The 281,405-nt window shown below is 35.5% G+C and overlaps 21 protein-coding genes, 3 long non-coding RNA genes, 1 other non-coding gene and 3 pseudogenes across 36 annotated transcripts; 11 read left to right on the forward strand and 17 right to left on the reverse strand.

Annotated features, from left to right (window-relative positions):
• Window positions 1-986: 986 nt before the first annotated feature.
• LOC110686684 (salicylate carboxymethyltransferase-like) lies at window positions 987-4,769 on the forward strand. Its single transcript, XM_021863292.1, has 4 exons — window positions 987-1,467; window positions 2,192-2,602; window positions 3,460-3,714; window positions 3,819-4,769. The coding sequence occupies exons 1-4, from the start codon at window positions 1,387-1,389 to the stop codon at window positions 4,179-4,181; spliced, it is 1,110 nt and encodes a 369-aa protein (XP_021718984.1). The 5' UTR covers window positions 987-1,386; the 3' UTR covers window positions 4,182-4,769.
• Window positions 4,770-8,727: 3,958 nt separating this feature from the next.
• Window positions 8,728-8,799, forward strand: TRNAN-GUU. The gene has a single exon. It is a non-coding gene; the product is annotated as a tRNA-Asn (tRNA).
• Window positions 8,800-14,234: 5,435 nt separating this feature from the next.
• On the forward strand, window positions 14,235-15,437 carry LOC110686761 (F-box/kelch-repeat protein At3g23880-like). The gene has a single exon (XM_021863366.1). The coding sequence runs from the start codon at window positions 14,235-14,237 to the stop codon at window positions 15,435-15,437; it is 1,203 nt and encodes a 400-aa protein (XP_021719058.1).
• A 1,856-nt stretch (window positions 15,438-17,293) lies between these two features.
• Window positions 17,294-21,956, forward strand: LOC110686685. Its single transcript, XR_002504273.1, has 3 exons — window positions 17,294-18,043; window positions 19,325-19,516; window positions 19,650-21,956. It is a non-coding gene; the product is annotated as an uncharacterized LOC110686685 (long non-coding RNA).
• Window positions 21,957-35,116: 13,160 nt separating this feature from the next.
• LOC110686686 lies at window positions 35,117-40,928 on the forward strand. Of its 5 annotated transcripts, none has more exons than XR_002504276.1 (6): window positions 35,123-35,340; window positions 35,748-35,917; window positions 36,630-36,721; window positions 39,100-39,268; window positions 39,466-39,720; window positions 40,558-40,928. It is a non-coding gene; the product is annotated as an uncharacterized LOC110686686 (long non-coding RNA). The 5 variants fall into 5 exon arrangements; XR_002504277.1 differs by having other exon boundaries at window positions 39,113-39,268; XR_002504278.1 differs by having other exon boundaries at window positions 35,117-35,340; window positions 35,748-36,721; window positions 39,383-39,720.
• Window positions 40,929-51,118: 10,190 nt separating this feature from the next.
• LOC110686688 (splicing factor SF3a60 homolog) lies at window positions 51,119-53,086 on the forward strand. The gene has a single exon (XM_021863293.1). It carries the CDS (start codon window positions 51,905-51,907, stop codon window positions 53,084-53,086), a length of 1,182 nt encoding a protein of 393 aa, XP_021718985.1. The 5' UTR covers window positions 51,119-51,904.
• Window positions 53,087-66,400: 13,314 nt separating this feature from the next.
• Window positions 66,401-67,561, reverse strand: LOC110686762 (F-box/kelch-repeat protein At3g23880-like). The gene is made up of 2 exons (XM_021863367.1): window positions 66,697-67,561; window positions 66,401-66,540 (listed from the first exon to the last, which is right to left on the reverse strand). Exons 1-2 carry the CDS (start codon window positions 67,559-67,561, stop codon window positions 66,401-66,403), a joined length of 1,005 nt encoding a protein of 334 aa, XP_021719059.1.
• A 191-nt stretch (window positions 67,562-67,752) lies between these two features.
• LOC110686615 lies at window positions 67,753-69,367 on the forward strand (annotated as a pseudogene).
• Window positions 69,368-80,010: 10,643 nt separating this feature from the next.
• LOC110686763 lies at window positions 80,011-86,576 on the reverse strand. The gene is made up of 3 exons (XM_021863368.1): window positions 86,550-86,576; window positions 80,812-80,887; window positions 80,011-80,693 (listed from the first exon to the last, which is right to left on the reverse strand). The coding sequence occupies exons 1-3, from the start codon at window positions 86,574-86,576 to the stop codon at window positions 80,011-80,013; spliced, it is 786 nt and encodes a 261-aa protein (XP_021719060.1).
• A 19-nt stretch (window positions 86,577-86,595) lies between these two features.
• Window positions 86,596-87,732, reverse strand: LOC110686764 (F-box protein CPR30-like). Its single transcript, XM_021863369.1, has one exon. It carries the CDS (start codon window positions 87,730-87,732, stop codon window positions 86,596-86,598), a length of 1,137 nt encoding a protein of 378 aa, XP_021719061.1.
• Window positions 87,733-88,845: 1,113 nt separating this feature from the next.
• On the reverse strand, window positions 88,846-89,886 carry LOC110686766. Its single transcript, XM_021863370.1, has one exon. It carries the CDS (start codon window positions 89,884-89,886, stop codon window positions 88,846-88,848), a length of 1,041 nt encoding a protein of 346 aa, XP_021719062.1.
• A 2,125-nt stretch (window positions 89,887-92,011) lies between these two features.
• Window positions 92,012-93,148, reverse strand: LOC110686767 (F-box/kelch-repeat protein At3g23880-like). The gene has a single exon (XM_021863371.1). It carries the CDS (start codon window positions 93,146-93,148, stop codon window positions 92,012-92,014), a length of 1,137 nt encoding a protein of 378 aa, XP_021719063.1.
• Window positions 93,149-105,029: 11,881 nt separating this feature from the next.
• On the reverse strand, window positions 105,030-106,193 carry LOC110686768 (F-box only protein 8-like). Its single transcript, XM_021863372.1, has one exon. It carries the CDS (start codon window positions 106,191-106,193, stop codon window positions 105,030-105,032), a length of 1,164 nt encoding a protein of 387 aa, XP_021719064.1.
• An 11,985-nt stretch (window positions 106,194-118,178) lies between these two features.
• Window positions 118,179-119,515, reverse strand: LOC110686769 (F-box/kelch-repeat protein At3g23880-like). Its single transcript, XM_021863374.1, has 3 exons — window positions 119,128-119,515; window positions 118,422-119,059; window positions 118,179-118,196 (listed from the first exon to the last, which is right to left on the reverse strand). The coding sequence occupies exons 1-3, from the start codon at window positions 119,513-119,515 to the stop codon at window positions 118,179-118,181; spliced, it is 1,044 nt and encodes a 347-aa protein (XP_021719066.1).
• Window positions 119,516-120,368: 853 nt separating this feature from the next.
• On the reverse strand, window positions 120,369-121,850 carry LOC110686770 (annotated as a pseudogene).
• A 709-nt stretch (window positions 121,851-122,559) lies between these two features.
• LOC110686689 (protease Do-like 9) lies at window positions 122,560-132,818 on the reverse strand. The gene is made up of 9 exons (XM_021863294.1): window positions 132,077-132,818; window positions 127,037-127,236; window positions 126,770-126,950; window positions 126,428-126,619; window positions 124,927-125,159; window positions 123,634-123,735; window positions 123,494-123,544; window positions 123,285-123,389; window positions 122,560-123,081 (listed from the first exon to the last, which is right to left on the reverse strand). The coding sequence occupies exons 1-9, from the start codon at window positions 132,615-132,617 to the stop codon at window positions 122,983-122,985; spliced, it is 1,704 nt and encodes a 567-aa protein (XP_021718986.1). The 5' UTR covers window positions 132,618-132,818; the 3' UTR covers window positions 122,560-122,982.
• A 2,635-nt stretch (window positions 132,819-135,453) lies between these two features.
• Window positions 135,454-143,062, reverse strand: LOC110686690 (protease Do-like 9). The gene is made up of 10 exons (XM_021863295.1): window positions 142,571-143,062; window positions 141,722-141,999; window positions 141,277-141,476; window positions 141,010-141,190; window positions 140,673-140,864; window positions 139,134-139,366; window positions 138,268-138,351; window positions 136,265-136,315; window positions 135,975-136,079; window positions 135,454-135,839 (listed from the first exon to the last, which is right to left on the reverse strand). The coding sequence occupies exons 1-10, from the start codon at window positions 142,573-142,575 to the stop codon at window positions 135,741-135,743; spliced, it is 1,428 nt and encodes a 475-aa protein (XP_021718987.1). The 5' UTR covers window positions 142,576-143,062; the 3' UTR covers window positions 135,454-135,740.
• A 5,193-nt stretch (window positions 143,063-148,255) lies between these two features.
• On the reverse strand, window positions 148,256-152,949 carry LOC110686616 (annotated as a pseudogene).
• A 1,870-nt stretch (window positions 152,950-154,819) lies between these two features.
• On the reverse strand, window positions 154,820-161,981 carry LOC110686771 (protease Do-like 9). Its single transcript, XM_021863375.1, has 10 exons — window positions 160,512-161,981; window positions 159,671-160,137; window positions 159,045-159,216; window positions 158,756-158,961; window positions 158,421-158,612; window positions 156,800-156,949; window positions 156,656-156,717; window positions 155,619-155,669; window positions 155,310-155,414; window positions 154,820-155,176 (listed from the first exon to the last, which is right to left on the reverse strand). Exons 2-10 carry the CDS (start codon window positions 160,008-160,010, stop codon window positions 155,078-155,080), a joined length of 1,377 nt encoding a protein of 458 aa, XP_021719067.1. The 5' UTR covers window positions 160,011-160,137; window positions 160,512-161,981; the 3' UTR covers window positions 154,820-155,077.
• A 1,824-nt stretch (window positions 161,982-163,805) lies between these two features.
• On the forward strand, window positions 163,806-169,000 carry LOC110686691 (rac-like GTP-binding protein 3). Its single transcript, XM_021863296.1, has 8 exons — window positions 163,806-164,639; window positions 165,029-165,116; window positions 165,306-165,415; window positions 165,551-165,614; window positions 166,792-166,856; window positions 166,947-167,012; window positions 167,925-168,022; window positions 168,540-169,000. The coding sequence occupies exons 1-8, from the start codon at window positions 164,535-164,537 to the stop codon at window positions 168,577-168,579; spliced, it is 636 nt and encodes a 211-aa protein (XP_021718988.1). The 5' UTR covers window positions 163,806-164,534; the 3' UTR covers window positions 168,580-169,000.
• Window positions 169,001-172,456: 3,456 nt separating this feature from the next.
• LOC110686692 lies at window positions 172,457-181,249 on the reverse strand. Of its 3 annotated transcripts, XR_002504280.1 has the most exons (5): window positions 180,663-181,249; window positions 178,828-178,949; window positions 178,029-178,400; window positions 173,242-177,923; window positions 172,457-172,876 (listed from the first exon to the last, which is right to left on the reverse strand). XR_002504280.1 is itself a non-coding variant. In XM_021863297.1 (3 exons), the coding sequence occupies exons 1-3, from the start codon at window positions 180,810-180,812 to the stop codon at window positions 173,313-173,315; spliced, it is 5,133 nt and encodes a 1,710-aa protein (XP_021718989.1). In that variant the 5' UTR covers window positions 180,813-181,249; the 3' UTR covers window positions 173,079-173,312. The 3 variants fall into 3 exon arrangements, 1 of the variants encoding a protein (XP_021718989.1); XR_002504279.1 differs by lacking the exon at window positions 178,828-178,949 and having other exon boundaries at window positions 180,663-181,248; XM_021863297.1 differs by lacking the exons at window positions 172,457-172,876; window positions 178,828-178,949 and having other exon boundaries at window positions 173,079-177,923.
• A 5,988-nt stretch (window positions 181,250-187,237) lies between these two features.
• On the forward strand, window positions 187,238-193,482 carry LOC110686694 (cytochrome c1-2, heme protein, mitochondrial-like). Its single transcript, XM_021863298.1, has 8 exons — window positions 187,238-187,410; window positions 187,629-187,705; window positions 189,662-189,879; window positions 189,957-190,236; window positions 190,331-190,402; window positions 192,602-192,718; window positions 192,825-192,890; window positions 192,969-193,482. Exons 2-8 carry the CDS (start codon window positions 187,646-187,648, stop codon window positions 193,083-193,085), a joined length of 930 nt encoding a protein of 309 aa, XP_021718990.1. The 5' UTR covers window positions 187,238-187,410; window positions 187,629-187,645; the 3' UTR covers window positions 193,086-193,482.
• A 9,983-nt stretch (window positions 193,483-203,465) lies between these two features.
• On the forward strand, window positions 203,466-210,058 carry LOC110686696 (nucleobase-ascorbate transporter 6). 2 transcript variants are annotated; one of them, XM_021863300.1, is made up of 15 exons: window positions 203,466-203,742; window positions 204,200-204,333; window positions 205,192-205,289; window positions 205,411-205,587; window positions 205,712-205,812; window positions 206,929-207,004; window positions 207,131-207,190; window positions 207,325-207,509; window positions 207,780-207,876; window positions 208,089-208,175; window positions 208,302-208,360; window positions 208,473-208,564; window positions 208,651-208,728; window positions 208,830-208,990; window positions 209,104-210,058. In XM_021863300.1, the coding sequence occupies exons 2-15, from the start codon at window positions 204,228-204,230 to the stop codon at window positions 209,320-209,322; spliced, it is 1,596 nt and encodes a 531-aa protein (XP_021718992.1). In that variant the 5' UTR covers window positions 203,466-203,742; window positions 204,200-204,227; the 3' UTR covers window positions 209,323-210,058. The 2 variants fall into 2 exon arrangements, with proteins under 2 accessions (XP_021718992.1, XP_021718994.1); XM_021863302.1 differs by lacking the exon at window positions 203,466-203,742 and adding an exon at window positions 203,821-204,036 and having other exon boundaries at window positions 209,104-209,322.
• A 235-nt stretch (window positions 210,059-210,293) lies between these two features.
• On the reverse strand, window positions 210,294-214,854 carry LOC110686695 (aluminum-activated malate transporter 9-like). The gene is made up of 6 exons (XM_021863299.1): window positions 214,235-214,854; window positions 213,056-213,193; window positions 212,694-212,963; window positions 212,396-212,532; window positions 212,162-212,308; window positions 210,294-211,431 (listed from the first exon to the last, which is right to left on the reverse strand). The coding sequence occupies exons 1-6, from the start codon at window positions 214,617-214,619 to the stop codon at window positions 210,835-210,837; spliced, it is 1,674 nt and encodes a 557-aa protein (XP_021718991.1). The 5' UTR covers window positions 214,620-214,854; the 3' UTR covers window positions 210,294-210,834.
• A 35,211-nt stretch (window positions 214,855-250,065) lies between these two features.
• LOC110686697 (probable serine/threonine-protein kinase samkA) lies at window positions 250,066-251,744 on the forward strand. The gene is made up of 3 exons (XM_021863303.1): window positions 250,066-250,660; window positions 250,804-250,934; window positions 251,307-251,744. Exons 1-3 carry the CDS (start codon window positions 250,249-250,251, stop codon window positions 251,418-251,420), a joined length of 657 nt encoding a protein of 218 aa, XP_021718995.1. The 5' UTR covers window positions 250,066-250,248; the 3' UTR covers window positions 251,421-251,744.
• Window positions 251,745-253,170: 1,426 nt separating this feature from the next.
• LOC110686698 (pentatricopeptide repeat-containing protein At3g62890-like) lies at window positions 253,171-255,836 on the reverse strand. Its single transcript, XM_021863304.1, has one exon. The coding sequence runs from the start codon at window positions 255,668-255,670 to the stop codon at window positions 253,733-253,735; it is 1,938 nt and encodes a 645-aa protein (XP_021718996.1). The 5' UTR covers window positions 255,671-255,836; the 3' UTR covers window positions 253,171-253,732.
• A 7,376-nt stretch (window positions 255,837-263,212) lies between these two features.
• On the reverse strand, window positions 263,213-264,357 carry LOC110686772. The gene is made up of 3 exons (XM_021863376.1): window positions 263,761-264,357; window positions 263,358-263,673; window positions 263,213-263,259 (listed from the first exon to the last, which is right to left on the reverse strand). The coding sequence occupies exons 1-3, from the start codon at window positions 264,355-264,357 to the stop codon at window positions 263,213-263,215; spliced, it is 960 nt and encodes a 319-aa protein (XP_021719068.1).
• Window positions 264,358-265,968: 1,611 nt separating this feature from the next.
• Window positions 265,969-269,108, reverse strand: LOC110686699. 5 transcript variants are annotated; one of them, XR_002504284.1, is made up of 4 exons: window positions 268,667-269,105; window positions 268,505-268,573; window positions 267,119-268,136; window positions 265,969-266,307 (listed from the first exon to the last, which is right to left on the reverse strand). It is a non-coding gene; the product is annotated as an uncharacterized LOC110686699 (long non-coding RNA). The 5 variants fall into 5 exon arrangements; XR_002504285.1 differs by having other exon boundaries at window positions 267,119-267,299; window positions 267,473-268,573; XR_002504282.1 differs by having other exon boundaries at window positions 267,119-267,299; window positions 267,419-268,573.
• Between the last annotated feature and the right edge of the window lie 12,297 nt (window positions 269,109-281,405).

The raw sequence follows: 281,405 nt of genomic DNA on the forward strand, positions 1-281,405 counted from the left end.
TATGAAGTGGACAGACAGATGTGGCCCAGGCAGTTTATTGATTAGTATATGAAGATGTGTTCCATAAACTTCTAACATATCAAAAGATACCTTGCTATCCTTACAGGATGACAAGCACAAACAAAATATATATAGTTACGTTAGTAAAATGGCAACCATGTATATAGATAAACGGGAACACAAATAAATTATTTATGAACCATACCAAATAATATATCAAATCATTATCAATTGGGTCACATATTATCCATCAACACAATAAAATTATTGTGATCTATATGCGCGTAAATAACGTTATATTGAACATAGTGATCCTAATTTTAACCTTTATTTAAACTCGCGTGACCTTTAATATTATTGTGAATTGAAGCTGAAGCACATATATGTCAATCGATGCTATGTTAAATAGAGTGATCTTTATTATTCATATTGATTAGTATAAAACACATTCATTTTTAAAAAAAAAAAATTAACCTCTTATGATCTTTATACTAACACAAGGACTTCTATTTTAAAGCATAATAACCTTTATTTTAACATATCAACCTTTTTTTTTTTTAATTATATAGTGACCATAGTGTCCTTATAATAGTGGTTCACAATAAATTAATGTGAACCATGTCTATTTAAGAATTTATATTAGAGACCAAGTTGTGTTGATGTCTTAATAGTAGAGTAGACATGGTACTAAATGTAAATAATCCCTTTAATTTAATTTACATAATAATTTATTGCAGTATGATTGTACGAACTTCTACTTGTATTATAGATTTATAGTCCATTAAACCATGCTATAATCCATCAGTTCATGAATCTATTATTGCAGTACGATTGTATGAACTTCTACTTGTATTATAGACCATTAGTCCAATAAGTCCATGCTATAATCCATCAATTCATGTTATTATTTGACCAAGTTGTCTAGATGTCTTTATAATGTTTTGCTTTATAATTTATTATGTAATAATTACAGAACAATTGTACCGTATTACTACGTATACAACGTGTTCCATAAACTACGTTATAGCACATCAAAAGAAAAAAGATACCTTGCTATTTTTCCAAGATGAAAACAAATGTAACTTTAGGTAAATGAGAACACTCTATCAAAAAAAAAAAAAAAAAAGGGTAAATGAGAACACAAATAGATTATTTAATTAGACTTCGGCGTTTAGTCTTACTTTATTATGGTGCTTATGTGGAGCTGAGTGGTACGATGCACTCAATGCAAGTATTAAATATATAATTTTTTTTTCTATAAATAGGGAATTACAAGCCTAGCTTATTGCATCAAAGGTTGTTTTACTTAATTGTAAAGAAATTTTAGATAAAAAAAACCAAGCAAGCTAAGGGAGGAGTGAGCGATAGTGTGACCAAATTTTGGTGATGGCATTTGAGGTAAAGCAAGTTCTTCGTATGAAGGAGGGGACTGATGAAACCAGTTACGTAAAAACGTCCTACATTCAGGTAGATTCTATGGACGATCTCAATATAAATGACCTGCTATAGGCTTTATAACTCTTGGTTTTCTTTTGTTTTTGTTTCACCTTTTTTTTCCTTATAGCTACTCACTTTTTACAAATTTTCATTTATTTTATACATGATTTTATCATATGGAAGAAATATGTTCTCCGTATATGTCTTCATATATTAGGTACAAAGACGACTTTCATTGTTAATTTATCGGATGTAATAATAATTATATGAATGATGGAGGAGTAAGAAATTAAATTTATACTTGATAATTAATTAAGAGAGGTGGCACATGGTTTCATGACAATTCAAATTACTACGTAGCACATAAACTTAGTGATTTGAATTGAATGTCAACTACATGCATGCACAATTAGATCAAGTTTTAATCAAGAATATATCATCCGATCCATTAATACTGTTGATTAGTATTAGTTTTGGAATGTGATAGCCTTTATGAGTACTCGTTAGAAAAATCGATTTAAAGTTTTGTGCTCAATCAGACGATTGGATGATAAAAAATGCAAATTCATGATTTCTTCTACACCATATAAACACGAATAATGCTAGATTAATATAGACATATAGTAGCACACATTTAAATTGTGGTATTATTTTTTCTTTTCTAACTTCTACAAGCAAATAAAGATTTAGTAATCAACCAACTACGTACACACTAACTAGCTACTAATATAGAAGTCCAATTTTCATGCAACAGAAACAGGTGCTATTATTGACAAAATCCATAAAAGAAAAAGCCATAAAGGAGTTCTATTCCAAGGAACAACCAACAACCTTATGCATAGCTGACTTGGGCTGTTCCTCCGCTGAGCTCAACACCTTGGGAGTGGTCTCGGAGCTCATAGAAACAATAGAAGATGCTCGTCGAGAGCTCGGGAAAGGGAGCCAAGAGTATCAAGTCTACTTGAATGATCTTCCAGGAAATGATTTCAACTCAATCTTTAGATCATTAGCAAGCTTTGAGGATAGCCTGAAAATGCAAATTGGGCGTAATATTTTTGGGCATTGTTTTGTGAATGGTGTTCCTGGCTCTTTCTATGGAAGGCTATTCCCTACCAATCACTTGCATTTTGTTCATTCTTCTTATAGCCTCATGTGGCTTTCTCAGGTGATTTTGCAATCTTTAAATATATCTTCAAAATGATTTTAATTTTTGTGTTGGTCTTTATTTGTACACGTAAAAGGTGATGGTATAATTGTCATTTCACCTTTAGATATACTTGAATAAGCTCATGAAAAAGCTTCTATAAGCTGCTTATTGCCAATGAGCTTATTTGGTGGAATCAACTCTTTGAATAAGCTTACTAGGCCACTAAACAATCCAATTAGCTTATTGTAGTGTGGTCAATCCACTTTGAATCAACTAATTTAATTTGGCCTAATAAATTATCTACCAAACACCCTTTAATCATAAAAAATGAAATACTGGTCACAGTACATCTATAACCCATAAAGGTTTGTCTAATGTGTGCCCATAGACAACATATATATATTAAATTACAAAATTTAAAGAAAAAAATCCTATGAAAAAAGGATGAAAATAAGAGAATGGTGAACCCTAAAGGGAAAATATTAAAATCATTTAGTTAATGTAATTAACTATGAAATTGTCTCATTATACGGAGTATTTGTTAATTAATATAATTATATGGATTATTATTCTATCTTGTCATATGCTCATGGACACATATTAGAAAATCCATTTATGTATTATGAATCATTTGAATATATTGACATCTCCCTCTTAAGGAATCTTTCTTAAAGATATCTCTACTTGAAAGGGCGTCATCATTTAAGGTATGTGGAGATGTACGTGTCAATCAAACTATTGCAACTATAAAGAACCTGATAAATTATATAATTGACGTGTCCACGAAAGTAAATGACTCGATGCTTTGAATGGTCAAAATCATTTAGCAAGTACTTGAATTGATGAGCATAATGGCTTTTGAATGGGTGCAACAGGTACCAGCAGGAATAGAAGACAACAAGGAAAATATCTACATAGCAAGTACAAGCCCTCCAAATGTGACAGAAGCTTATTATGACCAATTTGAAAAGGACTTTTCGATGTTCCTAAGGTGTCGGTCCGAAGAAGTAGTACCCGGAGGAATTATGGTCCTTACAATGTTAGGAAGGACGACAATTGAAAAATATAGTAAGGAATCTAGTTACGAATGGGAGCTTCTCGCTACTGTCCTCAATGATATGGTTCTAGAGGTAATATCAATTTTATATTTTTCATAGGTTGACAAATAAGGCCTTGATCGATTGAGTGACTAATTGTACTTCGTATATTTTAACTATGAATTGAATTTACGTAGGGTTTCATAGAGGAAGAAAAGCTACATACATTTAATATACCTCAATACACTCCATCAGCAGAAGAAATAGGTTTTATAATAGAGCGAGAAAGATCTTTTATACTCAATCAAGTTGATGTTTCCGAAATCAGTTGGGAAGCAAACGAACATTACTATAAGAATGATTTACCTACGACGGCGTTTACTCACTATGACTTTGTTAAATGCATGAGGTCCGTGGTGGAGCCCTTACTGGTAAATCATTTTGGAGAAGCCATAATTGAAGAGTTGTTCAAGAGATATATGGAAATTGTCCAAGCCGCGATGGCCACAGAGAAGAACGTGTTCATCAATGTTACGGTGTCCTTGACACGAAAGGGTTGATCAATCCATGGAGAAAAAACTATCAATTTAAAACTACGGTTCCTTCGTTTTGGTCCACGTTTTCGTTAAAAATCTTGTTGCTGTTCTTAAAGGCTCGCTCCATATTTTTAATCTTCATTGTTTTCGTGGTTCATCTATTGGTGCACATGTTGGGGTTGCAAAATGCTACTGCATACATACTATTGTTTGAACTATGGTACGAGTCTGATCGATAAATAAATGATGTCAAATATATAATATGTATGAAAAATAAATCTAACTATGAAAACATTCTCCCCTTCAAGGAAATAGGCTTGGAGCAGATAGCTAGGCCTCTTGTATTATGTTAAATCTAATTACTACCTCCGCTTTATATTATATGCAATAATTTTTTATATCTCACAAAAGATACCTAATTGTTGCACATAATGTGAAATTGGAGGTAGTAACTCAATTTATGTCGCATTATGTATAATATATGTGTTGTGTACTACATTTGTCTTTTTTTTTTTTTGAGGAAATACTACATTTATCTCTTCGATAACCTCTACGCTATTGTACCTATTTCCTAGCGTAATAGTTGCAATACACTTTATTTTCAGAATTCATATTTTATCATTACATTAAACTTTTATTGGATAAAAAATATTTAAAAATAAATTATAAAATAGATTACTGATAAAATTTGTACATGGAAAACATTAAAGCTTAAAATTTGTACATGGAAAACATTAAAGCTAAAGTGCTGCAATCTAATATATACAGATATACTATAAAATGGACAACTAATTAATTGAATTATTACAGACTTACAGTAAAGCATGCAACATTCCTAGGCCAAACTCCAAAAGTTATTAATTAAGGGAGCTTATCCGTGTAGCTGACCACATCGTGTGACCAGCTAATACAAGAGTAACCACTAACCGAGTAACCCCTCAAGTAATCCCTGACTAAGTATCCCCTCGAGTAATTCTGGCCTGAGAACCCCTCAAGTAACTCCTCACCGAGTAACCCATCGAGTAACCCATAACCAAGTAATCCCTCGAGTAACCCCTGACCGAACCACTCAAGTAACACTCGAGTAACCCCTGACCGAACCATTCAAGTAACACTCGAGTAACCCCTGATCGAGCCACTCAAGTAACCTTTGACTGAACCCCTTAAGTAACCTCGGCCACACGATGTGGCCGGCCACCTATAAAAATTTGTGATTAATAAATCCTATAACACGTAGATATCGAAAAGAATATGTTGATAAATTTAATTGTTTGTATTTTGCACTAATTGTCTCTTGATTATCTTTTATCATATGTATGATTCATATAAAATACAGATTAGAAAATATATATATATATATATATATATATATATATATATATATATATATATATATATGTATATATGTATGTATATATGTATATGTATATATGTATGTATATATGTATATGTATATATGTATATATGTATGTATATATATAAGTTCTGCTGAAAACAGAGCTTATGGTGAAAACTAAAAACAAGAAATCTTAGCCATTGAATGTTCACTAGATGATCTGATGCTGTGAAACAACCCAGAGGTCATTATATACAAAAATAAGGTAATTATATCAAGTTATATTAATTATATATAATGACATTTACACCGAGATCACTATATATAGAAATAAGGTAATTATATCAATTTTTACAATATTTACTTAGAGATCACTATATACAAAAATAGGGTAATTATATTAATTTTTACCACATTTACATAAAGGTCACTATAAACAAAAATAAGGTAACTATATCAATTTCGACCACATTTACATAAATGTTATTATACACAAAAATAAGGTAACTATATCAATTTTGATAACCCCGTTTGGAGGAGGAATCCAACGCCTTGGCCGGCTGGTACGGGCTCTATACAACAATTTTATCTTAAAAAATCTATCCAAAAATCGCTTACTCATCATATGTGTCACAATAATACTTATTTGTTTTCTATGTGGCGTGACGCTTGGCAAATAACTGGAATGCCAAGTGTCGATATCTCGTGATCTGACTATTTATATATATATATTATTATTATTATTAAATTTAGCACAATAACAACTAAGCTGAAGGATGAACCTATAATCCTATATGATCATGAACCATGGAGTACTCTATATGAGTAAGGCTTATCTGACTATTGAGAGAAAAAGTACTGACCGTAATTACAAATTTTTGTGGATAATCACGAGTGATAATCACTTTTTCAAGTGGCCGGCCCTATTATTTGGAGAATAAGGCTATATTTTTTTTTTTTTTATTAATAACTTCAACGATGCCCAAAAAAAAGTGAAGAAAATAGGGGATTTGCATAACCGAATTCCTAGCCGTCGCCGGCGAGTGCAATCCTTTCATTTCTATTTAGTTTTCTTTTATAGTGGTCTCTTAGCTTGGTGAAGAAAACAGGGGATTTGCATAACCGTTTACTCTTCATCCTCTTCGGCGGTTCATTAATTGTGGTATCTCGTCAAGTGTTCTGCTCAGCGAAACAAGGACCAAAGGCTACTTTTAACACCGCCGTCGAAAGGAATTCGGTTAATCCGACGATAAAGGTAAAGTTAAGGTTAGAATTTCCTCGCTTTTCCAAGGTTCGGTTCAGTGGGGTGGTTCTTGCGTTGGCCGTGACAATTGTTCTTGGTGTTAGGTCGGTTTCTGCCGGTGAGGTTTAATTTGGTTCTCGTTGCTTTTTCTGGTTGACCCACGAATTTCTTTCTGTTAGTGTGCTTGTATTCTTTGCCTTGGTTAGTACTTAGTAGTTGTTAGTTTGTTGTTATTGTTTTGCCTTAGTTTAATTATGTTATCCTTGTGTAATTTGTTGTTTTGGTTGTTGGTTCTTAATAATTCTCTTTCTCTGCTTGGTCATGAGTTAGAGTTTCATAGGGTAGTTTTAGTTATGGAGGTTCACGAAGTGTTGTTGTTGCCCTTGGAGCCTTGTTGGTTGGTTATAGGGGTTGTAAAGTTAAACAATCCCTTGCTAGCTAGTTGGGTTGGTGGTCCTTTTGGTTGCCTTTTCGGGATGTGACTATGTTACCCTAGTAGTTAAATATTTTTGGGTGAAGGGGAGTTTCCGATTTGGTTCTGTGATTCCCTTCTTCCGGAGTTTGGGTGGTTTTTCTTGTTCTATTTTCCAGGGGGTGGAGTTACCTATGCAATTGGAAGATTTCCCTTGCATTTGGAGATTGCAAGGGAAGAGTGGTGTTGAGGAAAGAGGTTTGTTTGCTATCCTTGGTTGCTTGGTTGTGGGATGATATGGGCATTCATACAATTGCTATCATCCTTTTGTTGTTGGTATTGGTGATGACAAAGTCAGTCATCGTTGTAAATCAAAATCTTGTAGGAGGCTCCCCATCATCAATGTTTGGGGTAAGCAAAGTCCTCCATTTTCTTGCACTCTTTGTTGGTAGAGTTGCAGGACGAGAACCTGCGTTGGAATGCACGGTTCATGGTAGAGTCATTCAAGCATATGCCTCTATTGGGTTTGTTCCTGGACTCCTAGGATGCGGCTATGATTTTCGATCCCTAGGAGTGAAATGTTGTCAAAGGTCCTTTCTTCAGCAATAGGGTGCATTCATTTTCCGGTGTCAATGCCAGTTTAGGGTTTCTTCAATGGTGTTATTCTGCATGTCCAGTCCATCTCGAATGTTTCAGTTACTTGATCATCTCTCGGTCCACATGTTGGATGTGGTAAGTTTTTCTTGGTTGATCAGGCTCCGTAGTATTTGGTGTTCCACAATACTTTTGTGGTACTTTCGTCCTCTTCGTATTTCCTCCATTGGTCAGTGGCAGTTGTATGTGGGTTTGTTTAGGTGTGTTATTCGTGTTACACAAGGTTATATCCTTTGTTGTTCGTGTTAGGTTGTTTTTGGTTTCTTTCAGCGCTCTTAGATTGTAATATAGCTTTTATTTATGAAGTTGTCTTTGTAAAAAAAAAAAACTTCAACGATGGGCCACATCCTCAATCGTCTCTACTTACATAAAAAGGCCGGTTTTAAAGTTTGGAGATAAAAAGAAAGTTGTGGAGAAAATGGATCTTGAACATAAGTTTTGGTAAAATATGATGTTGAAGAACAAATGAAAAAAACGGAAATCAAAGCGAAATATTGCAATAGTTATTTGAAAAATAACTACCACAATTTTTAAAAATGGGCATAACAAAATTTCTTTAATAATCTCCTAATTAACATTAGTACTAGTTTAGGTCCTGTATCATGCACGGTAATTTTCTGTGTTATTATCAATTTAGAACTGTTTTAGTCAATGAAAAAAATTGTCAAAAATTAGTGTGAATTAAACTACCGAAACATTTACTAAAATGAAACATAGTCATGAAAAAATCGATTAGCTAAATATGTACTGTAAAGTTAAGCATTTGAGCATAGCGAACGAGTCCACTTCCCCTCTCGGAATGAAAATAGGACCAACAAGGAACCTCCTCCTAGGAGGGGATCGATGATCGGCCACTTGTGGGACCGACTCCCGACCAGGAAGTAACGGCAGCTACTCGACCTTTGTCTGATCAATCTCCGCTTAATCCTCAGTAGCTCAGTGGTAGAGCGGTCGGCTGTTAACTGACTGGTCGTAGGTTCAAATCCTACTTGGGGAGAATTTTGAGCAAGTTTCACATCTAAAAAAATACCCGCTCCGATAAATTACGAAAAAATGAGAAGAAAAAGCAACAGGTGAGCTAGCGCGAAAGCCGTTTTAGTTAGTCACTAAAGTCGTTTTCTTGCTTGGTTGGTCTGGTCGAACAGATTACGACCAAAAAGTCAAAGTAGTGACTATAGCGCATCGAGGCATTTTGCCCGCATCTTCGCTATGTATACCCACAAGATAGGTCAGTGAAGTGTGAGCGGGCGCGGAGAAGAAAAGGCCAAACACTTCGGCCTAACGGGACAAGCAACGACGAAATGAAAAGAAAAAGTGCCCCGGGCGACCCCTTTTAGAAAGAAGGGCCGAAGGGTTTAGGCCTGTAGCTTTCCCTGTCCCCCCTTCGTCGGGTGGTGCTTGCCTACAGGTCTGTAGGAACGCTAGGCTGGGCCACCTCGAATGGCGTGAGCCGCATGCGGGGAGACTCGTCTTTTTTTTGCTAGAAAATATAATTTCCCACATTAGCTACATTAAGAAGGAACGTAACCTCCCAACCCCACGGGGGAGAAGTTTACAAAGGATCTATTTAGTAGACTTCATTTCAAAAATGCAGGATACATCAATGAAAAGTAAGTTCGATAATTTTAGTAAATTGGCTCATGATTCGACTTTGATCGTTATGGACTCGTACCAAGATCGAGCCCTAGACAAGCGGACCTAATTTTAACAGCCTGTACCGCGAGATTGCTGATTAACTAAGGGTTGAAGGGGCTGGACAAGGACTGCTGAGCATGGATAGAACGAGAGTCGAACTCGCGACTCAATCATTCTTTTTGTTTGGAAGATCAAATGTTATTTTTCTTGTGTTATGTACTAATCTTGAGAATAAATTTTCTTTGTACACATATTAAAGTCACTCTATTATTTAAACCAAAATTGTGCAACCTAAAATGATATCATTACATATCATTCCGACAACATATTATTTCTTATTCAACTTTTCTCTTGATATGAACTCTAATTAGATATCTATATATTTTAAATTATATTTGGTAATATTTTATATAATAATTAATAGAATTATTAATCAATAAATTATATATTTATTGATTGATTTTCTTATGCAAATATCGGTTATCAAGGTACTTTACTTAACAAAAATAAGTAATAAAAATCTTATGTTGATAATCTACTACGTATATGATATTTTTCCTAAAGAAATTATTCTATTTTATTCTTTCTATATTTAAAGATCTAGATAATAATTATTTTCTTACAATTAAAGTTATTTACATTCTAATAAACTTTTTTACCTCATTAAACTTTACATAAAAGAATATTTTCTTCAAGGAAATAAAAGAAAATAAAATAAAAAAATATTTAAGGACACACCAGACGATGACACGTGTCATTGCTAGTGTGTCTTTTAGTATATAGTTATTATTCTTATTATTGGATTTTAATTATTCTCTAACTAGGTTAGAACCCGTGCGATGCACGATTTAAATAAAATCTATATTTATAATTTGTACATTTTTTAAAAAATAGAGAAATATAAATAAGAATTATGCACATTGTACAAAAATATTTGTACTTTAAAATTTTTTGATTTTAATTATGATATAATACTTATTAACGTCGCCTAATACATATTTCAATGCAGGAGTCTATTTATTAGTGTGCTACTTAAAATTATTTCATTTTTTAAGGATAAACTAGTGAATAGCTCGGGCGTTGCCTTGGGTTAATACTTTATAGTTGTTCAACTGCTAATTTTTTTAACAGCATCTAATAGTTTGTATGTAGTATGTGTTTTTAATACTCTGTAGTATAATATTATTTATTGTGCAAGGTTAAAGCATAATTGACAATTAGCCTAGGTGGTTATTAATCAATATCCTTTCTTCTAAGAGGTCAAGTGTTCGAACCTTAAGAAGTTGAGTAAGTGACGAGGCGAAATGAGAGGGTAAGTTTGAGTAACAACTCACTGAAATCAGGTGGCAAAGAAGTTCAGTTATGCTGCAGGAGATAGATGAATTATGCTTTTTAACGAATACGAATTTACAGTGAATGAGATAATAAGTTATATACATGGCAATTTGACTATTATTGTTTTTTAATTGCAATTGAATCTGTTTACGAAAAAGTTGTATACCATGGCAATTTGACTTTCTTGTTTTTTAATTGCAATTGAATCTGTATATGAATAATTGGTTTGTTGATAAACAGTAATTATTCCCAATTTAAAAAATGGTAATGGTGGGTGATTATAGTAAATTCAGTTGGAATTAACAAATAAATTACCTTTCTTCTTAATGGACTCGTTACAGGAAATATGTTCTACATTTTAGTGGTGTTCTTCTGCTAGTCGTCTATGGCACTTGAAATATGGAGGATCAGTCGTACACAACATTATAATAATATTTCTTGTAGCAAAGCGTGGCCCACATAAGTCCTGATTAACTTTTTCTTATTAATCAGACTGATCAACCGGGGCTAGCCCTGTGGACAGTGTTGACGTCAACAATATTTTGTTTTAATAATAGTTATAGATACTTTCATGTTTAGTAAACCTGAAACCTAGAATCATCAACCATATCTTTCAAAAAAAATAATAATAAAAAAAAAATCTAACATAGTTAAATAAGTATATAATTTACTTTTTTGTCAAAAAAATAATATGTAATTTACTTAAGTGCCCCCTTTTAATTGAGTAAATGCAAACCCAAGTACCCTCACTGATCATTCATTGGGGACGTTTGAACTATTCTCCATTGAATTCCGAGGGACGTTCAACTGATCGAAAATCAAAACCATTAATCCAAATCTGCCAAAGATGCTAAATATCAACACTTGGAAGGTAATTCATCTTTTCTTTACCCTAATTTTCAATTTCTTTTTTTCCAAAATTTTATGGATTAAAATTGTTATGCTTCCTTTCCCTGTTTTATAATTGATTAATGTTGGTAATATCTAATGTGCAAAATCTGCTCTTTTGAATGTAAATCAAAATGAAGTAGGATGTTATCTTAAATTCAACAGGGGCTTATATGATATGTTATATGTTCTTCAATTTTACTTAATTATGAATTGAGTATTTGTGTGTCCTTAATTGTAGGTTCTATCTAACCTATAATAGCTTACAGAACTTTAAATAATAGGTGTATGCAGCTCCGGAAACTTTGTAATCATCTGTTGCTTACCTACCCATATTTTAATGGCTTTTTAAAAAGATTTTCTTGTGAAGTCATGTGGGAAATTATGGATCTTTGACTTTAGAATTCTCATTAAATTTCACATAACCTAATATTTTAGGGGGGAAATCGTGTTTACAGTTCTTTAGAAGGGAAATTTATTTAACTATGGTTAGTGATTTTAGGTTATTTTGGTCATGTTTACTTAAACATAGCTATATTAGAGACTAATTGAAATACTAATGCTATTTAGGAGATTATTGAAAAAATTTGGCTACCATTGAGAATCTGCATTTGTATATGTCTACCATTGAGAATTTTCCTAAAATTTAAAATCAGAAACTTTAACTTATTTTTTTTTCGGGCCAGGTCTATAGTAATATATGAAGTGAAAAGGGGCTTTGGGTGATAAATTTTACTTCATCAAAATACTCCCACTAGTAGAAAAAACGCTATTTGTAACTAACAAAAACAGGCTATTTGTAACCAACATTGGCCGTTACAAGTATTGGGGTTACAAATAGTCCTTTCATTTGTAACGGGCATTGTCCGTTACAAATAGGTACCTATTTGTAACTAACATTTCAATTGTCAGTTACAAATAATTATGTATTTGTAACGGACATTTAATATGTTCGTTACAAATACGTACCCATTTGTGACTGACATTTATTTGTAACGGACATATCAATTGTTGGTTACAAATGCTCATTTTCGATATTAAAAAAAAAGATAAAAAATAAATAGGTGAATGTTCTGTGGAATATTAATCCTTTTAATTTATAGATACAAACTAAATTTTATTCTATCACATTATATCATTTTATTGCAGCAGATTATGGTAAAAAAAAATAAAAATAAAAAAAAAACCCTAGAAAGTGTCGGTATAGCTCCCATCACAGTTGGTCACGTTGGGCTCGGTATAACCTTCACAAACGCTGTTAAGCTTCTTTACTTTCCTTGTGCAAACAAATCACACCCCAAAAAAAAAAAAAAAAAAAAAATAAATTAAAATGCTGGATGAGATCATAGGGAAAGGATAGATTTGTTCAAAAGGGTAATTTATACAATATATTTAAGTTAGGAATTGAGGTCTAAATAATCTCAAGTTACGAATTTATTCAAAAAAAATAAAATAAAAAATCTCAAGTTAATTATCAACCATAAGCATTTATTAAGATTCAATTATATTAAGGACTTGTGTTTTTGTAGATTACAAACTAAAAAAAAACTCAAAATTAACCAAACTCACATAAATCAATGGATACCACAACAACACATAGTACACATACGTTATATCTAAGTAGGAATTGAGGTCTAGATAATCTCAAGTTACTAATTTTCAACCATGAATATTCAGCAAGATTCATTTATATTAAGGGCTTGAATTTTTATAGATTAAAGACCACAAAAAACTCACTTAACCAAACTTAGAAAAATGAATGGGCACAACAACAACACATAGCAGTATAGCACACATACTCATGCCAAAATTATTAAATTCAAGGCAATTTGAAGCGTAGTACCTATGAACCACCTGTTTCAGGCCATTCGTAGCCGAAGAACCAGTGAAACCCTCACAAGGAACAGGACACCCTGTATCAACAACATACAATAAATTAGATAAAATGCAATTACAACCTACACTATCGAAATGATGCTTTTAATATTCAAAATAATTTCCCTAATTAAATCACAATCTCAATTTGAAGGGATGAATCATATACTCTAATAGAATTTTTATTTTTAACTAAATATCTATAGCATTTTTATTCTTATCCAAATATCTCAAATTTTTTAAACAAATTTATCCTAAATTGACTTGCATAATTGTTACCTACGTGATATTGGGGTTGCAATTTTAAAAAATAATAAAGTATATCTTTTTATTTTTTTTATTTTTAAACAATAATAAGAGTATATCTTTTCTCAAAAAATAATAAGAGTATATCTAATAAAATATTAATTTGATAGTAAGAATATTATATAAATATGAGATGAAAAAAGATGAAACAAATACACGTAAGGATTACTCTAGCATTATAGCAGAGTATTTATGTAAAGTATCCTAAATTCCTAACCCTACTGGTCTATGTATTCTATATATACGCTTGTTAGGCGGCATGTGTGAATATTTAAGTGCCTTTAATTTAGGAGTCTTTCCAGTTATGTATATTAAAGTTTATTATACTTCATAAATACAAAACAATTACAAATCTACAAAAGCTTAGCAATTTATTTTTGTAGGAAGTTTAACATGGAGAGCAAGAAGATGAGGATGTCGGACGAACAATTAATTGCCAAAGATATTGACATACCAATAGAATTACTAAGGGACGAGATATTGGCAAGGCTACCGGTGAAAACCCAACTACAAATAAGGTGTGTTTGTAAGCTGTGGTGCTCTGTAATCGATTCCCAAGATTTTAGGCTAAATCCGAATATTCGTAAAACCCCTCATCTAATCTACATTCATTCGGAAAACAATGGTTTGACCAGCGATCAATGTATAGTAACTCTTCGAAACGTCGATACATTTGAGATAATTAATCATCTTTGTAAAATGTATGGGTCATATGAATTTTATGGAACATGTAATGGGTTAATGTTAATGTCTCAGAAGTTGTTTGGGGACAAGAGTATTTTAAGAGTATGGAACCCTTCTATTCAAAAGTCCTTGTTACTCCCCTCGTGTCCTTTGAACTCCGAGCCACAGCATCGATTGACATATATGCTGGGATATCCTTCTTCTGATGGAGACAATAATTTTAAGGTGGCTGCCTTTAAATGTCATCCAGGGAGTTCTCTTCTTGGTGGAAGTTATGTTTCAATTGCAATTTATTCATCTCGAGGTCATAGGTGGAGTTCTGTAATAAAGAGGAATGATGTCCTCTTCCCACCATCTCTAACCGATCGTGTATTCTATCAAGGGGCTTGGTACTGGATTACGAAGACTAATCTTGTCTCCTTTGATTTTAATTTGGAGGATTTTATCTTCCAAGAGTTGCCTGTGGAGGTCATGCAAGGAGAAGTCACTAGGTTTATTTTCCTTCTTTGTGAGAAATTAGCTATTTTGAGCGTGTCTTCTAAATGTTTTTGTGTATGGGTTATGGACAAGGATAGAAGAAAGATGCCGTCGTGGAGGCCATGGCTTTCAAGAGATACCACTCATGAGGCATTAGATAAAATTTGCGATTTGCAATATATACATTCAAGGATTTTCTATAATGAACGGGACAGTGATACATTTATCTTTCAGGACACCAAGAAAGTGTTTTCTTACAAATTTTCTACCCAGCAAAAACAAATTTTGAGATCACCCTATGAAAGTGAGGTAATCTTAGATGCTTATGCAGAGAGCTTGGTGTTGCACAAGGGAACCGACGGTCAGATTTTGACATCATATCCTTCCCACGACAAAACAGTTGTGGCCTGGCCAACTTTGGAAGATCATTGGTAAGGTTTATGCATGCACTTTACAAAATTGTCCATTTTCATTAGAATTTATGACATGAATAGGACTAACAAGTGTAATATCTTATTGCAGGGAGCAGATATCTGACTGTAGGGAGCTGCAACGCTTAGTATATCACGTGGAATCAAGCTAGCTAACTTCGAAGGATGGAAGACGTACAACACTCCATAAAAACGCTCCGGTTATTTACAAAAACGGAGCGTATTAAGATCAATTTCGTGCTTAAATGAAAATACATACAAACATGACTCTGATTAAAAAAAGAAACCTGGAGCGTCGTTAACTTTAATATACTCCGGGCTTTATAAAAACTGGAGCCATAATAATACTCCAGTTTTTTTTAACCGAAGCACTTAATTTTATAAGTCGCCCAAAATTATACTCCCTCCGTCCCTTAATGTTAGTCCCTTTTGGTCAAATTTTAGTCCTAAAATGTTTACCCCATTTACTTTTTTCAACAGCCATTAATAATAATTTTTTACCGAAATTCCTTCGATTTTCAACAATATTTTTGCAAATTTAGATTCACCATGTAAATTTAAAATTTCATATAGTAGTACTTTTATTATTTTCTCTCTACTTTTTTGCATACCCAAATTTATCTTTCCAATGTATTTTTACTACTACTTTTTAAAGTTTCTTAATTTTCGTGAAATTTCACCAAAAGGGACTATCGTTAATGGACGGAGGGAGTACAATTTAAGGCTCCTTTGAAATTTCATTCTCCTCCTCTTCTCCCTCTAACACGCACCCAATTCACCTTCTTCCTCAATTCATCATCCTTCTCGCCGCCAGAAAAGAAGTTCGTTCTGCTTGGTCGCCAGTGGTAAAGAGAACCACTTCAGTGCTCTTCCTTCCTTCTATCCCCTTGCTCTTTGAAACGAGCTGCATTCAAGCCCCTTCCGCTCCCTCATGCGTGCTTTTCTTAAACTCATGTCCAAATCGCAATGCTAGGAGTCAATGTGGATTCTATTGGAAGTTCTTGATATAAAATAAGAGTGTTGGAATAAAACAAGAGAGAGAGAGAGAGAGACTCACAAATGAAAAGGAAAAAGTCCCACGTTGGTTGGGGGAAAAAGTTTTGCCTTGTTTATATATTGTAGTATGTTAGTACTACTTAGTTGAGTGACTTGGAGGTGGGTGTAATACCACACACGCGCGCGCACCGAGTCGGGCCAGGTTCGGCTCGGGCCTCGGGACTTGGGGTCTTGGGGAATGCGATGCGTGGGCGTGGGTCCCATTTATCTTTTTGGAGAAATTTTATTTGACAGAATATTTCGTAATTTATTCCGGCTTTGGCTTTTTCTAACTGTTGGGAATCAGTGATTAATTCCTTAATTAATCTAGCCGTTTTTTACTGTTGGGATTTTCTGATTGTTAGGAATTTATTCAGCCATTAATTCCTTGATTATAGCTGACTGTTACACTCTTGATTTTTGCTCGTGACTAACCGAGTTAATCTGGACGGTTTTTTGACTAGATTCTTCCCTTATTTTTTGCTAGTTGTTTCCTCCTTGCTGCCTATTTATACTCGGTTCTTCTTCAGCCAAAACATACAACAATTCGTACCTCTCTCTCTTCTCTAAAAATACTAAATACTGCTCTTTATTTTTCTGGGCAAGTATTCTAAATTCCAGTCGGGTTTGTGAGTGCACATAAATTCCGGCGCCGTGCTTATCTTGGAGGGCGACCGCTTCTTGTTACTACACCGGGAGGAGCGCGGAATCATCTTTTAGGTCAGTGGTTTGCCACGACACGGCTATTGTCAGTTTTGGTTCACGCATCAAGAGATAAGTAATTTCTGTTTTATTGTTTACAGTATAACAATCTAAAAGATGATTATGGCTTCCAAATTTCTGATTCCTGATTTGTCTAAGTTCACTAGTAGAAAAACTTAAATGGGCACCGCAAAATGCGCACCGGTTTTTAAAAATTGGTGCAAAAAAAAAACAGGCAGGATTGAGGGAAAGAGTTTTCGCACCGGTTCTAACCAAACCAGTGCAAAAAATGAGTTAATCGCACCGGTTCGAATGCTTTTGTAAAAAAAAAAATCGGGGCTTTATTTCTTTCTTTCTATTTCTGTCTTCTTTCTTTCTCTTTCCTCCATCTCTTTCCCTTTCCTTTTCTCTATCCTTCGTTCTCTACCACCGACCACCTCCTTTCGTTATTCCGTCGCCGTGCTCTGGTGTTTTCCGTCGTCGTGCTTTGGCCCGGTCTGTTCCGGTGGGTTGTTCGTTTTGACGAAATTCCGGTGCATTTCAGGTAAATTCTCTCCCTCATCTGTAAATTAAAGCTAGCTCATTCTCCATTCGAATTCTTCATTCTAATTCTCCATTCGGATTCTTCATTCGGGTCTGCTTCTCCTTTTGCGGTTCTGGGTTTTATGTGTTTTGATTTGTGTTTAGATCTACTATGGTTTCCCCAAATTCCAATTTCACAATTTCAAGGTTCAAAAATTAGAAAGAACAAACCATAAAATTCCCCTCAAAATCAGAAACCTTGTTTGCTGAAAATTCAAAACCCTTCGAACGATCCTTAATTGCAAGATTCAGCCAACGCTTGCAAGATCAGTTATTCAACAACATTTCAAGGTTAGATCTATTAATTATTCGTTTTTTTCGTATTTATGTGTTTATTATAAGAAGCAATGGTGATTTTAACTTAATTTTCCAATACGTATGTGGTAGTAATTGAATTTTGTTCGATTCTAGTTGCGACACTTGTATAGAATTGTTCTCTAATTTTGATTTATTTTTGCAATATTCTGCTTCAATTTTTGTATGGATCAACTAATTTTTGTTCTTTTATTTTCAATATTTCGTATGTTAGCTTACCTGATTTCGTTTTATTAATTCGATTTTATGAAAAAAGTAATTACTTTGATTATATTTTTTGTGTATAATCTGTTCAATCTTCTGATAATAATTTGCATGTCCTGCTATTTAGTTTTCTTAAGTAAAATTATTATCAATAAAACAAGGGGGTAGTTGCAGGAGGGAGGGGGAAGGTGTAGCGGGGGGCCGGGGCAGGTGGAGCAGGGAGGGGGCAGTTGCAGGTTGGTTTTGTATCTTGTTAGAAGCTTGACCAAAATAACTCCGCAGCTATAAACATTACTCTATTTAGCATATTGGCTCTTATAGAAATATCTAGGATCAAAATAGCCAAACGTTCCTTGGACACAATTCAATGGATTGACCAGTGACCACTGCTCTCACCACCTGAACTCACTCACTATGTTCTAAACAAGCCTAGAACAGAATAACACCAACAAATAGCAAGGAAAGGTGGAAGCTTTGATTTCAAAGGCTGCTTCCACCGATCCATTACACACGAGTTGTTACATGAGTCTGTTCCACAAAAACTACTTTAGAAAACCCAAAATCCCACATTTTTGGTCCAAACTTATCATCCAATAGAATGTTGTCAGATTTAATGTCTCTGTGGTCAATTGGTGTTGAAAACTCTGAATGCAGATAAGAAATTGCAGAAGCAGTTTCAAAAGCAATTCTTAAGCTTTTATATCCTATCTTCTCCTTAACCCTGATTATGAAACCCTCTCTTTCTGCCCTTGTTCTCTGAATCAAATATTTACATCATCTCAACATAGGTTCAGTTGCTTACCTTTGCCTGAGTAAGAAAAGGTCAGCTAGGGTCAAAGTTATTGGCACAGTAAGTAATTAATTAAAACAGTTGATCATTCTAATCTAACTCTTTAGGTGAAGTTTTCTACTTCCTGTATCTTTGTTAATTATGTCTTAAGTTGTACCTGTGCGCACCCGAATTGCAGAATCATCCTACAACAAATATCCATATATTTCTTGTTGAGAAAAAAAATTAGTCTTTGATGTATTTTTCCTCATATATGTAAGCAGAAAATAATGAAGAAATTGGAGACACAAGGGATATTGATAACATCACATAAGGATATTATCATGAGAAATTGAAGGAATTATTGATCAAGATCTTGAACTTGAAGTTGCATGTTCGCATAGTGAACCACTGAACGGTGAGGAACTCATGAATGTAGTGGAGGAAGAGGAACTTAACATGTCAGCACTCAGCAGGTATGACTTAATTATCCCTTAATTCATATAAAAATGACAATTTGGTTTATTTGTCTTGGTTTATTTTGTGTTTATGATGTCAGATGATAATCTCAATATGCTAATTTTAATTTGTTGTATTTTTGCTTGTTAGATGCGACTGTTGTTGAAAAGCCGGCTGAGGTTAAGAAGAAGCCAGCCGAGAGGTTTGATTTTGTGTTTGAACCAAACCAAAAAAGAGAGCAGAAGCAGCAGCTAAGACCTGGGGCACAGACAGAGCAGACAAAGCAGCCAACAGCATAAGCAGAACAACAACCAAAAAACGAACAACAGCACCAACAGAAGCTTGCAATAGCAGGAACCAACAGCGGCCTGTACACCATAGAAACACCCTAACCAGCATCCAGTAGCAGACACCCAACAGCTATGCTTATCAAAGTGCAGCTTATCGTTTCTTTGTTAATGGTACTAACAACTCTTATGTAGGTGGCCATATCATTGAGGCAGGAGATGCAGAATTCTTTGGGAACATTTTTCCTTGGAAAATGGCTTCCCCTAATGATAGTGAATTACCTGCTAGTAGTTCTATTAATTTACCTATTGCTAATGCTCCTATTACTAACGATGATTCTGTTTTGGAGCCAAGGAGAAGCAAAAGGGCACAAAAGGACAACAATTTTGGTCTTGATTTTATTACTTCCTTTTTATCGGAATCTTCCTTAATTGATGATGATCTTGTGCATATCTTTGTTTTGGAAGATGATCCAAAAACCTATGATGAGGCAATATCAATTCTCAATAATAACACTTGGGAATTGGTTGAATTTCCTAGAGGTTGTAAGCCCATTACTTGTTAATGGATCTTTAGGAAAAAATTGAAAGTCGATGGATCCATAGACAAGTATAAGGAAAGGATAGTGGTAAGGGGTTTTACTCAAAAGTTTGGCATTGATTATTTTGATACTTACTCCCCTGTCACTAAAATTGCAACCTTAGGAATTTAATTGCTCTTGCTTGCATTTTTTATCTTGTTGTTCACCAAATGGATGTCAAAACTGCATTTTTGAATGGTGACTTTGATGAGGAGATTTACATGGTCCAACCTGAAGGATTCGTTGTTCTGGGCGAAGAGAACAAGGTTTGCAAGTTAGTAAAGTCATTATATGGGTTTAAGCAAGCTCCAAAGCAATGGCATGACAAATTCGATAAGACTATGAATGGTAATGGTTTTCATGTTAATGAAGGTGATTCTTGTGTTTATTTTAAGCATGATGGTCTTGGTTGTGTGATTATTTGTCTTTATGTGGATGACATGTTAATTTTTGGGACTGACTTGGATCAAGTAAATGAGACAAAACAGTTTTTGAGTTCGAATTTTGAAATGAAACACATGGGTGAGGCAGATGTGATTTTGGGAGTAAAAATCAAAAGGACCCCAAATGGCATATGTCTTAATCAATTACACTATGTTGAAAAACTTCAATAAAAGTTTGACTCATTTAATGTCAATCTAGTTAAGACTCCTTATGACCCGAGTTTCCACCTAAAGAAAAATAATGGTGATCCAGTTGATCAGTCTGAATATGCTAGAATTATTGGTAGTGTTATGTTTCTTATGAACTACACTAGACCTGACATTGCTTATTCTGTTAGTAGGTTGAGCAAGTACACTCATAACCCTAAGTGTGATTGGATTGCTCTAAGGAGGTTGCTTAGGTACCTTAAGGGAACCATGGATTGGGGTTTGCACTACTCCAAATTTCCTGGAGTTTTGGAGGGTTTTTGTGATGCCAACTGGGTATCCAACAATGATGAAGTTAACTCCACCAGTGGCTATGTCCTCACCCGGGGGTGGAGCCGTATCCTGGAAATCTTGTAAGCAATCTTGTACTACTATGTCTACTATGGAATCTGAGTTTATTGCTCTTGAATTGGCAGGTCATGAGGCAGAATGGTTGAGGAACATGCTTGTTGATATTCCACTGTGGGGAAAGCCAGCTCCTTCATTTGCACTTCATTGTGATTCGCAAGCTGCGATTGCTATTGCACACAACCATGCCTATAATGGGAAGAAGAGACACATTCGTCTGAGGCATAAGGCCGTCAGAAATTTGTTGTCTGAAGGAGTGATATCATTGGACTATGTTAAGTCCGAAAAGAACATTGCGGATCCGTTGACTAAAGGCCTATGTAGAAAAACTAGTTTTGAAAACATCGGAAGAGATGAGGCTAAACACTAGGCGAAAAATACAAATGGGCACCGGTTCAAAACCCCCATTTCGCACCGATTTTGAACCGGTCCTTATTTGGGGGATGCCAAAAACCAAAAGATTTCGCACCGGTGCGAAAACTTAGATTTTGCACCGGTTCTTGTTGTGAGCCTGTGCGAAAAATGTCCCAAAAAATAAAAATAAAAACCTTTTAGCACCGGTTCTTGATGTGAACCGGTGCGAAAAATGGCCCAAAAAATTAATAAAAAAACTTTTAGCACCGGTTCTGGTTCATCAAAACCGGTGCCAAAAATACCCCAAAAAAATAAAAAATAATTTTTAATTTGTTGCATTTTTTTTTACTTAAATTGATATAGAAACACTAACATATATATAAAGTTACATATTTTCATTAAAAAAGGCTACAATATTACAATTTTCGTCCAAAAAAAATATATAAAATAAAATACAAGGTCACACACAAATCTGTTTCTAAACTTGGTTCCGATTGGCGATGATCTTTTGTTAGAGGAGTAAGCTTGGCATGATCAGGCCGGAAAGACTCTTTAATCAATAAAAGATGACCTGCAAGAGGGAAAATAATCCAAAGAGGCAAGTATAGGCAATAAGACAACTCCTGGACTGCAGATAACCAATAGGCAACAGGTATGACTACCACTTAAAAGCTGAACAAGCAAAACAGAAATGAATTAGAAAGCAGAAATTATATCAACGTAATCAGGATACATAAATAAAAAAGTAAAAAGTAAAAAAAAAAACGCAAAACACTGATTATCAAGAAACACCCTACTCAAAGACTATTGATCATTGAATGGAGCAAACTTCTAAGATGCATTTCTTGGAGCATGCATCTCTCAATTAGAAGATATCCTAAATCCTCCTATGCCTCTATTACTGAATAAGCTACAATATTTTTCCATGTTTTTTTATCACACTATAATATCTAATATTTGCAACATGGTGCAGGCTATGAGTAAATGATAAATTATTAGAGTATGAAACTTAAAGGAAAGAGAGGCAATCAACAGAGGCTTAATTACTTGATGCATGATGTGAGACTCCCCGCATATTGAGAGCTCTACAAAACCCATCTCAAGTGACCTCTTTAACTTGCCACAACAACACTGAATTTGACAGGATTAAGTCGTATCACCTAATAAAAAATAATTCCTAAGTCCTCTAACTAAAGTAGATAGGGAAGTAGGGTCGAATCCACAGGGAAACAATGTTCTTTTACTCCTAATTAATTAATGTAAACTAAATTATCAAGTAACCAATTTGTATTTATATGAATTGAACTAATAATAAAAATAAGCAAATAGATCAAAGGAATAAGCAATAATAAAAAGCTCTAGGGTATAGGTTCACCAATAAATAATACTCCAGGGTAAAACATACGATCAATTATCAATGCATAAATTAACCAGATTATAAAGGGCTGTCGCTACGTATTATAATCACATAATTAATCTACTGGTATTAAATCTCATCTCTCGAATATCGACCTAACCATTAATAGATTAACATGCCTATTGAAACCAAGCCTAAACATCAATTCTCATCTCTCGAATCTCGAATCAATATTGCATAACTCATACAATTAAACCTGGCCAAATCTAATTGCATAGTATTAAATCAATCAATAGGAAATTAATCAATCATCAATAAACAACAATAATAAATTACCCCTTCGTATTATTCATGGATCCCCATAACCCTAGAAATAAACCTACTCACACATAATTAAATCTACACTAATCAAAGCAATAATGCAAGACATAATCAAAGCAATAAAATTACTGAAAGTAAAGAGGGGAGAAAGTGTTACCAAAATTAAAGGAATAACGAGTTGCATAAATTAAGTGTCAAAAGGGAGTAAAGTAGAGAGAGAAAGAGAGTTAAAAGTAGAGAGAGAGAAAGTTGAGAGAGAGAAAGGAAAAGGTAAAGAAAAGTGGTCCGTCACCAAGACGAGTCTAAACTTTGGCCACCCAAAAGTATTTATACTAAACTAAAAATCCTAAACAAAGAAAAAGGTAAAATAATTAAAAACGCCTAATAAAAACGCGCGCCCGGTCGGGCGAAGCACCGCCCGGTCGGGCGCGCCTTCTTTCTTCAGTATTGCTTGCTCGCGCCCGGTGGGGCGCGCATCCGGGCGAAGCATGCCCGGGCCTTCTCCTCTCGCCCGGCCGGGCGCGCCTCAGGGCGAGGGCACTACCCGGTCGGGCGGATGCTTGGGCTTACTCTTCTTCGTCCTTTGGGCCTTGTTACCTTAGCCCAATTCGTCATCCTTCTTGGATCGAATTGCCCAAGCTCCAAATCTCCTCATTGAGCCCTTAATCACCGGATTGATTTCTTCAATTACGGTCCTGGGCTTCGGAATACGATCATAGAAATGCGTCTCGTCTCCAATGCTCGCGGTGGCTCCACTAAGTGCCGGAAAATGTTCCAAATCTGCAGTTTCCTGTAGAATAATACCACAGCTACGAAAACACTAGAAAACACATATTAGTAATAAAATTGGCTCTAAAGAGCCAAAAATACTCCTAACTATGATCACGGGACGGGGATAAAATACTATGTAAAATGAATACATCAAACTCCCCCAAGACAAACCTTTGCTTGTCCCAAAGCAAAGAGATCATCAATGGATAAACAAATCATACTTCACCCCATTAATCAATCAAAATCGAACATAACCGATTCAGGGCAAATCCAACAAATATGCATCAAAATTAACCAATCAAATTCATCTAACTACTCATCCTTCCTAACAATTGTCAAATAGAGCAAACCACAAGAGCATATAGAAATCAAGACTAGTGCTCACACACTCAACTCTCATTTATGTGGCGGATATAAAATGTATTCGATCGCTCTCCATCCAACCCCTTTAATGTGAACAATGCCCTCCCAAACTCACAACACTCGTGTGTTTAAAAGACATGCACTCAACCTACTAGTCGACTCGAAATACATCAAATCATTCTTTGCATTGATAAACAACTAATTCCACATTCACACAACTCTATGCACAAAGGTCGGAAGGTCTTCAAAACTTGTAATGTAAGGCTTAGGTAAAGGGTAGGAAATATTTGGGAAAATGTGAGAGTAAAGCTACGCTTAAGGGAGCTAAAATCCTAACAAATAAAACCAAGGTCAAAAATAAATAATGACCAAATCATCTCCAACACAACTCAACTCTACCAAAAATTCACCAAACATCCAACACTTATTTCTTTCAATCATACTTACAAATTCACTCATATATATATACAACATAAAACTCAAGTGATAACAAACCTTGAACTCTTTTTTTTTTTTTGATCTTTTTCTAGAAACCTTCGATAGAACATTTGAACATCAAACAATTTTTCTTTGCTCTTTTTTTCTTCTTTTATCTCACATCGGAACTTTTTCACTTTAGAACAACAATTTTTCTAAGTTTTCCAATCCACAAAAACAAGAACAAATAAAAACTTCTCAAGCCCACCCAAAACTATGCAAATTATGTGCACACTACAACTCCTCACCTCACTCACTATTAGCTCCCCCAAGCCAAGCTTGGGACTAGTAACCAATGGGGCTTAAATAGGCTTGTTATGTGGCTAATAAACAATAAAAGGGCACAAGCAACAACATGGGTAGCAAGAAGGGAACAAATGTATCTAATAATTCTGAAGGCCACCTAAAAGAACAATATGCCTTCGTCCTCCTCAATGTGCATAATAATGAGTCATACAAACATTACTCAAAGTTATAAACCAATACTCAACTTCATTGACATACCAGGAACTAACACACATTCCTAACCAAATCAACTAGTCAAGCACTATATTCACAAGCAGTTGGACAAAATTGACTCATGTTAAGACATCAAAGCAATCAAACATCAAATCATGGCTAACCTATCCACAATACTCATCATCATATACCAAAAATCAAAACCGTTTTCATGTATGGGGCACAAGGAAGCATGATTTATAATTCATTGGAACGTATTTTTGGATGTATTTTTTTTCAAAGCAATAAATTTAACCTAGAAAGCAATAAAACTAAACTAAACACACCAAAGAGAATAAAGAGAAAGGGGAAGAAAGAGAACTTGTATATACAAGAAAATCCCCCCAAGCCAAACCAGACAATGTCCTCATTGGCTCAAAGGGACGAAAGTAACCCAAGCGACTACCCCTCATCATCAAAATAGTATCCACCACCATCCCAAGCATCGGAATGCATCACCTTGGTACAACTCTGGACAAGAAAGAAACAAAATGTTAGTAAGAAAAGAGGTAAAAACAAGTCAGCTTCACTATTTTGATCATTACTTTTTTTATACAAATGATAATGCAGTGATTCCAATTGCATTGGAAAGTAGACTTGAAGAGCTTTCCAACGATAGGTCACACGCGAAATTCCGTAAAGAACGCAAAAGTTATGGCGTTTCGAAGTTGGCCGGTTTTGCTGTCGCGCTCTCGTGCCCGGTCGGGCGCGCCTTCGGGCGAGTTGGACACTTTTTTCGACCTTTGGAAGAATTTTGGTCGAAAATCCTCTTTTCTCTCGCACCCGGTCGGGCGGGATCTCGCTCGGTCGGGCGAGTATGCTCGTATACGGACTTCCTCTCGCGCCCGGTCGGGCGAGGGGTCGCCCGGTCGGGCGCCCTACAGCACTTTGAGTCCGATTTTTCTCAATTTGTTCCTTTTTCTCCACTTGTTCCTCGTCAAACCCAAGCCCTACACAATTTAGAGCCCTTTCTATAGCATCTACTTCATCCTTCCATGTAGTGGTTTTTCCTGTGGAAGATGCAACACAAGATACCGCCTCCAAGGGATCTCTAACGAGAGCTTGGGGCTTATTAGAAAAATTATATACATCAACCACATCAATACTATAGCACTTTTTCTCCAACATGGGGCTTTTGGGGGCATTATATAAATTAAAAATAATATTTTCATCCCCTACACATAACGTAAGTTTGCCACTTTTCACATCTATTATTGCCCCTGCCGTATGAAGGAATGGTCTGCCCAAAATAATCGGAATTTGCAAATCTTCCTCCATATCAAGAACAACAAAATCAACAGGTATATAAAATTTACCTACTCTAACAGGTACATCCTCTAAAACACCTAAAGGATATTTAAGGGAACGATCAGCCATTTGCAGAGTAATATTGGTAGCTTTTAATTTACCCATATTTAATTTAGAGCTCACAGATAATGGCATAACACTTACACTAGCACCCAAATCACATAAGGCTTTATCAATCATCAAATTTCCAATGTGACAAGGAATAGAAAAACAACCCGGATCTTTTAGCTTAGGTGGAGATTTATTCTGTAGTATAGCACTACATTCCTCAGTAAAAGCAACTGTCTCTACCTCACTAATAGATCTTTTTCTAGTTAAGATCTCTTTCATAAATTTAGAATATGCAGGAACTTGAGTAATTAATTCTGTAAAAGGAACCGTTACCTGCAAATTCTTGACGACTTCCAGAAACTTACCAAACTGCTTATCCAACTTACTCTTAAGATGTCTATTTGGGAATGGTAGTTTGATAACTGGTTTCTGTACATCCCCACTCTTGTCTTGAGTTTTATACTTCTTTGGAGTTACACCCTGCAATGTATCATCAGAAATGTTAGTTTTACTCTGGAGCCCTGCACGGCTATTAACAACAATATTTGGTGTAACAGAATCATGATTAGCAATTTTTGTAATTAAAGGTTCATCATCTTTGGGCATAGAAGACCCATCGTAATTTGAACCACTTCTCAGCGTAATTGCATTCACGTGATCTGTAGGTTGCACCGGCTGCGATGGTAGGGCTCCCTGCTGGCGAGTCTGTAGAGCAGAGGAAAGTTGCGCAATTTGATTGTCTACGATTTTATTATGTGCTAAAAGTGCATCAATTTGCGCATCCCTACTCTGCATGTGTTTTTGCATACTTGCTAACATAGTTCTAATTTCGGACAAGGCAAGGTTAGTGGGTGGAGGTGGATTTTGTGGTTGGCCCCTTTGGTTAGGAGGTTGATAATATTGTTGCTGTGTTTGTTGTGGTGCTTGTTGCTGTGGTTGTTGTGGAGGCGGAGGGTTTAGCACATTGGTACTCCGGTAAGAAAGATTTGGACGGTCTCGGAAGCCAGGATTATAAGTGTTGGAGTATGGATTATTTTGCCTATAGGTTTGGAAGGCATTAACTTGCTCCATGGAACTCCTACAATCTTGTTCCCAATGACCTGCAATTCCACAATTTTCACAAAAAGCATCATTAGAATTAGTCACAGCAGAAACATTAGCTACGGGAGCAGGAATAATAGTACTAAGATTATCAAGTTTCTGACAAATAGAGGTTAATTGAGCCTGAACAAAGGATACTGAATCAACACTATGCTTCCCCTTGTTGGCAAAACCTCTAGGATTCCCATACTGGGAGTTGTGTATTGCCATCTCTTCAATAACCGTTCCTGCTATATCTTCATTCAGATTCATAAATCTCCCATTAGCTGCCGAATCAAGGATTGATCTAGAAGAATTTCCAAGCCCGTTGTAGAAGGCTTGAATAAGCTGCCATTGTTGCATCCCATGGTGTGGGAACTCTCTCTGCAGATCCTTGAATCTTTCCCAAGCCTCATATAAACTTTCATCAACCTCTTGGGAAAAATTTGTGATTGAACTCCGTAGTAGAGCTGTTCTCTCTGCAGGGTAATATTTGTTATAAAAATTCAAAGCAAGAGTATCCCAGTTAGTAATACCAAGAGCAAATTTATTCAATCCATTATACCACAATTTTGCTTTACCACACAAAGAAAAGGGAAAAAGAATCTCCCTGATTTGGTCCTGCGTGACCCCATTTTGCCTAATAGTATTGCAATACTGGCAGAAATCTAAAATATGAAGATTTGGATCTTCACCCTTAGCTCCGCTGAATTGCTTCCTTTCAATCATAGTGATAAACTGGGGCTTGATTTCAAATTGTACTCCTTCGAGGGCAGGTGGAGGAGTCAGATGTGGGAAATCTGTCAGGGTCAGCTGAGAATAGTCACTGAGCTTGCGGGGTGGTGGATGCGTCATCTCTGCTTCTAGTTCTGAATGAAACTCTGTATCACTAGAATCGGATGGTGGTTCCAAAGGTATAATACCCTCAGATGTAGCTCGTACCTGTCTAAAAAGATTCTTTTGTCTATGGAAAGAACGTTCAATTTCAGGGTCAAACGGAATGTAACCTGATCTAGAACTCCTGGGCATAAACACAGAACTAAACAAACAGATATGAGAAACTGTCCCAAAGAACTTGCATTCTTTGAGACGAAAGAAAATAATTTAGACTACAAAAAAAATCAGAAATAAAAAATAAAATCGTTTCCCCGGCAACGACGCCAAATTTTGACAGGATTAAGTCGTATCACCTAATAAAAAATAATTCCTAAGTCCTCTAACTAAAGTAGATAGGGAAGTAGGGTCGAATCCACAGGGAAACAATGTTCTTTTACTCCTAATTAATTAATGTAAACTAAATTATCAAGTAACCAATTTGAATTTATATGAATTGAACTAATAATAAAAATAAGCAAATAGATCAAAGGAATAAGCAATAATAAAAAGCTCTAGGATATAGGTTCACCAATAAATAATACTCCAGGGTAAAACATACGATCAATTATCAATGCATAAATTAACCAGATTATAAAGGGCTGTCGCTACGTATTATAATCACATAATTAATCTACTGGTATTAAATCTCATCTCTCGAATCTCGACCTAACCATTAATAGATTAACATGCCTATTGAAACCAAGCCTAAACATCAATTCTCATCTCTCGAATCTCGAATCAATATTGCATAACTCATACAATTAAACCTGGCCAAATCTAATTGCATAGTATTAAATCAATCAATAGGAAATTAATCAATCATCAATAAACAACAATAATAAATTACCCCTTCGTATTATTCATGGATCCCCATAACCCTAGAAATAAACCTACTCACACATAATTAAATCTACACTAATCAAAGCAATAATGCAAGACATAATCAAAGCAATAAAATTACTGAAAGTAAAGAGGGGAGAAAGTGTTACCAAAATTAAAGGAATAACGAGTTGCATAAATTAAAAGTGTCAAAAGGGAGTAAAGTAGAGAGAGAAAGAGAGTTAAAAGTAGAGAGAGAGAAAGTTGAGAGAGAGAAAGGAAAAGGTAAAGAAAAGTGGTCCGTCACCAAGACGAGTCTAAACTTTGGCCACCCAAAAGTATTTATACTAAACTAAAAATCCTAAACAAAGAAAAAGGTAAAATAATTAAAAACGCCTAATAAAAACGCGCGCCCGGTCGGGCGAAGCACCGCCCGGTCGGGCGCGCCTTCTTTCTTCAGTATTGCTTGCTCGCGCCCGGTCGGGCGCGCATCCGGGCGAAGCATGCCCGGGCCTTCTCCTCTCGCCCGGCCGGGCGCGCCTCAGGGCGAGGGCACTACCCGGTCGGGCGGATGCTTGGGCTTACTCTTCTTCGTCCTTTGGGCCTTGTTACCTTAGCCCAATTCGTCATCCTTCTTGGATCGAATTGCCCAAGCTCCAAATCTCCTCATTAAGCCCTTAATCACCGGATTGATTTCTTCAATTACGGTCCTGGGCTTCGGAATACGATCATAGAAATGCGTCTCGTCTCCAATGCTCGCGGTGGCTCCACTAAGTGCCGGAAAATGTTCCAAATCTGCAGTTTCCTGTAGAATAATACCACAGCTACGAAAACACTAGAAAACACATATTAGTAATAAAATTGGCTCTAAAGAGCCAAAAATAATCCTAACTATGATCACGGGACGGGGATAAAATACTATATAAAATGAATACATCAGAATTATAGGAGACTTATCACTGAGCGTCCGAGCCTGAAATCAGCTTTTCACATCTTCTGTCTTGCATAGTCAGCACAAGCATGATTATACTACTCAATTAATGCAACTTAAAACTAAATTAAGATTGTGAGATAGAACAAGATAGACAAATAGCCAAATTCATGATTCTTCTTATTATCAGCAACATCAATCTTGGTTTTTTTATCAGCAACCTTTTTCCACATCAAAACCAAAAATCCCACCTTACTCACTCATTCACACTTGGCGGGGCAGAGCACAAGTAGTAGGAGCTCTAGCAGATCAGATAGTGAAGCAACAAAGGCGGCACAGTCAGTAGCAGGAGGGAAGCAGCATGACAGCATATTCAAGTCATTCAATAAATCCAAAACACAGCACAGAAAATCAAATCCAAAACTAATATAAGAACTAAAGCAGAGGAAACAAAGAGCAACTCAAAAAATTCACCCTAAATAGACAGGACCTTATTAACATACCAAGAACAAAGAGCAATCAATCCACAAAGTTTTACTAAGGTATGGCACACTTAGTAGCTGTTTCACACTAGTACACACTCATATATACTACCCATCAACTAGACAACAACCAAGTTATTAATCTTTCAATTCAGCCACAACAACAAATTTTAGCGCATTCAAAGCAGAAACAAATTAAATCAATAACACTTGAGCAGGCAAAGCAGATCAATCGAAACCAATAACAAACTAAACAAGAAGACTAATTGAACTAAACAAACTAAACCAACAACAAACACAACCTCACAACCATTCAAACAATCAACACAAAGAATTCACAAAATGAATTACAATCTAAGGCCACAGAGTAATATCCCATAATTTCGCAAACTTTCTTAAATTAGATTCAATATATCTAGTTCTAATTTCACCTCCAACACAAACTTAAGACCATATAATATCACAAAAATAAAACACGAATATTCAGTAGGAATTCATTAGAGATTAAGCTAGAGAGAGAGAGAGAAAATACCCTAAGCAACGGTACACTCTTCACTGGTAGCACTCGCCAGGTTAGCTTGGCATTCAATGACTATTCAAACACAACAACAAAAACCGCAAATTTCATCAAAATAAAGCAAATAATTCATGAATCCATCGGGGGTTTTATTTTCATCCAAAAACTCCTCAAACTGTGTTACCTCAACGGACAAACCGGAGCAAACCACAGTGAGAAGTTGTACGATGAAAGTGAGTCCCTTCATCATATGGATTATCCTAGTGTAACTATTTACGGCCAAGGGACTCAACACATTGGTTTGTTATATAGGGTTCAGTTAAAAAGGGACATAGTCAAGGAGTATATTTCAAGCAACATTAATCAAAGGACATAATCAAGGAACATATTCCAAGCAACATTAAACAATGGACATAATTAAGGGACATATTCCAAATAATATTAATCAAGGGACATTAAAAATGGATATAATCCAAGAAACTCAAGCCACACACCAACATCAATAGCAACAACAACATATTACAATCATACATCCCCTGGCCTCTTCCCAAGATGACTTCACCACCTCTTTGTTCCCTTCATCGAGGAGCCAACAAGTTTCAAACCCAGCGTCCGAGGCAGCAACAACAACAACACTTTAGGCAGCAACAACAACAGCACATTCGGCAGCAACAAAGCAAAGAGCAAGCAAGCAGCAACAATACATTGTACAGAGCAATCAAGGGACATTAAAAAGGGACATAATCCAAGAAACTCATGCCACACACCAACATCAATAACAACAACAACATATCACAATCATACATCCCCTAGCCAGCAACAGATCACAGTTGCTGGCAACCATTTATCAACAAGCAACACACAATCCTCCATCAATAAACACTTGATAAATTTGAGCTCAGATAATACTTTGTACAGTATATATAATTAGGGTCAGATTATCATGAAAATGCAGAAAAATTATCAAGAGACATCCTTTACCTCATCATCATCAAACTCATCACCATACCTAACCTTCGCATCGCCACACTACCTGGGTTAAATCCCATACCCAGGTTCGCTCCATTGCACATCAGTAATTTGAAAGCTCAGAAACACAGATCTACACAATTTCAAGAAATACTGACAATTAAATGTTGTCAAAATTCAGTAATTTGCGGTGCGTCAGGGAACAAAGTTCGCCAAACAAGCCCTATGAACAACCCAACCAAATGTTTCTCAAGCTTGTTTTTAGGAGAAAGCAGAGGTGAACACGCGGCTTTTGACCTGAATACACAAGAAGAAGATAAAGAAAATGAATTGAATCCAATAACAAGTCAAAAACAAATTACATTAAATCAAAACTTATTGGATTTGAGATCCCTAATCAATTATTTTAATTCAAACACATAAACCCTAGAATCTGACCACTATTGATAATCACAATTCACAATTAAGGATAGAAAAGAGAACATAAAATAGGGAAATCAAGAGACGACGAGTTGAACGACGGTGGCGGACCACAGGAAGATGAAAGGTTTAACAAAAACCCTAATTAATAAACTAACCAACCATAGATTTAGATCCAAAATCTTCTTAACATAACAAAATCGCAAACCCTAGACGATGAACAACAACAACAATAACGAGGAACCACAAATCTCATTGAATTTCGAATATCAACACAACAAATCAACTTGATTCACAAACATTAAAACCCCAAAATCAGAATCAATTCCGAATCAAGATTCAACTCCGCGCAACCCAACGTAAAATCAATTCATGAAAAACAACACATCAAAAGATCTTGAATGAACAGAGAATACAAAGCAGCAGATTAAAGAGGAAGAGATAGTAAAAATGGTGGGATTCGAGCCCTCAAAATCGCAGTCTTCATAGAAGATGAAGAAGAATGAAGGAGGAGAAAGAAGCTAAGGTAGGGCGAAAAAAAAACAAGTACGAAACAGAAAGAAAGAAGAGGGGAAATAGAAAGAAGGAAAAGGAGAGAGAAGGAGAGAGAAGGAGTTTGAGCTGAAGCTCCATTGTTGTAGATGAGAGAGACTGAGAGAGATAGATGATCGAGAAAGGAGGAGATGTCGAGGAAAGAGAAAGAAAGAAGATATATGTAAAAAAGACCGTTTTTTTTTTCCAATAGCATTCGCACCGGTTAGAACCGAACCGGTGCGATTAACTCACTTTTCCGCACCAGTTTGGTTCGAAGTGGTGCGATTAACTCATTTTTTGCACCTGTTTGGTTCAAACCAGTGCGAAAACTCTTTCCCTCAATCCCGCCTGTTTTTTTCGCACCGGTTTTTAAAAACCGGTGCGTATTGTGCGATGCCCATTTAAGTTTTTCTACTAGTGTAAAGCCCGTTGTATGGGTTGTGAAATAGTGAAATCTTACTCACCATGAGTTCAAAGGGGAACATTATATAATAATTCGGAAGCACAATTTTTATTCTTGTCCATCCCTAGATGTTTGTTTTGTGCTTAGCTACAAATGAGAAAGAGGTTGAGCATATGGCTCTTAATGAACCCATATCCATATTTTTGGAAGTGTGTTGTAGCTCACACTTGATGGGATTCACCTACTTAGGTGTGGAAGTGTGGCCGCTTCCTATGAGTATTTCGCGGGCTTATACTCTAGAGCACCTATAAGCATCCAGGCTTGGACGTATGACCAGTATAATGCGTCACCTTTATTCGCGGAATTTCAAAATATTATACATGTTCAATTGTGTGGCTCAAAGTGACGGGTCCCTAACTCCCTATTGAGTTCAAGACGAAGGTCACTTGGTAGGTGAGGGATCATAGCTTGATGTCCACTATGTGTTAATTCAAGTCGCGAGACATTGACACTTATGCAATTGTTTTGTTTTGCCCAGAATCATTTTTCTTCCTTTTTTTTTCATATCTTTAAACCTGTGGGGGATTGTTGGAAGTTCTTGATATAAAACAAGAGTGTTGGAAGAAAACAAGAGAGAGAGACTCACAAATGAAAGGGAAAAAGTCCCACATTGGTTGGGGGGAAAGGTTTTGCCTTGTTTATATATTGTAGTATGTTAGTACTAGTTAGTTGAGTGACTTGGAGGTGGGTGTTATACCACACACACGTGCGCGCGCTGAGCCGGGTCGGGCTCGGGCCTCGGGACTTGGGGTCTCGGGGAATGCGCGGGCGTGGGTCCTTTTTATCTTTTTGGAGAAATTTTATTTGACAGAATATTCCTTAATTTATTCCGGCTTTAACTGTTTTTGACTGTTGGGAATCAGTGATTAATTCCTTGATTAATCTAGCCATTTTTAACTGTTGGGATTTTCTGATTGTTAGGAATTTATTCAGCCATTAATTCCTTGATTATAGCTGACTGTTACACTTTTGATTTTTGCTCTTGACTGACCGAATTAATTTGGACGATTTTTTGACTAGGTTCTTCCCTTATTTTCATACAACAATTCATACCGCTCTCTTCTCTAAAAATACTAAATACTGTTCTTTATTTTTCTGGGCAAGTATTCTGAATTCCTGTGAGTGCACATAAACTCCGGCGCCGTGCTTATCCTGGAGGGCGACCGCTTTTTGTCTGCTGCACCGGGAGGTAGCGGGGAATCGTCTTTTAGGTCAGTGGTTCGTCACGACACGGCTACTGTCAGTTCTGGTTCACGCGTCAAGAAATAAGTAATTTTTGTTTTATTGCTTACAATATAATAGCCTAATAGGTGCTTGTTGAAAAATGAGAACAGTGGGAATTGGTTGTTAATTGGGAAATTTGGGTGGATTTGTTCTTTTTCAGGTATATCTTTCTCTCTTTTACTCTTAATCTCTTTCAATTCAAGCTAAAATTTTTGAATGAAATTCTAGGGTACGAAACATCTGTATTTTAGTTTAATCTCTTTAAATTTAAGTTGCAATATAACATCGTATTGGAATAATATCTTGTGTGAAATTCTAGGGTATAAATTTTTTGTATTTCAATTTAATTCTATTAGTTTTTGGTTAATTTTTGGAGGAAGAAGAAGTCACAAGTCTCTTGGATTTGTTATGTGAAATGATTGTATGCTTCTTGTTCATAGATTGATTAACAAGGTTTTGCTTGCTGTAAAATCTGGTTATGATGCTTTGTATTGAAGAGTTTGGTTTTTGTTAATTGAATTACTGAAAGAAGTATCACTGAACTTTGTTACTTGGATTGGATTTCAGTTGAAAGGCTCTTGTTGTTGGACCCGATTGTCCCGACAAGATGGGAAATCATGTTCCTGTTGCTGTCAAAGAAGGATATACTACTCCTTGAATATGGAGGAAATACACTGAAGCTTGGTGAAAAAGGCTCAGTTTATTGTCCTCCATTCACCTTTTTTTTTTTGTTTGAGGTGGTTGTTTTTGTTTTTCTAATTTTCTGTATTCTTCCTTTGTATTCCATCTATGGTATTGGTCTCACCACCTGGAGTCCCCTTGCTTCTGGTGTTCACACTAGTAAATACAACAAGGGTACCATTCCTCCTTATAGTCGTTATTGTACCTTAACTCAAGCTTCTTTTTTTTATTTTATTTTATTTTATTTTTTTTCAAAATGACTCAAAGCAGATCAAAATATGGAGTTGCTAAACCCGTATTTGTAACAAATTGTTCTTCTAGTGTCTCTTTGTTCTATATTTCCAGAGGTTGTTTAACTGACTACATATATATCCATTCTTCTGATTTCTTCCAGCCTTACTTGCAATTGATCAATCCAGAGAATTTGTGTATGCTTATTATACTCTCTGAATAATTTCCTATATTATAAGCCAGGGGAGTATCTTCTGCATTTCTGTAGCCTATGTTGTAAGAACTGTTGGGGTGTTCCCTCCTACTTGGAGGATGAAGCCCATTTTAGTGGGCTAATAATTTCTTTTTTTTAAGTGAACTTTCCTGTATGGACTGTAAAACATGAGGGGTATTGGTAAGTTAGTAAAATTAAGTAGGTACTCAGGTGGTCATGTGCAAAGATTATCCAGTGACTAAGAAAATCTGTTACTGAATTGTATTCTTCTATATTTAGCTCCTCTTTGTCTCAATTGAGTGATTACTTTATCCATGTTTCAGGTCTCAAGTGGGACAGTAATCCCCATACTATTCTTATTTTGACCAAGCCAAATTCGGATGCTGTTAAACATCTATGCTCTTGAACTAGTCAGGTAACAATGCAAACTTTTAATCTAATGTATCAATGCTACTCTAACTTTTAATCTAACTTTTAAACTTTTAATGAGCCAATATATCAATGCTACTCTAAAGATATTCTTTTTGGATCCAATGCATGTAACTTACTTGAAGCCTTCAATCAAATTGTTTGTTCCATCAGTCTAAAATTGTTTGTTTGTTCCATCAAATTTTAAAGATCGTCGTACTATTTGAAATCGTGATATGATTCTAATAGTTTGAATCTTGCATCTGGATCACTAAATTGGCAGAATATAATTTGTCGCATACTCGTATCCGGTTTCTTTATTCTTGAAGGGTAGAATTACCAGAATATTGAATGTTCTGCTTGGATTTGGATCTTACTTCTCACATTCCCTATATTCTTGTAGGGTAGAGTTAGCAAGACTATAATTATACTAACCTGCTTGAGGTCCTTAAGTTTTTTGTTCTAATCTGAAAATATAGAGAATAACACTGTAAAAGAATCCATGATATTGACTTGTTAGTTTATAATAATGCTTTGTTGCTAGAGAAACTTCTTATGGTATGCATGCATGTCTTCATTGTGTAGGGGTTTTGTAGCAAGTCATTTGCAGATCACCAAGACATATTGAAGTTACTTGAATATCTAGAAACATAAAAATATTGGGGAAAAAAGTGGAAGGAGTGAATCTACACAAATTTATAAATGATGTTTTTGTTTGTACTTAACTATAGTAAATTTGAATGTAATTAGGAAGTTTCTTGGTGCACTCTTTAGAGTTACAACCCTAGTATGGGAAAACAAAATTACTAGCATAACTCACAAACATGTAGTGTGAAAATCTGATACTTGTATCATTGTATGTATGTAAATTGAGAAAGTTGTTGTTGCACAATTTTAAGCTAGTGCTATACATTAATACACAACTATAATTTGAATAATGCAAATGATACATCCACACCTAGCTTATTTTTACTCATTTAATTATTGTGAAACAATTTTGTTAAGAATTACAGATAATTTGTAATTTGGATTCAGCCGTGTAATCATGCAATGAGATGGTTTGACTTCTTAGTTTTAGGATGGGTGTTATTGCTATCGAGCTTAGTGGAATTAGTCAAATGAGTTGTGGGACTTATGGTAGGCTAGTTTAAAGTTCAGAGTTTTATGTACAGGGAAAAATTCCATTGGAATAACAGGCACAAGGAAGAATGGTAGTAGGAAGGGGAGATAAAGAAAGATATAGAAGACATAGGTTGCTATTTGAGCCTTTGATAGCCTAAGAATGGTAGTAGGTTTGAGCTGAAGCTGAAACCTCCTATGCTCATTGTTGTTGACTTGTTCTAATCATGAACCTTTCGTATTACCAAGATCCAAAGCTAGAGTTGTATTTTAACGGTACTGGCATCTTTGAAATGCATAGACATAAACATAATTATGTATATGGAGGATTTCAGTTTATGTACTACCTCCGTTTCTATCATGTGCAACAAAAGGGTATTATTTGTGAGACATTAAATATATCTTTGTTGCACTTAATAAGAAACGGAGGTAGTATGTTTTATCTGAGAAAGGCTGGTACCAGATAAAGTGGGGTGTGGAGATTAGTTCTTAGCCAATACGTCAACTATAACCACTACACATGGTGCTTACAAATTTTCAATAAATATTCTAGTTTTAATTTCGATATCTGCGGTTTTGAATGAAGTTAGAATCTCTAAAGATTGCTTCAAGTATATTGGTCTGATGTGGCGTTGATGATTCTGTACTCTATTGGACATTTTGTGAGATAAGGCTTTTTGCTTGTTTATGGGTAAGATCTCAGGATAAAACACAAGTCTTACTAATGTCACCTTTACAGGCTTACGTGCTTTCTTTGAACCACAACTCAAATAGCTACATTACCGAACATGTTAACATTTTACCAAGTGACACCAAGAACCATAGAGAACTAGGTAAAACAACCGGAAACACAATTTAGGCTTTCATCTGGTGCAATTTTGAATAGTGAGCTAATATGCTACAACCAGTGCTAGATTTACCTTTTGAAGGTTTGCCTCCTGAGTGGTTATTTATTCATTTTCCGTGATGTATGAATTCCAGCTGCTTCTGTAGCCGTTCTCAAAAATTATTACCCTTAATATGGGTTTACGCCAGTGCTAAAACTATTGCATGTGTTGTTTGATCTGAGGCTGCAAGCAGCCTGCAACTATGATAATGTACTAAGATTTTGTATGCAAATTGATAGTTTATGCTCAATCCTTTTGTGTTGCTATCATTTTATGATCCTGGTGGGTTAGTTACAAATTATGTATCCTTTGATTTAAGTGCTGAACATGGCACTATGGCTGTAAATTTTTATGTTCCAGATTCTGACATGATATATAGATAAACAATGCAGAAGTTTGTAGATGTGTGACTGAGGAACATGCAAGGGACCTGCCCTGTAATGAATGGAATAAAAGAAGATATCAAATCTGTGTGAGTTCTGGATGTTGGTACTTCTATCCATAGGTTGGTCTTATGTAGACTTACTGCTCGACTGCAAACATTGCAGGTATTTTTGGTTGCAACACTGTCATTGAGTTTTAAATCAACTCAGATTTTTTTTATCAAATCAATTTCATTTGTGTAAGAGCTTGTGAACAAGTCCTTGATAAATTTGACACAGCATGAAATTCCATGATGAGCTTCATACTATTTGAGGCAGTAGCTTTCTGGTTCTGGGCTATTGATCTTTTTTGGGCATAACAGGAGAACTGCAGCCAACATTTCAATGAAGAGGAGAAAAATCTGTTACCACTGATGGAGGCAGCTGATTTGACCATTGACAAAGGAAAATTTTTGAACTGAGTTTTAATGTGATGCTAGGGACTCATTCTCACCTATTCCTCTTTTTTATCGACGGGTTACTTCCTCATGAAGCGATGGATTACTTGGATTTGTGATGAGCTGCACTGACATGGAAACAACAGCCTCCATGGTGCTTTGCTACATGCACTTGGCCGAGTATGTTGACCTTTTCTAACATTTCAAACAATGTCATTAAGTCATTAACTACTCATTTCATTAGAAAATCTCTTTAGAATGGATGAACTCCTTACTCCAAATGCTTCCAAATGATTTAGGTATTTTCATTTTGAACTTTGTTTTGATAATCATGTGTCCATCATAGCAATCTCATAGAAACTAAGGAGTTCATCGGCATGTACCTTCTTAGCTACTAAAAATTAGGGCCTTGATAATGGAAATCAAAACTACCTATTCATGAACAAGCCTGTATGCAGAGTTACTTGCAGCGTTGGTAATTGAAGCAAAATAAACAAGACATGAATTGTAGCACAGTGGTTCTCTTTCCATATCAACTGACCTATTTCTGTTATTGAGCCTCACTATCCCCCTCCCACCCCACTGACCTATTTCTGTTAATGAGCCTGACTATCCCCTTCCCACCCCACCCACCCTCAAAATTAACCCTTTAGTTTATTGCTTTGTTAAGGACTTGGTGTATGAAAGCATGATAAATATTGTATCCAGTAAGTTATGCTAGGAAGCCTAGATGATTTTGATTGTTGGTTTCCCATCTGTCAAAAAAAAAATAAAAAAAAGTGATGCTTCTGTTTATTAGTCTGGCGTCGAATGTACCCTTCTGTTGGTTTCACCTATAATGTCCATTAATGAACTTGATTGTAGATTAAATTTGTGGGACTTCATAGGCATTGGTGATCTTTCAGGTTTAGCCTGGTGCAGAGAATCTCTCTCTCCTATGGTGGGGTGATACACTCTTCTGATTGGTTATTTTTGTACGTGACTGGCATCCTAATGTCTGTTTATGCTTATTTGCAGTGCATATTCTATCTTCAACAAGAACTTTAGGGAACTTCCAGGAACTCTTAATGCAGACTGCTTCGATAAGAGACCTCAGAACAGGTTAGCTTTAAGCGATGGTACAAATTCAGCAGCAGTGACTAAAGTCTTTGCAAACTCTTGAAGACACTTCATGACATTAATGCAATTGCTTAAACTATGATCCAATGATTGTTCAAAGTTCAGTTTTGATAATTTGTACGACTGCTATGGTGGTGGTGTTAGCTTTTAGTTTATGCACAACTACTGCCTTAATTTGCTATTATGCTTGTTGTATACTACGTATATAATAATTTGTTTTATTAACAAAAATTGTAATGAAAATTGATAATTATATATATTTATATCAGCTTCTGCATTAAATTTGCTTAAAAATTTGCAAAACTGGTACTTTAGTTATTTTTTTGGGCATTATTTGCTCCGGTTTGGGCTAAAACCGGAGCAAGAGTCCAGTTTTGAACCAGAGCAATCTACTCACTGTTGCCTCTTAGGAATCTGTTATTTTGTATTTCTCTTTTTACGTCTCTTCTAAGCCCGACCAATCGACTATAAATTTTAGGCAAAATTACACTCATTGACACCAACTTAAGGGTATGTTGCAAATATTGACACAAACTTGTGTCACTTGTTAAATTGACACTAACTTGCCTAAAAAAGAATAAAATTGACATTAAAGACATTAAACATTCAATAACACTCTACACATGACAATATGACATCTATATAGACTTATCTTTCCAATAGTTACGTAAAATTAGTTGTTCAGTGTTATTTATGTCAAATTTGTAATTTTTGTAGCAAGTTGGTGTCAATTTAGCAAGTGATATAAGCTGTTATGAATAATTGCAAAACTTCACAAAGTTAGTATCAATTATTGTAATTTTGCCTATATTTTCTTTTTTGGATAGGTTGTATAGAACATATTTTGAATGGATGGAGAAAGGCCTCTTAGAGCAGTGGCTTAGAGGTCACCTTGCATTTTTGAAATGTGAGGTTTGATTCTCATCAGACACAAATCCCATCCCCCCTACCCCCTCCGAGCATTGCCAGCCAGACTTTTTGTAATAGGAGCTTTCGGTTGGGGTCTTGTTGACCTTACCGTGTAAAAAAATTAAATGGATGAATTAATTTTTTTAGTAACTTGATTGGATGGATTAAATTATGTATACTTGTATGGTTTTAGTAGTACCTTGGTTTTATTTTTTCGTCTCTTTTATCATAGGTACAAGTATTGTACATACAGGACTACACGAAACACAAACTTTTTTCTTAGGATAAATTTTATTATTAGGTAATATTTTTGTTTTAATAATATCCCAAAAGAGGAAATACAGGAATATAGTAGGAATACAAAATAGTGCAAGAGGCCTTTTTTTTACAGGATAAATTTTATTATTAGGTACTATTTTTGTTTTAATAACCAAAAAGAGGAAATACAGGAATATCGTAGAATACAAAATAGTGCAAGAGGCCTCTTTTTTTTTTTTTTTTTTTTTTTTTTTTTTTTTTTTTGAGCTCTAAGGCCATTTTGTAGTAGTGACTAGTGATTAGGGGTGAGCCAACTCCCGTTATATACTCCCGGGATTACCTTAAGGAAGGTGCTCCCGGGGGTATTTTCGTAATCTCTCAATCATCTTCCTCCTCCCCTCACCACCCTTTGACTTTGGCTCCACCTTCCTCCTCCCCTCACCACTCTTTATCCTTCAATTATGGATATTCAAGCCCAAATCAAATACTCTTACCTTCTCCCTATCTCCGACTCATCTCCTCCGTTTACCTCGTAAAATCTGCACACACACAGTTCCACCTCTCAAAAATCCTCAATATTCACATTCCAACATTTCCTCCATTAAAATGCTAATTATGCAAACAATTCTTCACATTTAAATCCACCTTCAACCCAAATCACAATTTCAAGATGAGTAGAACTTCTTCAACTCACCCCTCAATTTAAGTGTTCTCAGCAACTTATACATTAATTTATTTAATTTTTCAGAAATCAAATTAGCCCCAGATCGTAAATTTTCATTTTAATTTCTTAAATATTTGTTTAATTGAATTTTAATAAATGGGATTGCAGCAAATTAAATTTAATGATAATGATGTTGAATCAAATTACAAAGAAAAGGAAGACAATGATGGTTCTTGAAGTTTCGTAGAGCTAATCGCAATACCATTGATGACGACGACGATGATTCAAATAATATTTTGCTCATATAATCAACAAATGAGCAAAAAAATTGCTTATTTGTTAATTAAACGGCTTAAAAATAGTTGTTTAAAGCAAATTTGCAATTCTAACTCAAATTTGCTAATGAATATGAAACCATAAAAGAAAAAAATCAAAGCCAAACTACCTAGATGATGCCTCCATTGTTATCACCTTGACAAAAGTTAGCTTTGTTTAGGATAAAAAAAAAAACCATAAAAATGAAATATATAATGGTGAAAGAAAGAGACAGGAAGAAATTGAGCAAAATATAATGAGCAAAAAACATAAAATAAAATTCACCTACATTCCACCATTGTTGAATACATTAAAAAAGAGAGAGAAAATTTACATATATTCCAACATTGTGAATATTGTAAACAAATCTGAAGCAAGACATAAAAAATGTAGGTGAAAAATTCTGGAAATTGAAGACATGCAGGAAGAGAGTGAAAAAAGAATAGAAAAATTAGGAAATTTTGCAAAATAACACCCAAAAAGACACGATTTTGATAATAACACCGCAATAATTTATTTTTTTTTATTATAACACCATAAAAAAAACCAAAAATTTAATTTCACCACCACTTAACGGATTCTTGGATGGAATCCGTTAGTGGGACCCCTTGAAGACACGTGTCAATTGTCTACTGGTTCAAATGAATAAATTAATAAAAAAGAATTTTTTTTTATAAAAAAGACAAAAAAAACCTAAACCTAACCCTAACCTAGCCCAACCACCACATCCTAACACCCACCGCCTGCGACCCTGATCCACATCCCATCCCCACCACCTGCATCTCCAGCTTATCTCCAGCACCTGAGCCGACCCTGAAACACCCCATCCCTAGTCACCACCGCAAAATCGACGCTAAAACCCATGGAAGCCGAAAACAACGATCGAAAACCACCGAAATCGATCTGGGAAACCGACCAAGAAAACGGACCATGGGAATCCTTCACCCTCAAACGACCGAAATCAACCATGGAAACCCAGAACGGTCGATTTCCATGGCCGATTTGGCCGTTTCAAGGGTGGAGGAAAGAGGGGTTTGCGTCGTGGTCAGGTTGGTTTTGCGGTGGTTTGATGGGCTTGGCGTGGTTTTAGGGGAGGGGGAAGGGGAGAATCAGTGGAGTCGGCGGTTATAGGGTGGAAGTTGCACTGGTTCGTCGGTTTAGTGGAGGCAGGAGGTTCCGGCGGCGGCTGGGGCAGGTGGTGTCGGTGGTGTGGCTGGCTGGGTTAGGGGTAAGTTTTTATTTTATTTTTTTTATTAATTTATTCATTTAAACCAATAGAAACTTGACACGTGTTTTTTAAGCCCCACTAACGGATTCCATCCAAAAATCCGTTATGTGGTGGTAAAATCAAATTTTTGGTTTTTATTGTGGTGTTATAATCAAAATCGTCGCTTTTTTGTGGTGTTATTTTGCAAAATTTCCGAAAAATTATGTAAGAATGAAACCTCTAGATATCACTTGCAAAGCAAACTAATTGTAATATGACAGTTATAACCCTGGGTGTACCGTACCGTACACCCAGGTATATAACATTATTTCTAGGGGTGAGTATAATAGAGTACCCATTTAAAATTCTTGGAACTGGAATCAGAACCTGTTGAGCAGAACTGGAATCTATTTAACAGGTTCCTCAAACTGCGAACCGGAATCAGAACCTGTTGAGCAGGTTATTGGAAATTAGGGATCGGAACCGAAACTTACAGGTTTCGGTTCCGATTCAAGGTACCCTGTCTTATAACTTGATAATTTTTAGCAGATTTTTTAGAAAAAAAAAACTAGATGGGTAACTCGCAAATAAAACAAACTAAAAGTAATTGTTAAGCAAATTTAATAATATATTTGTAATTATAATTTTGATATTTATTAGTTTAAAAAAATAGGTTAGAATTATTGTATAATTTGAATTTAAGTGATATTTTTATTAGGTTACAGGGTATCCTACGCTACAGGTTCCGATTCCAAAAAACTGAGAACCTAAACCAGAACTTGTTGCAACAGGTTTTCCAATTTACTACCTGGAATCGAAACCTCTTGTACAAGTTCTGGTTCCGGAATCTAGGTTCCTAACAAATTCCGATTCTAGTTCAGGGTACTCTGATTAGTTGCTCACCCCAAATAGTGAAATATTGCCAAATATTATTGAATTATTATTATTTAAATATATTTTCATTATATTAACCTTTTATAATTTTTAATAATATATAACTACAAATGTTAAGGGTCAAAGTTGTACGTTAACAAGTATGCCGAACTGTCGATTAAAGTGCGATAATTAAGAAGAGGAGAGGGTATGTAATAATTGATTTTCCTAAATAAAAATTCCGATTCTCTGATAATACTTGATAAAGAAAAGATATTAGTCATTTTTTTTTTATTTTTTTTATTTTTTTTTTATTTTAAGGAAAGATATTAGTCACTTAAAAATGAACAAGTCTTTTGGGCACCTCGTCCCATTTTTTTTTTTGGTAAACGGCACCTCGTCCCATTTAATACATTATATAATCCTATAATTCCTATTCCAATCTACATTTCAGTCAACCTTTTTCAATCGATTACTGATTTCCAAAATTCCAGCTTCTTTAAAATTGCAAACCCTTTTTCCCTCCTTTTATCTCACCATTAAAACTCTTCCAAAGCTTTAATCTTTCGAGTGGATATAAGAAGGAAACTCCCTCAAATGGATATAACAAAGAAACTCCCTGAAGAGTTGTTGCAAGAAATCCTTGCAAGATTTCCATTAAAATCAATTTTAGAGTTCAGGTCAGTTTCTAAATCTTGGCGTAATCTCATTGATCACCCACGTTTTTTTTCTCTTCAATTAAACGTTTCTGAAGTTAATAGGAGCAAAAAGCTTTTGATTTCCTTGGAATATAGTAAGAATTACTTTGCGTATTTGCGTCATTCTTCCACCCTTCGAATTTCTGATGAATTATTAAAGGATTGTAATCTTAGGATTTATGGGTATGTCAATGGATTAATACTTGCTTTTTTGGCCCTGGAAAAAACAGTTTAGATTATACAATCCTTCAATAAGGAAGTGTTTGTTGATTCCTCAGTGTTCTTTACATCAAAATTCTGTAGTGTCTCTCGGTTTTGATGCATCAGTTAAAGATTTCAAAATTCTGGTGTTCGATGTTGAGGCTGGTTTGATGCATATTTATGCTGTTGGTGTGGGTTCTTGGTATACCAATGACATTGATGAATATGTGGGAAGAGGTTGGCTGTTTGGGCCAAATGGAGTGTATTATAGTGGAACACTATATTTCTTGATTGATACTGTAAGAGAGAACACTGCAAAGAAGGTTGTGAAAAGCTGTGATATGAAATTTACCAAGATGGCTCTCTTCGACTGCGCCCGTGAACATTTCACTCTCGGAGAGTTGCCACAATTGGATTTGGATGAGAGTGGGGTTGATCAAAGAGTGCTATTTATTTTGGACAACTCAGTGGCTTTAATTGATGTGGCTAAAAATGGAAATAGTATCTGGGTTTTGAAGAATTCAGGAAATGTTAACTCTATTTGGACTAAAACTTATCATACAGTGAGCGCAATCATTCCTGCCATGCGTTCTCTACGTTGCTATAGTCTGTTGCGGTGTTGTGTATTGGACATCAAAGTATTGAAAAGGTTACTAAATCTTGCAAGGGATGATTCTCTAATGTTCATAGACTTTTTTGTTGAAAGCTTGGCCCTATCTGATGTGAATGGAGCATTGGAGCTACACCTGATTGATAAGCAGTAAGCAGTAATCAGTAAGCAGTAAGCAGTAAGCAGCCAAGTAGAGTTAAGTATGTAGAGAATTTAGCTTTAAGTTTTGTTGTTTTCATTTGAGTATCTTTGTTTTAGACTTGTAAAAGAACAATCAAATTTACCAGCCAGGAGAATTTAGAGTGTAAAACCAAAGGAAAAAGCTAGTAATACTACTGTATATTGAGAATCTCTCATAGCCCTTGCCTCAGTGTGTGATGTTGCTTGTTCTTTATCTATACTGAAATTGGTTCTGTCATAGAAACACGAATTTTGCATGTCCTGTATCTCTAATATTGTTTAAAATCTGAGCACCAATTTATATGATACGGTATGGAGAATCTGTGATGATATATAGGATGTCCTTTGAGTGTTTACTCATCTTGTAGAGCTATCTTCATAAATTATTTTGGATTCTGGTGTATACTGTTCTGTGTCTTTGAAAACACGTCTTTAGTCTGATTTAAACCACTATAAGTAGTACATGTTACATCTTTAAGTTTGTATTCTTTGCAAGAATATTTAAGATTAAGGACTTAATGACTGATCCAGCAGTCATAGAGGACTTCAGTTGATGATTTGGTGGTGTGGTCAGCATTTCTATCTATGCTTTCCTGGGTAACAAAGAATTTTTATAATGTTTCCACCTCTGTTACGTATGCCTGTCTTGTAACCATGTAATATTGCTAACTTATCTATGACAACTTAAAGAATCTCTAAGCTTCTAACTGTCTTTCCCTGAAAAGATCATTCTTAAATACTAACTTGGTACCTGTGATATGAATTTAACTTGGCTACTGTATATATTTTTCAACTTTTCTTGTACAGTTTGTCATTTACCTTTCTATCCTACACAAGAAACTCTGCCTCGAATTTCGCTTCTCTGCCTTGATTTTGCACGTCCTCTAAATCAGTATTCAACACTTCCATTTTCTATTCTATTGGCCTTTACTACTTGATCCTCTGAAATTTTTGTTTTCCACCCTCGCTCTATGCCCTTAGGTAATTGTAAAGGGGATTTCTTGTTATTTTTTGAGGCACAAATATGCTATGTACTTAATATTTCTTTGTTTGGTTTTATTTGGTAAAAAAGTTCAGTATAGTTATAATTGGCTATCCAATTTTCTTTGTGACGGTTGTTCTTTAGAGAGATGCGCACTCGGCTTCTAGTAGCGCTGTCTGATGTTGCAAGCCGCGGAAGCTAAATGCTCTGTTTTGTTTTCTTTCATTTCTGCCACTCATCTATGCTGTAATACAGTGGTGCATGCCTTAGCTCGCATGTGAGGTTTTGAGATTAAAAAGAATCATATGTCATGGATGTATGGCCTATATCATTTTGGTCCCAATTGCAACATGTTAATTATTAAGTGCGAAGTATATGTCGATGGTGTTTTTGTATTAATGTTCAGTAAGTGCAGTAAATAATATTTTGGGATCTCGAAAACCTGAGTTTATAAACACGATCTAATATCTAAAGCTTATTAAACGAAATTACTTACATATCGTCCAGGACTACTTTTAGGATTTGTGCAACTAATAATTTCAATCTTACTTAGAAATAAAGGCAAAATCTTTTTGTTCCGAAAGCTTCTTACAGGTGCTGACAAATTATGGCTGAATTCAATCATTAGGCAGCTACAACTAGCACATAGAGTTCAATGTTTTGTATATGGATAACTCATAGTAAGCATAAATAGGCTACTCGATCACTCCAAGATACACCAACCAGAAAGAACTAAAAATTAGATGATGTGAGTTGATTGAACATAGCTGAGATCATGTTCAGTACAAATTGAAGATATGTGGGTGGGCCTGGTGGAATAGAGTTTTAGCATGGTGATCCAAAAACCTGATTTAAGGATGTCTCAACAGCAGATTAAGGGCCGTAGCTATCATACTGTACTCATTCCTCTTGAAGGAGCCGCTACAACAGAGAATCTGCTTGAACTTGTTTGTGAAAAGCTGTTGCATATACAGAAATAAGTAGACTACTTGATATGATATAAGGAATTAGCTAAATTAATTAAAATGATTTTGCATCAAGTTTTGCATAAATACACTAGGTACCGCTGGGGCAAAAGGCTTCTGTTAGATTTTAGATACTCTGTATCATATTTGATCAAAAACACAAAAGGCTGGTCATTCAGAATTACGACATTGACAACTTCACTAGTGTCACAGGACTTCGTCAAGAAGTGACTACAAATAAAAGGGCAAGGAGTTAATATATTCAGAGCAAATGTTTAGAACCTGAGCGTGAGGCAAACTGAAAGAACAGGCTACAGCTGATACTTACTCTGACATATATGGGACTGGACAAATAAAGAACGAATCACTGCATGCCTATTAAGGTAGTACAATCTTCGGCCAAAATAAGATAAGGTAGTACACACTCCGGCCAATATACTCACCTAATGCTGTATATCAAATTTAGGCATCTTAAAATGCCAGAAATGAGGTTGCACATTGATTCAGGAAATGACTTGATGGCACTGCATCTTTCAATGGATAGGGACTGAAGGGAAGATAAGCAGCTTATCCATTCAGACAGGGCAGTGAAATTCTTACAGTTATCGAAGGTAAGGCTTCGAAGGGAGGTCAAGTACTGCATTCTCTTTGGTAGAATTTTCATATTTTTGAGGTGGTCAAAATTCAGAGAACGGAGATTCTGATGAAGGTATCTCCAAGGCATGCCATCATCATTGTCCTCGTCTTCAGAGAAGCTCAATTGATCTTAGGAGTAAAAGTGTAATGACTCCAAGGCAGTGACATACTCCAACCCTCCTCCTCCAAGTCTCCTCAAATTTGAGCAAAAAGAAAGTCTAAGGCTTCATAGGGAAGATTTCACTTCTTAAAACTAGTTGAAATTAGTTTAAAGGTTAGAAAATTATAGAAACTAGGAACACATTTATTTGCATATTTTTTTATATTGCAAAAATTGAAAGCTCGATGTAAAACCAATTATGTGTAATTAAATCTTGATCTTGCAATTTTTCTTGAATAAATCTTTTGCATTGAATTTCATCTTTGTTACATGATTTCATTTTTTTACTCCTTTTTTTTTTCTTTTTTTTTAAGGTTTTTAATCCTTGCTTCTAATAGAGTTTAAAAATATTTAACACTAAGAAAAAAAAAAAAAGTAATAAATATAAAAATATTATGATACATGTTTTCTTTGATATGAAAAACGATTAATTATCTTCGTTTACCAACTTTACCAATCTATCATGGTGTAATATACTGGTGCGTGTCTAAGCTCACATGTGAGATCTTGAATGTATACCTAAAACTCATATGTAAGACTGTCATATTTTGGCTGATGTATGTATGGCCTGTATCAGTTCATTCCAAGTACATGCAACTATGCAAGACTGCTAATTAGTAAGTGCAAAATATATGTCATTAATGTACTTGTGTTGATGTAATTTTTAAAAGTACACTACAAATTATATTGGTCCAATATGTTTTATATGTATCAGGTTCTGTTATTCAGGGACAATTCCCCTTAGCTTTTGTTCAACCTATATGTTTTTAATGGCTTTTATGATTTATAATTAAGAGGATAAAGACATATGAGCTCTTGTTAGATTCGCATCCAATAAGTCATTACCAAATACAAAATATTCTGCATAAGATTATGCCATTGTGGGTTAGAACCCTAAGCTAAATCAGATTGAGATTTCTCTCAACGGATTACATGATTTCCATTTTTTTATTTTTTAATTCTTTCTCTTAGATTATTTACTTAGATTAGTTTCCGTGTAACTTTTTCTTTGAAATTATACTTTGTATATAATTACCATTTAACTTTACATACATTTTTTTTACATAATAAATTCATCTGCTTGAAACTTAGTACTAGAATTTATTATTGGTTGGTTAGGGCTCTTGCGGGTCAGGTGAATAGAGTTACTTTTATTGGGCCTAAGTAAATCACAGGTTTAGTGAGGGGGTTGGGGTATGGTTTGATCTCTTTTTAGAGATATCAATATCTATATACTAAAAGACACACCAGTAATGACACGTGTCGATTTCTGATGTGTTCTTAGTATTTTTTTTTAATAATTAATTACTAAATTTTATTTAAGGAAGTTATTTAAAAAAAAAAAGTTTGTTTTTTTTGTCAACTATATAAATGAGCAATAATATTTACCATTTTTATGTTGATACTCAATTAATTACGGAATAATAAGGAAATATATAATCGTTTTTCAAGAAGATGTATTTTTGGTGGAATATATTTTAAGAATATGATCTTGATCAAATATTCCATGTTACTTCAATTTTGTTAAAGATATTAAACAATTTTTATATTTTATGCTATAAATAAATTAATTTGTCAAAAGTAATTAAAGTAACGTACCGTACATGGCACGGGACCTAACCTAGTTTGAAATAATTGCTATCCGCTTAATCATACAAACGTGAAGTTGCATCCCCTATGTTTATTATATTGTGCATTTTATACTTTTTTTTTCCATAGCAAACTGTCCTTGAGTTAAACGTACTACCATATGAAGCTATAAAGTCTATCTCATTGCCATTGGTGTCAATGAAATACACATATTTTTTAAAAAAAACATAAAAACTTATTCTGTCTCCTGTGTTAATGGGTTTATTTTGTTCTAGAATACTAGGAGTACTTTGCACCAGGTAGAGACAAAAAGTTGCTAACTGGTTACAATAGGTAAAAAATGTAGCCCCCCTATAAACAAACTGAAAAACCTTTATAACACTGCCCGTAAAACCCTTACAACAATGACCTCCTGTAACACTAAACGAGTACGTCTTATAGGTTTAGCCAGCCATATATAAGATTTTATGCAAGAGATTTAGGAGTTTAATCCTAAAATATATTGATCTATATATCTAGCAAAAGAGAAAAGAATTTTTTTTTTTTTTTTTTATGGTAAAAAATTCAATGAAAAAAAAAATTGAGTATATATAAATGTTTGATTTAAAAAATAAAAAAATAAAAAATTGCTTTAATTATATAAATCTTCTTAATCTAACTTTTTATACTCTGTACAAGTTTTATCAATTTCCAAAAAAAAAATAAAATAAAAAAATAATCAAGAGCATAAAGAGTCACATTATAAGCTTATGAAATTATCTTGGGTAATGGCTTCAAAAAAAAAAAAAAAGTAATTTTGGATATCTATGATCAAATCACATCATGAGCCGTAAACTTGTTAAAATTTAATCCCTCTTAAATTACTAAAATAACCCCTAACCCAACAAAACGTTTCTATATAATCATCCGCGCTCTATGCTTGTGTCATAACTAACATTCAATCAAATCAAAGAAACCCGAAATTAATTTCTCTCCTTTCTTCCAATTTTCTCAATTAATGGCCTTCTTCAATCGAATCAATCAAATAAATACTCAATCAAAAAACAGGATGAAGAAACATTGCGAGAAGATGACACCAAATATTTCCTTCAGCGGCGAAGAGGGATTCGGGAGGTATTTAGATTTGAATGAAATTTATAACATGTGTATGAATTCTAAATTTGGTTTGTACTTTACTTCCTATGCTGATTATATTGATAAATTTCCTGCGATTGATTTGATTCCTGCAAAATACAAGACTACTATACGGTACAAGGAGTACATCGAGGGTGTTCTTAAGTACTTGATTTCGTTCTTGGAACGAGCAAAGCCTTTGATGTTCTTGGACAGGATCAAGAATCTTGAGTCTGAATTCGAGGAGAGCTGGACGGCTGATAGAGGGAAAAAACGGCCTAGGACGACGAGTATCGATGATGTGATCGAGTGGCTCGATGAATATAGCACTGTCGAGAGTCTAATTGAGTTAGGACCGATGAAACTTAACGAGGCGTTAAACGCCTTGGGGCTTAAGTCAGGGGGTACTATGCACCAAAGGGCGGAGAGGCTTCTCCTTGTAAAGAATACCCCTCTCGAAAGGCAGAAGGAAAAAGGCGATGATGAACTTGATTGTGATAAGGAAATCGCGCTCATTGAAGCGAAAGTGAAGAAGTTGTGTCTCATTCTGAAAGAGACTCTTGAGCAGACTAGGGAACGCGTTAAGAACAGGCAGGGGATGACTTATGATGAACTCCTTCGTGATCGTGAAGCTGATAATGAGATAGTTGCACTCGACATAGCAAGCGATGGAGAAGAGGACGACAAAAGAAACAATAATCCGCTCAAGTTGCCACTAGGTTCGGATGGGAAGCCTATACCGTACTGGCTCTACAAGCTACACGGTCTTCACCAAGAATTCAAGTGTGAAATATGTGGGGACTACACCTACAAGGGGCGAAGGGCCTTTGAAAAGCACTTCCATGAAGCGCGTCACCAACATGGTATGCATTGCTTGGGTATCCCTAACACCAAGACCTTTCATGAGATCACGCAAATCGAGGATGCGAAGGAGTTATGGTGGCAGATTCAACTAAGGCAGCAGTCTTTTCTATGGCAGCCTGATGTTGAGGAATATGAAGATGCCGAGGGTAACGTTTACAACAAGAAGACCTACGATGATCTGGTTAGGCAGGGTATAATATAGTTTAATACAATAAAATCACATTCCTTAGTACTATTACTATTCTAATGGTAGATTAAATTACTTTGAATCCGAATTTATCTTATGTTCGCATGTATTGTTAATTGAATTCTAAGTAGCTAGCAGGAGAAAGCTCTAAATTCCATGGTTAGCCACCTAGTGAATTTGAATCCAATTTCGGCTTAAGCTTGTTTATTAATCAAAATTTAAGTTGTATAAAATAGCTTACTTTACTTCATTGTTGTCTCATAAAGTTGTCTTATATGCTGTTCTTAATTTCAAGCATGACTTGAATCTGTTGAATATTTCAAGTCTCAGCTTTATCTCTTTACTTAGACTACACTTTCTTGAAGTTGGTTGTTACAAACTACAATTTATCTTGCAATATTTAACAAGCATAGAGAAGCAGAACAATGATAATCGAAACATTTTTTTTACCGATGCACTTCAATCTCACAACAGGTTTACAAGCAGCCTTAATCTCTTGCAACTCACATTACATTAATTCACTGCATCAGATTTATTTATTGCCATTGTTGAAAAATCAAAAGCTCAAAATTCGTTTACAAAATTGTAGTAATTAATATGCAATCCGTCTATAACAATATGGAACGTATTTTTGTTGGAGGCGTTTTATGGGCTAGTTTTATGGGTTAATAATATATAGAACGGTTTATGGGTTAATAAAATATATACTGCACTCCCACCTTTTTGGGGGGCAAAAAGGTGAGGAGAAAAAGCTTGTTGGTTGGCATGGGAAAAACTATATGGTCCGAAGAAAAATGGTGGGCTCGGGTCAGAAATGTGAGGCTCTTTATTTAAAGCTTTACTAGCTAAACAGGCTTGGCGTATTCTGACAAATGAAAATTCATTGATGACAAGGGTGCTAAAGAGCAAATATTTTTATTCGATGCCTTTCTTGAAAGCTAAGGCTTTCCCTAATATGAGTTTCACTTGACGTTCTATCCTTAGTGCTGTTGATGTGATCAAATGGGGGGTGGGGGGGGGGGGGGGGGGGGCGGCATTGGTGATGGTTCGTCCATTAATATTTGGTCTGACCCATGGTTACCAAGTCTGCCGGGTTCGTCCATTATACTAATATGAAATTGCGTGGAGGCTAGTGAGACAAAGCATAGCAGTGAGAAGCAAACTGAAGCATAGGGGTCTGATTATGGGTGGCATTTGTCCAATGCGTGGGGATTATGAGGAGTCTGCGTTACATTGTATTGCGAGGTGCCCTGAAGCAAGACAGGTATGGTACATCTCCCCTCTACGCCTTGATTCTGCTCTTTATGAGGGCTCTTCCATCATCTAAAGAAGGGACTCTCTCCTCCTACTGACTATGGCCATGTGTTTAAGGATATTTTTTCTCTTCTTAATTTGTGTGAGCATGTTACTTTTTCTTTTGTAAAAAGGGAGGGTAATAGGGTTGCACATGATTTGATGATCTGAGGGTAGGGGTGTTCAGATCCGGGTACCCGAAAATCCTAAATTAAAATAATTTTGATGAGCTGAGTGAGAAACTAGATTTATATTTTAACCTAAATTAAAATCAAATCTGAAATTGAAAAAACTTGACCAATTGAAAGCTCGCATCAACATGCTCGGCGGTGGACGCTCGTTGCTTGGTGATGGAAGCTAAGCTCTTGGTTCGACAGTGGCTCGTGGCTCGACGGTGGGCGTGAATAGCTTGCGAGGTGGTGGACTTGTGGGCGTGAGAAGCAGGACGATGGTAAGTGGGCTCAAGAGTAACAGGGGGGGAAGAGGAGAGAGAACGAGAGTAACAGATAGGGTGGGTAACTGGGTATAGTACGTTTAATTGGTTTTTTGGGCATAATTTGCTCCGGTTTTGGGCTAAAACCGGAGCAAGAGTCCAGTTTTGAACCGAAGCAAGAGTCCAATTTTGAACCGGAGCAATTTACTCAATGCTGCCTCTTAGGAATCTGTAATTTTGTATCTCTTTTTACGTCTCTGCTAAGCCCGACCAATCGTACTATACATTTTAGGCAAAATTACACTCATTGACACCAATTTAAGGGTATGTTGTAAATATTGACACGAACTTGTGTCACTTGTTAATTGACACTAACTTGCCTAAAAAAGAATAAAATTGACATTAAAGACATTAAACATTCAATAATACTCTACACATGACAATATGACATCTATATAGTCTTATCTTTCCACACTACAAGAAATAGGCCTATTTCCGGCGGACATCTTCCGGCGGACACGAATTTCCACTACTAGAAAACACCTTATTTACGACGAAAAATATCCATCTGTACGCCTTCTAAATCCGTCGGAACACGTTGTCGGAAACCCCTTTGTAGGAAATTTGGCTTATACCGAGGGATTTTCCGTCGGAAAAGGCCCTACCGACGGAATTTCCGACGGATTTTAAATTGTCGGAGCCAATGTTTGACCTGAATGGGTAGTCCGTCGCAAGCTTTCAACGGAAAATTCCGTCGGAGTTGGAGAGGTTTCCGACGGAATTTTCCGTCGAAAGAGGTACATTTCGACGGAAAATTCCGTCGAAAAAGGTATATTCCGACGGAATATTCGGAAAGGTCAATAAAAAAAAAAAAAACAGGCCGCCCCCACCCCCCTACCCCCCTACCCACCAGCCCACCCCCTGCCACCACCCTTAAATCGACACCACTAGCTCATCCCTTGCCCCCCCTACCCACCAGCCCACCCCCTGCCCCCCTACCCATCAGCCCACCCCTGCCCCCCTACCCACCCAGACCCACCACATTCCCACCCCAATACGAAACCAGACACAACCACAACACCCCACCGACACCACCCCACCACAACAACCCACCCACACCACAACAACCGCCTACCACCCTTAAACCACAACAACAGCCCACCACATTCCCACCCCAATACCAAACCAAACCCCATCCCAACAGCCACCGACACCAACACACAACAGCCCACCCACACCACAACAACAGCCCACCACCATAACCCTACCCCATAACCACCGACACCACCACAACAACCCACCCCACCAAACCAAACCGGAAATAACCCGTGACCAGCACAAAAAAAAAAAACAGAAGCAATTATTCAAAATCAACACAAAATTTGAAATTTAACAAAAACAAATTATATCATACAATTATCTCAAATATTTTAACTTAAATATACAATTATTTCAATAAAAAAAATTTATACATTGAAAATTTGAACAAAATAAAACTAGATCTAATTCTAACCAAAATTAAATGTAGATCTAGAATAATATGTTTATGATGCGACCGAATGCGACGCAGCGGCACTGGAGGTGACGCGACGGTTGTACGGTGTTGTTGATGTTGTTCTTGGGCGGCCTTGGTTTTGTCAGTGGTTTTTGCAGTGGTGGTTTAATTGATGATGTTGGTGGTTATGGCGAAGGAGGAGAGAGAAACGAAGGGGAAGGAGGAAAGAGGAACGAAGGGGAAGGAGGAGAGAGAAACAAAGGGGAAGGAGGAGAGAGAAACAAAGGGGAAGGGAGGAGGAAAAGCAGAGAAGGGGAAGGAGGAGAGAGAAACGAAGGGGAAGGGAGGAGGAAATCAGAGAAGGAGAAGAGAGAGAAAGAGGAGAGGAGAAGAGAAAGAAAAATTCCAGGTTTTTTTTTTATATATTATAAAGTTCCGACGGATTTTAGGTTTTCCGAGGGAATATTCCGTTGGAAAATTCCGACGAATTAAAATTCCGTAAGAAAACAAAGTTTCCGACGGAATATTCCATCGGAAGGCTTTTATTCCGAGGGAATTAATTTCCGTCGCAATATTTTCGACGGAGTTTCCGTCGTAATGAACCTTTTCCAACGGAATGTTCCGACATACCCTATTTCTGTCGGAAAGTTCGGATTTTCCGAAGGAATTTGGGTCCGTCGGAACGATTTCCTCGGAAAACGGCCTATTTCTATTAGTGTTCCGTCAGAAATCCCATATATTCTGTCGGAAATTTCTGACAGATTTCCTACGGAATAAAAATTCGTCGGATTTTATGGGCTTTCAGACGGATATTCCGTCTGAATATTAATTTTCCAACGGAATATTCCATCGAAACATTAAATTTCCGACAGAAATAAAAGCCGACGGAATATTCCGTCGGAAAATTAATTTTCCGACAAAATAATATAATTAAATAATAGTAAAAAAACAAACCCTTAAATCTCTGGAGTCTTCCTATACTCCCCTTCAATTTCTCTCTCCTCCTCCTTCTCTTCCTCTCTCCTTCTCTTCCTCTACGCCCCTTCTCTTCTTTTTCTCTCCTCCTTCTCTTCCTCTACGCCCCTCCACCTCTCTCGTTGTTCTTCTTTTTCTGTCATTTTCTCCGACACCACCAACGCCGACCTCAACAATAACAAACACCACCGTTTTCACGGTCATTTCGCCATCAACAACAACAAACACCACCATTTCCGCCATCAACATCAACAACACAAGGTTTTCAAGTAAAAAACGATTACCATAATAATCCCTAATTAAAACGGGAAAAAACGGTTACCATAATAATGGGCAGAAACGGTTACCATAAAATCAGTCAAAAACGGTAGTGAGTTTTGAAAGAGTCAAAACGTTTAGAATAAATCAAGGCTTTAATTACTTAACTAGACATTGTTCAAAAAATTTAAAATCTGTTTTGATCACCCGACCCGACCCAACCCGGCTCGGTTCGATTCGGCGCGCGTGTGTGTTGGGTGACTCGCCAACACACAAGGCTCACCAAAAATTTTAGGAAACCTTTATATTTCATATATATCATACTGCTTTTAAAACCCCTAAATAGGAAAGAACAATTAATAGGGTGACTACTGCTTTTAAAACCTCTAAATAAATCTAGAATACGAAGACACACAAACCCTCTTGCACGACTAGATGAGCACGGGTGACAGTTATTTTTTTTCTACGACACGGCTATGCTAAGGTAAATTTAGTAATCTACATTTCTAGCTTATTATAAGTTATTAAGTTAATAGGCTATGCATGGAAAACTCTTAAACACAACTTTCTTCTCCAAGTGGTCGCACATTGGACAACTTTGTCCCTAAATCACCAAAACTTGACCAAAGACCTCCAACTCTCCAAGCAACCAAACCCTTGCTAAAGCATTAAAGGGAAATTATTCAAGACCATCCAAGAATCCTTTAACAAAAGCTTCAGAATCATCCATGAAACTGAATCTTTATGACAATTTTTCTACATCAACCAAGTCTAATGCTCCCACATCAGTTCTCTTTCTTTGGGGTTAATGACCTCAAAACAACAGCTAATTATCGAGCACATAAATATCCTACATGCAACCTAACTAGTTAAAGCTCCGCCAGTCTCTTACTACCATATACTTGAACATATACTAGATCAACTCATTGTCTTGTCAGGGAAAACCCAAGTACCTAACACAAGCATTAATCTACCTTGGTTTGAACTTCAGATTCTACTACTATAGTAGTCTCTGTTAATGCCAAAGTTTGCAAGTTAATATCATACTTGATAGTACCCTTCAGTTACTCTCTGACAACCAATTCCCTATACCTTGAATACGTGCTGACTTCAACCTATCAATACCTGCTTCAAGCCTTCAATGGAGTACTAAATTGTGAAAAAGGAAAGAATAATTGAAAATGACATATTTATCCTTATTTTATTAGTTAAAAAGACAATTTTAACCCCATGAGATACATTTCATGTTTATCAAGAAGAGAAACATGGAATTACCCCTACTATAGTGGTCTCTGTTAATGCCAAAGTTTGATAAAAGCATCATTTGAGACCTTGAGTCTATTTGACCCAAATTTTGGTTTATTGCCCATAACAAAGTGCACTCCAGGGTCACTTAGCTAAATTTATTTGATCGGTCAAAAATATAAAAAGTTTGGGATGTTAAGTACTCTCTCCGATGCCAATTAAATTCCAACAATTGATTTTGTTAGTAATCAACCTAAACCAACACTTTTGTTTAATTTGTACTAATTATTAATATTTGGGTTTGAGCAATGCTTTTACTCGAATTTGTACCCGATCTATAAGGAACTTGAACTTAACCCGACACCCAATTAACCCAACCCCAATTCTACCAAAAACCGATTTGACCCGTCATATTGCCTAAAATGTCCACATCTAACTATCAGAACCGTTCAGACGTCTTGCTTCACATTGTCTAATATGTTCGCATCAAACTTTCATTATGCCTAAACATTTGATACCCGACCAATTCACCAATTACATCCTACACTTAAAATTCCAAGTGCATGACATACACGCATATTTTTCTAGAAATATTAAATCAAATTCAGTAGATAAAAAATTGAAAAGACAGAGTAAGTAATCAATATTCAAGAAAAAAATAGGGAACATGACAAAAAAAAAATGTTACAAACAACTCAATTGTCAATTGATTGGAAGCGATTCATCTACTTAAAATTGTTTATTTTGTGCTATCTTTACAAAATATAATTGCTACTAAGGGTCCGTTTGGTAGAGTGTAAAACATTTTCAATGTAAAATGATTTTCCATGAAAATCATTTTACAATGAAAAACTCATTTTCAAAAAAGTTTTCCGTTGTTTGGTTGAATGGAAAATGATTTTCCATTTTAAACATTTTCCATTGTTTGGTTGAACTGAAAATTATTTACTAATGGAAAATTTCAATTCTAATTGTATTCTCTTGTCATATTGTATTCTCTTGTCATTTCTTTTAGGGTCCGTTTGGTAGGGTGTAAAAATTTTTCAATACAAAATGGTTTTCCATGAAAATCATTTTACAATGGAAAACTCATTTTCAAAAAAGTTTTCCGTTGTTTGGTTAAATGAAAAATGATTTTCCATTTTAAGCATTTTCCATTGTTTGGTTGAATTGAAAATTCAATTGTGAGGGAAAACATTTTCCCTCTACTTGTGATGGAAAATGTTTTCCTTCTAAATTGAGGGGAAAATGTTTTCAATAAGGTGGAAAATGATTTTCCACCCCAAGTTTTATATTTTAATGTTTACACCAAACCAAACAATGTAAAATAGAAAAACACTTTTCAGTGAACATGTTTTACGCCCTACCAAACGGAGCCTAAATAACAGCAACAATTACTACTGCTAGTGTACTACCAAAACAAGGAAAAATTTTTGTCTAAAAATCAATCGAAAGCGAAGAATATAAGAACTAATAGGCTCCTAAAAAAGAAGAAAACAGCATTATTAACGAACCATGAAATGTAGCTTAGAGTTGAACCTTTCAAAGACCGTAACCCCTCGTTTGCTTGATCATATAATGGTCCGTTCTCCAAGCTAGACTAAGCTTTCCACATACCTATCAAGAAACTTTATCCTCAGCCAATTAACATCAGAGAGCGCCTTCAATTCATCCTCGTGATTTTCGAGGTCGTCGTCCGAAATCGATCCCTTAGGTATGTTACGAAACCACATCTCAACCTTATGACGCGACAAACCCCGGGCAACATTATTTGCAACATCCAATTTATATTGTTTAGTCCAAACAAAATCCGAACCGGAACCCGACTTTACTCCCTTCCATACACTACCATGTTGTCCATCAGGATTACCATAGCAGTCCAAAATTGCCAATGCATTATCCAAAACTGCCGAGCATCTCTTGAATAAAGGAATCGGTTCGACGAATGGCTAACGTTCCTCGGTTGAAGTTGAAGATGAAGTGAGGTGAAATCTTGATGGGTAATAATGGAGTTCCATTCTTTGCAAACGCATAGTGATTTTATCATGTGTTTTACAGGGAGTTTTGTAAAAATATTCGTGAATAATTCACTTGGTAATTTATCGAACGGATTATTTATCGTCTTCGTCTTCTTTTTCTTCATCCTATTTTTTGATTGAGTATTCGTCATTACGGTAAGTGTTATAAAGGTTTCTCACTTTGTTGATAGGGGTCACCACTACATTCTTTACCTATTGCAACCCTCATATCCGTTGCATTAAGCGTCAAATTCTGTGGCATTAGGCATAATGCAACGACCATGTACCGTGGCATATGCTGGCGTTGCAGTAGGTCTAATGCAATGACATATGACACCTAATGCCACGACATCAATGATCCGTTGCGTTAGATCAATACCTGATGCAACGACAACATATTTAGCATGACATTAGCTATAATACCTAATGCCACGATTTCCTATACCTAATGCCACTGTGCATATACCCTAATGTCACGGTTCCCTATACCTAATGCTATACAGTGCATATACCTAATAATAATAATACAATTATAATTAGAAGTTAAAAAAAAAATTAGAATTTATATTTATATAACTTTAAAATTTTTACATTCTTGTCCTTCAAGGAAAATTACAAAATCGAATAACACTATTTAACCAAGAAAAAAATTGAAAGACTATCATAGCTAATCAATGTTTCCTATAAACAACATTTTCAATCAGTTTAGATTGCCATATACCGCGAAAACCAATTAAGGTTTTAAAGCCGGAAAAATTTTCCATCATCTTGAATCCATCAACAAGACACATTAATTAGAGATAACAACAATAATATACAGGGGCAGCAGTGGTAATATCCAACCGCAACAATATACAGGAGCGAGCAGGATGAGCAGCAGCGCGCAAGCAGCACCCACAGTATGAAGCAGCAACAGTTGAAATCGCCCATGCTTTGTGCTGAGGTGTATTAGGAGTACTCCAATTCACCTCAATAATTTATCTAACACTAAACCAAAACATATGTTATCGTTCTTTTTTGCATAAATTAATAGGAACCGAAACCCAAATTAGCAAAAAAAATTCCATAAGCATAAGCATAAACCAAAGGCATAATATTTCTCATTCATTCATTGATCCAAGTAAATGCAATGAATAAGGAGATAATGACTTACCAGGGTGAAGCCCAATCTTCTTGGAAAAACTCACAAACTAAAATTTAACTCAATTTAAGTTGAAATTTTTTATTGGTTTAGTGCGTGCTAGGAGAGGAAAAACTCCACGTACACCAAGCAATTGTCTAACGTGAACAATGAAAATAAACACTTGTTAGGAGTTAGGAGTAGGACGTAAACTCAAAAACAATAACCCATTTAAAAAGGCTAGAAAAGATACTATGGTGTACTGGTAGGCGGTCGCACACCTAACAAAAATAACCTAAGTAATCCTCCTAACTATGTAGTAGGGTAAGTCAGGGTCGATCCCACATTGACTATGGTTCACCTAAAATTATCTAGACTCAAGTTATTACTAAGCAAGAATCAACAATGGTGGAATAATCTGAAACTAAAGTATGGAAAACTAGAAATAATCAAACGAATATGATAAATCAAATAACTAAAACATCCAAGATCAAGTATCACCACAATTACAATCGATGCAATTATATTTCTACCCCTAACATACAATTCCAATTGAACGGGGAAAAGTAAACCCTAATAAATACCAAAGACCTCTCTCGAGTATCAATGGCTTCCCTAACATACAATCAAGCCTATTCTCATAGTATCATGCATATTAGAGACATTAAACACATTACTCTCACTTCCCAATTATCAAACCCAACTACTCTCGTGTTGAATATCAAACCCTAAATTGATCTACTCAATTCCGTTTAAACCCAACTCTCGCTGTGATAGAAACAATGGAATAATCACAATACTAAGATTACGTCTAACCTAGTATTGGCATAATCACAATCAATTTAGCATAGCAATTGCAAAAATCATTAGAGAATTTAAAGATTTAATTCATGCATCAATCATAATTGGGCTACCCTAGATCTTGGAATAGGAAATCTATTCACTCATAATGAAAGAAACAATAACAAAAATAATTGAAGAAAACATAATTAAGAAACAAGAGATTAAAAGAAAATACCGAATCTTGAATTGAATTGAAGGCGGAAAGTGTAAATCTTGAATCTTGAATTACAAAAGTAAAGGAAATAAAATAGAGAGAACTAGTTCTTAACGTAAAAATAAAAGGCTAGAATAAAACTTAATTCATAATAAAACACTACTTAATGTATATATAGGCCTAGGAAGATAAAAAGATAAACATCTTTTCTTGGCGCACAAGGACTCCAGGAGGCACGGACGTGCCTCTCCATAGGCACGGACATGCCTCTATGCATGCATAAACTACTGTGGCTACTGACTTCCAGGCACGGACGTGCCTGGTGCTGGGCACGGACGTGCCTGCTCTGCTGCGCGTATCACTCATCTTAAATTAGTCATAACTTCATATCCGGAGCTTCGTTTGAGTCGTGTAATATATCGTTGGAAAGGTCTTCAAGTCTACTTTCCAATGAAATTTGAATCACTCCATTATCATTTGTATATCAAAAGTTATGATCATAATAGTGAATAGGTCTCATATTTGTCAAGTATTTCATCAACGTTTTGCTTCATTTTCACTCAAGTTCGTCTCGAACACATGTTTTGATATTCTTAAGCAATATGTTTTCATACTCCATGATTATTATACTCAAGATTAGCCAACCATACTCCATTTGCATATAAATCACCTGAAATTCATCAAAACACACAAACGAAGAGTAGTAGAGCACAACTTAAACAAATATGCACCAAAGATCTCTAATTTTGTAATCAAATGAGCTTAGATACCCACCTAAAACATGTGCAAAATAAGACCTATCATGTACATGATCTAAGAGAAAGAAATACTACTTGCATTCAACCGGTGACAATCCGTTTCATAGTATTTGACTTCACATGAGCAGTGATTGACAATTGCAAAGACAGGAATAGATGATCTATAATTATCCCTTGACTAGTTAGTATGTATAAATAGAGGATTAGGGAGAAAGCAAGGAAAAGCATGACTACTAGTTCTTAAAATTTCATAAATACATGTCTGGCTTGCCAATAACTTTCAATAAAGTTATGGATAATTATGAAAAAAATTCACAGACCTAGCTGTTTTGTAATACAAAATGTTATACTGACCTTGTTCTAGAGTTCTAGTACTAGGTTACTCGATTAGTGTTATAAGGGCTACTTTGTTCTTTAATTTCCAAGTGTCCACATGTTGTGATCAGACGCACGCAAAACACGTTCAAAGTTGTATATTATTTCATTTGTGTTGATTAAAAAGAGCTCTTGTGTCTAATGGTTCTTAGAAAATTTATGTTTAGATTAATTATTATTATTTTTAATTCAATTTTATGTCCGATGTTAATTTTTTCTGATCAGATTTGACGGCTTGATTTGACTAAACTTTGACTTAATAGGTAGGCTAACCCGTAAGGGAAAAGTATATCAAATAAAATTTGGGTTATAATACCTACTAGTAGTGTTGTACTGCGTAGTAATTAGACATGGCTGACTATGGTATAACAATCTTGGCTCATCACTTTGGAGTGTATGTATGTGTTATTATACCTACTAGTAGCTTCCGATAGAAGCTTAAGCATATGAGTTGACTCAATTGAGTCACTAACTCAATAAGGAGGCTAAGGGTTTCAATGTGCCAAAGGATGGATATGGAGAGAAGGAAAAGTTGATTGGATCAGGATTGGTAACTCTCTTTGATATTTCGCCTTGGCAAAAACAGAATATGGATGATGGATAACGAGGATGATGTTTAACATCTAGTTTTATCAAAAACACTAAAAACTACCACCACTTTTGGCCGACCCCCTTATATGACGTCATGGTGGGTCCCACTAATTAATTTTCCTTCGAATTTCACCTTTCTTCTTCCCTAATCATCTTAATTAACCAATTATACCCTCGATTTTGCATTGTCGTTTGGCTTGAAGAATAAATTAGTGAATAAAACCCCTAAATAACGCCTAATTAATTTTCAAATTAATATTAAAATTAGACAAAAAGGAAAAAGAAGGAAGAACAGAGGTGAGAATTGAGGAAAAGAGAGGAACAATTGGTAGTGGGACCCACCGTGACAAAAGTGGTGGTAGTTTTTAGTGTTTTTGATAAAATTAAGTGGTAAAATACAATTAAAAAAAAAAAAAAAAAAACTTGAGGTGGTATTGTACAAAATGACAATGATGTCTTTCACAGCATCAGGCAGTTGCATAACACTAAATTCTTCAGCATCAAAGTCATACATGTAGAGTTTCCGATTTTTGTGTAAATGACTTTCAATCCAATATACAGTTTCTCCTCAACAGACCCTTCATATATTAATCCCGATAAACCCCAACCAGACTTACTCAACCGATTCGGTTTTTCTCTCCAAAGGCTATCATTAACTGAATATACAGCAAATGAGACCTCATCAGATCCACTAATAGTCTCAAAGGCAAGCACCTTATAATCATACTAGAAGAACCCAAAATAGAAGGACCTTATAAATTTGATTACTAAAAATATAGAAGGACCCAAAATAGGACATGAGGGAAGAAACAAAGTGCACTCAAGGGTCACTAACTCATTTAGCTACTACGAGTACATTTATTTGATCGACCAAAATTTTTAAAATATTTAGATGTAATTACTAGTTTTTGAGTTCAAGCGTTGTTTCAAATTGTTTTTTAATCTTTATATAACTCGACACCTATTGAACCGACCTGTAATCAACTTGAACTTAACTCGAATTTGTAATCGATCTATAAACAACTTGAACTCATCGCGAATTCAAAGTTGACTTGATGTGAACTCAATCCGACACCCAATTAACCCAACTTGAATTCTACCAAAAACCGATTTTTGACCCGGACCTTTTATTAGGGGAATAAGGCTACTCCCTCCGGCCACTTGTGCATTTGATACAATTAGACAATCGAAAAAAAAATTAACAAGTTGTGTGAAATTCTGAATGAGACTCTTGAGTGGTCTTTGTTGGTCGGAAAAATAGATTTTCATGTAAGGAACGTGACTTTTTTTGGTCGGAAAAAAAAAGGTCAATTGTTGGAATTCGGTCAAAGGACCCTCGCCACTACCTAAATGCAATAAAAGGATCTTTTGTGCCACCTTTTTATAAAAAGACCTTTACAACAAAAAGACCTACTTAAAAGGACTTTTTTTACAAATTTTCCTAGTTTATAAACTATAAGCTGAAGAACGTTGATAAATAGCAACCACTACAACATACAATAAAATAATATATCTTGATGACAATAACCCATAAAAAACCGTATTGAAAAGATATATGATTTGCAATTACTATCAAGGAAATTATCATATAAACTAGGAGCAACAATAGTAAAAAAAAAACTCAATAAAGACATATTGTCATACAATGCAAGGAAATTTAACCTATAATGAATGTATCTTGGTTAAACTACACTAACCAAAAAAATAAGCTAGATACGACAATGTGAATCTATGTTCGGACTTGTGAAATTAAAATCATTTCCTGATGCCCTCATTTTGGACCGATTAAATATTTATCATCTCTTAGTTCATCAGTTTCTCTTTGTGGAAGGGGTGTCAAAGTCTGCCCTTTAGATACTTTGCTCATCACCAAGCTCTCCACATACGTACCCAAATATTGACAAACACAACCTTGAAAAGAACTAATTAAGTCTTGTCTTTGATGATTCGCGAAATTATAAGAGCTCATGCTCTGACGGAGGAGACCCATCAAAAGTACAGTTTTGTTGTGAACATAATGAATTTAAGAGCAATAATCCTCATATCCATCTCCGGAAATCCAAAGACTCCATGACTCCTTTGCACCATCCTTTTTCAGTATCCATATGCGAGTCCTTTGCAAAGATAAGCTGCAAACTGCAATTGAGTCACCGAGGAGGATAGCATAACTCCTAATCCAAATTCCATTTTTCTGGGTATCCGGAATTTCCAAAGACCTAAGTTCCTCAGTATCGAAGTCGAATCGATAGAGAGCTTCAGATGAATAATAAACTCCAACCCAATATACAGCCCCTTGACAGAAAACACTTCGTCTTTCCATCCTATAAAAACATGATATTTCAACAAAAATCCCAGATTTAGTTTTTATCTTCCAACTATGATTGTTGAGCGAATATACAGCAATGGGTACTTCTACTACATCACTTATTGATTTAAATCCTAGTTCAAAAGCAACCACTTTATAATCATTACAAGAAGGAGCATATCCAAGAGCATATCTTGCGGAGACCAAAGGGCAAAGCGGAAGAAGCAAAGACTTCCTAATAGACGGGTTCCACAGTCTCAAGGGAGTTCGAGAGCACGGGTAGGACGACTGCGGCCTCACCAACATCAACCCATTACAACAACCATAGAGAGAGTAAAATATAGATGTTTCATATAATTGAGCACTTTTAATTAAGGGGCCTATACCACTAGTGCAATATATTGCGTAAGTACTTGATCGTCCGCCACAATAAGCCTCCTGCACTAATATACGATTTTTATTAGTATTGTAAACTTTAAGATGCATATTGATGAAATCTGACGAATCGATCATAGATCTCCAAGCTTTACAAACGCATCTGAATCTAAGAAGGGTTTTCGCCGGCAACATCGCCAATATTTCTATTATTAGATCCCATGGCAAGTACTTGGGCTCTGATAAATCCATCAATCACCCTCACTCACAATGAAAATTTGGCAAAATTTTTGTAGCAGTAAAGATCTATAACCTACGCAACCTTACTGTCTCGTTTAAAAAAGAAGTAAAATTGACTTTTTATTAAGCTTCCACACAATTTATGGTTACCTAAAACTCTTCTTCCCTACCAAAAATAACTAGATATATTTTTAATAAAATAACTAAAACAATTTACAAGGCTGGCCAAAAAATTTTAGGAAACATGTTACATCGAGTTGGGGGATGAAGAGTAAAATATTAGTGTGCAATTTGTAAAATACCAAAAATACCCTCCCACTTTGGATTTTTAAGAAAAGGTTGTTAAGCTTTTTTTTTAAAAAAAATAAAATAAAATTTCTTGTAAATAAAATATAGAGTAACTTTTTATTGGAACATCCCACCTTTGGGTCATCCGCTAAAAATAATCCCACCTTGGCGATTTTTATAAATAATCCCACATTTACCCCCTAATCTTTTTAATGGTCCCATTTTACCTGGAACCGGTTGAGTAGATAAATTTTTTCTAAGTTTAATTTATACGTGTCATTACTTGATTGGTAAAAAAAAAAAATAAAAAAACCACCACCGCCACACCAATTTAGCCACCACCATCCACTACAAGAACCAGGTCAAATTTCGACGGACACATAATTCCGTTAGAAAAATCAAAATTTCTGACAAATTTATTTTCCATAGGATATTTCCGACGAATTCAGAAATTACGTCGGAAATTTCTGGCGAAAAATAATTCTGTCGGAAAATATGTACTTTACTTCCTATGCTGATTATATTGATAAATTTCCCGCGATTGATTTGATTCCTGCAAAATACAAGACTACTATACGGTACAAGGAGTACATCGAGGGTGTTCTTAAGTACTTGATTTCGTTCTTGGAACGAGCAAAGCCTTTGATGTTCTTGGACAGGATTTTCAAGAATCTTGAGTCTGAATTCGAGGAGAGCTGGACTACTAATAGAGGGGAAAACGGCCTAGGACAACGAGTATCGATGATGTGAACGAGTGGCTCGATGAATATAGCACTGTCGAGAGTCTAATAGAGTTAGGAACGATAAAACTTAACGAGGCGTTAAACGCCTTGGGGCTTAAGTCAGGGGGTACTATGCACCAAAGGGCGGAGAGGCTTCTCCTTGTGAAGAATACCACTCTCGAAAGGCTGGATCGAAAGCACTTAAAGAAGGAAAAAAGGCGATGATGAACTTGATTGTGATAAAGAAATCGCGATCATTGAAGCGAAAGTGAAGAAGTTGTGTGTAATTCTGAAAGAGACTCTTGAGCAGACTAGGGAACGCATTAAGAACAGACAGGGGATGACTTATGATGAACTCCTTCGTGATCGTGGAGCTGATAATGAGATAGTTGCACTCGACATAACAAGCGATGGAGAAGAGGACGACAATAGAAACAATAATCCGCTCAAGTTGCCACTAGGTTCGGATGGGAAGCCTATACCGTACTGGCTCTACAAGCTACACGGTCTTCACCAAGAATTCAAGTGCGAAATATGTGGAAACTACACCTACAAGGTGCGAAGGACCTTTGAAAAGCACTTCAATGAAGTGCGTCACCAACATGGTATGCATTGCTAGGGTATCCCTAACACCAAGAGCTTTCATGAGATCACTCGAATCGATGATGCGAAGGAGTTGTGGTGGCAGATTCAACTAAGGCAGTAGTCTTTCCTATGGCAGCCTGATGTTGAGGAATATAAAATGCCGAGGGTAACGTTTACAACAAGAAGACCTACGAATGATCAGATTAGGCAGGGTATTATATAGCTAATGTGATTTTGTTAATTAAATTCTAAGTAGTACGAGAAAGCTCTGAAATCCATAGTTATCCAATTTCGGCTTAAGCTTGTGTTTATTAATTAAAATTTAAGCTCATAATTAATTTATAAAATTGTAGTAATATGCAATTCAAGTAACTTGTGGTATTATATTACCCCTTTAATGCTAGAAATTGGCATGAAATTAGCCACTTACTGTCCCTTCTTAATTCAATCGATAAGATGACCTGCTACGGGTGTGACTCGAAATAAGGATATCAATAACTAGACGGTCTAAATACAACCATCTTGCACTATATTATTGTAATAAGAATGGTTTTGAGAACACATTTAAACAAATATTTTAACTTCTTATTTCTCAATCAAATAACACAGGTGACCCCAAGAGAAAAACACATAGGATGATAGAAATAAGGACACTCAAACTTCACTTAAAAATGACACTAAGCCATTAAATTAAGGGGCCTATACCACTAGTACGATATATTGCAGAAGTTCTTGATCGTCCACCACAATAAGCCTCCTGCACTAATATACGATTTTTAATAGTATTGTAAACTTTAAGATGCATATTGATGAAATCTGACAAACCGATCATAGATCTCCAAGCTTTACAAACGCATCTGAATCTAAGAAGGATTTTCGCCGGCAGCATTGCCAATATCGCTATTATCAGATCCCATGGCAAGTAATTGTGCTCTGATAAATCCATCAATAATCACCTCACTCACAATGAAAATTTGGCAAAATTTTTGTAGCAATAAAGCTCTAAAACCTTTGCAATCTTATAGCCTCGTTCAAAAAAGATATAAATAAATACTCAATATTTGCAAATAAGCAATTGTACTCAATCTTTTATTAAAAAAAAAAAAAAAATGACTTTTTTTTTTTTTTTTTTATCAAACTTCCACACAATTTACAAGGCTTGCCAAAAAATATATAATCGACTTTTTATTAGGCTTCCAATAAAATATGGTTACCTAAAACTCTTCTTTCTTACCAAAAAAATAAATGGATATAACTTTAATAAAATAGATACGGAGTATATAAATAAACAAAACAATTTACAAGGCTCGCCAAAAATTTTAGGAAACCTTTATATTTCATATATATCATACTGCTTTTAAAACCCCTAAATAGGAAAGAACAATTAATAGGGTGACTACTGCTTTTAAAACCTCTAAATAAATCTAGAATACGAAGACACACAAACCCTCTTGCACGACTAGATGAGCACGGGTGACAGTTTTTTTTTTTCTACGACACGGCTATGCTAAGGTAAATTTAGTAATCTACATTTCTAGCTTATTATAAGTTATTAAGTTAATAGGCTATGCATGGAAAACTCTTAAACACAACTTTCTTCTCCAAGTGGTCGCACATTGGACAACTTTGTCCCTAAATCACCAAAACTTGACCAAAGACCTCCAACTCTCCAAGCAACCAAACCCTTGCTAAAGCATTAAAGGGGAAATTATTCAAGACCATCCAAGAATCCTTTAACAAAAGCTTCAGAATCATCCATGAAACTGAATCTTTATGACAATTTTTCTACATCAACCAAGTCTAATGCTCCCACATCAGTTCCCTTGCTTTGGGGTTAATGACCTCAAAACAACAGCTAATTATCGAGCACATAAATATCCTACATGCAACCTAACTAGTTAAAGCTCCGCCAGTCTCTTACTACCATATACTTGAACATATACTAGATCAACTCGTTGTCTTGTCAGGGAAAACCCAAGTACCTAACACAAGCATTAATCTACCTTGGTTTGAACTTCAGATTCTACTACTATAGTAGTCTCTGTTAATGCCAAAGTTTGCAAGTTAATATCATAATTGATAGTACCCTTCAGTTACTCTCTGACAACCAATTCCCTATACCTTGAATACGTGCTGAATGCAGCAGATTTCTATCTGCAAACCAAACGACCATGCTTCAAGGCTGCTCCTTTAATTAACTACAAAAGTATAAAATGCGCAATAAATTAAACATAGGGGTAGCAAATGACTCCTTGGACGACAAAACAATGTAATCCAAAGTCCAAAGGAGTTATAATTTTGTTGGACTATTAATGTAAATGATCTAAGAGAAAGAATTAAGAAAAATAAAAATAATGGAAATCATGCAATCCATTGAGAGAAATCCCAATCCGATTTAGCTTAGGTTTCTAACCCACAGAATATTTGGTAATCTTATGCAGAATATTTTGTATTTGGTAATGAATTATTGGATGCAAATCTAACAAGAACTCATATGTCATTATCCTCTTAATAATAAATCATAAAAGCCATTAAAAACATATAAGTTGAACAAAAGCTAAGGGGAATTGTCCCTGAATAACAGAACCTGATAGTCTGATACATATAAAACATATTGGACCAATATAATTTGAAGTGTACTTATAAATTACATTAACACAAGTACATTAACGACATATATTTTGCACTTACTAATTAACAGTGTAGCATAGTTGCATGTACTTGGACTGAACTGATACAGGCCATACACATGAGTCTTATGACAGCCAAAATATTACACATGAGTTTTATGCATACTTCAAGATCTCACATGTGAGCTTAGACACACACCAGTATATTACACCATGGTAGAGGGGCAGCAGCAACAGAAAAAATCAAACTGAGCATTTCGCAACTTCAGGCAGCGGGCGCTACTAGTATGCATCTCTGTAAAGAGCAAATAATCCAGTCAGTATCAAATTTTATAGTATCCCTCCCCACTATAAGGCTATGACAATTTGTTCAAAAAAAAAAAAAAGGTCTGACAATTAAATTGGATAAAATGCAGATATTAAATGACAAATGTAACAAAGAAAATCTGATAGCAAACCATAAGGTCCATAACTATTACAAAGCTTCATCCTTATAGCAATAACATTAGCACTTAAACAAACAACTATACAAGGCTAATAATCATGAAGATTTGCAATATTTTTTTATATAGGTAAGAAAAAAAAAACATTCGGAACCCCTTCTCACAAGGAAAATACAGATTTGCAATCATCTCTAGTATAGAGTAGCATTCATTATACCTAAAAATTTTACTAGAGAAAAACAACAAATCAAGTCGAACAAAGAAGAATGTATACATATATATAGTGTGTTTGTGCCTTACAAATCACATTCCCCTTAACTGTATCTCATAAATAAATAGGGAAGAAATCACAAATTCCAAAGAAATTTTCAGTCAGTGCATAAGTCGTAGAAATGTAAAACCCAACAGATTAGAAAATGAAAAAGTGTTGAATCCCGATTTTGATGTGCAAAAACAAGACAGGGAACATAACTTGAGTCAGAATTTATTGCATGGGACAGAAATGTAACGTAATCCGAAGGAAAAACAACATTAAGTATCCTTGAGCGATGCATGTCATGAATGGCTAAACATTAAAGCAAGTGTAATTACAGCATGTTAAGCTAGCAAAATTTCATAAAATGAGAAATGCAAGAGGTACCTAGTTAAGTGCATCCGCATTTCTTATAAGTTTAACCATAGGTCTAATATTCATTTAATTTTCTGGGAATTATGTCAAAGTCTACCCTTCAGATACTTTATGCAACACCAATCTATCCACACAAGTAAGAAATGATATCCACTAAAGATTTCTGTTTCCCCAAATGACTCCACTCTATTGTAAGCTTTAGCGAAGAAAAAAAAAACAAAGTGTATGGTAGAAACTAGCAATCACCTAGAATCTCTACATAGACATAGCCCCATTGATCCTCTCCATCCTCTCTAAGAAGACACGATGAAAACTACTAATGAATCACAGAGGAAGAAGACCAGTGAATGAAAAAGACAATGAGGAAGTAGCAAGGACTTTCCCATGCAGGGGTTCTACACTCTTGTCTCATCCTCTCAGAGTCTCAGGTGGGCTTCTATATAGGCATCAGTCCAAAAGAGTGCCAACAAAAAAAGTATGAAAATATGAATTATAGATTATTCAGAATATGAGCAGCTTTCATATCACAGCTTAAACATTCAATGGCCAGCAGATCTGCGTTGCAAGTGTTTTTGTTAAGTTTATAATGCACAGAAATGTAACTAAGAAATCAATTACAGTCAAGAGAACTTCATGTTTTACACACAAACACTAGAATCTTTCACTAGCAACCCTACCAGATGTTAGGATTAGTGTGGAGATAGATAAATACATGGAGACATAAGGAGATTGCATAGAAGCTGCCTTATTGTTAAGGTTCGACCAAACTTGTGAAAAGTTCGGTCGAACCCGGTTTTAAGTCAGTAGGTGCACCAGTTTTCATTTCTAGAGGAGGAGTGACAAAACCCAAGGAGGTTCGACCGAACTCTGGGTAGGTTCGGCCGAACCTCCCTGCTCTCTATTTCGTCGCTTCGTTTTCGGCTTGTGCGATTTGCTTTAATCTTAGCCGTTGGATTATATTTTCTACCTAGACTATATATACCTTTTCTAAGCCTCTTTGTTGAGTATTCACAAACATTTAAACACATAGAGAGGTTTTGAGAGGGTTTGTGAGGAGCATTTGAATTCTATACAATTCATGCTTGTAATTCTTGAGTTCATTCATCATCAATATTACTCCATAGTGCAAGGGTGGGTTTTTTCTCCCGGTTCTCGGGTTTTCCCACGGTAACATTGTCTTCCTTTTACTTGCTTTAATTCCTTCAAAGTTGTTCTTGATTGTTATGCTTGTTTGTTCATTGCTATTGTGGGTTGATTGCAAGTTAGTTGAACACTTTAATCCTTACAATTGGTAGCAGAGCCAAGGTTGAATCTTTGGTGTTTTGATGATTTACGGTTTGTGTTAAACTTGAAATTGTGATTGAGTTTCAAAGTTTGGAACTTTAGGTGTTCAAAGTTTGAGTCTTGGGTGTCAAGTTGCATTCTTTGTTGTTGAAAACCTATTGTGAACTTTGTGTGTTTGATTTGCAATGGAAGAAGGCAAGTTGAGAATTGAGAAGTTTGATGGGAAGGATTTTGGGTTTTGGAAGATGCAAATAGAGGACTATTTGTATCAAAAGAACCTATATTTGCCCCTTACTAGTAAACCATCGGGTATGAAGGAAGAGGAGTGGAAAGTATTGGATAGACAAGCCCTTGGAGTGATTAAATTGACATTGGCTAAGAGTGTTGCTTACAATGTCAAAGATGTGACAACGACGGTTGGTGTGATCAAAGCATTGTCCAATATGTATGAGAAGCCATCGGCTATGAACAAGGTGTTCTTGATGCGTCGTTTGTTTGAAATTGAGATGAATGATAGTGGTTCCGCCCCCGAACATATAAATGAATTCAATTCAATAATCTCTCAACTAGCTTCGGTTGAGATTAAGTTTGATGATGAAGTGAGGGCCTTGATCTTGTTGTCATCGTTGCCTAGAAGTTGGGATACCGTTGTAGCCGCCATTAGCAACTCTTCCGGAAAGTCGAAGTTGAAGTGTGATGATGTGAGGGACTTAATCTTGAGTGAGAGCTTGAGAAGGAAGAACTCGGGTGGTGCTTATTCTAGTGAAGGTAGGGGACGTGGAAGACAACAAAGAGGTGCTCAAAGAGGAAGATCGAAGTCTAGAGGGAGGAGTAAGTCGAAAGGGAAGGTGAACATTGTGTGTTGGGGTTGTGGTGTGAAAGGGCATACTAAGAGGGAATGTCCTAATCCCAAGAAGAAGGGTGGTTCAAACCACAAGAACCACGATGATGCTAGTTCATCGGTTAGCTTGGCATCAAGCGATGAAATCGGTGATGCATTGATCTTGAGTGTTGATAGTCCCATTGAGTCTTGGATCCTTGATTCGGGAGCTTCATTTCATTCTTCTCCATGTAAGGAGATTTTCCAAAACTTCAAGAGTGGCAAGTTTGGAAAGGTGTACCTTGCGGATGATGAACCTTTGGATATTGTGGGGAAGGGAGATGTTATGATCAAGACTTCAAGTGGGAGCTCATGGAAGCTTGAAGATGTTAGGTACATACCTAAGCTAAGGAAAAATTTGATTTCGCTGGGTCAACTAGACTCAAGCGGTTTTAGAACCATGTTTGGTGAAGGTACTTGGAAGGTGTCAAAGGGAGCTATGGTGGTGGCTCGGGGCACGAAGACCGGCACATTGTACACTACCTTAGGGTGTAAAAGCATGATTGCTACAACCGCAAATGATGAGACTAAGCTTTGGCATACTCGGCTTGGTCACATGAGTGAGAAAGGGATGAAATTGCTAGCTTCAAAGGGTAAGTTGTCGGGGTTGAAATCAATCGACATGAAATTTTGTGAGACATGTGTTTTTGGGAAACAAAAGAAGGTGTCTTTCACAAAAACCAAACGGTCCTTGAAGAAGGAGAAGCTAGAACTTGTGCACACGGATGTTTGGGGCCCATACCCCATCAAGTCCCTTGGTGGTTCTCACTATTTTGTCACTTTCATTGATGATTCAACCCGGAAAGTATGGGTATATTTCATGAAGCACAAGTCGGAAGTGAATGAGAAGTTCAAGACTTGGAAGACGGAGGTTGAAAATGTTTCGGGCAAGAAGATTAAGGCAATCAAGTCCGACAATGGAGGAGAGTATGAGTTGGAAGCTTACAAAAACATTTGTAAGGAGCATGGCATTGTTTTGGAGAGGACCATTCCCGGTAAACCTCGCCAAAACAGGGTAGCGGAGCGGATGAATAGGACTTTACTGGAGAGGGCAAGGTGTATGAGGTTGTTTGCGGGCCTCCCAAAGTGTTTTTTGGGCGGATGCCGTTAGTACCGCGGCTTACTTGATAAACCGTGGACCTTCGGTACCTTTGGAATTCAAGATACCGGAGGAGGAGTGGAGTGGTAAGGAGGTGTCCTACACTCACTTGAAGACCTTTGGTTGTGTGGCCTATTTGCAATCCGAAAAGAGAGACAAGCTAGACCCAAAAGCCATCAAATGTTACTTTATCGGGTATGGATGTGAGAAATATGGTTATAGATTGTGGGATCCTAAGAATCGAAAGATTGTTAGGCATTGTGACATCACTTTTGATGAGAGCTCTTTGTACAAAGACAACTTTGGTGGGAAATCCGTTGAGAAAGAATCAATTGAAGATGAGCGGAAATTTGTTGAGCTAGATGGTAAGGTTAGAAGTGATAAGGAAGTTGAACAGGTAGAAGTTGAGGTGCAAATTCAACAAGCATCTCCTCAACATGGTGCTCATGTTCCGGTGGATTCGGATTCAAGTGATTCGGATGATGATGATCACTTGGAAACGGATGAGCGAGTAGTTATGGGTGAGCCCGTTGTGGTTCATGGAGAGCCATCTACACCACCAACGGTGAGGAGATCATCAAGAACAATCAAGCCACCACACTGATATTCTCCATCCTTGCATTATTTGTTGTTGACGGATTCTGGTGAGCCGGAATGTTATAAAGAGGCAATGGGCATGGGTGACTCGTTGAAGTGGGAGCAAGCAATGGAAGATGAGATGCCTTCATTGGAGAAAAACAACACTTGGGTGCTGGTTGAGTTGCCTAAGGGCAAGAGAGCACTTTTGTGCAAGTGGATCTTTCGAAAGAAAGAAGAACCGGATGGTACAATTCGGTACAAGGCAAGACTTGTGGTGAAAGGTTTTTCACAAAAGGAGGGCATTGATTATCATGAGATCTTTGCTCCGGTTGTGAAGCTAACCACTATAAGGATCTTGTTGGCTATAGTGGTTTCGGAGGACTTATTTCTTGAGCAAATGGATGTAAAAACCGCGTTTTTACACGGTGATTTGGAGGAGGAAATCTACATGAAGCAAACGGAAGGGTTTCAAGTTCCGGGTCAAGAGAACTTGGTGTGCAAGCTTAAACGGAGTCTATATGGATTGAAACAAGCTCCTAGACAATGGTACAAGAAGTTTGACAATTTCATGCAAGGCAATGGTTTCGTGAGAGCGGAAGGTGACAATTGTTGCTACTTTCAAAGGTATGACAATGGCTATATCTACTTGCTTTTGTATGTTGATGATATGTTGATTGCGGGAACTAGTATGGAAATTGTCAATGACTTGAAAAAGAAGTTGTCAAGAAGATTTAAGATGAAAGACTTGGGTGAGGCCAAGCAAATACTTGGCATGAGAATTTCTAGGGATAGCTCAACGGGTGTGTTGAAGTTATCTCAAGAGGAGTATGTCAAGAAGGTGCTTAAAAGATTTAACATGATTGATGCAAAGCCTCGAAGCTCACCTCTTTCAAGTGAGCTCAAGTTGACTAAGGAGGATTGCCCAAAGACAAGGGAAGAGAAGGACAAAATGACCATTGTTCCTTATGCTTCGGTCGTTGGTAGCATGATGTATGCTATGATTTGCACGAGGCCCGACATTGCTCACGCAGTGGGAGTTGTGTGTAGGTTCATGTCAAATCCGGGTGAGAGACATTGGGAAGCCGTGAAGTGGCTATTGAGGTATTTGTTGGGTACTTCAAGTATGGCTCTTTGCTTTAGGAGAAATGGAGTTGTTTTGGAAGGTTTTGTTGATGCCGATTTTGGAGGATGTTATGATTCAAGCAAAAGCACTTCGGGGTATGTGTATACTATTGGTGGTACGGCCATTAGTTGGATGAGCAAGCTCCAAAAGTGTGTCTCTATGTCTACGACGGAAGCCGAGTATGTGGCTATGTCGGAAGCGGGAAAGGAGATGGAATGGTTGAAGGGTTTCCTTGAAGAAATGGGCATGAAACAAGATGTTTGTGCGTTGTATAGTGATAGCCAAAGTGCGGTTCAATTGGCTAAGAATCCTATGTTTCATTATCGCACTAAACACATCAAGAGGCGTTATCACTATACTAGGAGTTTGGTGAAGGATGGCACGATGTGTTTGAGGAAGATTGCCGGTTCAAAGAATCCGGCAAATATGCTCACTAAAGTTGTTTCTAGTGACAAATTGAGGTTGTGTAGGACCTCAATTGGACTCCATCATTAATTTGAAGGAGTGTTGTGCTATGGTGAAATTGTTTTGATGAATGTATTAAGTGTTCTTGAGGAAGGAGTGTGTATGTGGTAGTCTATGGTGCATGTTTGATCCTATCTCCAAGTGGGAGATTGTTAGGATTAGTGTGGAGATAGATAAATACATGGAGACATAAGGAGATTGCATAGAAGCTGCCTTATTGTTAAGGTTCGACCAAACTTGTGAAAAGTTCGGTCGAACCCGGTTTTAAGTCAGTAGGTGCACCAGTTTTCATTTCTAGAGGAGGAGTGACAAAACCCAAGGAGGTTCGACCGAACCACCCTAGGTTCGACCGAACTCTGGGTAGGTTCGGCCGAACCTACCCTGCTCTCTATTTCGTCGCTTCGTTTTCGGCTTGTGCGATTTGCTTTAATCTTAGCCGTTGGATTGTATTTTCTACCTAGACTATATATACCTTTTCTAAGCCTCTTTGTTGAGTATTCACAAACATTTAAACACATAGAGAGGTTTTGAGAGGGTTTGTGAGGAGCATTTGAATTCTATACAATTCATGCTTGTAATTCTTGAGTTCATTCATCATCAATATTACTCCATAGTGCAAGGGTGGGTTTTTTCTCCCGGTTCTCGGGTTTTCCCATGGTAACATTATCTTCCTTTTACTTGCTTTAATTCCTTCAAAGTTGTTCTTGATTGTTATGCTTGTTTGTTCATTGCTATTGTGGGTTGATTGCAAGTTAGTTGAACACTTTAATCCTTACACCAGACCTCCCTCCAAAACTTCATGGATTTACATGTCTCCCAAAAGTATTCATCAAATGCTTCCTCTTCCAGTTCCTTGTTGTGACTATTAGACTATTTTGGAAATATTTGGGATCTGCTTATTGTGGTGAAGTGCTGCTATTTTTCACATTTCTCATTTTGTTATGGAGATAATCATATTTAGAACTTAAAAGCCTTCAACAGAGAGTCAAAGCTTAAGATTTAATCCGCCAATAATTAAGATCTTATATAGAACCTGTTAATCTAAGATACACTTGGGGTTTTCATTCACTTATAATACTCCAAAGCACTATTTGCTAGATGGGTGATCATGACTCCACAGTGAAGACTGATGCTTCACTTATAGGTGAAGATCCAACACTCCCTCAAGAATGTACTAAAGCAAACTTCTTACTTGTATCATACTTAACATCTCACAAGCATTATTATTGACTCAGACTTTGGAATTGATTTTCAAGCAGAAAATCTCAACATTATAAGGTAGTTTCTTACAAAAATAATCCTATTCCAAATCGGATAGACCACATTATTGAGGGGAGTAATTATTCGTTTGTTCAACTTAGGTGATGGATTAGAAATTGTTTCGTGTTTAATGGTAAAGGAAATGCAACTTCATTCACTGATGGTTAATAGCATGCTATTTATTAACCTTTTTTCTTTATTTAGTTTACACATTAACTACACCATCATCAAGTAAATGAGATAAAAGGTTATATGATCCTATAGGACAAATTCAAGAAATATCTATATAGAACAACTCAACAACAAAAGCAAGTCTTCCTAAACAATGCATTTTAAAGCATGACAAAAGACAATTAATATATCATAATGTGTATTTCACATATTTTAGAAGATGTAAGTGGGAAAAATAACATGATTAAGAGCAAGTATTACCTGTGACCTTTCAGAATCTGCCATTATCAACCCTTCATCAATTTCATAGGAATGATGTGATAGTCTCATCAAAACCTTTGTGCAAAACCAAGCTTTCTACATAAGTCTGGAAAGAAATCCGGCTACTCATGATATGTTTTTTTTCCAGAGTTCGCGTTTGGTTGCTTGCAATGTCATAAGACATCGTAGCGAGAGTGTTGTTCAACAAAAACGTATTGCTATTTTGACCATAGACAACATTTGAACATTCAAACAACTTGGAAGCATCTAAGTTCGGCTCTCCTGAAAACCATAGCCTCCATGGATTCTCTCCGCCATCCTTTTTCAAAACCCATATGCAGATACTTTCAGAGGACATCGATAAAACTGCCAAGGACTCGCCATGGGCAAAAATAAGCCTAGCAGTGCTTTCTTTCACAGAATCAGACAGTTGCATAACACTAAATTCTTCGACATCAAAGTCATACAAGTAGAGTTTCCTATTAGCTCCGGGTTTTCTGTGCAAATCATTATCAACCCAATATACAACCCCTCCACAACAAACTAACCCTCCACAACGCCTAAACCTCGATATAGCCCAACCCGACTCACTCACCGGATTGGGTTTAACTCTCCAAAGGTGATCAGTGAGTGAGTATACAGCAATATAGGCCTTATCATCTTTAAAATTACGAATATTAGTCTTAATGGCAAGCACCTTATGATCATTACTAGAAGGGGAAAATCCTAAAGCATATTTTTACACAACTACGACGAATTCTACTCCAACGAACTGCAATAGGACAACGGGGAAGAGACAATGATTTTCTTATAGAAGGGTTCCACAATCGAACCGCATTCAGACCGTATTTCAACAAAATCAACCCATTACAGTTTCCAGAAATTGAATATGGTTCAGGCAATTCAGCAAGAACTGCAACCTTATTCAATGTGTCACTACTACGAATTGTGAAAAAACATCCAACCCCCCACAAATCTTTCAATTGCTATCAGATGATCAGTACTTTTTTGGGAATAATTGTAATTGTAACAATTAAGATGCAAAGGAATGAAATTGGAGGAATCAATGAAAGAACACCAAGTTCTACAAACAGACCTGAATTTTAAAAGGGTTTTTGAAGGTAGCCATGCCAAGATCTCCAACAATAATTCCGGCGGCAAGTAGATGTCCTCCGGCAATCTGTCGACCCGTGAGAGTTCCCTCTCCATACGACTCATTTCGGCCATTGAACTCATAATTAAGCAAAAGAGATGATGATCTGAGTTGCAGAGTTGGTACTCTTTGGTATAAAAGGGGGAAATTTTTTCTATGAAGTATACGTTTTCTTTTGGGGGGGGCAGTTTCATTTGACTATTTGAGTCTATAAGTTACTAATTGACCCAAAGTTTGGTTTATTTCCCAAAGCAAACGGCCATTAGCTACTCCCTTCTATTCCTATTTTTTTGCCCCATTGTCAAAATATGGGATAAATTTTACCAACTTTGACCATAAATTTCCGTGTTCATAAAAAAAAAAAAGTCATGTGGGATCTTGTTTGTTTCATTTCGTTGTAAAATTAATTAATATCAATTTTTTATATAAAAATGGAGATGTAAACATTTTAAAACGTGTTTTGAAGACTACGTAAAGTCAAATAGGGCAAAAAATAAAGGGATAATGGGAGTACAATACATTGGTATTAAATTTAGCACCCTTACAACATATTAATATAAAAATTATAACCGGTGACGTATTGGTATTAAAATTAGCAAAATGTGACAAATTAGTATAAAAGTTTTTATTAGGGGGCAGTTAGTATAAAAATTAGTAAACGACGATAATTAACCTTTATTCATATCGAAGTAAGCATGTATCATATTATTTTTATATTTATTACTCACTTTTTATTTTATTTTTTCTTAGTGTTAAATATTGTTTAATATTGTTAGAATTGTATTAAAAGCAAGGAATAAAAAAAGGAGTAAAAAATGAAATCATATAAAATAGAGTAAAATTCAAGATCATGCAAAAGAGTTATTCAAAAAAAATTGAAAGATCAAGATTTAATTACACATTATTTGCTTTACATCGAGCTTTCAATTTTTGCAATATAAAAAAACATACAAACAAATGTGTTCCTAATTTTTATAATTTTCTCACTTTTAAACCAATTTCAACTAGTAGTAAGATGTGAAATGAGGGAGCCCTAGTTCCTCATTATGAGGAACACTTTTGTTCCTCATAATGGCATTTTGGAAAATAATGTGATGTTTTTCACTTGTGGGGATCGCCTATGTGTAATGAGTAGAACTCTCAGATCTTGACACATACCCATGAGGAACAAAACCTGTTCCTCACAATGAGTAACAGGGAATTCCCCATGTGAAATCTTCCCTTCAGAAACTTGTGGTCGATTGCTGTCCAGTCCTAGGAGAAAATTGTAAACCACCCAACGGGAAGGACTGGCTCAACATTCAACACATTCCGCACATAAATTTCAACTGAGTAGGTGTGCTCTAATCCCTTCATTCTGTTTTTCATTACTTAATCCTAAGTTCTTCTCTGCTTTAAAAAAGTGTTTAAATATTTTTTTCACTCTCAATTTCTAATTTACATCTCTCTTTCTACATGATCTTTGATTTAGCATGGGGGTTCAGTTTCGCAGTCTTCCCCATATTAAACTTTGTGAAGATACAGTGCACTAACTTGCCTTTTCAATTATTTTAGAACAACATAATGCAAAATTGTTTACAGAGAATTTCGTTTGATACAATAATATATGATCCAACCTTTAGGAGTCATAATTGCTCAGTAGTTGTGATGGTCATCTGCTGTCTTGGTTATTTTCAGCTGGCATAGACATTTTCATTTTGCATAAATCTAGATCGTGTGTGCCCCCCCACCTTCAAGTATATCAACTTACTTTGCTATTTAATTCATGTAGTATTAGGCACTGTTTTATTTCCATTGATTCATCTACATCTATATGTTTGTGCAACGAGATTTTATCTGGTGTAATTGCGTGTTTGCACCCTAATATAGACTGGACTAGGGAAACCTGGATAATGCTTGTATGCACACCTGATTGATTTTGAGATTTCAACTCCAGAGTTGTTACTAGATTGGACTATAAGAATAAATATATAGTGAAAACTTGGTGAACTTCCTACCATTTCTTACATTTTTAGATGCCTAAATTTGAGCATTAGGCGTGTATATTGGTCGGAGAGTGTACTACCTTATCTTATGTCGCCTTCTTTACCTGAAAATAGCCACCTGTTTATCCTCTCAGGTACTTGTTGATGAGTATCAGACTATCAGGCATGCAGCGATTCGTTCTTTATTTGCCAAGTCCCATATACGTCAGAGTATCAGCTGCATTCTGTTCCTTCAGTTTGCCTCATGCTCAGGTTCTAAACTTTTGCTCTCAATATATTATCTCCCTTTCATTTGTAGTGACTTCTTGACGAAGTCCTGTGACACTAGTGAAGTTGTCGATGTCATAATTCTGAGTGACCAGCCTTTTGTTTTTTTGATCAAATGTGATGTAGAATATCAAATTCCTTTTATGCAAAGCTGGATGCAAAATCCTTTCAGGTAAGATTGGGAAGTATTTAAAACTTTCATTTTACTTAATGTAGCTAATTCCTTATATCATATCAAGTAGTCTACTTATTACTGTATATGCAACAGCTTTTTCACAAAGAAGTTCAAGCAGATTCTCTGTTGTAGCCTTCTTCAAGAGGAATGAGTACAGTATGATAGCTACGGCCCTTAATCTGCTGTTAAGACATCTTAATATCAAGTTTTCGGATCACCAGGCTAAACTCTATCAACTCACATCATCTAATTTTAGTTCAATTTGTACTGAACAAGTACATATGTTTCTCAGCTCTCATGCTGCAGCCTGCAGCTATGTTCAATCAACTCATATCATCTAATTATTAGTTCTTTCTGGTTAGTGTATCTTGGAGTGATCGAGTAGCCCATTTATTCTTACTATTAGTTATTCATGTACAAAACATCGAACTCTATGTGCTAGTTGTAGCTGCCTAATGATCGAATTCAGCCATAATTTGTCAGCACCTGTAAGAAGCTTTCAGAACAAAAAGATTTTGCCTTTATTTCTAAGTAAGATTACAATTATTAGTTGCACAAATCCTAAAAGTAGTCCTAGACGATATGTAAGTAATTTCGTTTAATAAGCTTTAGTTGTTAGATCTTGTTTATAAACTCCGGTTTTCGAGATCCCAAAATATTATTTACTGAACTTACTGAACATAAATACAAAAACATCATCGACATATACTTCATACTTAATAATTAACATGTTGCAATTGGGACCAAAATGATATAGGCCATACATCCATGACATATGATTCTTTTTAATCTCAAATCCTTACATGCGAGCTAAGGCATGCGCCACTGTATTACACCATTGTTGAGTGGCAGTAGCGAAATAAAACAAAACAGAGCATTTAGCTTCCACGGCTTGCAACTTCAGACAGTGCTACTAGTAGCCGAGTATGCATCTCTCTAAAGAACAACTGTCACAAAAAAATTGAATAGCAAATCATAACTATACTGAAAATTTTAACCAAATAAAACCAAACAAACAAGTATATAGCCTATTTGTGCCTAAAAAAATCACAAGAAATCCCCCTTACTTTTACCTAAGGGCATAGAGAGTTAGAGAGTGGAAAACACAAATTCCAGAGGATCAAGTAGTAAAGGCTAACAGAAATAGAAAATCGAAGTGTTGAATACTGATTTAAAGGCAAAATCAAGGCAGAGAAGCAAAACTTGAGGTAGAAAAAGGTATATGTCAAACTGTACAAGGAAATAAGTTGAAATTATATAGCTAAGTTAAATTCATATCACAGGTACCAACTACCAAGTCAGTATTTAAGCATGATCTATTCAGGGAAAGACAGTTAGAAGCTTAGAGATTCTTTAAGTTGTCACTAGATACTTTAGCAATATTATATGATTACAAGACAGGCATACATAAACTGGTGCTCAGATTTTGAACGATATTAGAGATACAGGACATACAAATTTCGTGTTTCTATGACAGAACCAATTTCAGTATAGACACAAAGAACAAGCAACATCACACACTGAGGCAAGGGCTATGATGGGTCATATACCTGAAAGAGAGAGATTCCCAATATACAGTACTACTAGCTTTCTTTTCCTTTTGTTTTACACTCTAAATTCTCCTGGCTGGTAAATTTGATTGTTCTTTTACAAGTCTAAAACAAAGATACTCGAATGAAAACAACATTAAGTGTCCCTAGCAAAGTGTATATGCATCCCTTCTATCAGGGGTAGTCTTCCATAATCCATATCAGCCATTGTCTATTATTTTATTTTTATTCTAAGAAGAATGTCAAAGTATACCCTTCAGATACTATACGCAACACAGATTTATCAACGTACGTAAGTGTGAAATGATACCCAAATGACTCCAGTCTATTGTAATTTTTAACAAAAACAAATTATTTTACAGAACCAAAAACATTTGGGGAGGGTATCTGGAAGCAAGTTGTTAGCACCTAGGATCAAATAAACCATAGCCCTAATGATTCTCTCAATTTTCCAATTGAATATGTTTTGATAAAGGACTTTATCATAGAGAGAAAGAAATACAGTTTCATTTGTTCAACTTTGGCGATAGATTAGATTTTTCAAATGAACCTGCAGTATTTGCAGTTTTAGGGACAAATATTACCCAAATTTTACTAGAGGATGTCATTGAGAGAGTTTTATTACGGATATACTTTTACTCTAATCATTTTATAGATTGAAAATTTAAATAGAAATTAGCCTCATGAAAGTTTGTTACTATAGTTAATAAGCCAAAAGTAACAGCAACACTACCCTCCCCAAGATCACCACTTCATCATATTCATGACTGCAACAGATACTAGTATAGTATCATGTACATGAGATTCAAAGCTAAATGCCAACAACCCTTGTATACTTAGTGTATAATAACAACAATCATTATATGATTGTCTTATAAACAAGATAGATCACTACGTTATTTCATATTTCAACAAATATTAAGACTTGCCATACTAATCACATGAAAATAATCTCTTTAAACTTTAAAAGTGTTCTGTTTAATAGTCAGTCTTCATCAGTTCCATTTGAAGCTTAGGTAGATTTAATTACCACTTATGCAAAAATTTGTTTTAGGCACCTAATATTTTATTAAAGAACTATGTATTTCAATGATATTCCAATGGATATTTTGTAAAAAAACTACCTTATAAATTGGAGATTTTGTAAAAAAAAAACTACATTCATTTATGGCTGATAGTATGCCAGAGGAAATATCCACTTTACTAACCTTTTTTCTTTATTTGGTTTACACATTAACTACACCATCATCAGGTATATGTGATTAAAGGTTATAAGATCCTTTATAAGGACAAGTTCAAAAAATCTCTATATAGAACAACAAAAGCAAGTCTTCCTAAACAATTCATTTTAAAGCATAACAAAACACAATTAATATATCACAATGTGTACTTTACAAATTTTAGAAGATTTAAGTGCAAAAAATAAATCACATGATTAAGAGCAAGTATTACCTGCTGTGACCTTCTAGAATCAGCCATTATTAACCCTTCATCAATTTCATAGGAAAGATGTGATAGTCTCATCAAAATCTTTGTGCAAAACCAAGCTTTCTAGATAAGTCTGGAAAAAAATCCGGCTACTCATCATAGTTCTTGTTTGGTTGCTTGCAATGTTATAAGACATCGTAATGTGATTGTGAGTGTTGAACAACAAAAACGTATTGCTCTTTTGACCATATACAATACTTGAACAATCAAACACTTTGGGAGCATCTAAATTCGGATCTCCCTTAAACCATAGCCTCCATGGATTCTCTCCGCCATCTTTTTCCAAAACCCATATGCAGCTACTTTCAGATGACATCAATAAAACTCCCAAGGACTCGCCATGGGCAAAAATAAACCTATTAGTGCTTTCTTTCACAGCATCAGGCAGTTGCATAACACTAAATTCTTCGACATCAAAGTCATACAAGTATAGTTTCCCATTAGCTTGACGATTTCTATCAATCCAATATACAACCCCTCCACAACAAACTAACCCTCCTTCACGCCGAAACCCCGATATAGCCCAACCCGACTTACTCACCGGATTCTGTTTTTTTCTCCAAAGGTGATCAGTGAGTGAGTATACAGCAATCCAGGCATCATCATTAAACCTACGAATAATAGTCTTAATGGCAAGCACCTTATGATCATTACTAGAAGGGGAAAATCCTAAAGCATAAGCTACACAACAACGACGACTTCTACCCCAAGGACTCGCAAAAGGACAATGGGGAAGAAACAATGATTTTCTTATAGAAGGGTTCCACAATCGAACCGAATTTCTGCCATTTATCAACAAAATCAACCCATTACGGTTTCCAGAAATTGAATGTGGTTCAGGAAATTCAACAAGGTCTGCAATCTTGTTAAATGTGTCACAACAACGAATTGTGAAATTACATCCATCGCCTACAGATCTTTCAATTGCTATCAGATGATGAGTAACTTTTTGGGAATTGTAATTGTAACGTTTAAGATGCAAAGGAATGAAATTGGACGAATCAATGAAAGAACACCAGGTTTTACAAACAGACCTGAATTTCAAAAGGGTTTTTGAAGGTAGCCATGCCAAGATCTCCAACAATAATTCCTCCGGCAAGTTGTCGTCCCGTGAGAATTCCCTCTCCATACTACTTAATTCGGCCATTGAACTCATAATTAAGCCAAAGAGATAATGATTTGCAGAGTTGGTACTCTTGGAGTACTAGGTATTATTTCTTGGGGTGGGTTAATAACTTTAAAGCATCCTTTCATTAATTTATGGAGTCATTTGACCCAAAGCTTGGTTTATTGGAGTGCAAAACCGTTAGAGTGGCCCCCATAAATGGCTTAATTGGACGGAAACCGTTTACAGGTAATGCTAGATAAAAGCATCATTTTAATTTATTTATTGCCCAAATTTTATTGCCCATAACAAATTGCACTCCAGGGTCACTTAAAATTTATTTGATCGATCAAAAATGTAAAAAGTTTTGGATGTTAAGTACTCTCTTCGATATCAATTAAATTCCAACAATTGATTTTGTTAGTAACCAACCTAAACCAACACTTTTGTTTAATTTGTACTAATTATTAATATTTGGGTTTGAGCAATGCTTCAACTCGAATTTGTACCCGATCTATAAGGAACTTGAACTCAACCCAACACCCAATTAACCCAACCCCAATTCTACCAAAAACCAATTTGACCCGTCATATTGCCTAAAATGTCCACATCTAACTATCAGAACTATTCAGACGCCTTGCTTCACATTGTCTAATATGTCAACATCAAACTTTCATTATGCCTAAACATTTGATACCCGACCAATTCACCAATTACATCCTACACTAAAAATTCCAAGTACATGACATACACGCATATTTTTCTAGAAATATTAAATCAAATTCAGTAGATAAAAAATTGAAAAGACAGAGTATGTAATCAATATTCAAGAAAAAAATAGGGAACATGACCAAAAAAAAAAAAAAAGTTACAAACAACTCAACCGTCAATTGATTGGAAGCGACCCATCTACTTAAAATTGTTTATTTTGTGCTATCTTTACAAAATATAATTGCTACTAAATAACAGCAACAATTACTACTACAGTGTACTACCAAAACAAGGAAAAATATTGTCTAAAAATCAATCGAAAGCGAAGAATATAAGAACTAATAGGCTCCTAATAAAGAAGAAAACAGCATTATTAACGAACCATGAAATGTAGCTTAGAGTTGAACCTTTCAAAGACCAATTTGTAACCCCTTACTTGCTTGATCACTCAATATTATTTCCTTCAAGCAAGAGTACTAAGCTTTCCACATACCTATCAAGAAACTTAATCCTCACCCAAATAACATCAGAGAGCGCCTTCAATTCATCCTCATGATTTTCGAGGTCGTCGTCCGAAATCGATCCCTTAGGTATGTTACGAAACCACATCTCAACCTTATGACGCGACAAACCCCGGGCAACATTATTTGTAACATCCAATTTATATTGTTTAGTCCAAACAAAATCCGAACCGGAACTCGACTTTACTCCCTTCCATACACTACCATGTTGTCCATCAGGATTACCATAGCAGTCCAAAATTGCCAATGCATTATCCAAAACTGCCGAGCATCTCATGAGATACCGCTCCTCGGCCTTGACTTCGATGTCAGGGCATTTCATGCTAGTAAAAGCCTCTTTATCAAGATCGAAACACAGAAAATGCGTCAATTTTGTTGTATTGCTACTTTTCGCACTTCCAAGCCAATAAATCTCGTTGTCAAAATTCATAGGCATTGTGAATACGGTAAAATGCAACATAGGCCTTGGACCTTTCCTCTGTTTGGGGTTTAACCAAGAACGATTCCGTAGATTGAAAACCTTTGTTCTTTCCGAGAATCTCACCGAACTTACAGACACTTCCTTGTAAGTACTACTCACGGAATCAAACCCGAACCCGAGCTTGACCTTATAATCCCACCCTCCTGGTATAAAACATGGGATTTTTAAGCACTTTCGGATAGACGGATTCCACAGTATAATATCCGAGTCGTCGGTTTTGTGTTTTACAACATTAGTGTGCATTAGTAACACCCCATTGACATAACTCACAACACGGGTAACCATAGTATCTTGGAAGATTTCTGGTGTAATGAGCTGATCATCTTGAGTAAAGGAATCGGTTTGACGAATGGCTAACGTTCCTTGCTCTACTTGACGGCATAAGAAGTGGTTTCGAGGTTGAAGTTGAAGATGAAGTGAGGTGAAATCTTGATGGGTAATAATGGAATTCCATTCTTTGCAAACGCATAGTGATTTTATCATGTGTTTTACAGGGAGTTTTGTAAAAATATTCGTGAATAATTCACTTGGTAATTTATCGAACTAATTATTTATCGTCTCCGTCTTCTTTTTCTTCATCCTGTTTTTTGATTGAGTATTCGTCATTGATGGATTTATTTGATTGATTCGATTGAAGGCTATTAATTGAGAAAATTGGAAGAAAGGAGAGAAATTAATTTCGGGTTTCTTTGATTTGATTGAATGTTAGTTATGACACAAGCATAGAGCGCGGATGATTATATTGAAACGTTTTGTTGGATTAGGGCTTATTTTAGGCTCATGATGTGATTTGATCATAGATATCCAAAATTACTTTTTTTTTTTTTTTGAAGCCATTACCCAAGATAATTTCATAAGCTTATAATGTGACTCTTTATGCTCTTGATTATTTTTTTTTATTTTTTTGGAAATTGATAAAACTAGTACAGAGTATAAAAATTTAGATTTAAGTAGACTTATAATTAACTGAATATACAGCAAATGAGACCTCATCAGATCCACTAATAGTCTCAAAGGCAAGCACCTTATAATCATTACTAGAACATAAATTTAATTACTAAGACAAGAGGGAAGAAACAATGCACTTCTAATAGAAGGGTTCCACAATAATATTATCCCATCCCAATCATGTTCCAACAAAATCAACCCATTACAGCTTCCATTGCAAACTTCTTAAGTGTGTCAGTAAGACGAATAATGAATATAATTCCACCGAGATAAAAGCTTTCAATTGCTATCAGATGATGATCTAATTTATGGGAATTGTTGTTGTAAAGCTTAAGATGCAAAGAAATGAAATTGGAAGAATCAATTAAAGAACACCAGGTTTTACAAACAGACCTGATTTTTGAAAGGGTTTTTCAAGGTAGCCTTGCCAAGATCTCCATCAACAATTCCGTCGGCAAATTACTGTTCTTCGACAATTCCTCATCCCGTGAGAATTTCTTCTTGTTACTACTCATTTTCGCCATTGATCTCAATAAATCAATCGAAAGAGATGATGAGTTCCTACAGTTGGTACTCTCTTCGTATAAAAGAGAGACAAGGTTAAAACTTTTTTGGGGGGATTGAAACTTACAAGTGTCGTTTGAGTCTAATTGACCCAAGTTTGGTTTATTGCCCGTAAGGCCAGAAGTCCATAACAAAGTGCACTCAAGGGTCACTTACTAACTCAGCTACTACGAGTACATTTATTTGATCGACCAAAATTTTTAAAATATTTAGATGTAATTACTAGTTTTTGGGTTCGAGCGATGTTTCAAATTGTTTTTTAATCTGAATATAACTCGACACCTATTGAACATTTGAACCGACCTGTAACCAACTTGAACTTAACTCGAATTTGTACTCGATCTATAAACAACTTGAACTCAACGCGAATTCTAATTTGACTTGATGTGAACTCAACCCGACACCCAATTAACCCAACTCGAATTCTACCAAAAACCGATTTTTGACCGGCCCTATTATTAGGGGAATAAGGCTACTCCCTCCGGCCACTTTGTGCATTTGATACAATTAGACAGTCGAAAAAAAATTAACAAGTTGTGTGAAATTCTGAATAAGGCTTTTGAGTGGTCCTTGTTGGTCGGAAAAATAGATTTTCATGCAAGGCACGTGACTTTTTTTGGTCGGAAAAAGGTCAAAGGACCCTCGCCACCACCTAAGTGCAATAAAAGGACCTTTTGCGGCACCTTTTTTTATAAAAAAAACTTTTACAACAAAAAGACCTACTTAAAAGGAACTTTTTTACAAATTTTCCTAGTTTATAAACTATAAGCTGAAGAACGTTGATAAATAGCAACCACTACAACATACAATAAAATAATATATCTTGGATGACAATAACCCATAAAAAACCGTATTGAAAAGATATATGATTTGCAATTACAATCAAGGAAATTATCATATAAACTAGGAGCAACAATAGTTTAAAAACTCAATAAAAACATATTGTCATACAATGCAAGGAAATTTAACCTATAATGAATGTATCTTGGTTAAACTACACTAACCTCAAAGATAAGCTAGATACCACAATGTGAATCTATGTTCGGACTTGTTAAATTAAAATCATTTCCTGATGCCCTCATTTTGGACCGATTAATTATTTATCATCTCTTAGTTCATCAGTTTCTCTTTGTGGAAGGGGTGTCAAAGTCTGCCCTTTAGATACTTTGCTCATCACCAAGCTCTCCACATACGTACTTAAATATTGACAAAAACCTTGAAAAGAACTACTTAAGTCTTGTCTTTGATGATTCGCGAAATTATAAGAGCTCATGCTCTGGAAACCCATCAAAAGTACAGTTTTGTTGCGAACATAATGAGTTTGATAGCAATAATCCTCATATCCATCTCCGGATATCCAAAGACTCCATGACTCCTCTGCACCATCCTTTTTCAGTATCCATATGCGAGTCCTTTGCAAAGATAAGCTGCAAACTGCAATTGAGTCACCGAGGAGGATAGCATAACTCCTAATCCAAATTCCATTTTTCTGGGTATCCGGAATTTCCAAAAACCTAAGTTCCTCAGTATCGAAGTCAAATCGATAGAGAGCTTCAGATGAATAATAAACTCCAACCCAATATACAGCCCCTTGACAGAAAACACTTCGTCTTTCCATCCTATAAAAACATAATCGGTGAGCAAAAATCCCAGATTTAGTTTTCATCTTCCAACTATGATCGTTGAGCGAATATACAGCAATGGGTACTTCTACTACATCACTTATTGATTTAAGTCCTTGTTCAAAAGCAACCACTTTATAATCATTACAAGAAGGAGCATATCCAAGAGCATATCTTGCGGAGACCAAAGGGCAAAGGGGAAGAAGCAAAGACTTCCTAATAGACGGGTTCCACAGTCTGAAGGGAGTTCGACAGGGGCACGGGTAGGACGACCGCGGCCTCACCAACATCAACCCATTACAACAACTATAGAGAGTGTAAGATATAGATGTTTCATATAATTGAGCACTTTTAGTTAAAGGGCGTATGCCACTAGTACAATATATTGCATAAGTTCTTGATCGTCCGCCACCATAAGCCTCCTGCACTAATATACGATTTTTATTAGTATTGTAAACTTTAAGATGCATATTGATGAAATCTGACGAATCGATCATAGATCTCCAAGCTTTACAAACACATCTGAATCTAAGAAGGGTTTTCGCCGGCAACATCGCCAATATTTCTATTATTAGATCCCATGGCAAGCACTTGGGCTCTGATAAATCCATCAATCACCCTCACTCACAATGAAAATTTGACAAAATTTTTGTAACAGTAAAGATCTATAACCTAGGCAATCTTACTTTCTCGCTTAAAAAAGAAGTAAAATTGACTTTTTATTAAGCTTCCACACAATTTAGGGTTACCTAAAACTCTTCTTCCCTGCCAAAAATAACTGGATATATTTTTAATAAATAATAATTAAATAAATAAACAAAACAATTTACAAGGCTGGCCAAAAAATTTTAGGAAACATGTTACATCGAGTTGGGAGATGAAGAGTAAAATATTAGTGTGCAATTTGTAAAATACCAAAAATACCCTCCCACTTTGGATTTTTAAGAAAAGGTTGTTAAGCTTTTTTTTTAAAATAAATTAAATAAAGTTTCTCAGTAAATAAAATATAGAGTAACGTTTTTTTGGAAAATTGTCCGAAATAATCCAACTTTTGGGTCATCCGTTAAAAATGATCCCACCTTTGAGTTCCTTATAAATAATCCCACCTTTACCCCCCGATCTTTTTTAATGGTCCCATTTTACCTGGAACAGGTTGAGTAGGTAAATTTTTTTTTAAAGTTTAATTTACACGTGTCATTACTTGATTGGTAAAAAAAAATTAGAAAACCAACCACCGCCACACCAATTCAGCCACCACCATCCACTACAAGAATCAGGTCGAATTTCGACGGACACGTAATTCTGTCAGACAAATCGGAATTTCCGATGGATTTATTTTCCAGCGGATATTCCGACAAATTCAAATATTCCGTCAGAAATCCGTCGAAAATTTCCGACGAAAAATTATTCCGGCGGAAAATATGTACTTTCCGACGGATTTTTCCGTCGGAACACTAAATTTCCGATGGAAAATATGTACTTTCCGACGGAAAAATTCCGTCGGAATCACCCTGAATTCCGTCAGAAACCCGTTCGACGGAATTTCCGTCGAAACGGGTTGTCGGAAACCCTTTTGTAGGAAAAACGACATTTTTCGTCGGAATTGTTTCATCGAAAGAGGAATTCCGGCACCGGAAAAGTCCGTCGGAAATTTTCGACGGAAAATCCTGTAAAAAAAAATTGCCCTACCCGTTACCACCACCACCCCCCACCACTAAACCACCACCTCCACCCCTGGCCACTAGCCTCCACATCAACAAATAAAATTACAAAAACTCCTCAAATATTCCCCAGAACTAACCACGCACCACCCACCACCCTAACCGACCCACCACAACCCACCTAAACCTAAAACTGACCCAGATCCACCCACCTACACCTAAAACGACCCAGACCCACCCACTACAACCCACCTAAACCTAACACCGACCCAGACCCACCCACCACAACCCTCCTAAAACCAAGACGGACCACCACAAATACCTAAAACCTAACTAAAACCGACCAAACCCCCTACCAAAACCCACCTAAAACTGACCCAAATCCACCCACCAAAACCCACCTACACCTAAAACGACCTAGACCCACCCACTACAACCCATCTAAACCTAACACCGACCCAGACCCACCCACCACAACCCTCCTAAAACCAAGACGAACCACCACAAACACCGCACCTTAACCCAGACCCACCTAACCACAACCCTCCTAAAACCAAGACGGTCCACCACAAACACCGAATACCCAGATCCACCAACCACCACCACCGCACCCTAACCCAGACCCACCTAACCCAGACCCACCAAACTCAAGCCAAACCCAGACCCACCTACCCAAACCCTGACCGAACCCACACCCAATCCGACCCACCTAAAACCATCATCATGAACGGCCAAACAACCACCACTGCCCAAAAATTTAATAAAAAATTCAAAAACATAAATTAAAAACAGTAAAACGTACCTTAAAAAACCGAATTAGCTTCAAATTTCACCTTGAACTTGGTTTACTAAGGCCAAATCCAATCATGAAAATTCTAAATCTAGCATTTTTATGGTCGAATTTGACCTTAAAAACCATTAATGTGTTATTAACCATCACTATTATCGGCTTTTACCCATCATGGAAAAAATCAGAGTAGAGAAAAAGAAGAGAAGGGCGTGAGAGAGAAGAATGTGAGAAAAATCAGAGAAGAGAAGGGGCGTGAAAAGAGAAGAGGAAAGAGGAGAGGAGACAGAAAGAGAAGAGGAAAGAGGAGAGGAGAGAGAAAGAGAAGAGAGGCGGAGAGAGAGAAGATGAGAGGAAAGAGAAATGAGAAATGAAAGGGGGAGGGGGTAGTTCCGTTTTTATTAGGGTTTAGGTTTTTTTATTTATTTTTTTAAAAAAAAACCATAATTCCGTCAAAAAGGGTTTAAATTTTCGTCAGAAATCTCCTACGGATTTAAAATCCGTCGGAAACTAAATATATTCCGATGGATTTAAATTCCATCGGAAATGTCCGACGGACTTTCGACGGAAAATCTAAATTCGTCGGAAATTTCCGACGGAATTTAAATCCATCGGAAATTACGTTTTTTTTTTACGGATTTTCGTGTCCGTCGAAAATTGACCTTTTTCTAGTAGTGGGTGTCGGTGGTGGTTTGTTAAGTTGGGGTTAATTTTTGGTGGTGTCAGTGGTGGTGTGTATGTGAAGGTGGGATAGGGGCTGGTGTGGTTGGAGTCGGTGGTTGTATGGTTGGGGATTGTGTGCAGTGGGTCTGGTTGGGTGGGCTGGTGGTTCTGGGGTGGGGGCTGGTGGTTTGGGCGGTTGTAGGGAATATTTCAAACATCAACTTTGAGCCCCACTGTGATCATGCATCTTAGCATGGTGGCGTCCAAAGGGAAAAAAGCTGGAGATAAAAAGTCGCCAATAAGTTTTAGGAACTTGTAAATCGTTCGCGGGTGTGAAGGTTACACCCCCCTTTCACGATCACGGAGATCGCTAACTCCATAGTGGTCCGCAACCATGACTGGATATTCGGGGATAATGGTACGAATCCAACCTAGAAGAGATTGAACTCGCCCTAAATCGGCCTCTACTTAATTCTTATGATATTCATGGGCGCTTTCCAATCAACATACATCCAACAAGTTAATCTTAAACCTGTTTAATCTATGTTGGTTGATTATTAATGCACAAACAAATCTATTATTGGCAATCACTTGAATTAAAATTAAATCATGTTAACCTAAAATAAAATTACAAATTATCTTATTAGGCGTGATTTCAAGTACAAATTCTCTTTAAACCTGCAAGAAAATGGCGTGATCAAGCAATACCAATAATATAAAAATAATCACAATCGAGCAACATATAATAATAATTAATTGACACAACAAATCATCATCATAATAATATCCTCATAATATCAATAAATCATGATCTCATCAAAACATGATTAATAGCAAGCTCCTAGGCATGATACTAAACAGATTAATAACAAACCCTAGCATGTCACTAAATAAAAATCAAAGCTTTAGCCTAAACATGATACTAAAAATCATAAAAGCATTCTAACATACTAGGAATTAAAATAATATTAGAAATATTAAAATAATACCCTAACATGATACTAGAAATCATAAAAGCATTCTAACATGATACTAGAAAGCATGGAAGCATCCTAACATGATACTAGGAATTAAAATAATATTCTAAGCATGATTTCTATATAAAAGGAATAATTAAGATAGAAGATCTACTCACTTTGATGTCTCATATCTTTTTCAATCAAAACAATAAACACGTTAGTAAATTCAAGAAAGAAATAAATCAAACAAATAAATAACATAATAATTGAAATATAGATTAGGGACCAAACCCTCAGAACTATCAACCTTTCACGTCAAGGTCGAAGGCAACTACGAGAAGGGCTTGGAGTATTCAAGTCTTGCAAAGGACGTATGGTGTGTGATGTGTTTAGGCTAAGGCTAAGAAAGATAGAGAGAGGAAAGTTTATAGCTTAGAGAGGGATTAAGATGATGATTGTTGGTGATTCAAAACTGAGGAAAACGTCCCCTATTTATAGGGAAAAACGAGGGAAAAGATCAGAAAAAAGAGTCAGAATTCGACTTGGAGTAAAACTGATCGTATCGCGAAACGCCAGATATATCGCGGCGCGATACTTATATCGCTGCGTGATATTAGTATCGCGACGCGATAAAAGCATCGTCCAGCGATATTTTTGAAGATAGAATCCGTACAAAATCCGACCTCCAATCAAATTGGGTTTGGTTTTTGGGGAGACATGATCAGGTGTCTACAGCGGTGGTGGTGCAGTTTTTTTTTTCTTTTTTGAATGGATTTTTCGGGGGAATTTTCGTCGGAATTTTCCGGCGGAAAATTATCCGTCGAAAATTTTTGACGGACTTTTTCAGGCCGGAAAATGTCTTCCGACAGAAAATTTCCGTCGAAAAAGGTCGTTTTTCCTACAAAACCTCTTCCGATAATCGCATCCGACGGAATTTCTAAAACAAAATAAACCCAATAACACAGGGGATAGAATAAGTGGAAAACTGAAACAGAATATCTACCACAAGTTTTTTTTTTTTTTTTAAATATGTGTATTTCATTGACACCAATGGCAATGAGATAGACTTTATAGCTTCATTTGGTAGTAAATTAAACTCAAGGACAGTTTGCTGTGGGAAAAAAAAAAGTATAAAATGCACAATATAATAAACATAGGGGTAGCAAATGACTCTTCCGCTTGGACACCATAATAATGTAATCCAAAGTCTGGAGTTTTTGTTTTGTTTGGATCCAGAGTTTGGATTCTACCTTGGAGATGGATCCATTCCAAATCCGAGCCATGAATTCGTCTTTATAAACAATCAAATTTTATTTCTAATTATAAAAATATATCCATTATTTAATTTAAATACTTTTAGTGTTACTCATGTTGTTAATTTTTATCATTTCCGATAATACTTAAGATATATTTAAAATATTTTTAATTGTGGAATTTTTCATTAAAAACGTAATTTAAAATAAATATGTTTAAGGCATAAAATTTTCACGTGGATCTAAATATACTTATTAAAAAGGAGATTTGTATGGATTAAATAGAATCCAATTTAGATTCGACTTGTTGACATCCCTATTCCATACGAGTAAAATTTGAATTTGGGCTTTTTTGAACGAATTGAAACATGTCGATCAAGTCAATTTTGATTTGGATCAAAGTTGAAAGAGTTTTTATTGGATAAGGTTAACAAATATTACGAGTAAAATATTAGCCCAAATTCAATACAAAGTATTATTAGAAAAATATTTCATATATGATTTCGTATTTTACTTGTCTGTTCGCTCTCACATTATCGGCCCACTATTAGCCTGTGATTACTTTCAACCGGCAACAGCCCTAACCCGACCAATAATAAATTCTAGCACTGAGTTTCAAGCAGCTGAGTTTAATAGGTAAAAAACATGTATGTAAAGTTTAATGGTAATTATATATGGGAGTATACTTTCAAAAAAGTTACATGGGATCTAATCTACAAGTAGTAAATGATGTGAGAGAACAGATTAATTAAAAAAAGAAAAAGAAAGAATGGAAATCATGCAATCCGTTGAGATAAATTTCAATACAATTTAGGTTTCTTACCCATAATCTAATGCAGAATATTTTGTAGTATTTGGTAATGACTTATTGAACCTCATATGGCTTTATTCTCTTAATTATAAATCATAAAAGCCATAAAAAGCATGTAGCTTGAACAAACACTAAGAGGAATTGTCCCTGAATAGCAGAACCTGATACATATAAAACATATTGGACCAATATAATTTACGGTGTATTTGAATTACAATAGCACAAGTACATCAATAACATATATTTCATACTTACTAATTAACATTCTTGCATGTACTTCATACTCACTAATTAACAGTCTTGCATGTACTTGGACTGAACTACATGACAGGCCATACATACATCACCCAATATACGACTCTTTACATACGAGTTTCAGGCACACATTCACTCTCACATTTGAGCTTAAGCACGCACCAGTATATTACACCATGGTGAGCGGCAGTACTCGCAGTAGCAACAGAAAATTAAACTGAGCATTTAGCAACTTCAGACAGTGGGCGCTACTAGTAGTCCAGTATGCATCTCTGTAAACAGCAAATAATTAAGTCAGTATCAAATTTTATAATATCCTACAGCGTATCTCTAAGAACCAATTCCTTCTCGCTCTCCCTCCCCACTATAAGTCTAGAAGAGTATGACAACTGAAAATGGATAAAATACATAATTTTAATGACAAATGTAACAAAGAAATCTGATAGCAAACCATAACTATTGCAAAGTTTCATCCTTATACCAAAAATAACATAAGCACTTGAACGAACAATTATATAAGGCTAATAATCATGCAGTAATGCAGACTCACAATATTTTTCTACATGGTAAGAAAAAGAAAACATTAAGGGAAATGCAGATTTGCAATTATATACAGTATAAGAGTAGCAGTTATTATACCTAAAATGTAAACGATAGAAAGCCAGCATAGCAAATCGAACAAAGAAGAATATATGGAGTAGTAAATTTGTGCCTTACAAATCACATTCCCCTTAATTTTATCTCCTAATTTTATAGAGGGAAGAAATCACAAATTCCAAAGAAATTTTCATTCAGAGGATAATAAGTAATAAAAAGTGTTTAACCCAACAGATTAGAAAATGACAAAGTGTTGAATCCCGATTTAGAGGATATGCAAAAACAAGATAGGGAATAAAACTTGAGTCAGAATTTCTTGTATGGGAAAGAAATGTAATGTAATCCGAAGGAAGAACAACATTAAGTATCCTTAAGTAATGTAGTATATAAGTCATGAATAGCTAAACATAAAAGCAATTGTAATTACAGCATGTAGGTTGAGCTAGCAAAAATTTTTAAAATTGAGAAAGGCAAGAGGTGCCTAGTCAAGTTCATATTTATTTCATAAAGTTTAACCAGGGGTCTATAATTCCTTTAATTTCCTGGGAAATTATGTCAAAGTCTACCCTTCAGATACTTTATGCAACACCGATCTAGCCACACAAATGCGAAATAATATCTACAAAAGAATTCTGTTTCCCCAAATAACTCCACTCTATTGTAAGCTTTATGAAAAAAAAAAAAAAAAAAAAAAAAGTGTATGGAAGAAACTAGCAATCACCTAGAACCTCTAGATAGACCATAGCCCAGTTGATCCTCTCCATCCTCCTTTTTATCAACCTGTATGAAGCTTCCTTAAGAAGACACGGTGAAAACTACTAATGACTCACAGAGGAAGAAGTTTTAGACCTAACTCTAATATTTTTTGCAGCAACTGGCACTTTCACAAAGCTCAATTCTTTGACATCGAAGTCAATGGAGAAAAGATACGTCTCTTGGTTCAAATTACATTAGGATAGCAATACAGCATTGTGAGAATATGTACCCACCTCCAATTTATAGATGCTAATCAACAACATTTATCCTATCAGAATTCGATGCTCCACAGATCACTTTTGAGTAGATAAATTATATTTACACAACTGAAACCCCAAAGGAAACAATTGTATAATTATCTGAATACCAGTGAATGAAAAAGACAATGAGGAAGTAGCTTAGCAAGGACTTTCCCATGCAGAGGGTTCTACACTCTTGTCTCATCCTCTCATAGTCTCGGGTGGGCTTCTATATAGGCATCAGTCCAAAACAGTGCCAACAAAAAAAAGTATGAAAATATGAATTATAGATTATTCAGAATATGAGCAGCTTTCCTGTGCAAATAATGCACAGCTTAAACGAACATTCAATGGCAAGCAGATGTGTGTTGCAATTGTCTACGTAAAGTTTACATCGCACATAAATGTAATCTAAGGAATCAATTACAGTCTAAAAAACTTCATGTTTTACACACACACTTGAATTTTTCACTGGCAACCCTGACAGACCTCCCTCCAAAACTTCATGGATTTACATGTCTCCCAAAAAGTATTCATCAAATGCTTTGTCTTCCAGTTCCTTGTTGTGACTACTAGACTATTTTGGATATATTTGGGATCTGCTTATTGTGGTAAAGTGTTGCTATTTTCACGTTTCTAATTTTGGCATGGAGATAATCATGTTTAGAACTTGAAAGGCTTCAACAGAGAGTCAAAGCTTAAGACTAAATCCGTAAATAATTAAGATCACATATAGAACCTGTTTATCTAAGATATACCAGGGGTTTTCATTCACTCATAATACTCCAAAGCACTATTTGCTAGGTGGGTGATCAAGACTCCGCAGTGAAGACTGATGCTTCACTTATAGGTGAAGATCCAACACTGCCTCAAGAATGTGCTAAAGCAAACTTCTTACTTGTATCATACTTAACATCTCACTAGCATTCTGATTGACTCAGACTTTGGTATTGATTTTCAAGCAAAACCTCCCACATTCAATTCTACTTATTTGGATCTCAAGCAAATTCTCCCACGTTCAAAAAGCAAAACCTCTCATGTTCAATTCTACTTATTTGGATCATATTTACATTGAGAATGCTAACACCAAGTCACCAACCTTATTTTCAAGCCATGGATAGACACAAGTGATGACAAAACTAATTACCATATTACCCTATGTCACATAGTAACCCCTGCCAACAGAGAAAAAAAAAAAGTAATTTTAGGTCACGTGGGTAGCTCAACGCCCAAAAAGAAGGTAAAGGGAAATCGGGCAAAAGGTAGCAACTTACAATATTTTGGGTTTAATAAGATGGTTAACTACAACATGTTTTTATTAGGTAATTTTCACAAATCTCAACTTTATAAGGTAGTTTCTTACAAAAATAATCCTATTCCAAATAATTTCTTTATTTAATTGATTTCGATTTTTCATTGACAAAATTACCTTAACTACTTACTTGGAGAGGATGAGTAGATTTTGGAAGGGCATATAGGATAGACCACATTATTGAGGGGAGTAATTATTCATTTGTTCAACTTTGGAGATGGATTAGAAATTGTTTCGTGTTTAAAGGTAAAGAGAATGCAACTTCATTCACTGATGGTTAATAGTATGCCAGAAGAAATATCCACTTTATTAACCTTTTTTTTTTTATTTGGTTTACACATTAACTACACCATCATCAGGTAAATGTGATAAAAGGTTATATGATCCTATTTAAGGACAAGTTCAAGAAATGTCTATATAGAACAACAAAAGCAAGTCTTCCTAAACAATGCATTTTAAAGCGTAACAAAACACAATTAATATATCATAATGTGTGTTTTACAGATTTTAGATGATGTAAGTGGATGAAAAAAAAATAAATCACATGATAAAGAGCAAGTATTACCTGTGACCTTCCAGAATCAGCCATTATCAACCCTTCATCAATTTCATAGGAAAGATGTGATAGTCTCATCAAAACCTTTGTGTAAAACCAAGCTTTCTACATAAGTCTGGAAAGAAATCCGGCTACTCATCATAGTACTTGTTTGGTTGCTTGCAATGTTATAAGACATTGTAATGTGATTGTGAGTGTTGAACAACAAAGACGTAGTGCTCTTATAGACAATACTTAAACAATCTAACACCTTGGAAGCTTCTAGATTTGGTTCTTCCTTAAACCATAGCCTCCATGGATTCTCTCCGCCATCCTTTTCCAAAACCCATATGCAGCTACTTTCAGAGGACATCAATAAAACTCCCAAGGACTCGCCATGGGCAAAAATAAACCTAGTAGTGCTTTCTTTCACAGCATGAGGCAGTTGCATAACACATAACACCAAATTCTTCGACATCAAAGTCATACAAGTAGAGTTTCCTATTATCTTTGCGATTTCTATGAACCCAATATACGACCCCTCCACAACAAACTAACCTTCCTGCGAGTCTTAACCCCGATAAACCCCAATTTGACTTACTCACCGGATTCGGTTATCTTCTCCAAAGGTGATCCGTGAGTGAGTATACATCAATCCAGGCATTATCATTAAATCTATTAGACGTGAAGGTAACCACCTTATGATCACTAGTAGAAGGGGGAAATCCTAAAGCATAAGCTACATAGCTAAAACAACTTCTACAAGGCCTCGCAACAGGAGAAAAAATATCCAATGATTAAAGGGTTCCACAATCGAGCCTCATCCCTACCATTTTCCAACAAAGAAATTGAATATGATTCAGCAATCTTGTTAAATGTATCACTACAATGAAATGTGAAAATACATCCATCGCTATCAGATTATGAGTAACTTTTTGGGAATTGAAGTGTAACGATTAAGATGCAAAGATATGAAATTGGAGGAATCAATGACAGAATACCAGGTTTTCCAAACAGACCTGAATTTTAAGAGGGTTTTTGAAGGTAGCCTTGCCAAGATCTCAATCAACAAATCCGTCGGTAAATAGCGGTCCTCCGGCAATTTGTCGTCCCCTGAGAATTCCCTCTCCATACTACTCATTTTCTCCATTGAAATCAATCAATTTTTTTCATTTGCAGTGTTGGTACTCCGTACTTGGTATAGAACGAGGCTAATATCAATACCGGTTACTTAACATTTTTTTTTTTTTTTTTAACCAAAGTAAACAAAGTTTTTTTCAACAAAAAACAAGCATCATTTGAGTCTATTTGACCCAAAGTTCGGTTTATTGACCATAAAAAAGTGCACTCAAGGCCGTCAAGGGTCACTTAGCTAACTTTATTTGATCGGCCAAAATTTTTTAAGAAAATTCGTTATCAAATTGTTAAGCACTCTCCCCGTTCCCAAATTTCAATAATTGTTTTTCTTCGTAACCAATCTAAACCAACACTTCTGTTTGTACTAATTACTCCCTTCGTCCTTTTATTATATGTTTGTATTCCTTTTTTGGGTTATCAAAATTAAGTGTCTATTTCTATTTATAGATTGTACTTTATTCTCTTTTTGATGATTTGTCATCCGTTTTTTTTTTATATATATTTTGACATCAATTCCCAATACTTTCTCCCTCCTAATTCTCAACCACTTTTTTCTTTCTCTCTATATCTCTTTCTAACCCCCACATGCATATTTGTACTCCCAATTATTAATTAAAAAAAATTTAACTTTCTCAATTCTCGTGCAAAATGGAAAATAGGCATATAATAAAAGGACGGAGGGAGTATTAATTTTTGGGTTTAAGTGATGCTTCAAATTGACATAATTTGACCACAACCCGATACCTATTTAACCCGATTTAGCTTGTAACCAATTTGAACTTAACCTGAATTTATACCGATTTGTAACCAACTTGAACTCAACTTAAATCCGAATTTGACTTGTTCTGAACTTAGCCCAACACCCAATTAAATTGACAGGAATTCTACCAAAAACCAATTTGACCCGTCATTTTGCCTAAGCATTTGACAGCAAAGGGAATGTTCAGATACTTCAGAACTGTTCGGAACTTCGGACGCCTTGCTTCACATTGTCTAAAATGTCCACATCTAACTTTCATTATGCCTAAAAATTTGATGCACGACCAATTCACCAATTACACATTTACACCCTACACTTAAATTCTAAGTACATGACATATACGCATATTTTTCTAAGAATTATTAATTAAATCAGATTCAGTAGATAAAAAATTGAAAAGACAGAGTATGTAATCAATATTCATGAAAAGAAAACAGGGAACATGAAAAAAAAAAAAAAAAAAAAAAAAAAAAAAAGTTACGAACAACTCAACCATACATTGATTGGAAGCGACCCATCTACTTAGAAATTGTTTATCTTGTGCTATCTTACAAAATATAATTGCTACTAAACAACAGCAACAATTACTACTACTAGTGTACTAGCAAAACAAGGAAAAAAATTGTCTAAAAATCAATCGAAAGCGAAGAATATAAGAGCTAATAAGCTCCTAAAAAAGAAGAAAAAACAGCATTATTAACGAACCATGAAATGTAGCTTAGAGTTGAACCTTTCAAAGACCAATTTGTAACCCCTTACTTGCTTGATCACTCAATATTATTTCCTTCAAGCAAGAGTACTAAGCTTTCCACATACCTATCAAGAAACTTAATCCTCACCCAAATAACATCAGAGAGCGCCTTCAATTCATCCTCATGATTTTCGAGGTCGTCGTCCGAAATCGATCCCTTAGGTATGTTACGAAACCACATCTCAACCTTATGACGCGACAAACCCCGGGCAACATTATTTGTAACATCCAATTTATATTGTTTAGTCCAAACCAAATCCGAACCGGAACTCGACTTTACTCCCTTCCATACACTACCATGTTGTCCATCAGGATTACCATAGCAGTCCAAAATTGCCAATGCATTATCCAAAACTGCCGAGCATCTCATGAGATACCGCTCCTCAGCCTTGACCTCGATGTCAGGACATTTCATGCTAGTAAAAGCCTCTTTATCAAGATCGAAACACAGAAAATGCGTCAATTTTGTTGTATTGCTACTTTTCACACTTCCAAGCCAATAAATCTCGTTGTCAAAATTCATAGGCATTGCGAATACATTAAAATACACAGCAGGATTTGCAGGTTTCCTCTGTTTCGGGTTTAACCACAAACGATTCCGTAAGCTGTAAACCTTGGTTCTTGATAAGAATCTCACCGAACATACGGATACTACCTTGTAAGCCCTACTCACGGAATCGAACCCGAACCCAAACTTGACCCTATAATCCCACCCTCCCGGTATAAAACATGGGATTCCTAACATCTTTCGGATAGACGGATTCCACAGTATAATTTCCGAGTTGTCGGTTTCGTGTTTTGGAATAGTCGTGTACATTAGTAACACCCCATTAACATAACTGGCAACACGGGTAACCACAGTATCTTGGAAGATTTCTGGTGTAATGAGCTGATCAACTTGAGTAAAGGAATCGGTTCGACGAATGGCTAACGCTCCTTGCTCTCTTTGACGGCATAAGAAGTGGTTTCTCGGTTGAGGTTGAAGTTGAAGATGAAGTGAGGTGAAATCTTGATGGGTAATAATGGAGTTCCATTCTTTGCAAATTGACCTTGCTTTTAACATGCTTTTTACAGGGAGTTTTGTAAAAATATTTGTGATTAATTCACTTGGTAATTTATCGAACGGATTAATCTTCGTCGTCTTCTCATTCATCCTGCTTTTCGATTGAGTATTCTTCATTGACGAATTAGATTGATTGATTCAATTGAAGAAAGCGCTTAATCGAGGGAATTATTGGCAGGAAGGAGAAAAATTAATTTCGGGTTTCTTTAATTTGATTGAATGTTAGTTATGACACAAAAATACGGATGATTATATAGAAACGTTTTGTTGGGTTAGGGGTTATTTTAGTAATTTAAGAGGGACTAAATTTTAACATTTTCTTATTGTAAGAAAATTTTAACAAGTGTACGGCTGATGCTGTGATTTGATCATAGATATCCAAAATTACCCAAGATAATTTGACATGCTTCTTTTTTTATTTTTTTTATTTTTTAACAAGCTTATAATGTGAGTATGTGACTCTTAATGCTCTTGATTTTTTTTCATTTTTTTTATTTTGGGTACTTGATAAAATAATTAAGTACGGAGTATAAAAAGTTAGATTCAAGTAGAGTTATATAATTGGTGCACGATTTTTTGTTATGTTTTTAAAAATTAAACATTTATATATATTTATATGATAAAAATTAAATATTTATATATATTTATATAAATAATATGTTTTTCCTTACATATTATTCACACAGTACGGTCAAAGGGGAGGTAGTGAATAGTGTAAAAGTCAAAGCAGGTTAAGTGAAAAAGAACAGAGGAAGCATAATCTAATATGATCTTTTTTTTTCTGATTAGATTTGACGGCTTGATTTGACTAAACTTTGATTTTATAGGTAGGCTAACCCGGTAGGGAAAAATATATCAAATGAAATGTGGGTTATTATACCTACTAGTAATGTAGTATGTACTCCGTAGTAATTAGACGTGGCTGACTATGGTGTAACAATCTTGGCTCGTCACTTTGGAGTGTATGTGTTATTATAACTAGTAGTAGCTTCCGATAGAAGCTTAAGTATATGAGTTGATTCAATTGAGTCACTTAATCAATAGGGAGGTTAAGGGTTTCAATGTACCAAAGGATGGATAAGGAGAGAAGAAAAGCCGGTTAGATCAGGATCGGTACTCTCTTTGATATTTCGCCTTGGCAAAAACAGCATATGGGTGATGGTTAACGACGAGGATGCCCACGAGTCGTGGAGTAAATGGTTTTCAACATATTCATCTCATGGTTCGTAGGAGCTTTTCCAACATCATGGCTGTAACATTATTCATATGTGCTATGATGATAGAGAGAAATACAATGTCCTATGATCTCAAAAATCGTCTTTTTGATGATTTAAGGACTTCTGAATGTCTAATGGTGCTTATATAAGCTATATCAACTTGATTTTAAATTTTATAAAGAATATTGAACTTAGGTTGTTTAATAATACTTAATACTCCAATCTGATGTTGATGTTGTCCTTAACACTTAGACCATCTCTATTGATGAGACTCAACTTTGAGTATTGAAATACAAAATGAGTTGTTTTTTTAACTCCAATGGTAATACCCAACCCACTTCTCAATTTAGCAACTCATGTGAAGTTTAATTTTCAAATGGTGAGACTCTCTAAAGTATACTAATGTCACTTTCAATTTATGGCCCACCAAATCTATATTGTAAGGTTTTTTTTTTTTAAAATAAATTACAAAACATATTATAATATTGATAAAGGGCCTACACTTTTTGTCAAATGAGACTCAAAGTTGAGTATCCATATAAACTTAGCAACTTTCTTTTGGAGTTGCTAGGTTTAAATATCAACTTATTGGTATCCTTTGCAAAAAATACTCTCTCTTTCCTAAAAAAAACTCCCTAAGTCTCATCATTGGAGATAATCTTATCTAGCTAATTGCTATTAACACTTTGCCTGCTGCAGTTTGAAAATTTGGAATTTAGTGGAAACCTAATACGGTCACATTATACCACCTATAAACGCCACCAATCCACCAATAAACGCCACTTAAGAAGCTAATAATCAAGAGCCTTGTCAAAGAGAAACAGAGGAAACAAGAGGTTTTATAGAGTTGAGAAGCAATGGTGATGTTCTCTCGAGATGTGATCTCGCTCAAGATACCCCCAGAGAAAACAATTTTTGTAGGACAACTGATGGAGGTCCCCTATTTGATCACAGCCGACCCCCTGACTCATGTAATGGAGGTCCAGATGGAGACTTGGATAGAACCGATGCCAGAACCACCAGAATTAGTGGTGAACCTGATGATCCCAGTAGAGATTAATCGAATTATTCGGTTAATTGAACAAGCGTTCTTAAGTACAAAAAACTCTTCCATTAATATGATGAATGGTAACTTAGCTAATTTGGCTTTGAACAAAATACCTATCTCTTGCATGATTTGGAACGTGCAGGGGGCAGGAAGTAGGGAATTTATAGCTGCGTTAAAAGAAATAATTAGGATTCATAAACCGAATGTTATTGCTCTAGTAGAAACCCATATGGGTGGTACTCAAGCAGTTAAAATTGCGAGCATAATTGGTTATGATGGCCATTCTAGAGTGGATGCACAGGGATTCAGTGGGGGGATATGGATTTACTGGAAGAAGGATCTTGTAACTGTTGAACCAATTTACAAACACAATCAATTTATTACCATGGAGATACAAAGAGTAGATGGCATGCCTTGGTACTTTACGGCTGTTTATGCGAGCCCTGATCCTACAAAAAGACAAGGTCTTTGGAGAGAGTTGAAAGAATTTGCAATTTCAAATGATAAACCTTGGATGTTAGGAGGTGATTTTAATGAAACTAGATACCAATGGGAGAAGTTCAAGTTGTGCAGATACTTCTCGAAGGACTGCTCGTTTCAACGAATGGATAGAGGACTTGGGTTTAATGGAGATAGAGTTTAGTGGTGCTTCTCATACCTGGGCCAGAGGTACGAATGTGAACACATGGAGGAGTGCCAGATTAGACAAAGCTATGTGCAATGGAGAGTGGAGTTTAAGATTCCCGAATGCCTCAGTGAAAATATTACCTGCTATTCAATCGGATCACTGTCCGATTCTCATTGCCCCAAATGGATTTGCACCAATTTCGGAAATCAACAAGCCTTTTCGCTTTCAAGCTGCTTGGATGACCCATGAGAATTTCCGGGATTTTGTGGATTCAAAATGGGACAAAGAAGCACCATTGATACCCCATCTGAACCGTCTGGCTGAAGAGCTTCAAGAATGGAATAAGAACACATTCCATAATATCTTCAAGAAGAAACGTAACCTGCTGGCCAGAATTGCAGGGGTTCAAAGAGCTCTTGCACTTCAAAAAGCAAGAGACTTAATAAAGCTTGAATCGAAATTAAGGGTGGAGCTAGATGGAGTTCTAGCACAGGAAGAATTACTTTGGTACCAAAAGTCAAGGGTGGACTGGATCCGTGATGGGGATAGAAATACCACTTTTTTCCATCTAAGTACTATTGCTAGGAGATGGCGTAATAAAATTTCAGCAATAAAGAAAGATGTGGATGGGGATTGGATTACAGATAAGCCAGTACCAAAACACCATAGTTGAATATTTTGAGAAATTATTTAATAGTGAGGAGAAGCAACCCCATGATGACCTGCCTCGTGACATATTCCCTGAGTTTACAGCTCAGGCATGGAATAACCTGACCAGACCCTTCCTCAAGTGCGAGATTGACAAAGTTGTTCAAGAAATGGGCTCTCTCAAGGCCCCGGGTCCAGATGGCTTCCAAGCCTTATTTTATCAGAAGCATTGGGATCTGGTAGCAAGCAATGTATATATTGTAGCGTTTGATGTTCTAAATGGTAAGGGATTACCGCATACTCTGAATGACACTTTTTTAGTCCTAATCCCAAAAGTTGATAAGCCGGAGTTAGCCTCCCAATTTCGCCCTATTAGCTTATGCAATGTGATTTATAAAATAATCACGAAAACTATTGTGAATAGAATTAAACCCATGATGCCTCACCTTACTTCTTGTACGCAAACAAGCTTTGTTCCGGGAAGACAAATAACCGATAACATTGTTATTGTTCAAGAAGTAATTCACACTATGAGAAACAAAAAAGGAAACACAGGATACATGGCTATCAAAATTGACTTTGAGAAGGCGTATGATCGTCTACGATGGGATTTTAAACGGGATACTTTAATGGAGATTCGTTTCCCTATTTTGCTAGTTGATGTGATAATGGAGTGTATTACAACCTCCTCTATGCGTGTACTGTGGAATGGTGAACCAACTCAAGCTTTTTCCCCTAAGCGAGGCATACGGCAAGGAGATCCTCTATCACCGTACATCTTTGTATTATGTATGGAACGCCTGAATCAATTGATTGAAGAATCGGTCATACTTAATAGGTGGAAACCTATAAGAGCCAGTAGGGATGGTCCAAAGCTTACAAACTTGGCTTTTGCAGACGATATAATTTTGTTTGCTAAAGCAACTTATGAACAAGCTAACTGGGTGAAGCATTGTCTGGAAAAGTTTTGTGCAGCTTCAGGGCAATTAATCAGTTACCCAAAGTCTAGAATTTATTTTTTTGGGAATACAAATGATACTCAAAGGCAGGAAGTTACTAACTTCTTGGGGATTGAAGAAACTGCTGACTTAGGAATGTATTTGGGCATGCCTACTATAACAAGCAGGGTAACTCGTGATACCTTTGGTTATTTATGTGAAAAGATAGATCGCAGATTATCGGGGTGGAAAACAAAATATTTATCACTTGCAGGGAGAATCACTCTAGCAAAATCAACAATTACCACCATGGCTTCCTATGCTATGCAAACTGCCAGATTGCCAAGAATGATATGTGATGATATTGATAAGAGAGCAAGAAGATTCATCTGGGGAGGAGATGAGGAAAAACGTAAAATTCATTTAATTTCATGGGAAAATCTGCAAAAACCGAAGGAGTTGGGAGGGCTTAACATTCGTTCAGCCAGGCAAGCCAATATGGCTTTTCTAACTAAGCTTGGATGGAGAATTCTTACGGAGCCAAATGCTTTATGGCCTAGAGTTCTTAGGAGTAAGTACTGCAAAGGGAGATGTGATGTGGATATGTTTGAACCAAAGACAAATATGTCTAATGTATGGAAGGGAATTACTGAGAGTGCAAAGACTATCTCGCAGGGGGCTAGGACTGCAGTAAGTAATGGTTCCAAAACATTATTCTGGGATCATAGATGGGCTGGCTCGAATACTCTTAGGGAGATGGCTATTGCAAACATTCCCTTAGACATTGAAGGTGCAACTGTAGCTGAAATGTGGGATGAAGAATTAGGATGGAAATGGGCTGCCTTTGTGGATTTATTACCGCAAAATATAGTAAGAGAAATTGAAGCTCACTCCCTCATTATTAACCCAGAGAGAGGTGATCTTGTATACTGGAATAAAGGAGGCAAAGGCAAATTCTCTATCAAATCAGCCTTGCAAATAATTAGGAAGGATAATGAGGAGCTGGATGATGGTTCATGGAATCTAGTATGGAAGTTAAGGGTCCAGCAAAGAGTTAGAGTTTTCTTATGGCTAGTACTCCATAATAGAGTGCTATGCAACACCAATAGGTACAAGCGTTCACTAACAGATGATCCTTGCTGTAAGCTGTGCCCAAATGTCGAAGAAGATACAATCCATATCCTTAGAGATTGTAAAGCAGCGAGAGAAGTGTGGCGTCAAGTAGGAGGCCCTGCAAACGCTCCTGATTTCCGAAATGGCTCCCTCAAACAGTGGGTGATTCGTAACATCAAGGTTCAAAGGCGAAATGATCTATCTCCTGAGATCTGGCCAACATACTTTGCTATAGTTATATGGTGGATATGGAGGTGGAGGAATGTTGTTGCTTTTGGTAGGACGAATGAAATTCCAATTGATGTAAGAACGTTTTTGTTGGAACGATTTGAGGAGGTTTGGAGAATTGTGGGAGATGGTGAGCCTGGGAATGCAGGGAACGTTTTAACTAGAAGAGAAAATTTCATTAAATGGATAGCACCTCCTGCTGGATGGATGTCTTTGAACTCGGATGGGGCTGCTAAAGGGTCCCCTGGTCCTGCAGGGGGAGGGGGGATCATACGTGATAATGCTGGCAGGATGAAGTATGCTTACTCCTTAAAGCTTGGTCACTGCATGGCCTTCAAAGCTGAAGTACTTGCTGTGGAGTACGGGTTGGAGCTAGCTCTTAGAATGGGGATCAAGAATCTACAGGTCCAGGTTGATAATCAAGCTTTAGCTCACATTCTTAATAGCTCGGATGATTATAATGGAGAGTGTATTCATGACATTCTTCATTGCAAAAGCCTAATAGCGAAGCTGTATTGGGAAGTCAATGTCATACATATTTATCGTGAAGCAAATCAAGCTGCAGATTGGCTCGCTAATCAAGGAATTCTACAGAACAAGTTTGAGTTGATTCAAGTCCCGACTTTAGCCCTTGGTCGTATTTTGCATAATGATGTAGTTGGTGTGGCAGTGCCACGTCTAGTTCCTCGTTAGTTTTTTCCTTTATTTTTGTTTTTTCCCGGGACTTAGCCCCTCGTGTGCACCAAAAAAAAAAAAAAAAAAAAAAAAAAAAAAAAAAACATTATACCACATCCGCCATGATTTCTCTCCACCATTATTATTCACCAAAACCCATATCCAAGAACGTTCAGACATACTGAAAACTGCCATTCGAGAACGAAATTAAATATACTGTGACTTTTTTTTGCAGCATCAGGCAAGTCCACAAAGTCCAATTCCTCGGAATCAAAATCAAACAATACAAGATGAGTCAATGAATGACTTCGAAACATGGTAAGAGAAGTATACTGATGACATCCTACCCAGTATATAAATAACAAAAACGCCCTGTTGCATCATATAAACTTAAAAACCCTGCAGTGTGGACATCTGACCTATCAAGATTATCATTAAGGGAATAAACTGCAATCGAAAACTTGGGGCATTTATCAAACCCAAAAGCAAGCACTTTATAATCCTTACTAGACAACAACGACTTACGAATAAAGGGATTATACAAACCAATATCACCATGAAACTTGATCAAGATCAACCCGTAGCAACACCCTAATACATCGCATTTTTTGGGATATTCGAAAACAACATTGATTTTACTGAATGTGTCAAAGCTGTAAATGCTAAAGTTACACCGTTGCGCTAAGATTTATTGCGATTGTTGTTGGAAATTTGAAGATGCAAACGAATGAAATCAGAGGAATCAATGAAAGAACACCATGTTTTACAAACACACCTGAATCTCATTAGGGGCTAAGATCTCCCTCCACAATTCCGTCGGTAAATCAACCAATCTGGCGATGGAAGTTGTCGCCGGCAGCCTGGCTAAGATCTCCCTCCAAAAATCCGTCGGTAAATCAAGCAATCTGGCGTTGGAAGTTGTCTTGTCGCTTCTGCTTGAGTTTGATTTTTCCATTGTTGACTCGAATTTGGTTAATTGTTATAGCGATTGAGGAATGGAGGAGTACATATTGGTCGGTCATCGGTCGGTCGGTCACAGTTAACAGTATATGTAATTTAGGATTGTAGTGAGTTGCAATAAAATTGACAAGTTGATTCATTCTTTGCATGCATTTTGCGACAATTGGTTTGGAGATCGACTCCAATAGCCCACATTATTTCCCTTTTTTTTCTTTTTTTTTTTTTTTTTTTTTTTTTTTGTGACCAAATTATTTTTTATTATTTTGTTATAACATTTATTATTTAAAATGCTAATCAGTCAGTGGCCTTTCATTCCTCCTCTTTTTTTTTTTTTTCCTTTTTTTTGGGTGGATAAAAGCTATAAATATCTATATCATACGAAGTATTTCTTATTACCTTTCCTTCTTTTTATTTTTTTTATTCTTTGTTGTAATCTAAAGCTAAGTTTGTTTATGTATCAGGTTTAGAGAACTGGCCCAGTCTATATTAAAGTCCTAGATCCGTCTTTGGTCACAGTGATACATGTCAATAGTGACAAGTAAAAAAAAAATGGGACACTTAAATAAAAACGGAGGGAGTATACATTAACATAAATGCATTGTCGACATATAATCCGTACTTACTACATAATAGTGTTACACACTTGCACTGGGGACTTAAAATAAGAATCTAATTAATCTCAAATTCTCACAAGTGAGCTAAGGCATGCACCACTATCACACCATAATTGAGTGGCAGTAGCAAAACAAATTAAAATGGAGCATTTAGCTTCCCCGGCTTGCAACTTCTGACAGCTCTACCAGTAGCCGAGTATGTATCTCTCTAACGATCAGCTGTCACAAAGAAAATCAGAGCAAATCATATAACTATACCGAAAATTTTAAACAAACGAAACCAATAAATGAAGCATATAGCCTATTTGTGCCTAAAAATCTCAAGAATTGCTTAGTTTTACCAAACTATACGAGAGCTTAAGTTGAAAAATCAAAAATCACAAGAGAAGCAAAACTTGAGGCAGAGTTTGCTTGTAAAGGATAGAAAGGTATATATAATTAAACTATAAAAGAGTTTTAAAAAGATGTAGCAAATTTGAATTCATATCACAGGTTTAAAGTCACTAATATAAGTTGTGTAATATAATGCATGTAACATATTGTGTAATTTACGGATTTTATATTAGAATATGCAAGTGTGAAAAATCCCATGATCGATTAAGAGCAAGTCATTGATATTACCTTTGTGGATCTGGATTCATAGGAAAGATGTGAAAGTGTTCTCTCCAAAACCTTTGTGCAACGCCAAGCTTTTTACATAAATCGCGAAAGAATTATAAATCTCTAAAGAATTTCGACCCCTACTTTGAGTTCTTATACGGTAGCTTGCAATCTGATAAACCATCAAAATATGAGAGGTCAGGAACAAAAATGTGTTACTCTATTGAACATAGACAATCTTTAAAATCTCACGTTTAAACAAGTAGGAAACGTCTACATTCGGATCTCCCAAAAACCATAGCCTCCATGGATCCTCTCCACCATCCTTTTCCAAAACCCATATGCACCTTTTTTTAGAGGACATACTGAAAACTGCTAAGGACTCACCATGTACTAAAATGAACATAACAATGCTTTCTTTCACAGCATCAGGCAGTTCCCTACTAACTTTTAGTTTTCTGTTGAAATCACTATTAATCCAATATATAACCCCTTCACAACAAACAAATTTTCCTTCAAATAATCCTATAAACCCCCTTAAATGCCTATTATTGGACTTACTCGTCGTCCAATTAGGTACAACTCTCCAAAGGTGATCAGCGAGTGAATATACAGCAATTGGGTCATCACAACTTTTGAGTATATTAAACGCAAGCACCTTCTAATCATTAATAGAAGGGCAAAATACTAGAAAAAAAGTTACGTTCATATTTTCGACTTCGAAATAAGGACAATAGGGAAGAAGTAATGACTTTTGGAAATGATAACGCAATCGGAAGATTCGCAAAGCTATTACGATCCACACTCGTGAGGGAATAAACGACGCCTCGAAGGAGTACTCACGCTCGACCGGGCGACTCTTGCCCAACCGAGCGAAGTTGGCTACAGGAAAGGAGGGCTCTCGGTCCCGGGAGGGCAATGATTTGCCCGGCTGGGCGGCAAGACCTAAGTTTGACGAGCCCGAGCAAGCGGCTCTTGCCCGGTTGCTTGCCTGAGGTGAGAATTCGAGATCGCTCGACCGGGCGCGTTTGGGAGAGTTTCTCTCACGCCCGGTCAGGCGGCCGGTAGCCCGACCGGGCCCGCCTGTTTCTTGGGTCAACTTCGTTTATTTGTTTCCCTTTTTTGGTGTGGAGGTCGTTGTGTAAAACTTGGGGGGCGTGCGTCATTGGAGAATCTGTACCGGTGGTGGCGTATTTCGCTTTTGAGGCAGTGGGTTCCAAACCACGGCAAAACAAAAGGAGGTCGCATCTAAGAATGACCTCCTAATACGTGGGTTCCAGAATCTAACCTCCTTACAATTTCTCAACAGAATCAACCCATTATAGCTCCCAGAAATTATGTACAAATCACGCAATTGAACACGATTTGCAATATTAATAAATGTGTCGCCACGAAAAACTATAACGTCATTAAATGTACATCCCTTGTTTGCAATATTTTTATTTGTTATCAGATGATAAATTTTTGCAGTATTTAGAATTTCATTAGGGTTTTCGACGGTAGCCTTACCAAGATCTCCATCAACAATTCCTCTGACAAATAGCTGTCCTCCTGCCCGAGAATTTCTTCTCTAGGTTACTCATTTTGGAGACTAAAATTAAACACTATGATTGATGCAGATTTCCAAGCAATATCAAATTGTAACTAAGATGTGAAGTTATCAATTCCTCACCAAGGTTTAATAACAATTAAATCTCTGCAAAACAATGAAAATCTCTACAAGTCAAACTCAATATGCCAACCGATTTTATTTGGTGACAGACAAAGGTATTTATAATACAACTTCCATAGCCTTGCTAACCAAGTTTCTAAGCAAATCAATATATATAATCAATCTAAACCTATCCTAATAATAAACTAAAAATAAGATAGGAAAATATATATATTCACTAAATAATATCTTACCATAAATAATAATCCTACTGACTACATATAAAAAATCTTCTAATAATATCAATATGGAAAATATAGTATTTCCGATGATTATATTTTATATTTCTAACACAAGTACACTCTTGAAAATTTTATGGTGGTCGTTTGAAATATAACTATCATATAATATGAAGTTCAAAATTGATATATTTTTCTCCAAGTAATTAAATATTACTTTATTTTTGTATTAAATTTGTATAATCAACATTTTTTTATTTATCAAATTTTAAGTTTCATTTATGTAATTTTAATTATAATTTTAAAGTTTCTCAAAAATATTTAATTTATGTTCAATTAAAATTTTCAAAAATTATATATGCATTGTAGATATTTGAAGGCTAATTGCGTCCATATCATATGTGAAAATTTGAACCGATCACATTGTTTAACATTAAAATAATATGATGATAGTCATATTTCAAACTAGTGTATTAACAAGTATGTCAAGTTTGACCGTGTCAATTATTCTAGGACATAGAGTATATTAAGAGCAAACATCGGTCAAAGTGATACATATAATGGTGACAAAGTAAAAAATAGGGCACTTGAATAAAAACGGAAGGAGTAAACATTAATACAAATGCATTGTCGACATATATTTCGTACTAACTACTTAACAGTGTTGGCGTGTTGCACTTGGGACCAAAATGATTCAGGCCATACATCCACTAAAATATGAATCTAATTAATCTCTAAGCTAAGGCATGCACCACTATATTACACCATAATTGAGTGGCAGTAGCAAAACACAACTATAACGGAGCACTTAGCTTCCCCTGCTTACTACTTCAAACAGCGCTACTAGTAGCCGAGTATGCATCTCTCTAAAAGATCAGCTGTCACAAACAAGAATGAAATCGGAGCAAATCATAAATGTACCAAAAATTTAAAATAAACGAAACCATAAAGAGAACCATATAGTCTATTTGTGCCTCAAAAATCACAAGAAAACCCTGTTTTACTTTTACCAAACTACATCTGAGTTTAAGTTGAAAAATCAAAAATCAACAGAGAAGCAAAACTTGAGAGTTGAGGCAGAGTTGCTTGTAAAGGAAAGAAAGGTATATATCAAACTATAAAAGAGTAAAAAAATTATATAGCAATTTTAGGGACACATACTGTCCAAATTTCAATGAAGGATGCCATAGAGAGAGTTTAATTACATTTAATTTTACTCTAATCTTTTTTATATATATTGAAAATTAGGATATTAATTAGCCTTATGAGCATTTAGTTAACAGTTTTAATTTTCTACTGCAGCTAATAAGCCTGTTGTAACAGCAACACTACCCTCCCCTAGACCACCACTTCATCATATTCAAGTCACTTTGGCTGCGGCTCAGTCATAGTCTCCTTGATGGTTTCCAAAGAATACAGATCATACATAAACAAATAAAGACTCGAAGTTTAATTGATCATCACGTACGTACTATGCCCCATCATCTAAGCCAATAGGACAATTAAATTTGTTTCGTGTTTTAAAGGTAAAGGGAATGCAACTTCACTGATGGTTCTTTGCCTGAACAATGCATTTCAAAGCATGACATTATCAAATAACAACGCAATTAATGTGACATACTGTGTAATTTACAGATTTTAGAAAATGTAAGTGGGAAAATCCCATAACTAAGAGCAAGTCATTGATTTTACCTTTGCGGATCTTCCATAATCAGCCATTATTCACCCTTCATCAAATTCATAGGAAAGATGTGAAAGTGTTCACTCCAAAACCTTTGTGTAGTACCAAGCTTTCTACATAAGTCGCTAAAGAACTATGACAACCCATAGATTTTTTCCCCAGAGTTCGTGCATGGTTGCTTGCAATGCTATAAGACATTATAGCGTGAGAGGTCTTAAACAAAAATGTATTGCTGTGTTGAACATAGACCGTCTTTACAGGTGAACGTTCAAACAACTTGGAAACGCGTGAATTCGGATCTCCTGAAAACCATAGCCTCCATGGATCCTCTCCACCATCCTTTTCCAAAACCCATATGCAGCTTCTTTCAGAGGACATACTGAAAACTGCTAAGGACTCACCATGTTTAAAAATGAACCTAACAATGCTGTCTTTCACAGCATCAGGCAGTTGCATAACACTAAATTCTTCGACATCAAAATTAAACAAGTAGAGTTTCTGACTAACACCGGCTTTGTAGTAGAAATTACTTTCAATCCAATATACAACCCCTCTACAACTAACAAACTGATCATCTTCACAATATTCAAACCCCGACGATAAACCCCAATCGGAATTATTAGCCTGATTCGGTTTAACTCTCCAAAGGCGATCAACGAGTGAATATACAGCAATTGGGACCTCATGAAATCTGAATTTATCAATGGCAAGCACCTTATAATCATTACTAGAAGGGGAAAATCCTAGAGCATAAGTAATGTAAGTAAAAATAGGATCTGTAATAATAGGACAAGAGGGAAGAATCAATGACCTCCTAATACAAGGTTCCACAAAACCTCATTGCTACTGCTACGATTTCTCAACAAAATCAACCCATTACAGCTTCCAGAAATCGAGTATGAATCAGGCAATCTCACATTGTTCGCAATTTTAATATTCATCAATGTGTCAATATGACGAACTGTAAATATACATCCCTTGTGTACAACGTTTCCATTTGCTATGAAATAATGAGTTTTTGAAGTGTTGTTGTAAAGTTTGATGAAATCCGAGGAATCGATTAAAGAACACCAGGTTTTACATACAGACCTGAATTTCAAGAGGGTTTTCGACGGTAGCCTTGCCAAGATCTCCGTCAACAATTCCTCCGGCAAATAGCTGTCCTCCGGCAATGATAATTTCTTCTCTCTGCTACTCATCATGGACACTAATAAAAACACTATAATGATAACGAGTTGGTACTTTGGGTTTAGAATTTCTTCTCCCTGCTACTCAATTAGAATTAAACGTTTTTCTTTTATAAAGTAGTACGAAAACAAATTTATCAAATTATGAGATTAAATATATGTGAATGTTAATCTCGATGCAAGCTGCTACTAAGATAACATAAGATAGGAAATAATCTTTGTAAAAGATATACTAATCATAATCCAAAAGATACGATATATTTACTATATAATATCTTAACATAAATAAAATATAAAATCTCTCAATATCAATATGGAAGTACATTACACATATAATTTTACGATGATTAATAAAACAAAATTAAAACAAACAAAAAAAACAAAAAAAAAATTACGATGATTATATCTTAATATCTCTAACACAACTACACAAGTACTCCACTAGAGTCAATTAAGGGTCACTGAGCTAATCAATTTTTGACCAAAAATAAATGCAAAAACTTTTGGGTGTACAATACTTGTATTTCTTTTATTTTGAAATTATTATTTTAATTAAATTCGTTTGTTTAATCTACAACCTTCGTTGCATAGGATTTCATAAATGACATAGATACACTTTGACTTTAATAGTTGTATTTTTCCTAATGTATTATTTCCTCTATTCTTTATTGTTTATCTCATTTGACTTTTCAATGTCACCAAAACTTATACAAATTTAATAGAGAATAAGACGAATACAATGCAGCCTCCTACTGTAAATTTGTAATCCTAAATTATGCATGGCCTCCATGTCGTACTGTTCGTAGTACTTTATTTAGTGCCTCTAGTGGGGATAATTGAACGTCCAACCTCAAGGTTAGAAGGCTCAATCCTTACCACTAGGTGGCCTCCATGTAGTATATATTGCGCCGGTTGGTAGCGTAGTATCCATCAAGATGATGCCCTTATCTTTCAACTCGCTCCTAATCCGGTCACTTTTGGTGTATTCTTTCTTTGCCTTCAATGCTTCTCTTTCTTCAATCAAACTCGATACTTCATCTTCCGTCATCTCAGGTCTAATCAAAGCCTTCTCCTTGAACTCCTGTAAGACCTCGTCATAAGGCCGAGCAGAAAGCAGTCCTAAGACCTCTAAAACCTTCCTCATTGTCTCCTCCCATTCGAAAAGTGATTCCTCCTTTATTAGCTCCTTCAATTCCTTGTTCATCGAACTCAATGCCTTATCAAGACTTCCTTTCAGTATTTTCGCGGTTTTCAAGTCATCATTCATATACCTATCGAAATCATCCTTTAGTACTAGCCGCATCAGAGAGTTTCGAGCTCCCCTGGTTCGATAACAGAGCACTTCTACTTGTAACGTTTGATAAACCTTGAAGATCGCGCTAGATGCAAGATTAATCTCACACTCGGAATAATTCATTGGTGAACCGTAGTTGTTGCTTAACAAGAAGTATCTCAAAGCCAAGGGATGATATCTTTTGGTAACCTCTCGAATAGTAAAGAAATTCCTGGTTGACTTAGACATCTTGTCTTTGTTAATAGTCACAAACTCATTATGCATCCAGCAACCGACATTAGCCTTGCCACACGCGGCAAGGCTAATCGCGAGCTCATTCTCGTGAGGAAATATCAAGTCCATCCCACCACCATGAATATCAAAAGAGGTAGTCAAGTAATGAGCACTCATCACGCTACATTCTATGTTCCATCCAGGCCTTCCTCGACCCCAAGGACTCATCAGGTTTCACAGCCTTCCACAATGCAAATCAGCAGGATTTCGCTTTCTACCATCCACAGCAACACATTCGCCTGCTCGATTATCCTCAACTTTCCTTCTAGCCACCAAGTTCCCATAGTTAAGCTCCTTGCCTGCTCAAAACGTATCAAAATAAACATCTCCATCATCAACACAATAGGCATAACCATTCTCGATAAGCTTGATTATCATATCTATAACCTGATCAACATGCTCGGAAACACGAGGTTGATGAGTCAGCCTCAAGCATTGAAGATCATCCATATTCCTCAAAAACTCTTCAGCATAATAATTGCTTAAACTCAAAGGATGACTTAGAGGATCATCCGGGTTTTTCGCCTTGTGCTCGTTTGATTTGTGAATAATCTTGTCATCAATATCAGTGAAATTCCTCACATATGTAACTTGATAACCTACATCCATCAAGTATCGATAAAGAACGTCGAAAGTAACAAACACACGAACATGGCCGATATGGGAGTAATCGTAAGGAGTAACACCGCAAACGTTCATGCCAACCTTGTTGGGGATTTTGGGTATGAATTCCTTCTTTCGTAGTCGTAACGTTGGCGGTGTCGAGATATCATCCGCCATTGTTGAGTTAGTGTTTTTAGTTGGGATGTTTTTAGAGAGATCAGTGCAATGGAGGAAAGACAGAGTTTAATGGTTGTATTTGTACTAGTTTGGTGACATTAAAAGGAAATAAAAAATTCCATTCAAAAAAAAAAGGAAATAAAAATTTGCCAAAATAAAAGAGAGATCAAATTATGTAAGAAAGGATAATTTTGGCTCTAACAAATATTGAGAAAGAAGATTTAGAGGATATGGAGAATATTTTGAAAAGTTTCCAAAAAATAACTTAATAACTTAATTACTTTAACTTGCGTTACCAAATCGTCTTCAAATATTTTTTTTAAAAAAAGATGATTTTTTGTTTATGTAAATAATGTGCAAGTTTTTGGAGGTATGAAGGCAAGTAAATCAATTGTTTGTAATATTATCGGAATAAATACCCAAAATAAACAGAATAAAAAATTCCCTAGCATAATAAAATAAAATATTAATTCCTTAGTATAAAATAATGGTTTTTCAAACCATAACATAATTTCTTATTTACTTATTTAGCACCCCGGAGGAACTTAGGTTCTATAAAAAAATATTGGAAACCATTTTCTTTAGCAAATCGCGATGGAAATTTATAGTAATTAATTACAGTTACAATAATCTCCAAAGCATAGTATAATTAATAGTGAGGACGATTGTAATTACCCAGTATACTTCTAGAGCAAAACACAGGAGCACATAATATTGTATAAACCTGAATTCAAAAACGTGGCGGCTTATAATGTTACAGTCTAACAATTACAAAGCATATTGACTAGTCGAGACATGCTTAAACATAAAAATTGGCCTGCGCATCTGTAACTAATAACTGTGACTATCTATCTCTTTTTTTTTCAAGGTCCAACTTATATCAGTCCCTCCAAAAAATTAAATAAAAAAATCTCCATATAAAGAATACAATTCCGAAGAAAATGAGGACCTCATAATATTCAAAATGGCGGGAATTCAGGCAGGAGTGCAACAAGAACTGCCTCGTGATGAGTTCATACTTTTTGAGTTTTTTCCATTGAGAATACATGCACTCAACCTGTGCTGCAGCTTTCCCTTCGATGCCTGTTATCACGAGCTTCATCTGGTAACTAAAAGAGTCTATTTCTTCGGCTTAGGTTTTAAGATCATCAGATATTGCAGAAGGTATACAATGTGTTGTAAGAATATCTACAGTAGCAGCTTTTGCAGTTTCTGTTCGAAGAACAACTATCTGCACACACAGAAAAAGATGGCAAATGAGCCACTTTGAACGTTGTTGTCATGAAGAGGTGGAATGTAAACAGCTGCATGTGCTACATAAATAATAAGCCCGAGAGTACCCAGATTGGTGCTCTCGTACCAGTGCGGCAGTGCGTGCACCCTTTTAGGTACACCCACCTAGAAGACAGATTAAAGAGAAGCAGAGAAAGAGACCTGATCATAATCCAAATCGAACTTCATAAATTCTTCCTTGCAGGACTCTGCCATACTTGCCAAGCTCTTCAAGTTTCTCACAGGATTACCATTAAAGGCAAGGACCTGACAGCAAACAGAAATAGCAACAGCAACAAAAATAAATCACATGAACAGCTATAGACCACTCTAGAAACAAAAAGCTCCAACAGAACAGCTAAAATATATACCTGAGTGTTTACGATTTCTTCATATCCAATATTAATGTCAGCCACAAGAACCTAATAACAAAGAAAAAAATAAGCAAGGTCTATACACATGCTTCAACTTTGATCTCAAAGTCATTTATACATGAGAGGACTGAAAATACCTGAGATACAACAACAAGCTCTTCGTCTTTTGATTGTGGCATTGAATGCAAAAGCTTGTCCAGAAGCTTGACTGGGGCCTCATACTCGTACTCTTTTCCATACTGTCATAATATCAAAGAAAAATTAAATACAGAAAACAGCTCAGTTTAAAGCAATTCAATAATATATATAGGGAGGGGTGGACTAAAAAATGCAGCAAATTTATCGTAGTCTAGTGTCATTGCAACACCCCAGGCTTCACATATATCAAACATCATATGTAAGGAGTTCCGCAAATCGAATGAGATGGACCAACAAAATCCAGAACATTAAAATATGAATAGCAGTCATAGGACAAAAGTACTGAAATGGGCAAGGATAAAATAAGCATAAATATTAGCAAAGATGTTACTTCATATATAAGTAGCTCAAGGAGCACAATAAAATGAGCCCCAATAAAGCAACAGATGAGAGATTACAAACTTTACAAGCAGTCATATAGAACATTTTCATTGAACAATCAAATCAAGCAATGACAAATTCAGGCCCTTCAAATTTAATCATATGGCTGAGATTTTTTCACATGTAAAATGAGAAGCAACCTCTAAACTTGAACCTGCCTCGTATGTTTATGAGAAATAAACCTCTAAAATTACAGAGAGATCTTGAAAAGCAATGGGGTAGAGGGATAAAACTTTGAATTAAATTTCATCGCTATAAAAGCTTTAGAAATCAGTAAACACCATTTACCATTCTTTTACTACCTCCGTTACATATTTTTTGCAACTTTGGGGTATTATTTGTGAAATATAAAATATTCCAAAGTTGCAAAAAATATGAAATGGAGGTAGTAGATAAGATTTAATAATGGAGGAAAGAAAAGATAAAATGCCCAGAACCAGATATCCATCTCAAGTCCAAAAAGAAGTGAGAGCCCAATCATTGCTTGCTTTGCTTTCCAACCAAATCACTCATGGAAGATTCAAAAAGTATTGCCACGAAATCTCAAAAGTAACGCACAACCCCATCCCACCCCCACTCCCCCCCCCCCACCCACCCACCCACACACACAAATTATGGGGAAAGAGAGAAATATGAGGTGCCTGACAGATCCTACTAAAGCAGTGAACCTTTATATTTGGGTGAAATTCTTAGATCTTATCGCAATTGAGGAAAGCTTATTCTTCAAATGAATACCCATGCCAAAATCAACACATTTCAAAGAAAGCAAATATTACTTCTGTAACCAGAAAGATACATAGGCATTATATTGATGGGGAGCAGGGGAGGTAGAAAGAAGTTCAAAGCCAAACCTCAGAACGGAGATATGGAACCGAGACAGCCGTAAATACAAATCCTGCAACTATATAATACGAGGGAGGTTTACCCTTGCTATGTGCTGGAATGAGCCTTCTGTGAGTACCAAGTTTAATGTTGAATGTGTGCACTGCCGAATCACGCAGTACCTTGATTTCAGCCTTATCTCCAGTATATTTCTGGGATATAAGATAACTGAAACCCATACGCTCTCCATGCCTGAAAGGAACTGTCAAATAATACAAGTTAGTTTAATGTTGATTTTTTCAGGCACTTGTATATTGCTAAAGAATAAATTTAAACCAGCAGCATGGGCCACATTAGACATTATCAGCAAAAGTAAAATTTGGTTCAATCAATCTATAATTTCATTTGATATGTAGCAGCACAGAGCAAAAAAGGCAGTATAGTGCACTAGAAATGCATAATTCAATGCTGACCAATATCCTACTTTGCATCCTCTGACCACAAAACAATGTAGAGTAATCAAAGCCTATCAAGGGACCCTCCTCAAATCAGCAATGATAACACAAGTAGCAATTAAACCAAATCCAATTCCCAGTTGAGCCAGCTACGGACTAGAATCAATTTAAGACCAAAAATCTTCTTAAAGACTAAGAGAGTAAGAGCACATTAAATTTTAATCAGACAGTAACAGATCAGCAACTCAAATGCTAAAAGGGGGTGGGGGGAAGAAGAATAAAATGTTACACACAAGACCAAGAACTTCAAGAAAAAGGGAAAGACAATGGATTCCTTACTTCCCCTGCCTTTAAAAATCTCTTTAATTACTCAACATAAAAGAGGCCATACATTGCAACCAAAGTAAAATCAAACCCGAACAAAACAAAAGGAGAACCACAACGACATTCATACTTTACATATTCCTGTCGAAGATCGACCCGACATTAACAGTGACTGTCAATTTTTATACCTGATCTCATTGAGTCATCGCTCATATAAACAAAATAGCAGGGTTATTGAAACTTCAGCAGTTCAACTAATTCCAGAGAAAGAAAAATATTATTGAGAGTTACTTGATTCCAATCTAACAAAAATCAGAAACCTTCAAAAGAATAGCATTGCCAAGATTCATTAAACCTGCAAATTAAAGAAATCAAGGTAGAATAAAGTACAGTTGCAGCATCCACAATATACAAACTCTTGTTTTACCTACATAGTTAGGTTGGAAAATTGACTGCCAGAGATATGGACATTCAGACTTTTCATATATATCACAGAAGAATGATTTAACTTTCGGAGAAAGCCAAGTTCAACACCTCAATAACTAAATGCTCATTAATTGTGAACAAGTCCAAGTAGATAGATGAGCATCTAAACCAAACAAGATATTACAGCGTGAGAAATTCTAAGATAGCCATTAGCTAGAGTACTTTACTTTACCAAAGCTAGCTAAGGAACTCTTCCATTATAGCACAGACATATAAATATATGGATTATATAATGTTCCCAAGGGGAAGGAGTTAGAGTCATTACCTGTCCCATCATTTGCAATATCAACCCCATCAAAGCTGAGTATAACATCCGATGGCTTCAATACCTTGGACTCAGGAGCAGTAGGGTCAACACGACGAACACGTACACCTTTCTGATCAGATTTCATTCCCATTGCAAGGCGTAAGTCTGGATTCTCCATCTTCTGCCACTCGACACCAAGAATCGGGAACCCTAAACGGGGAATAGCGATCATGAGTGATAGATATATCAGAAAGTGAGAAGAATAAGATTCCAGCAATTAGAAGTTGCATCTGCAAGTCTGCGACAAGAAAGACACAACACATACTCCATCAAAAAAAAGGCCACAATTGCCCAACCTACCTGTATAAGCTCCATTCTTCTCATAGTCCTGAATAAAGTGTGTGATGACAGGCGTAGGTATAACATAACCAATATTCTCTGCATCGTCATGTTTCAGGGACTGAAATGCAATGCCCACACAACTGCCTTTGTCATTAAAGGCTGGACCACCAGAATTTCCAGAGTTTATGGCAGCATCAATCTACAACATCAATGCTGAAAAAAATTAATTATACGAGAGCAAAGGGGCAAAAAATAAAAATAAAAGCAAGAATTCTGTATACATACCTGCAACCCCAACAATTCAGTGGACCCATGAACATAAGACAAGATCTCAATGCGAGAGACAACTCCACTGGTGACAGAGATTGTATCCCCTCCTATTGGATATCCTACAACAGTCACAGCATCTTGAAGAGCAGGTAACTTTCCAAACTCCACAGGTGAAACCCCTTCCCAGAACTCATCATCACTGACTGTAAGCAAAGCTGCAAAACCAATATGTGTGTTAATTGTCCATAAAAAAACTCTCAAACCAAACTAAGTATACACAATCGCATAATTAAAAACCACATCAGAGCTCTGATAGATGCAAAGGGTAAAGCCAAATAAACCACCAACAAACATCAATAATTCCATATTGCAATGCATTAATGGATACAAAGAATAGTTGATAAGATTGTTGGAACAAAGAATAAGGTTTCCAAGGTAAATTTCTATCCATTTGCCCAGCTAAAAAGGTTTTTTTTTTTTTTTTTTTTGTTTTTTTTGGGGGGGTTGAGGCTAACAGCCTTACAGTGAGAGTCATAAGAGCTTTCATGGGGCTAAATAAGCGAGGCCTTGAAAGGGAAGACCTTATAAAATAAGCTATCAGAAATGGAATGGCTTCAGACATTCTCCATTAAGAAAGAAGCTCAGTTATAGGAAGCTTATGAATTTTGATGATTGATACAACAAAGACTCTTAACTTGAAAGCTCAACTCCTATCTCTTCACTAATGGCCTCCCTTACAGAAGCAATATTAGATAAGGTGGTGTCGTGAGAGGTGCTTGCAACAAACCCACACCACCACCCATCATTCACACTTACAGCAGTAGGAGACAGCAGCAGCAAGTGAGACAAGAAAACGGCAACAACCCACAACAGTTGCAGGAGCACACTAAAGCTGCAGTGGTTTGGTTTGGCTCTATTAGCTTACTTTGGAGCAGCATTGAGAAGAAGACAAAAAGTAGTAATTTTAACAATTAAGGCTTTTGCCACATCATGTATGTAGGGAAGTAATATAAATAGAGAGAGAGCAGGAGTGAGGAGATTATTCAGAAAGTTGTATTTGGAACCCTTGAAGAGTTGTGGCCTAAAGCCATTAGTTTGTAACCTTGAAAGCCTTTGGCTAACTATCCTTAATCAAGCAATCGATCACTTGTCTTCTTCCATTCTTGTCTATTTTTCCTGTTAAATCCTTCTTTGAGGCACAAAGTCTGTTCTGTTGCAGTACTCAACTACTCAGGTGCAACAGGATTTGTTCTTCTCTAAACATCTTAATGATTCAGAAGAGGAAACACTATAACCAGCCAATTTGATGTCTATGCTTGTTATTGAACCTACCAATAATTATTCTATGGTATGATGGCATAGTGGAGGACTTTTTCAGTGAGAAAATTTGCAGTATACTTGTAGGAGCTTCTCACGATGTCTTACCTTCCTAGACCATTTTCAAGGGCAGAGGTTCCTATTAAAGCACGTATAAATGCCTGGCAGCTACGAAGTGATGTTCCAGCAAGGATGAAAATAAATACAGGAATTTCAGTCTAGCAGGAAGTACTATATATTACTATGCTGAAAAGATCTAGTTCACCTCCTACTTCTGTTCTTGGGTGCTTTCCTTGTGACTCTTGAGTTTCTCTCTTTAAGAAACTACTAGTTGAGGTTCAAGTTCAACCCAGTATAATGAAAGATATACTTGTGACTTGTAGGATCAAGTACAAGGACATGTGGATTGCAAAAATGAGGAAACTAATTCCTTTGAAAATTAGGTGAGGTAGATGGGAGAGGAATTGACGTGATTTTAAAGGGGTAAACCTTGTTAAGGAAAGCATTCAAGACGTACAACAAAAAAGGTCCAACTACACCAGTTCTTGAAGGAATATAATATTATACAAGGGCTTAATCTGTTTGTTTTCTTAAAAACATAACCTCATTGCTGGAAGGCAAAATAACACTACGTTACAGAAAACTATTTCCTACAGATAGACATGAACAACAATTGAACCTGTTTCGGAAAATCGATGCGTCTTAAATCCCATTAAGGCACTTACAACCACTGCTTTACTACATCCATTCTCACAACAGGGTGAGATCATTTCATTAATAGATGCAATTTTAGAAGTTAAGAGTTCACTAGACAAGGCTACCCAATATGAGGACAAATTTTAATCACTATTCCTGATGCTACCATTACCTAATACTCCCTCCGTCCCAGAATAACTGAGACGTTGGACTTTTCTTCACTATTCATATATTAACTTTGACTATAATTTTTTACTAATATAATTAAAAACATATTTTATCACAAAATATGTAGTTAGATAGGTATTAATATAAAGTTCTTTTTTTATAATTTTCATTAATATTTAATTATATAAAAATAAGGTCAAAGTTTGACTGCGTCAGTTATTTTGGGACAAAGGAAGTAACCAAATGGATCATTAAAGTAATATGAAGAATGGGTAAAATCCAATGGTAGCAACTAGCAAGGTAGAAAATGACTGGAAATCCTAATAGAGAAGAAATAAGAAAGATAATTATAACTAAAAATCTATTCCAGGTCATATAGTTTGCGCAGAAGCTCAATTTTAGTTCCAAACTCCAAGAGGCAAAGTTTTAATTATGTTAGCCTTTCATATCTCTATCCACCGGACAGTCCATGCATCAATTACAGGTTCATTACTGAACTGGCAACTAAGCACCAACACGGCAACAATATCCTAGAGTATGAGCATCCAAAAGTATAGCTGTATAGTTTGCTGCTCTACCACAAAACTCCAAAAGGCAAAATTAAATTTAGGTCAACATTTTCTGGAAATACATCAAAAATGGTTCCTCTAGTTAATGAATGCATCCATCACTCACACAATCATTATATTCACCTGAATATACAAGAACAAGTGCATTTGAAGTTTTTCTGCATGTAGCTTGAGCAACGAACAGGTGACCTATTTACTTAAAGAATATTGGCCTCCTAATAATTTCTAATGCAGTAACTTGCAACATTGGGTCAATAACAATATTAACAGCCACTCATAATTGATCCAAATATTAACTACGAAGCTCTAAATGTAAGATTACTATGGCTAGCAGTCAAGATTAGGTCAGAAAACATTCTCAAGAACATCATTGAATTGAGAGGACATCAGAGCAAAACAAGGTCAAGTCAAGGTCGGTGTATCCATATAAATGTAAACCCTATACCTAAGTAAACTAAATCCATGCATGGTGCCTAACTCAAATCAACATATTCATACTACTATTAAAGGAAGTGATTTTTGGAGGCACATAATAGTAAAAGGAAGTTGCACATTGGAAGCTATAGATCCAAATTAAATCCTTGTTACCAGATGCAAAAGCATCAGCCACATGTAAAAATATAGAGGATTAATAGAGATGATGGAACAGGCTTCACGAAGAAAAACAAACTGCCTCATGTACCCCCTCCCTCCAGGCCTCCCCCAAAAAAAAAGAAACAGAAACTACATAAAATGATTAAAATGATATTTAAGCTACTCTCCCTATCCACTCTGTTTGGGCATTTTACTATGGACGAAAGAAAGAGCTACGGAAAAAAAGATATAAACTTCTGCAGTTACCATATATAATCTCATATGACTATTGACTAATGCTTTATCTGTAATAAATGAGATTCATAGTTTAGGAATATTTGGATATTGGAATATACAAATCAATTCCAGTTTTGATCGTATATAGACATCCAAAATGGAAAATAAAGGCTAAAAAAGAGCATTTGGTATTACTATGATCGCTGAATAACCCTGACAGAAATTTAAACAAGACAAGCCCAATACATTCTTGCTAATCATTTTTATTTAAGCTAGCCAAATTCCAAATATAGCTCAATCAAGAAAGCACTTTAAACATGTATATTTGGCTCCCCAAAGAAAGACAACACTAAATCTTTAGATGATCTAAAAAAGCACTTCTCGGTGATTTACGGGCTCAATGGTTAGATATACCATGCCAAATATGAATGTAAATGAGAAAATGTAGCTACCTTTTTTAGTACTATTCTGGGTTCTCAATATGCATAGCCCAAATACAAATGTGCTTCTACATAATCTACAAGCTTCTAGTAAACAAGCTTAACTAATAGTCATCTGTGCACATAGCACATAAAAAAGGGAGCACCAACTTACAATTTTTCAACTTGCTTATTAAAAAGCCTTCAACAATAAAAGCACAAAACTTTATCAAATACAAGACACAGATATTTTGCAAGCTAGTTCGCTTTTAACCTCAAAAGTTATCATCGCCCTCGGCAATCAATTAAAAAAGCAATCTTTGCTAAGTTCCAAATAAATGCAGTATTGAACATTAATTGTAAAGAGACCATTAACAGTAAACCATTTTATGGAATTAAACAAAGAAACTCCCAAACACATTAACAACACCAAAGCTTATGACCAAGGGTATCAAATATTCAATCCATACACTCTTTACCCAAAAACATTATATAACAATCAGCACCACTAATCATTATCAAACCAGTGATTCCGTACTCCGTACAATGTAGTACACCATTCTTTACAACCAAATGAGGCTTTTTCTAAATTTAGCTTCTGTAACCTACATTCCTGTATCATAAGCTATGTTTCAAGAACTCCTCCTGTCATCCACAAGTATCCAATACAAACGCTCAATCAATTGTGCAACTTGGTCAATTTTGGGAAAAAAAAAATTGCATGATTACCCCAAAAAAGTAATTAGCTACTCATGCAAGAGTGCAGACTGGCAATTGTTTGAAATCAGCAACACAATCATAAAATCCAATGGAGCTCATCCTTCAAATTCCCAATAATATCAACAAGCTAACATCCCAAAACACAAAATTCACAAAATTCATAATTACACACACCTATTCTTACACCATCTCCGAATCTTAATTTTTTCAGGAGCCAACTATTAATAATACAACATTGAGAAAACCTAATAAACCCCACTAAAGTTTTGAGTTTTTAGCATCAAACCATTGCAATAACAACATAGCAATTCAACAAATTCATTAAACAAACAACATAAAAGTTCAAAATTCAATACCTATATCACACTCAGTACCAATAGCAAGAACAGTAGCTAAATACTTAGTATCAGACCCACGTTTCTTGAGCTTAACCTGAGTATAATGCTCCACAGAATGAGCATTCGTCAAAACCCTTCTTCCACCAATTACAAACCCACTACTCGACGAACTATACTGCCGTTTCCTCTGCCATGGGAGCGAGAAATTCGGCTCAGTATGAACGCAAAACACCTTAACAACCGCATCCATTGCCGGCGTAACACGGGCCGATACCGCATTAGCAACTAACTCCCACGCCGCCGCGCCATTAATGGCGGCACCGTCGGAGCGCCGAGGTTGCTGCTGCTCATCGGAACTTTCGGGGGATTTCAGGGAACGACCGCCGAGGCGGTGGCGGCGGCGAGATGAAGTGGGTTGTTCGGAGTGGTCGGCGGAGAAAACGACGTCCGATTGGTCGAAAGAGGCGGCGGAAGTTGTGGTTGCCGGAGGAGAAGTTTCTAGGGTTTCGGAGGATTGGTGTTTACGACTGCGCTTTCTCTTTCGATTGTTGTCGCCCATAACTAAGGTGGAAAAATGGAGGTTTTTTGAAGGTTTGTTAATGGCGGAGAAAAGAGGGAGGAAGGTGGTTTTATAATTTGTAACAGGAGTTTGTTTTTACGACAGGGTTAGCCGGTGAATAGATAGAAGGAAGAGTGGTGATTATTTAATTTTCCATTTTCACTTCTCGTTTCCAAGTTCTCCAAAGGTGTTCCATAAGTATTTATTTATACTTAACCTAGAAAATTCCGAGCCATGCACGGTTTTTGAAATTAAACGTGCTCGTAATTAAAATACGAGTGCCAAAGAATCTACCAGTATAAGTAACAATAATAATAAATAAATTGTTTCGAAAAAAAAAAATTATACTATAATAAATAAAAATTTTAGGCAAATTAATATTTTGGCAAAAGAAAAAAATCTTTTAGATAGGTTCTAGACTTCTAGGTATATAAACTTCTTACTAATTTCTACAGAAAATGTAGGGTTTTCTATAACAGCTAAAAATATATAATTATATGTGTTTCAAAAATGCTTTCAAAATATATACGAAGTATATATGTATAAATATATTACTAGGGTAGCACATGCGCACACCCTAGCTAGTGATATTGGGGGAGTTCTTTCGGTTTGACCTTATATCAAAAATTTAGTTGTTGGCATCATTAATGAGGAAAGATACATAAGCAAATATTTTTAGGGACATAAATGTCCACACACTATTCTTAGAAGTTCATAAAAGAGAGGCATTTAACTATAATAAGGGCTAATAAGTAATTAAACATTTTAAAGGGTATAACTGTCCAAACACTATTCCTAAGAATTATCTCATTAAGACCATTCTCAGCAGTGAGGAGAAAAAAAACCTCTCAATCTCTCTCTACCCACTTTCTCACTCTTCCCATACAATTTCTCTCATTAAATGTTTTTTTCACCACAGCAATGAGGAGAAAAAAAACCTCTCATCACTTTTTTTTTTTTTTTCTGATTCAATGAAATGCTTAAAAGAAACCACCCAACCAATGCATGGTAGTGGGCCCTCAACCAATGCATGGGACGCGTGTCATCGAATGGAGGAAGCTGCATGCATTTTGGCTGAGCTTAATCAGGACATGCGTACAGTAGTGGGCCCTCCTCCTCCCACTATTCATCTTCAAAAACAACAAAAGCAGTGGGGGCCACATGTTACTGTTCATCACCAAAAGCCCTCAACTCTTGAGGGTTTTTATTTTCACTCATCGGTGAGTGTTTTTTCACTCACTGATGTAGTGTTCGGATTTTTTTTTTACACCCTTATTTTTACTCGTGAGGGCTTTTCTCCTCACTGCTGGGAGTGCTCTAAGGTAAGGATTACTTGTGAAATATAAAAACAACACATTTGATTAATGTATCTAGCTACTAAATATGTGTCATAACTGTCATTAACAAAATAAGATAATATCTAAAATCTCGATAATAGATTAATAGTGGACGTTAAAATAATTAAAAGGAAAGTAACTTGTCATATCTAAAGGATCTGGTGTACAAAATACATAAATCCAAGGTTTTCTTTAATTAAGCATATATAGACAAATAAACAAAAAGTAGGTTTTGATACAACAAATAATAAATACGCGTTAAAGATCTAATTCTATATTCCTTCAATATAGATCTAATACCTTTTTCACATTAATTACACAAAATTTAATTTAATTGGAATATGGAGTAACAATTTTCAGTAAAAGTATGGAGTAGTATGTTTTGACCATTAAAGTTGAATGAGTTCTATTAAGTACATAAATTCGGATTATCGGATGGACTAATTGATAAACGAAACCAAAAGAGACTAGTAATAAATGCCAAAAGTTAAAACTTAGCAAAACTAGCTATCATTGAAGTTTGAAGTTTTAACATTAGCAAAACAAATTAAACAACATACCTATATCACATTCAATTCCAATGGCTAGGACACTGGCCAAGTACTTGGTATCAGACCCACGTTTCTTAAGCTTAACTTGAGTGTAGTAGTCAACTGAATGAGCATTCGTTAAAACTCTCCTCCCTCCTTCAATGATAAACCCACTGCTTGTGGATTACACTGTCTCTGCCTTTGCCAAGGAAGCGAAAAATTCAGCTTTGTATGCATACAAAACACCTTCACCACTGCGTCCATCACCAACCGGTTATCACCACTGCAATTCTTCTCCAACGTCATAGGAAGATTGTGTTAGGATTGCTGTTTTGTTTGTACAAGTTGTTACTACAACATATATCCTTGAGGGTCTTATATACTGATTAAGTTGTAGTTGCTGCATTGTGCTATGGTCTCGTGGGAAGAGAGTTGACCAAAAGCAAGAAATAGTACAACGACGAGTACAGTTTGTGTCTTAATGTTTAAGAAATAGTACAATCCTTTATGCTTACTATGTCAACGTTTTCACATCAATTGGCAGTGTAGAAACACTTGGTCAGTATAGGAAAGTAAGCATAGATTAGGCCACCTTGTCCTTGTGCACCAAGGCTCCTCAATGAAATTTCGTAGCAACTTTGTGAGATTTCGAGTTTTTAACCCTTTAGTTGGTTTGTTTAAGTAAAATAGATATACTATGGTTTTCCTTCATATCATTTGAAATACTACACTATCATCATCAACCAATCACCAATTCACCATAGCTTTATACTGTACTCTATAATCGCATACCTGGGTACATCAAAATAGATGATCGAGTGTTTCTACATTCGCCAATTAGGCAATCAAAATTTATCAGTCAAGCTTTGCCAATATCAAATGACCTCGAAATTGTATGAACAAAGGATAATTGTTTCTCTCAACAATTTGAGTAAGCAAAAAAATGATGCAGATAATAGAAAAAGGAAATAAAGGATGACAAATCCAAGCATTTTCACTCTCAAAAAAGGTGAATCAATCAGCTTTCGTACAATACATATGTAAAATACAAACTTGACTACTACCCTGTATTTAAATTGGTTGCACATAAAATAGTAGTTACAATGGAGCACACATTACTGACCTACAAAAAAGCACACAATTGTAAATTTGTGATGACTCGTGATGTAGGCGTGTAAACTGAATCCTTGCAGACAGGTAAAAAAGTATACAACTGCAAAACAACTATGTATGGTATGCGAGCTTCAGACTTCAGCTTATGTTTTAAGATCATCAGACATTGCAGAAGGAATGCTGTGCGTCGCCAGAATATCTGCAGTAGCAGCTTTAGCAGCCTCAGTCCGAAGAATAACTACCTGCCATAAGAAACAAAACAATCAATTGCAAACTGCGGTCAGTTATGATGCATCCAATTCCCAAATGTGTCCATGCTTATATTTATAATCACATATGTAATGCTAGAGAAAGCTTATAAAAGAGAAAAAACAGACCACGTTGAAAATTAGATCGAACTTTAAATATTCATCGTTGCAGGACTCCACCATATTTACCAAGCTTTTCAAGTTCTTCACAGGGTTACCATTGACAGCATGAACCTAACAGGAAAGCAGAAAAAAATATGTTGCATTGATGAGCCAACTTTCAGAGAGGAATGAAATCAGCACAAGCTCACAGCTGAAGAATGTGGCAGAGTGAGGAACATCACAGGAACATATAACATAGACCACCCCAGAAACAAAAGATACTTCTAAGTAAGTTTAAATGAGAAGCTAATACATACCTGGACATTAGCAAGACCTTCATATCCGATGTTAATGTCAGCCACAAGAACCTACATAAACGGTGACTAAAAGATAAGGTATATATATGCAATCTGCAACTCGACACATTTTGTCATGAGGGAAATGTTGCAACTTAAGCATATCCAATAATGAGAAAAGACAGCATAATTAGGACCATCAATGTGAAATGACAAGTGAGAAGTTGCATATCAGTGCTTCCTCAGATGTGCATTTCTTTAGCTTGTCTCGCTTGCAAATCCTTTGATTTCAACTTAAAAGCCATACATAGTATCTTCCATGTAATAAACTTAATAATAATCAATCAATCAATCAAATCAAAACCTTAATCCCATAAATGGGGTCGGCTACATGAACCAAAAATGATTATTCCGTTTAGTCGTCCACAAAAATCTTCCTCCTCCATCCCTTACGATCCAATACCTCATCCTCATGCAACTCCATATACTTCATATCCTTCCTAACTCCTTCCAACCAAGTCATTTTCGGTCTCCCTCTTCCTCGTTTAACCCCTCCATAATCCCACCCTTCCACTCTTCGTACCGGTGCACCCTCGGGTCTCCGTCTTACATGCCCAAGCCAACGCAAACTATTTTCCCTCGGTTTGTCTACAATGCCTGCCACACCTACTTTCTTGCGAATAACCTCATTTCTGATTTTATCTCTTAAAGTGATCCCACACATCCACCTTAACATGCGCATTTCTGTAACCTCCATCTTTTTAATGTGCTCCTTCTTAGAAGCCCAACATTCTGTACCATAGAGCAATACTGGTCTAATGGCAGTCCTGTAGAATTTTCCCTTCAACTGTAAGGGAATGCTTCGGTCACATAACACTCCCGTGGCCGCTCTCCATTTAAGCCACCCTGACTTAATCTTGTATTCCTGTGAGCCACGTCTTGATCAATGTCCCCATTTTGTAAGATAATAATATAAACTTTCAAGCCAATATGAGCCGAGCTAAAAAAATCTGGGAATTTAAATGGCACCGATAGCTGGTAAACATGTGAAGCAGATAATCAGGAGTGTGATTCTCGGGTAGTCATCTAAGAGTTTAAGCAGGGGTCTCGATGAAAGCCCAGGCAAGTCTTGTGGTGCCTGCCTCAGCCAACACAAATGTAATAGACTAGTCTAGAGGGAGAACAATGTATTGCAACATAATTAGTAGCTCAGGGAATAAGTTGAGTAGAGCAGTAATTAAAGTAGAGGGGCGAAAAAGGAAGTTGGATATCTATATATAGAGGAGATCAGTGAGAGTGAAAATAATCAGAATTTTGTTATGAGAAATTTACATTGCATCAGATTGTTGTTGAGAGTGTCCAGCAACTCAAAGCCCAATTTCATGATTTAAAGGCAATTACAGTCAATCATCCAATTTCCCCAAATTCTCTTCTTCCATAATTCTCTAATTCTATTATTTATTTATTTTTTTATAATTATAGTTGATATACTGTACCACGACCTATTTCCCAAAATTAGTTGCTACAATTTCCTTCTAGTGGTGACCCAAATAAGTTGCATATCACATCTGGTAAAAGCTATTCTCTACTATCTCTCTAAAGTTGGAACCCACACTTAAAATTTTCAATACTTTGTTATTTACACAAAAAAGTATGCCAAACCAAATGTTGCAACATATTAGGACGAAGCTAAGAGTAGAAAATAGAAATGCTGAATAATAAACTAAAAAAAAGATAGTTAAGTATAGAGTTGATGCAAAAAATCATCAACAAAATTGTATACAATCCCTGAACATGCTAAGCAAATACAGAACAAAAGCTAAATTAAGAACAATTTTTTTGCATAGTTTCATCCTCATTGATCTCCTTTCTAAATACCTTCAAGTGCTTCTATACATACAAGTCATAAGCCAAGGATTTCAAGTCAATTAATTCTAATATAACCAAAACACAAATATGTTCATGCAGTCATGTTAAATTGTTTATTCTTAATCAGGGTGGTGTCCAGGAGGAAGATACTAAACCTGAGATATAACAACAAGATCTTCATCTTCTGATTGTGCCATCGAAAATTGAAGTTTGTGCATAAGATCGACATTTACATCATTCTGAAATTAAAACAAAAAGAAACAAACAAACAAACTGTGATCAATTCATACAACCATAAAATTTAATATCAGAGTACAGATAAAAGATTTCCATCAAATGTAATCTCTACATCTACAGACAGTGGGGAGGTAGAGGGGAAGAGTGACATGGAATAACTTAACTTGGCCAATCAACATAGCAATGTATGTTTGTGAAATATCAGTTATCTAGTTAAACAATTAAAGTTTGGGTTAATTTCCAGCAAGAACTGTATCAACAATTTAGCAGACATAATGTCCAGCTCAATCAGCAGTAGTAACATATCAGAAAACCACAAGCTTCCAAAAGGCCCATAAATATTATTCACATCCTAATTAGTACTGCCTTACTGCAGCAGCTGCCAGTCATGAGCAAATTACAAAAATATAAAACTTAGACAAAGGCACCTATTGCCAATATAGATCAGCAAGTTTGAGAAGGGATTAAAGGTTCAAGTCATACAGTTCAGATTTTGACTAACAACTTAATTTAGGTCCAAAAAAAAAAAAAAAAAATCAGAATCATAAGAGTGATATGACAATAAATATCAATCCAAATTCTATGGCAACAACTAGTGTTCCATAATAATTATTTTTAAGCAACTATCAAATGTGTCCACCATCAATTAGTCACATGATTATCATGAGACAGTGAACAAGTATGCATATTAATTTGTTACACACACACACACACACACACACACACACACACACACACACACAGAGAGAGAGAGAGAGAGAGAGAGAGAGAGAGAGAGAGAGACCTCTGATTGGAGATATGGGACCGATACGACAGTGAAAACAAATCCAGCGAGTATGTAATATGATGGAGGTCCATCCTTAATACACACTGGAATGAGCTTCTTGGGAATACCAAGTCTGATAGTAAATTCATGCAGCACTGAATCACGCAGTACCTTAATATTGGCATTATCTCCAGGATACTTCTGTGATAGAAGGTAACTAAAACCTATACGCTCTCCATGCCTGAAAGGAACTACAAAAGGATAGCCATAGGGTTTATTGTGGATGCAATTTTGCATATGCAATTCATTATTAAAAGTGAAATATTTCATGTAATGTCGAAATTCGATAGTAAAAACAAAAATAATAGTTGGTTCAACCAATCCAATCATTGTTTTAAATGCATAATTTGGACTTCGTTCTTTTAGCAATATACTTTTTGAAGGTTAAGATAACTATATCAAAATGACAGCAGCAGATTACAGAGCAGGCATCGTGGTCAAAACAAAGACCAAAAACATCCAGCCAAGGAAATGTTTGTTTCTGACTTTGAAATTGCAGAAACAAAATCAAACATTTGCAGTTTACAAAGATCAAACTTCAAAGATATAAGATAAAAAATACATAAGACCAAATATGTATGGGCTGTGCAAACTACAAATTCCATGAAGAAAAAAATACATAATGTTTGGTTATGTCAACTCCATGGAAAGTTTAGTTGCCCCTGTTGGCCCTATCAAACAATTTGTTCCCATGTATATAGGAAGTTGATTGTTTCAGGGGAGTTACATGAGAGAAACTAGAAGGCCTCAAATCATCAAACTCAAAAAACACTTGTAGACCAGACATGTCATCATCAGACAGGAGTTGATCAGGGAAAAAAAAGATTTTATACTACACACTTTCCAAGAACAAGAGTTTCCTAGCATAAGGGAACAATGGCAGTTGAAGTAAACAATCTAAGAAAGATACTTTACACCTTAATACCAGCCTTAAAATGATGAATGCATTGTATTTTGACGCTTTATAATTTGTATGGTTAAATTCTCCTTTGATCTAAACAAATGAATAAGCAGGCATGTCAGACTTAAATTATTAGAGGAAGACTAGATTTATTAAAATAAAAATAGCAAGGAATTGAAGGAAACGAAAGAGTGTTATCAATATAGTGCAACAATCGTCAAAACCATATACTAAAAAAAATCTAGAGGCATGAGTATAAGCATGCGACTGATGGATCCAGGGAGGTGCAAAAATGCAAAGGGCTGGATAGATGCTGTAAGAGCGAATGAGCATCAACATTACATTGACTCTTCGTATCAAATAAGTGGTTTTGTTAGATTATATTACAAGTATGTGGGCACTTAAGCAACTACAAAATATGTTTGGTTAAATAAAAGGTAAAGCCTAACATTAACAGATACTTGAAGCAAGTAAATTGAACACAGTGAGCAAAAGCATCTATTAAGAACATGTATGCAACAGTTCAAAGAATATAATGTTGACATGAATCCAGAAAGGGTGAAGGGGAGAGCATAACATTTTTAAAAATTAATTACCTGTTCCATCATTTCCAATATCAACCCCATCAAAACTAAGGATAACATCTAATGGCTTCAAAATCTCGGAATCAGGAGCAGTAGCTTCAACTCGGTTAACAAGTACACCCTTTTGATCAGATCTCATGCCCATTGCTATGCGTAAGTCGGGATTCTCCATCGGTTGCCAATGAAACCCAAGAATTGGGAACCCTGAGAAGAATTCATATCTTGCATTAGATAAGACATAAAAGACATGAGAATAAACCAAAATGAAGTTACTTCAACAGCTATCAGGTGATTTTGAAAGATGAGCACAACAAAATCAAAATGACCAAATTTGTCAGCTGAACCATACCTGTATATGCTCTATTCCTCTCATAATCCTGAATAAAGTGATCAATTACAGGTGTAGGAATAACATAACCAATATTTTCAGCATCTCCTTGTTTCATTGACTGAAATGCAATGCCTACACAATTCCCTTTGTCGCTGAAGGCTGGACCACCAGAATTTCCAGCGTTTATGGCAGCATCTACCTGCAACAGCATCAATGAAAAATTAATCAGTGAAATGAGATCAGGACCAAAGTCAAAAATGAAAACAAGAATCCCGTATGAATAACCTGCAAGCCCAGTAGCTCAGACTCCCCATGAGCATAAGAGAGGATCTCCCTGCGTGAGACAACTCCACTGGTCACAGATATAGTATCCCCTCCTATTGGGTAGCCCACAACAGCAACAGCATCTTGAAGAGCTGGCAATTTGCCAAACTCCACTGGTGAAACACCTTCCCAGAATTCATCATCTTCGACTGTAAGCAAAGCTGCAAAACCACAAGCAACCCAAACCCATTATACACAGTTGAAATTTGAAAAAGCACCTGAAGAATTTTAAACTCAGTCAGCTACAACAGTCAACACTACTCAATAACAGCAAGAAATCTAAGCCATTCGTAAAGCATTCTCTCAAAGAATTTGCAGGTTAGAGCTACCAATGCATCAAAAACAAATATCAAACCAAATTTATCATCAAAGCAGTTCCAAAAAGTTGAAAACACAACTATCATACCGATATCACACTCAGTCCCAACAGCAAGTACAGTGGCCAAGTACTTGATATCAGAACCGCGCTTCTTGAGCTTAACTTGAGTGTAGTGTGCCACAGAATGTGCATTTGTCAAAACCCTCCTCCCTGCAATGACAAATCCACTACTGGAGGTGCTACACTGCCTCCTCCTCTGCCACGGAAGGGAATAATTCGGTACTGAACGAACACAAAATACCTTCACCACGGCATCCATCAATGGCACAACTGGCACCGGTTTTTGACCAGCATTGCCATTCATACTGTTTTTAAAAAAGTTCGACATTACACAATACGAAAACTACACGGAATAATCACTTTTGGTTCATGCAGCCGATCCACTTATGGGATTAAGGTTTTGATTGATTGATTACACAATACGAAAACTAAAACCACAAGGGTCGGATACAATTCCGGAAAAGGAATGGTTAATTGATAAGGCGTCTACTTTTTCGAGAAGCTTGCTTTGTTTTCTGATGGTAATCACCCATTTCTGGGTAGTTATATAGTAGAATTGGGTGGCAATTGAGCCGCGAATTAATCAATATAATAACAAATTAACAAAGCATATCATCACAAAAAGCGGGGTTTAAAAGTGTTTAATTTCAACGTCGACTCTAATCTTTTCTTTCACCGAATTAAAAATTACTGTATTAGATTATTTAAAGACTAAATTTTTAAATACCCACCATATCAATTTGACAAAACGGGTATTTCATACAAAATAAAACCAAAAGTGGAAATAAAAATTGCAATTTTGAAGTCAAATAGCGGCATAATTACATAACAGACAATAATTAAAGCAGATTTATGTTAAAATTTAAGAAGAATTACCACATTTTTGAGGTAAGAGATAAGAAGCTTCATCTTTGCTGGGGTTGAGCAAAAATAACGTCACCTTCCAATTCAAGCCGACTTCATTGCGTCATTCAATATTATACAAAAGGAAGTGGATGAAGTGAAAGGAAGGAAGAAGAACAGAAAGGAAGAGAAGGGAAACGAAGGTAGAGGTGACCGTTTACCGGGCCAAAAGTAGTTTAAAAAAAATTAAAAAAAAAAAAAATGTCCACGTGATCGGGTTGGGTCGGGTCAAGACTAAGGCCAAATATGTTTGTTCAACTAGAGGTGAGGTTTGACCCAAATATAGGGTGGGTTAGGGCAATCTAAAAATCACCTTTTTAGTTAAAAACCCGAGTTCGATCCAAAAAGCTTGCTTTGACCTAATAAGTCCGCTACTTTTTTACAAATTTGAATATGACAATTGATGTGTAAGGCTCGGTCTGAATTTTTTATCACCTCTATCCAAAACCTGAAAAAATAAGACTAAACTTTTAGGAATGGGCCAAAAAAATATAACTGAATATTTGAAAGTGTCACCATTAGACTTTGGTCCTATCTTAAGTGAAGACAACTTGAGAGTTGAGAGTAACCTCACGAAGGTTGGTTGTTGATTAGCTTTATTAGTTTTTCTGTGGTTGAGTTTGAATTCTGTTATAGATGAAATGCTTTGATACTTGATCTTACAACCTTTTGTGTTGGAAAGTAGGAATCTTACCATAAATTCAAGATAGAACACATACAAAGAACTAGAAGAAATGTATGTCAATCGTAAACTGCATTTAGTTGTGATAGATGTCTCTCACATATTACTGCTATCATCTATATTATGTGATTTTGGAGTAAGCTTAGAAGAGGAGCGAAAAAGAAACCTTATTAAACTTTAGATTGAACTTCAAAAATTCATTGTTGCAAGACTCTACCATATTTGCCAAAAATTTTAAGTCCTTCACAGGGTTACCATTGACGTACACAAAGAGCTTAATAGGATCACAACAAATTCCAAAATAAAAAAACAGTTGTTTACTTCACCCACCTTTTAGAGAAGAATGAAACCAGCACAGTCACACAGACGCACATATGAAGAAATGTGGTACAATGAGGAACTTTACATGAACAATTGCATAAACCACCCTAGAAACCTAAGGCCTTGAAACCAACCCGAAGTGACCTGATTCGAAACCTGACCTCGTCCAAAGTAGAGTTGACCCATTTCGATCTAATACTTGAAGTAACCCGACTCGATTTACCTTATTCAAAAGTTATTTGATACCCAAAGCAACTCAACCCTATTTAAACCTGATGTGACTCGAATCGATATTGCTCGATAACCCATATAATGACCCTAACCAATATTACCTAAAACCTGAATCAGTTTCAACTCAAACTAATTGACCCAAACAAATCTAAATAGAACGCAACTCGTATTAATTCTCTTAAACTCCCTTCATTCCCATTTAATTGACACATTAAAATGGGCACGGAGTTTAAGAAATAGTTGAGTGTGGGTAGTTTGATTGAATTGTTTATTGTAAAGTGAATTTAGTGGAATGTTATTTTATTCATAAAAATAAGGAAAAATTCATGGGAATAATCCCACCTTTGGGCCATTCATTTTTAATAATCCCACCTTTGAGTTATTTTTTAATAATCCGACCTTTACCCCCCATTCTTTTTTAATGGTCCCGGGTGACCAGTAACCGGTTGAAGAGGTAATTTTTTTTTAAAAGCTTAATTTACACGTGTCGTTACTTAATTGGTCAAAAATTAGAAAAAAAAAAATCAGGAAACTTCCTTTCTCCTACCATCTTTCTCCTACCTCCCTCCTACCATCTTCCTCCTACTTTCTGATCTCTCCTCCTTCCTACCATCTTCCTCCATTACCACCACCCAAAGCTCACCCCCTTCTTTCTTCCTCCTCCCTCAACCACGCCCCTTCCCCCCAAAAGACCTGTCGCCCCCCTTTCCCACAACCACCTTGCTGCCCCTCCCCTTCCCCGTAGCTACCTTGCCCCTCAACCCCCATCCCGGAACCCTTGTTCACCTTTGAGGGTGGGGAGTTCAGTTCGGCCGTTTCCCTGGTGGTGGTTGTGATGGAGTGATCATGGAGGAAGAGAGAGGAAAGAGAGAAGCAGGAGGGGAAGGGTGGCTGTTTTTTTTTTTTTACCAATCACAGGCCGCTACGTGTCATGTAACCTGTTATAACAAGTTACATAAACGGTTGGGACCATTAAAAAAGAATGGGGGCTAAAGGTCGGATTACTAAAAAAACATCTCAAAGGTGGGATTATTAAAAACGAATGGCCCAAAGATGGGATTATTCCCATGAATTTTTCCTAAAAATAACACATGGGTCATTGTCTTGTGAAGTTAGTGAAATGTTTGAGTGGGAGTGGAGGTTATTTTAATATAAACCTTAAAATTGGTGGGTCATTGTGTAAGGTTGAAAACAATTAAATATTAGTTGGTTTTTGCCATTTTTAGTAATGTATCAATTATTTAATAAATTACAAAAAAAGAAAGTGTGTCAATTATTTAGGAACGAAGGGAGTACATTTTATATTCTGTAATATGTAAGTGTAATCTAATATATATAAATAAAGTAGGCATTTTTGGAGAGCATTCGAAGCGCCATGTAAGCAAAGGTATTATTTTAACCAATAAAAAAAATCAGATTTCTATTTTATTTTAGATTTAAAAAATTCACTCGCCACCTAGATAAAAGTGACGAATTAGATTTGATATGTCTCCAATTTTAATGCCACGTAGATTAAAATCCACGAATTAAATTATTTTCATGAAAAAAATAAAGTAAAAATCCAATGATATAGATAAACTACCTGTTCTCCAAAAAGATATTATTAATTAAACCACTATATAAACTACATGTTCTCCAAAAAGATATTATTAATTAAACCACTATACAATCTTAAAAGTATTGAGGTTACTGGCCACGAATATAATTATTTTCATGAAAAAAAAAGTAAAAATCTAATGATATAGATAAACTACATGTTCTCCAAAAAGATATTAGTAATTAAACCACTATACTATCTAAAAACTATCTTGATGAGGATACTAGCATATTATTGAAATATCTTTGATTAAAATGTTATATGATAAATAAACACCCACTACATATAAATTATATGACACAAAACACAAATAATATCTTACACACTATTCGTAACCCAAAAAAGTAAATTAAAAATACTTATAATCATATGACAAAACATATCTACCATTATAAGATAAAATTTGATGGTGTTTACGATAAGAAATAAAAATTGTTCGTTAATTAATTAAATTAAAATTTGTCATACCTATCATTATAAATTGACGCATCATACGACACCAACAAAATTTCATATCAATACAAAACCAAGTCAAATAAATGTTGTGTTAGTAATTTTGTGTCAGTTTCTAATTTAATCAGAGAATTAAATTCGAGCAAAAATAATTGAAAATTCAAGGTACGAGTTTCTCGCATGTTTGATGTACTAAACTTTTGCAAACAAGATAGCTTAATAAATTTGGATATGGTCCTATTGGACCAGGAGGTATTTCTTATAAAATATTTACCTCTATTAAATTTTTTTTGAAACCTCTTTAGTTTTTATTGTAATTAATTAACTTAATTTCTTATTTTAAAATACAGAGTATTACATTCATGCCTCAATTAAATCCACTTTGTTCAACCCTTTTGTTCGAAATTGATTGAAGGAAAAATTTACACCATTAGATACTTTTATCGCGTTGTCCGTGACAATAAAATAATGATTCAATCTTTTCAAACTACTGTTGTCCGAGCAATTGGGGATGATGAAAAAATTCCAATGCATAGATTTGATTTTATACAATTACATTCTTTAGGTCAATGTCACAACAAAAAATCACTTCCTGGTAAATGTATTGGTTTATTTTATCTATTGTATAGAAGATAAATGGTATGCATGTTTTTTTTTTATTATTTTTAAATAATTCTTCTTACATATATTTATTTTATATGTATCTAATATTTTTTTGTTTTTAGGTTTTTTGTTTTTAGGGGGAAACGAGTTCAAATTAAGCTTTGGAATAAAGTTTTTGTTGAGTTTACGAAACGGAAAACCCAACTAATTGATTTCATCAAACCTTTTCCTATTATAGTTACGTCAACGATGGTGAAAGAGTTTAATGGTAATTTAAGTTTATTATTGTTTATTATTTTACTTACTTATTATTTTTATTTATCTAGCTATTTATTTATTATTATTACTTAATATACATGTACTTTTAATCTAACCTCTTCGTCATCAACCAAAATCTATAAAAATGTAGAAGTTCAGGTCTTAAAAGACATTTGGAAGTATGATTTCTATCTTTCAAAATTCTTTTTTTGGTACATAGCGTATGCTTTTTATCGGTAAATTGATGTTACTGCTACATATAGAAGACACTACTAACACTATTGTTTGAAGATATAATCAAATCTGTTTGTTGCTTTTGGGGGTCCATTATGCAAGCTTCCAAGTCCATCGACTCTTATAATTTATATTTTTTAATAATTTTTTGTTTTTTTAGTGAAAAATCGGAAAATAGTACTATTGGGAAACTTGAAATACAAGGTACTTCGATGGACTCAGAAGAAATTATCTCTAAGAAGATTGATATCTCAACTCTTATGAATCACATCCAAAAAACTGTTGAAAAGTATTATATTAAAAATACTATTTTTATAATTTTGAAGTATTATTTAATAATTAGATTTATATCGTACAAAATTTATTTGTATTTAATGAATTCTATATAAATTATAGTAAAAAAAATATTAAACTTTTGTAATTTTGTCTGAAATTTATTAAATAATATAAATCAAATAATTAAAAATCTTAGATGAAAAAACTGTGCATCGCACGGGTTTCAGTCTAGTAGTTATATATTTTGAGTATTCTTTTTCATTGATCACCCTAAGCTCAGAATGACCCAATCTAATAATTTTAAATCTAAAATACTAACTAGACCTGCAATGGCCCAATTTGAACTTGTCCCAAAGTTTAGATTACAAACTCAACTTGACCTGAAATGAGCCAATTCAAACTTGACTCGAAGTCTCGACTTGAAACTAGACCCTACCTGAAATGACTTTAATCAAACTTGACCGAAAGTCTCAACCCGAAACTTGATCTAACCTGATTACTTGTTAACCTAAACATACCCTAAACTCAAATTAACCCGACTCAAACACGACTCAAAGGCACAATGGACCCTAAATAACCCACCAAAACGAACTACACAGTTGCCAAGTCTAAGTAATTAATGTAGATGCCCATTTACTACTAAGTTGGAGTTCTTCGGAGGGAATTTTTCCTCCACAACTCTATTTAATCCTTTTGTTTATTTATTTATTTATTTTACAAAATCATTAACTGACCTAGAAACTTCATTATTACTTAAACAAAATATATTACAATCACCACTAATTTCAAAAAATGAGCATGACTCGGAAATTATCTAGTAGCTTTCTACTCTGTAATTGTGTACCTATATTTACATACAAAAAAGGTATGTCAAAAGGGATGATCAAGTACTTCTGTATTCACCAATCAAACTATCACCATGTATCGGTCATTCGGTTATGTTTTGCTGTCAAATGAAGTTGAAATCATATGAACGGATGATAATTGTTTCACTAAACAGCATGTAAAAGAAAAGGGAAACAATTAGGGATGACAAATCCAAGCATTTTCACTCTCAAAAAAGGTAAATTAATTAACTAAATTACAATATATACATAAAAAATACATATTTGATTACTACCCCTATTATAATTTGGCTGCACATCAAACAGTAGTAAAAATGGAGCACACATTTTTTATGAGTGATACTCATGATGGAGGCGTGTAAGCTGAACTCTTGCAGACTGCTGTGTACTAAGTATTTGATAGGGCGTAAATTTGTTCACGATAAACAGGTAAAAGAGTATACAACTGTAAAACACCTATGTATGAAAAGCGAGCTTCAGACTTCAGTTTATGTTTTAAGATCATCAGACATTGCAGAAGGAATGCCATGTGTCGCCAGAATATCTGCAGTAGCAGCTTTAGCAGTCTCTGTCCGAAGAACAACTACCTGCCATAAGAAATACAATGATCAATTGCAAACTGCTTTCAGGTGTGAGGCCTCCCTCCCAAATGGGTTCATGCTTATATCTATAATCACACAAGTAATTCCAGAGAGAGCTTAAAAGAGCGAAAAAGAGACCTTATGAACTCCAGATCGAACTTCAAGAATTCATCGCTGCAGGACTCCACCATACTTAACAAGCTCTTTAAGTTCTTCACAGGGTTACCATTGACAGCAAGAACCTAACAAGAAGGCAGCAAAATTAAAAAGTTGCATACATCACCCACCTTTCAGAGAGGAATGAAGCCAGCACAGGCTCACAAGCTCACAGCTGAAGAAATGAGGTAGAGCGAGGAACTTCACTTGACCAATTACATAGACCCCGCAGAAAAATAAGGTACTTCTAAGTAAGCTATAATGGAATTCTAATACATACCTGGACATTAGCAAGATCTTCATATCCGATGTTGATGTCAGCCACAAGAACCTATATAAAAGGAGAATAAAAGATAAGGTATACATATGCAATCCACAACTCGACACAGTTTGTCAAGAATGAAAACTTAAGCAAGTGATGAGAAGTTGAAAATGACTGCAAATCATTGCTTCCTCAAATGTGCATTTTTCTAGGTTGTCTCACTTGCAAATCCTTTGATTTCAACTTAAACGCCATACATACTCGCATAGTATCTTCCATTTTAATAAACTTAAAATAAACCATCTATATAAAGATGATGGAGTTAAGGAGGACGATACTAAACCTGAGATATAACAAGAAGCTCTTCATCTTTTGAATGTGCCATTGAATAGTGAAGTTTGTACAGAAGCTCGACAGGAACAGCAGCCGGAGTAGAATACTGTTATTAGTTCATACAGCAAAAATATTTAATATTCGAGTACAGACAAAAGATTTACATCAAATGCAGTCTCTAAAGACTATGAGGAAGTAGAGGGGGAAGAAGTAAACTATTGAAACTAAGAAAACAGAATTAGACCTCTGATTGGAGATATGGGACCGAGACGACAGTAAAAACAAATCCGGCGAGTATGTAATATGATGGAGGTCCATCTTCAATAGATACTGGAATGAGCTTCTTGTGAGTACCAAGTTTGATGTTAAATTCGTGCATCACTGAATCACGAAGTATTTTAACTATGGCATTATCTCCAGTATACTTCTGGGATACAAGGTAACTAAAACCTATACGCTCTCCATGCCTGAAAGGAACTACAAAAGGATAGACATAGGATAAATTGTGGATACAATGTTGCATAAGCCATTCACTATAATAATTGTAAACTTTCAAGTAAAGTCAAGATTTGATGTTATAAACATAATAATAATCAGTTCAACCTATCCAAGCAATGTTTTTAACGCATGATTTGGACTTTGTTCTTTAAGTAAACTAGTTATCGCAGGTCAAGATAAAGTTTTTAAAATGTTAGCAGCAGATTACAGAAGCAGGAATCGTAGTCATAATAAGGACAAAAAACATTCAGCTTACGAAATGTTTGTTTCTGACTTTGACATTGAAGTAACAAACTTAAACTTTGTGCTTTATAAAGATCCACACCAATCAAACGTCAAAGGTGATATAAGATATGTAAGACCTAAATTATATGGGACCAACTAGCTGTGCAAACTTCAACATCCATAATGTTTGGTTATGCCATCTTCATCGAATGTTTAGTTGCCTCTGTTGGCCCTGTCAATTAGTTTGTTTCCATAATTATAGGAACTCAATTACATAAGAGGAGCTACATGTGAAAAACTAATAGGCCACCAAACATTAAAAACTCTAAATACACTTAGAGCAGACATTTCATCATCAAACCAGAGTTGATCACAAAATATGGTTAAAAAACACAAACTTTTTTAATGACAAGAATAAGATTATCCTAGCACAAGGGAAACAAAGCGCAGTACCAAATAAGTCACTGAATTCTGTTTATTTACACTATTTTCCCAGATTACTCGAGAGAGGGGAACAACTGCATATGAAGTAAACAATCTAAGAAAGATACATTACACCTTAACAATGACATCCATATGTAGTATCTCCTAAAAACAGGTCAAAAAACGATGAATAGATTGCCATCTATTGCTTTACAACATGTACGGTTAGAAGTCTTCTTTGATCTTAAAAACTGAATAACCAGGCATGTGGCATGTCAAACTTTAATTATTTTAAGAGGAAGAATAGAATTTAATAAAAAGTGCAGTAGGTGAGATATTGAAGGATACGAAAGAGAGTCATCATATAAAATAAGGTACAAAGTGCAACAATCATCAAAACTATAAGGACATCTTGAGGTGTGAGCTGAGCATAGAATTATTGAGCCAGCATGCAACTTGGATGGATCCAGGGAAGTACAAAATGCAAAGGACTAAATAAATCCTGTAAAAGTGAATGAGCATCAATATTACATTGACTCTTCATAGCACCTAAGTGGTTGTGTTAAATTATATTACAAGTATATGGAAACTAAGGTAACTTCAAGTAGGATAACACGTGAGTTTCAACAAATGGTAAAGCCCAACATCTTGACATATATTTAAGCAAGTAAATTAAACAAGGTGAGCAACTGAGCATATTTTAGGAATATGTATGCAACAACACACAACACTAAAATTGACATGAACCTACAAAGGATCAACAGGAGAGAAAGACAGTTATAAAACTTAGTTACCTGTTCCATCATTTCCAATATCAACCCCATCAAAGCTCAGGATAACATCTGATGACTCCAAAACCCCGGATTCAGGAGCATTAGCTTCAACTCGTGTAACAAGTATACCCTTTTGATCAGGTTTCATGCCCATTGATATGCGTAAGTCAGGATTCTCCATCTTTTGCCACTCAAACCCAAGAATTGGAAACCCTGAGAAGAATATAGATAAGACATAATCAGACATGAGAATAAACCAAAATGAAGTTACTTCAACAATTGTCGGGTGTGTTTGGAAAATCAGAGCAACAAAATTGAAAGGCCAAACTTGTCAGCTGAACCATACCTGTATATGTTTTATTCCTCTCATAATCTTGAATAAAGTGATCAATGACAGGTGTAGGAATAACATAACCAATATTCTCGGCGTCTTCCTGTTTCATTGACTGAAATGCAATGCCTACACAATTGCCTTTGTCACAGAAGGCTGGACCACCAGAATTTCCAGAGTTTATGGCAGCATCCACCTGAAACAGCATCATTGCAAAAGAGATAAGTAAAATGAGATCAAGGACAAAGTTAACCCCCATGAAAACAAGAATTCTGTATGAATAACCTGCAAGCCTAGTAGCTCAGATCCCCCATGAGCGTAAGAGAGGATCTCCCTGCGTGAGACAACTCCTCTGGTCACAGATATAGTATCTCCTCCTATAGGGTAGCCCATAACAGTCACGGCGTCTTGAAGAGCAGGCAATTCACCAAACTCCACTGGTGAAACACCTTCCCAGAATTCATCATCTTTGACCGTAAGCAAAGCTGCAACACCACATGCAAACCAAACCCATTATACACAATCGATATTTAAAAAAAAAAAATCTGAAGGAATTGAACTTATTGCAGTCAGCTACAACAGTTAACACTACTCAATAGCAGCAAGAAATTTAAGCCATTCGCAAATCAATCTCACTAAAAATTTAGAGCTGGAAATGGATACAAAAGAATCCACCTAAATTATTATAGTTTATCTTAGCACTAGTCATGAGTACTCCTTTAGCCCACAAAGATTCAGATTAACACTCTTAACAAAGCCATTAAAAAACGTGAAAAAAAAAATATGTAAAAAAAAAAAAACCAATAAAGATCTTCAAGGCAGTTTTAGATATCCAATTGATTGAAAGATAAACTATGATACCAATATCACACTCAGTCCCAACAGCAAGTACGGTGGCGAAGTACTTAGTATCAGAACCCCGCTTCTTGAGCTTAACTTGAGTGTAGTGTGCCATTGAATGAGCATTTGTCAAAACCCTCCTCCCTGCAATGACAAATCCACTACTTAAGGAACTACACTGCCTCTTCCTCTGTCACGGAAGAGAATAATTTGGCTTTGAACTAACACAAAAGACCTTCACCACAGCGTCCATCAATGGCACAACACGCGATGAAACTACCTTTGGATTGTGACCACCATTGCAATTCATCTCCATAGAGAATGGGGTCTTGTCCAAACTGTTGTCGTATAGGCCCGGCATTAGACAACACGAAAATCAACGTTACGAATACAGTTCGTATAGAAGTCTAAGGCGTCTAGGATTTCTAAGAGGTTGCTTTGGTTTGTGATGGTAGCCACCCAATTCTGAGTAATAATATACTAAAAATTTTGCTGAGTGGGTGGGTGAAATTGGATGAATATAATAAGTCTTAGTCTTTTCATATTCATAAAAATGTATGAACAATTGAACACCACATAAAATTCCAAAAAATATGAACAAATTCACACTTTCATGACACTTCCAGAACACGACTATTTCCTGTTCTTCACCTTGACTTGAATTTTAATGGAGTATTAAATGACTTGTTAAGAAGAACCCAGACCCCAAATTATAATTAAAACCACATAATCAAACAAATTAGGGTTTTAAAAAAGAAATAATACCGAAAGTGGAAAAAAAATCAAGCATTTTGGAATGAAATTGCAGTATGACAACATACAAATGACAGTTGCAGCAGAATTATATCAAAAATTAGGAAGAAATACTGTACCAAGTTTCTGGACATGAGATAAGAGTAGGAAAGCATCATCTTTGTTGATGTTGAACAACAATGGCGTCACCTCCAATTTAAGCAGACTTCATGATAGCCAGCTAAAAGGGAACAGGAACTTCCCCTGAAAAATTTCCCGGGACATTTAAAAATTAACCCCAATTGACCCAATGTGGAGGGGTGGATAGGGTTGGACGATAAATTTCAAGAACCAAAACCGTTTCCGAACCCAAATCCGAATCCGAAAACAAAAAATTTCACGAATTGATTCAGGTAACCAAACCGAAATAATAAGGTTAGACCGCTATAATTATCCTATTCGTATATTTAAAAGAATTATGGAATAGAAACGACTGTGCAATTAATTGACTTGATCGAATGTGAGTATGTGACTATATGAGTATTACATATTTCCTTTTCGTATATTTAAAAGAACCACGGAATAGAAGCTACCGTGCAACTAATTGGCCGGATCGAATGTGAGTATGTGACTATATAAGTATTACATATTTACATGTACAGAGTACAGACTTTATTTTAAGCTAAGAAATATTGTTTATCCTTCCCAAATTGCAATTTTTCCCTTTCAGTATTTTCCAATATCTAAATATCTCATTTAACATCTTTCATTTTACCCAATAATCATACTACTCACTTTTCTTATGCTACATCATTTGTTTGATGCTAAGCAAGCAAGCACGGACTAATAGTGCAACTCAAAAGTAAAATTACCCAAAATAAATTCCTAACAGGGGTAACCAAACCTAACTTTGCACAACCTTAATTGTGGATGCAGCATGTGTCCCCGGGGTGCTTAGGTTCTAGATTTTTTTTTAGATCAATATTTGTAATTTTCGAATATCCTAAATTTTTCGATTGTCAATTAGTAAAATTTAATAAGAGTAAAGCGTATAACACTCTATTAAAAAACCTTTTGATTTCCCAAATTGAATCAAATACCCGACTTGGCTATCTCTATTCACCCCACCTTATTAACACTTTTTCAGGTATATAAATAAGACTAATTTAACATTAAAAAATTCTAATTGGCTTTGTTCTTATTTATTTGTTGCATTTGAGTTTTGCACGATTTTGTGCATTTTAATCCGTAACGACATATAACTTGAAAGTTAATACACATAGAGATGAACCTAAAAAGATCAAAGACCCCATGTGAATATTCACAACTGCCACCCCCCCCCCCCCTAAAAAAAAATAAATAAATAAAATTGAAATGCACTGATACTTGATCTTACAACCTTTTAATTGGAAAGAAGAAAATTATACCAATATTAGGGATAGAACGCATACAAACTACGAAGAAGGAAATAAGACATGTACGAGTATTTGTATATATTGTAAACTCGGAGTAAATTTTTTATATCATAAGAACAATACAAAAAGACTAATGCATGTACTGTGAGTCTGTAATTGAAAATGTCAAATCCAATAATTCTGGTAAATTACAACTTCTATACAAAACATTTATAAAATACCAATTCAATTACTAAATGTTAATTTGGCTGCACATAAATTAGTAGTAACAATGGACCTAGCATTTGCGGTGAACTGATGTTTCATATGCTGAGTGAAAGGCATATAAGAGGGTGTAAAACTGTAAACTAGTTCGTGAACAGGTTATATAAGACAAACAGGTAAACACCTAGATGAGGTTCAAACTTCAGTCTAGGTTTTAAGATCATCAGACATTGCAGAAGGTACGCAGTGTGTCGCCAGAATATCTACAGTAGCAGCTTTAGCAGTCTCTGTCCGAAGAATGACTACCTGCCATAAGAAACACAATGATCAATTGTAAACTGCATTCAGTTGTAAAGCCTCTCATCATGTGTTCATGCAAATATCTATATTTAACTTGTGTGATTCTGGAGAGAGCTTCAAAGAGGAGCGAAAAAGAGACCTTATTGAACTCCAGATCGAACTTCAAAAATTCATCATTGCAGGAGTCCACCATACTCGCCAAGCTTTTTAAGTTCTTCACAGGTTTACCGTTGACAGCAAGAACCTGACAGGAAAGCAGCAAAATGAATAAGGTTGCATACATCACCCACCTTTCAGAACAGAATGAGACCAGCACAGGCTCACAGGTGAAGAAAGTAGTGGGTAAAGGAGGAACTTCAAAATGAACAATTACTGAATTATGTACTCACCACCCCAGAAACACGAGATACTTTTTAGTACCATGTTACAATGGAAAATTAATACATACCTGAACATTAGCAAGATCTTCATATCCGATGTTAATGTCAGCCACAAGAACCTATAAATAAGGGGGGAAATTAGGAAAAAAATATGCAATCCGCAACTAGAGGCAGTTTGTATGAGCCAAATGTTGCAATTTATGTACTTCGTAAGTTCATATATCCAATAATTAAAAAAAATAAAAAAGAGAAAATCAACAGGCCCATTGATGTGAAATGACAATATGGAAATTACTGTGAATCACTGCTTCCTCAATTCTGCATCTCTCTAACTTCTCACTTGCAAATTCTATGATTTCAACTTACAAGCAAATGGACCATATACAGTATGTTGCATGTGATACATTAACTAATAATATATAAAGAAATTCAATTGAGTAGAAAACAATTCATTACATGTTTGGAAATTGACATGCCTCTCCTCTATAAGCTAAATTATAAAACCAATGCTACTTAGAAGCTGATATGGGTCAAACAAAATAATCTAGGACTTTAGATGGCATCAATTGTTGGACAGCATATGCAGGGGCTGCTTGTGAGCATATCTCAACAACCCTGCCGGCCTCAGTCAGCACATTTGAAATAAACTAGCCTAGGGAAAAGAGCATTATTGTTATTGTAACATATTAGTAGCTTGGGGATTAAGTTGAGAAACGAGAAATAATTAGAGTAGATAGGGAAGAAAGGAAGCAGTTAAGGAGATTAGTGACAGTGAAAGGAATTAGAAAGTTGTTTAGTTAATTTTCTTTGCTTAGCTTGTTGTTGGGAGTGTCCAGCATTGCGAATTGTTTGCCCAATGCCCCAATCTGATGCTTAATTGCATCTCAAAGAAAATCAATCATCCAATTTCCTCAAATTCTCATCGTCCTCAATACTCTATTTCTAGTTGGTATACTGTCATACTCCTTCGGTCCCAAATTAGTTGCTGTATTTTCCTTATTGGGGTGTCCCAATTTAATTACAATAAACCATCTTTGACCAAGTTTTTTTTTTACTTTTTCTCTAAAATTGGACCCTACATTTTTCTCTCTACTTTTTTATTAACCAGCATAAATGTGCCAAAACCAAAAGTTCCACCAATTTTGGGATGAAGGAAGAATATGAAATCTGAAAAATGATAGTACACAGATTTGCAACAGCAATGATATCCATTCCCTAGGCTAGTCTGTTACCTAATATCGTGTAAATCAAGCTGGAATGAGCTTCTTGTGAGTATCAAGTCTGATGCTGAATTCATGCATCACCGAATCACGAAGTACCTTAATTTTAGCATTATCTCCAGTATACTTCTGGGAAAAAAGGTAACTAAAACCTATACACTCACCACACCTGAAAGGAACTACAGTGAGATAAACAGAATTAATTCTGGATGCAATGTTGCACAAACCACTCACTTTTATAGAGGAAGATTTTAAACTAAGATGTTAACAACATAAAAGTTGACTCAAACTATTTTGTCAATGTTTTCAATGCAAGATTTAGAATTTTTTTTTATAAGCAAAATATTTTTCGCAGATTACACCAAGTTAATATTAACAATATCAAAATGTCAGCAGCAGATTAAACCAGGCATTGTAGTCATAGTAAGGGCCAAAAACATTCAGGGAAGGATAAATTTGTTTCTGACTTTAAAATTGTGCACACAATATTGCAAATTTGCACCTTAAAATGATCCACACTGATCAAACATCACAGATATAAGATATAATATACTTAAGACCTAGTTATTATAAGGGGCAACTAGCTGTGCAAACTTCAACTTTCATGAGAAACAAAAAATACATTATGTTTGGTTATGTCACTATGCGTTATCCCCAACATGCTACATTTAGTTGCCACTGTAACTTATTGTGTTCCAATGTATATAGAAAGTCTCTTACTTAAGGGTGTTACATGAGTGAAACTTAAAGACCACCAAACAGTAAAAACACTTTGAACAGTATGTCATCATCTGACAGGAACTGATCAGGAAAAAAAAAAGAAGGTGCACCACAAATATTTCCAAGATAAAAAATATCCTAGCACAAGGGAAACGAGGCACGGTACTATACAAGGTCACTGGATTCTGTTTGTTTTACTTTCTGTTTTCCCAGATTACTCGAGGGGGAGGAACAATTGCAGCTGAATTTAAAACTCTAAGAAAGATACTTAACACATTAGTAATGGTCTCCACATATTGTATCTCCTTTGAAACTGGCCTAAACAACAGCAGCTAATGCATTGCATTTTGTTGCATAACGATTTGTATAGTTGAAATCTCCTTTGATCTAAACCAAAGAATAAGCAGGCATGTCCAATGTAAATACTTTATTACTTTTAGAGGTAAGATATTCTAATAAACGCTGAATTGAACCTCAAAAGGAAGTAAATGAAGAAACCAATATGATATCATATAAAATAGGTGCAACAGTCATCAAGCAATATCACATTGAGGTGTGAGTATATTAGTATGGAACCAGCATGCAACATAGATAAATCCAGGTTAGCACAGAAAAGCAAGGACTGGATAGATGCTGTAAGAATGAATAAGCATCAACAATACATTGACACTTCAACTCTTCGTATCACCTAATTACCTAAGTGGCTATGTTAGATTATGGAACTCAGGCAACTTCAAAAAAGGCTACAATAGGTATGTTTCAGAAAATGGGCAAAAGCAATATCTAGACAAATACTTGAAGCAAGCACATTGAACAAGGTGACCAACCAAGCATATACAGAACATGTATGCAACAGTACAAAGAGCCTAATGTTGACATGAACCTAGAAAGGGTCAAGGGCAGAGCATAATGACATTGAATATTAATTACCTGTTCCATCATTTCCAATATTGACCCCATCAAAACTAAGGATAACATCTGATGACTTCAAAACCTCAGATTCAGGAGCAGTAGCTTCGACTCGTGTAACAAGTATACCCTTTTGATCAGATTTCATCCCCATTGCTATACGTAAGTCAGGATTCTCCATCTTTTGCCACTCAAACCCAAGAATTGGGAACCCTGAAAAGAAAACATATATATCTTGCATTAGATAAGACATATAGTTACTTCAACATTTGTCAGGTATGTTTGAAAAGATCAGCGCAAGAAAATAAAATAAAATGAATATAAAAAATAGGCCATATTTGTCAGTTGAACCCTACCAGTATATGCTCCATTCCTTTCATAATCTTGAATAAAGTGATTGATGACAGGTGTAGGGATAACATAACCAATATTTACAGCATCTTCCTGTGTCATTGACTGAAATGCAATTCCTACACAATTGCCTTTGTCATTGAAGGCTGGACCACCAGAATTTCCAGAGTTAATGGCAGCATCCACCTGCACCAATATCATTGAAATAGAACTTTAATAAAATGAGATGGAGGCCAAAAAACATGAAAAAAAGATCCTGTATACATAAACTGCAAGCCTAGTAGCTCAGACCACCCATGAACGTAAGAAAGGATCTCCCTGCGTGAGACAACTCCACTGGTCACAGATATAGTATCCCCTCCTATTGGGTAACCCACAGTCACAGCATCTTGAAGAGCAGGTAATTCACCAAACTCCACTGGTAAAACACCTTCCCAAAATTCATTATCTTTGACCGTAAGCAAAGCTGCAAAACCACATGCATATGATATTTCATATAGAAATTTCTGAAACTCAAACCCATTATAAAAAATCGAATTTTTACAGCATATGAAGGATTTGAACTCATTGCAGGCAACAACAGTCATACTACTCAATAGCTACAACAAGTCACTATTCACAAAGCAATCTTTCTAACAGTTTGCAGGTCAGAGCTACCGATGCATACATCCGAGCTGTCAAAGCCATATCCGTAAGGATACATCTAAACTATTATAGTCAACTAGTCATTGCTCCTTTGACCATTGCATACAAAACAATTACCAAACAAAGATTCGGAACAATGCTCCTAACAAAGCTATCAATTAACTTAAAAAAAAGCCAATGAAGCTCATAACTTCAAAGTATTGTCAAAGCAGATCCAAACAATCCAAATTGAATGGAAACCAAACATCATTCGATCAAGGATGAAAATATCATACCAATATCACAATCAATCCCAACAGCTAGTACAGTAGCCAAGTACTTGGTATCAGAACCCCGCTTCTTAAGCTTAACTTGAGTGTAGTGTGCCACTGAATGAGCATTTGTCAAAACCCTCCTCCCTGCAATGACAAATCCACTACTTGAGGAGCTGCACTGCCTCTTCCTCTGCCACGGGAGTGAGTAATTCGGCATTGAATGAACACAAAACACCTTCACCACTGCGTCCATCAATGGCACAACACGCTCTGAAGCTGCCGCCAGTTTGTGGCCACCATTCCCATTCATCTCCATCGATGACGGGGTCATGTCCAGATTGTCTTCAGATAGGCTCGGCATCAGACAATACAGAAATCAATGTCACCAGGGTTGATCACAGTTCCAATAAAGGATCGAAAGGCGTCTAGGATTTCCAAACGATTGCTTTGGTTCTAATGATTGCAACCCATTGCTGAGTAGTTATTTACTGAAATTTGTTAAAGTGGGTCAGTGAAATCGGGACCAACATTATAAGTCTTAGTCTTAGCATATATTAATAAAAAGTATGAACATATCATATAATTCCAAATTTTATGAACAATTTCATATCAATTACTCGGTTTCAACCAACAACCCCACTTCCCTTTTACTTCATCTTGACTTCAATCTAGTAAAGTATTAATTTTTAAACGATTTGAGAAAGAACCTCTCAATTTCCCACAATCAGACAAATTAGGGTTTCACACACGAAACAACGCAGAAAGTGGAGAATTTTAATCACATTTTGTAATTAAATTGCAGTATAGCTACATAGGAAACAACAATTAAAGCAGAAATATGTTAAAATTTAGGAAAAATCACCATGTTTTTGGACATGGGATAAGAGCTAAGAAGCTTCATTATTGCTGAGGTTGAACAACAATGGCGACACCTCCAATTCAAGCAGACTCCATGAATAATTGAATAGCCAGCAGCCCAGCAAAGAGGGAAAGTCATGGAAAAAACTACCTAAGCCATTGTGTCAAGGTGTTTATGTTTAGTAGCCCACTAGCTTAGTTAGTTAGGTTAGTTGGTTAGATTATTGCATTATTCGTGGTATTTCAAGGGGTCGTTTGGTTCATTAGGCTGGAATGGATTGATATGGAATTCTCATATTTAAGTGGTATGGATTATATATCCCATACCAATCTAAAGTTGTCTGGTTTAACTATAGAATGGATTCTCATACTTGAGTGGTAGTATGGATTATGAATGGAAGTGAGTATGAGATTCCAATGGAATGAGGTGGAGTTAGAATCCCCCAGGTATGAAATTACACACTTAAATAGCCCAACCAAACTAATAAAATCATGCATTCCAAGAAGTTCAACCAAACAGCCCCTTAGTCCCACCACCAGGGGTAAAAATGCGGATGAATGTAAGAAAATACGGATAAAAAGTTCTACTGATAAATAATATAGGAATAAGATAGTAAATGAATTTTTCAAAAAATAAATAAAGTAAAAGACAAGTTGAATTTCAAGAACAGAGAGAGTTACTTGTACAATAATAGTAAACTGGTTAAATATGACTTTAAAAAGAAACAATACGATTAAAAATATTTGCTGCAAAAAAATTCTCAAATTACAATACACAAAGAACCCTTATGCCCTACATCACCAATTCAGCACCACCACCCATATCAAATGCAAGGCCTGCAACCACCACTACATCATATCATAGTCGGCACAACTATGCGACCACCAACTAGCACTTCTCACACTTCTTACTTTCATTCCCTATCCTCCATATTACCCACAAAATGCCGCCCACCCAATTAAAATACATTTCCATGATTCATAGCCACCATTACCTTTACCCTCTTGCTAGCCGCCGCCATTAGCGATTCTAAAGGATTACTTGTGTAGAATTTAAAGGTAAAATTCGTTAGTAATTTCAAAGAGGCACTTATATAATGCGTTACACAAGAAAGGAGCAGGTATATACTATTTCAAAATTATAAGTTTATAACATTAATTCACCTTACTCGGCTAACCAAAAGCTTAGAATGCCCCATCGAAATTTTTCAAAAATTGAAGGCTCGAATGTTTCTATTTAGTGTAACATGCGCTTGTGAATAACAACTTCATAACTTTTGTTATGTTGCAAATGACTTCAAATTTAGTTTTCAAATAGCACCTTGTTATTAGCATCTAAATTTTTCGCATAAAATTCTTTTTGACACTAGGATCTCCTTCCTATCACAAGAGAGGAAGATGAGGAATAAAACCCATGTCACACAAGGGGGAGATGGAGGGACTAACCATCCCTCCACTCCCAACTCCTCAAAAAAGAAAACAAAAATCATATATAGAAAATATAGCTAGTTATATACAATTTGTATTATTTTTTTATGGGAATATTTTCGAGACAACATAAACTTTGTAGGTATATGATGAATTAAATAGAATTGTTTGAACACTAGATTTACCTCAAATTTGGCAACTATATTTAGTAAATTATGGTCACAACAATTGCTTTGGATTAAAATAAAGAATATTTCATGATGACTTTGGCTAAAAAATTTGCTTTTCATATTTTCCTTTGTTTTTCTAACATGAACTCGACCCCCCCTAGAACTTAGGCAATTGCTTAATCCTTACTTATTCTACCAGCCCCATTTATAAAATTACAAATGATTGAAGTTATGTTCCTTTAATTATTAGGACACAACTTTGAGCCAAGGTTGCCAATTACAAAAGTGTCAAAGTGATGAGCATGCCTTTCGATTAGTGTCCCTTTTGTACCTAATATCAACACATCATTAATCACCCTTTCCTAGTTATATTGCTTAAGGACACCCCTACGTGTGTGTCCTTGTTCTTTCCATTATTGTGTTAAACACATGCGTTTTTTCTTTTGTTATTGTGGTATGTTGGAGCTTCATATTAGGGTACGTTACCATCAATGTGTACAAAGTGTTGGCCCCTTATTTGTCAAACTAGTTGTTTATTATTAGAGTAGACGTGTAATTAGTTAGCACAATCAAAGTAATTATGTACATTTAAAAAGTCGATAGATAAAAAAGCATACTTCTAGTAACTTTAATTTAACAAACTCAAAGCAAAAACTAAATTTGGAGGCTTTTTCCTCCAATAGTTGAAATTTATATTTTAAAACTACTTTACGGCTTTATTCCATTAAGAATGAAATCAACGATGTATTAGATAAATAGATAGGTTGTTAAAAAAAAAAATTAAAAAAATACTACTTCATCAATTGATTGTATCGAACATCTACATTAAAACTTTGCAAAGTATTTCAACAATTAATATGTGATCGATTACCGACAAGCATCAATGTCTATCATAACAATTAAGAGTTTCTACGAGCCTAAAATTGATTTTGCCTAATTAGCCATAAGTACAAGTAAACATAATAAATAGAATTAATCGATGAAGTAATCAACTACTACCAATTCAATATACTGTATACAATTCTAAGTTCCTTTTAATGTTAAGCATTAGAACTTTAGAAACCTTGGCAATAAAGCTCCCCACCTAACTATATAAATAAATGTCCACTTTACAACTAAGTTGTACACTCATATTTTGTCTAAAAAGTATTAGGATATATATATATATATATATATATTTTTCCTAAGAATTAAAATATAAATTTAAAGCTTCCATTTATGAAAATTTTAGCAATCTTATAGCAACCCTAGCTACTATGTTGGATATACTAATATGTTAAGAGTTTTTGAGTATAAATTTGTCACATGTCATTATCTTTTAATTATTGGTCTATTCTCCATATTAGAAAATACGTCTCACAAAACACTATTTTTTTTTTAAAAAATGAGACAGTGTATTGATAAAATTGAACTTAAAATCTTCTGAATTGGAATATATAATTCTTACTTAACACATGCGAATTAGAAAAAATTGTATGTAAAATATCTTTATTAAGCCAGGACATTGTCCGTGCATTAAAACTATTGTACAATGTCTAAATAGAGTACAAAAGTGTCCAATTAACAAATCATCTCAATAAGTCATTAATACTAAATGATTCTTGACAAAATTTTCTAGTCTAAATCCTATGTATTAATGTATAGTATTGAATAATGTAATCACAAATTCACAATTTTATACTAATATCACCTACCATACTCAGTTCAATTTAAAGCCGCCATCATATACAAGGCGCCATATATACACCGTATAAAGACATGAAATAAAATCTCGCCTACAAAGCTACATCTCTTAGCTTGGGAAAGAAAACAAAGTTTACAATTTGGGGCATCACGGATCAACCGTCCTCCTTCCTTGGCGGTTGCAAACACAAACACCGTTAGTCACAGCAGCCCATCCCATATCAATAAATACACTCCTCTTTATTTCTTTCTCTCTCAACAAAATAATAAGCTGAAATAAGTATATAAAAAAGGCAGCTTTCTAGTTCACACTTCAATATATACAGCCAAACAACTAAAGTTTTAATTTTTTAGATGCAAATTAAAGAAAGAAATCATCTTTATTTTAATTTAGAAATGTTGGGTTTGTGTTTTTTGGTTTTCTGGGTGAGCAGGTGAGCCAATCTTTATTATCAACACTCCCAAAAAAAATAAAAAATAAATCCCCAAAAAATGCTTGTTAAACAGCTAGCAAAACACAACAATTAAAATGAGTGTGAGTGTTTTTGTTGTGATGAATTGAGTGAGATTCTTGTGACTTTGCCTCTCATTCATTCAATTATATACCCAATATATAGTTTTACAATACCCATTTCATAAAATATCAAAATCTTTGCTCAAAAATTAGTAATTTTTTTGTTGAATTGTAAGATTGTGTATCTATTTTCTGCAAAATATTTCTGAGTGTTCAAATTTGAGTGCTGAAAATGGCTGCAAGTGCTTCAAGATTCATAAAATGTGTGACAGTTGGAGATGGAGCTGTTGGAAAAACTTGTATGTTAATTTGTTACACTAGTAACAAATTTCCTACTGTAAGTTGTCAATTTTCTTATCTGGGTTCTTCAATTTATGAGTTTTTTTTTGGATTTTTTTTTGACTGCTTTTTATTGATTTCATATTAATTCAATATGCCTTTTTCTGGGTATAGCAGCTTTTTAAGTTTGCCTTTACCTTGGTTTCTTAACCTAAAAGTTACCTGAGTGTACCTAACTTTCCGAATGAGCAAATAAGCCGAAAATTAGCCTTAGGTGTATCGTGTACATACCTATGTGGCTATGCCGGGTGTATAGTGGACTACGTTTCAGTCTTTCTTTTAAGAGGTCTCACATATTGGCTTCATTGTTTAATTGGCTTCATTGTTTAATTGTCAGTGAATATATTGTTTAATTAGGGATTTATGAGTTTATTTTTGTGTAACCAGGATTACATCCCAACAGTATTTGACAATTTCAGTGCTAATGTGGTTGTGGAAAGTACCACTGTGAACTTAGGCCTCTGGGATACTGCTGGTGAGTCCGTTTAGTCCATTTATCGGTGATCACTATCTTTCGTGTTAAAATACTGGTTGCAATTGCTACAAATATCTTCAGATTACTTTAACTAGAAATGTAATCTGTAATCATATCATGATCAACTTGGTTATACATACCATTTTAAGAACCCCGAGTTTAATGTTTCGTTGTTGAATTGTTTTATAGGACAAGAGGATTACAACAGATTAAGACCTTTGAGCTACAGAGGGGCTGATGTCTTTGTCTTGGCTTTCTCATTGGTCAGCCGTGCGAGCTACGAGAATGTGCAAAAGAAGGTACATTCTCACCAAGTTACTGTAGATTGAAGGCATTATAGATTTATAGTTATGTTAGTACAGTGGATATTTAGTTATTGTGCTGTATTTATTTTCATTGGTTATGTAGATATTAACACACAATTTCTTGATCAGTGGGTCCCGGAACTTCAGCATTATGCTCCTGGAGTACCGTTGGTGTTGGTTGGCACCAAATTGGGTAAGACAACTACTTTTATATATATAATAGTTAATTTCTGATCCATTCTGTTGTATGGTGCCATAAACCTTTGCTTTATAGCTTGATAGAATCGACAGAGTAATGAACCTTCATTTGACTCATCGTTATATTTGTGGTTCGTAGATTGGAACTTTGGTTGTTGTTAGAATACTCTGTAGGGTATCTGCTGGTGTAGCTGTGAGCTAGTGATAGTGGTAGATATCCTTAATACATGCAGTGTTCTTAAATTCTAATGCTCATATCTGAAAAGTCTCTTTACATGTTGAAATATGTTACCACGGTTCATTACTTGGTGTACTTTTAAGTTAATCTATGTTTTTGGAACTAAAATTTTTTCACTAGTAATTGCTGGCTCTTTTATGCGTATGTTTGTGTGAGCTCGCACATAGTTAGTGTAATTGTTCTTCTTTGCAAAGGGTTTACTCTTTGCCTCTGCAAGTACAACATTTGTTGTTGTTTCTACTTCCTCCGTTCCTTTTTAGTTGCAACATTTTCCTATTTTGGAAATTGTTGATTACTTGCAACACTTTTCATTTTTAACATTTCTTTCGCGCTATCTCTCCTATCCACATGGGTCCCTCTTATTTTTTCTCTCTATCTCTCTCCTCTTTCAAAAATTGCCTAGGAGACCGTAAAAATAAAAGTGTTGCAACTAAAAAAAACAGAGGAATTTTTTTTTTTTTTTTTTTTTTTTTTTTTTTGCCTGCTGATCAGCTTTGCTTTCCCCTCCCTTGGGTGTCAGAGCTCTTATTTTTACCTGCTGATCGACTTTGCTTTTTCCCTCTTTTGGGCGTCAGAACTCTTTGATCACACCCAGATTTTCTAGTGTAACCGTGGTATAGCTTACTTGGTGCAACCATTTAGATATTAATCAATAAGATTAATTAGTTTTATGTAGAGTCAATTCCAAAAGTCCCCTATATGTTCAGGGTTGTGAGCGGGTTGCACTTCTTTCTTAGTGTAACTGCTGTATTGGAAGACTTTTGGACCACATACAAGAGGAAGTGATTTAAGCATGAATAGAGTTGTGTCCTGTCAGTCCACTCCATCTTCCTTGCACAAAAATATTCCAATAAATGTCAGTTGTGTTTAATCTTCTTCTTTTTATTTTCTGGTCTATCTTTCTGACTGAACAATTTCCCAATTGTGCTCCCAGATCTTCGTGGGGACAAGCATTTCTTGGCTGATCATCCTGGAGTACTTCCAGTTAGCACAACAGAGGTGCAATCTCTTGTCATCTATCAGTATTCAACTCTTACATTGAATTTTTTGAATTGTATGAATAAAGATTTGCATATCCTGTTCATCTAGGGTGAGGAACTCCGTAAGCAGATTGGTGCTTTATACTACATCGAGTGCAGCTCCAAGACTCAACAGGTAACAAAGAATACTTTCACTTGTTCTTTGAGTGATTGTTTTCTAGTTTTTAGTAATTACAACACTGCATGAGTACGTGCATGTGCATTTCTTTCTGTTATTCTTCTATTGAAGACAATATGAGCTGTATGTATTTGCATATAGAGAGTTTAGAATAGTGACGTGTCATTAGTTCATTACTCTTAAGTAATCTCGAAACTATATATGTGAAAAAAAAAATCTTGTCAATAGTTGGGAGTTTTGATCGCCATGGACGAAAATTCCATCAATACGTGTACTATATGGCAAGTTGGCAACCACAATGACAAATAATTGACAATAGTGGTAAAAACCGTAGGAAATATCTTTTGGACAAATTATCAATTGGTAATTCATACAAAGTATTTCCCAATCAAAAGTATTCCCACCTACCCTAAAGACGCAACTCACAGACTTGTTACATTATGACTACTACACATCTTAACCATCACTCAACATCTTTTTTCTCTCATAGAACAAAGTCTCTCTGCTTGTATATGCTCTGCTGTATCTTAATCAATTAGCATAATAGACCACATTTTATGTGGAAAGCCCTAATGAACTACTAACTTGTAGAGAACCCAGGTAAAAGATTTCATGACTCAAAAATTTCATGCTTCTGAAGCTATTGCTCTTGATCAGCTTAACTTCCGGTTACTAATGGACAAAATTGATGCTGTATGGATAAGCTATTTGAACTGACTTTGTTTTTCCTTTAGATTGAGCACTCTCGTCATGCATTAGACATGATGTATGGCTTATGCTTTGTGGTCGCCTGGTCAGATCTTCTGTAGTCTGACATTCCCGTTGAGCAAGGCCTCTTCATCAGTGTGACTTTCTGCTTGTGTTGATTTTTAACCTTATCGAATTCTTTTTTCATTGTACATTTTACAGAATGTGAAAGCGGTTTTTGATTCTGCAATCAAAGTAGTCATCAAGCCGCCTCAGAAACAAAAGGAGAAGAAAAAGAAGCCAAGGCGAGGGTTTGCAATGTGAGTGCCCCTCTCTCTTGTATTATGTTGTTACAACTTTATAGTTCATATATGTACTATGATTGAGTCACGGATTAACTGAATCGTAATTCCCGCAATCCAGAGTAGTTAGAATGTGCATGTGCATAATATCCTAAACAAAAATTTGCGCATGCATAATCAATCCTGTGTTTACCAAAAGCAGTCTCATCTGCATTATTATATACACTAGGCTGTGCCTCTTCAATAGTTGTCACTTAAAGGCGTCCTTGCTTGGTAAGTTTGGCTGCATTATGTGTTAACTTTTTTTGGTGAGGGAACTGCGGCTTTTTTGTATTCTTGTCAATCTACTCTGATTCAAATAGCATAAAAAATTAAAAACCCAAGACTTTGATTTAGTAGTGATAGGCAAATAGGCAATAGAGCAATAGAGTTTTTAATCACTATAGTCTATATACAAGTATATAGCTTTATGTAGCTTAGGATATATGGGATTATGGGATTGAAAAACATTTAACAAATTAATCCATGTCTGCAGGAATATCTGTGGTCGAAGGAGCTTCATGTGTTTCAAATGAATTTGTTGCTTGACAAGTATGGCTTTCTCACCAGTTGACGCAGATATTCACACGTTCAGCCAACAGGCCATCACTGACATCTTCACCACTTCCCCCGTCCCAGGACTTTTGTCATATGTAGATGCTGTCGATAGTAGTCTAGTCTTGCAACATGTTACTCCCTGTAAATGCACTCTGTGATATTTAAATCCTAATTAATTGGTTTTAGATGATCATAGTTGTTATCTCTAGGAAAAACAATACTAATTAGCGCCCCCTCCCCAACAAAATTAAACAAATGATGTTCAACATCTCCTGCCTGTTTTCTAGTGAAAGTTTTGCATTTTACAGTGTTTATTACAGCTGCTGTAATTTCTTAGCTTGTACTCTGTAGTAACTGGAAATTCAATACTTGTATTTGATATTATGATCACTTCCTTTACATGTGTTGTTCACCTTCTGTTTAGATAATACTCCAGGACTTGTATTAATCTAGGAAGATCGGCCTGCAGGCCAAATCAGGTCAAGCCACATGCAACACCATGTCGACTATGCCAGTCCAGGCTCAAGCACATGCTCGGTATCTATGGCAAGGTTTGTCCTGTGCCGGTCCATTAAACCTTTTTTTTTCAAGTTTGATAAAATTCGCCTTTAACCAAACTGTATACTCTCTAGTATTTTTGTTCTGGTACTTTATTATAAACTTACAAATAATTAAACACAACCTTCTAATATTGTTTAATTAAGTTGTTATTGTAATGATCCAGTGTAATTGAAACTTTTTGAAATGGAAAAATGTTAAGAAAGAGTACAGAATACGAGCGGTTAATTTGGCTCTTATATGCTTGAATAAGTCGTAGTTTGAGGAACATATAAAAAATATCCACTTAACCTACGCTACTCTTGCCATTGTTTCATAGTCACCCGTAAGGCCGTAAGCTGTTGTAGTCCTGACGTAACCTTACCAAGCACCAAATCTTACACCATACGTTTGAAGTTCGAATTGATTACTGACTCGAGTGAGTTGTAGATGGCGGTGTAAATGGCCGGAGAATATGCTAGTGATGGCAGATTAGGGAAAGATGATTGAATGATCGTGGAGGCAATGAGTTTAGAGTAGTAGAGTGGTGGCTGGTCAAAAGCAGCGCCAATGATGGCTCTATTAGAGAGAAGACAGGGGGAAGGCATATCGTTAGAGGAGACTAGCAGAGCAAGAGAAGTTTGTAGCTACTTAATAGACCAACTTTCTTTTGTTAAAGAAAGCAAATTTAACGTTTGGTTCACAAAAGATCATTGATGTGATGTGATCAAGTCAATTGAATCAATAAAAATCGAAAGTACAAGGGTACCATTAAGAATTTTCCAAGACATTTTTTGCTCCGCTAATACTTGCACTATTTGTCTAGAAGAAGCCTATAGAAGCCATATATGATAATGGTAAAATATTGTATGGAATCTCTACCTTATAAAAAGTACAAGATTACTCTTATGAATAGTGATATGTCAATAATACCCTTTAAAATGTGTATTTACATATATATCCTCAATTCCTCATTCATATGTACTAATGAATAATATTTGGACAATCATACCATCTAAAATATTTATTTATTTATTTGCTCTCATTAATGATAATTACCTCTTTTTTTTAACACTTAAAAATAGTGCGTGAACATTTATATACTTAAATATAATTGTTTATATATTTCAATGACTAAATTTGTGATGCAAGACTAAACCGAAAGAGATTCCAAATGTGGCTAGCTATAGCGCGCGTTAGTTGCCCTAATATTATTATAAATTATAATACAATCTCTCCGTTCTTTTGAAACTGTGCCATTTAAAGTTTTATGCTTGTCAAGTCACGTATTGTCAAATTGAGCCAAACATAACTTAGACTTGGCTCTTTAAGATATAGACCCAAACCCAAACTTGAACCGAGCCTTGAATATTGCACGGGCAAGCTATTATCTAGAGAACGAAAAGAGCGTGGTAAATATTGTTGATCCATGGTCTTTTGTTTGAAATATGGTTCGTCTAAAGCTAGGAGGGAATTATTATCAGAACACCCCACTCATTATTATCAGATAATCACAATTAAATAACCAAAACACAAAATTTCTTAGGAAAAAACATGTGTAAACCTGATTCACAATTAGATTATTATGGACTTGAGGTTCATACGTGTCATCCGACGTTATGCTAAACATAATAACCCTAATTTTAACAAGTCACCTTTATTACTCCATAAAACGTATGTGGACCTAATTCTCGACAATATCATACTCTTCGTTTTCTAATGTTAGTCTCATTTAAAACCTTTTGACTATTAAAAAATTAGAGAGAATCTTCTAAATTTCTCCCTATATAAAAACAGACAGACATGAAATCTAGTTTTATTAATCACGATGAGTACTTTTTTTTTTTACGGGATCACGATGAGTACTTTATTAATACCTAATTTTTATAATTTTTGATAGTGTAAGATTAAAGATATTTGCAATCAAAGATTTGCATCAATATACGTAAACTGGACTAACATTAGAAAATAAAGGGAATATTAGGCATGAGAACCACACGAGTCATCCAACATTATGCTAAACATAGCTATCTTAATTTAAACATATTGTCGTTTATTATTCATATTGACCGGCATATTAACACTGTCATTATACAATGCATTAATCTTTTGTGACCATTAATATAACACAGTGACTTTTACTTAAACGTAATCAGGGGCAGACTTGGCCTTGTGCCTGGTGGGTCAAATGACTCACCAGGGCCCAAAAAAATTTCTAAGTCTTTTTTTTTAAAAAAAAAAAAAAAAAAAATTATTAGTTTGTTAATTTTAGTCTTGTCAATTTTAAGCTTGTTAAATGTTAGTTAGTATTGTAATCTTGTAAATTTTCTATTTGGATGATCTTTGTAAGTAATTTTTTTTGGGAATTTTGGTAAAAAAAAAATTTTTTACATATTTGGTTATCGATTGTGAGTTTGTGACTCACCGGTCAGAAATTCCTGGGTCCGCCACTGAACGTAATAAACTTTATTTTAACATAAGGACCTAGATATTAATATTAGAAAAAATTCTCCTGTCCAATTAGAGAAGGAAACGACTGAGCACCTAAGTAACATCTTGCACCTGTGACCATTAATATTACAACACCAAAGGGCTTGCAGACGCAGAGCAAACATGAACCTATTATCAGTATATTACAATCACACATACACAAATTTTAGGCAGGTAAGACGAACTTGCCTACCAATCCGGAACGTCTAATCTCTCACGGGTAAACCCAACCCGGAACACAAATGAGCATGTATTGCTCACTAACTTAATATATATGGGGGTCTTTAAGTCTTTGACCAGGAGAAGTCAAAACAAAATTAATTGAAGCCCTAGCCTACAAGGTGCTGGCATGGTCCAGATATCAAGAGGGGGGGCCCTTACACTATGCGTACCTTTCCTTTCAAAAATAAAAAAAAATGAAGGTGCATTTATCAAGCTTGCACCTCCATCCCATGTGCAGGAAGTTTTCAGATTATAAAGCAGCATACCACAGCACTGCTTACTTGACAGGCTTCCGCAACTGAACTGAAATCAACTACTCTCAACAGAGTAGCAGATCTGACAAAAGGATATATTTCAGCTTAAAAAATGGAGGCCAAAACAAAAGCAAAGCTCCGGGTATGCAGGGCACAACTACACAATCAGTGAGAAACAAATGCAGAAATCGACCAAAAAACACCCACCACAGTGATTTACGATAATTCACTTCACTTTGACGCGGCTGAGTCTAGAGGAAATACTTATAAAGAAGCGGCACACTATACAAAATCCTGTAATACCAATAGTAAGATGGACAGCTATTTTGGAGCAAGAAAAACAAGTTATATGTAGTAAAATGAGAGATACTAGGGAAAGAATGGATAAATTAAGAAAAATGCACATACAAACACTTCTGCTTAGAGCAGTAAACAAATTCAACTTCCCTCCGCTGGGAGGTTGAAAAAGAAACGAATGGTATCAAAGCTATTGAAGCTTTGTATAACAGGCATTTTTCTCAATAATTTCAACTATCTACAGAAGAAACTGACCAATAGCCACCTGAGGATAGATTCACAGACTGAATAGCAGAACCCCAAACTTTTTTTTCTTTTTTTCAAGTAAACTGAATTGGTACAGCAGGAGATGGGAGAGGTCGGAGACTTATGATTGTTATGAACACACCAGTATACTCACTTACCACCCATCCTTTTCATGACGAGAGTTAGATGATGACTTCTTGGTAGTTAGCCTGGGTCCATCTTCTACAAACTGGAACAAACCCCAAAAAAAATTGAAAGAGAAAAAAAAATTAGATAAGGCAGGTTCCAGCAAACAACAAACGATCTGTACAATGGACAAACAATATACATCATGCTCAAGATATCGTATAAGATATTTTTCCCTACATCAAACAAATGACAGTTATCCACAAACAAGCAGTCCATTAACTAAAAAATAATCCTTTTGAGCGAAAACCAGAAACTGTATCATGGCAATTATGCAAACATCACTGCTTTCACAAGGGAAAAAATGTATATAATGAACAAAATGGGTAAAAGAAAGTTAGCCAGAAGATAACTTATTACACTGATCAAGCTCAAAAAATTGAACATAAAATCAGAAGGGAGACTTACATAGCTAAACCAACATCCATTTTTCAAGGGTCACTATACAAGGGGTCACTATATGGTAACATCATGTGATTCTATCGCCATGACGATTGCTTGAAGTTAAGCTTATCTATATTCCATCCTCCCTCAGGTTCCTTCCTTTTCATATGGCCGCCTCCCATGCTATACATCCTAGCTTGCTCGTCTGCAAGGGACTGTGAACTGATGGTGGAGACCTGCCTTGATACAATTGGCAGTGACTCATCTCTCCCTTCAACGTCCAAAACTCCTGGGCCAGAATTAAGATCTAGACCTTGTTTTCCCCATATATGATTGCCCCCAATAACAGAGTTATTACCGGTGTCTGGAATAGGCCGAGAAACAACATATGCATGAGGATACTGAAAGGACACTGCTGCTGCATTTCCAACCAATTGAGAAGGGATAGCTGAAATGCGCCCACCAGCAGTTGGGTCCATGTATCCAGAAGACCCACCAGCTAAGGCAGACGTTGGCAGAGGAAAACTGGTCCCAAACGGCAAGACTGGATATTGAAAAGGGGCAGGGTGGAAAGGCAAAGCAGGAGATGATGATAAAACTGATCCATTATAGGCATCAGGATTAAATGATAAAGCTGTGGTAGGACCGCCGACAACACGCTGAGGACCTCCACCAATCCCAACAAGTGAAAAAGCTTCTCTATCAGGTAAAGCTGATGGCATCATACTTACTGAGTAGCTGGTTCCAGGAGGATACCAAGAAAAGCAGTTCCCTGTATCAGAGCTATTAATTCTGGGCCCAAAAGGTGACTGTAGAGGAATGTTCCCACTATTAAGTTGACGCGATGGAATTGGATCAACAGGTAATTCCTCAGCCGCTGGCCCATCATTCAAATCAAAGTCCCTCTTACCACTTCCTCCACCATTAGAATAAACATTGGAAGTTGATGCTTTTACATGCTGAGTTGAGACTTCAACTCTCTGAGTGTTGCTAGTCATGTGCCGTCCCACATGGGTCATGTCTGAAGTCTCATCAACTTTATTAAGATCAAGATCAAGACCTCCAGAGCTACGCAAAGATGCAGTAGTCATAAGCTCACATACAGGATTATTTCTAACATTGAACTCCTGGCCACCACTTTCATCGGCCACATTAAGGTCAATATCCAAAGGAACCCGAGCTGGTCTGGGAGCCGGAGAATCAGGAAGAAGGGATTTTCTGGGCTCAGCTGGACGAAATGCACTTGTGGCTGCTGAACCTTTCCATCCAAGTTCCCGCTTATTCCACAACAAGTCATCAGGAGGAACAAAGGGTCCCTTAGCAGCTGCAGCAACAGTAATTGAAGCTGGTAGACCACATGATGCAGAGCAAACAGGGATTTGCACGGGACTGACTGAACAAACAATATCTGGGTACGGACCAGAACCCAAATTAACAGGCTCACCATTCCTCCCTTCATCAACATTAAAGCCTTCGTTTAAATCAAATCCAAGCTTTGTATCCACATCTGGACCTCGTGAAGCAGGTGGCAAGGAAACATTATCTGTGGCGGATACACTATTCTCTTTACTCTCTTCATCCATTTTAGACAATTTAGCTCTTTCTGCATTAGAATGTAATTCTGCTTCTGATAAAGCAACCGCAGTACAGCTTACTTGTGTACCTGAAATGTCACACTGCTGTGCAGGAGCATCTTTGTTTTCTGAATTTTGATCCTTGCAGCTTCTGTCCAGATCTACATCAGCACCACACAATTCATGTTCACCTTCTTTCTCGGGTACAGAAGAACCACTCTCTTTGTCTAGAATCCTTTTCCCTGCCTGACTGGCAAGACCACAGACAGCAACACCCTCAGCCTTTTCAGATTTAACTTCATTTGACACCATGACTGGCTTCTCATTGGTAATTGCTGAATCCACTTTCACTGCTACAGCATGTGATTTTTGCTCCAATACAATGTTGCTTCGAAGCCCTTGACTGGCCTGCTTCTTGTCGTCATCAGTAGGAGGGCATAATGCAGCATCTTTGAGAGCTTTTTTCTCAAACTCGTCATTCAAAGATGAACCCTTAACCTTATCCTTAACTTCCAGGCCAACACCATGTCCCTGACTTGCAACTGGATGCTCATTCTGACTCTCTTCTTTGGCAGCTACAATTTTACCATTCATAATTTCGGCACCAAGGTCACCCATACTCCTTCCAGTTGTGGATGCAACAGACGCAGGTGGAGAAACTGTTGCACCTTTTGGACAGCTTTTCACGTCGGCCTTCTCATCAACATCTGCTGAAGGGGCTGGTGGTGTTTCAGCAGGCCTAATACGGATACGCTCCTTCAGAGAGACATCGTTAACTTTGTCTTCAGTAGCTGAACAGCTACTTACACCCTCTCTTCTGTTGGGTGTACGCACATTACTGTTATCCTTGACACCTGTCTTGGATTCAAGAGCTTGTTCAGCACCTTCATTACTGACTGCACAAGTAGCCAACAGAGAGGCAAAAATGGTAGCACCGCCTTCATCAGTTTTCTTGTCAGATTTTGAACAAGCTTCCACATTGTTCAGCATATCCTTGCCAGAAATCCTCGACCGGTCACCTGAATCCTCGTGATGGACCGATACAACACCTGGAGTGACATTCTGTTTCTGAGTTTCAGCAACGACAGCAACACTGGGGCGGTTTTTGTCCCCTATCGAAGCATATACATCACCGTTAGGCTTTGATCTATTACTGTAGTCCCGGCATGATTCATCAACCAAAGAAGTGCTCCTCTGAGGAGATTGTGCGGGTGATACCACACCTGACTTCGAAATTTCCCCTGCAGCAACACTAGCAAGCAGATTCATGCCATCATCTCCAACAGAAATGGGTGTGTTATCTTCAGAGCACTTGGCACAGCTTTCAATTAAAGCATTGATAGAGCTTAACGAAGTATCAAGTGACTTTCTTGTTTTGATCTCACTTTTGATTGATGACACAACTTTCGTAACATCAGTTGGTTTTCCAGCTTCATCAGTAGTTGTACGTCCAGAATCTGGACCCGTAGCTGGAGATCCATCCCCTTCCTCACACCCAGTCATCCCATCTTTAAGATCATTGCTTTGCCAAGACTCAGTGTTCACATCTGATGGGGCATGATTTCGAAAACCATCAGATTTTTCTTTTGAACTGTGATCTAATTGTCCATGCTTCTCAGGAAGCACAGGAGATGAAGCTCTACTATTAGTGGAAGTAGGATCCTCAACAGATCCTCCATTACTTTGTGCAGGACTGCGGCCCCGATTGCTGATTTTCACAATTAGCTTATGGTTGGTGCTGTCAGAAACGGGAACATCCATGGCCTTTTCACATGTAACTGGCTGCTGCTGTAACTTTTCCGATACAGAGACCCTCATCACAGAAGAGTTTCTGCTAGATCCACCATCCTTCTGGACGGCAGAAACAGCCAGACCCTGCAACCCATTAGCAGATTTTCGGTGCCTGGAAGCACTTCCTGAACTCTTATTCAAACTAGTTGATCCCGAATTGGAGCTCCTTGAATCTTCTTTAACAGAAGGCCCTGTGTTTTTGGCATGGTCACTCGAACACTGGCTGTTGGTATGAGACTGACTAGAACCACTGCTTTTCTCATCTCTTGCTGCTGACTGAGGAAGTTCAGAGCTGCCACTAACAAAAGACGTTCTGAGATGTCCATCCCTAAGGCTAGCACTTGTAGATGCAGGTGATGAGGCTAATTTCACGGCTCCTGGAGATGCTGATGCAGATGGTGATTTAGCAACAGCATCTCCCTGAACCAGCTTAACTGAAGCAGATTTTGATGAAGAGAGTTGTGAAATAGAATTCTTCATGGTAGCATCTGAGGAGCCACTGGGATGCCGATTCCCAACCTGAGAAGCTTCATTACGTGTTCTAGCTGGCCAAGAAACAGCATGACTGGTACCAGACTTTGAATCATTAATGTTCATCTCAGCCTCCACACGCTTTTTCCATGTATCCACTAGACTCCGTGCCTTCTTCTGAATTTCTGAATTTCTATGTGACCGCAGATGATTCACAGACTTGCCAATGTTACACATCTGCAATGCATTAAGATTTACTGGGAGTCTGTCCAACGCTCGAAGTAAAACCAAAATTAAGTCCTCAACCGATCTATCCTGATCTCTGGGGCTACTGGAATCACCGATTTTACCCTTGTGGGCCTCCTGGAGCCATTCATCCAAGACTCGCAAGCCTCTAAGTTGCACAAACTGGTTTAGGCAATCAACCTTGTCTGTTGCAGCTATCACACCCGCCAGCAAGGACCGACAACTTAACTCCATTTTCTTCTCAGATTTGTCAGGCTGCATAAGATGGACTAATCTCTCGACCCCTTCAGAATTTACAAGCCCCCCTTTCTCGGTTATTTTATCAATTTCAAACTTCAACATGCCTTCTGTTCTCGGTAAACTGAAATCTACATCATCTGCTTTTGAGGAGCGCTCACGCTTCACAGGCTCGGAGGATTGATCACTTCTCTCCCTTTTCTTTCCCTTAGATTGAGAAGGGTAAATGGTAGTACTATTCTGCACACTATCAGGACTGTGTTTTAACTGTGATGTTGACATCGGACTATTCACTGGTTTTGGAGAGCGACCACCTTGTTGTTGAACCGTTGTATGCATTTCTAATTGAGTTTTACGTAACAGTTGATCTACTTCTTCTTGCCGACCCTGAAGAAAACAAAAAAATAATGAGCAACGGAAAGAAAGGAAACAGACACATCAAGGGGCAAAATATCAGCACTTCAGCAGCCAAAAAATTACATTGACACGTACATCAATATAATCCTGATCTGTCAACGACCACAAACGCTTGTTTGCAGTGTCGTAAACTCGTCGACACACAAATGAAGATATCCCTGAAGGAAGTTCAACTCCTCTTGGCAAGAATGCAACTTTACACGGATGTAATAGGGATGCAGCAGGAGTCTCATCCCTATGAAACGAGTAGAAAACTTCGTTAGGCGCAGCTTCTGGTGCAAGGCCTTTCAGAAGCCTGACATCTGCAGGCCGATAAAGCCAATTTACACCAAGCTGCAAGTTATTCTCTTTGTCAGACCCTAATGAACGAATAATTCCTATGAAAGGTGGGGAGTCTTGTTGTGGTTTAAAGAGAGCACAATCGCCAACGTTTATCTTGCGAACATCCTGCAAAACATTAGAAGCTATTGTTATAAAATGAAATGGCAACAGATTACTATATATATTATGAAAGTAGCAAGAACTCTGTAGACAAAAATAAAGTAAAATTGGCAAGGACAATGGCTAATAACACTGCAAAAACTAAGAATTCCAGAATGACATAAGATCAAACACAGCGAAAGATTCATCACTGAAGGAAGAAGAATTCAGCCAATATATTTTTACCTCAAAGACAAACAATTAATTCATCACCATCTCAACAAAAAGCAAAGCCACATTGCTGCTTACAATGAGTATGAGATGCAACAGTTAAAATTAAATAAAATAAAATTAAGGGAAGGCAATGCAGCATTTACATTAAGAGGACGGATAGGCTCAAACAAGAGAGAAAAAAATGCCTATATAAGTATATGCCTTAGATACTCTTCCTTACATCATCCAAACTATGCATTGGACAACCCCTTCAAAGGTAGTGGTTACGGTCTCCTTTAAAATGTCCAAATTCTTGCAAAACTTCGACCTCACAGCACCCCCATCAATGCAGTACAATCGCTCCTGGTTCAAGAGCCACAAGCTTTTAGCACAACATTGCAACAATCTTCTTTCCCAATTACTATTTGCCTGGGATAGCAAGGAACAAGCCTTCTATAAACTTAGCCCAATGAGAGCAACAACTAGATATTTGTAATCATGCATACTATCATTACGTTTCTCTCACCTCCAAAAAAACTCTCAACAAACCAAAGTAAATTGCTAAAATACATATGGAAACTTCACAATCAAGACTAGTAAGATGAAAGCACTGGCCGCTTGTTAGGGAAGCACAAAATTGGTAGAAAGTATGCTAACAAGATGACAGAACTTATAGCTAGTATAGGCAGCAAAAAATATGAAAGATAACACAGCTGATGGTGCGTATCCTACTCTTCCTTTTTTTTTGCTCATATAGCTGAGATACCTCACAAAAGTAGTCTGTAATGAGGTAAATAAGTCATGGCTACACTATCCTGAACAACCCAATTGGTTATCTTTTTTTTTTTTTGAGGAAACCCAATTGGGTCATCTGATCCTGATGTTAGCACCTACTTCTAGATTCAATACTTAACAAGGTATCTGTTAAAGAATGAATAAGTACTAAAATTCACTGGCCAGGCCAAACGGGGCAATAATCGAGATGTCCAGCTTTCACAATAGACTTATAGTTTCTCGGAAAGGGATCTAATATGGTCAGGGATGATTCCATTCTTTCAATCGGACCAGAACATTGTATTTACAAGAGCTTTTTCTCAGCCAAAAGAAATGATGATCCTATAGAAACAAACTTACAATATAGAAAATAACATGTTTTACAGAACGTGCTGTAATTGCCCCAATGAAGCCAGTGAAACTCAATCCATGAGAATAGAAAATAATTTGATGTACATCAAGAATTAAACTTTTGCTCAAATAATAGAGGTTGGAAAAAGTGGACTCAAAATTCTTTCGCCTCCTTGTCCCAAATTTCCAAATTAGTGTGTGAGGGGGAGAGAACAAGCTCCCCCTTTCTAACCCAAACATGACAACAGTGAAAGCAAAGCAGTAGAGGGTCCTACATGGAACAGGAAACAGGAGAAATATGAATAGCCTAACACAATGCTCAGCATAAGCTGAATGAAAATGAAGATTCAGCTGATGATCCAGTGAAAACACAACCAAAGACACCCCCTTTCTCCTCTAAATAACATCTAAAAACTGATTTCAAGCTGCACATTGTTTTGTTACATTCCAAGCACGAAATATCAATGAAATCAATTGGCTTAATCCTTGTTCTTCAACCATTCTCCGCCAAATAAAACCAACATGATAACAATTCCAACAAATTGCACCTACATTTCATGAACTCGTTTTCTAAGCAATTGCTACCCAGCAAGGCAGCAACCACAACTTAGTAGCACTTCGAAATCAAAAACAAGCATTTTACCAATTCAACATTTCAATCCATTCTCCAAAAATCATCTACCCTTCGGAATGGTTGCGACATATATCAATACCCCCACCCGGTATCAACCACAATCTCTTATCAATCCAATCCAACCCCGCCTTATCCTATCGATCTCTAAGCGCTCTAACACCAAAAACATCACCGTCATTCAATAACTCGAAACCCCGGATCGCCGTATCACGCAAAACACATCAAGCTACGAACAAACGAAACCGAAAAGTCCTGAAAACAATCATCGAACAAAAAACCAATCACACAATCAATTAAAAAAAAGGGTTTTGGCATACCTTGACAAAGGAACTGGTTGAAGACGAACCACCAACAACAACCGCACCAGAATCATCAACAGCAGCAGCTACACCACCGGTTGATGTTAAAACTGGCCGCATGTGCCGAATCCTTTTCCTACTCCCGCCGCCGGCCTCCCACCCAAGCATATCCTAGCATTTTCCCCAATTTTCCCTTCTTCGATCAACATCAATTCAAACCCTAATTCCTAAAAACAAATTCGATACCCACAAATTTCTCAAAACCACCTCCAAATTCCAAAACTCGATCTTATCTTTTCCTCAAATAAATCAAACCAAACCCCCTTCTCCTCCCCCAAATTAATCGCCGAACTAGGGTTTGATACTTTGTAATTTATAATATTATATAAAAATAGCAAAAACCCTAATAAATCGATCCGATTGAAGCTGAAAATCTCCAGATCCAAAAACTAGAGAGAGATACAGATAAGAAGAGAGAGAAATAGAGAGAAAAATCCGAAAGTAGAGAGAGAAAATCGATAGGAGAGAATATCGCCGATCTACCCAGAAATTGAGGAGAGAGAAAATCAAATTCGAGGAGAGAGAAAAAAAATAAAAACCCAGTTTTTTCGAGGTAATTATAAATATAAATAAAAAAATATTATAATAATAATAAAAAAAAAATTAAAGGGTGGAGAAAAAAAAATGAAGTGGTGAAAGCGGACCCGCCAGGCGGCAAAAGGAAAGGCGTAAACTGGGTCGGGCAGTTCGGTCAGTTTTAATTTTACGGGCAGTGCTAATCTCACCGGTGGTTGTACGTAACTTACTCCATCACAGACAAAACAGAATGTGACTTCTTCTTGTCCTCTGCCCAGTTGACTGTGACTTTCTCTCTCTTCTAAAAAATATTTTTATTTTGTTATTTTTTTTATTTTAAAAAAAATATTATTTGTAATTTAAATATTGAAGGTGCAAATGTAGAAAGAAAGTCCATAAATTAGGGTCAGTGAAACCAAATCAATTTTGTTCCATTCTGCAGGTGTACAAATATGGGAAGTGGGGTTATGGGGTTGCACCATCCTACTCAAATATGTAGGTTTTTTCTAAGGTGGGTGGGACCTACATGATGAACAAGGGTAAAAATGTCATTTCACTTAAATGGACCTACCATCTTCTTATATAAACCCTCTCAAATGTGTTTGTTTATTTGATTATAGTATACTCTTCTACATGAAGTATAAGTTCTTATTCTATGATGTGGTTTTTTTTTGTTTTGCTTTTTACACATGTGAGAGAGAAGGAATTAAGGTTGTCTCGAACTCTTCCAACAACTCATCTTGCTAATCAAGTACAGTAGTATTGCACTTGAAACAAACAGTCACAAAGAATTTAACTCGTCGACTATTTAGTATCTATCATACATTCGGGTGTAAATTTATATTCATTCTCAACTCGGTTGATCTGTTTTTGTCTTGTGTAAGATTAGAGCCCGTGTGTACAAAAAAATGGAATTAGAGGAGAAGTTTAGAGTAGATTGTAAAATGCATGTGTGATGATGAAAGGCTGAGAAGTCAATTCATAAAAACAGAAGAAAGAAAGGAACAAAACTTTGCAAGAAATTTATATTTCGGTGATGTCATTTTCAAAGAGAAGTTTGATTTTATTGCAACTTCTTTCATTGTCCCACATCTCCCACATAACCAAACTATTGGCAATTGGCAATAATATACCTTCCTATTCAAGGACAAATAATACACACTAGTCACTTTCTAAAGGAGCTTGGGTTTTTTGTGCTCAACAATCTTTCATTGTCCATTATCTTAATTTTTTGATTGATTGACGAAAGGCAATTCTTGACAATAATGGAAATTTGCTTTCATCTATTTAAAGACATTTGAGGGTGTGTTGGAGAATTTTTTTTAGTGCTTTTGTTCGACAATATCTGTTTACATTTCTAATCGTGACTATTTTTGTGTTGTGTTTATTGGTTAAAAATAAATTAGTAAAAGTACTAACAGTGTTGTTTTGATATCTTCTCAATTATTGTTTACTATTCTTGCATTATATCTTTTGGATCTTTTATGATTTGACAATGAAAATACAAATGTGGTGCATTGCTTTTTGGTAACTTTCTTTTTGTGGCCCATCATTAAGTGTTATAAGCTTCAAAATACGCCCGATGTATCCCATAAGGAATATATACATCAATTTACAAAATAGAGATTTGAACCCGAATCCATCAAGAATTCATAGGACCGAGCCAAATATTAGTTATAAATTAAAAGGTATTAAGAGTCACTCATATATCAACCACCATGAGAGAGCAATAGACCCTAATTCTCGGGTGAGAGTATTTAAAATTCTTTGGTTGTTTATTATTGTCAATTTTTCGCTCATAATGAACTTTATTTTCAAGGTTTATACCATAAAATGCTGACTTGTTGGTCTTTTTATTATTACCTTAATATATGGTATGGTTACTCTTGAAAGCTAATTGTAATTGTTGCCTCTAAATTTGGAAAAGTTTGAACCCCAAGCCTAAAAAACTTAGCATATGTCATTTTTTTTACATCTTTGCTTTCTTTTGTTATACCCATTTATGTGTTCACATCTATTAATGCGTCTCTAATCGTCAATAACTTTAATTTTTTATCATTGAGGAATTCGTGGTCAAACTTTGAACTGGTATTTGAAAATACATTCTATTTTGGTACATCTTTCAGAAATGGAGAGAGTACTTGAAAGAGGTAAGGTTGTGGAGTTTATATGTTTAAGTTAGACAAAAATAAAATTTAAGTTTCAACGGTAGAGACAAGAATCGATTGATTAGCAACCAACAAAATATTCTAATGGTTTAGTTTAAAGTGAATCTACTCTTTAAAAAAAATCCTATTTTATGCATAGTTGAATTTGTGTTGAGAAAAAGTGTAGTCGTGCAAATATATGAGTATTATTATATACATGATAAAAAATGTACACCCTCCATATTTTATTACTTGCTTCATTTCTCCATGTGCGGAGTTTTAGGAGAAATAGTAGAAAATAATAAAATATGAAGGAAGTGGGGTCATTGGTGGAAGAATAAAGTATAATAGTTGGGAGGAGAGAGAATATGGAAATATTAAAGTACTTCGTATGATAGTTAGGGGGTCCACTAGGAGAATAATTAGTAAAATATTGTGAAAAGTTTTCAAAAAAATGGAGCAAGCTAAGTAATAAAATACAGCCACAAAAGGAAAGTGGAGCAGGCTAACTAATAAAATATGGAGGGATCAGAGTATCATATAATTCAGAACACACTTCGCCTATTTATATTGAAGAAACGGAGAAAGATTGTTTTACCATGCAATATTAAATCGTTAAAGACTAAACTTAATACCATGAGCAAAAATCTGTAAGAAAATATTATACAAGTGTCAAGTTTAGGAAATAATTTTTGAGACCGTTTTCACAAAGTAATGAAATAAAACTATATGCTCACCATACAACGAAATTACGAAATATTAAGGAGTATAGACATTAACAAAGTAAGGAGAGGGCATGTTTCTCATGGCGGTCAATCATAGTGTAATACGGAGTACTATTGAAATTGCAAGAAAAAAATTCTACTCATCAGATCATCTAAAATTTATACTATAAATTAAAATGTGTTCCTAATGAAGCTTATGTGCCACGTGGCACCTTCCTTAATCAATCGAGTATTTCATTCACGTGCTTAAAAATATGACTTATAGTAGATTTGAACCCACGACCTTAGATTTTAAAACTATATTGTTAGTAACCAAGCTATTACGATATTAATTGTCTTTTTTTAAAAATTTATTATAAATAAGGATTTCAATCATGGAATTACTGCAGCACCTCGGGGCATTGCTTGGGACTAAAAACTAGTTTAGTCATTAAGCAGTGAAAAAAAAAAGGTAAAAACAATACTTTAAATATTAATTGCTGAGCATTAATTTATGCATACCAGGCCAATGAAATTTTGTTTTACTCATTGAAAATGATTTTACCAAATTATTGATTGACAAATTCATCACCACCGTGTTTTGTTATTTGAAGTTGATATTTCTACTGCCTAAAATAGATTGTTTACTGCATAAGACATATATTTTTTTATTATAAATTGTTTTGAAGTCACATTCTTGCAAGAGCTTATGTTGGTTTGTCCATATATACTTGTTTGAAATGAGTTAGACCAGTTGGTGGTGGCTACATGCTCAGGTGGTGGCAAACTAGACCAGAGGCGGACCTGGCCTTGTGCCTAGTGGGTCAAGTGACTCACCAGGGCCCAAAAAAAACTAAGTTTTTCCTTTTAAAAAAAATGTCATGATTGGGCGCTATTGCTTACTGCACATATGCTTGCCGAGGTCTTGGGCTTAAAAGACGACTAGCCTGGCTCTGTTCTGAAACTTGTGGCTTGGCCCATCTTTGAGTTGGATAAAGACAAGAAGGGATGGGTCAGCCTTGATTATACCAACCCAAGGAAAAGTATTCGGGTTTTTAAATTTATAATTAATGTATAATTGATAATTTTTTAATTTATTTGTATATATTGAGATTTTTGTTTTGTGTGTAATATTAATATTTTGGTGTTAGAATTTAGAATGTTAGGTTATTAGAGATTTTAGTTAAATATCTAATTTATTTTTTGTATTACTGATTTACTAAATAAAAAACTAGAATATTATTAAGACTAGTATTGTAATAAATTAATACTAAGACTACATTGATCCTTCTGATAGCGACTGTAAGTGTGGAATGAATGTTTTCATTATTAATGACTTATGTAAAAAATAAAATAAAAAGTCTTATGTAAAGAAAAAAAAAGGTTGCGGAATGGTATATACGGTAAATTATTGAATGATAGTTTAAGTCACTTTTCTTGAGATTGACTTATTTGTTAGATTTAGTGATAATGATTTATTGAAACGCTTTCAAAGTATGAAAACTCGAAAAATGCTTTTGTAGTATTTTTTTTTAATTGCATTCTCTCTCCTCCCATCTCAAGCTCAAAAAGTCGCTGCTTTTTTTTGTTCATTCTCCATTGCACTGAAACTGGTTGATGATTTGCTTCTGAGAAAGAGGGTACACGAACAGAGGATATATGGTTTCTGGGTTTTTGGATGTATTTTTTAGTACTATTATTTGGTTGGTAAAACATTTTTTTTACATATTTGGTTATCGATTGTGACTCACCAGTCGGAAATTCCTGGGTCCGCCACTGAACTATACACCGAATGAAATAAGTTGGTACCGCAAAATATGGATAGCAAATCGAAGATGCATAGAAAATTATTACAACCTTGATTAGGAGAACAAATGATGAGAATGAAATACTATAGGCTCACACTTCTACTGGCCATTACACGGTAAAAATTGGCTAATTGTGGTTGCTACAAAGAGAACATAATCCTCCTAACAGTGGATAAATTTTGGAAGCAATTCTGGATAATTAAAGTTCCTCCTTTTTAGCTCAGACGAGGTTGAAAAATTTAAAACAATGCAATTAGCTGTAAATTTGAACTGCGAAGGAGAAACATCCTTGTAGATACAACGCGTGCCCTGTGCCAACCAAACAAAAAGTCACTTGCACATTTGTTTAGGGACTGTTGATTGGTACAAAGAATTTGGGCATGTGGCCCTTGGGGCTTACACCATGTGACCCAAACATTTACTTACCAAAGATGTTTAAGAGATATTATTAACCATGCAATGAAAAATCAAGCAATACACTGTCACACTTGCAATCATTAGAGATTATCATAGCCACAATATGAAGTATTTGGGTGATGAGACAGGAATTAATTTAAGAAACCGCAAATCCATGCCCAATGAGATTAATTGTTTCCTAGAAGAACCCATAATAAGACTGGATAGACTACAACAACCAGGTGGGGATTAAGAAAGGTGAATTGGGAAGTATATATAAGCCATGGAGATAACTGATGGTTGAAAGGAAATAGTGGCGGTGAAGAGGTGTTGACAATCCAGATAGGTAGAGCTTGGAAGAAATCGAATAAAAGTCTTGAATGATGATGGAGAAATAAAATGTATTATTTTTCTTCAAGAAGGAAGGCTTCGGACCTAGGGGAAGCAAAAGGTGATTTGAGGATCAGCATTGCATTGTGAATTGATTGTCATTAAGATGAGACTATAAGAAGATACTACAAGATCATTTAAGATTGAGATATAGACAAATTTAAAGGATGCATTGCTGATACCGAAGGACCCTAATTCAAACCCAAAAGATCTGAAAGTATTAAACATTTCTCACATTATCTCTCACCTAACTTATTTTTGCTGCTGTTATGTCCCTAAAAATGTCATAACTAATGCCTCATAATTTTACCGATTGAATGAAACTGGAAAAAGAGGCGAAAGAACCTAGTATGTGTCATGCAAAGGTGAAGTCATTACGAAGATGATTAGCGAGGGAGCCCGTGCCACGCAAAGCCCCTCCTCATCAATCACTTCCTCAACTCTTAGTCTCTTATGTCAACATCACAACCAATTCACCCGAGTTCGAATCTCACTCCCTAATTTTACATAAGACTTTCTTTTTCATTTTTCCAATATTTTTCTCTACACTAAATTGGGGGATTATTATTTAACAGTGAAAACCCTAAAAATAAACCAAAATACACAAAACCAATCCATTTTTCACAAGACTATTTCTCTCCACATCTCATCCTCCTCCTCCTTCCACACCGCCGTGGGCTCCACCGTCCTTTTCTCCGACGACCACTTTTCCCGTTTTCCCGGCGCCGCTTCTCTTTTCCGTCAAGTAACTCTTCCTCTTTCTCTCTCCTCTCTGTTGCATTTATCTTGGATTTCCGATCTAAATAATCTTGCTACTTCGATCTGGATTTTCGATCCCTAGTTATTTCTGCAAATTTATCGATACTTTTCTGCTAATTATTTTTTTTTTTTTTTAATTTGATTTCAATTTTATGATTATTTTTGGATTGATTTTGTTTTTTTTTGGATTGATTTTGATTGCAGAGAGGTTAGCTGCGATAATGGCTGGAGGTAGATTACTTCAGCAGATTCTTAAGAAGAAGTTCCAGTCTCATTCCACTGTAATAATTCTTTTTATTCATATATTATTAAAATTTAATCGTTCGAAATTGTTGATATTTTCATTTAATTAATTATGTTGAAAATTTGATAGTGTAGTATCGGGGATGATAATCTGGAATCATTGACTATGATCTATGACCATGAGAATTGTGTGTGTCAATGTGTAATTTGTTCCGCCGGATAATCGCTGGAGTTATTGTCTATACTGGTGCTGTTGTACAACATTTGTGGCATATTCTATATTCTGTAAACTTTACTGTCTCTTAGTTTATGCATGAGTTACGGTCTTGTTTGGCGTTTGGTGTTTATGTATGTGTTTATCATAGTAGGAATTTAGTAAATAACAAGTGTGATTTGTAATATGTTGTTTGGTTATTCTCATGTACGAAGTATATATTCAAATATCTAATTTTATAAGTTTTACTAAGGAAGTATATGATTGACTTGTCATATAAGAGCAAAGTAATTCATTATCTTGAACCTTGCAACCGAGTTTATGGTACATTCTTAAGAGATAGAAAAATGAAACAACTCATTATCTTAGGCTGTGCCAATTGGTTAAAATTTTTATTGGTCAAACTTATTATTTTATGAATGTTGTGAATATCATTATCCTAAAACAACATCTCTTTTTAATTATCATTTATGCTTCTTTAGGTTGGTTATAATAATAGTTTTTTCACACAGTTCACAGACCATGAAGCTCCTTCTATAATTTTCAATTGTATGTAAATTTCTACAGTTTTTTGCTGTGGTATGTAGTTTTGTTGAAATTTTTTGTCTCATTCGTATATTTTCTTTCAAATGAATTCTTTATTTCCATGAAGCTCATAGTGAAGAAGTACTATGCTGTTGCTCATCCCTCTCATCTTGTAGAATTTGTTTCATGATTGAGGTTTTGTGTCAATTATTTCGCTTATTTTCTCTTTTCAGATGTAAGTTAAATATGTTCTTTTACTTGCAAAGTTGTGAGAACAGTTGGTGCTTGATGGTTGTTGTATCCCCTTGTTTTTGCTAGACCATAATGTTTTGATTTTCACAAATTAGCCTTTTGCGCTGAAAGGTGTTTTATCCATCCTTATTTGGAGATGGGGTTCCTCCTCTTAGCCTCCGTCATCACAATCTTCTACTTTAGATGATTCAGATCTCCGGGTCCATTGTCACCATCAACCTGTGGGACATATAAAGCTAAGGTTTTTGCAAGTTAAGGAAGCATTGTTCCACTTGAAGAGACTACTGTCAGAGATGTTTAAGAGGTTGAGATACATTAAGAATATTAAAAAAATGAATAGAGCTGATAAAATGAAAAGAGCTTGCTTTATCGTTGTTAATGCCAAGGCTTTTGGAGAGAAAGGGAGGAAGGGGGTGCTCATGTACTTATATATGAGAGGTGGTGTTAGGGTTTCTGGAGATGGTGACAGCCAGACAGCAAGATTACAAGAATGTCGCCAGGAAGAACAACCACTTTTGTTGAAGGAAATGTTTCCTCTTGAAAAGACTGAACCCCAGCATCTTCACCGTGAGTTGATCGTGGTGTTGATAATAAGCTATGTTGGGGTGACATTTGGGAGGGATGGGACTTGAAATAAATTTGGAAGTACAAAAGCCCTAAGCAGTATTCTAACAGAAAAGAAAAAAGCAAGACTGGAAAATTTTTAAATTAGAATTTCAGAAGTAATAAATGAATTTCTTAAGGTATGAGCCGTCAAATAGACTTGTCAGAAGTGTAGGATTTCTTACGCTTAAGAAAAAAAAGTGTATGAATTTCCCTTTTTTTTTTTTTTTTGTCAAATTCTTCTTATTTATGTTGGAGAGGGGACTTCTATTGATTGCAAAAAACATGTAAAGGATTATAGCATTTTTTTAACTAATAGGTTCCAATTGTTGTGCTTTTTATTCATCAGCCAAACAAAGTACTTTATTTCATATTGTTGTTGGTGTTTTTGGTTTGGCAGGCAATTCCAGCTTTATCATCTGCTGTCTCGAAAGATCAAGACACTATTGGATCTTCTGGCACCAAAGTCTTGCGAGCTTTTGCTCTCCTTGGAGCAGGTGCAACAGGGCTTTTGAGTTTTGCCACTGTAGCATCTGCTGATGAGGCTGAACATGGCTTAGAAAGCCCAAATTACCCTTGGCCTCACAGTGGCATCCTCAGTTCATATGATCACGCCTCGTGAGTTGACACTTTTTGTAGAAAGCATTTTTTTGGTAATTTGGGTGGTAGATTGATAGTATTTTGTCCTTGTTTAGGATTCGTCGTGGGCATCAGGTTTACCAGCAGGTCTGTGCTTCTTGTCACTCAATGTCCCTGATTTCGTATCGTGATTTGGTCGGTGTAGCATACACTGAGGAGGAGACAAAAGCTATGGCTGCTGAGATTGAGGTGGAAGATGGACCTAACGATGAGGGGGAAATGTTTACTCGTCCTGGGAAACTCAGTGACCGATTTCCTCAGCCATATCCTAATGAAGCAGCTGCAAGGTTTGCTAATGGTGGGGCGTATCCTCCTGATCTAAGTCTTATCACCAAGGTATGTTCGTTTGCTATGGATTTCTTTTAACCATATGAAGTTGTTGCTTGATAGGTTGTGCCTGGCTAATGTTTTACTTTTAATTCTCTCGCAGGCTCGTCACAATGGTCAGAACTATGTATTCGCTCTGCTAACTGGTTACCGTGAGCCACCTGCTGGTGTTGTGGTGCGTGACATCTTCAATCTCTTTTCAGTCTGGTCAATTTTAATGAAGTAACTGTCTAAAATTGAGTTGATCGATAGTTATATTTTTTACTAGTTCCAAAGTAATTTGTCGTCATGGTTTCAATAAGGCGTACTAGCACTATAGAAGAACTTTTTCCTTTGTTCCCTGATTTGGCTGATGGTTGAGATTTGGAGTTGAGTTGAAAACTTGTGTTTTTTCCCTTTATCTGCAATTCTTTGTCGCTCATCTCTGTAGAATTGCTTTTCCTATGTGAACCTGCACAAAGCTTTCCAGCTGATGTTGAGGAAGGTCTACAGGCTTGGGAGATGATAATGTTAGGGTTGAAAACAGGGCGAATTAAGAGGGTCAGAAATGGTAATTGCCCCCCTGTCAGGGATAGAGAATAGTTAAATATAACTATGTAGTCACCAGAAGTTTAGTTGGAAATGGTCAGCCTTCTGGCTGATCTAGTGCTTTTTCCCTAATTATACTCTGTTTGGTTCAACTTATGTTGTCTGAAATTTGGCAAATCCCTTATTTTATCTGAATTTAATTTCTCTAAAGCAATCAAACCCTGTTTATTTGAACTTATATAATCTGAAAAAAGTCAACATAAGTAAATGTAAGATGGACAAAGACCAAATACAGCCTAATATCTCAAATATCTAATCCTTCCTTCGCTGTTATTTTTTTAATGATTCATAATCTAGAGCTTTCCAATTCCCATCCAGATCTGAATTCTTGCTGGTAGAGTGGTTCTCGATTAGTGAACCTAGTCTTTGTTTGTCGACAACGGAAGATGTTTGAGGGCTGTTAAATTTCCTGAATTGCTGAGCCCTTACTCGAGGTCATGTCTCATGAGGTCATTATAGCAGCAACAGCTTTGAGTTTGTAAGTTATGATTCATCTGTGTGCTCTGCCTGCTCATCCTGCATGCACCAACCTTGGCCAGTGTTTCTGAACATTATTTTCCACTTTCCATGTCTTGTTTACTTATTTATCCTCCCAGTTGATCTGCTTGTGGTTCATCTTTCTCAAGTGGGTGTAGTGGTGAGCTTATGTTAAATTATGTTAATTATATTTGTATTGTCTTGCATTATTTGAAATTTTGAATGTTAATATTCTTATGTATTCCTTAACTATAGCCTTAATCATATTTTTGTGTCATCCTTGTACTCATGTATATATCTTAACGTAGTAATAAATGAGAATTACTCACCTAGGGTTTGGCACGATGAGGTTGTTACTAGTGTGATTCCATGAAGGAATCATTCGTGAGTGACTCATTTATTTGGTAAGATCTATATGTCATTTGGTTATAATTAAGGCTCTATTTAAGGTAAAAGCTTAAGAATATACATAAGAATATGTACATTACAAAGAATTAATGGTGTGGCAGTATTGGTAGCCGTGGTAGGTACAGTGGCCACTTTGCCATTATCCCAGTAGTTGTTTTTAGAAAGGAAACAGAGATAGAAGATAGAGAATAAAGACATTTAAAAAAATGATGCAACATGTTTAATAAGTTACAGGTAGCTGAGACTAATTAGGGAGGGGTACTTCCAAACTTTGGATTTATTTTGTCAATCTTTGTAACTTATATTCGGAAACTTATTTAATTTAGTTGAGAAAAAAGCCTCAGTGTTTCAATCTTTGGCTAGTGTAAAGTGTGCAATTTGGTACTAAGGTAACTAGGGACTTTTGAATTTTGAATGACTTGTAAACAGCTCGTTGTCAAAATCCTAGAGAATACGATGGAAGCTTTGCTAGGCTGCAATGACAATTGAAATATGTATGCCTTTTGTCCACCATTTACTCTAATAATAGGTAGTGCTGGTTTCACCCAATGAAACATTTCACTTGAGGTTCCCTTTTTGCTTTGTGACAACAACTAGTTGTAAAGAATCCCACTGAAGAGTAAAGTGTGGTAATATTCTGTGGGAATCATTAAAGACTCTATTTGAGAGATATTTTAGCAATTACCAAAAAGAGTTGTGAAGAATTTGTTGTAGGCTTTTCCTTTGTTAGTGCAATGTTTTTTATTGCTAAAAAGCTTACACTCAGTTGTCAGTATTCTGTGATACTCAACAAATGGAATTGTTATCACTCTTACTGTTCATGGTGTCATTGTTGTGTTATTCCTAAGTGTTCTGATTACTTCTTACGATTGGTTATTGAGCCTTTTTATGGGTGCTGCAGATCCGAGAAGGTTTGCACTACAATCCATACTTCCCTGGGGGCGCTATAGCTATGCCTAAGATGCTTAATGACGGTGCTGTTGAATATGAGGATGGAATTTCTGCAACAGAAGCTCAGGTTCAGTTTTTCCCATTCCCAGAAATTTGTTTGCTTAGACAAGCGAGCCTAGTATATTGGTTAATCCTTGCACGATTTCACTTATTAATTGATATTTTTATTGCAGATGGGCAAAGATGTTGTGACATTCTTGTCATGGGCTGCTGAGCCTGAGATGGAAGAGCGCAAACTGGTATGCTATGTTTCAAGTTGCTTTTGATGATTGGCTTATATTTTAGCTATTATCCTCATCTTGAACCTTTTTATGCAGATGGGATTCAAGTGGATATTTGTACTATCACTAGCATTACTTCAGGCAGCATACTACCGCCGTTTGAAGTGGTCTGTCTTCAAGTCTCGTAAGCTGGTCCTTGATGTTATCAACTAGAGATCGGTGTTCTTCTCCATGTATTGGATATGGGACAATCCCGATGGAAAAAAATAATTATTTACCGGGTGTTATTGTGACTGCCATGATTGAATGTTCCAATCGTGTAGCTTGAGGAGTCATATTTTGGTTGCCAGGGAAGAAATAAGCTTCCGACATACTTATAGTAGATCATTCTTTTTTATATTTACTCTTGGACGATTTTGATCGTACTTCTTTGCATGTTCAGAATGGCCAATTGTGTTTTTTGGATATTCTGGCGCCATGTTACTGCATTCAGGGCATGCTTCAACTTTCTTTAGCCAATTTTGGTTCTGTTTAAACTGTAACAATAAGACTGAGGAACTATGGTCATATCTCTTCCCAATATATCTGATCATCTTCTCTTACTGTTGTATTCTCTTCTCTCAAAATCGATCTTAGGATATCTTCATGATAAGGTATTAACAAACAAGGCAAAATAATTAATTGTTAAGTCATTTATACGAGTAATTTGCACTGATGCATGAATTATATGAAATAAACCAAGATTAATGTGTCTTGAAACTAATGTAAAAATGTGAAATGAGTGATCGAAGTCCCTGAAGTAAGTGTAATATTGAGAGAACATATTTATGGCTTACTGTCTACAGAGGACTATGGACATATGGGCTATGGTCACATTTACATTCATGATATTAGATCTGTCGCATGATCTTTCAACTGTGGCAGAAAGAACCGCAGAAGCCAGAACATTCAGTTTTGTGCCCATCAAGCATCCAACTACTAATAGAAGGTACTATTACGGCGTAGTTAGTTGAAAATTTATGTAATATTTACGGCATTCTTCGTAAATGATACGGCATATATGTATATGGAGTAATTTGTATAAAATCGAGTAACCTTTCAAATAATAGTTTAAGGATTTTAGTTTCTTCAAAGTGTTAGTGCATGACTATTTGTCAATTTTAACTATCAATGCTTTGGTTAACATACTTTACGGAATTAGAAAATAATCGGATAAAGTTACTAGTCAGTTTGGTAACAACTACCATAGTTTTTTGTTACTCCAATGGGTGTGTGTATATAAGTTGAAGTAGTTAAAACAAAACTCTAATGCTTCCTTAAAATACCAACTCAAATATAGGGTTAGTGAAGAGCTTTCTCAGTTTTTACTTTTGCCTACTACTTCCAGAAGATAGCACCATTTAGTAATTGAACATGGTAACATTGAGTTACTTTTTACCATTAAAAAAACTTACAATTTGGCATTTTTTTTATTCCTTCCTTCTTTTACCATAAAATAGTTGAATGTGTAAATCATTGACTTGTCATCCTAAGGAAAAGATGTACAAATAGTACTCCATATTTATCAGATTAATATACTTAATGGCAGAGCATAAGCATTACCATCGGAGTTATGATGTTTAGGTCCTATAAGTTAAGTACGTGTCTCACTTGATGTTTTTAATATTGGAATATGAAGTAAATATTCTTTCGTGTTTTGTGTTATGTTTGTTAGATGTCAATTTCAATTAATAATACATGATCTACACATCACAAGTATTTAAGTCTTATAAGCTTTAATCACATACTTCATACTCCGTATTTAGGATAACATAATTCTACCTCATACATACTCTATCAACTACGATAGCTACATTCTCCTTGTTAACTCCCTACCTCCCCAATTATTTGCCCCATTTGTAATTTTTGTATATTGTTAGTTTTTTGTTAAGTGAAATTGATAAAGGATAAGAGTGGTAGAGTCGATTATATTTTATATGAGAAAAGTTGTGGACTCCATAATAAAAAATTAAAAATAATGCAATCTTTTAGAAACAAACTTAATAAAATATGAGACAAATAATAAGGAACGGAAGGGTAACTTTCTAAGAAAAAAACCTTCTCCTAGAATTTGTAGGTGAAGTTAAGATGCTTTGTTACTCCATACTTTGACGTAGATAAAATTTGCTCATTATAAAACTTCACCAATTAAGATAGTTCGTAGCCGCTTGTTATTCTTATTAGTTTCAAGAGTGTAATAACCATTGTTAGTACTATTAACAAGGAGATGAATATCCTCATAACTAAGTTTAAATTATGGATGATTAATTAGTTTAGTTGGTTAAAGTCTTAATAAAAGATATTCAAGACCTGAGATTAAATTCCGTCTATATAATTATTCTAGTAGCTTTTTTAAAAAAAAATAAAATATTTTAAATTAATTGTACTTTGAGCTCATTCCAACCCACCATTTTTCACATTTTAGCCCCACATTTCTTTTGACTAATTACTCTACTACTGTTTATTTTATACTTGTATTTTCTTTTCTTTTTCTCTTTTTTTTTTTTTTTTTTTTTTTTACAGTGGAGTAGCATTTTTCCATGCCAAACCAAAATTAAAAGGTACGGAATGGAGAATATATATTTGACCCTACTTTAGGAATTGATGAGACTTGGCCAGCAAAGAATTGATGAGAGAGAAAATGACACAACACAAAGCAAATCATCCTTTTCCAAAGGTCAGAACTCAGTATCAAAGCTTAAATTAAAAAAAAAAAAAAAAAAAAAAAAAAAAATTAAATTTGTATGAAGGAATTGCATTAAAAGTTGGAATTGCAATTTGGACCACACATGCACCGCAGTCCGCAACAATTTATACGGGCTTTTGGAGGTATCCTAAGTTACCAAAAGCCTGTTTCATCTTTAGGCCCATTTTCTAAAATACTCCTTGTAAACTTCAACTTTGCAGCTTTTATTCACTCTCTTTTCGTACTTGTTTTTTCAGTAGGAGGATTCGGTTTCCATGAAACAAGACCTACTAATCCTACTATCATTCCCTTGCCCTTACCCCCACTCCACCCTCTAATTCGGATCGAAATGATATATGTAATATTTCGGTCCAATAGGACACTACTCCTTATCAACTATAGAAAAAGGACCTATAATTGATTTCATTGAGGTTGCTTCGTTCTGAGGTGGGCCAGTCCATATCGTGAAAGACATGGACCAAGTGGCACAACTGCACATGCACAAGCTAAGCATAAGCGGAATAACATGTTAGTATGAAGTATTAATATTTAAAGTTCGATCATTATGATTTCGAGGTCCCGAGGTTAAGACAAGCAAAAACATTGCAACTAAAACACCATAACAGAATTAAAACATAAATTGTAACTAAAAGTGTAAAGCTGCCGGGTTAGAGTTTTATAAAATATCAATCAATAACATAATACTAAAATAGACACCAAGAATGACACGTGTCACTTCTTGGTGCTGTTTTTTTCCATTCAAATTTTTTTTTCTTTGTTTATTTTATTCACTTCTTTAGAAAAAATTCACTTCTTTATATAATTGTAATTCACTTTCTTAAACAAAATATTCACCAAATCATATAATTGTGATTCACTTCCTATAAAAATATTCACATATTTTCCATATTTTTATTGTATAAAATATTATTCTATATCTTTTACTTTTTTTTGGTGTTCTACCTGATTCGCCGTTTTGTCTAATTCAAATTCAGGGCTCAATTTAGGGTATAAATTAAGATTCAAACTTTTTCAATTTCATTTGAAAATATGAGGATTATTTTTTGGTAAGATTTTGAATTAACATTATAATTCGTTATAAAATTTTGTAAAACCCGTGCGTGCACGAGACTTAATCTAGTACTAGTCCCAAAAACTAGTTTTTTTTGGCAAGGGTAAACTAGTATTAGATAAAGCAAAGAAATACTTCGTACAACAAAATTCAAACAACTAAGACCCTTTTTTTTATTTTTTTATTTATTTATTTAAAAGTAGCAAGATAAATCATTAATTCATTAGATATGACTAAAAAAATGTTTTTTTTTTTTAAAAAAAGAAAAAACTTGGATCACACCACTTTTTATATACACTCGAGTGCATATAAAAATAAATCTACCCAAGATAATTTGTTATTAAATGAGCAGAAAATACCGTTGAATGCATCTTACATCCGGTTATATACTTCCTCCGTTTTTTATTAGATGCATCCTATACTCCAAGTTATTAGCAATAATACTTTGGCTCTCTATTTACACAAGATTATTTTATTTTATTTATTTATTTTTTAACCTAAACCCCTAAACATATGTCTAAATCAACATCAAGTAAATATTGAAGTACGTTGTTGATAATAATATTTTTGGCATCCAACATAATACGGAGTACACTTTTATTATGATACGATATCATGAGATAATATCATATGAGATATTTATTGTAATACTAGGAATCTAATATTAAGAGATATACTTTTTGGTGCTGTCAACTCAGTAAAAATAACGGAGTCTGACGGGTATAATAGAGTCTGACACTCACCCGCAATTTCAAGTAACCCCTTATTTCAAGTAACTCCTAATTTCAGGTAACCCTTAATTTAAGTAACCCCTAATTTTAAGTAGTAACCCCTAGTTTCAAGTAACCTTTAATTTCAAGTAATCTATTTTATAACATACCCAAAACATAAGACAAAAACAAGTAACCCATATTATAAGTAACCCCTGATTTCAAGTAACCCATATTATAAATTTTCCCTAATTTCAAGTAACCAATACTATCAGTAATCCCTCAACAGTTAACCCATATCATATCATCACTAATAAATAAAGCCGGACTCATATCATATCATCACTAATAAATAAAGACGGTCTCGCAGCCAGGCCACGAGACAACGACACTTGACATTTCAACTTTTCGCCAATTGTCGCGCCATATAGGCGACAAATAGGTATTGTTGTGACACATGTGATGCTAAGTAAGCGATTTTTGGATAGATTTTTTAAAATAAAATTTTGTTTAGAGTTTTATTATCACTATACTTCTAATATTTTATATATACAAAATTAATCATAACTTTTAATAAATATCCTATAACTCGGTTTTATTTCCATCATAAAATTCATTTCAAAAAGTTCTTTAAAATAAGATCCATTTTAAAGAACCATTTATAATATATTTAATTTCAGTAAAAACAATAATAGAGAATCAACAAAAATAAGTTTTAACCTATAAAAATATTTTTGGTTTGGTAAAAATATTTTCAGTTCAGTAAAAATAATTTAAGGTCAACAACAATAATTCAAGTCAATTATAACATCAGCAACTAACTGTTTGGTGCAACAGGCCATACCATGTGACAGGGGTTACCCGAGTTATTTTATTAGGGGTTACTTGAGGGGTTCATACAGGGGTTACTTGAGGGGTTCAGACAGGGGTTACTCGAGGGGTTCTCTTGGTCAAGGGTTACTTGAGGGGTTACTTGGTCAGGGGTTACTTGAGGGTTCAGTTAGGGGTTACTTGAGGGGTTACTTAGTCAGGGTTTACTTGAGGGGTTACTCGGTCAGGGGTTACTCGAGGGGTTTGGTCATAGATTACTTAAAGGGTTACTCGGTCATGGGTTACTTGAGTTACTCCTGACCGAGTAACTTGAGTAACCCTTGACCGAGAAACTCGAGTAACCCCGTCAACTCGAGTAACCCCTGACCAAGTAACTTGAGTAACTCCTGCCGCACAGTACAGCAGACCGCATACAAAAAATTGTGTAATAACATAGATATCTATTTGCAAACAAAATTACAAAAAATAAACTATTCTATAAATAAGTGATAGGATATCGTATGTCTAAATATCCTGCATTATTAAAAGTAATTACATGATCGTATTAATAAATATTCAAACCAAAAAATTTATCCTAAATTCTATCAATAATGCGGGCATCGCCCGGACACAAAACTAGTAATTTATAAAATCAGAGTATTACTCTAAAAAGAGGATTGATTGTTGTTAATGTAATTCACTAAAAACAAATTTATCAGTTGAAGTACACGACCTTAGTTTTAGGGACACATTCACACATTTGATTCATGAAAACTAACAATAATAACAAATTAAGTACTCGTACTTTGTACAATACAAGCATTATCTTTGGTCTAATGTACTACATGTACGTGTTTTGACTTTTGACCAATCAACTCCGTACTTGTATGTAAAATGTTTACCTTCAATGGGTTGAAAAACTCCATTCTATGCACAAATAAGTAGTTAGCACGTTTTACATGTAATGGACGGTGCATACTCATTGAATTGATTTAACCTCAACTGCTATCATGAATCCCTTTAAATGACTACGGCCATGGTGGGTGAAGCTCTAATAACACAAACCAAATCACAAAGCCGGTACTTCCGTACATATATTATCTATAGTAGTAATCCATTCGTAAATGCATGATTGATTGATTATCAATATCTTTAGTTGTGTATAAGTAAAGTAATACTACCTTCGTTTTGTTATAATCGCAATAATTTGACTTTTGTATTATTCACATGTTTACTTTGAGTATACTTTTCACCAACATATAAAAATCATTTGCCATGTAAAATATTTATGAATTAGTCTTTAGACATACTGCATTTTCATTATTACAACCTACTTTAATTCTTACTAATATATAACTATAAATATTAATAATCAAATTTTGTGCATTGACACGTCTGTCAGTCAAATTGTTGCGATTATTATAAAACGGAGGGATTGAAAAAAAAAAAACTGATAGTAGTATTATGAAAATGTGTTTAAACAAACCTCATTTCGATCACACATAAGACATAACCATGCTTTATTTTATAGATATTAATGAAAATTCACAATCAAAGTTGATGAATTTTGAATCCAAAAGAGGAAATGGAGCAAACATAAAGATCGATTGGGAGGGTGTACAAAGCTGAGGTAGAAGATTATACATTGTGAACTTAAAGGTGTAAATTCAGATCAATAGGTAAGGTTCAGGCCAAGTCTAGTCGAATTTGAACCATTTAACATTATTGTACCATTGCGAATCATACTCCGAATCACATTTCTTTTGGATTAAGATTTAGTTGGATCGAATCAGTTTTTAACACCTCTAATTACAATGTATTCATAACACATATCTAACAGGTTGTATTCAAAAGGTGGATTTAACGACATTATGTACTAAAAGTTACAAAAACACATCTAAAACATAATTCGAAATGCACATACTTTTAGTACATCTGAGTATGGGTTCGAGCTTGGAGGCTGCCGGAGGAGCCTAGAAGACCTACGCGAAAGGGGAAGGGAACATGCACATAGTAAGCAAGAAATAATCGAGTAAAGTATAAGCATCAACACGGAGTTTAGTGTGGGCGATTTTGGGCATTTAGTTAGGCAGTGACAGCAACACCCACGTTGTAGGCTTGTCTTGTTGCTAAACCAGTCCATCTGTGTTGCTTCCCTTCTCTCTCCTTTCAAAGCCCTTGAATAAATTTATCAATTGCACCGTCATATAGTACAATTGTAGTAAGTTTCATGCATTAAGCATGAACTACTCTACTTGTCTCAATTTCTAAGCTTTTTCAAAAATTTGCACACGTATGATAGAGTTTCATTAATTATTTTTAATATATTTTGAGCAAATCGATAAATAAATTATTTTTATATGAAGTAATGTTTTTAAATAATGAGTAAAGTTGTTATTAACCTATATATTACTATTGCTGTAAGAAAACTAACATTTTTGTAAGAAGTACAAGTACTTTGTATGTTATAAAAATAATTTTTGATTTGTCTTTTAATAGCAATACTGATTTACTATGGAGTACCAACTATTATATCACAATATGTTTATCTTCACTTTATTAATTAGACTTATTAAACTTGATTAACCTCGATTTCACCTTATAATAACACCAAATGAGCTTATTATAAGGTGAAGACAACGCACACATAGAGATTATGGCTACGTTACATGGTTGATTCGGTTAAATGTATAACGATGGTTACTCTTGCTTTAATATTTTCCCCTTACATTTAATAGTAAATTTTTCTTATTTTGTATGCAAATCAAAGAGCATAACTTTACATTGATCTCACCATTATCAAGTAAACATTAATTGAGCAAATCTATGCCCGTCACTCCCTCCTAGAAAGAATAGAAAATATTGGATCTCTATAGTTTTAATGTTCAATCAAATTTTATAACAGATTCTTTTTAATTATTTATTTTTAGTGAAAAGTACAAAGTAACGGTTACCTTTAATTGTAGAAAAACCCTTGTTTATTTATTTTAAAGGGTGACATTTGATTTATTAATGTAGTAACTAGAATAATGACATCAACTTAACTTAATATAGTTATGTAAATTCAAGTTGTCCAAAAAGTGTCAGGATAAGAAAGAAAGGGGAGGATTCGGAAGATTATGCTTTTGTTTGGCTTTTGCCTTTTCACTAATTGTTTTTCTTTGGAGAATCTTTTTAAATTAAACCCTTTGCTCTTTTCCATATGATGACAAACAGGAAATTGAGTATTCATAATTCTTACTTGAATTTGGTTCACGAGATGGAATTATTGTAATAATCATCATGATCGTGAAAGTTAATTGGGCAATTGTTGGAGATTATGATAATGTCGATTTATGTGCTCTTTTCTCTTAATTTCCCTCAGTTTACAATCCTGTACTCGCATTTACAATAAGTGTATCATTAATGTTATACATTTAAAAAAAAAAGTGTCATATAACATCGTAGTCAAACTAATGATGTTGAGGTTGTGGAGTAGTGACATTACACCACACCTTAGAATCATATTCATATATCATTGTAGGCTTGTAGCTCGACCGAGGCTTGAGTCCAACTAAAAGAGCTAGTTGTGAACTAGCTCGAGCATTAAAAATTCTAAACCAGCGAGCTAAGATCAAACAAACAAAATTAAAGCTCAATTGAGCTTGTTTGAGCTCGAGTCCATGTGTTTTTGTAAAATAATAATGGAGAATGATTGCTTAGCTTGTATTCATGGCACTTGGCCGCAATATATAAACATGTACAAGATAAATATGTTAAGAATATTAAGCTAGTATCACAACTTAACTTAATTCTATCTTTTGCCAACTAATAATATCCTAGGCAAATCAAATCATCATCATATATTAAATCTTCATCATATATCCGTAACAGTTTTCTATCAAGCCTAGCTCAAATAATAGCCTAAACCCGGCTTGTTGAATTGACACCCCTAATCAAAATGGAGAGAATACCTTAATTTAAAGAGGTTTGTTAGTTAATATACTTTCCACGATTTATTTAATTATTTATTTTTTTTGAAAAAATGTTTTTTTTTTCTTTTTCTTTTCAACTCTCAATCCCTCTCAAACTTGAGCGTGAATAATTGTATCATCTATGCATGTCTTTAGCTTATTGTTGACTCAATACTTGAATTAAACACCTTACACCTACATGCATGTTTTTAGCTTATTGTTGACTTTAACCGTAATTAATTTCCTATAAATCCTTTACTGTTGGTAAATTCAATACATCTAAAAGCTAGACGTCAATTAGTGCAAAAACAAAAGTGATTATCTGGCTAAATAGTAACGTTAATCAATCTACATGTGTGATGATACTTGAAAAACATTCTAGGTTCAATCAATGTCCATAATCTTCATACTATAATGTTCACGTTGTGCTAACAATAATGAATAAAAGTTCCCATATAATATAATAAAATAAAAATACAATCATGAATTTCGAATTAATAATTGATAATTGAATCTCAAGCTTTTTGTAATTCTCTGAGGGTCCAATAATGTAATCCTCATTTTCTTGCACAACTTAGACACTTAAACACTTTGCATGATAATCACTATCATCAAATAAATTATAATTAAGTTTTGCTACAATTGGTTGGGCAGTCCACAATTAATAAATCCAAATAGAATAATTTTGTCACAATCACCCAAATCAAAGGTCATTAAATTAAGACCCTATCACATGAAAGTTGAAGTTGGTATGGACTTTACTTGAATTACAATTGTCCAGTTGTATGAGAACTGGATTCATGGGCAACACCCAGAAATTGAGGGAAGAATTAAACAAACATAAGTTAATTTATAGAGTTACTCGGCTCTCTTTGTTTATTGCTTTATAATTTTCCATTTTTTAATACTTGCAACACAGGTATGGATAATAAAGTCATAGAAAATGACTAATCCATGTCATATTGACCAGCGAACTAAAAATACTTCACGAAAGATTACAACTAATCTATAGACTATAGCTATAGGTAGAGGTTTTCTAATTAAAATAAGCAAATGTTGCAAGTATTAAAGAACCGAATAAATAATAATCCAAACTTCCGATTACGATTAGAAGAGCCCACCTAAAATTCTTTCATACCAAAATAGTACAAAACAGAAAATAAATACGAGTAGCAGGCAGAAGGGTCAAGATTTTGCCAGATAAAGTCCAATAATAGAGTTTAATTAAACCCTTTTGTCAAAGGGTGTAAAAGTCATTTCACCAATAATACAACCAACACGGCGTCGTTTATGTAGGAGCGGCTACCTTTATTGGTTTCTGGGTGTAAAAATTGCTCAAAATATTCAAAGCATAAAGTTAAGAATTTTTTTTGTAAATTTGCAAAAATTTATCAAAAAGGCAACCTAACTCTACATTATTGATTTCTAGAAAGAAAAAGAAAAAGAAAAAGAAAAAGAAAAAGAGAGTGCTAAGTAGCATAACACAAGAGTTTTTTAGGAGAGAGAAAAAACTGAGGTGATAGAGCTTCAGACATTGTTAATCTGCAACTCATTTTTTTCTGGGTAAAGAAGAACAGCTTAATTTGGTGAAAAATTTTAGGTGGGGTACTAAAAACTTTGTTGACATTTTATTTTTTTCATCAAAAAATTTAATACCCACTTGATTTATTTGGTTCTTAAAGTTAGTAAAAAGTTAATTTAGCTTTTTATTTCGTACTACATTTTTTGCATAAATTTTTTTGTTTTTTTTAAAAATTTCCCACTATTTCTGGGTCACATTATTTGATTTTTAGTGCCTTTTTACAGTCTTTTAGGTGGGTTATAGCAATCAATTATAGTGTTATATACATGTGGGTGTGTTCCCTTAAGTAAAGTCGGTGTTATAATTTTCGGGGTACTGAAAATTTCTGATTTTCTGGGTGTTAGATTTTCTGCATATAATTGTTGTTAATACTGTTTAAATGGGTTTCTGAAAAAGGAAATATTTGGATCTGGTTTTTGTTTAGATTTCACTATTTTTTGCTGATTTTTTTGTTGGTATTTGTTGTGTTTCATAGTGAATATTAGTGAAGAGTGGTAAAGAAAATGGCAGGAGGTGCAGCACCAGCTAAGGCGGATGAGCCAGCGCCACATCCACCAAAGGACCAGCTCCCTAATGTTTCTTACTGTATTACAAGTCCTCCTCCTTGGCGTGAGTCTCTCCTCTCTATTTTCAATTTCGAGGTTGCGTTTTTGTTAATTAGAAAAGATTCCGAATGTGAGGAACAAAAAAGAACGGAGGGAGTAGTAGTTAGTCTTAGTAGAAATTTCTATAGCTATATGTGGTATATGATACTGTGAAGTGGTTTATGGTAGTGATAATGCATTGATATGTCTATTTTTGTGATGGATTATTGATTTTTTTTTTCCTTTTTTGGTTAAAGTATTGGTACTATGTTAGATACTTTTATTTATTTTTGGTGGGTTAGCCGGTTTATTTTTTAATTATCTATATGCTTATTAAAGAATTAAGATTTATGGTTTATTTTGATCTTATTTATTTAGAACATGTTGGTGAAGGGTCTAAATTGTGGTTGTTTTGTAGGAAGATTTTTTTTACATGATTGACATATTATGTGCTTTATTGTATTAGTGTTTAGAATCACTTGTGGAGTTGTGGGGTTTATCCTAACCTATGCCTTATCGCCTCTACTTGGTTGATGACTTACTGAGCGTGACAGGAATATTAAGGTCCTCATGGTGTATCGTAGTCTTTGAAGGATTTCTCCTATTTATTTTTGAAATCACATCCAAGCTAGGAGTATGGTACTCGTTGTGAACATGAGAATTCTTGATTATAGTTTTGATGTTTTGGAGGGAGAGTTTTATCAATCATTTCACCTTTCCGCAAAAATGTATATTTGGTCCTTGGAGCGAGTTGTTTCATCCGCCCATAATCTCATTGCTTCTTTCAAGGCTTGTTCTGCTGAATTTTTGTGACCTTACCTCGCATACCAGTTTAAAAGAATTGTACTGCTGGTCAACTAACGAAATTTCTATTATTTTGCAGCCGAGGCGATCCTTCTTGGTTTCCAGCACTACATTGTGATGCTTGGCACAACTGTTCTCATCCCTAGTGCTCTTGTTCCTCAAATGGGAGGAGGAAAGGTAGGTCATGGTTCACAAGGATGAATGTAATAATACCAATGAAATGAGGTTCCTGATAAAACTTCCTTTTTGACTGCTGACAACCATGCCTAACCGTTCTTTACATTTTGTCGTTCAATAGGAAGAGAAAGCAGAAGTTATTCAGACATTGCTATTTGTTGCTGGTTTGAACACACTACTACAGACAACATTTGGAACTCGATTACCAGCTGTGATCGGAGGATCTTACACCTTTGTTGCACCAACTATTTCCATAATCTTGGCTGGTCGATACAGTCAAGAACAAGATCCTATAAAAGTATGTGCCGTAAAACGCATTTGTTGTTATTGATAAATGTTAGGAAAGTTGAATGCTGAAACATCTACTTTGCTTAATTTGAGCAATTGTCTGTCTGACACATAACCTCTTTATTTCTCAACAGAAATTCAAGAGTATAATGCGGGGAATACAAGGGGCTCTAATTGTTGCTTCAACCCTTCAAATTGTACTCGGCTTTAGTGGTCTTTGGCGTAATGTCACAAGGTGAGTTTACGATTGATGTTTTGTTGCTTAATGCTTATTATTGACCATATTAGAACTTTGCAGTTTTCTGGCTTCTGCAGTTTCAAGAGCAAAATTCACTTCATCATAAGCACTCACAATTTACTATGATTCTTTTGCATTAAGGAACACAAAAGGATATCCTAATATCCCTCCTCCCTCCCCCCCCCCCCCCCCCAAAACACACACCCACCCACCCACCCACCCACCCACACACAAAAAAAAAAAAAGGTACAATTTAAAAACTAGTATTTGGAAACACATAAAATCCTCTTATTTATTTTGCCTCTAGCTCTCACTTTTAGTTCTATATATACCAGTTTAATTTGAACATCTGGTTTATATTTTGACTTGGATTTTCAAAGCTCTTGGTGTTCCTCTCCTGCCCCTTGCCACAAATTACTTCTGGTTACATTCTTCCATGTGTATATAGCACCTTGATCACTTTCTGTTTGACTGCTGGTGCACTGAAGTTGAAGTCATTGTAAAACTTTGATATACTATTTAGTATGAAGTACTATCTTAATTAAAGAAGGGATGAATATTAACCCTCACTTCTTACTTTCTAAGATACATTTGAAGAGCCATTGAAGGCTTAATATTGAAACACATATTGTTATCCATTGTGTAGATAATTTGAACCCTAGTCCCTCTAATTCTTTTCGTTATGAACAAGAACTCTAGTGGTTTTGTAGTAAGCCATTTTCATCTAGTAATTCATAGTTCCTGGTGATAATATATTTCAAGTGTGTATGTTCTACCCTTGACTCGTAGCGTTTTTATTGTGTTACTTGTTCACTTATCTGCTTCGCTGCTTGATCCTAATGAAGGCATACTTAATTGGAGCTGCTTATATCTATATGAAAAAGGGTGCCTAATAGAATTATCCTCTTGGTTGTATTCACTTGCTATACTCTTGATTGTGATTTTTCTTTCAAAAAGAGCTGCTTGGCTTGAGATGAAAATTAAGGTGGCTCATTATATAGGTTTATAATGTTGCATCAATGTTCAAAATCTGCTTAAGAATTATTTGTTTCTTCCTCCCTCAGTTATGTATCAACTAATGTTAGTCTACAACTGTCCTTTGGTATCTTGTAGGTTTCTGAGCCCACTATCAGTGGTTCCCTTGATATCTCTGGTTGGCTTCGGACTCTATGAACTTGGTTTTCCTGGGGTAGTATTTCAGTGTCAATCACTTCTTTATCTTCTCTTTTTCTCTAGCAAAGTTGTTTGCATTCCCTCCAGTTGCTTTTATTTTCTGTTTATCATCACTGATGTAGGTGTTTTCCTGCTTCTTCAGGTGGCAAAGTGTGTGGAGATTGGCTTGCCAGAGCTTGTGCTTTTAATATTTATTGCAGTGGTAAGATTATTAACCACACAAAACTAGCACCTCGTGGTTGAATTTGGGAGTTGAGAATTATACATCTTCAATCTTCTATTACATAATAATTATTTGGCTTCAATTAATTAATTCATCCACGATTTATTTTGCAGTATCTATCACAAGCCACGAAATTCGGGAAGCATGTTTTTGAACGCTTTGCTGTTCTGATCTCTGTGGCTATAGTTTGGCTATATGCACACATTCTTACGGTGGGTGGAGCATATAATCATGCTGCACCAAGGACTCAGATAACATGTCGTACTGACAAATCTGGACTTATAAGTGGTGCTCCATGGTAATATATTGTTTTTTTAAGAAGTTTTTAAGTGTTACACCTCTTTTCAAATATTTTTCTTTGTAAATGGTGCTATGCATGGGGATTGGGGAGGGAGTTTTTAAACCTTGAGCTTGATTAACAAGTTCTTAATTGCAGTTAACTCCTATTCATGTTAAATTTAAACTGTCCTATGAACTGGCCATGATGCAAGAAATTATATGGTGTTGTCTGAACACTTGAGGTGAATTTCCGCAGAACCATCTAATACTCTCTGATCTAACGTTGCAGGATTAGAGTTCCATACCCCTTTCAATGGGGTGCACCCACATTTGATGCCGGTGAAGCCTTTGCTATGATGTTGACATCTTTTGTTGCTCTTGTCGAGGTATGTTTAATTTTTATCTTTTGCTGTAATATGTGGAAACTACTGAAAAATGAATGTTCACTTATCAGGGCCCTGTGAAAAGCTTTAATGAGATTTAAATCACCAAAATTTTACAGTGTTTAAATCTTAAATGCAGTTGGCCCATCTTGTGTCTTATTTTAGATTGACTTGATTATTTTATAATGTACGAATGGTTCTTATTCCATTTGCAGTCCACTGGTGCCTTCATCGCAGTTTCAAGGTCGGCTAGTGCAACAATGATGCCTCCTTCTGTTCTTAGTCGTGGTGTTGGTTGGCAGGTAGAATACAAGATATTACCCTTGCCTTCAACTTACATAAGATATTGTTTATTTGAAATCCTTGTTTTTCTTGCAAGTAAGCTTTTTAACTAGATAGCTTATATCTAAAATCTCTCTTCTTGACAGGGAGTTGGCATTTTGTTGTCTGGATTGTTTGGAACCGGGATTGGGTGCTCCGTTTCCGTGTAAGACTAAGACATCTTTTTTTGTACTTGGTGTGCATGTAAATTATTGGATAAATTTTTATAGTATCAATTTTGTTTAGTAAGGAAACTTCTTCTTGGGTGTTTTATGCAGCGAGAATGCCGGTCTCTTAACTCTGACACGTGTTGGTAGTAGACGGGTTGTCCAAATATCAGCTGGCTTTATGTTATTCTTTTCCATTCTAGGTGTGTATATCTAATACTAATTATGTGTTGTGGTAGTAGGGTCAATTTAATTCTCTTTTGATTCCTTATCGTACATGATATTGCAGGGAAATTTGGAGCTGTGTTTGCTTCAATTCCTTCACCAATAATCGCTGCCTTGTACTGCCTCTTCTTTGCCTATGTTGGTAAGCATATGTGGTTTGACAATATAAAAGCGAAAACTACCATAGAACATTTAATTCACTTACTATGTATAACATATTAACATGATCTTAATTTGATGCAGGTTCTGTTGGTTTGAGCTTCCTTCAGTTCTGCAATCTCAACAGCTTCCGTACAAAGTTCATATTGGGATTCTCCATTTTCTTGGGTTTGTCAATACCTCAATACTTTAACGAGTATGAAGCAATTAAGGGTTTTGGGCCTGTCCATACAGGCGCAAGATGGGTAATGCTTGATTTTATTATATTTTTTTTATTTGCTCTTTGATCTATTGTGGGCTTCAATTATTCTTAGCCTACAGGATAAGTGCTCATTTCATGTGGTTGTCAAAATGACAGTTTAATGACATGGTGAACGTCCCCTTCTCTTCGGAAGCATTTGTTGCGGGAATTGTAGCATATTTCTTAGACAACACCCTGCACCGGAAAGAAGGCGCAGTGAGGAAGGACAGGGGTAAGCATTGGTGGGATAAGTTCCGGTCTTTCAAGGGAGACACTAGGAGTGAGGAATTCTATTCTCTCCCCTTCAACTTGAACAAGTATTTCCCATCTGTGTGATTTAGTCTCCTGGGTATCAAAGAGGTATCACTAAAAAGCATGAGTTTTCCTCGAGTATGATGATGGTCTTGCTCTATAGTAATCATTGTTTGATCAAGTAACTTACAACAATTGCAATATGCTATAGTTCTCAGTATAAATTAGTTTGTTACTTTTTGTAGGATTCCTTTAGGACAATTATTTGTTTCTTTCTGTGTTGTAAATCCAATGTATTAGTTGTAACAAAGCAAAGCAACAAAGGAAACAAGGCCAATGGTTTATGAGTTTCCCACCCTTGCTCTTGGATATCCTACTAATCCAAGCTACAGAAACAAGCAAACAACTCTGCTTCTGCAGATCTGCTGATCCAGACTCATTACCAAATCATGAATCGGGATTATAATGAGGGTGTTGTGTGATGTTCCCCTTGAATTCTTCAAAATCGGCTGAACTGACAGTAAATTTGCAGTCCTGCTCGTTCATCAAATAGATGTGTCATCTTCAGTGCCATCATTGAGAATTATACGGGGATGCAAGAGTATATGTGAGCTCATAAGTGATTATTGGACCTCCCTTGTGGAAGTTATAACTAGTTTTGCTACAAGCTGTTCAGATTCATTCAGATTGATGTATGAAGTACTAGTACTACGTAGTTAAAATTTCTAGTGTCGTGTATTAGTATAAATTTATTTATCCTGGAAGTGGAGTAGAAACACAAAATAACAGTAAGTTCTTTAAATATTCTATTTTGTGTGCCTAATGTGTTTTTTTTTTTTTTTTTTTTTAAAAAAAAAAAATAAATAATCACGAATGAAAGTTTTCAACAAAAATCCAATCAATGTGTTTCCATTCATTTAATCAATTATTATGAGCAAACATTCAAACAATTGTCAAAACATAATTAATGTTATCTCGATAAAGTTATGTGAAATAAAATAGTTTATGTGAATAGTTCATAATATAAAGTTAAAGGAGCATCTAAAGGAATTAGATAATAAGGAACATATGATTTGATTCCAGCATTATGGAGAAATCAAAAAGTTCACATATAAAGATATAATCAAAGTAAGATCAGTAGTCGAGTTGATATTGATAGGATGAACATTTTTGTTCAACTCCCACAATCAAATCTTTTACACAATCAATTATATTGATTGATCGGATAAACTGAGGGATCTAGAATAGTCAATAACCCATTTAAGTCGAGTATAGAAGAAGAATATTATAGGTAGGTGTTGTGTCTGGCCCATTTCTCCGGCTTCATTATTCATGATTGAACTGTAATTGATATACATCATACCAATGTAACCTATAACATTGTTGTAGTTTCTTGTCTACGACGTACGGATTACTTACCAAGTACGTGCTCCTGCTGCAAACACCTCAAACTTCACCTTTGTAGACTTCAAAGGGCTCATAGGCTCGCTGCTATGTTACATACAATCCATGTCTTTGCAGGGTTCTCCTTGTGCTTGCCATGACAGAAAATGTGGCATCTGGTGCTTAGAACCACGAATCTCTTAAGAACCCAATTCAAGCAACAAATACTTCTGGTGTTTGATGGTGAACAGGTTCCTTAAATTCCGCTTTCTCACTAAGTTCTTTAAAAGCTTCAACAAGATTTTGGAGCCTCGCAACAAATTCAACCAAAAGGGAAGAAAAGGTTGCTAAAGATAAAGCACTTGCACTCTCATAAGTCTTTGACTCATCTTGATTTCGTTCCTTATTTTCATCAACGGACAACAGTGGAGCAGGCAAAGATGCCTGCTTCCTGTGGGTTCCATGGTTGTTTTCACCATCAAGGCTTGTATGTAGTGCTTGAAGGTCACTGACTGACTTCACTTCTGGCATTGCACTTTCATAATCTGCTGTCAGGAAATCTGGAGTTTGTCCAGGATTTTGAGGATTTCCAATCTCCCAAAACTCTGAATTGACAAGAAGATATGATTTTTTGTCAATTTTCTTTTGTAATGTTTCTACTGCTTCATCCACTTCGTAAAGTATATCTTCTTCTGGACCTAACTTTTCCATTCTTTTTATTCTGTTTCCCAGTTCACGCAGCACTTTAGCACCTTCATTACCGACTTTCTGAAGCTCACTACGGAAAATCTGTCTTCTTTCAGGAGGCGCCTAATGTATGAAGAGAAAAGGAAACCAATGAAATAACATAATATTGTAGCCACATAAAGAGTGGTTAGCTGGGTAGGGAGATAGCGGTAACTGATGAGCCACATACAAGAAAATAAAATGATTTTCAAACAATCAATTAATCACAGATGGATTTCGTTATAATACTCGTGTGAGTTGAACGCCTCTAAAACAAATAGCTTAAATTTTATTAGTCCTTCAAAAGTTGAATTTTATGCAAAATTCCTATTCTGTTTAACTCTTTATTCGGCTGAGAGGTGCAGGTGTAGGTGTTGGCAGTTAAAATGAAGATCCAAGAAAATTACACCTTCACTTTGCCATTGAAATTGAATGCCAAGAGAATGGGTTTGCCTCTTTGCATTGGCTGTGTTTATACAAATGTTACACAATCCAATGTAAAGCAGCATTGAGGAGGGCTAGATAATGCAGCCTCACTCCTGAAGACTACTTGCCTTAGTTGATTATTGAAAAGACATAAGCTGTTTTCCAGCTCAGAATAATGAATAGATGATACATACAAGTGGGACAGCTGACTCGGCTTCAGTTAAGTAGCTAACCACTCAATTTGCTAATACCAATTCATTCAACTTTCTTGGAAGAACACTCCGACCAAGATTGAAGTCAACATATGACACAGAATTTTTATAAGGACTTTGACACAAGACCCCAAAAAATCGAAGAGAATTTTAAGCAGAAGAGTTAGCATACAAACCTGAATCTCAGAAAGTATACAGCCATGCATGGCCATGACCATAAATGCACAATGCCTCAGAGCTCCGCTTACTTTGGTATAGGATTTCCATGGATATGTAAGCATTTTGTAAGGACCGTGAGGTGGTTCCCAGATAGCAAAACCTACCTACACATTCAGCAAACAAGAAGAGCGTTCAGTACCAAATAAGTGTTAATAGAAGAAGATGCATTGAAAAATAAGCAAAAGACTTGCCAAAGTTTCCTCCTGACTTGCTGAATCTACAGCTGACCTATACCCACTATAAAGTGGATCATCAGAAGCTTGAAATGTAAGAATTTTTGAGGGGACTCGAGTATATTCAACACAGCTCAGATATCCATTCACAACACCTACAGAGTAGCTTAGCATGAGTTATTCAAGAATGACAAACTTGGTGTTGAAACATGAAAGACAAGAGGCAAAGCATACACTTAATAATCAATTTTAAAGCATTTGCATTACTGTCTAAGAAAGTATGCAATCAAAAGACATGAACAAAACATTAACAAACCTTCTAAAGAAACTGCAACATTCATAAAGTTCTTCACCACCAAGTTGTGCAGATCCTCTCCAGCCCATATCGGGTATATGCAGGTGTTTATCAACAATGAAACAGCAGCACCCAGTGCAATAAGTATGAATCTAGTAGCAGCTGTATTGACAAATTCCCTTGTTCTATACCCAGACACCATGATGAAGCAGTATGTCAACAGGAAAACTCTAAATCCATACTCATAAGGCTTCATTGTAGGATAGAGTTTCATATAGGTGGCAATAAATCCTACCATTGTGCAGAACCATAAAAGGAAAATAGCTTAGAATAAATATAAGAGTGAGACTTTAGCTAAAAAGTCACTGTTGCTAGTATTATACCTATAATAAAGATGCTAATGATAATTACAAGTTCTTCCCAATCTCCAGCTAAAGTTGACAACATTGCCATGCCCAGAGCAAGTCCTCCAGCCGATAATGTCCCCAATCCACGATTGAATCCCTTGCTAAGGGTTGCTCCTAGAAATGCATCACAAACATGTCAGCATAACAAAGTTGACAAATATCAAGACGATCTAATTTCATACTAAGGATCAACTATCTAACCGACCAAAAAAAAAAAAAAGGCATTTATCATGATTTTTTTTTTTTTTTTTTGGAATAAAAATGTTTAGTATACATGTAATCATAAGCTCAAGGGCATCTAATTCATCTATTGGATTACTCTGATTATGATAAAATAAAGTCATGAACTAATGAAATTTCAAATGGACTTAATTTAAAGAAAACTGCGGAAAAAAAAGAAGGAAATGCCAACCCAATTAAATGTATAGCACTAGCTAAAAGGGCTATAGATGATCTATAATATCCTAGCATACAAAATCATGAAATGGCCTTACCAATTTGCCATAATCTAACCCTAAATTCATAATCTACAAGATTACTGAACCTAACCCGAACAATGCACGATTTCTAACCTAAAATGTAGCGGTGTAGGCACAACTTTGCATGAGCAAGTTCCCCTTTAATATAACAACATCCTCTTTTTAACATTTTTTTTTTACCTTAGATTCAATGCAAATTAATGAGGAAGAACAAAACACATCCAAATATTCCCCTTATTCTTTAGATTCAAAGGTAAGCCTTAATTGCATAACAGAGATTATAACCCAAAGCAAAGTACTCATAATAACTTATTCACCGCTCAATTTGACAATGCTAATCCTAAAACAGCAGCAATTTCTAATCATTGCAACAATTTACAAGAACAATTAGAAATTAAATTAGGGTTATACAATAGTAATTCACCAATTAGCCATATCATACAATTACACTAAGGAACAAAACCCCACAAATTCCAAACAAACAAAGATCATATAACAACCAATTAATGGGAAAATTTTAAACTTCTTGATGATTACATGAACTGGGTTTTGCACAAACAGCATAAAACATCAATAAACAGAATAAAATCACATATTTATCAAACTTAATCACAATCATAATATAACTCCAAACAAAAAAATCTCAATAATCAAACAAAAGTATTCAAAAGATTACCAATACTAAATTCAAAGACGACAACAACAGTAAGAATCGCCCAAACAGAGTAACGCCCAAGATCTTCAAATGGCTTCTTCAGAAAAATCAGAAACGAAAGAAGTGTTAAAGCAAGACCCATTTTCGCAGAAAAAACCACTTTTCTAGGATCCGATTTTCCCATTTGAAAAGCTTTTACGGTAAATTCTCGAAACCCATTACACCAATTTACAAACTTATGTTGTAAAGAAACGAAACAGTTTGTATGTTGTTGATGTTGGTGTTGTTGATAATGTTCATCTAAGAGAGGAAGACCCAAAGAAGATGGGTAATCTTTAGAGAGATTTTTCTTCTCTCTCCTCTCTGCAAAAGAGTATCGGAATGATCCCAGTTTTGCTGTCGCCATTGAAGGTGAAGTGAGTGATGAACAGAGTGAAAAACAATAAAAGAGTGAATGAGAAGATCGCTTAAAAGGAGAGAACCGCAATTATACGAGATATCTAGATTCATTCATTTTGCGTGTAATATAATATTCCCTCCGTTCTTTTTCATTGCCCGACCTCCGAAGAATGTTCCTTTAAAGACTACCCCATTTTTTTATTTGATGATTTTTTTTTTCGAGTTTAAGTGTTTTACGTAGTGTTATCTTCACTTGAATTTTATCCTATCTTAATTGATATAAAATTATCAATCCTTATCTTAACCTTTTGCCGTTCACTTATAGTTGCAATGTTTGATTTGTGAAATTTTAAATAGAGAGAAATCTAATAGGATCTCGACTTTTAGGTACAAGTGTATTATTGAGTAGTATCTTGTTAATATGAGTTACAAGTATACATCAAATCCCTTTAAAGCAATCATGAAAAGTATTACAGATTTTCTAACAATAGCAAAACCTTAGTTCCAAATAATTGGGTCAGTTAACATGAATGCCATAGGGATTCATTTTCTAAAAATAGAACGAATAAAGATAGGTGATAAAATAAAGAAGAAAAAAGCCATAGAATTCAAATAGAGTGATGGAAATTTTAAGTGAAAACCAAAAAGAGGATATAAAAATTAACATTTAAGAAAGATTTATAAAACAGGCCTAAAGCAGAGGTGATCAAACTGAGCTTGACCCAATTTTGGGCGGGCTATGGACATAAAAATTCGACCCGAAGTCAGGTTTGGCCTGGCTAAAATAGCATTTCAAACTTTTTTAGCTGGTTTTTTTTGTTCGGCCCAAAATGGCTCGAAAACTTCACTAGGCCCAATCAAAAGTTACGGGTTTTGAGCAAGCATTTTCGGCCCATATTTTTGGACTGATATTTTAGCTTTTGGCCTAGCCCGACGTGTCCCAGATCACCTCTAGGCCAAAAGGTTATAATAAAAGAAGGAAAAACATGCAAGTATAAACACAGGAAATTTTTTTTGAAAAAACCTTAAAAGAGGAAATATATAGAGTTAACAAAACAAAATGAGTTAAGTTAAAAAGAAAAAAGGTTTATTTCGTATTTATTAAAATTTGACATGTCCTAAACGTAGATCTTTTTCCCTTAATGTCGTGTTTCAAGTCATGTTTGGTTAAGTGATTTTTATATGATTTTTAGCTTTTAGAGGTTTGATCCAATTGAGTGTTTGGTAAATCACTTATTGAAAGAGTTTTTCGGGATAAAAAAAAAATACTTCGTATTTTAGAAAAAAGGTCATAATGATGCCTTTTGAAATTAATTTATTGAACCATTAGCCTTTTGTGTTATTAAATGCATTGAAACAGTCAAACTCTTTTACACAACCAGCTATTCAAATAAGTTAATACAACCAGTTAGCTAAGCTAGTTAATACAATCAACTACTAGCTATGCCTTCCTCTATCTTCAAAAGACTTTTATCTCTCTCAATCACCGCTCAATGGCGCTCATCAAGATTTTTTTAGGTCTTCCCCCATCCCTCGCGACGAATTATTTGCCACTATTCGATCAAGTCTTCTTACCAGAGTTGTGCTATATATTTTCGATCAAGTCTTCTTACTAGAGTTGTGCTATATATTTTTTAAGTCGTCGTTCACTCAACATTGTACTGTTAGCAAAGTTGCTCAAATAAGGTGTAATGGACTTTCCAACATAAGAATAAATAGAAATTTAGTATATAGATAGGCTTTAAGTGTGTGAGATGTGGCCTGTGGGTTTATTTGTGAATATAGAACATGATAGGATTGAGGTTAAAGTGGCTACTTATTAATGCCTACACCCTAGTGTAGGTAAATATACCTACACCCTCCCGCCCCCCCTCCCCCACCACCAACTTACCTCCCTCCCAAATAGAGTCTCTCCAAAAAAAAATACAGATTATATATATCACCATTGTTATCCTCTAAAAAGCTTCATTCTATGATTTATCTCTCCAAAAACCATTATCCTTTGTTTTCTCTCTCCAAAAAATTTCATCATATCTATTTTCTCTTTCCAAAAACCTTCATCCTTAATTTTCTCTCTCTAAAAACCTTCATATTTTTCATCATAGAAGTTAATCATCATCTACTCATGTCACTTCTTATGGGAGCTTCATTGTTGACGCAAATTATTGATGAGGTACTAATTTCTCTCTCCTTTTTTCATTTCAATGATTTGATATAATTGTTAAATATTGTTTTGATTACTCTAATTTTTTCCCCAAATTTATTGTCAAATCATAGAAAAAAAAATTAATATATTGGTTGAATTAGTTTATGATGTGTTATTATATTATATAATTATTAGACATAAATAATTGAAAACAGAGTGTTGTTGTTGTAATTTTCTGGATAATTTGATATATTTCGTCAGATTATTGAGATGTAAATTTAGTTTAGTGTGGAATATAATTGTTGAAGAATGTTCACTTTCGTTATGATAGATGTTCATTAGCGTATTAGTAAATGATCATTTGCATATTAATATATACGAGCATTAGATTTCTTATATATGTTCATATTATCGTCATCTTCATCAAAAATTTTCTTTAGAATTAAAGATTTTGAGTAAGAGTTTGTGACTTATACTTTTTTGTGGAAGTAAGTGATTCTTATAATTGTAATTGAATTATGTTATTGTTTGATATTCTCTAATGTTATGTTAAGGCGAGATTTTATGTTATTAATTGTGTAAAATTTGTTCTAGTTCTTATGATTGTTATGACTAATAATGAAAATTTCTTTTTTATATCATCCATTCTCATATTGATAAATGCTCATAATGATCTATATATTTTCATTCACATATTAATTGATGGCCATTCAAATTTTGATAAATAATGTTCATTTGGATTGTTATATATGTACATTCTCATATTGAAAAATAGTCACTTAGATTTAAATGCACGTTCATTTCATTCTCATATTTAGAATGAGTCTCATTTGGATATTGATACTACATTCATGTAAATTGTTTATTAATAGATGTTATTCAAATATTAATACATAAATTATTCATCCTTGCTTGGATATATGTATATTCACATATTTATATAATGCTCATATGTAAAAATCATAAGGAATTATGAAATTATTTGCCACTGAAAATTGAATATAGAGTATAATTGTGCTAATTTTCTGAATTAGTTGAGCTTTCGTAGAATTATTGAGATTTGAATTAGTTTATAGTGAATTTGACTTTTGGATAAATGTTTATTTTCATTTTGATAGATTTTCATTTTGATAGATGTTTATTATGATATTAGTATATGATCATTCACATTCTTACCTTAGATAAGATCAACTACGGTCTAGTCTTGAGAGAAGACTACCCTAACTTTGTTTATGATAATTCAGATATTAATAAATGTATAATGGGATTTAAACAAATGTACATTTAGATTTAAATACGTACATATTCATTCTCATACTGAAGATATTCACATAGACTATAATAATACATGTCCAACTTCATATTAAATTAATATATACATACATTTCAACTCTAATATTGATATATAGAGGTTTATTCGAATATTGATGCATAGATGTTCATTTGGATAAGTGTATATCACACATATATTAATGTATGTTCATTCACATATCAGAAAGTGTTCAAGAATAAATCACATATTATTCATTCATCTAGAAAATGTATTATTTTATTACTTTACAGTGTGTTCATTTTTGAATTCGTTATTGTTATTCATTCGTAAATGTTCAATTTTGAATATCTAGATTTCATGTACTTTTGTTTGGAATGTGTTCATGGTTGTTATTTTTTTTTTTTTTGAAACACGTGATCTCTTACTGTACATGATAATCAAGTAAGGAAGTTGAAAGCGACAAATATATTGTGCTCATTGGATTGAATTTTTCATGGAAAACACACAATATTATATGATTAGAGGTGCAACAAGCTAAGGAGGATATATCTATATAGACGACACTTTATTATACCAAATGTAACAATAAATAATGTTCAATTAACAAGACACATGTATATTTAGGATTTAATGGTTCACTTTCATGTTTATGAAACAATTACATGAAATAGAATAGAAATGTGTTATTATTGTAATAAAATTAAACTTATTTTATATTGGAAATTATTTTTTAACAACGTTTTATTTAAATAAATAGAATTTTTAGATGTATGTACTTATTATATTACTTACACTGTTACACATTGTTCTTGAAATGAACATTTGATGATACAAAAATGAACATCTATTGAAACATAAATAATGAAAAATGAACGTTTGATGATGCAATACTTCTTATAATAAAAATGATTTGAGTGCAGTAATCCTTATAAATAAATTTGCTCTTAGTTTTATTTATAGAAAATTCTAAAAATACAATTCAGAAAATATACGAAGTATTAATTAGAACAAAAAAACTCCTTGCTAAAAGATGAACATCTAATAGTACAAAAATGAACATTTATAAATACAGAAATGAACATGTTATAAAAATTTATAGGAAATTCATAAATGAAAAGGGGAGGATGGGACATAGGCAGAGGGTGTGGGGGGTGCAGGCAATGTTCCCTAACTCGGGGTGTAGGTAAAAATTTGTATTAAGTGGCAGTACATAGTTTCAAGTCTTGGGCTCACAAGTCACGAGTCATAACTTGTTGTTAGCCCACGATTTGGCTGGTAGTCATAGTAAGCGGGAATATAGTTCTTGTAGTTCGTATTATACTTTCTCCATTCACTTATAATTGCAATATTTGATCTGTGAAATTGTAAATAAAGGCGAATCTAATAGGATCCTCACATCTAGGCTTAATTGTTGAGTATCTTGTTAGTACGAGTTATACATCAAATCCTTTTAAGCAATCATGGAGAGAGTATTACACATTTATACAGTTATACTCATTGGTAAAAAAAAAAAAAAAAAAAAAAAAAAAAAAAAAAAAAAAAGTGATTATTAGGGCTAAGCTAGTTAGGAGTGCAACTAGTTGGTTTGGGATTCATTTTGAAAGGGTTATCCGTTATTAGGATAGTGTAAATGGCCCAAAAAGACACTTGTTTGTATGCCCCTTAGTTCAGTTATCTAGCCATTCGAGTGGACTTACCTTATCATAACTTATCTATTTTTTTTTTTTTTTAGTTATGTATAGGTTATTTTTTAGTTGACCCATTTAATTAATATGATCCAAAAGCTCACCTCAAACTTGGAACAAGTTTGGATCGAATCGGGTCGGCTTTTACCGGTGCTACCCATAATCAATACTTTACTACATACTCGTAATAATTAATTATGAAGTACTGTATATTAATTGGTCGGATAAATTAGGGATCCGTAATATGGAGTAGTCAAGACTCAAGAGCCCATTTAAGTTAAGTAGAAAAGAAGATATTTAAGGTAGGTTTATGTAAAGCCGGTGGTATCCAGGTGAAAGAGAAGATGGGTCTGGGTCCATTTCTGGTCCATGTTATTGCAAATTTGCGCTCAATTTTCTAAATCCAATTCCACAAATTTGTGCTACATTCTTGACTTAGAAAAAGATACCTAAAGATAGAGAAAGGGGCCCTTGTGAATCCGATACTGTTTTGCAATGTCACTATTCACTAATGTGTGGTGTATATTTTGTTGTTGAATAGAGCCCTTTAATTCCAAATATGAAAGCGGATGTAAACTTATCAGTAAATGATCATTAGTCGTCTTGGTATAAATGGCATGTATTCCTTTCTTTGGATAAATATAGATGTATGTACATAAGAAATTTCCACGAGGGATTAGTAAGTCTAGCTATACGAGATTCAAAGATTTAAGTAATATCGCATGGTTTATAACTTGTAAGACACTTCTAAATGTTTATGTGAATTCCTTCATACAATGATATACAATTATACAAAGTATAATGGAAAAGAATTAGGTCATTTAGGTGGGATATACTATGTATTAAAGACTATACAATGACCGTGTATATCCACTTACCTTCAACCATACATGTTAGTGAGAACAAATCAAATCTACAATTTAAAAAAACCAGAGAGTGAGGGATAACTCAAGTGGTTTTAGAGCTTTTCTCCCAGTTCCAAGAGACGCTGAGATCGATTCACCCCTGCCTTTATGGCTCTCTTAACACCAAATTTTTTTTAGAAAAACCAAAATAAATAAATGTGAAGATTTTGGAATTTATTACGGTCCTCTATTCTTGCATGGGGAAGTACGTACTCTCGCATGGATTAGTACAAGTAGACCATAGGAGATCAATCAAGCACTTCTTTCAATGTTTTGCTTACTTACTTAGCTACTCCACATTGTCATAGTTCAGATGACAACCTTATCTAGCTGTGGAAAACAAAGACCTATGCTTTGACTTTTAGATTATTTCCATACACAACTCGTTAGACTTCCAGATGAGAACTAATTCTCTTATCTTACGACCACTTAACCATTTGTAATCATCCGATCGACTAACTTAACATTTTTTTTTCAAGTGGTTAGAAGAAAAAATTTGACAATAATCCTCTCGATTTCTTAGTCAAGTATTTGTGAGGAGAAATGTAAGGATTTGACCTCCAAGCACCTGTCATTTGGAACAAGCATGATTGATTTACTTGTGCTTCGGCCTGATTTTTCAACCAATTAACAAAATCTTAACAAGTATTAAAGGGGAGATTGTAAAAAAAAAAAAAGGTATTACGGGAGACTGTCGGAAGGGAAAAATCCAAAATGACACGTGAATAAGGTTGTGCATTGACCCAACACATCACGACTTTTTCTTAACTCATTTCAGACATGGCCCATTGTAGTGGCCCTACACATGGGCTTGCAAGGGCCAATATAAAGTGGTTAGCATTGGTCTTTTAACTTCCATGTTAAGCTCATTTTATATTGGAATTCCATTTTCATATTGGCCCAAATCATGGATTGGACTTAATCATAATACATCATTACTCCTCAACCTATAAACCCAGTGGTCAATGCAATAATTAACATGTTATAACCCTCCATCTTATTATATTGAGTACTATATAATCACATAAGTGACATAACTAGCAATTCAATTTTAATTTGTTAATTCATATACATCCAATAGATCAATCTATTTGAACACCAATATTATTGCACCACTTGTATAGTCATATACTCGTATTACTCATTACATCTCACTAGCTAAGAGTACTAATTCGATCTCATAAGTCAATTTTACGTACTAATGCAATAAACAACTAATAAATTGTTAACCTACACGCCGTAGTAATGTGAGCTTACGAACACTGTACATTTGTAGACGTTAGTCTTATACTAGTAGAATTACGTGTATGTTGTTATGTTGGTCTGCACCCACTTATTTATGCTATTTCAGTGGTATACAATAAATAAGGTAGGGTATGTAAAGCTTGAAATCTATGACTTACATGAAAGCTTTAATGCAACAGTATGCAAGTAATCTTTCAGTCTACAACAACAGTAGTTTACAGATAGAATTGCTACTTCTTCTCCACAAATATAATGAAGAATGACCACTTTTTTGCAACGTTATAAATCATGTCTCTCTAAAGTCTAAACCGCGTATATAATAAGCTAACAACTTAGGTTTTGACCTGATAAATTAAATAAAAAAATTCTGCTTTAATTAATTTTGATAGTTGAGTGAATTTAATTGTTATGTGCATGGTTTTATTATGGGAGGATAGGGTTCAAATTTGCTGGGCTAGTTCTAGCTTTTGGGACCAAGCTAGGTATAGTACACTTCTTTCATAGGGATATGCACATTAATTAGAGGATCGATTATAGAAAGATTTGTATAGTGTGTTTGATGCATATTTTCGATATGCAATGTATTGGTGTGGATGTCAGCTAACTAGTAGATTAGCCGATTTGTATTGAAAATGCGTTGTGAGAGCCATAATCCTATATGTATGTATAGTAAGATGTTAATAAGGTTAATTAATAGTACGAACATTTCTTAAAGATATGTATATCTTCACTTGCTTATATAAAGATGGTTATAGAAACTGGAGTGATAATTGCACCATCGACAACTTATGAATGGAAGATAATATTTGATCAAATACTATTAGTAATCATAGGTTAGCCAGCTATTTGCCTATATCACTTAGCAATCTTCAAAAGCATGTGACATACAACATTGTCAAATTTGTGTTAATTAAAACTAATATTTCTTCTTAATCATTAACAAAATTAATTTGGTTAGCCATTTTATATACTTGTTAATTATTAAGTAGGTGTTCGTTATCCTATACCGGTCAAACAACAACTTTATTAGTATAACAAAATTTTAGAAAAATCGTCACCCCAAAACTATAGGAATTGCAAAGCGATCATGCTTTAAACAAATTGATGATGAGTGTATTACTATGCCAAAAAGCTCAAAATCTTTGTCCTTAAATAGATGTCCTAGTTCATGATTCCCTCAAAATCACATCTAAAGTGGTTTATATATATATGCTTCAAAAGCAAGGTACAATTTTATTAGTGATGTTCCTACAATTGGTTTAATTTGCTTTTCACACCATATAGTACGTACATATACCAAGTATGAAAAAGAAAGATATAGTTTCATTTTTTTTTTTATACCAAAGTTTTTTATTTTGCATGCTTTTTACATATGCAACCCCTTACAAAATCTGACAAAAGGTGAAATGATATGGTGCACTTTAAGGTAACAGCTTTTTAAATTTATTTTTAATAATTACTATTATTTTAAAGAAAAATACAGTATTTTTTATGATGAGAATTTTATTTGCTTTTATTTTCAATATTTTATAAATAAAAATGTGTGGTCTAATCAAAATAGAGTATTGATCCAAAGAGCACTGAATGGGATAATAGTATGGAGCTTTAACAGGAAGAGCAGTACATTGAATGAAATATCCACTCATTGAGTGGTTAGAATCCTTCTGATCACATGAATATTGTTTGGTCTATCATATAATTGTATCTAGTTGTTGTAATATGTAAATTTAAGATTTTCCTACTTTAGAAGAATTAAAGGTTGTTGGTAATAATGAGTCATATACATATTCACAACTAACAAAAATAATTTTGAGATTGACAATAATGGATTAAATGCATGATAGAAGTATATATGTTGGATGATTAAGAGTGTATGTATTTATATATTGGTTTGAAACTAGTTGTAAAAGAGCATATTATTAATTGTTTACAAGTTTATGAATAACCATATGTATGACTCCATAGCACAACTATCCAACCTCAATCGGTCTACATTATTACCTAATTGTAATCGGTCTACAAATTTGGTTTTGATTTTTTTTTTATAAAAGTTTATCGAAAAATATAATGTAGTCACAATTATTACTTAGTATAAAATTAATAATAGACTTCAAATACATGTTCCAATTTCTATAGTTCTTCCATTTAACGTGGTAATTAATAATATGTTGAGCAAACACAAATAGTTTTTTTTGACATGGATGCCAAACAGCTTATTGATTAACAAAATATTGGAATGATAATGGTACATAATTTAATATCAAATCCCCTAAAAACTTGTGACTAGTGGTTGTTGGTTTCTTAAGATATCCGCTTGATGTAAGCAATTTTGTTGCAACCGATAGTGTCTTATATATATCATACTTTTTTGTCGGTAGATCTTATATATTTTAATTTATACTCGTACGTATATACCATTATAACGTGGCGATGGAATGATGGATGCACTCTTTCTAATTTGAAGGAGGTGGGTGAAAGTAGAAAGAAAGTGGATTGTTTTCCCATGTTTAATGACCTGGGATATAATTTGTGGAAAAATCTCTCCTAAGATTCTAAATTTCAAGAATCATAAGCAATTCAATGAATTCCGTTTTATTTTGCTCTTAAAGAAGTAGAATCAATTATGTGCCTAGCTTGGCTGACGCATGCACTTTGTGGTCCAAACTCCATACTTGGTCAATGGCCATTGATAACTACCCTAAACAACCATTATGTCATCTAACAAATTCAAGTGTTTCACAATTTCTTAGAAAAATATGGCAAATTTCTGCAATCATAAATAAACTTGATATTGATTTAATGAATTAAATTGAATTGATACTTGATAGTATCATGATATTATTTTATAATTTGAACTTGTCCACTATCAATTATTAAATGACGAAGAAAGACTCTTGTATAAAATTAATTTCTTCTATCATAAATTTACAAATCACGAAAAATCTTGGTGATTGTGACTATTTAAGGAGGTCGAGGTCATCACCTATGACTCCACAATAAAATTGTCAAAATTTAATTTAATTTTGTGTAATACTGCAATTGATGTTCACATTTTTACCAAACAGGCTATAATAATTTCAAACTTTAACAAAAAACAAATCAAATTCGATATTAGGTCTTGGATACTATTCCGATAAGGCGATAACCTCAAACTTTATGAAGGGAGCTAATAAAATTTGACTGCTATATATGCAGAAGATAAGAAGGATAATACAAAATAAAAAGTCACAATTTCCAAACAAAAAGCTAAGGCAATCAAATCTTGCCTATTGTTCTGTCTTATATAATCTTCTAAAAGGATTAAAGAATGATCTCAAAACGTCCTTCCCATCCTCTTTGGTTAGTGTAATCTAAGGCAGAATTCAGAATGTTTTGTTTGGTAAACAAAACATTGGGACCTACTATTGTCTTTTGATCCTTTTTCCTACCCACTTAACATGCATGTTATGAAAATTAAAAATATAAAGGTTAAAAAAGTAAAAACAATAAAGTAGTTTGAGTGCTCACCATTTTGTTTGTTTTATTAACCTCGTGAATGTCCATGTCCTACATTAGGGCAAAAGGCCAAGCCTTTTTCCTGTAGTTTTCCATGCCATTGGTTGTACAATCCTGTACAAGAAAAAAGAAAGAGGAGATTATATTCTTCAATGATTTCTTTCTTGATTCTACAATTATTGTTTAGTCAAGCCATAATTCTCAATTTGAGTGTTCCATTTTGTGGCTCCATTAAGTGCTCATATTGTCATATACTAGCATTGAACTAATTGATCAATATTATTGTATTACGCATTCGACTGTATTATACGAATTACTTGTGTTTCGGATGAAAACAATCGAATCTCGGAAGATCCTTTTATCTTGAGGGAACTTGGTCTCGGTCCGAACGACGCAGGAGCCGAGGGTTTCCTGCACAACAAATACACGTAAACTAGCCTCGGGGGGGACGCCGAGGAAGGCCCCTCCGATGCTTAAGTCAGTATATTAGAGAGAGAAAGCTGTGCAAGAGTTTAGTTGCTTGAGGCTTTATTGTCTTTGTCTTTGTTTTTTGTCTTACCAAGAATTGACCAAATTGTTGGCTTTTATACCTTGGCTAATGAAGGAGGCGGATTGGGCCCGGAAATCAGTTGGGCTGGGCCAAGCTGATTGGGCCGTTGACTGACCTTGACATGGCTTTGAGGATGTTGATTTTTGACTTTAGCACATTTGGAGAGTTGAACCTTTGCCTTGGGCTTTTAATTGGATCATTCAGTGACCAGGCCCAATTGGACTAAATTGGACCCAAACAACTTGCCCCCCAGACCCGATTTGGAAGGATGACGGGTCGGGTTTGATTTAACCAGAAAAGGAGGGAAGTGAATGATTTGCTGATCCAAAAATGTGAATTTAAACCGTAATTAACCCATGATTAATGAGATAACAACAGTTAATGTGGATGATTGCGGAAGTTGGACGGGTAGTGGGCGATTTGACTGCAAGGTTGTGTGTTTAACGGTTACTTAGTGGGGTGCTTGAGAGAAATTGAAACGCAGACTCCTTGAATTCCCATTTCTGGAGATATAAATAGAGGCGCGTCTTCTCTCCCCACTCACTCATCAACACAAACCCAGAATTCTCAAGAACGCTCAAGAGCCCGCATCAAAACTTCGCAAATTCCCCGAGCATTAAGCTTAGAAGCTGAGACCTGTCACTACCAATTCGTAAATCGGCGGCTTTTGCTTCAGATCAAGGTAAATTCCTTTGATTTTATTTCATTTTTCCTCGACTTTGCACTCTTTCCCCTTTTTCGACTTTTTCCTTCGAAATTCGTCGATGGTGAGGGGAGTTAGAGGTGGAGCCCGTGCTCCAAGAAGAGCAAGGCTAATCCCCGATCCCAGGGACAGGATTGGGACCTGGAATGGACGAAGGACAGAGTCTGACCCTGCTGAAGGGGTTAGGGCGACTCCCATTTCTTCGGCTCCTCCTCAGAGGGCTGAGGGGGTGAGAGCTTCAGGACGGGATGATGAAGTTCCCGCTGTCCTTTGGGATATCCTCCCAGGGTTTTCAGAGTGGGAGGATGCCGAAGTAGCTTCGGCCATGATAAAGAACCGTCCCTACTCATGGTGGGTAGAGAACGCCGATCAATATCGATTTGCTGAGCAAATTGAGTTGCACTACGGCATTTTTGAAGCTGATGGATATTGGTGCCGAATGCCCTCAGCATCCGATAGAATCCATCGTCCACCCCCGGGGTATGTGGGGGTGTACACGAGACAGCTTCAGTATGGGCTGAGGTTCCCTTTGGACGTATTCGTCCGAGACTTGCTGATCCATTACAACATTTCCCTGTGCCAGCTGACCCCCACCAGCATCCGAAGGGTAATGACGTACTTATGGGTCTGCAAATTCTTCAGATACGTGCCGAACCTGCACTGCTTCAGAAAGCTCCATCGGCTAGTGCCAAATATTCAGAGTGGGCACGGAAGCCATGGTTCTGGGTGGTATCGGATTGAGTCTCGGCCCCCGTTCCTAACCATGTGGCCGAACGACTCTTCAGACAAGGACTGGAGAGGTCAATGGATTTGGGTTAGGGCGCCCACGGAGCCGAGCCATCCTTATGTTTTCAGCGCTCCCCGGTATCTTGCCGAGCCGGATCCTGATATGGGAAGTTTAGGTCCTCCCGAAGATAGCGGGCCAGACCCGAACCTTAACCAGCAGAACATCTTCGGCAAGCTGCCGAACCGGGGAGGCAGCGGCCGAATGCAGCATATCCCGGAGACTTGGCTCCCCGATACGCACTATGTTTTCCAAGAGAATATGCTGGCAGCTGTCGGCCTCAGCCGAAAGTTTAGGGATGGTAATCTTCTTCGGCTGGGGCCGAGGCCTTTTAATTATCTCTTTTCTTCTTTCATTTTGCTTTCTTGTGATGTGCCGAACTAACTGAATTGACTTCTCCCCTTTTCTTTTTCAGAACGGGACGAGACCAACATCGGCATTGATTACGCTCGCCTTGGCGTCAACCGAGAACGAGTCGTAACTGATCGGGCTCCCCCTATCACTGAACCAAGGCGCCGAGAGGTTCACCTAGACTCTTCCCACTTCCAAATTGAGGCTGTTGCTCTGTATCAGAGGCAGAAGCCTTGGTGGAAGAAGAGGGATCCCTTGTTTCAGCTGCTGGAAGAAGAAGCTGAAGCTGCCCGTACAGCCGAAGAGGTTGCACGGGTTATTGAAGCTTGTGAAGGAGGAGAAGGGTCCTCCAGAGCTGCTGAAGCCGAAGCTGCAGCTAGAGCAGCTGAAGAAGACGAGGCTTTGCTGAAGACCTCGGTGAGTTTTTAGACAACTTTTTTCTTTCTTTCTTTTCTTTTTTTTTTTTTTTACTCACACTCTTCTTCCCCCCTGTCTGTTACAGTCTGAAGAGAGTAACAGACACAGAGAAGGCAAAGCTCCTGTTCGTCCCGAAGATCAAATACAAGAGTCTTCAGACTCAGATATGGACGAGCAGCCCCTTCTGAAAAGGCGCCGAAGGATGGCCATCATCGGCCCTCATGATTTTCAGCAGAGGCCGATGACCATCGGCGTCGCAATAAGGGAACCTGAGGAAGGCAATGGATCGCCGAGGGTTCCCCAGCCAACACCCCAATCTCCTCAAAAGACCCCTCCACCACCTCCTGAGATGGAGGTGGATCAGAGAACTCCCGGACCTAAGGGAGGGGTCCAAGAAGAAATCAAGGAGAGTGCTGCTGAGCACGGAAATAAAGATGCCGTGATGTCAAGTGCTGAAGGCTTCACGGCAGATATCGCAAGAGAGGTTGAGGCTTTCGTCCTCACCCCTGAAGAAGAGGAGGTCATAGTACTTGACTCCTCTGAGAAGGACGATGCTGAGACAACCAAAGCTAATCAAGCTCCATCGTCGTCCTTCCCTTCTTTCCAGACTCTGCATTCTGGAGAAATGGGTTTCTCGGCCCCCCGAATTCCAATCCCAGATCACATCTGGGACCTCATATGGGGTCAAAACCGAGAAGGAGCTGCAGCCTACTTCGGCAATTTTGCTGGCATGTCCGAAGTAGACAGGGCAAGGATCTGGTCGCTGAAGGCCACTGCTGGGATGGGCGAATCCAGTAGATCAGTTCCTGACCCAGCCAGGTCTAACCAACTGCTGATGATGCAGGTAATTTTCCTTGCCTTGATTTCTTTCTGAACTCAACCTTTCAGCTATTATTTTTTACTTTTTTAACTTGTGCCCCTGTTTTCAGTTCGTGCACAATCAGACTCTCACTGTAGAGCTGATAGATTCCCTACAAGATAGGGTGGACGCTGCCGAGCACGATCAAAGGGTAGCCGAGGAAGAGCTAAAGCTTGCTAAGCTGAAGCAGGCAGCAGCTGAAGAGAAGCAGCAGGAGGTTGAGGAGTACGGTAAAAAAGCTGCCGAAGCTCTGAAAACCTTCTGCGATGCTATGGAGATGGAGGTTTTTCCCCCACTGATGGAAGGGGAAAAATTCCTCCAGGAGCACCTGGGAGTGGACATCTCCAAATTCAAGGCTGCTATCGAGAGCCGAATTCAAGAAGGAACTGCTGCACAAGCTGAAGTGCAGCAGCGTCTAGAGGCTCTTGAAGCCAGCCGAATGGCTGCTGAAGAGTTGCTCTTGGCCAAAGACGTCCAACTCTCAGAGGCTGCTGCTGCTGCTGAAGCTCAAAGAGCTAAGCTACAAGAGGCTGAGGATCAGCTCACTGCCAAGAAGGAAGAAATGGTCCAAGTTCAGGCCGAGGCTTCCCGGGTTCAGCAAGAGTTTACCGAGCTGAAAGGCTCCTCCTCCAAGCTCGTCGATGAGCTGAAGAGATCCGAGGAAGACTTGGAGGAGACGAAGAAGAAGTTGGCCGATGCTGAGGCTCTACTCAAAGTCCGTATCTATACCCAAGAAGAGTATGAAATGGGTTTTAGAAACGGGTTCAGAGTGTGCCGAAGGGTCTGCCTTCATGCTGAGCCGAAGCTTGACTGGTCTAAATGTGCTGAATGGGTCCAAGATCCCGAAGACCCTCACATGAAGTATGCAACTCCAGCTGAAGCTGAAATTCTTAAGGCTGAGGAAGCCGAAGAGGAAGCTGAAAGACTGGAGTTGGAAGCTGAGCAGAGGGAAAGGGAGGCTCGGCAAAGTGCAAAGCCCGCCTCTTCTGCTGCTGGGGCTGAGGCCACCAGGGGACTCAACGCTGATCAGTCTGATCCTCCGGCTGAAGCATAGGAACTCGGGCAGTCGTCTTCAGAATCTTGCGGTTCATCATGTGCTTAACTTTAGACTTGCCGCTTTCTGAGTTTTTGCCTTTTGTTTTTTTTTGCTTCAGCTTGCCTTATCGTACAACAGCTTATTATATTTCCATTTTGCCTGTACGTATTTCGGCAGCTGTTACTTTCCGCTTGTGGGCGGCTGCCGACTATTTTTGTAATTCAACATTTTTATTTCAAAGAAGTTCACTTTCTCAGCTTTCTTGTGTATTTTTTTTCTTCGCTTTACCAGTCTTCGCACTTTACTGCTTTCTTTGAATGATCTTTCAAATATTTGCTAAGTGCAGAACTTCGGCTAGCGAGAATCATTTCTGCTGAGACTTCTTTTTGCCGTTTGTACTCGGATGTTTTCAACTTGTGAAAAAACTGACATAAGTATCAAACTTCGGCTGAGCTGAAGGGTATTAGATCAGTTGTGCCATTTCTCTATTTCCCTCTGCCCCCCCAGAAATCTGAAGATGAGGTCTTCTGAATTCTGGAATGGCTGATAATTTTTCTCGGCTAAGCCGAGGATCTTTGAACACTTTGCTTTATTTTCTACATCTGTTTTTAAAGTACTGATTTCCCACCTGAGAGTTTTCACTCTAGAGATGGTACTCTTGTGACACTTTCTTCAATTCATCCAAGGGAACAACTATCCGAAACACCATGCCGGGGCAGCAGTTTATCTGAAGTACGAGGCATCATCATGCAATACTTCAGAGTTGCAACTACCACCCGGAACTGATTCATCCGAAGTACAAGGCATCACTATGCAATACTTCGGGGCTTTATCAGTTCCTATTTTTTAGGCTATGTTTCGGATAAGTCTATGGCCTTTTTGCCCAAAGGAACAGATTCTCCGAAGTACAAGGCATCACTATGCAATACTTCGGGCTTGTATCCTTTTTTGGCAGGTTTTACGGCTTGCCGAGGTACAAGGCATCATTATGCAATACCCCGGACAGCGCCGAATGAAACCTTGAATTTTTGAAAAACCGTAGAAAGCATAAAGACTTAAAGAATACACGCAATCTGAATGAATACTGGCTCGATGGCCTTTTTGTAAACAAAATCAGTGTACTTACATGGATTGTACTATCCGAAGGATTTACACATAGTATTTTTTGAGCACATCGGCATTCCAATGGTTTTTCAGCTCGGTGCCATCCATTTGTTTGAGTCTGAAGGTACCGGGCTGAAGCTCTTGATAAATTTCATAAGGTCCCTCCCAAGATGCTGAGAGTTTGCCATGAATGCGACTTTTTTGAACAGCTGCAGCATTCCTCAGAACTAAATCCCCAACTCTGAGAGGTCGTTGATAGACTCTTCGGTTGTAGGACTTGCTCATTCTGAGCTTGTGTGCAGCCATCCTTTCTCGGGCTAGATCTCTAATCTCGTCAAGGAAGTCGAGGGACTCTTTCATGAGCTGCTCATTTTCCTCGGCTGAGAAGAGATTCACTCGTAGGCTTTCTGTGCCCACTTCCACTGGAAGCACTGCTTCGGATCCATACACCAGCTGAAAAGGTGAATGCCCCGTTGCCTCCTTCTCGGTTGTCCGGAGTGACCAGAGGGTTCCCGGAAGTTCCTCTACCCACTTGGACTTTTGATCCTCTACTCTTTTTCTGAGAGCGTTAAGGATCTGTTTATTCGCGGCTTCGGCTTGGCCATTACTCTGAGGGTGGCAAACCGCGGAGTAAGCCAATTTTATCCCGAATTGATCAGTGTATCGGCGCAAGGGCAGGTTGTCAAACTGTCTGCCGTGGTCGAACACAAAAACTTTTGGGATGCCGAACCGAGTTATTATGTTCTGCCGGATGAACTGTCTGACAGTTTGCTCAGATATGCTTGAAGCAGCTTCCGCTTCAATCCATTTGCTGAAATAGTCGATTCCGACTATCAGCCACTTTCTTTTGTATGGGGCCTCGGGAAAGGGTCCCAGAATATCCAACCCCCATTGTGCAAATGGAAGAGGATTAAGAATTGGCTGGAGATCTAGGCATGGCCGATGGATTACCGGTGCAAATTTTTGGCATTTCTCGCATTTTCTGACCATGTTCTTTGCATCCGAGATCATTGTAGGCCAAAAATACCCTGCCCTGAGAGCTTTGTGGGCTAAGGTTCTCCCTCCTATGTGGTTTCCGCAGATGCCGAGGTGAATCTCTCGGAGAATATAGTCGGCATCCGTTGGACCCACGCATTTCAATAATGGAGCGGAGAAGGATTTTCTGAGGAGTTGGCCGCCGAAGACGAGGAATCGTGAACTGATCCGCTTTATCTTGGAGGCCGAATTCCTATCCTCGGGGAGCTCGTCCCTGAGTTTATAAGCCAGGATGTCATCCATCCAGCTCGGCTCGAGTGCAGCGCAGCAGATTGATATTGCTTCGGCTACACTCTTTTCTCGGCGCACCTCCACATAGACAGAACGGCTTAACTCAGTCAGAGTTGAGCTTGCAAGTTTGGAGAGTGCGTCCGCTTGAGCATTTTGACCCCTTGGGATCAGCTCTACTTCGAAAGATCTCAGCTTCGCAATTGTCGATTTGATCCTTGTGAGGTAAGCTGCCATTGAAGGCTCTTTAGCCTCATACTCCCCCCGGATCTGATTGGCGACCAGCTGAGAATCTGTCTTGAGGTAGACATGCTCGGCTTCCAACGATATGCACAGGTCTAAGCCAGCAATGGCTGCTTCATATTCGGCCTCGTTGTTAGAGGCTTTGAATGAAAATTTTAGTGCATACTCGAAGGTTTTGCCTTCGGGAGAGGTAATGACGACCCCTGCCCCCGAACCGTTCACGGTGGAGGACCCATCCGTGAAGACGGTCCAGATTTTCCTCCTTGCATCCAGAGTCTCCTGATAGGAGCACTCGGCCAAGAAGTCTGCCAAGGCTTGCGCCTTGATGGCTGTTCTCGGCTGATAACCGATACTGAACTCGGTGAGCTCGAAAGCCCACTTTGCTAGTCTACCGGATTTTTCAACCTTGCCGAGGACTTTCTCTAACGGCTGATCAGTTAGAACCGCTATTTGATGAGAATCAAAATAGGGTCGCAACTTCCGAGCAGCCACCACCACTGCATAAGCCACTTTTTCTAACAATGGGTAGCGCGTCTCGGCATCCGTCAGGGTGTGGCTGACGAAATAGATCGGCTGTTGAACTTTTTCTTCCTCCCTTAGCAGCACCGCGCTTACCGTGGCTGGACTGACCGCCACGTATAAGTATAGGATGTCTCCTACGACTGGCCTTGCCAGTGTTGGGAGTTGAGCCAGGTGTTCACGGAGCTGCTGAAAGGCTGACTTTTGTTCGTCTCCCCATTCAATGCCTTTTGAATCTTGGAGCTTCAGCGCCCTGAAGAAAGGGAGCCCTTTGTCTGAGGCTCGTGAGATGAACCTGGACAAGGCAGCCATTCTCCCGGCTAGACGCTGAATATCCCTTTTTGTCTTCGGCTCGGGGAGGTCTAAAGCAGCTTGTACTTTGGCGGGGTTTGCATCAATCCCCCTCTTGCTGACCATGAAGCCGAGGAACTTGCCTGACTTCACGCCGAAGACACATTTCTTCGGATTCAGCTTCATTTTGTATTTTCTGAGGGTGGCGAAGGTTTCGGCTAGGTCCGTGACATGATCTTTTTCTTTTATGCTTTTGACGATTGAGTCGTCAACATAAACCTCCATGTTTCGGCCTTTTTGCTCGGCGAAAACCTGATCAACCAACCTCTGATATGTTGCCCCCGCATTTTTCAATCCGAAGGGCATCATTCTGTAATTGTACAACCCGGAACTTGTTATGAACGCTGTTTTAGCTCGGTCCTCGGGGTGCATGAAGATCTGATGGTATCCCGAGAATGCGTCCATGAAACTGAGCAGAGCATGCCCGCTTGTCGAGTCGACCAGTTGGTCGATCCTCGGCAGCGGATAGGAGTCCTTGGGACATGCCCTATTCAGGTCCGTGAAGTCAACGCACATCCTCCAGTTACCATTTGCCTTCTGAACCATTACAACATTGGCCAGCCACTCCGGATACTGACAGGGTTCAATGAACCCAGCATCTAGGAGCTTATCGACCTCAGCTGCGATGTTCTGGTTCTTTTCGGCGGAGTAGTTCCGCTTTTTCTGCTTAATGGGTCGACTGGAGGGGTCGACATTAAGCCTATGGGAGACGAAGTCCGGATCAATCCCGGGCATTTCTGCGGCTGAGAAGGCGAACACGTCTCCACTGGCCCGTAGGAGTTGGACGAGTGCCGCACGGGTGTTTGGCTCCAGTGACGACCCGATGCTAACACATCTGTTCGGATCTCCTACGGTCAGTTCTATTGACTCGGTCAGGTCATCCGTTTCCATGCTCTTAGAGTTGGATTCCTCGAATTCCGGCCTGCTATCAATATTAGCAGACTTTCCTGACCGCGGCTGGCCATCAGAGTCGTTCGGCTCTGAGGCGGAGTCAGCCTCTTGGCCCCCATCAGATTTCTCGTTGTCTGGGGCTTCATTAGCCGAAACGTCTGAGCCTCTCGGCTTTTTGGCGTTTCGGTCCCGGTGCTTTTCCTCCCCATCGCCACGGTCGCCTCGGCGAGACGTGGATGGCTTGAGGTGATTGCATCGGCGGGCTTCTTTTTGACTGCCCTTTATTTTCTCGGAGCGTCCCTCGTCTGAAACGTATATCATGATTTGATGATACGTGGAGACGACTCCTTGAATGCCGTGAATGAGGGGTCTCCCCATGATCACGTTGTATGCAGATGGAGCATCTACGACCAAAAATTCGGCCATGATATTCCTAGCTGCTCGGCCTTCGCCGATGGTGACAGGAAGTGTAATCTTCCCGTCAGGATACGATGAAGAGCCGTTGAATCCAGACACCGGGTAGGGTGCGGGGTCCAGGTGCTCGGCTCCCATCCTCAGCTGGTCGAACGCTCCTCGGAAGAGGATGTTCGCCCCGCTACCGCCGTCGACGAGGGTCCGCCAGACGTTGCGGTTGGCGATGCCCAGAATGATTACTAGTGGGTCATCGTGGGGGTATACCACCCCCTCACAGTCTTCGGCTGTGAACAGGATGTTCGGCGCCGGTGACTGGGACTGCCGAAGCTCAGCCTGATGAATCTGATGGGTTAGACCCCTCAGTTGGCGTTTGGCTGTGCCTCGCGAGATTCCCCCGGAAATAACCAGGATGTCGAGGGACTCCTTGCCCTGAGGTCCCTTATCCTTCTTCCGAGCGAAGTCGAGGTCCTGCCGAGAATCTTTTTCAGCTTTTTTCTCCTCGCGCCTGTCCGCGAGGTATCGGCTCAGGTACCCCTTGCGGACCAGATCCTCAATCTGGTCCTTCAGCTGGACGCAGTCCTCGGTGCGATGTCCGGGTGAGTCATGGAACTCGCACCACTGGTCCTTTCCCCTCGTCTGATGCCAGGGAGGCAACGGACGAGGTTTTTTGAATCTCCCCTCGTCCTTCGTCGTGCTGAAAATCTTAGCACGGGGAAGGGAGAGTGGAGTGTATGAATCGTACCTTCCCGTGTAGGGAAAGTGTCTTTCCTTCTTCGGCTCGGCAGCAGAGGACGGTTCTGAGGCCTTAGCCTTCCCTTTCCTCTGCGCCGAGACTTCGGGCTGCTGCCCTTTCGGCTTCTCAATTCTCGGACGAGACTGAGACCTGGATCTGTTCCACTCCTCGGCTCGGATGAACCTATCCGATGCTTCCAAGGCTTCCTCCAGGGTCTGCGGGGGATGCATGACCATGAAGTCCAGGAACTTTCCAGCTTGGAGGCCGTTCCGTAGCGCGAACACGGCCAGGCCTTGATCCAGGCTTGTGATTCCGGATGACTCGTTGCTGAAGCGAGTCAGATAGTCGCGGAGGCTCTCGTCCTCCGCCTGCTGCAGACTCATTAGCTCTGCAGTGGTCTTCTCTCGGCGGTTGGCCGTAGAGAATTTGCTCTTGAACTTGTTGGAGAGGTCGTTCCAACCGGTTATGGAGCCTTCCTTGAGCCCTTTGGTGATCCAGGATTGGGCAACACCTTTGAGGGTCGTAGGAAAGTATTTACACCAGGTAGCCTCAGACCTCGGGTTCAGATACATGTGCCCCTCGTAAGAGGCAATGTGATCCTTAGGATCTGAGGTACCATCGTAAGTAATATGTGCCGGGATTTTGACCGTTGGCACATGCTCTTCCAGAATCCACTTCTGGAAGGGCGAGTTCGATGGAACCATGACCGCCTTCCCCTTGTACCCGGCCTCAGGGACCTCGCTCCCTCCTCTCTCAGAGGTGGAAGTGGTTTTCGTCCCCGGCTGAGACAAGGTTGGGTGGGGTCCGGTATCCTCTGGGAAGGTGAGGCGGCTATGCACACTCACCTCCCTCGAACCCAAGCGTTCGTGAACGCTTCGGCGGGCGAATTCCGGGTCCTTGGAGGGCCCCATAGAATTCTGAGCTTCAGAGTGGTCAGAGGGTTGAGGGTTCCTCCTCCTCTCCTTACTGGAGTTTCGGGTGTCCCCTCGCCACCTCTGGCCGAGCTGTCTATGTGGTGGAACTTGTCCACCATCATCCTGACCGATCCTCCTTTTCAGGTTTCTCGGCTGATGATCATCAGGCATCTGGATTGGAGCCCCTTGAGCTTTAAGGAACTCCATGCAGATGGCCACTGCTCTGGCCACTTCCTCGGTGGAGGGTCCGGAGGGAGGAGTCTCCCGCGGATGTGACCTGGATTGCACGCTATGGCGCGGCGGGGAGTTCCTCGCACCTGAGCCACTCGGTCTCGGGGATGGCCCCGGCTGCCGAGTGTGGTGCGAGGTGTTCTCCTCCTGGAGGCTAGGACCTCTTGAGGCTTCCCTTTCCGGAGAAATGGGGGCCTCCGATTCGGAAGAGGCTTGCTCCGGGGAGGGATAAACCGGCTGGCGTTCCCTCACCGTAATCCGGCCTCCTCCCTTCTTAGCCTTCTTGGAACTCTTTCCACTCTTAGTCATGGCGACTGCCGGAGTGTTTGATGACTGACGCGAAATTTAGTAGCGTTCCCCACAGACGGCGCCAAATTGTTTCGGATGAAAACAATCGAATCTCGGAAGATCCTTTTATCTTGAGGGAACTTGGTCTCGGTCCGAACGACGCAGGAGCCGAGGGTTTCCTGCACAACAAATACACGTAAACTAGCCTCGGGGGGGACGCCGAGGAAGGCCCCTCCGATGCTTAAGTCAGTATATTAGAGAGAGAAAGCTGTGCAAGAGTTTAGTTGCTTGAGGCTTTATTGTCTTTGTCTTTGTTTTTTGTCTTACCAAGAATTGACCAAATTGTTGGCTTTTATACCTTGGCTAATGAAGGAGGCGGATTGGGCCCGGAAATCAGTTGGGCTGGGCCAAGCTGATTGGGCCGTTGACTGACCTTGACATGGCTTTGAGGATGTTGATTTTTGACTTTAGCACATTTGGAGAGTTGAACCTTTGCCTTGGGCTTTTAATTGGATCATTCAGTGACCAGGCCCAATTGGACTAAATTGGACCCAAACAACTTGTATTAAGTTATTATCTCTAATCGTATACTTATTGAAATGCTATAAGAGGCTAATTAATTAGTCAATCATTAACATACTCGTACTTCATATCAAATTAACATATTATATCAAGAAATTTCCACTATATACCATAAGGTTCAAAGTTCTCCCAAATTGAGACAATGATGTTTCAAATTTATGCCATGATTATAAGTCCTAAATTAAGATAATGATGTTGTTATGGGGGTATAAATTTCTAAATTTCAAATCTACTAAATTATGAGTATTATTGTTTTTTCCTTTTATTTACCTTTTGCGCCAATTTTGAACCATAACGTTTGTCACTTAACTCTCCAAAAATTTAGTTTGTCATCTCAACACGAGAGTTCGGCCTTAATCTATTCATCTTACTTTCGTTCATTCGTGAAAAAAAAAAAGTTCAAGTAAGGATAGATATGTTTGAATAATAAGATAATTATTTAAGAAAATAAGTTTAAACAATGGTTAATAAGGGCTATCATCGAAGGTCAATTTACAAACAAAATAAATTGTAATAAGTTCAAATTTGAATATAACACACTCTTATGGAGTAGTACTACATGACATTTATTAAAGTTTTATGTAGTACGACATGAGGATTTTGGTCACAAAGGGCTTGTTTAATTGAGTTTGTCTAAACTTACATAATTAAACTTATTAAAACTTGTTTTAGTTAGAAATTAAACTTGATAACCTTTAATAATGCTTATCTAAACTTAATTTACTTGGTGTTGTCGTTTTTTTTGAAAGAAGTGAAAATGAATTAATTAAAGAGAACAAAGCCTAATACAAACATTTATGGAAAAATTAAGCCAAGTACATAAAGAAATCTTCTTCACAACAGCAAGAATATCACATGCTTATGCACCCACACCAAGAAATCTAGTGAACAACCCTTTACTTCAAGATAGTATGTTAAAAATGTTCGAATCAGCAAATCTGATACGTCTAATTGGCTTCATTTAAGGACAACTGATTGTGATTAAATTAGATTTGGTTCTAAGTCAATTAGATCTATAAAATCATAGAGAATTCAATTTAGAATTGCGAGCCAATTCAAAAATAATTGACTTTTTACATGCTATTTATTGCTTTGTTGATAAGTAGTTACAAAAAATATCCGGGAAGATCTTTGTATAGTGAAAAAAACCCATAGAAAGATTGGCAAACTCTCAAAGATCTTCAAAGATTATAAATGCATATTCAAACTATGTTCATATGAGATTGTATTGTCATCTAGAAGTCGAGTATTATATACGGAGTCTACATGTGTAGTGAAGCGGCTATGCTCGGCAAAATAGATATTTGAGTCGTTAATAATGTACTTAAAATCAACTAAACTTAGATATGATCTAAACTTAGTCAATGTTTATAAATCTCATTTTAGTTATAACGGATACTTGGGAAATTCTAATTCAAACTTATGAGAACTCATTTTAACTCCGCTCTCCCCCCAAATTAGTTGACAATGATCCATATTGACTGCAAAGTATTATTTCATATTATGAATCAAATTTGGTGTTGAACTCCTTAGCTAAACAAGGTGCTAATACTTCGAAATGCTTCGCATGCTTATACAAGTGTTATGTCTTTACTATGCTTAGTTTTAGCTAATTTTTTTTTTGCTTCCCTAAGTTATCTAACAGGTTCAGAAATATGGATGATTGAAAGCACCAAATTAAAGCCACTAAAACTCCAAAAAAATATAGGTTTTCTAACATAGTTACATCCATTCACTCTATACAATACTCTAATCCCAAACATATTTAATTTCAGGCTTGCTTAACATTATCAATACATCTTCGTCACGAAATAATAGAATAAACTATTACATCTTTTCCTATTAGGTTAACCCCATCCTGAATTGTTTTAGTCTGGGCAAGCTTGTTTGACATAAAATCATAATCACTTTACTCAAACTCAACCATTTTTAAAGCGATAAGAATAAAGATCACTTTATCCCTTCTAATTTATTAGCTAGTGAGGTCCAGTATTTGTTGGCCGGACACTTGAGAATACAAGGTCAAATCAGAAATTTCTAACCTCCAACACTACCATTTGATGACAAAATTCAAACCTCGTACTTTAAGATCTGGATAAATAAAAACCTAATTGGTGAATCAAACCTTGCTTAGTAGCTCAAACTTAACATGGCTATAATTTGACATCATGGTAGGTTTAGTAGAACTACAATTTGTTAGATTTTTGGTTCATACATACTCAGTTACTCACCTCACCAAATTTCCATGTTGGTCGAAAGAAATTACCAAGTAATAATAACCATTTGACGATCACCAAATTTCATGTTGGTTGGAAGAAATTACCAGGTTATAACCGTTTGACAATGAGACTAGTACTTCACTACGGAGCAATAGTTACTCTGAAATTTACTGCATTAAATGACAAGATTATCTGGCATCACATCACATCTTAACATTATAATGCCAACAAAATTTACAAGTCACGCAAACTTAATTAGCACTTAAATCAAGATAAACTACCTTTTCAACATTAATTAGGATTAATACAATTAAGAAACCGACCAAAATTAATTTATCACAAAACAAAAAAAAAAAAAAAAAAAAAAAAGGTGAGAAAGAAAAATAATCTAGTTTACGCAAGTGTTTAGAATCATTCAATAATGTCAGAGAGGTTAGTTGGTGTGAGGTTGGATACTGAACTTGATGATGAAGCACACGTGTACTTGATTAGTTTATTACACTTACACTTAATTTTCTAACTCATTACTAGTACTCTTGGAACTAGCTAGGTTATATTAAAATTTTAATTAAGAAAAAGCCTAGGTTGATCTAAATGAGGTTAAGAAAACCAATGATATGTAAGAGCACTAATTTAATAGTGTTAAGTAAGATCAATTATTTTTGATTTATTAAATTTATATATTGCTAACCAAAGCTAATAAGATATAAAACATTGATAAAGTCTTAGAGAATCTAAAAGTATCATGCTTAAGTTATTCATAGCTCCACATGATGAGACTTGAAACAAGAGAATTATGGTCTTAATTAGCACTCAAAGGGTATATGCCTATATGGTATACCTTTTTGTATAGAATTATGGTCCGAAGAAGGGTAATACTGATCAGCATTTCTTATAGGTCAAAATTTGTCTAATTTTAAAGGTCATATTCTTTTGGAGAGAAAAAAAAAAAGGGAAATACAATCTCAAGAACTATAGCTAGCTGTTAGAGTAGAATTGAACCTCTATGTTACATTAACTACTACTCGGTTGTACTATGGTACTCCGTATAACTTACAACACGTAGATTATTTATAGTAGGAAAACCTCATACCTGGTGCGGAAAAAATACCAGTGTATAAACATTGTCATGAGATGTTTCACACCAATGTATATACATGCAACTTACTCATGCTTATCATATACGAAGTATTACGTCCTTAACTTAATAACACCAGCAACATATTATTACAAAGATTATAAACCATGCCATTGCTCTCTCTCTCTCTCTCTCTCTCTCTCTCTCTATATATATATATATATATATATATATATATATAGAGAGAGAGAGAGAGAGAGAGAGAGAGACAATTATTAGGCCAATTCAATCGATGACAACGCTTCATTCGACTCTGAATGACATTTTTTTTTTTAATGTTGTAAATTACTAAATTGTATATCTTACTATTAATTCCGATTTGCAATAATATAAAGATTGATTACTCATGGTATTAATTATGGATACAAGAACAACATAATACAAATCAATTCTAAGTTAAACAATACACAAAGTAGATAAGTTCTGGTCCCCCTATAAGCTGAGGCTATAACTCATTATTTATTAATAATAATTTTGCATCAAGTTAAGCTATAATAAGATTTGTAACCCTCCAATGGCCATAAATTACGACTAATAAACAATTCAAAAAAGCATATATTAAACATACTTTATAAATTATAATGCATTTATGCTTCATGTGGACGAGGCATGATTGACCTAATATTACTAGTCTATTTGGGACACATAGTAGGCTACATATTACATATATATAGCTTTTGATAAAATTGGGTCAAACATGGATCTAGTTTCACCTCCATCTACATCTGACTTTTATCTAGGCTATGCACGACCAAAAAGAAAGATAAAATTAAATGTCATGTTTCCGTTGTTATAAAATACTGGTTACATTTTAATTTTTGACATTATTTATAAATTTTATTTTAATTTTTGTTGTGAATTATGTGTAAAAAAAAAAAAAATATTTAACATGATATTTTGCTGAATTTATTTCAAAATAATACCGTCATTATTAAAATGTTACCTTATTAACCTTAAAGTTTTACCTTCACAAATATAAGTGTAATAATATATTATTTCGAAACAAAGAGATCAAAAACTACATGCATGTGTGTACGCCGTGGCCTGTGGGTAGTGTTTTCACTTCACATATTGTTTAATTTATGTTTAACCTTTCTTAACATGAGAAAGCCTTTGTTTATCTACTTGACAAGCAAAATATCCCCCAAACTATCCTACGTGTCATTCTCACACTAAAATTTTCCCTCCAATTCTATGTGTAATGTCATTAATTATTAATGATTTTTCATTTTTATTTTTAATCAACACTTTTGACTTCAATGCATAAGTGTCTCTCCTAAAGTATACATACGATGATACGAAGTAGTTCCACATACCTAATTTGTTTGATGTTTGATCGTTGTTTCAATTAGTTTGGGTCGGGTCAACTCGGGTCGGGTCAATTCGGGTTAATGTCGTCACCTAGGCGGGTCGGGTTCGGGTTGGGTCATGCTTGAGTCGGGTCACGTCGGGTCATACATCTTATCGGGTTTGAGTTGGGTTTAGGTCAAGTTAATAACAGGTCGGGTTACATTCGGGTCGGGTGAATAATAGGTCGGGTTTAATTAGGGGTTTCATGGGTTAAAATGGGTTAGGGTAATTCTCGGGTTCAGTCCAGTCAATAATTTGCGGGTTATAATCAGGTCAGGTTATTCTCGGGTTCGGTTCAAGTCAATAATTTGCGGGTTATAATCAGGTCGGGTCATTCTCGGGTTCAAGTCGAGTTCGGTTCAAGTCAATAATTTGCGGGTTATAATCAGGCGGGTCATTTCCAAGTTGGGTCATGTTCGGGTCTCAAATATTGGGTTAATCTGGGTTTCGGGTTGATTTTAGGTCGGGTCATATTGGATTCGGATACATTTTTTGGGTTAGTTTGTTAACAGTTCATGTAATGACGTTCACGTTTAATCATTATCAATTACTTCATTTATTGTAAGAGAAATAATTTCAGATAAGTTTAAATTCGAGCTAATAAGTTCTAACAAGTTTAGATAAGATCTACATAATAAGTTCATATTAATTCCAGTAAGATAAGTTTAGTTTAGATTTTTAAAAGATAAGTTCAAACCCTAATCTAATATATTCACATTGTTTCCACTCATATTAGGGATAACAATTTCTAACAAGTTCGTATTCGAGATGACATGTTCAAATAAGTTTAGATAAAATACAATAAGTTCATATAAATTTGGATAAAATAGGTTTAGTCTACATAATCAAGTTAATTATCTCCTTTGACCATACAATAAATATATACTATTTTTAACACTTAAATTTGGGGATGGTGTTTCTTTCTTTTGCTGGACCGACTTGGTCTCCCTGCATCCAAGACAAAATACTTTGATCAATTTAACATAGAGCAGTTTTAGCCTTACGATACGAAGCTACGACTTTACAAGTAGATTAGAATATATATATACCATATATCTTTATTTAGCTAATCAATATCTACAATAATAAAGATGTATAAAATAATAAGTCAAGTTGATTTCGGGTCGGGTCAATAACAAGTCGAGTTGATTTTGAGTCTGGCCAATAACAAGTTGGTTGAATTTGGGTTGGGTCAATAACAAGTCGTGTTGATTTTAGGTCGGGTTTGTAACAGATCGGGTTGAATTTCGAGTCGGGTTAGTAATAGGTCGGGTTAAATTCAGGTCGGGTTAGGAACTAGTCGGGTTGAATTCAGGTCAGGTTAGTAACAATTCGGGTTTTTACGGGTTAAAATGGGTTTGGGTCAATCTCAGTTTAAGTCGGGTTCGATTCAGGTCAATAATTTACGGGTTATAGTCGGTTCAGGTCATCTCCAGGTCGGTTCGGGTCTCAAATACTTGGGTTAACTCGGGTCTAGGGTTGGTTTCAGGTAGGGTCATATCGGGTTCGGGTCACCATTTTTCCGGGTTCAAACGGGTCGGTTAATAATCAGGTTCGGGTAAAATTTTCGGGCCGGATCAGCTTTTGACATCTCTAACCGTGCATCGCACGGGGATTACCTAGTTATATATAAATCAAGAATTTTGTCTAGTCAGCATGACATAATTGTAAATAAACCAAGCAACATTTATAATAAGTCTTTGATTTTTATACATTTTTGTCATTTGATAACCATATTTTGTTTATCAAGAAGATAAACTTGTATTTTCTCTATTAACATGCACACGAAAATGTACAACAATAGGGGTGTTAGCTTGATAAGAGAACTAAAAGTGGAAATATTAGAATAAAATTAACATTAATTACACCGAACGACGCATGATTTTGTCATGCATTCATAACTTAATACTATTTTAAGCAATATATTCATTAGTTATCTAACGACCCGAGACACTCGTTAGCAAGATCCTTAATATAAAAATCTATTCACAGAGAATAAGAGATGGATAATTTATATAGAATCGAATTTCTTATATAATACTTTCAATTGAGGCTCCCCAAACACAAATAAATGAAGATTGTCAAATCTAAAGAGGAGATTAATTTTAGTGTCAGTGAAAAATTAATTGCGATTTGCAGGTAAGAGTATCTGCCAGCTAGTAAGCTTAAGGAATTGATCTGTATAATTTGTTTTTACAATGCCAACAACTTTGCATGTATAAAGACACATATAACATGGTCCCTTCACCACTTTTCTTAAGTCAAATAATTAATACTAATAAGTCTCACAAAGTATACGAAATTGTACGAATACAATAATGTATATTACTCAATATATTATAATGTATTAATGGTACATTATTATGATCACGATAATATAACATATATATATATATATTTAATAACAAAAATATTCTTATTCATGTTTGATTCAACATAAAATCCAGATATACATGGTCCAGATTCCACTTTGTAGTCCCTAATTCCCGTTAAATTGCCAGGTTTTAGTAACTAATGAAAGAGATAGAACATTTATTTTGATTGATTAGTATTTAGTTTACGTAATTTGACTCTTGTTGTTATTTAGAAGTCAATATATTGGGTAGATGATTAAATATGGGACAAATTGATCTAAATTTATTTCTATTTCAATATGTGGCAATTTGCTCTAAATATTATTTTCTTATTTTAATATAGGGCAACTTGCTAAACATTAATATTCCTTTTTTTTTTTTTTTAAAAAAAAAAAAAAAAAAAAAAACAAGAGATCCAAATTATTAACAACGTTAACAAGCTAGTTAAGTGTAAAAACTAACTAGTATTCCCTTGAATGAATCACTCCCACAGTCCCACAACCGAAATAGAAATCATATGACATGAATTTGAACTTGAAACTTTTGACCTTCCAGTATTTATGCCATATTTGCACAACCAAGCCCTTAGTACGTCGTAGGTTTAATTATACAATGATAGAGTATATAAATCGACCTTGAGTTTCAACTAACCATCAACTTAACTTTATTTGATTGAGTTGGTCCTTTAACATGATATCAAAAGTCAATGTGACACAAAGGTCGCGGGTTTGAATCTCATCTACCCCTCAATTCAATGTGGAATATTAAGCATTAGTTATATACTATCTACGGAAATTGATTTTGGCACACCCTAATGTAAAAAGAGTATAGAAAACTGTGCTCTCACATAAAGGTGTGTCAAAATCATTTCCCACTATCTAAATGTATATTACTTTGTACCACTATCTCATAAATTATACTCCGTAGTTTAGTTCATGATATTCATCGTTTAAAATACATACTAGAAAGGTTTTTTTTTTTTGAGGGAATTAATTATATTATCTTAATTAGTGATTATGTAGCCGACCTCCAGGAAAGTTCTGCTAGTTCTCTTCCACCACTAAGTTTCCAGAATCAGAAAAAAGATTAATAATTGGTTATCTTGTTTAAGTAATTTGATTTTATGGACATTCATGGTCAGAAAAATAAAATAAAAAATAAAAAAAATTCTACATTGGTGTCTGGAAAGTACTTCGTAGAAACTAAAGGTAAGGGAATAAAGAGATATGTTAAAAAGTTTAATTTTTAAGAATTTTAGAGTGACTTTCTAGGTAAATTAAATTTCCTAGAATCATATCCCCTTTATAAATTATTGCATAAAGTAGAATGGTTAAAGGGGGGATTAATACATTTGATTGGAAAAGATTCTTCCCTGGAATTCTTTAACTTAGCCTTTCTTGTGAATCTAACTTGTGTTGTGTGTGTTCACCATTTTAATATTTCAAGATAAATTTAAATAAGCAAATTATAAAGATCCGAATAAGTAAATATTGTACTTCATAGAATTGAAGTTTATTGTATTATATGTAATCATAAGAATCAAATTAAATGCAATATTACGTACAACCAATTCACTATGCGGAAATAAACTGCAATAACGATCACGAGTGTATAATGATTAATGATTTTGTAAAAAACATTCATTGATGATGTTCATGAAAATACTTGCTCGCCTTTAAGCACATGCTTTTCTTCACAATCTTCCTCCTACACTATCTTAGAGGTGGTAATTACTAATTAGTATCGATGCTAATTTGAGAAGCAAAACACATATTGGGGAGTAATATAGAGTATAAACATTGACAACATTCTTTTCACTTGAAGTTATCTAAATTTAATTTACTCCGTATTAAACAGGATTTTCACCTTATATTAAAACATCTTATTAGATCTAATAAACTACAAAACTTATTTTGTAAGGCGATTAAATGCACCCTTTGTACATATCATCTCATTGCTATTATAACCAATCAAATTGCTTGCCGGGAATATTACTAGAGATACATTAAAGAAAAAACATTTTTTTTTTCTTATGATTTAGACCGTTACATGTGAATCTTCCAATTGTAATTGAAAATTAAAGCCTGGCAAGAGATTAAACCTCAACTAACCATAGTGAACCACAACTCCAAAACACCAAGAGACAAAGTCTAAACATCTTCCAATATAATTGTTGCTAGAACATCAAAACTGTTTGGCAAAAAGAAAGGATCAATTAAAAAAACCAATTAAAGAAAAATTAGGATTAATAAAAGTTTTAAGAATATAGAAAAATCAAAGTAGAATAAAATAAAATTGAAAGGTAGAAATCAAGTAAGCAGACATTTTAGTTTAGTGGGAGATTGTCAAAAATAAAAAGAAAGATGCAATTTACAAATACAAAACGAAAAAGCAAATTCTATAAGACAAAGGTACTAGAGATAACGACGTCGTGTCTTCGATGAAGCGTTAGACGACAATGTCCTATGTTATTTTGTCCACCACTCTTGCAAAGGTGATTTTGCATCGGTGTAAAAGACATTTTTTTATGTAAATTCATGCTTAGCCTTAATTCTTTCCTTACCCTTTCCTCTCTTGTCTTCATTTACGGAAAGATAATGTTAAACGTAGCCTTAATAGCGACTAATAGAAAGCTAAAATCATACTACGAGTTACTTTGTATTCCCATCATTCTATATTAATTGTCACAAATTACTTCAACACATTAAAAAGTAGCGGGATTGAAAGGTTGTAATTGATATGATCTATACGGATTTCATAATAGGGGTATAGGTAGAGAGAAAATTAATAAAAATAGTTATGTTTAAATATATTTAGAAATGTTTAAAAGAAAATGTGACAATTAATCTGGGACATAATGGGTATAACATAAACAAATAAATAGTGCGTAGTTTCATTAGGGATTAAAGGCGAGTAGGACTGGAGATACCTAATCGTGTTTCTGAAATTCAAACCTACTCAATTGGAACCAATTTCAATTTAGGAAACGGTCTCAAATTAGTGGGAATTTTGATTCAAACCTATAAACTTTATGCCGAATTTATTTTGAGTCGTAAGGTCGTGTGCTCGTGTTAACTTTTATCACCTTTATTTTGGCATATATATGCAAGATACTCAAAATATCTATACAAACACTGTTAATTTAATAGGTTTTCTTGATTTAAAATCTACGCATCCAATGGATTATAATTTGATAATACATGATTGGGTGGGTAGGTCATGAAATTATCTCACAAGGGTGAAGAGTCTAAAGACTATGATATGGAAAGGACAATTGTGAACGTGTGAGGATAAAAGGGCTTTCTCACATGCGACAAGCACTTATGACGAACTACACACTTTGAGGGGAAGGTGAGTGGTGGCATGTGTGAGGTTACATGGGGTCCTAATACATTTCAAACATTACATTTTTCATGCGTGTTTAGGGTATTTTGAGTGGTTGAAACATTTAAAAAACGCCTTCTAACTATTACGGAGTACATTACATGTTTGAATGAGTTGAATTAACTAATAAAAGAGTTGTTTTTTTGAGCTTGAGACATAAGTACAAATGCAATATTATTTATTTTGAGATCTTTCTTTATGCGCTTATAAACCGACTTGGCTTAAAATCTAAATAGTAGAAGTCAAATAAACACCGAACTACTCATGAGGTGCCCTAACGCCCCTAAGTAAAGCATTCTTAAACGTCACTTGTTCTTTCATAGGATCCTCTCCAACTTCTCAATCTTTTTATGCTTGTTTGACATCCTCCTATATCTATCCTAAAGCTGAAACAAAGAGGGCCAAATATGTTTTATGTTTGTAACATTTTAAACCAAGTGATGATTATGTCAATTATGCTTTCATTAAATCGGTTCAACATCAAGATTACATTTTCAAGTTGACTTAAAACACTTAACCCTTCCCTTGATAACAGCTGGTAGTCCTTTGATGCATAGCAATGGGCACGATGCAAATCAAGATTAATCTATAGTAATCCTAGAGCCAAATTGATAACACTTGTAATCCGAAAGGAAAAAAGACGATGACTCTTTTATAGTTATCTCTAACACGACCATGATATTTTAGGGGTTGAAAATAGTGATACAGTCTCACAATTTTTAACGTTAACATCATAAGTAACCTCACCACGAGATATTCATGGTCATCTGAAAGGTAACCGACTAACCATACAAAAATCATTTTAAGCCTAAAGACTAGAGGAGCCAAGGAAGACCCAAGAAGCCAAAGAAGACTAAACAACGTTTTTTTTTTTTTTTTTGAAAACCAAGACTAAACAACGTGATGCTATAAGTAATTAACAATAATAAAATAAATAAATAATAATAGTAGTAATAATTAGTGTCTAACAGAACTTTCTTGATTTGCATGTAAAAGTTCCACAAAAAATTCTATAAAATCAGTAAAAATTTATTTCACCCAATAAGATAAGATATAGCATGTCAATCACTACTGCATACCAGTCACGTGACAATCACTACCACCACCACTAGGCACTAGTAACGGACCCAAAGTTTTGCTTTTTACCCAGCTATTTATTTATTTATTTTATTTTTTCTTAAGTAGCAGGCTAGAATCTTTCCATTTAATGAGACTAAATTAAGTACAAAATTACCAGTAATAGTTACCCTAAATAGTAAGCTTTAGGTCTGATTATAAACATTCCAGATGATCTGATCTAGTGATATCTCCTTTCTGTCCTAATTTATATTCTACAGCTCATTGATCTCACTCACATGGAGCAGGGGCAAACTTGTAAATTTACCACATCAGAACTTCAAAGTTAGAGAAAAAAAATTCTACTAGTATATGATGTTGTCATACTTACTCAGGCACAGTGAAAATTAAACATCTATTTTTGTGTGCATCGGATATACAAGGCTATATTCTTTTGAGCTTAACACCTGAACGTAAATTGAAATGAGTTATGTTGAATCCAACAGAATTAAACTAAAAGTTTTAAAAGAGCATAGCCTAATTAATAGATAATTAGATATTGTTCTTTATCTATTAGTTACCCTTAAATATTTTTAGTGCCTGTTTTAAATTATATTGAAATACCGCATGTATTAGAAACGATTTACAGAAAAGATAGCTCAAAGCATTAAAAATTTAAAACACCAACTTTAAAATGCTAACTTATTCAAAAGTGTGCATATTTACACATTCACGGAGTATGTTGTTAGGGACTAAAAAGGTTGTACTATTATGTATATAAATGACGGTTTTTAAAATATAAGGGTAGCTCAAAGTATTAAAACACCAAGTTTAAAACGCTAAACTTACACAGAAATAGGAGTGGTGTGACACGCAAAAACAAATAGTGTGCACCGGGCGCACATGAGAGATGTGATATTATTATAAACACATGGGGCAAGCCTTGTAATTAGTAAAAAAAACAGCTGGGCATGCATTAACTTCTGAATTACTACTAAAGACTCTTGGTGGGTGCTGACTATAAAGAGGGGGAGGAAAGAGAGAAAAACAGGAAGAAGTAGGTACTTACAAAACTGCTGAAAAAAATACCCTGCCTTTCCTTGTTTCTGGTGTTTTGAAACTCTCTGAAGCAGGAAATAGGAGAGAGAAAAACATGGGGAATTGCCAAGCCATAGATGCAGCAACACTAGTAATCCAACACCCAAGTGGTAAGGTTGATAAACTGTATTGGTCTGTTTCTGCAAGTGAGATCATGAAACTCAACCCTGGTCATTATGTTGCTCTTCTTATCACCACCACTATTTGTCACACCAATAACAGCAACACCAACAACCAGAAAACCAGCAGCAACGGTAACAACAGCCAGAAAAATAACAGCAACAGCCGCAGCAGCGGCGACAACAGCCAAAAAAACAGCAGCAGCAAAGGCAGCAACAATAAGAATAGCAGCACAAGCACAGAAACTGTTGATGGGCGGAATACGGTGCGGATTACTCGAGTTAAGCTGCTTCGACCGACGGATACTTTGGCTTTGGGTCATGTTTATAGGCTCATCAGCACTCAAGGTTTGTGATAGTTTTCTATCTACCCTTTTCTTTCAATATATACGATTTTTTTTTTTTTTTTTTTTTTTTTTTTTTGGGTCAGAGTAGTGTGTAGGAAGTAAGGTGAATTAAGAATACATGCTAATATTTTGGGTGTTTTGCAGAAGTTATGAAGGGTTTGGTGGCAAAGAAACAAGCAAAATTGAAGAAAAGTGGTATAGAATTAGCAGACTCAGAAGGACTCAAAGAAGCTGAGAAATTTGCTAAAAGATCTCAACCAGAGAAAACCAATCAGGTAATTAATCCCTCCAAAATGTTATTTCAATTAATTTAAAGCAAATTTTCATTGGAAAATAATTGTTCATAAACACCAGAAAAAAAAAAAGAAAAAAAAAACTGAATGCATCAGTTGACTTTGTTCTTCCTTGTTTTTAACTTTAGAATAAAAATTAAACTTAAATTAATCTAGGCCTCAATTTTTTTTAGCCAAAATCCAATAATTCCATAACCCCTGTTTTCCCTGTTTTTAAATTTTTTGATTAGGAAAGAAAACCAGGACAATGAATTTAGGACGATGACAATATAATTCATTGAATTGATCTATGTAATTTATTAGTTTTTCACCATTGAAATGTTTACTTATGTAAAATGAAACTTGATTTTTCAGGTTAGTAGTAGACATGTGAACCGATCCAGAACAACATCAGCTTCAAATGGAGGAACAGTAAGACCAAAAAACTGGCAACCCTCTCTGCACAGCATATCTGAAGCTACAAGCTGATAATGGTTTATCAATAAAATCACATTTCATCTAGGAGAGAAGCAGAGGATAAGGATTGAGCATCCATCATCCCATAAAATCTCGAAAACTCGAAAAATCGAAACTTTAGGAGGTTTGGATTTGGGAGATTAGTGAAGAACAAATCCGGGTCTTGAAGATGATGATCCGGGTCATGCAGAACCTGTACATATTTAACAGAGGAAAATGCAAATGACATTGTTGTATCAAAGTGATCCTTGTTTCTCATAATTAGGCTTTATTTTTATTCCCATGACAATTTTTCAACAATTATGGAGGATAATTACTTAATTTAGTTGTTATTATTATTGTTTTTTTTGCTCTAAACTAAAAATGATGTCATAAAAAGAGTGATGGTAAATGGTAAAAGGATGCATAAGTCCTTTTCCTCACACAAATTATGCTCCACAACTTCAAACATAAAAACAGCTAAATGGGTGTGCGTAAAGCATGGACCATCTAAAAGTGAGACAGAAGCAAAGAAAATAAAAATCAAGGCATCCCCCCAAAAAAAAAAAGAAATAAAGGGAGAATAATTCGGTTACAGACCTTAATAATTGGTTGCAATAAGCATTTTTTCAGTTTTTCATACTTTATTGATTATTATTGAGTTTGGCATGCAACATGAATAAACAGTTTCCAAAATTTTGAACCCACAATCAGAAATTTCAGAAAATGTGTGCTTTAAGCAATACATAATTCGTGTCATAAACTTAAAACAAGGTAGTTTAATTCCACTAGGAGTTTTCAAGTACAAAAATTGCTGTCAGAAAGCTTAATTATCAGTGATCTACCTCAACAAAGAATAAGATCAAGGGCTTTATTTAAGTATTTGCAACTTGCTAATGTTGCTTCATTAAGGTTTTGCTCTTTTCACCTTAGTTTACTTGAATCGAGATTTTGTAGAGTCTAAATGTTACATGAGCTTGTTTGAACAACTATAAACGCCTATAATTATATCTAATTGTGAAATAAATATGGTAGTTCTAATTGGAACTTATCACGCCTCATTCGAACTATACAACCTTAAGGCTATACTTGCATAGGAAGAAGAATATAGAAATTAAAACAAATCATTATACTACCTCCATTTGGATTAAGTTGTCACCTTGTTGGTTCAAACTACTGAGTACACTGTTTTAATGACTAATTGTTGAGTAGAGGCAGTACTAATAAAATCCTCAGCACAAGAAATGAGGAGCCTTAATACCAAATATATTCAATTGGGCTAGTTATCAGTTAATAGATCTATGTTCCAAACAAACTAAATTGGTTAACTTATAATTCTCCAAACAAGTAGCAACTGTAATATCTATTCATGTATACATTTCTGGAGGGGGAATCATATATTCATATAAGAATAATCATTCATTCCCAACATTCCATTTCTCACATAAGTCTTATATACACTAGATGCAACTTCGGGTTTCAAAAATAGAATTTGCACTAAATCCACATCAAACAACTTGTGCTAGGCTTACTAAAGGGAAGATCTTACAGTGGGAAGAAAATCCATTATATAGTAGTATAAGAGATTCTAAATCAAGAATATATGCAATCATCATGCATGTGCATTTTTGACATTCGAACAGCCATCAAAACCGAACTCATAACGTTCAAGTCGTTACTTCACTCTTGCTTTCAGTATTCCAGGGCATCTAAGGCAACAAAAGCAGAGCTTTACTTTCGCTTTCTGCTGTGGGTTAACAAAAATAGCTCACTTTTATGAAGCTTTAGAAAGGACAACCACAACCAGCTCATTTAAACACTTTGTAAGCATGAACAATTAGGTGCATAATGGTTGATGCTTTTAGAGCCCACAGAAATAAACAAAAATCCTAAATGTGGGCCATTTAATCTTATTCCATTACATACCATATCTTTGTATCATTAAAAATTTGTCCCTATACTTAGGAATATGTTATTAGAAGAGCATATAATATAAATAATTATCAGCTGACTAAAATTGCAATCATTGATGGTACCAAGCATGATATGAAGTTGATGACCATGCACATGCAATCATAGTTAGGAATCTTTGCTTTTACCTGATGATGGGCGTGGCTCGATGGTGTTCATGCCTTCAAATGGGTCAAACCAGCTCCAATTAGCTTGAATTTCATCTTCTCAATTGTAAAACATATTGGTCCTCGTTTCGCCGAAAAGGCTTTGTTTGTAATGAGTATGCCACTTTGTAATGCTTTTAAAGGTATGAACTTCTAGATATGCAATGATATCATTCGCGCCTGCTTTGTTTTCTATGTCCGCGATTTAGCTTATGCATTGACTAATGACTACCAATAGTCATTGCAAGAGCACTTCCCATGTTTGAAGGCGTGGAAACGTGACCGGTCTCGGACAATTATTTCTCGGTCAAAAATAAGAGAAATTGCCTTCAAAGCTAAGTGGCAGTCCTCACAAGTCCTGAGGTTTTTCACTATTCTGATCAAACTCCCAGGTTTAGTACTCAAGAATCCGAATGCAATAGCTAACTTTTCGCTGTGCAATGATACTGCTCGCTCTTTATCCTCCTCACTCAAATCAAATGTGACCGGGGTTGTATTAGTAACATATCCCCCCAACTTTGCCTTCTCCAAAATTTCATCAAGCTTTCCTCGAATCTCTAAAATTCGAGGATGTAGTTGATCATCCACACGAAACTCATGAGTAATACCATCCACCTCGATCCAACTGCAACCAAGCTCTGATGTATTCCTTCTTCCACCCATTTGCTTCCTCATTGAAACAACACTCTCCCATTTACCCATATAGGCATACAAACTTGACAGCAAAACTTGGCCACTTGAACCAAGTTGTCGAACATGATTCAAAATCTGCTCCCCTAGAACAATGTCGCGATGAGTTCTGCATCCACTAAGCAAAGCCCTCCATATAGCAGCATCAGGTTCTATAGGCATCGTTTTAACTACATCGAATGCTCTCTCCAAATGGCCAGCACGAGCTAGACAATCGACATAGCATCCATAGTGTTCAATCTTTGGAACAATCCCACATAAAGTTTCCATGTCATTGAAAATAGAGGTGCTCTCTTCTACTAGCCCTGAATGGCTACAACCATTCAAAACTCCGAGCATGGTAATTTCATTCGGTCTAATACCCTCAGCCAACATGTCCGAGAACACCCTCATAGCATCCTTTCCAAGACCATGAATTGACAAACCAGATATCATGCTTGTGAAATTATGAACATCTCGTTTTGAAATTCTGTTAAAAACTCGAATTGCACAATCTATCCTCCCACACTTGGCATACATATCAATAAGAGCTGTGCATATATTTGGAGTCTCTAGAATATTGTTTCTCTCCATATAAACATGAATCCAATTTCCTTGATCAAAAGCCCCCAAATTAGCACAAGCCGATAAAGCACAAACAAGGGCAGCTTCATCAGGCTTCACCTTCTTACTGTCATTTAACATACCGCGAAAATAATCCAGGGCATCAATGTACCTCTCATTACTAACAAGACCCGAAATCATAACTACCCACGACACATCACTACGAACAGGCATCGCACGAAAAATGTCACAAGCTTTATCAATATCCCCATGTTTGGCATACCCACCTAGGAGGCTAGTCCATGAGAAAACATCCCTCTCAGACATTTCATCAAACACCTTACGGGCATCACCCACTTTAGCAAAAACAGAGTACAAGTTAATCAATGAGTTACCAACAAACAAATCTGACCCAAACCCAGATTTTATTATCATCCCATGAACTATTTCTCCATACAAAGAAGAATCATAATGCGAACACGACGTAATTACAAACGTAAATGTATAATCATCAGGTAAAACCCTAGATAATTCGTCATTCGAATTCGACAACATTCGACCCAAATACTTGATGGGTTCTACACAATTTCGAATTTTGGAATGAGCCCTTATCATCAAATTCCATAACAAAGTAGGAATTGGGGAAGAAGGGTAATTATCAAACAAATAAATTGCAGAATTTAGACGATTAGAAGAGAGATAAGAGTGGATTAAGGACGAAATTGAGTGGGGATTAGAGGAGAGAGATTGAGTAAAAATTTGGGCGTGAATTTGCTTCAGATGTGGAAGAGAAGGGCGTTGCTTTAGCAGCTGAGAGAATGTTGTAAAATTCGTTGGTTGGTATTTGGCGGGAAATTTAGTTGATGGAGTGAGGGAGTGAGACTTTCGAGTTCGGGTTTTGGAGAGAGAAAATGAGAGTGCAGATTTGAGCATCTTGAAAATGGCATGGGAATTTGGAAGTTTTCTGGGAAAAAATTGATCTATAAGCAAGCTTTAGTTTTAAGCGGGAAATTGGCGGGATGTTGTTTAGTTTGAAGTTTCAGGCTTTGGAGTTGTTGATATCATAATACCAAATTACCAAGTATAAAGCCTGCTTGGGTTGAGCCTGCAGTCATGCATATAGTAATATGATACTCCGTAAGATAAGTTGACACGGAACTTTGTAATAAGATAAGCCTGCAGTCATGGGAAATATGATCGAGTATATCATGTCATTTGTGGACTTGTGGTCTCAGGCTCAGCCAATTTGTACGGAGTATAAGATAAGTTGACACGGAACATTGTTTTATGAGATCGAAGATGATAAGTTATGATACACTATCGACACTCATGGCATAGAGTATGTTTTACCAGACTTGGTCTTGTATTGGCTTGATGTCTACTTAATTTATTTGAATCCAAAGTGAAACAAAGCCTTGCAGAAAGGAGCAAGTGAAGGTGCTATTATGAGAATTGAGTAATATATGGAGTCTTCTTGGAACAGTCAGCTGCTAATACCTTTGTAGGCATAAATTGAGATTGAAGGCATTCATCCGAAAGTGTCACTGGCATTTTATACTAAAGATATCTGATGCTAGATATCTCCAGACACCACTTGATTACATAGTTAAGCTTAAGTCAGTCAGCTAATGAATGAGCACAAGGCATTTTCCTCAGCCAAATACTAGCAGGCGTATTTTGACACTACGGATGCATCAAAGATAAGGGCAAGACAAAAATTCAGAATTAAATGGCAGGGACATACGTTTTTCTCATCCAAGCAGGGAAAAGAAATAGCTGAAGCAACAGTCTCCTAAATGCTGAACAATAGTACAATACCAAGTATTCGAGTGATATATTTACATTACAACTCAAGTGACACTTTGCTGCTGCATTCAAGAAGTCGTGTTCTTGTGCGTGGGAAAAAAATGCACTTTCCTATAAAATGATCCAAAGGAATTTTTCAAGCACAATGCAAAACCTTCATGTACCAAGAACGGCATAACGTACTGCATTAATAACAAGTAGTAGGAATCAACATAATATGCTGAAGGCATTACTATAAAAAATGCATTATATCATAATAGAGTATTTCTGAAACACTCATCATTATCAGATATGACTGCAAAAACAATAGTAGATAGCCAGATAGTATGGAATGAACATAACATAAACATTGATAAAAGATGAAAAATAAACTCTGAGCCTACATTGCTGAAGGTGGTCAGACATAAGTGTGCATCATTTGAACTTTGAAAGGGATCCCTTTAAGCGATAAGGACCTGCAATGATGTTTGGTCAATTATCTACTTCAACTTTCCAAAATCATCCAGTCTACCTTAAGCGCATGCTTCAATTCCTAGATCAAATCATGGTAAACAAAGGCTAAACATTTTTAAAGCATGGAACAAAAGTGGAAAGGAATGAAACAACTGTTATAACACACAGCTAGTTGCGATTGGAGGACTACCTTTTACCACACGAGTATTATTCTGAAAAATACTGCTCTGCTCTTTAAGCTGATTAAAGTCCTAGCTTATCTTGTAAATCAATAAGAAAAGACCATTTAATAGCACTGAGTATTTTCCATTTTCTTAACATTTTTTTACTTAATTCTCATCTTATGACATACTTTGTATTATACTACTAGCTCTTAATATTGGTGTACTTCATGTCAAACACCTTAACTCTGTAACAAATTGCAATGAAATGGAAAAGAGCAGGGAAAAAATGATATTTTTTCTGCAATCTGTGAAGGTCAAATCTTATCCTACACCAGTATATTCTAGATTGCCCAAGTAGTGATCACATGCCACAAGTTAAATGTCATCTGTGCAATTCAAAACAGAAATTATCTTTGTCAAATTTCTATAGATGATGAAGAAGATCTTCAATTAGAGCAAATAGCATTGTAAGAATAGAAAAAACATTTTGCATAACCAACACTTCCTTTGTGCTGAACTATGCATCTCCTGTCCGTGTTCACTCAAACAAACACTTCCTAATATCCCGTTCGCTTGTGTTTCCCTTCCTATGCAAGGATGAACCTTCATCTCCCATTTGTTAAAAACAGTACACACACACAGAGGCTAAGTCCAAGTGGTGAATGTTTGCTTTGGTCCTCAAGCTAGCCCTTCTTGCTTCTTCCAGCTCGAAACATGTTCATACTAGATGATTGACTCAATTTTATCAAAAGCTACATATATATTTAGTATATATGTAGCCTACTAAGTGTCCCAAATAGACTAGTAATATTATGTCAATCATGCCTCGTCCACATGAAGCATAAATGCATTATAAAGCATGTTTAATATATGCTTTTTTTTGTTTTCTTAATGAATTGTTTAGTCGTAATTTATGGTCATTGGTGGGTTACAAATCTTATTATAGCTTAACTTGATGCATTATTATTATTATTATTATTATTATTAAATAATGAGTTATAGCCTCAGCTCATACCTCATAGGGGGACCGGAGCTTATCTACTTTGTGTGTAATGTTTATGTTATGAGAACATAGTCTCTAAGGTCATTTAAAATTCCCATGAATTATGATTTCTCTAATGTTTATCAAACAAATTAAAATAATTTCCTAGAAATTTTATGAGTGAAATAACTTCCCATGAATTGTAAATTACCAAGAAAAGTTATTTCCCATTTCAACCTAACAAGGCCTTAGAATTGATGATTTGTACTTTGTATTACGTTGTTCGATCTTGTATTCATAATTAATACTATGAGTAATTAATCTTTATTTTTTTTTTATTGCAAATAGGAATTAATAGTCAGATAAATAATTTAGAAAATTCAAAAAAAAAAAAAAAAAGAAAAAGAAAAAGCCAAATAATATAATAGCAATGAGGTGGTGTTATTCAATTAACGATCCGTGCAGATTGTTTTAAAAGGTAAAATATGATAATAATGAGCAATTTACATGTACTTTTGATGTAAAAGTCTTGTGACAATGTCTATACACATTTAATATTTTTGTACCTCTTAAGTATGAGGCTCTCCTACGTACCATAGACAATCGACGTGTTTATGTAAGTTATATGGAGTACCACGAAAAACTATTGGCACATAGCGCCTATATGTATTTGGCAAGCCGCACCAAAGAATTTGCGCGGAAAGTATATATGATATTTAGTATTTTGGTGGAGGATATGTACAACTTGTTGGAGGATATGTATTATTTAATAGAGGATACGTATAGTTTGTCAAAGGATATATATATTATTTGTTAGAGAATATGTATAGTTTGTTAGAGGATATGTAGTATTTGATAGAGAATAGGTACAATTTATCTTTGATAGAGGATACGTACAATTTGTTATATGATGTAGTATTTGGTGGAGGATATGTGTTATTTGACAGATGATATGTACAATTTGTTAGAGGATATGTAGTATTTGGTGGAGGATATTTACAGTTTGTTAGAAGATATGTAGTATTTAATAGAGGATATGTGCAATTTATCTTTGATAGAGGATACGTATTGTTTCTTAGAGGATATGTACGTAGTATTTGGTGGAGGATATGTGTTATGATATATATTATTTGTTGGAGGATATTTACAGTTTGTGAGAGGATATGTAATATTTGATAGAGGATATGTATAATTTTATCTTTGACATAGGATACGTACAATTTGTTAGAGGATATGTACGTAGTATTTGGCGACGGATATGTGTTATTTGATAGAGGATACGTACAGTTTGTTAAAGAATATGTAGTATTTGGAGGAGGATATGTATTATTTGATAGAGGTAGGATATGTACAACTTGTTGGAAAATATGTGATATTTGATAGAGGATACGTAAAGTTTGTTGGATGATATATATTATTTGTTGGAGGATACGTACAGTTTGTTGCCGCACGAATTCTTTGGTGCGGCTTGCCGCACCCAATACTTTGTGTAAATATTTTGCTAATAGTACAAATAAGTATGTAAATAATACATCAAAATATTGTACCACTGTGTGGTATAATAGTATTACTAAGATATAATGATACAATAAACATGCATATATAATAGTACACAAAAAAGTACCACTGTAACCATAAAAAAGTATCATTTTGGATGTCAAATGATTATTTTACCCCCTATTTGCAAAAAAACAAAAAATATAGGCGCTATGTGCTAAGATGCACTTGAGTACCACAATACAACCGAGGAGTAGGTAGAGCATGAGCAATGGGGGGTTAGTATTAACTCACAATACTCTCTCTCTCCTTTTTTTTTTTTTTTTTTTTTTTTTTTTACAACGATAATTTTCGTAACGGTAAAATATACAATGTATTTAAACTTTTTTCAAAAAATAATTGCACCAACGACATACTTATAATTTTATCTATAAATAGAGCCTAATATTGATATAGTTTTCACCCTTAAAATTTACCCTTCTTTTTTGCATTGCAAAAATATTTTGTGATTATGGATCTTAATAATCCTAATTATGCAAGTGGTTCATCTCAAAATAATCCAAACTACCGATCTTCTAATCCTCCAAATTTCCAAAGTAATTTTCATTTTGATCCAAGTAGCCTTACTAATCCAAATGCTCAAGGATGTTATCTTATAACATTCCTAACCAACCAATGCATCCAAACCAACAATTTGTACAACAATTCCCAAATCAATTTTTAAACCAAAACTAGTTTTTAGGCCCGAGCGATGCCCCAAGTTACTGCATTAATTCCATAATTGAAATCCTTATTTATACTTAATATTAATAGAATGACAAATAATATAGCAATAGCTTAGTGGCTAACACTATACTTATAAAACTTTAGGTCGTGGGTTCAAATCTTGTACAAGCCATATTTTTAAGCACGTGAATGAAGACTTGATTGATCGAGGAAAGTGCCATGTGGCACCTAAACTTTTTTAGGAACGCCTTTTAATATATAGTATAGATTTCACTCAACAATTCCCAAATCAATTTTCAAACCCAAATTTGCAACAAATTCCCCAAAATTAAAGCAAGAATTTGCACATCTTTTAGGCTAGTTTAAATATCAATTAAGTTAGTTAAACTCCATGTATTATGCTAGTTTTAATTGATGTAATGTTACTTTTATTGTTTTAAATTTCCTTTGTAATATTGTGTTATTCTTTCTTAATGCAATGAATGAAGTTGAAGTTTTTATTATAAATTCTCTATTTTCATTAACTTCATAAATTAATTCTTGCAAATAATTATATTATTAATATCAACTCCATAATGAGAAATGTTCTGTAGTAACTTTTGAAAATTTGTAAAATATGACCGACCGGCAATGCTACATTGAAATGTCACATGTGTCGACAGAAAATCTATAAGCATCATCAGAAAATCTCATCTTTTATTGATATGTGTACCCATACATTGAATTGTCATACAAAAGAAATCTACAAACCTTATCAGAAATGTAATCTTTTGTAGTTGTTTGTCCATTCATTGAATTACCAATGTAGAAAATCTGTAAACCTTATCGAAAATCATATCTCTTATACTTGTGTGCCCATATACCACAACACTAGTTATTTGTTTTGAATTATTTAAAAGTTATATATAAAGGGGTTGTTTAACACATAAATATAAGTATCATTTCTGCAACAAAACACTTTCATCCTCTCAACCAAAAAATATTACTCCCTCTGCCCACAATTATCTGCAACATATACTATGGATGCTCTCTATTATGTGCAACAAATTTTTTTTCCATATTTAGTAAATTTTAAAAAGTAAAATGACCACCTTACCCTTACTTTATTATTTTTTTAACTTTGTTTAACATTTTATAATCACACTTACTTACCAACTAATCAATCCAGTAACTTTAATCCTTCCCACCAAAATTTAACCCCCTCCACCCCTCTTTCATCAAAAATCACTCATCTCCTCAACTACCTCATTCAATTCATTGCATTGAATTTCACTCGAATATGCTGCCCAATTTGCTTATGAACTGGAGAATTCTCCAGAACTTCAAAACAAACCCTATAATTTCTTTGGTTTTCCCTCTTTTCTCTCCTCTTCCTACGTTCTTCTCCCTCTCATTTTCTCTGTCAAGTGCTAACCCTGAGTTCAATTTCTTCTTCTCTTCCAGAAACAATAAGTTCCAACCCATATCCAAATGAGTCCCTTCAAGGCTAGAGCAGTGAAAGAAAGACTGACCCACCGTTTACACGCTACATGGCGCAGTGAGGAACTGGAATTATATGAAACTAGTTCGTCGGTGCTCTGCTTCGTTTTCAAGGTTCACGCATGGAAAAATTGGGGCCAAATTCGCTGAGTACACTTCGAGTGATGAAGAAGAGGAGAAGGGTTTGAGCGTAGATCCAGTGAAGATTGAGGCTTTTCATCTTACAGTGGGTCCAGATCTGTTGGTGAAAGGTGGTGTGATGGATGTTGTTGCGGTTGTTGTGAAGGAGGGCCCTTCTAAAGTGGTTGTTGGGAAGGAAGAGCCTTCTGGGGTGTCAGATCTGGTGGAGCAAGGTGGTCCTGAGGCGGCCGTTGCACTAGTGAAGGCTCCTGACTCCCTTGAGGTGCTCAATGAAGCTTTTCCTGAGTCCCTTAAGCCTGTCGCCACCGCTGAGTCCTCTGGTAGGAAGAAAAGCGTCAGATCTGTTTTTACTAATGACTATAGCGATTGGGATCCTACTTACCTTTCCTATCTAAGGGACAAATACCCTGATGATTTCCCTTCTACGAACTAATCTTGCAGCGTAACTATTACTAAACCCTACTAGTTTACTTTGAATTAACTTTGATTTGGTTACTTTGAATAATTTCTGCTGGCTATCCTAGTACTATGTGATTTTTGGTGTTTATGATTGTTGAAAAGCATGTCCAATGTGTTTATGCGAGTCAGTGGAAGGTGGTGTAATGGATGTTGCCTACAGTTGGATGGTTGTTTATGTAGCCTGTTGGACTGTGTTAGATTATGTTTATGCCTGTTGTTACTCATTTGAGTTGTTGACCAAGGGAATGCATGATTGATGAATGATGAGCTATGGCAAGTAGCCTATACAATCCCATTTGGATGTTTCCTAGTAGATGGTTGCAAGTCAGTTCATGTGCATAATGTGTATGAGTCCCTAATAAAGGGTTATGTGTGTGTGTAAAAATTCCAAATGATGAAGGGACTCACTTTGAGTTGGATGTGTAGATTAGTTTTGCTCCAACAAGTTTCTTTTGAACTTGTTGAGGTAACATCCTACAACATTCCACTGAAATTAAAGTAAACTCCCTGATGGAATTCATTTTGAAGCCACTATTCCATATTCATCCATTACAAAACCAAAAGATACATGTTTAGAGTCCCTGTGCCTAATCATTCATTACATGACTGCCTTAAAATGAAGATGTTTATCTACGAAAATACACATAACCAAATCTTAATAAGTATTAACAAAAAACAAAAGCTTACTTAAGACAAAAACCTGTTAGAGTCCTTGTTTGGTTATGTGTGGAAGTCATGTTGGGATCTACTGCTGATCTTCAGTTGTAGCTAGTCTGCATCCACCTCCATTTGACTGTATTCTGCATTGATTTGATCTGTTGGAATAAAAAGTGTGTTGAGATGGTTAACTGCCTTTTGAATGAGTCCTCTTTCAACCTCCAACAACTCAGGTAGCAGACCTAGGTGGTCCAACCTTTTCTTGCCATATGAGGTGGATTAAAGTTATTGCCTCCTTCCTTCTCTAAAATCTTTTTCATCACTGATTGCAAAGTGATCCATGTGTACTTGTTCACTATTAGATTAAACCACTCATATGCTTCATATACTTTCTCAATTAGTTCATCTATTGTAGTGAGAAAGGACTGGTATTGCAAAGACTGAATGACCTTAAACAACCCAAGATCTAGGACATTAAGATCTGAAGATTGAACTGGTTGAAACACCATTTGGATGTTTCCATTAGCAATACATGCTGCAATGAATTCCTCATCCCTGGGAATTTGATGTGGCTTTGCATTATCCCATTAGATGAATATGTCTTTAGCAAGACTAGGATGCCATTGCCTGTGAATTGCTGGAATGATGTTGTCCATTACCATTTTCCTGATTTTTTCTTTGGTCACACTCTGAACTGCCTTTGTCTCAAGGACACCTACATCTCTGTTCTTGCTTTTCTTCTTAGCCCTTTGCTGGTAAGTAAATGGAAAAATACCATACTTACCATCATGCAACATATTTCCATTGATATCATATAGTGGCTTACCAATCATCCACATAAACATAGCTTTAATTTTGTATCTCTTGGACTGTTGAAATCTGTAGGGATTTTCTTCTTTTAGTAGGAGGTAGAACCTCCTTGTTTCAGGGTTCATATAGAACCATTTTTCATCTATGTGTATAACCTGTTGCATGTCCATGAAAGTTAGATCCCCAACTGGTGGAATAGGGTGAATATGCCCTAATGCCCACTTCAATCTAGCCAATTTGTGATTTGATGTGAGTGATGGATGGTTGGTGCTTGTATGTGTTCTTAATCTGCCCTTTTTCTTCAAGTTATGGAGGAATCCATGTGACACTTTCAGAGCAGCTGCATAACTCCTTTCTGTTGTCCTTTTGTATAATGGTACTGATTGCAACCACTCATCTCTCTTGTGGCTTAGGACCAATTTTCCCAAGTTTTTTGCTCCTGACATCAATGACATTCCCTTGTGCCATCTATTGCTTAACGTTCTTCAATAACATTAATGATGTGCTTATGTGAATGCCATATTTGACTGTCATTTGTGACAAAAACCCTCTTTTTAATTCTCCACCATGCATGTTTACAAGTATGTCATCAACCACTTGGCGTTTTTGATGCATAGTGAACAGCTTCTTGCTTGTCACATGTGGTACTGCTTCTTCTTCCCCTTCATTGTTGTCTGACTCATCATCATCCATCCTCTCATCATCATTGCTGTACTGTTCTGGTTATTCATTTAGTAGTTGTTCAATACCAAAAAATTCTTGATCGAAGAAATCTTCCATGTTTGTGGTGTCCTTTGTATTATTATTTTTTTTTTTTTTTTTTTTTTTTTTGCAGAATTGTAGGATGGTGATGAAGTTTTTTGGCTGCTGTTGTTTTTTGAAGCGGAACCCTAATGCTGCCCTTAATTTAGGACTAATTACATATTGGGCAATTAGTATTTTGACTAATTATGGATGTAATTAATGGGTTTCTTTTGAAAAAACTTTGGTCTGTATTTAATGCCCATGGTGGCTTAGTTTGTAATGAATGTGAACAATGAATGCTATTCAAACTTTTGGTGAAAATGTGAAATTTCAAAAGTTTCCCCCAAAAAATAAGAGGGAAAAGTACATTCCCTCTTTTTTGGCTCTGATTTCCAGCAAACAAAAAAAATGGGGACCACTCCTTTCCCTCCTTTTTCCAATTAATGAAACCCACTCAAACTTAATTACACTCCACTAAAAGTTTTGCCTAGGAGTTCTCAATTAAGGGATTTGTTGCAGATAATTGTGGGCGGAGGGAGTACAAAATGAACTCTGATTCAAATTCATCTAGTTCCTGGTTATTTGATTACATGGTGAATGATTATATAGAGTGGCATGAATCAATAACCCAAAGGCAAAAAGAAGAAGAATTGATCGAGGAAGCGATCAATACAGCTGTTGTTCCCCTTTTAACCTCTACTCACTGGGCCCTCTTCACTCCTAAACTTATGTACCAAATGTGGTATGTACCAAGAGATCGAGAATATGCTGATTACACAGTTATATAACGACTACGTACTTTAGTCCCCAACCATTGTACACAGACGATATGTTCCGTCGACAGTTTTATGCGTAAGAATGTGTTCACACGCATTCACTAGTAGAGAAATGGTCATTTGCGTCGCACTTTTAGAGTGTATTTGCGTCGTATCTAGGTGCGAAGCAAGTGTTCGCGACGCAAATGACTTTTAAGTCATTTGCGTCGCACATTGGTGCGACGCAAATAACTCTTATTTGCTTCCAAATAACTCTTATTTGCGTCGCACTTTTATAAAAGTGTGACGCAAATAAGTCTTATTTACTTCACACATTTATAAAAGTGCGACGCAAATGATTGTTATTTGCGTTAAATGGTGAAGCGAATTCTAGTTATTTGCATCGCTTTTTTACAATATTGTGACGCAAATGAATCTTGTTTGACAATTCAAAAAGCGAATTATTTGCGTTGCTTGTTTGTTTAATGATCAGCGATGCAAATGATATATAAACATATATATAATACAAAATAAAAAGTAAGAAGCAATAATAAAGAATTCAAATATAAATTTTGGTAGAGTTTCCTTTATAATTTGGCCTACCCATAAAATTGGGAATGACGGCATCATATCAAAAACCTATCCAATAAATTTACAACTCAATTACATTGACATTATAGTCATCATTCAACACAATCACCAACACCAACCCAAATTGTTGGTAAACAAAATACATACATTCATGTCAATCTTAACAAATAGAACAAGAGTCTAACAAGTAAATGGAGTTTTGTAAGTGTAGATCTAAAGTTCAACATTGCATACAAAATAGACTGCCCAAATATCTCGAACCTCGTTTATCTCCTCATTTGTGTACGGTGTAGATCTTGAAAAATCCTAATAGCACAACACAAACAAAAGATCAAAAGTTTAATCCAAGTGTAAGTACTTCAAATTGTATTTATTAAGTTAAAATGAAATATTTGACACCTCATACCGTAATAAGGTCCTCACTATTATGATGATATTGCATTATTTCGAGGGCACATAAGTTTCTTAGATCCAAAAACACTTCAAGTAGTTACAACCTAAATGAGATAGAACATTCAAGAACATTCCCAAACCGGGGACTATTCAGAACTTACTCCTAATGAGTAAGCCCTGAACGGGTATCTAAGCCAATGATGCAAACATTATTAAAATTTCAATCAATTATATCACAATTAGAAATCCACTACAATTTACAATCATTATTCCAACCACAAAAAGTAAGTTAAAACTACATAATAAAATGGTTAGAGTATATACCACAAGTGAAGACAATGTCGTATGTGTACTATCGCCTCAAACTAGACAAAATTAACAAGAACTCACTTGAATATATTTTTAGTTATATACTATTGTTAATGAATAACTTTATACCAGGAAAAATTAACAAGAGGGTATATAATATATCTATGAAAAACAGTGGTCAAATTCAATAATTATAACACCCAAACTTTTTGAACATCAATTGGAAATACCTCTTCACTAATTAAGAGGTAAGGCAACATACCTATCAAAAAAATATATATATCTATCAATCTCTCCAAATCACTTATCCCAAAAGCCAAAAGCATTGTGAATTCTATTTTAATTTCACTTGCTTGAATATATAGCAAATAAAACATGGACAAAGCATCCTATCAATGGCAGCATTAATAATTACCCCGAGTTTCTCGAGCAGATGATGTATGGTGGAATCCGCTAGCCGATGAAACTCGTCTTCCTGAAGCACAGAACTATTCACGGGGCGGATGGTCTGGGTAACCAAAACTTTCCTCCTCCAAATGGAAAGGCAATTGAGCAATCAACAGCTGCTTTTCTTGTTGATCAGGCTAGCAAGTATCCTGGACAAAGCATCAGGCACATATCACCCAAAAGTAAAAACTATACAAAGCTAAAAATAAAAAAATTAAGGTTGCTAGTGAATTTAGTCTAGAGATGAATTATCAGTCAGTTCAAGCACCTTGTGCTGACTTTTCAGTTCCTGACTGTCCAAAAAATCTGAAGTTGAACATACCAGCTATACCTTGTCCCTTTGCTAGCTTCTCAATTTCTACGAGTTTGTGCTTAAGTTGCTCCACTTCCTTATATAGAGCTTCGTTTTTGCTTATGTATCCAAATCTTTTCCTCATCTTTTTGCTCTATTGACAGTAAAATTGATTTTTAAGCTAATACATACTCGGCTTCAGGTCTATCGTCATGTGTCAATGGTTAAGGAAGTTTCCTTAATGCCTTTAAGCATTCAATCATGCAGATTTATCACAAACTATGACCAATAAAGAAAGAACCTAAACCATCCCTTTGTATCATATAATCAAGGCCAAGCAAACCAGTATAAGAAACGAATAAAGAGTCCCCCCCCTCTCCCCCCACTAAACAGAATCACATTATTCTCTGTTCTTCTTCGACACACCGCTTCGTAATTAGAATTTAAAGTTGTATGCCCATCATTCAGTATACTTCGTACTATGACAATGTATACGCTATTTGTGACTTACTCACATATATGTCGGATTTAGTTCTCTAATCAAACTATGACCAATAATTCATCAAAAAGTAAGTTCCTCCGACCCTCATGGCAACAGATAATTCAATTTACAAGGGGGAACTCTCTGAATTCCATTTCACACTACAGTTTTTGCTCAAGCACTATGAATGAATTGGGAGGCACAGTCCTAGCACTACATATCAAGTAAAACCTCAGTGTTAGCATGTAGCAATATCAAGCTAATGGATACAATAAGGTTAACAGAGAAAGCATAAGAAACAAAAACAATGAAATAATCGCAAACTTATAACTCAAATCAAACCGCCGGTGAATGGCAACAATGAAAAGGGTTTCAATTCAAACTAACCCAAATCAAAATTCTAAACCAGCAACTTCCTAATTCACTTAAAATTCAAAAACAATACCCAATTCAATTCTCCCCAATCCCAGACTAATTAACTAGATTTGGCCCCAAAAAAACCTAAATTCTGAAGCAAATTGAACAAAACAAAAATAACAATCAATTAAAAACGGAAAAAAAAAACCAAGAAAAAAGAATACCTCAAAATAAACCTTCATATTTGCTCGTTTATGCTCTAAATTAGGGTTCAAATTAAACCTTCGAATTTGCTGCATAAATTTACATACATTAACCAACAAAATCAATACATGTTGCTCGAAAATTAGGGTTCGAATTCGCTGCACTAGTTTAGGGTTCGTTACCTGTGCGTTTGTTGCTCGAATTTGTTGCTCGAAAATTCGTCTTATGCTGCTGCTGGGAACGAATAAGGAGGTAGCTTAATTACCTTCGAATTTTTGCTCGAATTCAGTTGCTGGGAACGAATTGTTGCTGGGAAAGAATTGTTGCTGAGAAGAACGAATGAAGAAAAGTTTTGGGAACGAATGAAGAAAAGTTTTGGGGAACGTTGATGATAAATTCTAGCGAAAAGAAGAAAAGTTAGAAAGGTTTTTTATTTTTTTTCAGTTTTGGAATAGTTATTTGCGTCTCACTTTTAGTAACAAGTGACGCGCAAATAATTCACAAAATCATTTGCGTCACTTGTTACTAAAAGAGAGATGCAAATGACTTAATTATTTGCGTCGCTTATTTATTAAAAAGCGACGCAAATAACCAATATCAGTGTTCTGCGTCACACTTTTAATAAATAAGCGACGCAAATAACGTAAACTGAACTTAAATTATATCATTTGCTTCGTTTGTTTCTACAAGCGACGCAAATAAGGCGCGCAAATGAGCATTTCTCTACTAGTGATTGTTAACAAGGGCAGATCCAGAAACTTTTTATAGACCGGGCCAAAGTTATAAAGCATTTCAACCAATAAAGCCATAAAAGGATATGAGTTTAAGAAGCCCACACGAAGAAAAAAAAAAGTGCAAACAAGGGGAATTGAACCCTTAACCTTCCAAATCTATGCAACAAGTAACTAACCAACTAAACCTACTATAAAACTTGTGTATTAGTACAAGGTTTTTTTTATTTATATAATATCAAAATCTGGGCATGGGGGGGGGGGGGGCAAGGCCCGGGTAGGCCCCCCCGGATCCGCCTATGATTGTTAATAAACTAAGGGAAAGTAATGTTTACTTTCAACAAAGGCTGGATGGTGCATCCCCGCTTCAAAAATGCACTGCACCAATTCGGATGTTAACATACGGTACATCAGTCGATGCAATTGACGAATATCTTAAAATCGCGTCAAGTACCGCAAGGGAATATCTCGCTCACTTTGTTGAAGGGGTCGTCTTTGAATTTGGATCGGAGTACTTGAGGAGGGCGAATATATACTACGGATATTGAATGACTCCTCCGTGAAAGTTATATTCGTGGTTTTTCTGGTATGATGGACAACAGTGATTGCATGCACTGGGAGTGGAAAAATTGTCCACGTGCATGGAAAGGAATTTATCAAGGTAGAAGTAAAACAGCAACAGTGATCTTAGAGGTCGTTGCTTCACAGGACTTGTAAATATGACATGCCTTTTTTGGCACACCAGGTTCTTGTAATGATATAAATGTCCTCCAACGGTCGCTAGTATTCTTTGATATATGTGAGGGCAAAACTCCAAAGGTTAGCTTTAATGTCAACGGAAATATATATAATATGGGTTATTATCTTACAGACGGTATCTATCTGAAATGGGCAACATTTATCCCAGCAATCAAACGTCTACAACTGCTAAGCACAAATTATTTACCAAGAAGCAAGAGAGTTATCGAAAGGACGTTGAACGTGCCTTTGGAGTGTTACAAGCTCGATTTGTAATAATATGTCAACCAGGTTTAGCATGGTCGACTCAAATTTTATGGAAAATCGTAATGGCTTGTATTATCATGCACAATATGATTGTTGAAGATGAGCGAGATGGATATTTGCATTTCGATGCATCGAAATTTATCAATGATCAACCACAAAATGTAGTTGTATCATCAACTGGTAACAACAACCAACCATTTACCGTGAGAAGTGGACGATTGGATAGGCTCAATTTAAGTGGTTATATGGAAAATAGAAATAATGTTCGTGATAGGGAGACCCATATTGCATTAAAAAATGACTTGGTTGAGCATATATGGGGATGTTTCGGCAATGAAATGAAGAGATGACCAAAGCCGCTGTTAATGAAAATTGTATTTTAAATTTTTATGTATCTCTTTGTTTTATAAATTATGCTATTTGAATTTTATATTATTTTTGTATTTTTCATTTCGAAAATTAGCAAAAAAATAAAATGAAACAGCTTACATATTTAAGTGATTATTAATATTATAGTAAATAAAATGCAGTAATTAAAATAACAAAAAAAATTAACAATGTCTTATTTTTATTAATTAATTATGTAAGTTCAATAACTACAAATTAAGAGAAATGGTTTCAAAAAATTAAGAGAAAGAATAAATGACGAGGTATTGATAAAATTAGGAGAGAGTGTGGTGACCAACCTTACCATTGTAGATAAAAAAAACAATAAGGTGACTCATAATAGTAACTTTAAGATAGTGGAAAGTGAGGTGGAAGATGATTTGGAAGGGAGATAAATAAATGAGGTGACTTGTAATGGTTGTTACCCACCATTACTCATGCTCTTAAAGTAACATGGGTGTTCAATTCTGCCAAAAAAAAAAGGAAATTGATTATAGTACACCATTAATTGATTTTCGCACACCCCTATGTGAGAGAGTATTAAAAACTGTGTTCTCACATAAAAGGTGTGCTAAAATCAATGGGGTATGCTAAAATCAGGGGTTACTTGGTTGGGGTTACTTGGACAGGGGTTACTTGGTCAGTCAGGGGTTACTCGATCGGTCATGAATTAGTCAGTCAGGGGTTATTCGGTCGGTCAGGGTTACTCAGTCAGAGGTTACTCGGTCGGTCAGGGTTACTCAGTCAGGGGTTACTCGGTCGGTTAGGGGTGACTTGGTCGGTTAGGAGTTACTTAGTTAGGGGTTACTCGGTCGATCAGGGGCGTTACCTAGTCAGGAGTTACTTGTGGCGTGTGATAGCTGGCTATACGGTGTGGCAAGCCACACACAAAACACGTTGTAAGTGAAAACGTTATGGCTCAAATTTGGTGCAAAAGATAATTAAAAGGAAAAAACAATATTTTTTCATAATTTAGTAGATTTGAAATTTAGGAATCTACTAGTTCTGAACCCGTGCTATGCACGGTATTACAGTACAATATTACTTTCATTATTCGTTTATTAAAAAAAAGTATAAAACGAATTCATTGTAAGTTAAAATAAAAAAAAATTAAAAATGTACAATAAAAATTATATTGTGATATTTTATAGTACAAGTAATGTGAAAAGGAATGAGTACGGGGAGTAATAATATCATAGTATTCCTTATATTAAAACTTACCCTTATTCTCAATTAAAAAGTACTCACTATTCATGTTATTCTTGTCAATAACAAAAAAAAATTACTTTTTGATAATATACTAAGTAGTACGGAGTATTATATAGTATTGCGTAACATTTTTTTATTCTTCACTACTATACTTTTTAATTTTATTTAAATTAAACTACTATTGTTGCACATCATTCCCTTTCCTAAATATAAGGATAATACTTAACAAACTCAATTCTTTCAATAACCAAAAAAAAAAAAAAAAAAAAGTAACAAACTTTTTAGCGGGAAATTTTTTTATGAGGTGATGACATGTGTAATTTAGGAATAATTATGGGGATTATTTTAGTATATAGAGTATAGATATTAAATATCCCCAAAAATTATATCATCTTAATTTAGGACTTATAATCATGGAATCATTGCCTCAATTTGGGAGTTATAATCATGGTATAATTAATCAATATCTATTAATTATTACTAAAACAAAACATGCTGACATCATTAAGGATTTAAGGGACACATGTCAACTTTTTATTTTATTTTTCCCGCCAAAACCATTTTTGACATCATCATTTGTTTTTTTCTCTATTTTTTCTTCCTAAGTTTTTTTTTTTTTGAAGAATTCTTCCTAAGTTCTAAGACTACATAAATACAATACTTCTTTCAAAATTAATTAATGAGATTATAATTACACTTTTTTGAACTAAAATTATTGACAGCAATTTTAAACAAATAATATATTTTTAATCCGTGCAACGCACGGGAGTAAACTAGTATAATACTGCAACATACACCAGGAATGACACGTGTCATTCCTGGTGCTGTTTTTTCCCTTCAAAATCTCCTCCCCTGTTTTTCCTTTTTTTAGCCAATGACATTAATCATCAATATATAATATAATATAATACTAAGACAGACACCAGGAATGACCCGTGTCATTTCCTGGTGCTGTTTTTTTCCCTCCAAAATCCTATCCCTTTTTTTTTCTTCTTCTTCTTCTTCTTTTTTTTTTTAGCCAATGACATTAATTACCTACCATAAGTTATACACAAAATATTCACCAAATCATATAATATACTACGTATTTGTGATTATATTGATTCATATACTTTCCGTTTCTGTGATTAATATTTTTCATTCTATGTCATTTTAGACTACATATCTAATGTAACATTAAATAAATATAGATTTTCCAAATTTTTACTATACAAAACTAACGTAAAACTAAATTAACGTAGATCAAAAAATCAATCTATCATATATTATACTAAAAGACAAGCGCCTCAATGTGGAACTGACAAGTGTCTCTTTATAATTCGCTGTCTTTTTTTAATTTTTTATTATACATTTCTGTTTCCATATATATATAAAAAAATTATACTGAATATCTTATTCTAAATAACTACATAAACTATTATAATAAAGTCTAAAAATATTATTCTCTAATAAAAAGAAAGTGTTAGGATTATATTTTGGGAAATTGCCTTTGTCGATAGCATACTAGCATAGAGTGATATTTCTTTGCTCATAATGTAATCAGTTACTATAATAGATGGTCGTGATAATGGTCAGAGCATCTATTATAGTAAAGTCTAGCAATATTATTGCGACATAATGAGCAAAGGAAAGAATTATATAAGTATTTCGGATTACATGATACGAGCATAATGGTCAGAGCATCTGTTATATAGTAAAGTCTAGAAATATTATTTCTCAAATTTAAAAAAAAAAAAAAAGTCTAGAAATATAATGGTAGTATGATACGGTAAAAAAAAATATTCTAAAAATATTAAAATCAAATTATAATATTCAAATAATAAAATAAGATACAATATTTTTTGTATTATCATCTATATAAATAATAGCCATGGTCATTGTCATATAAGTCTTTACAATTTTCATTTTAAGGTCATATTATATATCTATATTTTGTAAAAGTTTTATTATTTTGTTCTTCAATATGACATTCACTATGATATTTGACCTCACCCCGACCTCTTAAAGAATCATGGTGAATAAATTAAATTAACTTAGATTAAAGAAAATATATATCTAAAGTAAATTTAGATTAATATAGAGTTTATGAATTGTGAATATACAAATTAAAGTGAAATTAAATTAACTTAGATTATATATATATATATATAAAGTGAAATTAAATTAACTTAGATTAAATAACCATTAAATTTTCATATTTCCATACTAACGTAATGCTAATATTCAAAATTTAAATAATTACAGTTTAAGAATACGGAATGTCTGTAAAAAAAATATATTTGTTTTTGACACAATATTTTGCTTAGGAAAATGTATATAGTGGTGGGTCAAATATAAGGTTATTATTCTGTCTAAAGATTTGGTGAATACGACGGGTAAAGCAAATATTCGATTGTATAGCTGTTGAAATGAATGGTATGGTAAGAAAATTTTAGTTTTTATCTACGGGAGGTAGGAAATGATTTAGTCTACTTCTCTTATATAGTTATGTGGAGTATAATTCATTTATTTTTCAATTAAAAAAATATCATTATAAAAAAATAAAAGGGAATAAAATAAAATAAATACAAATGACATAATTAATTTGTTAGTGAAATGGATTGGAGCTCTTTATTACTAATTGAATGATGTTAGGTTTTTTTTTTCCCCTACGGGATTAATAATGCTTTTTTCAAAAAATTAATAAGTTGACTTATAAACCGTGCATCGCACGGGCACTATGCTAGTATATAATATTACAACATATACCAGGAATGACATGTGTCATTTCCTGGTGCTATTTTTTCCCTCCAAAATCCCTTTCCCTGTTTTTCCCTCTTTTTTTTTTTTTAGCCAATGACATTAATCATCAATCAATCAATATATCAATAACTATATACTAAAAGACACACCAACAATAACACGTGTCATCTCCTGGTGTGTCCCTTAGGTTTTTTTTATTATTATTATTATTATTATTATTATTATTATTATTATTATTATTATTATTATTATTATTATTATAACAAAAACCTACAAAGTCAAAAGATTTACAAGAAATTAGTGGGGAGCCGAGATACAATCTGGGCCCCCACCCCTCTAGCTATAGCGAACCCAATCCTGTTAAAGATGTGAGCAGCCGCACGAGCTCCAATATCCTGAGTCCTAGCGAACGCCTGAACCCGCTTCAGCAACGCAACGACATCCTTCTCTAATTCCCCCAATGAAGAAAAGGAGAAAGGAAGAAAACCATAGCCAATAGCCCTGCAACGCGCCCCATACTTGTCTCGCTTCCGCTGAGCCGCAGCCGACATAACACGACCAGGAACGAAGTCAGACAACCCAGATTGAGTCAATGGAGAAGACCCCGTCAAGTCAACACATACATCTAGGCCTTTATCCCAGGAGTAAAGCAACACATCTGCTGGCCGAAGAGCCCCGTCGTTCCCTCCAGTTAACCCGACGTTGACCTCCTTCCTTGCAGAAATCCCAGGACGGAAACAAATATCAACAAGGGTATCACGAACAACGTTATGCCGATGTTTAATACCCACCATCCCAGCACAAGACACTGCATGATCCCCATAAATATCCCCATCAAAAACTCTTGAGCAAGCAGAACAAGGTGCCGATACCATAAACATGAATATTCTAATATCTTATCTTGTGATTTTGAAGCAATATATAGCATTTGAAATGGTAATAATTCCAAATAGAAACTATTTTATTTAATTGCAACTAAATAACGTTACCTGCTTCCCATTTTCTCCACTAACTATCTTTATATATTCCATTATTCGCTATCTTAAAAAATCCATACTAATCTATGACTTACTGTAGACAATAATAAAACCACAAACTTAAGAAAATCAAACAATTATTCAAATCAATAATCTATTTGTAACATGAATATCAGAATATGCCACCCTTTGTCTATATAGATGCACGAGTGAATATGCCACCGTAATAATAACACATATAATAACGTAAAAAATTCAAAGAGTGTATCCTCCATATGTAACCACCCTTTATAACATCTATTTTTATTATTTAATATCTATATAGGAAAGAAATATTACACAATACTGTAAAAGATTTTCCTTAAAAAAAATATTAGAAAAGCTTTAGTGTATCCTTCCAAATATATATTGATACCATAAACAAGAATATTCTAATATCTTATTCTAAATTATTACGTAAAATATTATGCAAAAAAAAAAAATGTAATTTCATATTTAATTAGTAAAGTCTAGCATAGTAATAATGGTAAATGGTCGGAGCATAATTTTGTTAGTAATATTATGGTAACATATCACCCGTGCATAAATATACTCCCTTAATTAGTAAACTATTATGCCACTTATTATGGTAAACTATTTCCTTATTTATGTTAAAAGTTTACTTCCTTAGTTCTGTTAGTAATATTATGTTAACATAGGACCCGTGCTGCCTTGCATATATATATACTTCCTTAATTACTAATACCTTAATTAGTAAAATGCAATTTCATATCTTATTTGTAAAGTCTAGAAATATTATGGTAACATGATACGACCATCTTTTTTTTTTTTTTTTTTTTTGAAAAGTGATATGAGCATCTATATACATAATGATTTACATAAATTAGTCAAATATAATATTTTTAATAAAGATGATGACTGTATAATTAATTATGCAATCTTAGACTTAACAAAGATAAGAAAAATTGAATAAATTTAAGAAAAGTCAGTTAAATCATGCAATATTCTTTTTACCTTTTATTTTTATCTTAACTTTTCCAAAACATCTTACCTAACCATTATAAAAAGTATTAATCTAAATTTTTGAATCACAAACTTTAAACGCTATTTCTTCTAATGGCACAAAATTATACACTTATACAAAATATCTATCCGTCAAATGAAAATATTACTATACAAGCTAGGGTTATCTACTTATGGACTATTCGATCTTTTAATAATGCAAATGATGTACATTCTCTAGAGATGGTTCTATTAGATGAACAGGTACGTAATCTAATGTTTGTCATCATTTTTTTTTATATATGTGTATATGTTGTGCTAGCATTTTATGGAGTTTCAATATTTATGTTTTTTTATACTTATTTTTTTTTTATATATAAATTAGGGAGGAAAGATCCAGGCTTCTGTAAAAAAACTCCTTGCTTGTGATATTTCAAACTATTCTAGCGGAGGGACAAGTTTATAATATTTCAAAATTTGGAGTTGGAATTAATAATGGATCATATAAACCGACAGGACATGCGTACAAAATTATTCAGGTGGAAGGAACAAGAATTCCCATTTGTGGTTTTGATTTGAAACCTTACGATTCAATAGTTTCAAACAAGCTGGACACCAATATTAAGTTATTTTAAATAATTTATGTTTGTCTTACTTTATTTTTATTTGATTTTTTTTAATCATGAAAATAGATTATATTGGATAACTATATACTAAAAGACATACCAGCAATGACACGTGTCATTTTCTGGTGAGTCCAAAAAAAAAAAAAATAGGAAACAAATCTTATATACAATTTGAAGATTAAAAATATTTAATGTATCCTTGCACTATATATATTGATACCATAAGTTAAAGTTAAACAAATAAAAATCAACCTCTTAACATAATTTGTGACATACATAGTGCTATATACTACTCTTATCATTTTTACAACAAGGATTATTTTTTGTAAAAAATATTTGTATATTTAATTATGTTTGAAAAGCTTGCTAGGAAAGATATGAATTTTTTTTCTAAGCCAGTTTATCATTGAGAAGAAAAATATATACCGCGTAAGAGAGAATGGATTAATAATGTGTAAAACGTAAATCTATTTACGAATTAGATACATAGTTGTAAGATATTCATTTGGTTAAAAGAAGAAATGATATAAATTAGATAGTGAAATATATATAAATATCCATATATGTGTATTTTAAATTATCTATTTTGTTAATAACATGCTCTTTCATAATTAATTCATTTTACAAAGTAGTAACTTAAATATATTTTTTTTTATAATTAAGTATAAGGTTAATAATTATAGAGTAGTTATTGAAAATTACCGTGCATGGCACGGGACCTTACCTAGTATAATACTAAAACAGACACTAGCACACCAGAAATGACACGTGTCGTTTCCTGGTGCTGTTTTTTCCCTCCAAAATCCCCTCGCCTGTTTTTCCTTTTTTTTTTTTTTTTTTTTAGCCAATGACATTAATTACCTACTATAAGTTATACACAAATTATTCACCAAATCATATAATATATTTGTGATTATATTGATTCATATACTTTCCGTTTCTGTAATTAATATTTTCCATTCTATATAATTTAAGACAACATATCTAATGTAATATTAAATAAATATAGAGTTTCCAAATTTTTACTATACAAACCTAACGTAAAATTAAATTAACGTAGATAAAAAAATATACATCTAAAAGTTAAAAAATATTTTCCAAAGAAAACTTATGCTAAATTTATTATTATTATTATTATAATAATAATAATAATAATAATAATAATAATAATAATAATAACAATAATAATAATAATAATAATAATAATAATAATGATGATGATGATAATAATAATAATACTAACAATAATAATAATAATATAATAATAATAATAATAATAATAATAATTAAAGATTTTTGTGAATACGACAAGTAAAACATATACTTCGAATTAGATTGTAGCTACTGAAGTGGAAGGTATGACAAGAAAATTTTAGTTTTTTTCTCAACGAGAGATAGGAAATGAATGAGTCAACTTCTCTTACATAATTATGCGGAGCAATATTCATTTATTTTTCAATTAAGAAAATGAATTTATAAAAAAAATACAAATAACTTAATAAACTGTTTCAAATTACGTTCCTTTATTTTTGTATCGATCATTAGTAAATGAGCCCTTTATTACTAATTGAATTATACTTGTTTTTTTCCTACGGGATTAGTAATTTAATTTATAAACTGTGCATGGCACGAGCTCTATGCTAGTCTATCTATAACTAAAGGGTACCAAAAAAATATTCTTTGGACCTTATAGTATGTATGGAAATTCCTTGATATAATATGTTAATTTAATATGAACTACGAGCATGTTAAATGATTGACTAATAGCCTCTTAAAGCATTTCAATATAAATACGAGCAGATATGATATTGATCAATATAGTCGGGTTACATTACTACGTATTACAATAATATTGATCAATTACTAATTTAATTATTAATACTATTATCTACGGAGTATATGATCATATGAGTTTTACTTTTTTTTTTTTAAAAAAAAAAGAGAAATTAAAAAATCAAGGGAAAAAAAATTAGAAAATGATAAAAAGAAAATAAGAAAATTAGAAGAAAAAGAAAATAAGAAAATCTTTTCATAACTTTATGGACTTATATATAAGTCCATATCCCAAAATACCCAAATTCCCAAATCAGGGTTCATAGTTTTCGTATTCAAATTCCCAGATTCAAATTCCCTATTCAAAATGGAGGAAAGTAAGTCCAAACCTTCTTTGGAAAAACTCTGCGATGATTTACTGTTGCCTATCTTGCTAGAGTTACCGATTGAATCATTGTTGCAAGCAAGGTGCGTTTCAAGCACGTTAAAATCGATAATTGATTCTGAGTTATTTCTGAAGGAGTATTGTAAACAATGTTATGGTTTGGACTCAATTATAGCAATTGATAATAATAATGTCATTATTATCAATAAGAATACGGTGGAAGAAAGGGTTAATCTTGGGAGTTAATTTAAATTTGTGGGACACTCATGTGGAATTTTATTGATTCAATATCACAATAAACTATTATTATTTAATATCAGAATCAAAAGAGCTTTAAAAATTCTTCCTCAGATGCCCATTTATTTTAATCTCTATGATAACGAATTGTTTGTTGACGATCCTGTCTTCCTGTTTAAATCTGTTGCTACTGTACCTCCATGCGATGAATTCAAAATTATAGCCTATAAGAGGATTGGATTGGATTTAAAGATGACTGTAATATCTTCTCATTTATGCTTTGGGGTATTAAAGGAAGATGTTTTGATTTCTTGTGGGATGGAACGCCTTGTTGGGTGAAACAGGGTTTTCACCTTTTATGGAATGCTATTAAGATTCTGAAGTTTGATTTATGTAAAGAGGAGTTTGGGTTGTTATTTTGTCTAATCTGTCAGATAGGAAAATTACATGAAAATTATTTATTGATTAACAAATTATGTGAAAGTACATCTATATTATATTACACATTCAACCTAGCACAATACGTTAATTCTTTCAACATGATGCTATGGATTCCGAGCGTACGAAGGGTTGTAGTTCTTATTTAGAAGAAAACTTTTGGTATGAGGATTTTGAACATTAAATGATATTTCCAAATGGGCTCAAAATATGAGGATATCGCGATAATCTGTTAGTTTTTTCGAGACTTTCACGAAAACATGTCCACAGAATTTACAGTTAAATTATAATGCATTGCAAAACGATATAATTATGTGATCTTTATTGGTGAATGAAGCTAGCATTAAAATTAAAGTTTAATTCAAATGTAAATAAAATTAAATTTATTCACGTAAATTATCCATAAAAATTACATGAAAATTATTTATTAATTAACAAATTAAGTGAAAGTACATGTATATTATATTAACATTCAAGCTAGCACAATACGTTAATCCTTTCAACATGATGCTATGGAATCCAAGCATACGAAGGGCTGTAGTTTTTCCTAAAATTCCAATTACTTTCAATCGTTGTGAAGGTGATAATTTGTTTTTGTTCCATGCTGTTCCTATTCCTTTATCTGTTGATTTCAGGTTTTATTGGAAAATCTTAATGTATTGAAATTTGATTTCAAAACTGAGAATTTTGGGTTGAAGCTTTCCCTGATCTTTCAGATAAGAGGAGTCTTTAAGGAGTGTTTGGTGGGATTTGTTAAACATCGCCCACAAATTACTACATAAAGCCCACAAAATTCACTTGGTTTGACAATATTGCCCTTGACCTAAAAAAAAACACTCACACTCTCATCACTCACACTCTCATCGCTCATCTTCTTTCAACCTCTCTAAAAAAAAAAAAAATTTCAAACAACGGCAATGTCGAGGCGGCAAGGCAAGGAATTGGCGGCGGCGGCGGAGGGAAGGAGGTCCCAAGGAGGCAAGGTACAATTTGTAAAAAAAAAAAAAAAAGGAAAAACCGCCGTGACGGAGGTGGGGCGCCCTGGCTGGACGCCCAGCCAGCGATGGTGGCGCCAGCTGCAGACGCCGCCACCAGTAGGCTGGCGCCTGGGCTGGACGCCATAGCCACGGTTGTGGCGTTTATTCAAGGCGCCGCAGCCGTGGCTGTGGCGTCCAGCCCAGGCGCCAGCCCACTGGTGGCGGCGTCTGCAGCTGGCGCCACCACCGCTGGCTGGGCGTCCAGCCAAGGCGCCCCCCCCCCTTTTTTTCTTTTTTTATTTTTATTTTTTATATCTATTTTAAAATATTGTTTTTATTTTTTTTATTTTTTGTGTAATTTCTTTTTGAATTGTTTTTATATTTTGTTGTTTATTTTTATAAATTTTTTCAATTTTGTTGTATTTTTTCTAT

Source organism: Chenopodium quinoa, unplaced genomic scaffold, assembly GCF_001683475.1.
Source record: "Chenopodium quinoa cultivar QQ74 unplaced genomic scaffold, ASM168347v1, whole genome shotgun sequence".
Taxonomy (NCBI): Eukaryota; Viridiplantae; Streptophyta; class Magnoliopsida; order Caryophyllales; family Amaranthaceae; genus Chenopodium; species Chenopodium quinoa.

Coding starts and splice junctions, on each gene's coding strand:
- LOC110686698 (XM_021863304.1), bottom strand. CDS start 255,670: ATGCTCAAATCTGCACTCTCATTTTCTCTCTCCAAAACCCGAACTCGA.
- LOC110686761 (XM_021863366.1), top strand. CDS start 14,235: ATGGAGAGCAAGAAGATGAGGATGTCGGACGAACAATTAATTGCCAAA.
- LOC110686771 (XM_021863375.1), bottom strand. CDS start 160,010: ATGCCGAGCCTATCTGAAGACAATCTGGACATGACCCCGTCATCGATG. Junction 159,217..159,670: donor TGGGATTGATTGTGATATTG/GTATGATATTTT, acceptor GTGGTTTTGCAG/CTTTGCTTACGGTCAAAGAT. Junction 158,613..158,755: donor AAGGAATGGAGCATATACTG/GTAGGGTTCAAC, acceptor TTTTCTTTTCAG/GGTTCCCAATTCTTGGGTTT.
- LOC110686697 (XM_021863303.1), top strand. CDS start 250,249: ATGGGGAATTGCCAAGCCATAGATGCAGCAACACTAGTAATCCAACAC. Junction 250,661..250,803: donor TAGGCTCATCAGCACTCAAG/GTTTGTGATAGT, acceptor GGTGTTTTGCAG/AAGTTATGAAGGGTTTGGTG. Junction 250,935..251,306: donor AACCAGAGAAAACCAATCAG/GTAATTAATCCC, acceptor TTGATTTTTCAG/GTTAGTAGTAGACATGTGAA.
- LOC110686768 (XM_021863372.1), bottom strand. CDS start 106,193: ATGAAGAATACTCAATCGAAAAGCAGGATGAATGAGAAGACGACGAAG.
- LOC110686764 (XM_021863369.1), bottom strand. CDS start 87,732: ATGGCCGAATTAAGTAGTATGGAGAGGGAATTCTCACGGGACGACAAC.
- LOC110686763 (XM_021863368.1), bottom strand. CDS start 86,576: ATGGCTGATTCTAGAAGGTCACAGCAG. Junction 80,888..86,549: donor ATTCTAGAAGGTCACAGCAG/GTAATACTTGCT, acceptor ACATTGAATAAG/GTTGCAGTTCTTGCTGAATT. Junction 80,694..80,811: donor GTTGATTTTGTTGAAATACG/GTCTGAATGCGG, acceptor AATATGCTTTAG/GATTTTCCCCTTCTAGTAAT.
- LOC110686688 (XM_021863293.1), top strand. CDS start 51,905: ATGGCCTTCTTCAATCGAATCAATCAAATAAATACTCAATCAAAAAAC.
- LOC110686694 (XM_021863298.1), top strand. CDS start 187,646: ATGGCTGGAGGTAGATTACTTCAGCAGATTCTTAAGAAGAAGTTCCAG. Junction 190,237..190,330: donor ATCTAAGTCTTATCACCAAG/GTATGTTCGTTT, acceptor ATTCTCTCGCAG/GCTCGTCACAATGGTCAGAA. Junction 190,403..192,601: donor AGCCACCTGCTGGTGTTGTG/GTGCGTGACATC, acceptor TGGGTGCTGCAG/ATCCGAGAAGGTTTGCACTA.
- LOC110686769 (XM_021863374.1), bottom strand. CDS start 119,515: ATGAGTAGCAGAGAGAAGAAATTATCATTGCCGGAGGACAGCTATTTG. Junction 119,060..119,127: donor GTGGAACCTTGTATTAGGAG/GTCATTGATTCT, acceptor CTTATGCTCTAG/GATTTTCCCCTTCTAGTAAT.
- LOC110686695 (XM_021863299.1), bottom strand. CDS start 214,619: ATGGCGACAGCAAAACTGGGATCATTCCGATACTCTTTTGCAGAGAGG. Junction 213,194..214,234: donor CGTCTTTGAATTTAGTATTG/GTAATCTTTTGA, acceptor ATGCATTTCTAG/GAGCAACCCTTAGCAAGGGA. Junction 211,432..212,161: donor GTATACTTTCTGAGATTCAG/GTTTGTATGCTA, acceptor TTCATACATTAG/GCGCCTCCTGAAAGAAGACA.
- LOC110686690 (XM_021863295.1), bottom strand. Junction 140,865..141,009: donor GAGGAATAGAGCATATACAG/GTATGGTTCAGC, acceptor AATTCTTCTCAG/GGTTCCCAATTCTTGGGTTT. Junction 139,367..140,672: donor TATTGGAAATGATGGAACAG/GTAATTAATTTT, acceptor ATCCTTTTGTAG/TTCCTTTCAGGCATGGAGAG.
- LOC110686689 (XM_021863294.1), bottom strand. CDS start 132,617: ATGGGCGACAACAATCGAAAGAGAAAGCGCAGTCGTAAACACCAATCC. Junction 126,620..126,769: donor GAAGAATGGAGCTTATACAG/GTAGGTTGGGCA, acceptor TTCCCCGTTTAG/GGTTCCCGATTCTTGGTGTC. Junction 123,736..124,926: donor TTCCATATCTCCGTTCTGAG/GTTTGGCTTTGA, acceptor ATATTATGACAG/TATGGAAAAGAGTACGAGTA.
- LOC110686772 (XM_021863376.1), bottom strand. CDS start 264,357: ATGTCAGGAGCAAAAAACTTGGGAAAATTGGTCCTAAGCCACAAGAGA. Junction 263,674..263,760: donor AAGAAAAAATCAGGAAAATG/GTAATGGACAAC, acceptor GATAATGCAAAG/CCACATCAAATTCCCAGGGA. Junction 263,260..263,357: donor ACCTCATATGGCAAGAAAAG/GTTGGACCACCT, acceptor TTATTCCAACAG/ATCAAATCAATGCAGAATAC.
- LOC110686762 (XM_021863367.1), bottom strand. CDS start 67,561: ATGGATTTATCAGAGCCCAAGTACTTGCCATGGGATCTAATAATAGAA. Junction 66,541..66,696: donor TGGTGCAAAGGAGTCATGGA/GTCTTTGGATTT, acceptor GTTCTTTTCAAG/GTTGTGTTTGTCAATATTTG.
- LOC110686691 (XM_021863296.1), top strand. CDS start 164,535: ATGGCTGCAAGTGCTTCAAGATTCATAAAATGTGTGACAGTTGGAGAT. Junction 164,640..165,028: donor CTAGTAACAAATTTCCTACT/GTAAGTTGTCAA, acceptor TTGTGTAACCAG/GATTACATCCCAACAGTATT. Junction 167,013..167,924: donor GCAGCTCCAAGACTCAACAG/GTAACAAAGAAT, acceptor TACATTTTACAG/AATGTGAAAGCGGTTTTTGA.
- LOC110686684 (XM_021863292.1), top strand. CDS start 1,387: ATGGCATTTGAGGTAAAGCAAGTTCTTCGTATGAAGGAGGGGACTGAT. Junction 2,603..3,459: donor GCCTCATGTGGCTTTCTCAG/GTGATTTTGCAA, acceptor TGGGTGCAACAG/GTACCAGCAGGAATAGAAGA. Junction 3,715..3,818: donor TCAATGATATGGTTCTAGAG/GTAATATCAATT, acceptor GAATTTACGTAG/GGTTTCATAGAGGAAGAAAA.
- LOC110686767 (XM_021863371.1), bottom strand. CDS start 93,148: ATGGATTTATCAGAGCCCAAGTGCTTGCCATGGGATCTAATAATAGAA.
- LOC110686766 (XM_021863370.1), bottom strand. CDS start 89,886: ATGATAAAATCACTATGCGTTTGCAAAGAATGGAATTCCATTATTACC.
- LOC110686696 (XM_021863300.1), top strand. CDS start 204,228: ATGGCAGGAGGTGCAGCACCAGCTAAGGCGGATGAGCCAGCGCCACAT. Junction 205,588..205,711: donor AAGAACAAGATCCTATAAAA/GTATGTGCCGTA, acceptor ATTTCTCAACAG/AAATTCAAGAGTATAATGCG. Junction 205,813..206,928: donor CTTTGGCGTAATGTCACAAG/GTGAGTTTACGA, acceptor GGTATCTTGTAG/GTTTCTGAGCCCACTATCAG.
- LOC110686692 (XM_021863297.1), bottom strand. CDS start 180,812: ATGCTTGGGTGGGAGGCCGGCGGCGGGAGTAGGAAAAGGATTCGGCAC. Junction 178,401..180,662: donor CAACCAGTTCCTTTGTCAAG/GTATGCCAAAAC, acceptor AATGTTTTGCAG/GATGTTCGCAAGATAAACGT. Junction 177,924..178,028: donor CAGATCAGGATTATATTGAT/GTACGTGTCAAT, acceptor TGTTTTCTTCAG/GGTCGGCAAGAAGAAGTAGA.